General features: G+C 46.8%; 7 protein-coding genes across 22 annotated transcripts in view; 3 read left to right on the forward strand and 4 right to left on the reverse strand.

The window, feature by feature from the left end:
- Positions 1-101,631: 101,631 nt before the first annotated feature.
- SDHB (succinate dehydrogenase complex iron sulfur subunit B) lies at positions 101,632-109,571 on the reverse strand. Its single transcript, XM_083750320.1, has 8 exons — positions 109,412-109,571; positions 108,502-108,650; positions 107,220-107,305; positions 105,641-105,777; positions 105,286-105,402; positions 103,729-103,830; positions 102,456-102,578; positions 101,632-101,881 (listed from the first exon to the last, which is right to left on the reverse strand). The coding sequence occupies exons 1-8, from the start codon at positions 109,526-109,528 to the stop codon at positions 101,804-101,806; spliced, it is 909 nt and encodes a 302-aa protein (XP_083606446.1). The 5' UTR covers positions 109,529-109,571; the 3' UTR covers positions 101,632-101,803.
- A 151-nt stretch (positions 109,572-109,722) lies between these two features.
- On the forward strand, positions 109,723-127,286 carry MFAP2 (microfibril associated protein 2). Of its 9 annotated transcripts, XM_083750357.1 has the most exons (10): positions 109,723-112,866; positions 113,213-115,764; positions 120,364-120,429; positions 121,359-121,436; positions 121,960-121,992; positions 122,163-122,252; positions 123,092-123,130; positions 125,108-125,195; positions 126,340-126,413; positions 126,677-127,286. In XM_083750357.1, exons 3-10 carry the CDS (start codon positions 120,390-120,392, stop codon positions 126,778-126,780), a joined length of 546 nt encoding a protein of 181 aa, XP_083606483.1. In that variant the 5' UTR covers positions 109,723-112,866; positions 113,213-115,764; positions 120,364-120,389; the 3' UTR covers positions 126,781-127,286. The 9 variants fall into 9 exon arrangements, with proteins under 9 accessions (XP_083606483.1, XP_083606481.1, XP_083606482.1 ...); XM_083750355.1 differs by lacking the exon at positions 113,213-115,764 and having other exon boundaries at positions 109,805-109,900; XM_083750356.1 differs by lacking the exon at positions 113,213-115,764 and having other exon boundaries at positions 109,816-109,900; positions 121,362-121,436.
- On the reverse strand, positions 127,287-199,152 carry CROCC (ciliary rootlet coiled-coil, rootletin). Of its 3 annotated transcripts, none has more exons than XM_083750046.1 (37): positions 199,051-199,152; positions 194,969-195,110; positions 191,547-191,698; positions 189,082-189,273; positions 186,880-186,963; positions 186,226-186,323; positions 176,813-176,978; positions 175,562-175,668; positions 172,523-172,750; positions 171,511-171,607; positions 168,681-168,785; positions 167,714-167,935; positions 165,074-165,273; positions 163,974-164,156; positions 161,533-161,677; positions 159,515-159,661; positions 157,603-157,833; positions 155,186-155,379; positions 152,773-152,900; positions 151,440-151,609; positions 148,168-148,347; positions 147,343-147,477; positions 146,415-146,558; positions 145,716-145,954; positions 144,836-144,995; positions 140,542-140,709; positions 138,728-139,112; positions 138,425-138,615; positions 138,151-138,271; positions 136,615-136,778; positions 133,155-133,370; positions 131,649-131,873; positions 131,324-131,473; positions 130,234-130,434; positions 129,894-130,025; positions 128,213-128,386; positions 127,287-128,112 (listed from the first exon to the last, which is right to left on the reverse strand). In XM_083750046.1, exons 3-37 carry the CDS (start codon positions 191,679-191,681, stop codon positions 128,026-128,028), a joined length of 5,904 nt encoding a protein of 1,967 aa, XP_083606172.1. In that variant the 5' UTR covers positions 191,682-191,698; positions 194,969-195,110; positions 199,051-199,152; the 3' UTR covers positions 127,287-128,025. The 3 variants fall into 3 exon arrangements, with proteins under 3 accessions (XP_083606172.1, XP_083606171.1, XP_083606173.1); XM_083750045.1 differs by lacking the exon at positions 199,051-199,152 and adding an exon at positions 198,105-198,458; XM_083750047.1 differs by lacking the exons at positions 175,562-175,668; positions 176,813-176,978; positions 186,226-186,323; ... (3 more) ...; positions 194,969-195,110; positions 199,051-199,152 and adding an exon at positions 174,305-174,478.
- Positions 199,153-200,080: 928 nt separating this feature from the next.
- NECAP2 (NECAP endocytosis associated 2) lies at positions 200,081-207,503 on the reverse strand. Of its 4 annotated transcripts, none has more exons than XM_083750345.1 (8): positions 206,959-207,503; positions 206,072-206,172; positions 205,287-205,391; positions 204,522-204,603; positions 203,599-203,707; positions 202,453-202,591; positions 201,992-202,082; positions 200,081-201,310 (listed from the first exon to the last, which is right to left on the reverse strand). In XM_083750345.1, the coding sequence occupies exons 1-8, from the start codon at positions 207,051-207,053 to the stop codon at positions 201,259-201,261; spliced, it is 774 nt and encodes a 257-aa protein (XP_083606471.1). In that variant the 5' UTR covers positions 207,054-207,503; the 3' UTR covers positions 200,081-201,258. The 4 variants fall into 4 exon arrangements, with proteins under 4 accessions (XP_083606471.1, XP_083606470.1, XP_083606473.1 ...); XM_083750344.1 differs by having other exon boundaries at positions 201,992-202,085; positions 206,959-207,334; XM_083750347.1 differs by having other exon boundaries at positions 206,072-206,210; positions 206,959-207,144.
- Positions 207,504-209,079: 1,576 nt separating this feature from the next.
- SZRD1 (SUZ RNA binding domain containing 1) lies at positions 209,080-219,477 on the reverse strand. Of its 2 annotated transcripts, none has more exons than XR_014567041.1 (4): positions 219,120-219,413; positions 213,724-213,773; positions 212,608-212,976; positions 209,080-212,496 (listed from the first exon to the last, which is right to left on the reverse strand). XR_014567041.1 is itself a non-coding variant. In XM_083750383.1 (4 exons), the coding sequence occupies exons 1-4, from the start codon at positions 219,168-219,170 to the stop codon at positions 211,792-211,794; spliced, it is 459 nt and encodes a 152-aa protein (XP_083606509.1). In that variant the 5' UTR covers positions 219,171-219,477; the 3' UTR covers positions 209,080-211,791. The 2 variants fall into 2 exon arrangements, 1 of the variants encoding a protein (XP_083606509.1); XM_083750383.1 differs by having other exon boundaries at positions 209,080-211,894; positions 212,722-212,976; positions 219,120-219,477.
- A 3,282-nt stretch (positions 219,478-222,759) lies between these two features.
- On the forward strand, positions 222,760-242,268 carry FBXO42 (F-box protein 42). Its single transcript, XM_083751225.1, has 10 exons — positions 222,760-223,296; positions 229,991-230,278; positions 230,649-230,765; positions 231,748-231,882; positions 235,809-235,962; positions 237,763-237,873; positions 237,982-238,078; positions 238,378-238,434; positions 239,719-239,835; positions 240,989-242,268. Exons 2-10 carry the CDS (start codon positions 230,011-230,013, stop codon positions 242,135-242,137), a joined length of 2,205 nt encoding a protein of 734 aa, XP_083607351.1. The 5' UTR covers positions 222,760-223,296; positions 229,991-230,010; the 3' UTR covers positions 242,138-242,268.
- A 3,293-nt stretch (positions 242,269-245,561) lies between these two features.
- The window catches only part of CPLANE2 (ciliogenesis and planar polarity effector complex subunit 2), a 7,381-nt gene continuing 6,036 nt past the window's right edge, over positions 245,562-246,906 (forward strand). Inside the window, exon 1 of one of the 2 annotated variants that reach the window (XM_083750342.1) lies at positions 245,562-245,605. The gene's annotated coding sequence lies outside the window, so the exon portion shown is untranslated. Of the gene's footprint in view, positions 245,606-245,635; positions 245,717-246,906 lie in introns of those variants that run through there. The other variant, XM_083750341.1, reaches the window with a different exon arrangement.

Below are 246,906 nucleotides of genomic sequence, written 5' to 3' on the forward strand. Positions count from 1 at the left end.
GATTTTTTTGAAAAAATCCCTAAGCCCCGGCGTCCCTTTTTCAGCAAAAATCTGACTTTCGGCAATTCACTCAAGAATGGTGCCAAATGGTTGCAAATGCTCCCCTGAGATGTTTGGCGGTCGAAACAGAAGGCTTTTTATCACAGGAAAAGAAATCAGCCCGCGACAACTAAACTGGCAGAAAAAGATTTTTTTGAAAAAATCCCTAAGCCCCGGGGTCACAATTTCAGCAAAAATCTGACTTTCGGCAATTCACTCAAAAATGGTGCCAAACGGTTGCAAATGCTCCTCTGAAAAGTTTTGCGGTTGCGACAGAAGGCTTCTTATCACAGGACAGAAAATCCTTAACCGGCAGAAAAAAAAAAATTTGAAAAAATCCCTAAGCCCCGGGGTCACAATTTCAGCAAAAATCTGACTTTCGGCAATTCACTCAAGAATGGTGCCAAACGGTTGCAAATGCTCACCTGAGATGTTTGGCGGTCGAAACAGAAGGCTTTTTATCACAGGAAAAGTAATCAGCCCTTGACAACTTAACCGGCAGAAAAACATTTTTTTGAAAAAATCCGGGTCACAATTTCAGGAAAAATCTGACTTTCGGCAATTCATTCAAAAATGGTGCCAAACGGTTGCAAATGCTTCCCTGAGATGTTTCGCTGTCGAAACAGAAGGCTTTCTATCACAGGAAAAGAAATCAGCTCTTGACAACATAACCGGCAGAAAAAGATTTTTTTGAAAAAATCCCTAAGCCCCGGGGTCACAATTTCAGCAAAAATCTGACTTTCGGCAATTCACTAAAAATGGTGCCAAACGGTTGCAAATGCTCCCCTGAAAGGTTTGGCGGTCGAAACAGAAGGTATTTTATCACAGGAAAAGAAATCAGCCCTTGAACACTTAACCGGCAGAAAAACATTTTTATGAAAAAATCCCTAAGCCCCGGGGTCACAATTTCAGCAAAAATCTGATTTTCGGCAATTGACTCAAAAATGGTGCCAAATGGTTGCAAATGCTCCCCTGAAAAGTTTGGCGGTCAAAACAGAAGGCTTTTTATCAGAGGACAGAAAATCCTTAAACGGCAGAAAAAGATTTTTTTGAAAAAAAATCCCTAAGCCCCGGCGTCACAATTTCAGCAAAAATATGACTTTCGGCAATTCACTCAAAAATGGTGGCAAACGGTTGGAAATGCTCCCCTGAGATGTTTGGCGGTCAAAACAGACGGCTTTTTATCACAGGAAAAGTAATCAGCCCTTGACAACTTAACCGGCAGAAAAACATTTTTTTGAAAAAATCCGGGTCACAATTTCAGCAAAAATCTGACTTTCGGCAATTCACTCAAAAATGGTGCCAAACGGTTGCAAATGCTCCCCTGAAAGGTTTGACGGTCGAAACAGAAGGTATTTTATCACAGGAAAAGAAATCAGCCCTTGAGAACTTAATCGGCAGAAAAAGATTTTTTTGAAAAAATCCCTAAGCCCCAGGGTCACAATTTCAGCAAAAATCTGACTTTCGGCAATTGACTCAAAAATGGTGACAAACGGATGCAAATGCTTCGCTGAGATCTTTGGCTGTTGAAACAGAAGGCTTTATATCACAGGACAGAAAATCCTTAACCGGCAGAAAAAGATTTTTTGAAAAAATCCCTAAGCCCCGGGGTCACAATTTCACCAAAAATCTGACTTTCGGCAATTGACTCAAAAATGGTGACAAACGGATGCAAATGCTTCCCTGAGATGTTTGGCGGTCGAAACAGAAGGCTTTTTATCACAGGAAAAGTAATCAGCCCTTGACAACTTAACCGGCAGAAAAACATTTTTTTGAAAAAATCCGGGTCACAATTTCAGCAAAAATCTGACTTTCGGCAATTCATTCAAAAATGGTGCCAAACGGTTGCAAATGCTTCCCTGAGATGTTTCGCTGTTGAAACAGAAGGCTTTCTATCACAGGAAAAGAAATCAGCTCTTGACAACATAACCGGCAGAAAAAGATTTTTTTGAAAAAATCCCTAAGCCACGGGGTCACAATTTCAGCAAAAATCTGACTTTCGGCAATTCACTAAAAATGGTGCCAAACGGTTGCAAATGCTCCCCTGAAAGGTTTGGCGGTCGAAACAGAAGGTATTTTATCACAGGAAAAAAAATCAGCCCTTGACAACTTAACCGGCAGAAAAAGATTTTTATGAAAAAAACCCTAAGCCCCGGGGTCACAATTTCAGCAAAAATCTGACTTTGGGCAATTGACTCAAAAATGGTGCCAAATGGTAGCAAATGCTCCCCTGAAAAGTTTGGCGGTCAAAACAGAAGGCTTTTTATCAGAGGACAGAAAATCCTTAAACGGCAGAAAAAGATTTTTTTGTAAAAAAATCCCTAAGCCCCAGGGTCACAATTTCAGCAAAAATATGACTTTCGGCAATTCACTCAAAAATGGTGGCAAACGGTTGGAAATGCTCCCCTGAGATGTTTGGCGGTCAAAACAGACGGCTTTTTATCACAGGAAAAGTAATCAGCCCTTGACAACTTAACCGGCAGAAAAACATTTTTTTGAAAAAATCCCTAAGCCCAAGGGTCACAATTTCAGCAAAAATCTGACTGTCGGCAATTCAATCAAGAATGGTGCCAAAAGGTTGCAAATGCTCCCCTGAGATGTTTGGCGGTCGAAACAGAAGGCTTTTTATCACAGGAAAAGTAATCAGCCCTTGACAACTTAACCGGCAGAAAAACCTTTTTTTGAAAAAATCCCTAAGCCCCGGGGTCACAATTTCAGCAAAAATCTGACCTTCGGCAATTGACTGAAAAATGGTGACAAACGGATGCAAATGCTTCCCTGAGATGTTTGGCTGTTGAAACAGAAGGCTTTTTATCTCAGGAAAAGAAATCAGCCCTCGACAACTTAACCGGCAGAAAATCATTTTTTTGAAAAAATCCCAAAGCCCCGGGGTCACAATTTCAGCAAAAATCTGACTTTCAGCAATTCACTCAAAAATGGTGCCAAATGGTTGCAAATGCTCCCCTGAGAGGTTTGGCGGTCGAAACAGAAGGCTTTTTATCACAGGACAGAAAATCCTTAACTGGCAGGAAAAGATTTTTGTGAAAAAATCCCTAAGCCCCGGGGTCACAATTTCATCAAAAATCTGACTTTCGGCAATTCACTCAAGAATGGTGCCAAACGGTTGCAAAGGCTTTTTATCACAGGAAAAGAAATCAGCCCTTGACAACTTATCCGGCAGAAAATCATTTTTTTGAAAAAATCCCTAAGCCCCGGGGTCACAATTTCAGCAAAAATCTGACTTTCGGCAATTCACTCAAAAATGGTTCCAAATGGTTGCAAATGCTCCCCTGAGATGTTTGGCGGTCGAAACAGAAGGCTTTTTATCACAGGAAAAGAAATCAGCCCGCGACAACTAAACTGGCAGAAAAAGATTTTTTTGAAAAAATCCCTAAGCCCCGGGGTCACAATTTCACCAAAAATCTGACTTTCGGCAATTGACTCAAAAATGGTGACAAACGGATGCAAATGCTTCCCTGAGATGTTTGGCTGTCGAAACAGAAGGCTTTTTATCACAGGAAAAGAAATCAGCCCTTGACAACTTAACCGGCAGAAAAACATTTTTTTGAAAAAATCCCTAAGCCCCGGGGTCACAATTTCAGCAAAAATCTGAATTTTGGCAATTCACTCAAAAATGGTGCCAAACGGTTGCAAATGCTCCCCTGAAAGGTTTGGCGGTCGAAACAGAAGGCTTTTTATCACAGGAAAAGTAATCAGCCCTTGACAACTTAACCGGCAGAAAAACATTTTTTTGAAAAAATCCGGGTCACAATTTCAGCAAAAATCTGACTTTTGGCAATTCACTAAAAATGGTGCCAAACGGTTGCAAATGCTCCCCTGAAAGGTTTGGCGGTCGAAACAGAAGGTATTTTATCACAGGAAAAGAAATCAGCCCTTGAACACTTAACCGGCAGAAAAACATTTTTATGAAAAAATCCCTAAGCCCCGGGGTCACAATTTCAGCAAAAATCTGACTTTCGGCAATTGACTCAAAAATGGTGCCAAATGGTTGCAAATGCTCCCCTGAAAAGTTTGGCGGTCAAAACAGAAGGCTTTTTATCAGAGGACAGAAAATCCTTAAACGGCAGAAAAAGATTTTTTTGAAAAAAAATCCCTAAGCCCCGGCGTCACAATTTCAGCAAAAATATGACTTTCGGCAATTCACTCAAAAATGGTGGCAAACGGTTGGAAATGCTCCCCTGAGATGTTTGGCGGTCAAAACAGACGGCTTTTTATCACAGGAAAAGTAATCAGCCCTTGACAACTTAACCGGCAGAAAAACATTTTTTTGAAAAAATCCCTAAGCCCAAGGGTCACAATTTCAGCAAAAATCTGACTTTCGGCAATTCACTCAAGAATGGTGCCAAACGGTTGCAAATGCTCCCCTGAGATGTTTGGCGGTCGAAACAGAAGGCTTTTTATCACAGGAAAAGTAATCAGCCCTTGACAACTTAACCGGCAGAAAACCATTTTTTTGAAAAAATCCGGATCACAATTTGAGCAAAAATCTGACTTTCGGCAATTCAGTCAAGAATGGTGCCAAATCGATGCAAATGCTTCGCTGAGATGTTTGGCTGTCGAAACAGAAGGCTTTTTATCACAGGAAAAGTAATCAGCCCTTGACAACTTAACCGGCAGAAAAACATTTTTTTGAAAAAATCCCTAAGCCCCGGGGTCACAATTTCAGCAAAAATCTGACTTTCAGCAATTCACTCAAAAATGGTGCCAAATGGTTGCAAATGCTCCCCTGAGATGTTTGGCGGTCGAAACAGAAGGCTTTTTATCACAGGAAAAGAAATCAGCCCTTGACAACATAAACGGCAGAAAAACATTTTTTTGAAAAAATCCCTAAGCCCCGGGGTCACAATTTCAGCAAAAATATGACTTTCGGCAATTCACTCAAGAATGGTGCCAAATCGATGCAAATGCTTCGCTGAGATGTTTGGCTGTCGAAACAGAAGGCTTTTTATCACAGGAAAAGTAATCAGCCCTTGACAACTTAACCGGCAGAAAAACATTTTTTTGAAAAAATCCCTAAGCCCCGGGGTCACAATTTCAGCAAAAATCTGACTTTCAGCAATTCACTCAAAAATGGTGCCAAATGGTTGCAAATGCTCCCCTGAGATGTTTGGCGGTCGAAACAGAAGGCTTTTTATCACAGGAAAAGAAATCAGCATTTGACAACATAAACGGCAGAAAAACATTTTTTTGAAAAAATCCCTAAGCCCCGGGGTCACAATTTCAGCAAAAATCTGACTTTCGGCAATTCACTCAAGAATGGTGCCAAATCGATGCAAATGCTTCGCTGAGATGTTTGGCTGTCGAAACAGAAGGCTTTTTATCACAGGAAAAGAAATCAGCCCTTGACAACATAAACGGCAGAAAAACATTTTTTTGAAAAAATCCCTAAGCCCCGGGGTCACAATTTCAGCAAAAATCTGACTTTCGGCAATTCACTCAAGAATGGTGCCAAATCGATGCAAATGCTTCGCTGAGATGTTTGGCTGTCGAAACAGAAGGCTTTTTATCACAGGAAAAGTAATCAGCCCTTGACAACTTAACCGGCAGAAAAACATTTTTTTGAAAAAATCCCTAAGCCCCGGGGTCACAATTTCAGCAAAAATCTGACTTTCAGCAATTCACTCAAAAATGGTGCCAAATGGTTGCATATGCTCCCCTGAGATGTTTGGCGGTCGAAACAGAAGGCTTTTTATCACAGGAAAAGAAATCAGCCCTTGACAACATAAACGGCAGAAAAACATTTTTTTGAAAAAATCCCTAAGCCCCGGGGTCACAATTTCAGCAAAAATCTGACTTTCGGCAATTCACTCAAAAATGGTGCCAAATGGTTCAAATGCTCCCCTGAAAAGTTTGGCGGTCAAAACAGAAGGCTTTTTATCACAGGACAGAAAATCCTTAAACGTCAGAAAAAGATTTTTTTGAAAAAATCCCTTAGCCTCGGCGTCACAATTTCATCAAAAAATATGACTTTCGGCAATTCATTCAAAAATTGTGGCAAATGGTTGGAAATACTCCCCTGAAATGTTTGACGGTCAAAACAGAAGGCTTTTTATCACAGGACAGAAAATCCTTAACCGGCAGAAAAACATTTTTATGAAAAAATCCCTAAGCCCCGGGGTCACAATTTCAGCAAAAATCTGACTTTCAGCAATTCACTCAAGAATGGTGCCAAACGCTTGCAAATGCTCCCCTGAAAGGTTTGGCGGTCGAAACAGAAGGCTTTTTATCACAGGACAGAAAATCCTTAACTGGCAGGAAAAGATTTTTGTGAAAAAATCCAAAAGCCCCGGGGTCACAATTAGAGCAAAAATCTGACTTTCGGCCATTCACTCAAAAATGGTGCCAAACGGTTCCAAATGCTCCCCTGAGAGGTTTGGCGTTCGAAACAGAAGGCTTTTTCTAACAGGACAGAAAATCCTTAACCGGCAGAAAAAGATTTTTTTGAAAAAATCCCTAAGCCCCGGAGTCACAATTTCATCAAAAATCTGAATTTTGGCAATGCACTCAAAAATGGTTCCAAACAGTTACAAATGCTACCCTGAGATCTTTGGCGGTCGAAACAGAAGGCTTTTTATCACAGGAAAAGAAATCAGCCCTCGACAACTTAACTGGCAGAAAAACATTTTTTTGAAAAAATCCATAAGCCCCGGGGTCACAATTTCATCAAAAATCTGACTTTTGGCAATTCACTCAAGAATGGTGCCAAACGGATGCAAATGCTTCCCTGAGAATTATGGCTGTCGAAACAGAAGGCTTTTTATCACAGGAAAAGAAATCAGCCCTTGACAACTTAACTGGCAGAAAAACATTTTTTTGAAAAAATCCCTAAGCCCCGGGGTCACAATTTCAGCAAAAATCTGACTTTCGGCAATTCACTCAAAAATGGTGCCAAATGGTTGCAAATGCTCCCCTGAGAGGTTTGGCGGTCGAAACAGAAGGCTTTTTATCACAGGAAAACAAATCAGCCCTTGACAACTTAACCGGCAGAAAAACATTTTTTTGAAAAAATCCCTAAGGCCCGGGGTCACAATTTCAGCAAAAATCTGACTTTCGGCAATTCACTCAAGAATCACAGGAAAAGAAATCAGCCCTTGACAACATAAACGGGAGAAAAACATTTTTATGAAAAAATCCCTAAGCCCCGGGGTCACAATTTCAGCAAAAATCTGACTTTCGGCAATTCACTCAAAAATGGTGCCAAATGGTTGCAAATGCTCCCCTGAGATGTTTGGCTGTCGAAACAGAAGGCTTTTTATCACAGGACAGAAAATCCTTAACTGGCAGGAAAAGATTTTTGTGAAAAAATCCCTAAGCCCCGGGGTCACAATTTCATCAAAAATCTGACTTTCGGCAATTCACTCAAGAATGGTGCCAAACGGTTGCAAAGGCTTTTTATCACAGGAAAAGAAATCAGCCCGCGACAACTAAACTGGCAGAAAAAGATTTTTTTGAAAAAATCCCTAAGCCCCGGGGTCACAATTTCACCAAAAATCTGACTTTCGGCAATTGACTCAAAAATGGTGACAAACGGATGCAAATGCTTCCCTGAGATGTTTGGCTGTCGAAACAGAAGGCTTTTTATCACAGGAAAAGAAATCAGCCCTTGACAACTTAACCGGCAGAAAAACATTTTTTTGAAAAAATCCCTAAGCCCCGGGGTCACAATTTCAGCAAAAATCTGAATTTTGGCAATTCACTCAAAAATGGTGCCAAACGGTTGCAAATGCTCCCCTGAAAGGTTTGGCGGTCGAAACAGAAGGCTTTTTATCACAGGAAAAGTAATCAGCCCTTGACAACTTAACCGGCAGAAAAACATTTTTTTGAAAAAATCCGGGTCACAATTTCAGCAAAAATCTGACTTTTGGCAATTCACTAAAAATGGTGCCAAACGGTTGCAAATGCTCCCCTGAAAGGTTTGGCGGTCGAAACAGAAGGTATTTTATCACAGGAAAAGAAATCAGCCCTTGAACACTTAACCGGCAGAAAAACATTTTTATGAAAAAATCCCTAAGCCCCGGGGTCACAATTTCAGCAAAAATCTGACTTTCGGCAATTGACTCAAAAATGGTGCCAAATGGTTGCAAATGCTCCCCTGAAAAGTTTGGCGGTCAAAACAGAAGGCTTTTTATCAGAGGACAGAAAATCCTTAAACGGCAGAAAAAGATTTTTTTGAAAAAAAATCCCTAAGCCCCGGCGTCACAATTTCAGCAAAAATATGACTTTCGGCAATTCACTCAAAAATGGTGGCAAACGGTTGGAAATGCTCCCCTGAGATGTTTGGCGGTCAAAACAGACGGCTTTTTATCACAGGAAAAGTAATCAGCCCTTGACAACTTAACCGGCAGAAAAACATTTTTTTGAAAAAATCCCTAAGCCCAAGGGTCACAATTTCAGCAAAAATCTGACTTTCGGCAATTCACTCAAGAATGGTGCCAAACGGTTGCAAATGCTCCCCTGAGATGTTTGGCGGTCGAAACAGAAGGCTTTTTATCACAGGAAAAGTAATCAGCCCTTGACAACTTAACCGGCAGAAAAACATTTTTTTGAAACAATCCGGATCACAATTTGAGCAAAAATCTGACTTTCGGCAATTCAGTCAAGAATGGTGCCAAATCGATGCAAATGCTTCGCTGAGATGTTTGGCTGTCGAAACAGAAGGCTTTTTATCACAGGAAAAGTAATCAGCCCTTGACAACTTAACCGGCAGAAAAACATTTTTTTGAAAAAATCCCTAAGCCCCGGGGTCACAATTTCAGCAAAAATCTGACTTTCAGCAATTCACTCAAAAATGGTGCCAAATGGTTGCAAATGCTCCCCTGAGATGTTTGGCGGTCGAAACAGAAGGCTTTTTATCACAGGAAAAGAAATCAGCCCTTGACAACATAAACGGCAGAAAAACATTTTTTTGAAAAAATCCCTAAGCCCCGGGGTCACAATTTCAGCAAAAATATGACTTTCGGCAATTCACTCAAGAATGGTGCCAAATCGATGCAAATGCTTCGCTGAGATGTTTGGCTGTCGAAACAGAAGGCTTTTTATCACAGGAAAAGTAATCAGCCCTTGACAACTTAACCGGCAGAAAAACATTTTTTTGAAAAAATCCCTAAGCCCCGTGGTCTCAATTTCAGCAAAAATCTGACTTTCAGCAATTCACTCAAAAATGGTGCCAAATGGTTGCAAATGCTCCCCTGAGATGTTTGGCGGTCGAAACAGAAGGCTTTTTATCACAGGAAAAGAAATCAGCCCTTGACAACATAAACGGCAGAAAAACATTTTTTTGAAAAAATCCCTAAGCCCCGGGGTCACAATTTCAGCAAAAATCTGACTTTCGGCAATTCACTCAAGAATGGTGCCAAATCGATGCAAATGCTTCGCTGAGATGTTTGGCTGTCGAAACAGAAGGCTTTTTATCACAGGAAAAGAAATCAGCCCTTGACAACATAAACGGCAGAAAAACATTTTTTTGAAAAAATCCCTAAGCCCCGGGGTCACAATTTCAGCAAAAATCTGACTTTCGGCAATTCACTCAAGAATGGTGCCAAATCGATGCAAATGCTTCGCTGAGATGTTTGGCTGTCGAAACAGAAGGCTTTTTATCTCAGAAAAAGAAATCAGCCCTTGACAACTTAACCGGCAGAAAAACATTTTTTTGAAAAAATCCCTAAGCCCCGGGGTCACAATTTCAGCAAAAATCTGACTTTCAGCAATTCACTCAAAAATGGTGCCAAATGGTTGCAAATGCTCCCCTGAGATGTTTGGCGGTCGAAACAGAAGGCTTTTTATCACAGGAAAAGAAATCAGCCCTTGACAACATAAACGGCAGAAAAACATTTTTTTGAAAAAATCCCTAAGCCCCGGGGTCACAATTTCAGCAAAAATCTGACTTTCGGCAATTCACTCAAAAATGGTGCCAAATGGTTCAAATGCTCCCCTGAAAAGTTTGGCGGTCAAAACAGAAGGCTTTTTATCACAGGACAGAAAATCCTTAAACGTCAGAAAAAGATTTTTTTGAAAAAATCCCTTAGCCTCGGCGTCACAATTTCATCAAAAAATATGACTTTCGGCAATTCATTCAAAAATTGTGGCAAATGGTTGGAAATACTCCCCTGAAATGTTTGACGGTCAAAACAGAAGGCTTTTTATCACAGGACAGAAAATCCTTAACCGGCAGAAAAACATTTTTATGAAAAAATCCCTAAGCCCCGGGGTCACAATTTCAGCAAAAATCTGACTTTCAGCAATTCACTCAAGAATGGTGCCAAACGCTTGCAAATGCTCCCCTGAAAGGTTTGGCGGTCGAAACAGAAGGCTTTTTATCACAGGACAGAAAATCCTTAACTGGCAGGAAAAGATTTTTGTGAAAAAATCCCTAAGCCCCGGGGTCACAATTAGAGCAAAAATCTGACTTTCGGCCATTCACTCAAAAATGGTGCCAAACGGTTCCAAATGCTCCCCTGAGAGGTTTGGCGTTCGAAACAGAAGGCTTTTTCTAACAGGACAGAAAATCCTTAACCGGCAGAAAAAGATTTTTTTGAAAAAATCCCTAAGCCCCGGAGTCACAATTTCATCAAAAATCTGAATTTTGGCAATGCACTCAAAAATGGTTCCAAACAGTTACAAATGCTACCCTGAGATCTTTGGCGGTCGAAACAGAAGGCTTTTTATCACAGGAAAAGAAATCAGCCCTCGACAACTTAACTGGCAGAAAAACATTTTTTTGAAAAAATCCATAAGCCCCGGGGTCACAATTTCATCAAAAATCTGACTTTTGGCAATTCACTCAAGAATGGTGCCAAACGGATGCAAATGCTTCCCTGAGAATTATGGCTGTCGAAACAGAAGGCTTTTTATCACAGGAAAAGAAATCAGCCCTTGACAACTTAACTGGCAGAAAAACATTTTTTTGAAAAAATCCCTAAGCCCCGGGGTCACAATTTCAGCAAAAATCTGACTTTCGGCAATTCACTCAAAAATGGTGCCAAATGGTTGCAAATGCTCCCCTGAGAGGTTTGGCGGTCGAAACAGAAGGCTTTTTATCACAGGAAAACAAATCAGCCCTTGACAACTTAACCGGCAGAAAAACATTTTTTTGAAAAAATCCCTAAGGCCCGGGGTCACAATTTCAGCAAAAATCTGACTTTCGGCAATTCACTCAAGAATCACAGGAAAAGAAATCAGCCCTTGACAACATAAACGGGAGAAAAACATTTTTATGAAAAAATCCCTAAGCCCCGGGGTCACAATTTCAGCAAAAATCTGACTTTCGGCAATTCACTCAAAAATGGTGCCAAATGGTTGCAAATGCTCCCCTGAGATGTTTGGCTGTCGAAACAGAAGGCTTTTTATCACAGGACAGAAAATCCTTAACTGGCAGGAAAAGATTTTTGTGAAAAAATCCCTAAGCCCCGGGGTCACAATTTCATCAAAAATCTGACTTTCGGCAATTCACTCAAGAATGGTGCCAAACGGTTGCAAAGGCTTTTTATCACAGGAAAAGAAATCAGCCCTTAACAACTTATCCGGCAGAAAATCATTTTTTTGAAAAAATCCCTAAGCCCCGGGGTCACAATTTCAGCAAAAATCTGACTTTCGGCAATTCACTCAAAAATGGTGCCAAATGGTTGCAAATGCTCCCCTGAGATGTTTGGCGGTCGAAACAGAAGGCTTTTTATCACAGGAAAAGAAATCAGCCCGCGACAACTAAACTGGCAGAAAAAGATTTTTTTGAAAAAATCCCTAAGCCCCGGGGTCACAATTTCACCAAAAATCTGACTTTTGGCAATTGACTCAAAAATGGTGACAAACGGATGCAAATGCTTCCCTGAGATGTTTGGCTGTCGAAACAGAAGGCTTTTTATCACAGGAAAAGAAATCAGCCCTTGACAACTTAACCGGCAGAAAAACCTTTTTTTGAAAAAATCCCTAAGCCCCGGGGTCACAATTTCACAAAAATCTGACTTTCGGCAATTCACTCAAAAATGGTGCCAAACGGTTGCAAATGCTCCTCTGAAAAGTTTTGCGGTTGCGACAGAAGGCTTCTTATCACAGGACAGAAAATCCTTAACCGGCAGGAAAACATTTTTTTGAAAAAATCCGGGTCACAATTTCAGCAAAAATCTGACTTTCGGCAATTCACTAAAAATGGTGCCAAACGGTTGCAAATGCTCCCCTGAAAGGTTTGGCGGTCGAAACAGAAGGTATTTTATCACAGGAATAGAAATCAGCCCTTGAACACTTAACCGGCAGAAAAACATTTTTATGAAAAAATCCCTAAGCCCCGGGGTCACAATTTCAGCAAAAATCTGACTTTCGGCAATTGACTCAAAAATGGTGCCAAATGGTTGCAAATGCTCCCCTGAAAAGTTTGGCGGTCAAAACAGAAGGCTTTTTATCAGAGGACAGAAAATCCTTAAACGGCAGAAAAAGATTTTTTTGTAAAAAAATCCCTAAGCCCCGGCGTCACAATTTCAGCAAAAATATGACTTTCGGCAATTCACTCAAAAATGGTGGCAAACGGTTGGAAATGCTCCCCTGAGATGTTTGGCGGTCAAAACAGACGGCTTTTTATCACAGGAAAAGTAATCAGCCCTTGACAACTTAACCGGCAGAAAAACATTTTTTTGAAAAAATCCCTAAGCCCGAGGGTCACAATTTCAGCAAAAATCTGACTTTCGGCAATTCACTCAAGAATGGTGCCAAACGGTTGCAAATGCTCCCCTGAGATGTTTGGCGGTCGAAACAGAAGGCTTTTTATCACAGGAAAAGTAATCAGCCCTTGACAACTTAACCGGCAGAAAACCATTTTTTTGAAAAAATCCGGATCACAATTTGAGCAAAAATCTGACTTTCGGCAATTCAGTCAAGAATGGTGCCAAACGGTTGCAAGTGCTCCTCTGAGATGTTTGGCGGTCGAAACAGAAGGCTTTTTATCTCAGAAAAAGAAATCAGCCCTTGACAACTTAACCGGCAGAAAATCATTTTTTTGAAAAAATCCCATAGCCCCGGGGTCACAATTTCAGCAAAAATCTGACTTTCAGCAATTCACTCAAAAATGGTGCCAAATGGTTGCAAATGCTCCCCTGAGATGTTTGGCGGTCGAAACAGAAGGCTTTTTATCACAGGAAAAGAAATCAGCCCTTGACAACATAAACGGCAGAAAAACATTTTTTTGAAAAAATCCCTAAGCCCCGGGGTCACAATTTCAGCAAAAATCTGACTTTCGGCAATTCACTCAAGAATGGTGCCAAATAGATGCAAATGCTTCCCTGAGATGTTTGGCTGTCGAAACAGAAGGCTTTTTATCACAGGAAAAGAAATCAGCCCTTGACAACATAACCGGCAGAAAAACATTTTTTTGAAAAAATCCCTAAGCCCCGGGGTCACAATTTCAGCAAAAATCTGAATTTTGGCAATTCACTCAAAAATGGTTCCAAATGGTTCAAATGCTCCCCTGAAAAGTTTGGCGGTCAAAACAGAACGCTTTTTATCACAGGACAGAAAATGCTTAAACGTCAGAAAAAGATTTTTTTGAAAAAATCCCTAAGCCCCGGCGTCCCTTTTTCAGCAAAAATCTGACTTTCGGCAATTCACTCAAAAATGGTGCCAAATGGTTGCAAATGCTCCCCTGAAAAGTTTGGCGGTCAAAACAGAACGCTTTTTATCACAGGACAGAAAATGCTTAAACGTCAGAAAAAGGTTTTTTTGAAAAAATCCCTAAGCCCCGGCGTCCCTTTTTCAGCAAAAATCTGACTTTCGGCAATTCACTCAAGAATGGTGCCAAATGGTTGCAAATGCTCCCCTGAGATGTTTGGCGGTCGAAACAGAAGGCTTTTTATCACAGGAAAAGAAATCAGCCCGCGACAACTAAACTGGCAGAAAAAGATTTTTTTGAAAAAATCCCTAAGCCCCGGGGTCACAATTTCAGCAAAAATCTGACTTTCGGCAATTCACTCAAAAATGGTGCCAAACGGTTGCAAATGCTCCTCTGAAAAGTTTTGCGGTTGCGACAGAAGGCTTCTTATCAAAGGACAGAAAATCCTTAACCGGCAGGAAAAAAAAATTTGAAAAAATCCCTAAGCCCCGGGGTCACAATTTCAACAAAAATCTGACTTTCGGCAATTCACTCAAGAATGGTGCCAAACGGTTGCAAATGCTCACCTGAGATGTTTGGCGGTCGAAACAGAAGGCTTTTTATCACAGGAAAAGTAATCAGCCCTTGACAACTTAACCGGCAGAAAAACATTTTTTTGAAAAAATCCGGGTCACAATTTCAGGAAAAATCTGACTTTCGGCAATTCATTCAAAAATGGTGCCAAACGGTTGCAAATGCTTCCCTGAGATGTTTCGCTGTCGAAACAGAAGGCTTTCTATCACAGGAAAAGAAATCAGCTCTTGACAACATAACCGGCAGAAAAACATTTTTTTGAAAAAATCCCTAAGCCCCGGGGTCACAATTTCAGCAAAAATCTGAATTTTGGCAATTCACTCAAAAATGGTTCCAAATGGTTCAAATGCTCCCCTGAAAAGTTTGGCGGTCAAAACAGAACGCTTTTTATCACAGGACAGAAAATGCTTAAACGTCAGAAAAAGATTTTTTTGAAAAAATCCCTAAGCCCCGGCGTCCCTTTTTCAGCAAAAATCTGACTTTCGGCAATTCACTCAAGAATGGTGCCAAATGGTTGCAAATGCTCCCCTGAGATGTTTGGCGGTCGAAACAGAAGGCTTTTTATCACAGGAAAAGAAATCAGCCCGCGACAACTAAACTGGCAGAAAAAGATTTTTTTGAAAAAATCCCTAAGCCCCGGGGTCACAATTTCAGCAAAAATCTGACTTTCGGCAATTCACTCAAAAATGGTGCCAAACGGTTGCAAATGCTCCTCTGAAAAGTTTTGCGGTTGCGACAGAAGGCTTCTTATCACAGGACAGAAAATCCTTAACCGGCAGGGAAAAAAAATTTGAAAAAATCCCTAAGCCCCGGGGTCACAATTTCAACAAAAATCTGACTTTCGGCAATTCACTCAAGAATGGTGCCAAACGGTTGCAAATGCTCACCTGAGATGTTTGGCGGTCGAAACAGAAGGCTTTTTATCACAGGAAAAGTAATCAGCCCTTGACAACTTAACCGGCAGAAAAACATTTTTTTGAAAAAATCCGGGTCACAATTTCAGGAAAAATCTGACTTTCGGCAATTCATTCAAAAATGGTGCCAAACGGTTGCAAATGCTTCCCTGAGATGTTTCGCTGTCGAAACAGAAGGCTTTCTATCACAGGAAAAGAAATCAGCTCTTGACAACATAACCGGCAGAAAAAGATTTTTTTGAAAAAATCCCTAAGCCCCGGGGTCACAATTTCAGCAAAAATCTGACTTTCGGCAATTCACTAAAAATGGTGCCAAACGGTTGCAAATGCTCCCCTGAAAGGTTTGGCGGTCGAAACAGAAGGTATTTTATCACAGGAAAAGAAATCAGCCCTTGAACACTTAACCGGCAGAAAAACATTTTTATGAAAAAATCCCTAAGCCCCGGGGTCACAATTTCAGCAAAAATCTGACTTTCGGCAATTGACTCAAAAATGGTGCCAAATGGTTGCAAATGCTCCCCTGAAAAGTTTGGCGGTCAAAACAGAAGGCTTTTTATCAGAGGACAGAAAATCCTTAAACGGCAGAAAAAGATTTTTTTGAAAAAAAATCCCTAAGCCCCGGCGTCACAATTTCAGCAAAAATATGACTTTCGGCAATTCACTCAAAAATGGTGGCAAACAGTTGGAAATGCTCCCCTGAGATGTTTGGCGGTCAAAACAGACGGCTTTTTATCACAGGAAAAGTAATCAGCCCTTGACAACTTAACCGGCAGAAAAACATTTTTTTGAAAAAATCCCTAAGCCCAAGGGTCACAATTTCAGCAAAAATCTGACTTTCGGCAATTCACTCAAGAATGGTGCCAAACGGTTGCAAATGCTCCCCTGAGATGTTTGGCGATCGAAACAGAAGGCTTTTTATCACAGGAAAAGTAATCAGCCCTTGACAACTTAACCGGCAGAAAACCATTTTTTTGAAAAAATCCGGATCACAATTTGAGCAAAAATCTGACTTTCGGCAATTCACTCAAGAATGGTGCCAAACGGTTGCAAGTGCTCCTCTGAGATGTTTGGCGGTCGAAACAGAAGGCTTTTTATCTCAGGAAAAGAAATCAGCCCTTGACAACTTAACCGGCAGAAAATCATTTTTTTGAAAATATCCCTAAGCCCCGGGGTCACAATTTCAGCAAAAATCTGACTTTCAGCAATTCACTCAAAAATGGTGCCAAATGGTTGCAAATGCTCCCCTGAGATGTTTGGCGGTCGAAACAGAAGGCTTTTTATCACAGGAAAAGAAATCAGCCCTTGACAACATAAACGGCAGAAAAACATTTTTTTGAAAAAATCCCTAAGCCCCGGGGTCACAATTTCAGCAAAAATCTGACTTTCAGCAATTCACTCAAAAATGGTGCCAAATGGTTGCAAATGCTCCCCTGAGATGTTTGGCGGTCGAAACAGAAGGCTTTTTATCACAGGAAAAGAAATCAGCCCTTGACAACATAAACGGCAGAAAAACATTTTTTTGAAAAAATCCCTAAGCCCCGGGGTCACAATTTCAGCAAAAATCTGACTTTCGGCAATTCACTCAAAAATGGTGCCAAATGGTTCAAATGCTCCCCTGAAAAGTTTGGCGGTCAAAACAGAAGGCTTTTTATCACAGGACAGAAAATCCTTAAACGTCAGAAAAAGATTTTTTTGAAAAAATCCCTAAGCCCCGGCGTCCCTTTTTCAGCAAAAATCTGACTTTCGGCAATTCACTCAAAAATGGTGCCAAATGGTTGCAAATGCTCCCCTGAGATGTTTGGCGGTCGAAACAGAAGGCTTTTTATCACAGGAAAAGAAATCAGCCCGCGACAACTAAACTGGCAGAAAAAGATTTTTTTGAAAAAATCCCTAAGCCCCGGGGTCACAATTTCACCAAAAATCTGACTTTTGGCAATTGACTCAAAAATGGTGACAAACGGATGCAAATGCTTCCCTGAGATGTTTGGCTGTCGAAACAGAAGGCTTTTTATCACAGGAAAAGAAATCAGCCCTTGACAACTTAACCGGCAGAAAAACCTTTTTTTGAAAAAATCCCTAAGCCCCGGGGTCACAATTTCACAAAAATCTGACTTTCGGCAATTCACTCAAAAATGGTGCCAAACGGTTGCAAATGCTCCTCTGAAAAGTTTTGCGGTTGCGACAGAAGGCTTCTTATCACAGGACAGAAAATCCTTAACCGGCAGGAAAACATTTTTTTGAAAAAATCCGGGTCACAATTTCAGCAAAAATCTGACTTTCGGCACTTCACTAAAAATGGTGCCAAACGGTTGCAAATGCTCCCCTGAAAGGTTTGGCGGTCGAAACAGAAGGTATTTTATCACAGGAATAGAAATCAGCCCTTGAACACTTAACCGGCAGAAAAACATTTTTATGAAAAAATCCCTAAGCCCCGGGGTCACAATTTCAGCAAAAATCTGACTTTCGGCAATTGACTCAAAAATGGTGCCAAATGGTTGCAAATGCTCCCCTGAAAAGTTTGGCGGTCAAAACAGAAGGCTTTTTATCAGAGGACAGAAAATCCTTAAACGGCAGAAAAAGATTTTTTTGTAAAAAAATCCCTAAGCCCCGGCGTCACAATTTCAGCAAAAATATGACTTTCGGCAATTCACTCAAAAATGGTGGCAAACGGTTGGAAATGCTCCCCTGAGATGTTTGGCGGTCAAAACAGACGGCTTTTTATCACAGGAAAAGTAATCAGCCCTTGACAACTTAACCGGCAGAAAAACATTTTTTTGAAAAAATCCCTAAGCCCGAGGGTCACAATTTCAGCAAAAATCTGACTTTCGGCAATTCACTCAAGAATGGTGCCAAACGGTTGCAAATGCTCCCCTGAGATGTTTGGCGGTCGAAACAGAAGGCTTTTTATCACAGGAAAAGTAATCAGCCCTTGACAACTTAACCGGCAGAAAACCATTTTTTTGAAAAAATCCGGATCACAATTTGAGCAAAAATCTGACTTTCGGCAATTCAGTCAAGAATGGTGCCAAACGGTTGCAAGTGCTCCTCTGAGATGTTTGGCGGTCGAAACAGAAGGCTTTTTATCTCAGAAAAAGAAATCAGCCCTTGACAACTTAACCGGCAGAAAATCATTTTTTTGAAAAAATCCCAAAGCCCCGGGGTCACAATTTCAGCAAAAATCTGACTTTCAGCAATTCACTCAAAAATGGTGCCAAATGGTTGCAAATGCTTCGCTGAGATGTTTGGCGGTCGAAACAGAAGGCTTTTTATCACAGGAAAAGAAATCAGCCCTTGACAACATAAACGGCAGAAAAACATTTTTTTGAAAAAATCCCTAAGCCCCGGGGTCACAATTTCAGCAAAAATCTGACTTTCGGCAATTCACTCAAGAATGGTGCCAAATAGATGCAAATGCTTCCCTGAGATGTTTGGCTGTCGAAACAGAAGGCTTTTTATCACAGGAAAAGAAATCAGCCCGCGACAACTAAACTGGCAGAAAAAGATTTTTTTGAAAAAATCCCTAAGCCCCGGGGTCACAATTTCAGCAAAAATCTGACTTTCGGCAATTCACTCAAAAATGGTGCCAAACGGTTGCAAATGCTCCTCTGAAAAGTTTTGCGGTTGCGACAGAAGGCTTCTTATCACAGGACAGAAAATCCTTAACCGGCAGGAAAAAAAAATTTGAAAAAATCCCTAAGCCCCGGGGTCACAATTTCAACAAAAATCTGACTTTCGGCAATTCACTCAAGAATGGTGCCAAACGGTTGCAAATGCTCACCTGAGATGTTTGGCGGTCGAAACAGAAGGCTTTTTATCACAGGAAAAGTAATCAGCCCTTGACAACTTAACCGGCAGAAAAACATTTTTTTGAAAAAATCCGGGTCACAATTTCAGGAAAAATCTGACTTTCGGCAATTCATTCAAAAATGGTGCCAAACGGTTGCAAATGCTTCCCTGAGATGTTTCGCTGTCGAAACAGAAGGCTTTCTATCACAGGAAAAGAAATCAGCTCTTGACAACATAACCGGCAGAAAAAGATTTTTTTGAAAAAATCCCTAAGCCCCGGGGTCACAATTTCAGCAAAAATCTGACTTTCGGCAATTCACTAAAAATGGTGCCAAACGGTTGCAAATGCTCCCCTGAAAGGTTTGGCGGTCGAAACAGAAGGTATTTTATCACAGGAAAAGAAATCAGCCCTTGAACACTTAACCGGCAGAAAAACATTTTTATGAAAAAATCCCTAAGCCCCGGGGTCACAATTTCAGCAAAAATCTGACTTTCGGCAATTGACTCAAAAATGGTGCCAAATGGTTGCAAATGCTCCCCTGAAAAGTTTGGCGGTCAAAACAGAAGGCTTTTTATCAGAGGACAGAAAATCCTTAAACGGCAGAAAAAGATTTTTTTGAAAAAAAATCCCTAAGCCCCGGCGTCACAATTTCAGCAAAAATATGACTTTCGGCAATTCACTCAAAAATGGTGGCAAACAGTTGGAAATGCTCCCCTGAGATGTTTGGCGGTCAAAACAGACGGCTTTTTATCACAGGAAAAGTAATCAGCCCTTGACAACTTAACCGGCAGAAAAACATTTTTTTGAAAAAATCCCTAAGCCCAAGGGTCACAATTTCAGCAAAAATCTGACTTTCGGCAATTCACTCAAGAATGGTGCCAAACGGTTGCAAATGCTCCCCTGAGATGTTTGGCGATCGAAACAGAAGGCTTTTTATCACAGGAAAAGTAATCAGCCCTTGACAACTTAACCGGCAGAAAACCATTTTTTTGAAAAAATCCGGATCACAATTTGAGCAAAAATCTGACTTTCGGCAATTCACTCAAGAATGGTGCCAAACGGTTGCAAGTGCTCCTCTGAGATGTTTGGCGGTCGAAACAGAAGGCTTTTTATCTCAGGAAAAGAAATCAGCCCTTGACAACTTAACCGGCAGAAAATCATTTTTTTGAAAAAATCCCTAAGCCCCGGGGTCACAATTTCAGCAAAAATCTGACTTTCAGCAATTCACTCAAAAATGGTGCCAAATGGTTGCAAATGCTCCCCTGAGATGTTTGGCGGTCGAAACAGAAGGCTTTTTATCACAGGAAAAGAAATCAGCCCTTGACAACATAAACGGCAGAAAAACATTTTTTTGAAAAAATCCCTAAGCCCCGGGGTCACAATTTCAGCAAAAATCTGACTTTCAGCAATTCACTCAAAAATGGTGCCAAATGGTTGCAAATGCTCCCCTGAGATGTTTGGCGGTCGAAACAGAAGGCTTTTTATCACAGGAAAAGAAATCAGCCCTTGACAACATAAACGGCAGAAAAACATTTTTTTGAAAAAATCCCTAAGCCCCGGGGTCACAATTTCAGCAAAAATCTGACTTTCGGCAATTCACTCAAAAATGGTGCCAAATGGTTCAAATGCTCCCCTGAAAAGTTTGGCGGTCAAAACAGAAGGCTTTTTATCACAGGACAGAAAATCCTTAAACGTCAGAAAAAGATTTTTTTGAAAAAATCCCTAAGCCCCGGCGTCCCTTTTTCAGCAAAAATCTGACTTTCGGCAATTCACTCAAAAATGGTGCCAAATGGTTGCAAATGCTCCCCTGAGATGTTTGGCGGTCGAAACAGAAGGCTTTTTATCACAGGAAAAGAAATCAGCCCGCGACAACTAAACTGGCAGAAAAAGATTTTTTTGAAAAAATCCCTAAGCCCCGGGGTCACAATTTCACCAAAAATCTGACTTTTGGCAATTGACTCAAAAATGGTGACAAACGGATGCAAATGCTTCCCTGAGATGTTTGGCTGTCGAAACAGAAGGCTTTTTATCACAGGAAAAGAAATCCGCCCTTGACAACTTAACCGGCAGAAAAACCTTTTTTTGAAAAAATCCCTAAGCCCCGGGGTCACAATTTCACAAAAATCTGACTTTCGGCAATTCACTCAAAAATGGTGCCAAACGGTTGCAAATGCTCCTCTGAAAAGTTTTGCGGTTGCGACAGAAGGCTTCTTATCACAGGACAGAAAATCCTTAACCGGCAGGAAAACATTTTTTTGAAAAAATCCGGGTCACAATTTCAGCAAAAATCTGACTTTCGGCAATTCACTAAAAATGGTGCCAAACGGTTGCAAATGCTCCCCTGAAAGGTTTGGCGGTCGAAACAGAAGGTATTTTATCACAGGAATAGAAATCAGCCCTTGAACACTTAACCGGCAGAAAAACATTTTTATGAAAAAATCCCTAAGCCCCGGGGTCACAATTTCAGCAAAAATCTGACTTTCGGCAATTGACTCAAAAATGGTGCCAAATGGTTGCAAATGCTCCCCTGAAAAGTTTGGCGGTCAAAACAGAAGGCTTTTTATCAGAGGACAGAAAATCCTTAAACGGCAGAAAAAGATTTTTTTGTAAAAAAATCCCTAAGCCCCGGCGTCACAATTTCAGCAAAAATATGACTTTCGGCAATTCACTCAAAAATGGTGGCAAACGGTTGGAAATGCTCCCCTGAGATGTTTGGCGGTCAAAACAGACGGCTTTTTATCACAGGAAAAGTAATCAGCCCTTGACAACTTAACCGGCAGAAAAACATTTTTTTGAAAAAATCCCTAAGCCCGAGGGTCACAATTTCAGCAAAAATCTGACTTTCGGCAATTCACTCAAGAATGGTGCCAAACGGTTGCAAATGCTCCCCTGAGATGTTTGGCGGTCGAAACAGAAGGCTTTTTATCACAGGAAAAGTAATCAGCCCTTGACAACTTAACCGGCAGAAAACCATTTTTTTGAAAAAATCCGGATCACAATTTGAGCAAAAATCTGACTTTCGGCAATTCAGTCAAGAATGGTGCCACACGGTTGCAAGTGCTCCTCTGAGATGTTTGGCGGTCGAAACAGAAGGCTTTTTATCTCAGAAAAAGAAATCAGCCCTTGACAACTTAACCGGCAGAAAATCATTTTTTTGAAAAAATCCCAAAGCCCCGGGGTCACAATTTCAGCAAAAATCTGACTTTCAGCAATTCACTCAAAAATGGTGCCAAATGGTTGCAAATGCTTCGCTGAGATGTTTGGCGGTCGAAACAGAAGGCTTTTTATCACAGGAAAAGTAATCAGCCCTTGACAACTTAACCGGCAGAAAACCATTTTTTTGAAAAAATCCGGATCACAATTTGAGCAAAAATCTGACTTTCGGCAATTCACTCAAGAATGGTGCCAAACGGTTGCAAGTGCTCCTCTGAGATGTTTGGCGGTCGAAACAGAAGGCTTTTTATCTCAGGAAAAGAAATCAGCCCTTGACAACTTAACCGGCAGAAAATCATTTTTTTGAAAAAATCCCTAAACCCCGGGGTCACAATTTCAGCAAAAATCTGACTTTCGGCAATTCACTCAAAAATGGTGCCAAACGGTTGCAAATGCTCCTCTGAAAAGTTTTGCGGTTGCGACAGAAGGCTTCTTATCACAGGACAGAAAATCCTTAACCGGCAGAAAAAAAAAATTTGAAAAAATCCCTAAGCCCCGGGGTCACAATTTCAACAAAAATCTGACTTTCGGCAATTCACTCAAGAATGGTGCCAAACGGTTGCAAATGCTCACCTGAGATGTTTGGCGGTCGAAACAGAAGGCTTTTTATCACAGGAAAAGTAATCAGCCCTTGACAACTTAACCGGCAGAAAAACATTTTTTTGAAAAAATCCGGGTCACAATTTCAGGAAAAATCTGACTTTCGGCAATTCATTCAAAAATGGTGCCAAACGGTTGCAAATGCTTCCCTGAGATGTTTCGCTGTCGAAACAGAAGGCTTTCTATCACAGGAAAAGAAATCAGCTCTTGACAACATAACCGGCAGAAAAAGATTTTTTTGAAAAAATCCCTAAGCCCCGGGGTCACAATTTCAGCAAAAATCTGACTTTCGGCAATTCACTAAAAATGGTGCCAAACGGTTGCAAATGCTCCCCTGAAAGGTTTGGCGGTCGAAACAGAAGGTATTTTATCACAGGAAAAGAAATCAGCCCTTGAACACTTAACCGGCAGAAAAACATTTTTATGAAAAAATCCCTAAGCCCCGGGGTCACAATTTCAGCAAAAATCTGACTTTCGGCAATTGACTCAAAAATGGTGCCAAATGGTTGCAAATGCTCCCCTGAAAAGTTTGGCGGTCAAAACAGAAGGCTTTTTATCAGAGGACAGAAAATCCTTAAACGGCAGAAAAAGATTTTTTTGAAAAAAAATCCCTAAGCCCCGGCGTCACAATTTCAGCAAAAATATGACTTTCGGCAATTCACTCAAAAATGGTGGCAAACAGTTGGAAATGCTCCCCTGAGATGTTTGGCGGTCAAAACAGATGGCTTTTAATCACAGGAAAAGTAATCAGCCCTTGACAACTTAACCGGCAGAAAAACATTTTTTTGAAAAAATCCCTAAGCCCAAGGGTCACAATTTCAGCAAAAATCTGACTTTCAGCAATTCACTCAAGAATGGTGCCAAACGGTTGCAAATGCTCCCCTGAGATGTTTGGCGATCGAAACAGAAGGCTTTTTATCACAGGAAAAGTAATCAGCCCTTGACAACTTAACCGGCAGAAAACCATTTTTTTGAAAAAATCCGGATCACAATTTGAGCAAAAATCTGACTTTCGGCAATTCACTCAAGAATGGTGCCAAACGGTTGCAAGTGCTCCTCTGAGATGTTTGGCGGTCGAAACAGAAGGCTTTTTATCTCAGGAAAAGAAATCAGCCCTTGACAACTTAACCGGCAGAAAATCATTTTTTTGAAAAAATCCCTAAGCCCCGGGGTCACAATTTCAGCAAAAATCTGACTTTCAGCAATTCACTCAAAAATGGTGCCAAATGGTTGCAAATGCTCCCCTGAGATGTTTGGCGGTCGAAACAGAAGGCTTTTTATCACAGGAAAAGAAATCAGCCCTTGACAACATAAACGGCAGAAAAACATTTTTTTGAAAAAATCCCTAAGCCCCGGGGTCACAATTTGAGCAAAAATCTGACTTTCGGCAATTCACTCAAGAATGGTGCCAAATCGATGCAAATGCTTCCCTGAGATGTTTGGCTGTCGAAACAGAAGGCTTTCTATCACAGGAAAAGAAATCAGCCCTTGACAACATAACCGGCAGAAAAACATTTTTTTGAAAAAATCCCTAAGCCCCGGGGTCACAATTTCAGCAAAAATCTGACTTTCGGCAATTCACTCAAAAATGGTGCCAAATGGTTCAAATGCTCCCCTGAAAAGTTTGGCGGTCAAAACAGAAGGCTTTTTATCACAGGACAGAAAATCCTTAAACGTCAGAAAAAGATTTTTTTGAAAAAATCCCTTAGCCTCGGCGTCACAATTTCATCAAAAAATATGACTTTCGGCAATTCATTCAAAAATTGTGGCAAACGGTTGGAAATACTCCCCTGAAATGTTTGACGGTCAAAACAGAAGGCTTTTTATCACAGGACAGAAAATCCTTAACCGGCAGAAAAACATTTTTATGAAAAAATCCCTAAGCCCCGGGGTCACAATTTCAGCAAAAATCTGACTTTCGGCAATTCACTCAAAAATGGTGCCAAACGGTTGCAAATGCTCCTCTGAAAAGTTTTGCGGTTGCGACAGAAGGCTTCTTATCACAGGACAGAAAATCCTTAACCGGCAGAAAAAAAAAATTTGAAAAAATCCCTAAGCCCCGGGGTCACAATTTCAACAAAAATCTGACTTTCGGCAATTCACTCAAGAATGGTGCCAAACGGTTGCAAATGCTCACCTGAGATGTTTGGCGGTCGAAACAGAAGGCTTTTTATCACAGGAAAAGTAATCAGCCCTTGACAACTTAACCGGCAGAAAAACATTTTTTTGAAAAAATCCGGGTCACAATTTCAGGAAAAATCTGACTTTCGGCAATTCATTCAAAAATGGTGCCAAACGGTTGCAAATGCTTCCCTGAGATGTTTCGCTGTCGAAACAGAAGGCTTTCTATCACAGGAAAAGAAATCAGCTCTTGACAACATAACCGGCAGAAAAAGATTTTTTTGAAAAAATCCCTAAGCCCCGGGGTCACAATTTCAGCAAAAATCTGACTTTCGGCAATTCACTAAAAATGGTGCCAAACGGTTGCAAATGCTCCCCTGAAAGGTTTGGCGGTCGAAACAGAAGGTATTTTATCACAGGAAAAGAAATCAGCCCTTGAACACTTAACCGGCAGAAAAACATTTTTATGAAAAAATCCCTAAGCCCCGGGGTCACAATTTCAGCAAAAATCTGACTTTCGGCAATTGACTCAAAAATGGTGCCAAATGGTTGCAAATGCTCCCCTGAAAAGTTTGGCGGTCAAAACAGAAGGCTTTTTATCAGAGGACAGAAAATCCTTAAACGGCAGAAAAAGATTTTTTTGAAAAAAAATCCCTAAGCCCCGGCGTCACAATTTCAGCAAAAATATGACTTTCGGCAATTCACTCAAAAATGGTGGCAAACGGTTGGAAATGCTCCCCTGAGATGTTTGGTGGTCAAAACAGACGGCTTTTTATCACAGGAAAAGTAATCAGCCCTTGACAACTTAACCGGCAGAAAAACATTTTTTTGAAAAAATCCCTAAGCCCAAGGGTCACAATTTCAGCAAAAATCTGACTTTCGGCAATTCACTCAAGAATGGTGCCAAACGGTTGCAAATGCTCCCCTGAGATGTTTGGCGGTCGAAACAGAAGGCTTTTTATCACAGGAAAAGTAATCAGCCCTTGACAACTTAACCGGCAGAAAACCATTTTTTTGAAAAAATCCGGATCACAATTTGAGCAAAAATCTGACTTTCGGCAATTCACTCAAGAATGGTGCCAAACGGTTGCAAGTGCTCCTCTGAGATGTTTGGCGGTCGAAACAGAAGGCTTTTTATCTCAGGAAAAGAAATCAGCCCTTGACAACTTAACCGGCAGAAAATCATTTTTTTGAAAAAATCCCTAAGCCCCGGGGTCACAATTTCAGCAAAAATCTGACTTTCGGCAATTCACTCAAAAATGGTGCCAAACGGTTGCAAATGCTCCTCTGAAAAGTTTTGCGGTTGCGACAGAAGGCTTCTTATCACAGGACAGAAAATCCTTAACCGGCAGAAAAAAAAAATTTGAAAAAATCCCTAAGCTCCGGGGTCACAATTTCAACAAAAATCTGACTTTCGGCAATTCACTCAAGAATGGTGCCAAACGGTTGCAAATGCTCACCTGAGATGTTTGGCGGTCGAAACAGAAGGCTTTTTATCACAGGAAAAGTAATCAGCCCTTGACAACTTAACCGGCAGAAAAACATTTTTTTGAAAAAATCCGGGTCACAATTTCAGGAAAAATCTGACTTTCCGCAATTCATTCAAAAATGGTGCCAAACGGTTGCAAATGCTTCCCTGAGATGTTTCGCTGTCGAAACAGAAGGCTTTCTATCACAGGAAAAGAAATCAGCTCTTGACAACATAACCGGCAGAAAAAGATTTTTTTGAAAAAATCCCTAAGCCCCGGGGTCACAATTTCAGGAAAAATCTGACTTTCGGCAATTCATTCAAAAATGGTGCCAAACGGTTGCAAATGCTTCCCTGAGATGTTTCGCTGTCGAAACAGAAGGCTTTCTATCACAGGAAAAGAAATCAGCTCTTGACAACATAACCGGCAGAAAAAGATTTTTTTGAAAAAATCCCTAAGCCCCGGGGTCACAATTTCAGCAAAAATCTGACTTTCGGCAATTCACTAAAAATGGTGCCAAACGGTTGCAAATGCTCCCCTGAAAGGTTTGGCGGTCGAAACAGAAGGTATTTTATCACAGGAAAAGAAATCAGCCCTTGAACACTTAACCGGCAGAAAAACATTTTTATGAAAAAATCCCTAAGCCCCGGGGTCACAATTTCAGCAAAAATCTGACTTTCGGCAATTGACTCAAAAATGGTGCCAAATGGTTGCAAATGCTCCCCTGAAAAGTTTGGCGGTCAAAACAGAAGGCTTTTTATCAGAGGACAGAAAATCCTTAAACGGCAGAAAAAGATTTTTTTGAAAAAAAATCCCTAAGCCCCGGCGTCACAATTTCAGCAAAAATATGACTTTCGGCAATTCACTCAAAAATGGTGGCAAACGGTTGGAAATGCTCCCCTGAGATGTTTGGTGGTCAAAACAGACGGCTTTTTATCACAGGAAAAGTAATCAGCCCTTGACAACTTAACCGGCAGAAAAACATTTTTTTGAAAAAATCCCTAAGCCCAAGGGTCACAATTTCAGCAAAAATCTGACTTTCGGCAATTCACTCAAGAATGGTGCCAAACGGTTGCAAATGCTCCCCTGAGATGTTTGGCGGTCGAAACAGAAGGCTTTTTATCACAGGAAAAGTAATCAGCCCTTGACAACTTAACCGGCAGAAAACCATTTTTTTGAAAAAATCCGGATCACAATTTGAGCAAAAATCTGACTTTCGGCAATTCACTCAAGAATGGTGCCAAACGGTTGCAAGTGCTCCTCTGAGATGTTTGGCGGTCGAAACAGAAGGCTTTTTATCTCAGGAAAAGAAATCAGCCCTTGACAACTTAACCGGCAGAAAATCATTTTTTGGAAAAAAACCCTAAGCCCCGGGGTCACAATTTCAGCAAAAATCTGACTTTCAGCAATTCACTCAAAAATGGTGCCAAATGGTTGCAAATGCTCCCCTGAGATGTTTGGCGGTCGAAACAGAAGGCTTTTTATCACAGGAAAAGAAATCAGCCCTTGACAACATAAACGGCAGAAAAACATTTTTTTGAAAAAATCCCTAAGCCCCGGGGTCACAATTTCAGCAAAAATCTGACTTTCGGCAATTCACTCAAGAATGGTGCCAAATCGATGCAAATGCTTCCCTGAGATGTTTGGCTGTCGAAACAGAAGGCTTTCTATCACAGGAAAAGAAATCAGCCCTTGACAACATAACCGGCAGAAAAACATTTTTTTGAAAAAATCCCTAAGCCCCGGGGTCACAATTTCAGCAAAAATCTGACTTTCGGCAATTCACTCAAAAATGGTGCCAAATGGTTCAAATGCTCCCCTGAAAAGTTTGGCGGTCAAAACAGAAGGCTTTTTATCACAGGACAGAAAATCCTTAAACGTCAGAAAAAGATTTTTTTGAAAAAATCCCTTAGCCTCGGCGTCACAATTTCATCAAAAAATATGACTTTCGGCAATTCATTCAAAAATTGTGGCAAACGGTTGGAAATACTCCCCTGAAATGTTTGACGGTCAAAACAGAAGGCTTTTTATCACAGGACAGAAAATCCTTAACCGGCAGAAAAACATTTTTATGAAAAAATCCCTAAGCCCCGGGGTCACAATTTCAGCAAAAATCTGACTTTCAGCAATTCACTCAAGAATGGTGCCAAACGCTTGCAAATGCTCCCCTGAAAGGTTTGGCGGTCGAAACAGAAGGCTTTTTATCACAGGACAGAAAATCCTTAACTGGCAGGAAAAGATTTTTGTGAAAAAATCCCTAAGCCCCGGGGTCACAATTAGAGCAAAAATCTGACTTTCGGCCATTCACTCAAAAATGGTGCCAAACGGTTCCAAATGCTCCCCTGAGAGGTTTGGCGTTCGAAACAGAAGGCTTTTTCTAACAGGACAGAAAATCCTTAACCGGCAGAAAAAGATTTTTTTGAAAAAATCCCTAAGCCCCGGAGTCACAATTTCATCAAAAATCTGAATTTTGGCAATTCACTCGAAAAATGGTTCCAAACAGTTACAAATGCTACCCTGAGATCTTTGGCGGTCGAAACAGAAGGCTTTTTATCACAGGAAAAGAAATCAGCCCTCGACAACTTAAGTGGCAGAAAAACATTTTTTTGAAAAAATCCATAAGCCCCGGGGTCACAAATTCAGCAAAAATCTGACTTTTGGCAATTCACTCAAGAATGGTGCCAAACGGATGCAAATGCTTCCCTGAGAATTTTGGCTGTCGAAACAGAAGGCTTTTTATCACAGGAAAAGAAATCAGCCCTTGACAACTTAACTGGCAGAAAAACATTTTTTTGAAAAAATCCCTAAGCCCCGGGGTCACAATTTCAGCAAAAATCTGACTTTCGGCAATTCACTCAAGAATGGTGCCAAACGGTTACAAATGCTCCCCTGAAAGATTTGGCGGTCGAAACAGAAGGTATTTTATCACAGGAAAAGAAATCAGCCCTTGACAACTTAACCGGCAGAAAAACATTTTTATGAAAAAATCCCTACCTGGGGTCACAATTTCAGCAAAAATCTGACTTTCGGCAATTCACTCAAAAATGGTGCCAAATGGTTGCAAATGCTCCCCTGAAAAGTTTGGCGGTCAAAACAGAACGCTTTTTATCACAGGACAGAAAATGCTTAAACGTCAGAAAAAGATTTTTTTGAAAAAATCCCTAAGCCCCGGCGTCCCTTTTTCAGCAAAAATCTGACTTTCGGCAATTCACTCAAAAATGGTGCCAAATGGTTGCAAATGCTCCCCTGAAAAGTTTGGCGGTCAAAACAGAACGCTTTTTATCACAGGACAGAAAATGCTTAAACGTCAGAAAAAGATTTTTTTGAAAAAATCCCTAAGCCCCGGCGTCCCTTTTTCACCAAAAATCTGACTTTCGGCAATTGACTCAAAAATGGTGACAAACGGATGCAAATGCTTCCCTGAGATGTTTGGCTGTCGAAACAGAAGGCTTTTTATCACAGGAAAAGAAATCAGCCCTTGACAACTTAACCGGCAGAAAAACATTTTTTTGAAAAAATCCCTAAGCCCCGGGGTCACAATTTCAGCAAAAATCTGACTTTCGGCAATTCACTCAAAAATGGTGCCAAACGGTTGCAAATGCTCCCCTGAAAGGTTTGGCGGTCGAAACAGAAGGTATTTTATCACAGGAAAAGAAATCAGCCCTTGACAACTTAACCGGCAGAAAAACCTTTTTTTGAAAAAATCCCTAAGCCCCGGGGTCACAATTTCACAAAAATCTGACTTTCGGCAATTCACTCAAAAATGGTGCCAAACGGTTGCAAATGCTCCTCTGAAAAGTTTTGCGGTTGCGACAGAAGGCTTCTTAACACAGGACAGAAAATCCTTAACCGGCAGAAAAAAAAAATTTGAAAAAATCCCTAAGCCCCGGGGTCACAATTTCAGCAAAAATCTGACTTTCGGCAATTCACTCAAGAATGGTGCCAAACGGTTGCAAATGCTCCCCTGAGATGTTTGGCGGTCGAAACAGAAGGCTTTTTATCACAGGAAAAGTAATCAGCCCTTGACAACTTAACCGGCAGAAAAACATTTTTTTGAAAAAATCCGGGTCACAATTTCAGCAAAAATCTGACTTTCGGCAATTCATTCAAAAATGGTGCCAAACGGTTGCAAATGCTTCCCTGAGATGTTTCGCTGTCGAAACAGAAGGCTTTCTATCACAGGAAAAGAAATCAGCTCTTGACAACATAACCGGCAGAAAAAGATTTTTTTGAAAAAATCCCTAAGCCACGGGGTCACAATTTCAGCAAAAATCTGACTTTCGGCAATTCACTAAAAATGGTGCCAAACGGTTGCAAATGCTCCCCTGAAAGGTTTGGCGGTCGAAACAGAAGGTATTTTATCACAGGAAAAGAAATCAGCCCTTGAACTCTTAACCGGCAGAAAAACATTTTTATGAAAAAATCCCTAAGCCCCGGGGTCACAATTTCAGCAAAAATCTGACTTTCGGCAATTGACTCAAAAATGGTGCCAAATGGTTGCAAATGCTCCCCTGAAAAGTTTGGCGGTCAAAACAGAAGGCTTTTTATCAGAGGACAGAAAATCCTTAAACGGCAGAAAAAGATTTTTTTGAAAAAAAATCCCTAAGCCCCGGCGTCACAATTTCAGCAAAAATATGACTTTCGGCAATTCACTCAAAAATGGTGGCAAACGGTTGGAAATGCTCCCCTGAGATGTTTGGCGGTCAAAACAGACGGCTTTTTATCACAGGAAAAGTAATCAGCCCTTGACAACTTAACCGGCAGAAAAACATTTTTTTGAAAAAATCCCTAAGCCCAAGGGTCACAATTTCAGCAAAAATCTGACTTTCGGCAATTCACTCAAGAATGGTGCCAAACGGTTGCAAATGCTCCCCTGAGATGTTTGGCAGTCGAAACAGAAGGCTTTTTATCACAGGAAAAGTAATCAGCCCTTGACAACTTAACCGGCAGAAAACCATTTTTTTGAAAAAATCCGGATCACAATTTGAGCAAAAATCTGACTTTCGGCAATTCACTCAAGAATGGTGCCAAACGGTTGCAAGTGCTCCTCTGAGATGTTTGGCGGTCGAAACAGAAGGCTTTTTATCTCAGGAAAAGAAATCAGCCCTTGACAACTTAACCGGCAGAAAATCATTTTTTGGAAAAAAAACCCTAAGCCCCGGGGTCACAATTTCAGCAAAAATCTGACTTTCAGCAATTCACTCAAAAATGGTGCCAAATGGTTGCAAATGCTCCCCTGAGATGTTTGGCGGTCGAAACAGAAGGCTTTTTATCACAGGAAAAGAAATCAGCCCTTGACAACATAAACGGCAGAAAAACATTTTTTTGAAAAAATCCCTAAGCCCCGGGGTCACAATTTCAGCAAAAATCTGACTTTCGGCAATTCACTCAAGAATGGTGCCAAATCGATGCAAATGCTTCCCTGAGATGTTTGGCTGTCGAAACAGAAGGCTTTTTATCACAGGAAAAGAAATCAGCCCTTGACAACATAACCGGCAGAAAAACATTTTTTTGAAAAAATCCCTAAGCCCCGGGGTCACAATTTCAGCAAAAATCTGACTTTCGGCAATTCACTCAAAAATGGTGCCAAATGGTTGCAAATGCTCCCCTGAAAAGTTTGGCGGTCAAAACAGAAGGCTTTTTATCACAGGACAGAAAATCCTTAAACGTCAGAAAAAGATTTTTTTGAAAAAATCCCTTAGCCTCGGCGTCACAATTTCATCAAAAAATATGACTTTCGGCAATTCATTCAAAAATTGTGGCAAACGGTTGGAAATACTCCCCTGAAATGTTTGACGGTCAAAACAGACGGCTTTTTATCACAGGACAGAAAATCCTTAACCGGCAGAAAAACCTTTCTTTGAAAAAATCCCTAACCCGGAGTCACAATTTCAGCAAAAATCTGACTTTCAGCAATTCACTCAAGAATGGTGCCAAACGCTTGCAAATGCTCCCCTGAGAGGTTTGGCGGTCGAAACTGAAGGCTTTTTATCACAGGACAGAAAATCCTTAACTGGCAGGAAAAGATTTTTTTGAAACAATCCCTAATTCCCGGGCTCACAATTTCATCAAAATTCTGACTTTCGGCAATTGACTCAAAAATGGTGCCAAACGGTTGCAAATGCTCCCCTGAAAGGTTTGGCGGTCAAAAGAGAAGGTATTTTATCACAGGACAAGAAATCAGCCCTCAACAACATAACCGGAAGAAAAAAAAAAATTCAAAAAGATCCCTAACCCGGAGTCACAATTTCATCAAAAATCTGACTTTCGGCAATTCACTCAAAAATGGTGCCAAACGCTTGCAAATGCCCCCTGAAAGGTTTCGCGGTCGAAACAGAAGGCATTTTATCACAGGACAGAAAATCCTTAACTGGCAGGAAAAGATTTTTGTGAAAAAATCCCTAAGCCCCGGGGTCACAATTTCAGCAAAAATCTGACTTTCGGCAATTCACTCAAAAATGGTGCCAAACGGTTACAATTGCTCCTCTGAGAGGTTTGGCGTTCGAAACAGAAGGCTTTTTCTAACAGGACAGAAAATCCTTAAACGGCAGAAAAAGATTTTTTTGAAAAAATCCCTAAGCCCCGGAGTCACAATTTCATCAAAAATCTGAATTTTGGCAATTCACTCAAAAATGGTTCCAAACAGTTACAAATGCTACCCTGAGATCTTTGGCGGTCGAAACAGAAGGCTTTTTATCACAGGAAAAGAAATCAGCCCTTGACAACTTAACTGGCAGAAAAACATTTTTTTGAAAAAATCCATAAGCCCCGGGGTCACAAATTCAGCAAAAATCTGACTTTTGGCAATTCACTCAAGAATGGTGCCAAACGGATGCAAATGCTTCCCTGAGATGTTTGGCTTTCGAAACAGAAGGCTTTTTTCACAGGAAAAGAAATCAGCCCTTGACAACTTAACTGGCAGAAAAACATTTTTTTGAAAAAATCCCTAAGCCCCGGGGTCACAATTTCAGCAAAAATCTGACTTTCGGCAATTCACTCAAGAATGGTGCCAAACGGTTACAAATGCTCCCCTGAAAGATTTGGCGGTCGAAACAGAAGGTATTTTATCACAGGAAAAGAAATCAGCCCTTGACAACTTAACCGGCAGAAAAAAAAATTTATGAAAAAATCCCTACCCGGGGTCACAATTTCAGCAAAAATCTGACTTTCGGCAATTCACTCAAGAATGGTGCCAAATGGTTGCAAATGCTCCCCTGAAAAGTTTGGCGGTCAAAACAGAACGCTTTTTATCACAGGACAGAAAATGCTTAAACGTCAAAAAAATGATTTTTTTGAAAAAATCCCTAAGCCCCGGCGTCCCATTTTCAGCAAAAATCTGACTTTCGGCAATTCACTCAAGAATGGTGCCAAACGCTTGCAAATGCCCCCTGAAAGGTTTCGCGGTCGAAACAGAAGGCATTTTATCACAGGACAGAAAATCCTTAACTGGCAGGAAAATATTTTTGTGAAAAAATCCCTAAGCCCCGGGGTCACAATTTCAGCAAAAATCTGACTTTCGGCAATTCACTCAAAAATGGTGCCAAACGGTTACAATTGCTCCCCTGAGAGGTTTGGCGGTCGAAACAGAAGGCTTTTTATTATAGGAAAAGAAATCAGCCCTCGAAAACTTAACTGTCAGAAAAACAGTTTTTTGAAAAATTCCCTAAGCTCCAAGGTCACAATTTCAGCAAAAATCTGAATTTTGGCAATTCACTCAAAAATGGTGCCAAACGGTTGCAAATGCTTCCCTGAGACGTTTGGCTGTCGAAAAAGAAGACTTTTTATCACATGAAAAGAAATCAGCCCTCGACAACATAACCGGCAGAAAAAGATTTTTTTGAAAAAATCCCTAAGCCCCGGCGTCACAATTTCATCAAAAACATGACTTTCGGCAATTCACTCAAAAATGGTGGCAAACGGTTGAAAATGCTCCCCTGAAATGTTTGACGGTCAAAACAGAAGGCTTTTTATCACAGGACAGAAAATCCTCAACCGGCAGAAAAACATTTTTTTTAAAAAATCCCTAAGCCCCGGGGTCACAATTTCAGCAAAAATCTGACTTTCGGCAATTGACTCAAAAATGGTGACAAACGGATGCAAATGCTCCCATGAAAGGTTTCGCGGTCGAAACAGGAGGCATTTTATCACAGGACAGAAAATCCTTAACTGGCAGGAAAAGAATTTTGTGAAAAAATCCCTAAGCCCCGGGGTCACAATTTCAGCAAAAATCTGACTTTCGGCAATTCACTCAAAAATGGTGGCAAACGGTTGGAAATGCTCCCCTGAAATGTTTGACGATCAAAACAGAAGGCTTTTTATCACAGGACAGAAAATCCTCAACCGGCAGAAAAACATTTTTTTGAAAAAATCCCTAAGCCCCGGGGTCACAATTTCAGCAAAAATCTGACTTTCGGCAATTGACTCAAAAATGGTGCCAAACGGTTGCAAATGCTCCCCTGAAAGGTTTGGCAGTCGAAACAGAAGGTATTTTATCACAGGAAAAGAAATCAGCCCTTGACAACTTAACCAGCAGAAAAACATTTTTATGAAAAAATCCCTAAGCCCCTGGGTCACAATTTCAGCAAAAATCAGACTTTCGGCAATTCACTCAAAAATGGTGCCAAATGGTTGCAAATGCTCCCCTGAAAAGTGTGGCGGTCAAAACAGAAGGCTTTTTATCACAGGACAGAAAATCCTTAAACGTCACAAAAAGATTTTTTTGAAAAAATCCCTAAGCCCCTGGGTCACAATTTCATCAAAATTCTGACTTTCGTCAATTGACTCAAAAAAGGTGACAAACGGATGCAAATGCTGCCCTGAAAGGTTTCGCGGTCGAAACAGGAGGCATTTTATAACAGGACAGAAAATCCTTAACTGGCAGGAAAAGATTTTTGTGAAAAAATCCCTAAGCCCCTGTGTCACAATTTCAGCAAAAATCTGACTTTCGGCAATTCACTCAAAAATTGTGCCAAACGGTTGCAAATGCTCCCCTGAGAGGTTTGGCAGTCGAAAAAGAAGACTTTTTATCACATGAAAAGAAATCAGCCCTCGACAACATAACCGGCAGAAAAACATTTTTTTGAAAAAATCCCTACCGGAGTCACAATTTCATCAAAAAGCTGACTTTCAGCAATTCACTCAAAAATGGTGGCAAACGGTTAGAAATGCTCCCCTGAAATGTTTGACGATCAAAACAGAAGGCTTTTTATCACAGGACAGAAAATCCTCAACCGGCAGAAAAACATTTTTTTGAAAAAATCCCTAAGCCCCGGGGTCACAATTTCAGCAAAAATCTGACTTTCGGCAATTGACTCAAAAATGGTGCCAAACGGTTGCAAATGCTCCCCTGAAAGGTTTGGCAGTCGAAACAGAAGGTATTTTATCACAGGAAAAGAAATCAGCCCTTGACAACTTAACCAGCAGAAAAACATTTTTATGAAAAAATCCCTAAGCCCCTGGGTCACAATTTCAGCAAAAATCTGACTTTCGGCAATTGACTCAAAAATGGTGCCAAACGGTTGCAAATGCTCCCCTGAAAGGTTTGGCAGTCGAAACAGAAGGTATTTTATCACAGGAAAAGTAATCAGCCCTTGACAACTTAACCGGCAGAAAACCATTTTTTTGAAAAAATCCGGATCACAATTTGAGCAAAAATCTGACTTTCGGCAATTCACTCAAGAATGGTGCCAAACGGTTGCAAGTGCTCCTCTGAGATGTTTGGCGGTCGAAACAGAAGGCTTTTTATCTCAGGAAAAGAAATCAGCCCTTGACAACTTAACCGGCAGAAAATCATTTTTTGGAAAAAAAACCCTAAGCCCCGGGGTCACAATTTCAGCAAAAATCTGACTTTCAGCAATTCACTCAAAAATGGTGCCAAATGGTTGCAAATGCTCCCCTGAGATGTTTGGCGGTCGAAACAGAAGGCTTTTTATCACAGGAAAAGAAATCAGCCCTTGACAACATAAACGGCAGAAAAACATTTTTTTGAAAAAATCCCTAAGCCCCGGGGTCACAATTTCAGCAAAAATCTGACTTTCGGCAATTCACTCAAGAATGGTGCCAAATCGATGCAAATGCTTCCCTGAGATGTTTGGCTGTCGAAACAGAAGGCTTTTTATCACAGGAAAAGAAATCAGCCCTTGACAACATAACCGGCAGAAAAACATTTTTTTGAAAAAATCCCTAAGCCCCGGGGTCACAATTTCAGCAAAAATCTGACTTTCGGCAATTCACTCAAAAATGGTGCCAAATGGTTGCAAATGCTCCCCTGAAAAGTTTGGCGGTCAAAACAGAAGGCTTTTTATCACAGGACAGAAAATCCTTAAACGTCAGAAAAAGATTTTTTTGAAAAAATCCCTTAGCCTCGGCGTCACAATTTCATCAAAAAATATGACTTTCGGCAATTCATTCAAAAATTGTGGCAAACGGTTGGAAATACTCCCCTGAAATGTTTGACGGTCAAAACAGACGGCTTTTTATCACAGGACAGAAAATCCTTAACCGGCAGAAAAACCTTTCTTTGAAAAAATCCCTAACCCGGAGTCACAATTTCAGCAAAAATCTGACTTTCAGCAATTCACTCAAGAATGGTGCCAAACGCTTGCAAATGCTCCCCTGAGAGGTTTGGCGGTCGAAACTGAAGGCTTTTTATCACAGGACAGAAAATCCTTAACTGGCAGGAAAAGATTTTTTTGAAACAATCCCTAATTCCCGGGCTCACAATTTCATCAAAATTCTGACTTTCGGCAATTGACTCAAAAATGGTGCCAAACGGTTGCAAATGCTCCCCTGAAAGGTTTGGCGGTCAAAAGAGAAGGTATTTTATCACAGGACAAGAAATCAGCCCTCAACAACATAACCGGAAGAAAAAAAAAAATTCAAAAAGATCCCTAACCCGGAGTCACAATTTCATCAAAAATCTGACTTTCGGCAATTCACTCAAAAATGGTGCCAAACGCTTGCAAATGCCCCCTGAAAGGTTTCGCGGTCGAAACAGAAGGCATTTTATCACAGGACAGAAAATCCTTAACTGGCAGGAAAAGATTTTTGTGAAAAAATCCCTAAGCCCCGGGGTCACAATTTCAGCAAAAATCTGACTTTCGGCAATTCACTCAAAAATGGTGCCAAACGGTTACAATTGCTCCTCTGAGAGGTTTGGCGTTCGAAACAGAAGGCTTTTTCTAACAGGACAGAAAATCCTTAAACGGCAGAAAAAGATTTTTTTGAAAAAATCCCTAAGCCCCGGAGTCACAATTTCATCAAAAATCTGAATTTTGGCAATTCACTCAAAAATGGTTCCAAACAGTTACAAATGCTACCCTGAGATCTTTGGCGGTCGAAACAGAAGGCTTTTTATCACAGGAAAAGAAATCAGCCCTTGACAACTTAACTGGCAGAAAAACATTTTTTTGAAAAAATCCATAAGCCCCGGGGTCACAAATTCAGCAAAAATCTGACTTTTGGCAATTCACTCAAGAATGGTGCCAAACGGATGCAAATGCTTCCCTGAGATGTTTGGCTTTCGAAACAGAAGGCTTTTTTCACAGGAAAAGAAATCAGCCCTTGACAACTTAACTGGCAGAAAAACATTTTTTTGAAAAAATCCCTAAGCCCCGGGGTCACAATTTCAGCAAAAATCTGACTTTCGGCAATTCACTCAAGAATGGTGCCAAACGGTTACAAATGCTCCCCTGAAAGATTTGGCGGTCGAAACAGAAGGTATTTTATCACAGGAAAAGAAATCAGCCCTTGACAACTTAACCGGCAGAAAAAAAAATTTATGAAAAAATCCCTACCCGGGGTCACAATTTCAGCAAAAATCTGACTTTCGGCAATTCACTCAAGAATGGTGCCAAATGGTTGCAAATGCTCCCCTGAAAAGTTTGGCGGTCAAAACAGAACGCTTTTTATCACAGGACAGAAAATGCTTAAACGTCAAAAAAATGATTTTTTTGAAAAAATCCCTAAGCCCCGGCGTCCCATTTTCAGCAAAAATCTGACTTTCGGCAATTCACTCAAGAATGGTGCCAAACGCTTGCAAATGCCCCCTGAAAGGTTTCGCGGTCGAAACAGAAGGCATTTTATCACAGGACAGAAAATCCTTAACTGGCAGGAAAATATTTTTGTGAAAAAATCCCTAAGCCCCGGGGTCACAATTTCAGCAAAAATCTGACTTTCGGCAATTCACTCAAAAATGGTGCCAAACGGTTACAATTGCTCCCCTGAGAGGTTTGGCGGTCGAAACAGAAGGCTTTTTATTATAGGAAAAGAAATCAGCCCTCGAAAACTTAACTGTCAGAAAAACAGTTTTTTGAAAAATTCCCTAAGCTCCAAGGTCACAATTTCAGCAAAAATCTGAATTTTGGCAATTCACTCAAAAATGGTGCCAAACGGTTGCAAATGCTTCCCTGAGACGTTTGGCTGTCGAAAAAGAAGACTTTTTATCACATGAAAAGAAATCAGCCCTCGACAACATAACCGGCAGAAAAAGATTTTTTTGAAAAAATCCCTAAGCCCCGGCGTCACAATTTCATCAAAAACATGACTTTCGGCAATTCACTCAAAAATGGTGGCAAACGGTTGAAAATGCTCCCCTGAAATGTTTGACGGTCAAAACAGAAGGCTTTTTATCACAGGACAGAAAATCCTCAACCGGCAGAAAAACATTTTTTTTAAAAAATCCCTAAGCCCCGGGGTCACAATTTCAGCAAAAATCTGACTTTCGGCAATTGACTCAAAAATGGTGACAAACGGATGCAAATGCTCCCATGAAAGGTTTCGCGGTCGAAACAGGAGGCATTTTATCACAGGACAGAAAATCCTTAACTGGCAGGAAAAGAATTTTGTGAAAAAATCCCTAAGCCCCGGGGTCACAATTTCAGCAAAAATCTGACTTTCGGCAATTCACTCAAAAATGGTGGCAAACGGTTGGAAATGCTCCCCTGAAATGTTTGACGATCAAAACAGAAGGCTTTTTATCACAGGACAGAAAATCCTCAACCGGCAGAAAAACATTTTTTTGAAAAAATCCCTAAGCCCCGGGGTCACAATTTCAGCAAAAATCTGACTTTCGGCAATTGACTCAAAAATGGTGCCAAACGGTTGCAAATGCTCCCCTGAAAGGTTTGGCAGTCGAAACAGAAGGTATTTTATCACAGGAAAAGAAATCAGCCCTTGACAACTTAACCAGCAGAAAAACATTTTTATGAAAAAATCCCTAAGCCCCTGGGTCACAATTTCAGCAAAAATCAGACTTTCGGCAATTCACTCAAAAATGGTGCCAAATGGTTGCAAATGCTCCCCTGAAAAGTGTGGCGGTCAAAACAGAAGGCTTTTTATCACAGGACAGAAAATCCTTAAACGTCACAAAAAGATTTTTTTGAAAAAATCCCTAAGCCCCTGGGTCACAATTTCATCAAAATTCTGACTTTCGTCAATTGACTCAAAAAAGGTGACAAACGGATGCAAATGCTGCCCTGAAAGGTTTCGCGGTCGAAACAGGAGGCATTTTATAACAGGACAGAAAATCCTTAACTGGCAGGAAAAGATTTTTGTGAAAAAATCCCTAAGCCCCTGTGTCACAATTTCAGCAAAAATCTGACTTTCGGCAATTCACTCAAAAATTGTGCCAAACGGTTGCAAATGCTCCCCTGAGAGGTTTGGCAGTCGAAAAAGAAGACTTTTTATCACATGAAAAGAAATCAGCCCTCGACAACATAACCGGCAGAAAAACATTTTTTTGAAAAAATCCCTACCGGAGTCACAATTTCATCAAAAAGCTGACTTTCAGCAATTCACTCAAAAATGGTGGCAAACGGTTAGAAATGCTCCCCTGAAATGTTTGACGATCAAAACAGAAGGCTTTTTATCACAGGACAGAAAATCCTCAACCGGCAGAAAAACATTTTTTTGAAAAAATCCCTAAGCCCCGGGGTCACAATTTCAGCAAAAATCTGACTTTCGGCAATTGACTCAAAAATGGTGCCAAACGGTTGCAAATGCTCCCCTGAAAGGTTTGGCAGTCGAAACAGAAGGTATTTTATCACAGGAAAAGAAATCAGCCCTTGACAACTTAACCAGCAGAAAAACATTTTTATGAAAAAATCCCTAAGCCCCTGGGTCACAATTTCAGCAAAAATCTGACTTTCAACAATTCACTCAAAAATGGTGCCAAATGGTTGCAAATGCTCCCCTGAAAAGTGTGGCGGTCAAAACAGAAGGCTTTTTATCACAGGACAGAAAATCCTTAAACGTCACAAAAAGATTTTTTTGAAAAAATCCCTAAGCCCCTGGGTCACAATTTCATCAAAATTCTGACTTTCGTCAATTGACTCAAAAAAGGTGACAAACGGATGCAAATGCTGCCCTGAAAGGTTTCCCGGTCGAAACAGGAGGCATTTTATAACAGGACAGAAAATCCTTAACTGGCAGGAAAAGATTTTTGTGAAAAAATCCCTAAGCCCCTGTGTCACAATTTCAGCAAAAATCTGACTTTCGGCAATTCACTCAAAAATTGTGCCAAACGGTTGCAAATGCTCCCCTGAGAGGTTTGGCAGTCAAAAAAGAAGACTTTTTATCACATGAAAAGAAATCAGCCCTCGACAACATAACCGGCAGAAAAACATTTTTTTGAAAAAATCCCTACCGGAGTCACAATTTCATCAAAAAGCTGACTTTCAGCAATTCACTCAAAAATGGTGCCAAACGGTTACAAATGCTCCCCTGAAAGGTTTCGCGGTCGATACAAAAGTCTTTTTATCACAGGAAAAGAAATCAGCCCTCGAAAACTTAACTGTCAGAAAAAGATTTTTTTAAAAAAATCCCTAAGCCCCAGGGTCACAATTTCATCAAAAATCTGACTTTCAGCAATTCACTCAAAAATGGTGCCAAACAGTTACAAATGCTACCCTGAGATGTTTGGCTGTCGAAAAAGAAGGCTATTTATCACAGAAAAAGAAATCAGCCCTCAACAACATAACCGGCAGAAAAACATTTTTTTGAAAAAATCCCTAAGCCCCGGAGTCACAATTTCATCAAAAATCTGACTTTCGGCAATTATTTCAAAAATGGTGCAAAACGGTTGCAAATGCTCCCCTGAGATGTTTGGCGGTCGAAACAGAAGGCTTTTTCTCACAGGACAGAAAATCCTTAACCGGCAGAAAAAGATTTTTTTGAAAAAATCCCTAAGCCCCGGAGTCACAATTTCATCAAAAATCTGAATTTTGGCAATTCACTCAAAAATGGTTCCAAACAGTTACAAATGCTACCCTGAGATCTTTGGCGGTCGAAACAGAAGGCTTTTTATCACAGGAAAAGAAATCAGCCCTCGACAACTTAACTGGCAGAAAAACATTTTTTGGAAAAAATCCATAAGCCCCGGGGTCACAAATTCAGCAAAAATCTGACTTTTGGCAATTCACTCAAGAATGGTGCCAAACGGATGCAAATGCTTCCCTGAGATGTTTGGCTGTCGAAACAGAAGGCTTTTTATCACAGGAAAAGAAATCAGCCCTTGACAACATAACCGGCAGAAAAACATTTTTTTGAAAAAATCCTTAAAGCCCCGGGGTCACAATTTCAGCAAAAATCTGACTTTCGGCAATTCACTCAAAAATGGTGCCAAATGGTTGCAAATGCTCCCCTGAAAAGTTTGGCGGTCAAAACAGAAGGCTTTTTATCACAGGACAGAAAATCCTTAAACGTCAGAAAAAGTTTTTCTTGAAAAAATCCCTTAGCCCCGGCGTCACAATTTCATCAAAAAATATGACTTTCGGCAATTCATTCAAAAATTGTGGCAAACGGTTGGAAATACTCCCCTGAAATGTTTGACGGTCAAAACAGAAGGCTTTTTATCACAGGACAAAAAATCCTTAACTGGCAGGAAAAGATTTTTGTGAAAAAATCCCTAAGCCCCGGGGGTCACAATTAGAGCAAAAATCTGACTTTCGGCAATTAACTCAAAAATGGTCCAAACGGTTACAAATGCTCCCCTGAGAGGTTTGGCGGTCGAAACAGAAGGCATTTTCTAACAGGACAGAAAATCCTTAACCGGCAGAAAAAGATTTTTTTGAAAAAATCCCTAAGCCCCGGAGTCACAATTTCATCAAAAATCTGAATTTTGGCAATTCACTCAAAAATGGTTCCAAAGAGTGACAAATGCTACCGTGAGATGTTTGGCGGTCGAAACAGAAGGCTTTTTATCACAGGAAAAGAAATCAGCCCTCGACAACTTAACTGGCAGAAAAACATTTTTTTGAAAAAATCCCTAAGCCCCGGGGTCACAATTTCAGCAAAAATCTGACTTTCGGCAATTCACTCAAGAATGGTGCCAAACGGTTACAAATGCTCCCCTGAAAGATTTGGCGGTCGAAACAGAACGTATTTTATCACAGGAAAAGAAATCAGCCCTTGACAACTTAACCGGCAGAAAAATATTTTTATGAAAAAATCCCTACCCGGGGTCACAATTTCAGCAAAAATCTGACTTTCGGCAATTCACTCAAGCATGGTGCCAAATGGTTGCAAATGCTCCCCTAAGGTGTTTGGCGGTCGAAACAGAAGGCTTTTTATCACACCACAGAAAATCCTTAACCGGCAGGAAAACCTTTCTTTGAAAAAATCCCTAACCCGGAGTCACAATTTCATCAAAAATGTGACTTTCGGCAATTGACTCAAAAATGGTGCCAAACTGTTGCAAATGCTCCCCTGACATGTTTGGCGGTCGAAACTGAAGGCTTTTTATCACAGGACAGAAAATCCTTAACTGGCAGGAAAAGATTTTTTTGAAACAAACCCTAATTCCCGGGCTCACAATTTCATCAAAATTCTGACTTTCGGCAATTGACTCAAAAATGGTGCCAAACGGTTGCAAATGCTCCCCTGAAAGTTTTGGCGGTCAAAAGAGAAGGTATTTTATCACAGGACAAGAAATCAGCCCTCAACAACATAACCGGAAGAAAAAAAAAAATTCAAAAAGATCCCTAACCCGGAGTCACAATTTCATCAAAAATCTGACTTTCGGCAATTCACTCAAAAATGGTGACAAACGCTTGCAAATGCCCCCTGAAAGGTTTCGCGGTCGAAACAGAAGGCATTTTATCACAGGACAGAAAATCCTTAACTGGCAGGAAAAGATTTTTGTGAAAAAATCCGGGTCACAATTTCAGCAAAAATCTGACTTTCGGCAATTCACTCAAAAATGGTGCCAAATGGTTACAATTGCTCCCCTGAGAGGTTTGGCGGTCGAAACAGAAGGCTTTTTATTATAGGAAAAGAAATCAGCCCTCGAAAACTTAACTGTCAGAAAAACAGTTTTTTGAAAAATTCCCTAAGCTCCAAGGTCACAATTTCAGCAAAAATCTGAATTTTGGCAATTCACTCAAAAATGGTGCCAAACGGTTGCAAATGCTTCCCTGAGATGTTTGGCTGTCGAAAAAGAAGACTTTTTATCACATGAAAAGAAATCAGCCCTCGACAACATAACCGGCAGAAAAAGATTTTTTTGAAAAAATCCCTAAGCCCCGGCGTCACAATTTCATCAAAAACATGACTTTCGGCAATTCACTCAAAAATGGTGGCAAACGGTTGGAAATGCTCCCCTGAAATGTTTGACGGTCAAAACAGAAGGCTTTTTATCACAGGAAAAGAAATCAGCCCTCGACAACTTAACTGGCAGAAAAACATTTTTTTGAAAAAATCCCTAAGCCCCAGGGTCACAATTTCAGCAAAAATCTGACTTTCGGCAATTCACTCAACAATGGTGCCAAACGGTTACAAATGCTCCCCTGAAAGATTTGGCGGTCGAAACAGAAGGTATTTTATCACAGGAAAAGAAATCAGCCCTTGACAACTTAACCGGCAGAAAAATATTTTTATGAAAAAATCCCTACCCGGGGTCACAATTTCAGCAAAAATCTGACTTTCGGCAATTCACTCAAGCATGGTGCCAAATGGTTGCAAATGCTCCCCTGAGGTGTTTGGCGGTCGAAACAGAAGGCTTTTTATCACAGCACAGAAAATCCTTAACCGGCAGGAAAACCTTTCTTTGAAAAAATCCCTAACCCGGAGTCACAATTTCATCAAAAATGTGACTTTCGGCAATTGACTCAAAAATGGTGCCAAACTGTTGCAAATGCTCCCCTGACATGTTTGGCGGTCGAAACTGAAGGCTTTTTATCACAGGACAGAAAATCCTTAACTGGCAGGAAAAGATTTTTTTGAAACAAACCCTAATTCCCGGGCTCACAATTTCATCAAAATTCTGACTTTCGGCAATTGACTCAAAAATGGTGCCAAACGGTTGCAAATGCTCCCCTGAAAGTTTTGGCGGTCAAAAGAGAAGGTATTTTATCACAGGACAAGAAATCAGCCCTCAACAACATAACCGGAAGAAAAAAAAAATTCAAAAAGATCCCTAACCCGGAGTCACAATTTCATCAAAAATCTGACTTTCGGCAATTCACTCAAAAATGGTGACAAACGCTTGCAAATGCCCCCTGAAAGGTTTCGCGGTCGAAACAGAAGGCATTTTATCACAGGACAGAAAATCCTTAACTGGCAGGAAAAGATTTTTGTGAAAAAATCCGGGTCACAATTTCAGCAAAAATCTGACTTTCGGCAATTCACTCAAAAATGGTGCCAAATGGTTACAATTGCTCCCCTGAGAGGTTTGGCGGTCGAAACAGAAGGCTTTTTATTATAGGAAAAGAAATCAGCCCTCGAAAACTTAACTGTCAGAAAAACAGTTTTTTGAAAAATTCCCTAAGCTCCAAGGTCACAATTTCAGCAAAAATCAGAATTTTGGCAATTCACTCAAAAATGGTGCCAAACGGTTGCAAATGCTTCCCTGAGATGTTTGGCTGTCGAAAAAGAAGACTTTTTATCACATGAAAAGAAATCAGCCCTCGACAACATAACCGGCAGAAAAAGATTTTTTTGAAAAAATCCCTAAGCCCCGGCGTCACAATTTCATCAAAAACATGACTTTCGGCAATTCACTCAAAAATGGTGGCAAACGGTTGGAAATGCTCCCCTGAAATGTTTGACGGTCAAAACAGAAGGCTTTTTATCACAGGACAGAAAATCCTCAACCGGCAGAAAAACATTTTTTTGAAAAAATCCCTAAGCCCCGGGGTCACAATTTCAGCAAAAATCTGACTTTCGGCAATTGACTCAAAAATGGTGCCAAACGGTTGCAAATGCTCCCCTGAAAGGTTTGGCGGTCGAAACAGAAGGTATTTTATCACAGGAAAAGAAATCAGCCCTTGACAACTTAACCGGCAGAAAAACATTTTTAAGAAAAAATCCCTAAGCCCCTAGGTCACAATTTCATCAAAATTCTGACTTTCGTCAATTGACTCAAAAAAGGTGACAAACGGATGCAAATGCTCCCCTGAAAGGTTTCGCGGTCGAAACAGGAGGCATTTTATCACAGGACAGAAAATCCTTAACTGGCAGGAAAAGATTTTTGTGAAAAAATCCCTAAGCCCCGGGGTGACAATTTCAGCAAAAATCTGACTTTCGGCAATTCACTCAAAAATTGTGCCAAACGGTTACAAATGCTCCCCTGAGAGGTTTGGCGGTCGAAACAGAAGGCTTTTTATTATAGGAAAAGAAATCAGCCCTCGAAAACTTAACTGTTAGAAAAACAGTTTTTTGAAAAAATCACTAAGCTCCGAGGTCACAATTTCAGCAAAAGTCTGAATTTCGGCAATTCACTCAAAAATGGTGCCAAACGGTTGCAAATGCTCCCCTGACAGGTTTGGCAGTCGAAAAAGAAGACTTTTTATCACATGAAAAGAAATCAGCCCTCGACAACATAACCGGCAGAAAAACATTTTTTTGAAAAAATCCCTAAGCCCCGGAGTCACAATTTCATCAAAAATCTGAATTTTGGCAATTCACTCAAAAATGGTTCCAAACAGTTACAAATGCTCCCCTGAGATGTTTGGCGGTCGAAACAGAAGGCTTTTTATCACAGGAAAAGAAATCAGCCCTCGACAACTTAACTGGCAGAAAAACATTTTTTTGAAAAAATCCCTAAGCCCCGGGGTCACAATTTCAGCAAAAATCTGACTTTCGGCAATTCACTCAAGAATGGTGCCAAACGGTTACAAATGCTCCCCTGAAAGATTTGGCGGTCGAAACAGAACGTATTTTATCACAGGAAAAGAAATCAGCCCTTGACAACTTAACCGGCAGAAAAACATTTTTATGAAAAAATCCCTACCCGGGGTCACAATTTCAGCAAAAATCTGACTTTCGGCAATTCACTCAAGAATGGTGCCAAATGGTTGCAAATGCTCCCCTGAAAAGTTTGGCGGTCAAAACAGAACGCTTTTTATCACAGGACAGAAAATCCTTAAACGTCAGAAAAAGATTTTTTTGAAAAAATCCCTAAGCCCCGGCGTCCCATTTTCAGCAAAAATCTGACTTTCGGCAATTCACTCAAGAATGGTGCCAAATGGTTGCAAATGCTCCCCTGAGATGTTTGGCGGTCGAAACAGACGGCTTTTTATCACAGGACAGAAAATCCTTAACTGCCAGAAAAAGATTTTTTTGAAAAAATCCCTAAGCCCCGGGATCACAATTTCAGCAAAACTCTGACTTTCGGCAATTCACTAAAAAAGGGTGCCAAATGGTTGCAAATGCTACCCTGAGATCTTTGGCGGTCGAAACAGAAGGCTTTTTATCACAGGACAGAAAATCCTTAACCGACAGGAAAACCTTTCTTTGAAAAAATCCCTAACCCGGAGTCACAATTTCATCAAAAATGTGACTTTCGGCAATTGACTCAAAAATGGTGCCAAACGGTTGCAAATGCTCCCCTGACAGGTTTGGCGGTCGAAACTGAAGGCTTTTTATCACAGGACAGAAAATCCTTAACTGGCAGGAAAAGATTTTTTTGAAACAATCCCTAATTCCCGGGCTCACAATTTCATCAAAATTCTGACTTTCAGCAATTGACTCAAAAATGGTGCCAAACGGTTGCCAATGCTCCCCTGAAAGGTTTGGCGGTCAAAAGAGAAGGTATTTTATCACAGGACAAGAAATCAGCCCTCAACAACATAACCGGAAGAAAAAAAAAATTCAAAAAGATCCCTAACCCGGAGTAACAATTTCATCAAAAATCTGACTTTCGGCAATTCACTCAAAAATGGTGCCAAACGCTTGCAAATGCCCCCTGAAAGGTTTCGCGGTCGAAACAGAAGGCATTTTATCACAGGACAGAAAATCCTTAACTGGCAGGAAAAGATTTTTGTGAAAAAATCCCTAAGCCCCGGGGTCACAATTTCAGCAAAAATCTGACTTTCGGCAATTCACTCAAAAATGGTGCCAAACGGTTACAATTGCTCCCCTGAGAGGTTTGGCGGTCGAAACAGAAGGCTTTTTATTATAGGAAAAAAAATCAGCCCTCGAAAACTTAACTGTCAGAAAAACAGTTTTTTGAAAAATTCCCTAAGCTCCAAGGTCACAATTTCAGCAAAAATCTGAATTTTGGCAATTCACTCAAAAATGGTGCCAAACGGTTGCAAATGCTTCCCTGAGATGTTTGGCTGTCGAAAAAGAAGACTTTTTATCACATGAAAAGAAATCAGCCCTCGACAACATAACCGGCAGAAAAAGATTTTTTTGAAAAAATCCCTAAGCCCCGGCGTCACAATTTCATCAAAAACATGACTTTCGGCAATTCACTCAAAAATGGTGGCAAACGGTTGGAAATGCTCCCCTGAAATGTTTGACGTTCAAAACAGAAGGCTTTTTATCACAGGACAGAAAATCCTCAACCGGCAGAAAAACATTTTTTTGAAAAAATCCCTAAGCCCCGGGGTCACAATTTCAGCAAAAATCTGACTTTCGGCAATTCACTCAAAAATGGTGCCAAATGGTTGCAAATGCTCCCCTGAAAAGTGTGGCGGTCAAAACAGAAGGCTTTTTATCACAGGACAGAAAATCCTTAAACGTCACAAAAAGATTTTTTTGAAAAAATCCCTAAACCCCTGGGTCACAATTTCATCAAAATTCTGACTTTCGTCAATTGACTCAAAAAAGGTGACAAACGGATGCAAATGCTCCCCTGAAAGGTTTCGCGGTCGAAACAGGAGGCATTTTATCACAGGACAGAAAATCCTTAACTGGCAGGAAAAGATTTTTGTGAAAAAATCCCTAAGCCCCGGGGTCACAATTTCAGCAAAAATCTGACTTTCGGCAATTCACTCAAAAATTGTGCCAAACGGTTACAAATGCTCCCCTAAGAGGTTTGGCGGTCGAAACAGAAGGCTTTTTATTATAGGAAAAGAAATCAGCCCTCGAAAACTTAACTGTTAGAAAAACAGTTTTTTGAAAAAATCACTAAGCTCCGAGGTCACAATTTCAGCAAAAATCTGAATTTCGGCAATTCACTCAAAAATGGTGCCAAACGGTTGCAAATGCTCCCCTGACAGGTTTGGCAGTCGAAAAAGAAGACTTTTTATCACATGAAAAGAAATCAGCCCTCGACAACATAACCGGCAGAAAAAAATTTTTTTGAAAAAATCCCTAAGCCCCGGCGTCACAATTTCATCAAAAACATGACTTTCGGCAATTCACTCAAAAATGGTGGCAAACGGTTGGAAATGCTCCCCTGAAATGTTTGACGTTCAAAACAGAAGGCTTTTTATCACAGGACAGAAAATCCTCAACCGGCAGAAAAACATTTTTTTGAAAAAATCCCTAAGCCCCGGGGTCACAATTTCAGCAAAAATCTGACTTTCGGCAATTCACTCACAAATGGTGCCAAATGGTTGCAAATGCTCCCCTGAAAAGTGTGGCGGTCAAAACAGAAGGCTTTTTATCACAGGACAGAAAATCCTTAAACGTCACAAAAAGATTTTTTTGAAAAAATCCCTAAACCCCTGGGTCACAATTTCATCAAAATTCTGACTTTCGTCAATTGACTCAAAAAAGGTGACAAACGGATGCAAATGCTCCCCTGAAAGGTTTCGCGGTCGAAACAGGAGGCATTTTATCACAGGACAGAAAATCCTTAACTGGCAGGAAAAGATTTTTGTGAAAAAATCCCTAAGCCCCGGGGTCACAATTTCAGCAAAAATCTGACTTTCGGCAATTCACTCAAAAATTGTGCCAAACGGTTACAAATGCTCCCCTAAGAGGTTTGGCGGTCGAAACAGAAGGCTTTTTATTATAGGAAAAGAAATCAGCCCTCGAAAACTTAACTGTTAGAAAAACAGTTTTTTGAAAAAATCACTAAGCTCCGAGGTCACAATTTCAGCAAAAATCTGAATTTCGGCAATTCACTCAAAAATGGTGCCAAACGGTTGCAAATGCTCCCCTGACAGGTTTGGCAGTCGAAAAAGAAGACTTTTTATCACATGAAAAGAAATCAGCCCTCGACAACATAACCGGCAGAAAAACATTTTTTTGAAAAAATCCCTAAGCCCCGGAGTCACAATTTCATCAAAAATCTGACTTTCAGCAATTCACTCAAAAATGGTGCCAAACGGTTACAAATGCTCCCCTGAAAGGTTTCGCGGTTGATACAAAAGTCTTTTTATCACAGGAAAAGAAATCAGCCCTCGAAAACTTAACTGTCAGAAAAATATTATTTTAAAAAAATCCCTAAGCCCCAGGGTCACAATTTCATCAAAAATCTGACTTTCAGCAATTCACTCAAAAATGGTGCCAAACGGTTACAAATGCTACCCTGAGATCTTTGGCGGTCGAAACAGAAGGCTTTTTATCACTGGACAGAAAATCCTTAACTGGCAGGAAAAGATTATTTTGAAAAAAACCCTAAGCACCGGGGTCACAATTTCATCAAAAATCTGACTTTCGGCATATCACTCAAAAATGGTACCAAACGGTTGCAAAGGCTTCCCTGAGATGTTTGGCTGTCGAAAAAGAAGGCTTTTTATCACAGAAAAAGAAATCAGCCCTCGACAACATAACCGGCAGAAAAACATTTTTTTGAAAAAATCCCTAAGCCCCGGAGTCACAATTTCATCAAAAATCTGACTTTCGGCAATTGACTCAAAAATGGTGCCAAACGCTTGCAAATGCTCCCCTGAAAGGTTTGGCGGTCGAAACAGAACGCTTTTTATCATAGGACAGAAAATCCTTAACTGGCAGGAAAAGATTTTTGTGAAAAAATCCCTAAGCCCCAGGGGTCACAATTCAGCAAATATCTGACTTTCGGCAGTTCACTCAAAAATGGTGCCAAACGGTTACAAATGCTTGCCTGAGATGTTTGGCTGTCGAAAAAGAAGGCTATTTATCACAGAAAAAGAAATCAGCCCTCAACAACATAACCGGCAGAAAAACATTTTTTTGAAAAAATCCCTAAGCCCCGGAGTCACAATTTCATCAAAAATCTGACTTTCGGCAATTATTTCAAAAATGGTGCAAAACGGTTGCAAATGCTCCCCTGAGAGGTTTGGCAGTCGAAACAGAAGGCTTTTTCTCACAGGACAGAAAATCCTTAACCGGCAGAAAAAGATTTTTTTGAAAAAATCCCTAAGCCCCGGGGTCACAATTTCAGCAAAAATCTGACTTTCGGCAATTCACTCAAAAATGGTGCCAAACGGTGGCAAATGCTCCCCTGAGAGGTTTGGCGGTCGAAACAGAAGGCTTTTTGTCACAGGAAAAGAAATCAGCCCTCAACAACTTAACCGGCAGAAAAAGATTTTTTTGAAAAAATCCATAAGCCCCGGTGTCACAATTTCATCAAAAATCTGACTTTCGGCAATTCACTCAAAAATGGTGCCAAACGGTGGCAAATGCTCCCCTGAGAGGTTTGGCGGTCGAAACAGAAGGCTTTTTGTCACAGGAAAAGAAATCAGCCCTCGACAACTTAACCGGCAGAAAAAGATTTTTTTTGAAAAAATCCATAAGCCCCGGTGTCACAATTTCATCAAAAATGTGACTTTCGGCAATTCACTCAAAAATGGTGCCAAACGGTTGCAAATGCTTCCCTGAGATGTTTGGCTGTCGAAAAAGAACGCTTTTTATCACAGGAAAAGAAATCAGCCCTCGACAACTTGACCGGCAGATAAACATTTTCTTGAAAAAATCCCTAAGGCCCGGGGTCACAATTTCAGCAAAAATCTGACTTTCGGCAATTGACTCAAAAATGGTGCCAAACGGTTGCAAATGCTCCCCTGAGAGGTTTGACGGTCGAAACAGAAGGCTTTTTATCACAGGACAGAAAATCCTTAACCGGCAGAAATTTTTTTTTTTTGAAAAAATCCATAAGCCGCCCGGGGTCACAATTTCATCAAAAATGTGACTTTCGGCAATTCACTCAAAAATGGTGCCAAACGGTTGCAAATGCTTCCCTGAGATGTTTGGCTGTCGAAAAAGAACGCTTTTTATCACAGGAAAAGAAATCAGCCCTCGACAACATAACCGGCAGAAAAACATTTTTTTGAAAAAATCCATAAGCCCCGGCGTCACAATTTCATCAAAAATCTGACTTTCGGCAAGTCACTCAAAAATGGTGCCAAAGGGTTGCAAATGCTCCCCTGAGAGGTTTGGCGGTCGAAACAGAAGCCTTTTTGTCACAGGACAGAAAATCCTTAACCGGCAGAAAAACATTTTTTTGAAAAAATCCATAAGCCCCGGGGGGGTCACAATTTAATCAAAAATCTGACTTTCGGCAATTCACTCAAAAATGGTGCCAAACGCTTGCAAATGCTCCCCTGAAAGGTTTGGCGGTCGAAACAGAAGGCTTTTTATCACAGGACAGAAAATCCTTAACTGGCAGGAAAACATTTTTTTGAAAAAATCCCTAAGCCCCGGAGTCACAATTTCATCAAAAATCTGACTTTCAGCAATTCACTCAAAAATGGTGCCAAACGGTTACAAATGCTCCCCTGAAAGGTTTCGCGGTCGATACAAAAGTCTTTTTATCACAGGAAAAGAAATCAGCCCTCGAAAACTTAACTGTCAGAAAAATATTATTTTAAAAAAATCCCTAAGCCCCAGGGTCACAATTTCATCAAAAATCTGACTTTCAGCAATTCACTCAAAAATGGTGCCAAACGGTTACAAATGCTACCCTGAGATCTTTGGCGGTCGAAACAGAAGGCTTTTTATCACTGGACAGAAAATCCTTAACTGGCAGGAAAAGATTATTTTGAAAAAAACCCTAAGCACCGGGGTCACAATTTCATCAAAAATCTGACTTTCGGCATATCACTCAAAAATGCTGCCAAACGGTTGCAAAGGCTTCCCTGAGATGTTTGGCTGTCGAAAAAGAAGGCTTTTTATCACAGAAAAAGAAATCAGCCCTCGACAACATAACCGGCAGAAAAACATTTTTTTGAAAAAATCCCTAAGCCCCGGAGTCACAATTTCATCAAAAATCTGACTTTCGGCAATTGACTCAAAAATGGTGCCAAACGCTTGCAAATGCTCCCCTGAAAGGTTTGGCGGTCGAAACAGAACGCTTTTTATCATAGGACAGAAAATCCTTAACTGGCAGGAAAAGATTTTTGTGAAAAAATCCCTAAGCCCCAGGGGTCACAATTCAGCAAATATCTGACTTTCGGCAGTTCACTCAAAAATGGTGCCAAACGGTTACAAATGCTTCCCTGAGATGTTTGGCTGTCGAAAAAGAAGGCTATTTATCACAGAAAAAGAAATCAGCCCTCAACAACATAACCGGCAGAAAAACATTTTTTTGAAAAAATCCCTAAGCCCCGGAGTCACAATTTCATCAAAAATCTGACTTTCGGCAATTATTTCAAAAATGGTGCAAAACGGTTGCAAATGCTCCCCTGAGAGGTTTGGCAGTCGAAACAGAAGGCTTTTTCTCACAGGACAGAAAATCCTTAACCGGCAGAAAAAGATTTTTTTGAAAAAATCCCTAAGCCCCGGGGTCACAATTTCAGCAAAAATCTGAATTTCGGCAATTCACTCAAAAATGGTGCCAAACGGTGGCAAATGCTCCCCTGAGAGGTTTGGCGGTCGAAACAGAAGGCTTTTTGTCACAGGAAAAGAAATCAGCCCTCAACAACTTAACCGGCAGAAAAAGATTTTTTTGAAAAAATCCATAAGCCCCGGTGTCACAATTTCATCAAAAATGTGACTTTCGGCAATTCACTCAAAAATGGTGCCAAACGGTTGCAAATGCTTCCCTGAGATGTTTGGCTGTCGAAAAAGAACGCTTTTTATCACAGGAAAAGAAATCAGCCCTCGACAACTTAACTGGCAGAAAAACATTTTTTTGAAAAAATCCATAAGCCCCGGCGTCACAATTTCATCAAAAATCTGACTTTCGGCAAGTCACTCAAAAATGGTGCCAAAGGGTTGCAAATGCTCCCCTGAGAGGTTTGGCGGTCGAAACAGAAGCCTTTTTGTCACAGGACAGAAAATCCTTAACCGGCAGAAAAACATTTTTTTGAAAAAATCCATAAGCCCCGGGGGGGTCACAATTTAATCAAAAATCTGACTTTCGGCAATTCACTCAAACATGGTGCCAAACGCTTGCAAATGCTCCCCTGAAAGGTTTGGCGGTCGAAACAGAAGGCTTTTTATCACAGGACAGAAAATCCTTAACTGGCAGGAAAATATTTTTGTGAAAAAATCCCTAAGCCCCGGGGTCACAATTTCAGCAAAAATCTGAATTTCGGCAATTCACTCAAAAATGGTGCCAAACGGTGGCAAATGCTCCCCTGAGAGGTTTGGCGGTCGAAACAGAAGGCTTTTTGTCACAGGAAAAGAAATCAGCCCTCAACAACTTATCCGGCAGAAAAAGATTTTTTTGAAAAAATCCATAAGCCCCGGTGTCACAATTTCATCAAAAATGTGACTTTCGGCAATTCACTCAAAAATGGTGCCAAACGGTTGCAAATGCTTCCCTGAGATGTTTGGCTGTCGAAACAGAAGGCTTTTTATCTCAGGAAAAGACATCAGCCCTCGACAATTTAACCGGCAGAGAAATATTTTTTTGAAAATATCCCTAAGCCCCGGTCACAATTTCATCAAAAATCTGACTTTGGGCCATTCACTCAAAAATGGTGCCAAACGGTTGGAAATGCTCCTCTGAAAAGTTTTGCGGTTGAGACAGAAGGCTTTTTATCACAGGACAGAAAATCCTTAACCGGCAGAAAAAAAATTTTTTGAAAAAATCCCTAAGCCCCGGGGTCACAATTTCATGAAAAATCTGACTTTAGGCCATTCACTCAAAAATGGTGACTACTGAAGAAAGTAGGAAACACCACTGGGCCGGTAAGATATAATCTAAGTCAAATCCCTTATTTTGACTACTGGCTCCTCACACAGCTCCTGACTCACGACAGTGTGTTGCCCATCGCTCAGTTCTGACTAAAGGATTTTATGCAGCCACTGCTGACGGGGACATTTTGGGACCCAAAATATCCAACGCCACTAAATTCTGGTGTACTTTTTAACATAATAGTGTAAACAGGGATCAACATAGAAACACTGAGAAGCCATTCCCCCCGCCCCACTACTTTATATGGAAACAACAGGAAAAACCTCTGTGATTGAGGCTACCAACATGGCGCCATTTTGTACAACGAACACTTCCGACGTCATTCTTACTACTACTTTACTACTACTTTACTAATACTTTACTACTGCTTTACTACCACTTTACTACTACTTTACTACCTCTTTACTACTGCTTTACTACTGTTCTACTACTGCTTTACTACTGCTTTACTACCACTTTACTACTGCTTTACTACCATTTTACTACTGCCTTACTACTGCTTTACTATCATTTTCCTACTACTTTGCTACCCTTTTACTACTAATTTACAGCTATTTTACTACTATTCCCCCGCTTTACTATTGGACCATTTTATTACTACTTTACTACTACCTTACTGCTCTTTCACTACCGCCTTACTACCATTTTACTACTATTTTACTACTGCATTACTACTACTACTTTACTACTGTTTTACTACTACTTTACTGCTATTTTACTACTATTCCAACACTTTACTATTGTTTTACCATTACTTAACTGCTACTTCACTACTGGTTTACTATTGCTTTACTACCACTTTTCTTCCACTTTACTACTGCTACTTTATTACTTATCCTACTTTACTATTTATAGCCCTATTTATACAGTAGACCTTCCTGAACAATGGCATGCCTGTCTATAGTAACAAATAGTATTGTTACTATTTTATTAATTGTATATACTGCCCCTCATCCGTAGATTTAAGGTTGTTTTACAACCTAAAAATTCAAGGTAAAAAACACCTTAACCGGCAGAATTTTTTTAAAAAAAAATATCTCTAAGCCCCGGAACACAATTTCAGCAAAAATCAGACTTTTGGCAATTCACTCGCAAATGGTGCCAAACGGTTGCAAATGCTCCCCTGAGATGTTTGGCGGTCGAAACAGAAGGCTTTTTATCACAGGAAAAGTAATCAGCCCTCGACAACTTAACCGGCAGATAAACATTTTTTTGAAAAAATCCCTAAGCCCCGGGGTCACAATTTCATCAAAAATCTGACTTTTGGCAATTCACTCAAGAATGGTGCCAAACGGTGGCAAATACTCCCCTGAGAGGTTTGGCAGTCGAAACACAAGGCTTCTTATGACAGGAAAAGAAATCAGCCCTCGACAACTTAACCGGAAGAAAAATATTTTTTTGAAAAAATCCCTAAGCCCCGGGGTCACAATTTCATCAAAAATCTGACTTTTGGCCATTCACTCAAAAATGGTGCCAAACGGTTGGAAATGCTCCTCTGAAAAGTTTTGCGGTTGAGACAGAAGGCTTTTTATCACAGGACAGAAAATCCTTAACCGGCAGAATTTTTTTTTTGAAAAAATCCCTAAGCCCCGGGTTCACAATTTCATCAAAAATCTGACTTTCGGCCATTCCCTCAAAAATGGTGCCTACTGAAGAAAGTAGGAAACACTCTGGGCCGGTAAGAGATAATCTAAGTCAAATCCCTTATTTTGACTACGGCTCCTCACAGAGCTCCTGACTCACGACAGTGTGTTGCCCATCGCTCAGTTCTGACTAAAGGATTTTATGCAGCCACTGCTGACGGGGACATTTTGGGACCCAAAATATCCAACGCCACTAAATTCTGGTGTACTTTTTAACATAATAGTGTAAACAGGGATCAACATACAAACACTGAGAAGCCATTCCCCCCGCCCCACTACTTTACTACTTTACTACTACTTTACTACTGCTTTACTACTACTTTACTACCGCTTTACTACTACTTTACCACTACTTTACTACTACTTTACTACCGCTTTACTACCGCTTTACTACTGCTTTACTACTGCTTTACTACCATTTTACTACTGCCTTACTACTGCTTTACTATCATTTTACTACTACTTTGCTACCCTTTTACTACTACTTTACAGCTATTTTACCACTATTCCCCCGCTTTACTATTGGACCATTTTACTACTACTTTACTACTATCTTACTGCTGTTTCACTACTGCCTTACTACCATTTTACAACTATTTTACTACTGCATTACTGCTACTACTTTACTACTGTTTTACTACTACAGTAGTAAAATTTCAGCAAAAATCTGACTTTCGGCAATACACTCAAAAATGGTGCCAAACGGTTGCAAATGCTTCCCTGAGATGTCTGGTGGTCGAAACAGAAGGCTTTTTATCACAGGAAAAGAAATCAGCCCTCGACAACATAAGCGGCAGGAAAAGATTTTTTTGAAAAAATCCCTAAGCCCCGGAGTCATAATTTCATCAAAAATCTGACTTTTGGCAATTCACTCAAAAATGGTGCCAAACGGTTGCAAATGCTTCCCTGAGATGTCTGGTGGTCGAAACAGAAGGCTTTTTATCACAGGAAAAGAAAGCAGCCCTTGACAACATAACCAGCAGAAAAAGATTTTTTTGAAAAAATCCCTAAGTCCCGGGGTCACAATTGCAGCAAAAATCTGACATTCGGCCATTCATTCAAAAATGGTGCCAAACGGTTGCAAATGCTCCCCTGAAAGGTTTGGCAGTCGAAACAGAGGGTATTTTATCACAGGACAAGAAATCTGCCCTTGACAACTTAAGAGGCAGAAAAAGATTTTTTTGAAAAAATCCCTAAGCGCAGGTGTCACAATTTCATCAAAAATCTGACTTTTGGCAATTCACTCAAAAATGGTGCCAAACGGTTGCAAATGCTCCCCTGAGATCTTTGGTGGTCGAAACAGAAGGCTTTTTATCACAGGAAAAGAAATCAGCCCTCGAAAACCTAACTGTCAGAAAAATATTTTTTTGAAAAAATCCCAAAGCCCCGGGGTCACAATTTCATCAAAAATCTGACTTTCGGCAATTCACTCAAAAATGATGCCAAACGGTTGCAAATGCTACCCTGAAAAGTTTGGCGGTCGAAACAGAAGGCTTTTTATCATAGGACAGAAAATCCTTAACCGGCAGAAAAAGATTTTTTTTGAAAAAATCCCGAAGCCCCGGGGTCACAATTTCAGCAAAAATATGACTTTCGGCAATTCACTCAAAAATGGTGCTAAACAGTTGCAAATGCTCCCCTGAAGGGTTTGGCAGTCGAAACAGAAGGTATTTTATCACAGGACAAGAAATCAGCCCTCGACAACTTAACCGGCAGGAAAAGATATTTTTGAAAAAATCCCTGAGCCCCGGGGTCATAATTTCATCAAAAATCTGACTTTTGGCAATTCACCCAAAAATGGTGCCAAACGGTTGCAAATGCTACCCTGAAAAGTTTGGCGATCGAAACAGAAGGCTTTTTATCACCGGAAAAGAAATCAGCCCTTGAAAACTTAACTGTCAGTGTGACAGTGTGTTGCCCATCGCTCAGTTCTGACTAAAGGATTTTATGCAGCCACTGCTGGCTGGTTATTTTGGGACCCAAAATATCCAACGCCACTAAATTCTGGTGTACTTTTTAACATAATAGTGTAAATAGGGATCAACATACAAACACTGAGAAGCCATTCCCACTACTTTACTACTTTACTACTGCTTTACTACTACTTTACTACTGCTTTACTACTACTTTACTACTACTTTACTACCACTTTACTACTACTTTACCACTACTTTACTACCACTTTACTTCTGCTTTACTACCATTTTACTACTGCCTTACTACTGCTTTACTATCATTTTACTATTGCTTTGCTACCCTTTTACTACTACTTTACAGCTATTTTACTACTATTCCCCCGCTTTACTATTGGACCATTTTACTACTACTTTACTACTATCTTACTGCTGTTTCACTACTGCCTTACTACCATTTTACTACTATTTTACTACTGCATTACTGCTACTACTTTAGTACTGTTTTACTACTACTTTACTGCTATTTTACTACTATTCCACCACTTTACTATTGTTTTACCATTACTTAACTGCTACTTCACTACTGGTTTACTATTGCTTTACTACCACTTTGCTTCCAATTTACTACTGCTACTTTATTACTTATCCTACTTTACTATTTATACCCCAATTTATACAGTAGACCTTCCTGAACAATGGCATGCCTGTCTATAGTAACAAATAGAATTGTTACTATTTTATTAATTGTATATACTGCCCCTCATCCGTAGATTTAAGGTTGGTTTACAACTTAAAAATGCAAGGTAAAAAACACCTTAACCGGCAGAATTTTTTTTTTAAAAAAAAATAATCTCTAAGCCCTGGGGTCACAATTTCAGCAAAAATCTGACTTTCGGCAATTCACTCAAAAATGGTGCTAAACAGTTGCAAATGCTCCCCTGAAGGGTTTGGCAGTCGAAACAGAAGGTATTTTATCACAGGAAAAGAAATCAGCCCTCGACAACTTAACCGGCAGGAAAAGATTTTTTTGAAAAAATCCCTAAGCCCCGGGGTCACAATTTCATCAAAAATCAGACTTTTGGCAATTCACTCAAAAATGGTGCCAAACGGTTGCAAATGCTCCCCTGAGATCTTTGGTGGTCGAAACAGAAGGCTTTTTATCACAGGAAAAGAAATCAGCCCTCGAAAACTTAACTGTCAGAAAAACATTTTTTTGAAAAAATCCCTAAGCCCTGGGGTCACAATTTCATCAAAAATCTGACTTTCGGCAATTCACTCAAAAATGGTGCTAAACGGTTGCCAATGCTACCCTGAAAAGTTTGTCGATCGAAACAGAAGGCTTTTTATCATAGGACAGAAAATCCTTAACCGGCAGAAAAATATTTTTTTGAAAAAATCCCTAAGCCCCGGGGTCACAATTTCAGCAAAAATCTGACTTTCGTCAATTCACTCAAAAATGGTGCCAAACGGTTACAATTGCTCCCCTGAGAGGTTTGGCGGTCGAAACAGAAGGCTTTTTATCTCAGGAAAAGACATCAGCCCTCGACAATTTAACCGGCAGAGAAATATTTTTTTGAAAATATCCCTAAGCCCCGGTCACAATTTCATCAAAAATCTGACTTTCGGCCATTCACTCAAAAATGGTGCCAAACGGTTGGAAATGCTCCTCTGAAAAGTTTTGCGGTTGAGACAGAAGGCTTTTTATCACAGGACAGAAAATCCTTAACCGGCAGAAAAAATTTTTTTTGAAAAAATCCCTAAGCCCCGGGGTCACAATTTCATGAAAAATCTGACTTTAGGCCATTCACTCAAAAATGGTGACTACTGAAGAAAGTAGGAAACACCACTGGGCCGGTAAGATATAATCTAAGTCAAATCCCTTATTTTGACTACTGGCTCCTCACACAGCTCCTGACTCACGACAGTGTGTTGCCCATCGCTCAGTTCTGACTAAAGGATTTTATGCAGCCACTGCTGACGGGGACATTTTGGGACCCAAAATATCCAACGCCACTAAATTCTGGTGTACTTTTTAACATAATAGTGTAAACAGGGATCAACATAGAAACACTGAGAAGCCATTCCCCCCGCCCCACTACTTTATATGGAAACAACAGGAAAAACCTCTGTGATTGAGGCTACCAACATGGCACCATTTTGTACAACGAACACTTCCGACGTCATTCTTACTACTACTTTACTACTACTTTACTAATACTTTACTACTGCTTTACTACCACTTTACTACTACTTTACTACCTCTTTACTACTGCTTTACTACTGTTCTACTACTGCTTTACTACTGCTTTACTACCACTTTACTACTGCTTTACTACCATTTTACTACTGCCTTACTACTGCTTTACTATCATTTTTCTACTACTTTGCTACCCTTTTACTACTAATTTACAGCTATTTTACTACTATTCCCCCGCTTTACTATTGGACCATTTTATTACTACTTTACTACTATCTTACTGCCGTTTCACTACTGCCTTACTACCATTTTACTACTATTTTACTACTGCATTACTACTACTACTTTACTACTGTTTTACTACTACTTTACTGCTATTTTACTACTATTCCAACACTTTACTATTGTTTTACCATTACTTAACTGCTACTTCACTACTGGTTTACTATTGCTTTACTACCACTTGTCTTCCACTTTACTACTGCTACTTTATTACTTATCCTACTTTACTATTTATAGCCCTATTTATACAGTACACCTTCCTGAACAATGGCATGCCTGTCTATAGTAACAAATAGTATTGTTACTATTTTATTAATTGTATATACTGCCCCTCATCCGGAGATTTAAGGTTGTTTTACAACCTAAAAATTCAAGGTAAAAAACACCTTAACCGGCAGAATTTTTTTTAAAAAAAAATATCTCTAAGCCCCGGAACACAATTTCAGCAAAAATCAGACTTTTGGCAATTCACTCACAAATGGTGCCAAACGGTTGCAAATGCTCCCCTGAGATGTTTGGCGGTCGAAACAGAAGGCTTTTTATCACAGGAAAAGTAATCAGCCCTCGACAACTTAACCGGCAGATAAACATTTTTTTGAAAAAATCCCTAAGCCCCGGGGTCACAATTTCATCAAAAATCTGACTTTTGGCAATTCACTCAAGAATGGTGCCAAACGGTGGCAAATACTCCCCTGAGAGGTTTGGCAGTCGAAACACAAGGCTTCTTATGACAGGAAAAGAAATCAGCCCTCGACAACTTAACCGGAAGAAAAATATTTTTTTGAAAAAATCCCTAAGCCCCGGGGTCACAATTTCATCAAAAATCTGACTTTTGGCCATTCACTCAAAAATGGTGCCAAACGGTTGGAAATGCTCCTCTGAAAAGTTTTGCGGTTGAGACAGAAGGCTTTTTATCACAGGACAGAAAATCCTTAACCGGCAGAATTTTTTTTTTGAAAAAATCCCTAAACCCCGGGTTCACAATTTCATCAAAAATCTGACTTTCGGCCATTCCCTCAAAAATGGTGCCTACTGAAGAAAGTAGGAAACACTCTGGGCCGGTAAGAGATAATCTAAGTCAAATCCCTTATTTTGACTACGGCTCCTCACAGAGCTCCTGACTCACGACAGTGTGTTGCCCATCGCTCAGTTCTGACTAAAGGATTTTATGCAGCCACTGCTGACGGGGACATTTTGGGACCCAAAATATCCAACGCCACTAAATTCTGGTGTACTTTTTAACATAATAGTGTAAACAGGGATCAACATACAAACACTGAGAAGCCATTCCCCCCGCCCCACTACTTTACTACTTTACTACTACTTTACTACTGCTTTACTACTACTTTACTACCGCTTTACTACTACTTTACCACTACTTTACTACTACTTTACTACCGCTTTACTACTGCTTTACTACTGCTTTACTACTGCTTTACTACCATTTTACTACTGCCTTACTACTGCTTTACTATCATTTTACTACTACTTTGCTACCCTTTTACTACTACTTTACAGCTATTTTACCACTATTCCCCCGCTTTACTATTGGACCATTTTACTACTACTTTACTACTATCTTACTGCTGTTTCACTACTGCCTTACTACCATTTTACAACTATTTTACTACTGCATTACTGCTACTACTTTACTACTGTTTTACTACTACAGTAGTAAAATTTCCGCAAAAATCTGACTTTCGGCAATACACTCAAAAATGGTGCCAAACGGTTGCAAATGCTTCCCTGAGATGTCTGGTGGTCGAAACAGAAGGCTTTTTATCACAGGAAAAGAAATCAGCCCTCGACAACATAAGCGGCAGGAAAAGATTTTTTTGAAAAAATCCCTAAGCCCCGGGGTCATAATTTCATCAAAAATCTGACTTTTGGCAATTCACTCAAAAATGGTGCCAAACGGTTGCAAATGCTTCCCTGAGATGTCTGGTGGTCGAAACAGAAGGCTTTTTATCACAGGAAAAGAAATCAGCCCTCGACAACATAACCAGCAGAAAAAGATTTTTTTGAAAAAATCCCTAAGTCCCGGGGTCACAATTGCAGCAAAAATCTGACATTCGGCCATTCATTCAAAAATGGTGCCAAACGGTTGCAAATGCTCCCCTGAAAGGTTTGGCAGTCGAAACAGAGGGTATTTTATCACAGGACAAGAAATCTGCCCTTGACAACTTAAGAGGCAGAAAAAGATTTTTTTGAAAAAATCCCTAAGCCCAGGTGTCACAATTTCATCAAAAATCTGACTTTTGGCAATTCACTCAAAAATGGTGCCAAACGGTTGCAAATGCTCCCCTGAGATCTTTGGTGGTCGAAACAGAAGGCTTTTTATCACAGGAAAAGAAATCAGCCCTCGAAAACCTAACTGTCAGAAAAATATTTTTTTGAAAAAATCCCAAAGCCCCGGGGTCACAATTTCATCAAAAATCTGACTTTCGGCAATTCACTCAAAAATGATGCCAAACGGTTGCAAATGCTACCCTGAAAAGTTTGGCGGTCGAAACAGAAGGCTTTTTATCATAGGACAGAAAATCCTTAACCGGCAGAAAAAGATTTTTTTGAAAAAATCCCGAAGCCCCGGGGTCACAATTTCAGCAAAAATATGACTTTCGGCAATTCACTCAAAAATGGTGCTAAACAGTTGCAAATGCTCCCCTGAAGGGTTTGGCAGTCGAAACAGAAGGTATTTTATCACAGGACAAGAAATCAGCCCTCGACAACTTAACCGGCAGGAAAAGATATTTTTGAAAAAATCCCTGAGCCCCGGGGTCATAATTTCATCAAAAATCTGACTTTTGGCAATTCACCCAAAAATGGTGCCAAACGGTTGCAAATGCTACCCTGAAAAGTTTGGCGATCGAAACAGAAGGCTTTTTATCACCGGAAAAGAAATCAGCCCTTGAAAACTTAACTGTCAGTGTGACAGTGTGTTGCCCATCGCTCAGTTCTGACTAAAGGATTTTATGCAGCCACTGCTGGCTGGTTATTTTGGGACCCAAAATATCCAACGCCACTAAATTCTGGTGTACTTTTTAACATAATAGTGTAAATAGGGATCAACATACAAACACTGAGAAGCCATTCCCACTACTTTACTACTTTACTACTGCTTTACTACTACTTTACTACTGCTTTACTACTACTTTACTACTACTTTACTACCACTTTACTACTACTTTACCACTACTTTACTACCACTTTACTACTGCTTTACTACCATTTTACTACTGCCTTACTACTGCTTTACTATCATTTTACTATTGCTTTGCTACCCTTTTACTACTACTTTACAGCTATTTTACTACTATTCCCCCGCTTTACTATTGGACCATTTTACTACTACTTTACTACTATCTTACTGCTGTTTCACTACTGCCTTACTACCATTTTACTACTATTTTACTACTGCATTACTGCTACTACTTTAGTACTGTTTTACTACTACTTTACTGCTATTTTACTACTATTCCACCACTTTACTATTGTTTTACCATTACTTAACTGCTACTTCACTACTGGTTTACTATTGCTTTACTACCACTTTACTTCCAATTTACTACTGCTACTTTATTACTTATCCTACTTTACTATTTATACCCCAATTTATACAATATACTTTCCTGAACAATGGCATGCCTGTCTATAGTAACAAATAGAATTGTTACTATTTTATTAATTGTATATACTGCCCCTCATCCGTAGATTTAAGGTTGGTTTACAACTTAAAAATGCAAGGTAAAAAACACCTTAACCGGCAGAATTTTTTTTAAAAAAAAAATAATCTCTAAGCCCTGGGGTCACAATTTCAGCAAAAATCTGACTTTCGGCAATTCACTCAAAAATGGTGCTAAACAGTTGCAAATGCTCCCCTGAAGGGTTTGGCAGTCGAAACAGAAGGTATTTTATCACAGGAAAAGAAATCAGCCCTCGACAACTTAACCGGCAGGAAAAGATTTTTTTGAAAAAATCCCTAAGCCCCGGGGTCACAATTTCATCAAAAATCAGACTTTTGGCAATTCACTCAAAAATGGTGCCAAACGGTTGCAAATGCTCCCCTGAGATCTTTGGTGGTCGAAACAGAAGGCTTTTTATCACAGGAAAAGAAATCAGCCCTCGAAAACTTAACTGTCAGAAAAACATTTTTTTGAAAAAATCCCTAAGCCCTGGGGTCACAATTTCATCAAAAATCTGACTTTCGGCAATTCACTCAAAAATGGTGCTAAACGGTTGCCAATGCTACCCTGAAAAGTTTGTCGATCGAAACAGAAGGCTTTTTATCATAGGACAGAAAATCCTTAACCGGCAGAAAAATATTTTTTTGAAAAAATCCCTAAGCCCCGGGGTCACAATTTCAGCAAAAATCTGACTTTCGTCAATTCACTCAAAAATGGTGCCAAACGGTTACAATTGCTCCCCTGAGAGGTTTGGCGGTCGAAACAGAAGGCTTTTTATCTCAGGAAAAGACATCAGCCCTCGACAATTTAACCGGCAGAGAAATATTTTTTTGAAAATATCCCTAAGCCCCGGTCACAATTTCATCAAAAATCTGACTTTCGGCCATTCACTCAAAAATGGTGCCAAACGGTTGGAAATGCTCCTCTGAAAAGTTTTGCGGTTGAGACAGAAGGCTTTTTATCACAGGACAGAAAATCCTTAACCGGCAGAAAAAAATTTTTTTGAAAAAATCCCTAAGCCCCGGGGTCACAATTTCATGAAAAATCTGACTTTAGGCCATTCACTCAAAAATGGTGACTACTGAAGAAAGTAGGAAACACCACTGGGCCGGTAAGATATAATCTAAGTCAAATCCCTTATTTTGACTACTGGCTCCTCACACAGCTCCTGACTCACGACAGTGTGTTGCCCATCGCTCAGTTCTGACTAAAGGATTTTATGCAGCCACTGCTGACGGGGACATTTTGGGACCCAAAATATCCAACGCCACTAAATTCTGGTGTACTTTTTAACATAATAGTGTAAACAGGGATCAACATAGAAACACTGAGAAGCCATTCCCCCCGCCCCACTACTTTATATGGAAACAACAGGAAAAACCTCTGTGATTGAGGCTACCAACATGGCACCATTTTGTACAACGAACACTTCCGACGTCATTCTTACTACTACTTTACTACTACTTTACTAATACTTTACTACTGCTTTACTACCACTTTACTACTACTTTACTACCTCTTTACTACTGCTTTACTACTGTTCTACTACTGCTTTACTACTGCTTTACTACCACTTTACTACTGCTTTACTACCATTTTACTACTGCCTTACTACTGCTTTACTATCATTTTCCTACTACTTTGCTACCCTTTTACTACTAATTTACAGCTATTTTACTACTATTCCCCCACTTTACTATTGGACCATTTTATTACTACTTTACTACTATCTTACTGCCGTTTCACTACTGCCTTACTACCATTTTACTACTATTTTACTACTGCATTACTACTACTACTTTACTACTGTTTTACTACTACTTTACTGCTATTTTACTACTATTCCAACACTTTACTATTGTTTTACCATTACTTAACTGCTACTTCACTACTGGTTTACTATTGCTTTACTACCACTTTTCTTCCACTTTACTACTGCTACTTTATTACTTATCCTACTTTACTATTTATAGCCCTATTTATACAGTACACCTTCCTGAACAATGGCATGCCTGTCTATAGTAACAAATAGTATTGTTACTATTTTATTAATTGTATATACTGCCCCTCATCCGTAGATTTAAGGTTGTTTTACAACCTAAAAATTCAAGGTAAAAAACACCTTAACCGGCAGAATTTTTTTTTAAAAAAAATATCTCTAAGCCCCGGAACACAATTTCAGCAAAAATCAGACTTTTGGCAATTCACTCACAAATGGTGCCAAACGGTTGCAAATGCTCCCCTGAGATGTTTGGCGGTCGAAACAGAAGGCTTTTTATGACAGGAAAAGTAATCAGCCCTCGACAACTTAACCGGCAGATAAACATTTTTTTGAAAAAATCCCTAAGCCCCGGGGTCACAATTTCATCAAAAATCTGACTTTTGGCAATTCACTCAAGAATGGTGCCAAACGGTGGCAAATACTCCCCTGAGAGGTTTGGCAGTCGAAACACAAGGCTTCTTATGACAGGAAAAGAAATCAGCCCTCGACAACTTAACCGGAAGAAAAATATTTTTTTGAAAAAATCCCTAAGCCCCGGGGTCACAATTTCATCAAAAATCTGACTTTTGGCCATTCACTCAAAAATGGTGCCAAACGGTTGGAAATGCTCCTCTGAAAAGTTTTGCGGTTGAGACAGAAGGCTTTTTATCACAGGACAGAAAATCCTTAACCGGCAGAATTTTTTTTTTGAAAAAATCCCTAAGCCCCGGGTTCACAATTTCATCAAAAATCTGACTTTCGGCCATTCCCTCAAAAATGGTGCCTACTGAAGAAAGTAGGAAACACTCTGGGCCGGTAAGAGATAATCTAAGTCAAATCCCTTATTTTGACTACGGCTCCTCACAGAGCTCCTGACTCACGACAGTGTGTTGCCCATCGCTCAGTTCTGACTAAAGGATTTTATGCAGCCACTGCTGACGGGGACATTTTGGGACCCAAAATATCCAACGCCACTAAATTCTGGTGTACTTTTTAACATAATAGTGTAAACAGGGATCAACATACAAACACTGAGAAGCCATTCCCCCCGCCCCACTACTTTACTACTTTACTACTACTTTACTACTGCTTTACTACTACTTTACTACCGCTTTACTACTACTTTACCACTACTTTACTACTACTTTACTACCGCTTTACTACCGCTTTACTACTGCTTTACTACTGCTTTACTACCATTTTACTACTGCCTTACTACTGCTTTACTATCATTTTACTACTACTTTGCTACCCTTTTACTACTACTTTACAGCTATTTTACCACTATTCCCCCGCTTTACTATTGGACCATTTTACTACTACTTTACTACTATCTTACTGCTGTTTCACTACTGCCTTACTACCATTTTACAACTATTTTACTACTGCATTACTGCTACTACTTTACTACTGTTTTACTACTACAGTAGTAAAATTTCCGCAAAAATCTGACTTTCGGCAATACACTCAAAAATGGTGCCAAACGGTTGCAAATGCTTCCCTGAGATGTCTGGTGGTCGAAACAGAAGGCTTTTTATCACAGGAAAAGAAATCAGCCCTCGACAACATAAGCGGCAGGAAAAGATTTTTTTGAAAAAATCCCTAAGCCCCGGGGTCATAATTTCATCAAAAATCTGACTTTTGGCAATTCACTCAAAAATGGTGCCAAACGGTTGCAAATGCTTCCCTGAGATGTCTGGTGGTCGAAACAGAAGGCTTTTTATCACAGGAAAAGAAATCAGCCCTCGACAACATAACCAGCAGAAAAAGATTTTTTTGAAAAAATCCCTAAGTCCCGGGGTCACAATTGCAGCAAAAATCTGACATTCGGCCATTCATTCAAAAATGGTGCCAAACGGTTGCAAATGCTCCCCTGAAAGGTTTGGCAGTCGAAACAGAGGGTATTTTATCACAGGACAAGAAATCTGCCCTTGACAACTTAAGAGGCAGAAAAAGATTTTTTTGAAAAAATCCCTAAGCCCAGGTGTCACAATTTCATCAAAAATCTGACTTTTGGCAATTCACTCAAAAATGGTGCCAAACGGTTGCAAATGCTCCCCTGAGATATTTGGTGGTCGAAACAGAAGGCTTTTTATCACAGGAAAAGAAATCAGCCCTCGAAAACCTAACTGTCAGAAAAATATTTTTTTGAAAAAATCCCAAAGCCCCGGGGTCACAATTTCATCAAAAATCTGACTTTCGGCAATTCACTCAAAAATGATGCCAAACGGTTGCAAATGCTACCCTGAAAAGTTTGGCGGTCGAAACAGAAGGCTTTTTATCATAGGACAGAAAATCCTTAACCGGCAGAAAAAGATTTTTTTGAAAAAATCCCGAAGCCCCGGGGTCACAATTTCAGCAAAAATATGACTTTCGGCAATTCACTCAAAAATGGTGCTAAACAGTTGCAAATGCTCCCCTGAAGGGTTTGGCAGTCGAAACAGAAGGTATTTTATCACAGGACAAGAAATCAGCCCTCGACAACTTAACCGGCAGGAAAAGATATTTTTGAAAAAATCCCTGAGCCCCGGGGTCATAATTTCATCAAAAATCTGACTTTTGGCAATTCACCCAAAAATGGTGCCAAACGGTTGCAAATGCAACCCTGAAAAGTTTGGCGATCGAAACAGAAGGCTTTTTATCACCGGAAAAGAAATCAGCCCTTGAAAACTTAACTGTCAGTGTGACAGTGTGTTGCCCATCGCTCAGTTCTGACTAAAGGATTTTATGCAGCCACTGCTGGCTGGTTATTTTGGGACCCAAAATATCCAACGCCACTAAATTCTGGTGTACTTTTTAACATAATAGTGTAAATAGGGATCAACATACAAACACTGAGAAGCCATTCCCACTACTTTACTACTTTACTACTGCTTTACTACCTCTTTACTACTGCTTTACTACTACTTTACTACTACTTTACCACTACTTTACTACCACTTTACTACTGCTTTACTACCATTTTACTACTGCCTTACTACTGCTTTACTATCATTTTCCTACTACTTTGCTACCCTTTTACTACTAATTTACAGCTATTTTACTACTATTCCCCCGCTTTACTATTGGACCATTTTACTACTACTTTACTACTATCTTACTGCTGTTTCACTACTGCCTTACTACCATTTTACTACTATTTTACTACTGCATTACTACTACTACTTTAGTACTGTTTTACTACTACTTTACTGCTATTTTACTACTATTCCAACACTTTACTATTGTTTTACCATTACTTAACTGCTACTTCACTACTGGTTTACTATTGCTTTACTACCACTTTTCTTCCACTTTACTACTGCTACTTTATTACTTATCCTACTTTACTATTTATAGCCCTATTTATACAGTAGACCTTCCTGAACAATGGCATGCCTGTCTATAGTAACAAATAGTATTGTTACTATTTTATTAATTGTATATACTGCCCCTCATCCGTAGATTTAAGGTTGTTTTACAACTAAAAAATGCAAGGTAAAAAACACCTTAACCGGCAGAATTTTTTTTAAAAAAAAAATCTCTAAGCCCCGGAACACAATTTCAGCAAAAATCTGACTTTCGGCAATTCACTCAAAAATGGTGCCAAACGGTTGCAAATGCTCCCCTGAGATGTTTGGCGGTCGAAACAGAAGGCTTTTTATCACAGGAAAAGTAATCAGCCCTCGACAACTTAACCGGCAGATAAACATTTTTTTGAAAAAATCCCTAAGCCCCAAGGTCACAATTTCATCAAAAATCTGACTTTCGGCCATTCACTCAAAAATGGTGCCAAACGGTTGGAAATGCTCCTCTGAAAAGTTTTGCGGTTGAGACAGAAGGCTTTTTGTCACAGGACAGAAAATCCTTAACCGGCAGAAAAACATTTTTTTGAAAAAATCCATAAGCCCCGGGGGGGGTCACAATTTAATCAAAAATCTGACTTTCGGCAATTCACTCAAAAATGGTGCCAAACGCTTGCAAATGCTCCCCTGAAAGGTTTGGCGGTCGAAACAGAAGGCTTTTTATCACAGGACAGAAAATCCTTAACTGGCAGGAAAATATTTTTGTGAAAAAATCCCTAAGCCCCGGGGTCACAATTTAATCAAAAATCTGACTTTCGGCAATTCACTCAAAAATGGTGCCAAACGGTTACAAATGCTTCCCTGAGAGGTTTGGCGGTCGAAACAGAAGGCTTTTTCTAACAGGACAGAAAATCCTTAACCGGCAGAAAAATATTTTTTTGAAAAAATCCCTAAGCCCCGGGGTCACAATTTCATCAAAAATGTGACTTTCGGCAATTGACTCAAAAATGGTGCCAAACGGTTGCAAATGCTCCCCTGAGATGTTTGGTGGTCGAAACAGAAGCCTTTTTGTCACAGGAAAAGAAATCAGCCCTTGACAACTTAACTGGCAGAAAAACATTTTTTTGAAAATATCCCTAAGCCCCGGGGGTCACAATTTCATCAAAAATCTGACTTTCGGCAACTCAGTCAAAAATGGTGCCAAACGGTTGCAAAAGCTTCCCTGAGATGTTTGGCTGTCGAAACAGAAGGCTTTTTATCTCAGGAAAAGACATCAGCCCTCGACAATTTAACCGGCAGAGAAATATTTTTTTGAAAAAATATTTTTTGAAATGCTCCTCTGAAAAGTTTTGCGGTTGAGACAGAAGGCTTTTTATCACAGGACAGAAAATCCTTAACCGGCAGAAAAAAATTTTTTTGAAAAAATCCCTAAGCCCTGGGGTCACAATTTCATGAAAAATCTGACTTTAGGCCATTCACTCAAAAATGGTGACTACTGAAGAAAGTAGGAAACACCACTGGGCCGGTAAGATATAATCTAAGTCAAATCCCTTATTTTGACTACTGGCTCCTCACACAGCTCCTGACTCACGACAGTGTGTTGCCCATCGCTCAGTTCTGACTAAAGGATTTTATGCAGCCACTGCTGACGGGGACATTTTGGGACCCAAAATATCCAACGCCACTAAATTCTGGTGTACTTTTTAACATAATAGTGTAAACAGGGATCAACATAGAAACACTGAGAAGCCATTCCCCCCGCCCCACTACTTTATATGGAAACAACAGGAAAAACCTCTGTGATTGAGGCTACCAACATGGCGCCATTTTGTACAACGAACACTTCCGACGTCATTCTTACTACTACTTTACTACTACTTTACTAATACTTTACTACTGCTTTACTACCTCTTTACTACTGCTTTACTACTGTTCTACTACTGCTTTCCTACTGCTTTACTACCACTTTACTACTGCTTTACTACCATTTTACTACTGCCTTACTACTGCTTTACTATCATTTTCCTACTACTTTGCTACCCTTTTACTACTAATTTACAGCTATTTTACTACTATTCCCCCGCTTTACTATTGGACCATTTTATTACTACTTTACTACTATCTTACTGCCGTTTCACTACTGCCTTACTACCATTTTACTACTATTTTACTACTGCATTACTACTACTACTTTACTACTGTTTTACTACTACTTTACTGCTATTTTACTACTATTCCAACACTTTACTATTGTTTTACCATTACTTAACTGCTACTTCACTACTGGTTTACTATTGCTTTACTACCACTTTTCTTCCACTTTACTACTGCTACTTTATTACTTATCCTACTTTACTATTTATAGCCCTATTTATACAGTAGACCTTCCTGAACAATGGCATGCCTGTCTATAGTAACAAATAGTATTGTTACTATTTTATTAATTGTATATACTGCCCCTCATCCGTAGATTTAAGGTTGTTTTACAACTAAAAAATGCAAGGTAAAAAACACCTTAACCGGCAGAATTTTTTTTTAAAAAAAAATCTCTAAGCCCCGGAACACAATTTCAGCAAAAATCTGACTTTCGGCAATTCACTCAAAAATGGTGCCAAACGCTTGCAAATGCTCCCCTGAAAGGTTTGGCGGTCGAAACAGAAGGCTTTTTATCACAGGACAGAAAATCCTTAACTGGCAGGAAAATATTTTTGTGAAAAAATCCCTAAGCCCCGGGGTCACAATTTAATCAAAAATCTGACTTTCGGCAATTCACTCAAAAATGGTGCCAAACGGTTACAAATGCTTCCCTGAGAGGTTTGGCGGTCGAAACAGAAGGCTTTTTCTAACAGGACAGAAAATCCTTAACCGGCAGAAAAATATTTTTTTGAAAAAATCCCTAAGCCCCGGGGTCACAATTTCATCAAAAATGTGACTTTCGGCAATTGACTCAAAAATGGTGCCAAACGGTTGCAAATGCTCCCCTGAGATGTTTGGTGGTCGAAACAGAAGCCTTTTTGTCACAGGAAAAGAAATCAGCCCTTGACAACTTAACTGGCAGAAAAACATTTTTTTGAAAATATCCCTAAGCCCCGGGGGTCACAATTTCATCAAAAATCTGACTTTCGGCAACTCAGTCAAAAATGGTGCCAAACGGTTGCAAAAGCTTCCCTGAGATGTTTGGCTGTCGAAACAGAAGGCTTTTTATCTCAGGAAAAGACATCAGCCCTCGACAATTTAACCGGCAGAGAAATATTTTTTTGAAAAAATATTTTTTGAAATGCTCCTCTGAAAAGTTTTGCGGTTGAGACAGAAGGCTTTTTATCACAGGACAGAAAATCCTTAACCGGCAGAAAAAAATTTTTTTGAAAAAATCCCTAAGCCCTGGGGTCACAATTTCATGAAAAATCTGACTTTAGGCCATTCACTCAAAAATGGTGACTACTGAAGAAAGTAGGAAACACCACTGGGCCGGTAAGATATAATCTAAGTCAAATCCCTTATTTTGACTACTGGCTCCTCACACAGCTCCTGACTCACGACAGTGTGTTGCCCATCGCTCAGTTCTGACTAAAGGATTTTATGCAGCCACTGCTGACGGGGACATTTTGGGACCCAAAATATCCAACGCCACTAAATTCTGGTGTACTTTTTAACATAATAGTGTAAACAGGGATCAACATAGAAACACTGAGAAGCCATTCCCCCCGCCCCACTACTTTATATGGAAACAACAGGAAAAACCTCTGTGATTGAGGCTACCAACATGGCACCATTTTGTACAACGAACACTTCCGACGTCATTCTTACTACTACTTTACTACTACTTTACTAATACTTTACTACTGCTTTACTACCACTTTACTACTACTTTACTACCTCTTTACTACTGCTTTACTACTGTTCTACTACTGCTTTACTACTGCTTTACTACCACTTTACTACTGCTTTACTACCATTTTACTACTGCCTTACTACTGCTTTACTATCATTTTCCTACTACTTTGCTACCCTTTTACTACTAATTTACAGCTATTTTACTACTATTCCCCCGCTTTACTATTGGACCATTTTATTACTACTTTACTACTATCTTACTGCCGTTTCACTACTGCCTTACTACCATTTTACTACTATTTTACTACTGCATTACTACTACTACTTTACTACTGTTTTACTACTACTTTGCTGCTATTTTACTACTATTCCAACACTTTACTATTGTTTTACCATTACTTAACTGCTACTTCACTACTGGTTTACTATTGCTTTACTACCACTTTTCTTCCACTTTACTACTGCTACTTTATTACTTATCCTACTTTACTATTTATAGCCCTATTTATACAGTAGACCTTCCTGAACAATGGCATGCCTGTCTATAGTAACAAATAGTATTGTTACTATTTTATTAATTGTATATACTGCCCCTCATCCGTAGATTTAAGGTTGTTTTACAACTTAAAAATGCAAGGTAAAAAACACCTTAACCGGCAGAATTTTTTTTTAAAAAAAAATCTCTAAGCCCCGGAACACAATTTCAGCAAAAATCTGACTTTCGGCAATTCACTCGCAAATGGTGCCAAACGGTTGCAAATGCTCCCCTGAGATGTTTGGCGGTCGAAACAGAAGGCTTTTTATCACAGGAAAAGTAATCAGCCCTCGACAACTTAACCGGCAGATAAACATTTTTTTGAAAAAATCCCTAAGCCCCGGGGTCACAATTTCATCAAAAATCTGACTTTTGGCAATTCACTCAAGAATGGTGCCAAACGGTGGCAAATACTCCCCTGAGAGGTTTGGCAGTCGAAACACAAGGCTTCTTATGACAGGAAAAGAAATCAGCCCTCGACAACTTAACCGGAAGAAAAAAATTTTTTTGAAAAAATCCCTAAGCCCCGGGGTCACAATTTCATCAAAAATCTGACTTTCGGCCATTCACTCAAAAATGGTGCCAAACGGTTGGAAATGCTCCTCTGAAAAGTTTTGCGGTTGAGACAGAAGGCTTTTTATCACAGGACAGAAAATCCTTAACCGGCAGAAAAAAATTTTTTGAAAAAATCCCTAAGCCCCGGGTTCACAATTTCATCAAAAATCTGACTTTCGGCCATTCCCTCAAAAATGGTGCCTACTGAAGAAAGTAGGAAACACTCTGGGCCGGTAAGAGATAATCTAAGTCAAATCCCTTATTTTGACTACGGCTCCTCACAGAGCTCCTGACTCACGACAGTGTGTTGCCCATCGCTCAGTTCTGACTAAAGGATTTTATGCAGCCACTGCTGACGGGGACATTTTGGGACCCAAAATATCCAACGCCACTAAATTCTGGTGTACTTTTTAACATAATAGTGTAAACAGGGATCAACATGCAAACACTGAGAAGCCATTCCCCCCGCCCCACTACTTTACTACTTTACTACTACTTTACTACTGCTTCACTACTACTTTACTACCGCTTTACTACTTCTTTACCACTACTTTACTACTACTTTACTACCGCTTTACTACCGCTTTACTACTGCTTTACTACTGCTTTACTACCATTTTACTACTGCCTTACTACTGCTTTACTATCATTTTACTACTACTTTGCTACCCTTTTACTACTACTTTACAGCTATTTTACCACTATTCCCCCGCTTTACTATTGGACCATTTTACGACTACTTTACTACTATCTTACTGCTGTTTCACTACTGCCTTACTACCATTTTACTACTATTTTACTACTGCATTACTGCTACTACTTTACTACTGTTTTACTACTACAGTAGTAAAATTTCAGCAAAAATCTGACTTTCGGCAATACACTCAAAAATGGTGCCAAACGGTTGCAAATGCTTCCCTGAGATGTCTGGTGGTCGAAACAGAAGGCTTTTTATCACAGGAAAAGAAATCAGCCCTCGACAACATAACCGGCAGGAAAAGATTTTTTTGAAAAAATCCCTAAGCCCCGGGGTCATAATTTCATCAAAAATCTGACTTTTGGCAATTCACTCAAAAATGGTGCCAAACGGTTGCAAATGCTCCCCTGAGATGTTTGGCGGTCGAAACATAATGCTTTTTATCAAAGGAAAAGTAATCAGCCCTCGACAACTTAACTGTCAGAAAAACATTTTTTTGAAAAAATCCCTAAGCCCCGGGGTCACAATTTCAGCAAAAATATGACTTTCGGCAATTCACTCAAAATGGTGCTAAACAGTTGCAAATGCTCCCCTGAAGGGTTTGGCAGTCGAAACAGAAGGTATTTTATCACAGGACAAGAAATCAGCCCTCGACAACTTAACCGGCAGGAAAAGATATTTTTGAAAAAATCCCTGAGCCCCGGGGTCATAATTTCATCAAAAATCTGACTTTTGGCAATTCACCCAAAAATGGTGCCAAACGGTTGCAAATGCTACCCTGAAAAGTTTGGCGATCGAAACAGAAGGCTTTTTATCACCGGAAAAGAAATCAGCCCTTGAAAACTTAACTGTCAGTGTGACAGTGTGTTGCCCATCGCTCAGTTCTGACTAAAGGATTTTATGCAGTCACTGCTGGCGGGTTATTTTGGGACCCAAAATATCCAACGCCACTAAATTCTGGTGTACTTTTTAACATAATAGTGTAAATAGGGATCAACATACAAACACTGAGAAGCCATTCCCACTACTTTACTACTTTACTACTGCTTTACTACTACTTACTACTGCTTTACTACTACTTTACTACTACTTTACTACCACTTTACTACTACTTTACCACTACTTTACTACCACTTTACTACTGCTTTACTACCATTTTACTACTGCCTTACTACTGCTTTACTATCATTTTACTATTGCTTTGCTTCCCTTTTACTACTACTTTACAGCTATTTTACTACTATTCCCCCGCTTTACTATTGGACCATTTTACTACTACTTTACTACTATCTTACTGCTGTTTCACTACTGCCTTACTACCATTTTACTACTATTTTACTACTGCATTACTGCTACTACTTTAGTACTGTTTTACTACTACTTTACTGCTATTTTACTACTATTCCACCACTTTACTATTGTTTTACCATTACTTAACTGCTACTTCACTACTGGTTTACTATTGCTTTACTACCACTTTACTTCCAATTTACTACTGCTACTTTATTACTTATCCTACTTTACTATTTATACCCCAATTTATACAGTAGACCTTCCTGAACAATGGCATGCCTGTCTATAGTAACAAATAGAATTGTTACTATTTTATTAATTGTATATACTGCCCCTCATCCGTAGATTTAAGGTTGGTTTACAACTTAAAAATGCAAGGTAAAAAACACCTTAACCGGCAGAATTTTTTTAAAAAAAAAAATCTCTAAGCCCCGGAACACAATTTCAGCAAAAATCTGACTTTCGGCAATTCACTCGCAAATGGTGCCAAACGGTTGCAAATGCTCCCCTGAGATGTTTGGCGGTCGAAACAGAAGGCTTTTTATCACAGGAAAAGTAATCAGCCCTCGACAACTTAACCGGCAGATAAACATTTTTTTGAAAAAATCCCTAAGCCCCGGGGTCACAATTTCATCAAAAATCTGACTTTTGGCAATTCACTCAAGAATGGTGCCAAACGGTGGCAAATACTCCCCTGAGAGGTTTGGCAGTCGAAACACAAGGCTTTTTATGACAGGAAAAGAAATCAGCCCTCGACAACTTAACCGGCAGATAAACATTTTTTTGAAAAAATCCCTAAGCCCCAGGGTCACAATTTCATCAAAAATCTGACTTTCGGCCATTCACTCACTCAAAAATGGTGCCAAACGGTTGGAAATGCTCCTCTGAAAAGTTTTGCGGTTGAGACAGAAGGCTTTTTGTCACAGGACAGAAAATCCTTAACCGGCAGAAAAACATTTTTTTGAAAAAATCCATAAGCCCCGGGGGGGGTCACAATTTAATCAAAAATCTGACTTTCGGCAATTCACTCAAAAATGGTGCCAAACGCTTGCAAATGCTCCCCTGAAAGGTTTGGCGGTCGAAACAGAAGGCTTTTTATCACAGGACAGAAAATCCTTAACTGGCAGGAAAATATTTTTGTGAAAAAATCCCTAAGCCCCGGGGTCACAATTTAATCAAAAATCTGACTTTCGGCAATTCACTCAAAAATGGTGCCAAACGGTTACAAATGCTTCCCTGAGAGGTTTGGCGGTCGAAACAGAAGGCTTTTTCTAACAGGACAGAAAATTCTTAACCGGCAGAAAAATATTTTTTTGAAAAAATCCCTAAGCCCCGGGGTCACAATTTCATCAAAAATGTGACTTTCGGCAATTGACTCAAAAATGGTGCCAAACGGTTGCAAATGCTCCCCTGAGATGTTTGGTGGTCGAAACAGAAGCCTTTTTGTCACAGGAAAAGAAATCAGCCCTTGACAACTTAACTGGCAGAAAAACATTTTTTTGAAAATATCCCTAAGCCCCGGGGGTCACAATTTCATCAAAAATCTGACTTTCGGCAACTCAGTCAAAAATGGTGCCAAACGGTTGCAAAAGCTTCCCTGAGATGTTTGGCTGTCGAAACAGAAGGCTTTTTATCTCAGGAAAAGACATCAGCCCTCGACAATTTAACCGGCAGAGAAATATTTTTTTGAAAAAATATTTTTTGAAATGCTCCTCTGAAAAGTTTTGCGGTTGAGACAGAAGGCTTTTTATCACAGGACAGAAAATCCTTAACCGGCAGAAAAAATTTTTTTTGAAAAAATCCCTAAGCCCTGGGGTCACAATTTCATGAAAAATCTGACTTTAGGCCATTCACTCAAAAATGGTGACTACTGAAGAAAGTAGGAAACACCACTGGGCCGGTAAGATATAATCTAAGTCAAATCCCTTATTTTGACTACTGGCTCCTCACACAGCTCCTGACTCACGACAGTGTGTTGCCCATCGCTCAGTTCTGACTAAAGGATTTTATGCAGCCACTGCTGACGGGGACATTTTGGGACCCAAAATATCCAACGCCACTAAATTCTGGTGTACTTTTTAACATAATAGTGTAAACAGGGATCAACATAGAAACACTGAGAAGCCATTCCCCCCGCCCCACTACTTTATATGGAAACAACAGGAAAAACCTCTGTGATTGAGGCTACCAACATGGCACCATTTTGTACAACGAACACTTCCGACGTCATTCTTACTACTACTTTACTACTACTTTACTAATACTTTACTACTGCTTTACTACCACTTTACTACTACTTTACTACCTCTTTACTACTGCTTTACTACTGTTCTACTACTGCTTTCCTACTGCTTTACTACCACTTTACTACTGCTTTACTACCATTTTACTACTGCCTTACTACTGCTTTACTATCATTTTCCTACTACTTTGCTACCCTTTTACTACTAATTTACAGCTATTTTACTACTATTCCCCCGCTTTACTATTGGACCATTTTATTACTACTTTACTACTATCTTACTGCCGTTTCACTACTGCCTTACTACCATTTTACTACTATTTTACTACTGCATTACTACTACTACTTTACTACTGTTTTACTACTACTTTACTGCTATTTTACTACTATTCCAACACTTTACTATTGTTTTACCATTACTTAACTGCTACTTCACTACTGGTTTACTATTGCTTTACTACCACTTTTCTTCCACTTTACTACTGCTACTTTATTACTTATCCTACTTTACTATTTATAGCCCTATTTATACAGTAGACCTTCCTGAACAATGGCATGCCTGTCTATAGTAACAAATAGTATTGTTACTATTTTATTAATTGTATATACTGCCCCTCATCCGTAGATTTAAGGTTGTTTTACAACTAAAAAATGCAAGGTAAAAAACACCTTAACCGGCAGAATTTTTTTTAAAAAAAAAATCTCTAAGCCCCGGAACACAATTTCAGCAAAAATCTGACTTTCGGCAATTCACTCAAAAATGGTGCCAAACGCTTGCAAATGCTCCCCTGAAAGGTTTGGCGGTCGAAACAGAAGGCTTTTTATCACAGGACAGAAAATCCTTAACTGGCAGGAAAATATTTTTGTGAAAAAATCCCTAAGCCCCGGGGTCACAATTTAATCAAAAATCTGACTTTCGGCAATTCACTCAAAAATGGTGCCAAACGGTTACAAATGCTTCCCTGAGAGGTTTGGCGGTCGAAACAGAAGGCTTTTTCTAACAGGACAGAAAATCCTTAACCGGCAGAAAAATATTTTTTTGAAAAAATCCCTAAGCCCCGGGGTCACAATTTCATCAAAAATGTGACTTTCGGCAATTGACTCAAAAATGGTGCCAAACGGTTGCAAATGCTCCCCTGAGATGTTTGGTGGTCGAAACAGAAGCCTTTTTGTCACAGGAAAAGAAATCAGCCCTTGACAACTTAACTGGCAGAAAAACATTTTTTTGAAAATATCCCTAAGCCCCGGGGGTCACAATTTCATCAAAAATCTGACTTTCGGCAACTCAGTCAAAAATGGTGCCAAACGGTTGCAAAAGCTTCCCTGAGATGTTTGGCTGTCGAAACAGAAGGCTTTTTATCTCAGGAAAAGACATCAGCCCTCGACAATTTAACCGGCAGAGAAATATTTTTTTGAAAAAATATTTTTTGAAATGCTCCTCTGAAAAGTTTTGCGGTTGAGACAGAAGGCTTTTTATCACAGGACAGAAAATCCTTAACCGGCAGAAAAAATTTTTTTTGAAAAAATCCCTAAGCCCTGGGGTCACAATTTCATGAAAAATCTGACTTTAGGCCATTCACTCAAAAATGGTGACTACTGAAGAAAGTAGGAAACACCACTGGGCCGGTAAGATATAATCTAAGTCAAATCCCTTATTTTGACTACTGGCTCCTCACACAGCTCCTGACTCACGACAGTGTGTTGCCCATCGCTCAGTTCTGACTAAAGGATTTTATGCAGCCACTGCTGACGGGGACATTTTGGGACCCAAAATATCCAACGCCACTAAATTCTGGTGTACTTTTTAACATAATAGTGTAAACAGGGATCAACATAGAAACACTGAGAAGCCATTCCCCCCGCCCCACTACTTTATATGGAAACAACAGGAAAAACCTCTGTGATTGAGGCTACCAACATGGCACCATTTTGTACAACGAACACTTCCGACGTCATTCTTACTACTACTTTACTACTACTTTACTAATACTTTACTACTGCTTTACTACCACTTTACTACTACTTTACTACCTCTTTACTACTGCTTTACTACTGTTCTACTACTGCTTTACTACTGCTTTACTACCACTTTACTACTGCTTTACTACCATTTTACTACTGCCTTACTACTGCTTTACTATCATTTTCCTACTACTTTGCTACCCTTTTACTACTAATTTACAGCTATTTTACTACTATTCCCCCACTTTACTATTGGACCATTTTATTACTACTTTACTACTATCTTACTGCCGTTTCACTACTGCCTTACTACCATTTTACTACTATTTTACTACTGCATTACTACTACTACTTTACTACTGTTTTACTACTACTTTGCTGCTATTTTACTACTATTCCAACACTTTACTATTGTTTTACCATTACTTAACTGCTACTTCACTACTGGTTTACTATTGCTTTACTACCACTTTTCTTCCACTTTACTACTGCTACTTTATTACTTATCCTACTTTACTATTTATAGCCCTATTTATACAGTAGACCTTCCTGAACAATGGCATGCCTGTCTATAGTAACAAATAGTATTGTTACTATTTTATTAATTGTATATACTGCCCCTCATCCGTAGATTTAAGGTTGTTTTACAACTAAAAAATGCAAGGTAAAAAACACCTTAACCGGCAGAATTTTTTTTTAAAAAAAAATCTCTAAGCCCCGGAACACAATTTCAGCAAAAATCTGACTTTCGGCAATTCACTCGCAAATGGTGCCAAACGGTTGCAAATGCTCCCCTGAGATGTTTGGCGGTCGAAACAGAAGGCTTTTTATGACAGGAAAAGTAATCAGCCCTCGACAACTTAACCGGCAGATAAACATTTTTTTGAAAAAATCCCTAAGCCCCGGGGTCACAATTTCATCAAAAATCTGACTTTTGGCAATTCACTCAAGAATGGTGCCAAACGGTGGCAAATACTCCCCTGAGAGGTTTGGCAGTCGAAACACAAGGCTTCTTATGACAGGAAAAGAAATCAGCCCTCGACAACTTAACTGGAAGAAAAAAAATTTTTTGAAAAAATCCCTAAGCCCCGGGGTCACAATTTCATCAAAAATCTGACTTTCGGCCATTCACTCAAAAATGGTGCCAAACGGTTGGAAATGCTCCTCTTAAAAGTTTTGCGGTTGAGACAGAAGGCTTTTTATCACAGGACAGAAAATCCTTAACCGGCAGAAAAAAATTTTTTGAAAAAATCCCTAAGCCCCGGGTTCACATTTTCATCAAAAATCTGACTTTCGGCCATTCCCTCAAAAATGGTGCCTACTGAAGAAAGTAGGAAACACTCTGGGCCGGTAAGAGATAATCTAAGTCAAATCCCTTATTTTGACTACGGCTCCTCACAGAGCTCCTGACTCACGACAGTGTGTTGCCCATCGCTCAGTTCTGACTAAAGGATTTTATGCAGCCACTGCTGACGGGGACATTTTGGGACCCAAAATATCCAACGCCACTAAATTCTGGTGTACTTTTTAACATAATAGTGTAAATAGGGATCAACATACAAACACTGAGAAGCCATTCCCACTACTTTACTACTTTACTACTGCTTTACTACTACTTTACTACTACTTTACTACTACTTTACTACCACTTTACTACTACTTTACCACTACTTTACTACCACTTTACTACTGCTTTACTACCATTTTACTACTGCCTTACTACTGCTTTACTATCATTTTACTATTGCTTTGCTACCCTTTTACTACTACTTTACAGCTATTTTACTACTATTCCCCCGCTTTACTATTGGACCATTTTACTACTACTTTACTACTATCTTACTGCTGTTTCACTACTGCCTTACTACCATTTTACTACTATTTTACTACTGCATTACTGCTACTACTTTACTACTGTTTTACTACTACTTTACTGCTATTTTACTACTATTCCACCACTTTACTATTGTTTTACCATTACTTAACTGCTACTTCACTACTGGTTTACTATTGCTTTACTACCACTTTACTTCCAATTTACTACTGCTACTTTATTACTTATCCTACTTTACTATTTATACCCCAATTTATACAGTAGACCTTCCTGAACAATGGCATGCCTGTCTATAGTAACAAATAGAATTGTTACTATTTTATTAATTGTATATACTGCCCCTCATCCGTAGATTTAAGGTTGGTTTACAACTTAAAAATGCAAGGTAAAAAACACCTTAACCGGCAGAATTTTTTTTAAAAAAATAATAATCTCTAAGCCCTGGGGTCACAATTTCAGCAAAAATCTGACTTTCGGCAATTCACTCAAAAATGGTGCTAAACAGTTGCAAATGCTCCCCTGAAGGGTTTGGCAGTCGAAACAGAAGGTATTTTATCACAGGAAAAGAAATCAGCCCTCGACAACTTAACCGGCAGGAAAAGATTTTTTTGAAAAAATCCCTAAGCCCCGGGGTCACAATTTCATCAAAAATCAGACTTTTGGCAATTCACTCAAAAATGGTGCCAAACGGTTGCAAATGCTCCCCTGAGATCTTTGGTGGTCGAAACAGAAGGCTTTTTATCACAGGAAAAGAAATCAGCCCTCGAAAACTTAACTGTCAGAAAAACATTTTTTTGAAAAAATCCCTAAGCCCTGGGGTCACAATTTCATCAAAAATCTGACTTTCGGCAATTCACTCAAAAATGGTGCTAAACGGTTGCCAATGCTACCCTGAAAAGTTTGTCGATCGAAACAGAAGGCTTTTTATCATAGGACAGAAAATCCTTAACCGGCAGAAAAATATTTTTTTGAAAAAATCCCTAAGCCCCGGGGTCACAATTTCATCAAAAATCTGACTTTCGGAAATTCACTCAAAAATGGTGCCAAACGGTTGCAAATGCTCCCCTGAGATCTTTGGTGGTCGAAACAGAAGGCTTTTTATCACAGGAAAAGAAATCAGCCCTCGACAACTTAACCGGCAGAAAAACATTTTTTTGAAAAAAATCCCTAAGCCCCGGGGTCACAATTTCATAAAAAATCTGACTTTCGGCAATTCACTCAAAAATGGTGCCAAACGGTTGCAAATGCTCCGCTGAAATGTTTGGCGGTCGAAATAGAATCCTTTTTATCACAGGAAAAGAAATCAGCCCTCAACAACTTAACTGGCAGAAAAACATTTTTTTGAAAAAATCCCTAAGCCCCAGGGTCACAATTTCATCAAAAATCTGACTTTCGGCAATTGTCTCAAATATGGTGCCAAATGGTTGCAAATGCTCCCCTGAGATGTTTGGCGGTCGAAACAGAAGGCTTTTTATCGCAGGAAAAGTAATCAACCCTCGACAACTTAACCGGCAGAAAAACATTTTTTTAAAAAAATCCCTAAGCCCCGGGGTCACAATTTCATGAAAAATCTGACTTTCGGCAATTCACTCAAAAATGGTGCCAAACGGTTGCAAATGCTCCCCTGAAAGGTTTGGCGGTCGAAACAGAAGGCTTTTTATTACAGGACAAAAAATCCTTAACCGGTGAAAAAGATTTTTTTGAAAAAATCCCTAAGCCCCGGGGTCACAATTTCATAAAAAATCTGACTTTTGGAAATTCACTCAAAAATGGTGCCAAACGGTTGCAAATGCTCCCCTGAAAGGTTTGGCGGTCGAAACAGAAGCCTTTTTATCACAGGACAAGAAATCAGCCCTCGACAACCGGCAGGAAAAGATTTTTTTGAAAAAATCCCTAAGCCTCGGGGTCACAATTTCATCAAAAATCTGACTATCGGCAATTCACTGAAAATAATAATAATAATAATAATAATAATAATAATAATAATAATAATAATAATATCTTTATTGTCATTGCCACCTTTCGGGGACAACGAAATTACTTGGCTGTTCCATCCACCCAGGTAGGGCACTCCACACAAAATCAAAACAACTATAAAAACACTAATTAAAACAATACAATATAATACAGCAAGGAAGAGTAGATGACTTTCAAAGTCCAGGCTTCCCATTCTGGGCCGAGATTGCTCTGGAGAGGAAGCTGTTCTTAAGACGGCTCGTTCTTGTCTTCATCGTCCTGTATCTCCGTCCTGAGGGCAGGAGCTCGAAGAGACAGTGACCAGGATGCGATGGATATTTTACTATGTCCAGTGCCTTCCTATGGCACCTTGTGGCATAAATCTGCTCTAAGGTGGAGAGTGGGCAGCCAACAATGCTCTCTGCTGCCTTAACAACTCTGCACAACCCCATCCTGTCCTGGGTAGTACAGCTTCCGCACCACACACATAAGCCATAAGTGAGCACGCTCTCGATGGCACAGTGATAGAAGGCAAGCAGCAGTTTCTGCGGAAGATGGTTTTTCCTTAGAATTCTCAAAAAGTACAGTCTCTGCTGCGCCTTCTTCACAAGCCCCCTTGTGTTGACACTCCAGGACAGATCCTCTTGTAATTCAATGCCCAAAAATCTGAACGTTGTTACCCTATCCACACCGACCCCATCAATCAAAAGTGGCTGGACATTGCTCTTCTGTCTCCTGAAGTCCACCACAAGCTCCTTTGTCTTCCTTGTATTTATGAGCAAGTTGTTAGCTCTGCACCACTCTGTCAGCCGCTCCACCTCATCTCTATAGTCCGTTTCACCCTCCCTTTCAGAGATGAGCCCAATCACGGTTGTGTCATCTGCAAATTTGACAACCCTATTACGAGGGTGAGCAGCGACACAATCGTACTGTAGAGAATATAAAAATGGTGCCAAATGGTTGCAAATGCTCCCCTGAGAGGTTTGGCAGTCAAAACAGAAGGCTTTTTATTACAGGAAAAGAAATCAGCCCTCGACAACTTAACCGGCAGAAAAACATTTTTTTTGAAAAAATCCCTAAGCCCCGAGGTCACAATTTCATAAAAAATCTGACTTTCGGCAATTCACTCAAAAATGGTGCCAAACGGTTGCAAATGCGCCCCTGAAAAGTTTTTTTTTATGGTATTTATTAAGACTTTTTTAATACAATACATAAAAATAAACAATATAACATATATCTCAACATAGTTTCACCACTTCTTTGGACTTCCTCTCATCTCCCGCTCCTACCTTCATTCCAATAAAATTTTGCCAGCAATTTATCCTCTTAATTCCACTCTTATTATCAGACAAATGGTATATTTTTGCAAGTTTGACTGGGGTCATGTACCATCTATATATCATTTTCATAACATTTTCTTTCAAAGCATTACATGCAGTGAAATTCAACCCAGTGGTCCATAACCTTTCCCAGTCCTCAAACATAATATTATGCCCAATATCCTGTGCCCATTTTATCATAGCCGATTTGACCATTTCATCTTGTGTGTTCCATTTTAACAGCATGTTATACATTCTTGAGAGTACCTTAGTCCTAGGTTCTAACAGTTCTGTTTCCAACTTCGATTTCTCCACCTGGAACCCTAACTTTTTGTCATTTTTAAAAACTTCTTTAATCTGGGCGTAATGTAACCAGTCTCACACTTTATCCTTCATTTTCTCCAAACTCTGCAATTTCCAATTGTCTCCGTCTTTTTCTAATATTTCCCAATATTTTGGCCATTTGGCCTCCATATTGAGTCTTTTTCGGGCCTTAGCTTCCAAAGGTGAGAGCCACCTTGGAGTTTTGTTTTCCAATAAGTCTTTATATTTTGTCCAGACATTAAACACTGCTTTTCTGACAATATGGTTCTTAAAGGCCTTATTGATCTTAACCTTGTCATACCATAAATATGCATGCCAACCAAAAGCATTGTTAAAACCTTCCAAATCCAATACGTCAGTGTCTTCGAGAAGTAGCCAGTCTTTTAGCCAGCAGAAAGCTGCTGACTCATAATACAACCTTAAGTCTGGCAGGGCAAAGCCCCCTCTTTCTTTCGCATCAGTTAATATCTTAAACTTAATTCTGGGCTTTTTGCCCTGCCAGACAAACTTGGAAATGTCTCTCTGCCACTTCCGGAAGCACTCTGTTTTGTCCACAATCTGTAGTGTTTGAAACAAAAACAGCATTTTTGGCAATACATTCATCTTGATAGCAGGCAATTCGGCCTAACAAAGAAAGTTTCAATTTTGTCCAGCTGTCTAAGTCTCTCTTAATTTCTGACCAGCATTTTTCATAATTGTCCTTAAATAGACTCAGATTTTTTGCTGTTATGTTTACCCCTAGGTACTTTACTTTTTTAACCACATTTAGTTCTGTCTCTCTCTGAAACCGTTCTGACTCTGTATCTGTCAATTTTTTCCCCAATACCTTAGTTTTCTGTTTATTTAGCAAATGCGCCCCTGAAAAGTTTGGGGGTCGAAACAGAAGACTTTTTATCACAGGACTTAAAATCCTTAACCGGCAGAAAAAGATTTTTTTGAAAAAATCCCTAAGCCCCGGGGTCACAATTTCATCAAATATCTGACTTTCGCCAATTCACTCAAAAGTGGTGCCAAACGGTTGCAAATGCTCCCCTGAAAGTTTTGGCAGTCGAAACAGAAGGCTTTTTATCACAGGACAAGAAATCAGCCCTTGACAACTTAACCGGCAGAAAAAGATTTTTTTGAAAAAATCCCTAAGCCCCGGGGTCACAATTTCAGCAAAAATCTGACTTTCGGCAATTCACTCAAAAATGGTGTCAAACGGTTGCAAATGCTCCCCTGAAAGGTTTGGCAGTCGAAACAAAAGGCTTTTTATCACAGGAAAACACAAACTCAAAAACTCAAAAATGTTTATTGGGCTTTACGCCCATCATGAAACACAACACAACAAAACAAATCAAATAAAACTGCGGACTCGTACAAACCACAAGTAGTATAACACAGTTCACAACTCACAAAGACAGATATTAGCCATTCATAAGAAAAGTTTAAGATTAAAATTAAAAAAATTTAGGCACTACACTAAAATCAATATTTGATGTCATTATAGAAAATTCTTATAACTATCAATAATCAGCTAACATTCCATTCCGTCTCTTGTACGAGAGGACGGCTGTTAGGAATTTAGCAACCTGTAGTTTAATATAAGGATCCACATCTTGGAGAACCCAGGCAAGCTGTAGGTCTACTGGTTTGTCAGCCATAGGCTGGATTATGGAGTTTAGTATACTAGCACGGACTGAACTGTACAAAGGGCAGATAAACATAACATGATGTAGAGATTCAGATGTTTTCATTTCACACGCACACATTGAAGGGACTTGGCCCTTAGTGAATCTATGTCTCAGCACGTCTGTTGGAAAGACATTGAACCTAGCTCTAATGAAGGCATATTGGTGAGACGGGGCCATAAGCGATGTTAAGTAGGACGGAGCGCGGTAGATAGGGGTTATGCCTAAATTTAACGGCGAGCAGGCTCCACCACCAGCTACGAAATTTTGGAATAGCTCTGCATCATCCAGCCTTTGATTTATACACCTTTTTGCCACATTTAGATCCAGTTTGAGCAATTCAGTGGGCGAGATCTCATAGGACAGCAATTTGGCATGGATTTTTCCTGACCACAAATTTGTGAAGTCATCTCGCCACATGCATTGAATGAGATAGTGGTTCGGGAGTTTATAATCCAATAAATCAAAACTCTCCTCCATATAACTAACTCCACTGAGGGGATCTTCATTTCTAAGCGGATAGCCGCATTACTTACGCATGTTGGTAATTTTAGAAGTCGGCGTAAGAATTGGCTTTGGAGTGACTCTAAAGGTGAGAGGTTTGCAAAGGCAGCCCATAAAGGTGCAGCATAGGCCATTGTGGCCATCACTTTGATGCTATACACTTTCAAGGCCGCAGGGATGAATAAGGCCCCCTCAGAGTAGAAAAAATGGAGGAGGGAGTGTGATAGGGCTTTTGTCTTGTTTTGAAGATATTCAACGTGCGCTTTCCACCCTAAATTATATTGAAAATAAATTCCTAAATATTTAAATTTATGTACTTGTTCGATTTTCGTGCCCTCCAGTTTCCATGAATAAAGTTTTCGACTCCTTGAAAATATCAGTACTTTGGACTTGGTGTGGTTGATAAACAGATGGTTAGAATGGCAATATGTCGCAAAAATCTTTAGTGCCCTCCTTAAACCCACTCTGGAGTAAGAGAGTAGTACCGCATCATCTGTGTAGAGAAGTAAAGGACAACGATAATCTGCTATACGAGGGGTGTGGATAAATTTTTGTGAGATGGCTAATGGGTTCCTCATATCACTGATAAATAAGTTAAAAAGAAGAGGCGCTAAAATGCAACCCTGGCGTACACCCTTATTTACTGGCACTGGGTTAGTCAGGTCTCCAGCAGGGGATAATCTCACCCTGGCCACGGACCCGGCATGAAGTTGGGAGATAAGCCACAGGAGCCTTCTATCTATTCCCCAACAGGCAAGTTTATCCCATAGTAATTTCCTCAGAATACTATCAAACGCAGCTTTCAAATCTATGAAAGCAGCACAAAGTTGGCCCCGTCGAGGTGTCGAGTATTTCCGGGCTAAGTGATAAAGAATAATTGCTTGGTCTGTTGTGGATCGGTTTAATCTAAATCCAGCTTGCTCATGTCCAATCAGGTCAGCCTCAACTGACCATTTCATCAACCTTGCCAGCAAAAAACGGGCATATATTTTCCCAATGGACGATAGCAGACTGATATTCCGATAATTCCCTAGGTCACCGGGAGGGCCTTTTTTGTAGATAGGAATTATAATGGCCTCCTTCCACATTCCTGGTATTAAGCCCGTGGCATTTATTGCGTCAAACGTTTTAGCTAAAATCCCTGCCCACCATACAGGATGAAGCTTTATAGCCTCAACAGGGACCAAATCTGGCCCAGGGGCCTTACCAGTTTTCAGCTCAGCTATCAATTCTAGGATTTCAGCAGGGTCAGTCTTGGGCCAGACAGGAAGGGGATTAGAAGGTCTCCAATGAGTAGCCGGAGCTTCTGCCACTGAGAAATATTTTCTCAGGAACTGCTCCCATGTAGGGGCCGGGATCACCGTTAAGGGATATTTCGTGCTTCTTCCCTTTATTAAGGACCAAAATTTCCGGGAGTTATGAGATTTTGAGGCAGAAATTATAGTCTGCCAACGATTTAAATGCCATTCCCGTTTGGCCGATTTCTGGGCCTGTTTGTATGCTTTTTTAGCCAGGGAATAAGATGGAGGTAAGGCCGGAGCGCCGGAAAGTTTATAGTCATTATATATTGTATGTAGATGGAGTCTGGCTAGTTTGCAAGCAGAGTTGTACCAAGGGGCGCCAAATTTAAAATCGTTTTTAACTCCATAGGTTGGAGAAGTAAAAAAGCGAGTTAAAACTTCTGTCAGGCAAGAAAAAAAATTCAAACAGGTAATAGGATCACGCGGGACTATTCCTACATCCGGCTGATCACCAGAAAACTTTTCTCGGATAAAATCCGTATATCTATGAGCGAGGGCAGGGGACCATCTAATCCCCTTTGTTTTAGTGGACGACTCCACAATCACCGGGATTGGGTGGGAGTGGTCGAGCAACTGCCAGTCAACACATAACTTGGTTGTCAGGGGAAGATGGTCACTGAATTGGGCATTATCAATTTTAAAAGAGGTGACATTCAAAAATAGATCCCGGGAAACCAATACATAGTCAAGAACACTGTTTGATTTTAACCCCAGGTGGGGGAACTCTCCTGGTATGTCTGGAGGACACCTGCCATTTAATATAATTAAATTAAGGCGTAGAGTCATCTGGTAAAGCATCACTCCCGCCTTATTGACTTTTACATCCTTTGATATTCTAGTGGGGATGTATACTAGATCGTAAGCTTCAGCGCCGGGGTCAATCCACCACTTAGACTTTTTAAGAGCCTCCCAGTTTGAGGCTATCCGAGCGTTAAAATCGCCTCCAATAATGGAGGGGACTGTTGTGACGTGGGGTTTGTGATTTCAGCTCTCTTGACATAATATGCTGGAGACAGTTCTCTAGTAACACTTCTTTATTAAAGCAAACAAGACTGAGACTTGAGGAGGGGAGAGCTACATTTATAGGGACAGGGAACAAGCTAGAAAGGATACATTTTGGAGGGAACAATCACAGTCCTGCCTTTTGGAGGAAACCAATAAGACATAGGATCCAAATACAGCAGCTTAAATGAACCAATAGTAGCTGTACCCTCTGGAACCAAAAGGCAGTTACTTTACCCTAATGCAATACAGACAATAATAATACAGATATAAAATCCTTTGACTCAATACACAACACCCCTCCCCCCCTAGTGAGCACAGCAGACGTAATCTCTCAGGTACTGTGGGGTCCTACAACTTCTACTTGATCTCCTGACAACAGGTGTTGCCGGTTCTGGATTGGGTGTCACCTGTGGTAGGGGGGCTGCTATAGGGGTTTCGTCAGGAACAGATGGAGTCCCAGACATCTCAGGGTCCCCTACCTGTACCTCGTCATCCTGAGGACCAGCAGACCCTGGTTCATTTGCTGAGGCCCCTGGTGATTGCACCTCTGGGCCATTTTCACCCTGGCCTTGTAGCTCTGCGTCGTTAGCCAGGGATGAATTATCTGCCCGGCGCCTCAGCTGATCTATATAGGTCTCTTCCAAACTTGCCCATTTTCCAAGGTCACATAATAGGACACAGGTCCACTAGCCCGGGTGACCACACCAGCCACCCACCACGAACCTCGTGAATAGTTCCTCACCCAGACCAGATCTTCAGGGGCGAGATACCTTGTTGTGTCAGTCTCAGCCTGGGGGGTTGCTCTTGCATTACGGTTTGGCATTTTATCCGGGTGGACATAATCCAGCACCGTTACCAGTCTTCTACCCAAGAGCAGCTCAGCTGGCGACTTGCCCGTTGCAGTACACGGCGTCGCATGCTGCAAAAATAACATTCGCGAGATGCGAGCTGACCAGTTACCCTCCATTAAGCGCGCAATGGATTCTTTGGCTGTTCTGACCATGCGCTCCGCCTGCCCATTGGAGGATGGGTGAAAGGGCGCAGATGTGACCCCTCTTATGAAGTTATCAGCCAAGAATGCCCTGAATTCTTGGGATACAAAAGCTGCCCCATTATCTGATACAATGGTCTCAGGTAACCCGTGGGTTGCAAACAGCTGCCTCAACACCTTGATTACGGCAGCTGATGCCATGCTAGGGACCATGCCACTTCTAGCCATTTGGAATATGCATCGACGATAACCAAAAAGACCTTCCCCTGGAATGGCCCAGCAAAATCTAAGTGCAGCCGGCTCCAGGGAGATCTGGACTGCTCCCACCAGTGAACTGGTGCTCTGGCCACTTCTGGCCGCACCTCTTGGCATGCCTTGCATGTTCGTACCCATTGTTCTATGTTCTGGTCCATTCCAGGCCACCACACATAACATCGGGCTAGCGACTTCATCCTGACCATTCCCGGGTGTCCCATGTGAAGCGTCTCAAGAACCCTGTTTCTCAGTGGTGCTGGGATGATCATCCTATCTCCCCACAGGAGACAACCCTTATGCATGGACAACTCGTGCTGCTTTGTCGCATAAGGCCTGAATTTGTCTTCATGCAGACCACCTGGCCACCCCCTCCCCACCCAAGTGAGCACACAGGAGAGAACAGCATCTTTCCTCGTTTTCTCAGCTATATCAGTAGCCATTACAGGAGCCCCCGGAAGTGTTTCCAGCATCATTATGTGCTCCACTGGAGCAGGATCCTCATTGCTCCCGCCAGGAAGGGGCAATCGACTCAGCGCATCAGCGTGGCACAACCGCTTCCCCGGCACATGGGTCAAGGTGTACTGGAACCCGTTCAGGAATATAGACCAACGCAACATTCTGGGGGAGAGAATTTGTGGCGTTTGTTTGTTCGGGTTGAACAACCCTAACAGTGGTTTGTGGTCCGTTTCAATGGAGAAATGGCGACCGTACACATAATCATGGAACTTTTTGATTCCTACCACAATTGCAAGTGCCTATTTGTCAATTTGAGCATAGTTGCGCTCCGTGGCCGACAACGTACGGGAATAGAAAGAGATGGGCTTTTCCGACCCATCCGGTTCCCTATGACTCAGCACCGCCCCCAGACCGTATTGAGAGGCATCACATGCCAGGACCAGCGGCTTCGACTCATCATAATGAGCAAGGACGCTCCTGCTACTCAGCATTCCTCGCAAGGAGTCAAAAGCCTTCTGCTGCTCCTGCCCCCATCGCCACACATTCTTTTTCTGCAACAGTCTATGTAATGGTTCAGCTACCGAAGCTTTCTGGGTTAAGAACGAATGATAAAAGTTAATAAGTCCCAGGAATGACTGCAACTCCGTCTTGTTCTGTGGTCGTGGTGCCTCGATGATGGCCTTAACCTTAGCATCTGTGGGGTGGATGCCTGATGCATCAATTTTAAACCCCAAGAAATCCACAGTTGGCACCCCAAAACTGCATTTTTCCTTTTTTAGTTGCAATCCCACCTCCTTGAACTTGAGCAACACTGCACGGACACGCGCAACCAGTTCCTGTGGGTCTTTTCCAGCAATCAAAACGTCATCAAAAAATGGCAAGACCCCCGGCAGACCTCTTAACAGGCGTTCCACGAGCCCTTGAAAAATCCCTGGGGCCACACAAACTCCAAATTGTAATCTGTTAACTCTGAACGCCCCTTTATGTGTGACAATAGTCTGTGCTTCCGCTGATTGTGGGGTTACTGGCAGCTGTTGGTAAGCTTGTGCCAGGTCAATTTTGGCGAACACCTTGCCCCCAGCCAGTTTAGCCAACAGATGTGATACGACTGGAATGGGGTATGAGTTTCCCCTGAGTGCCTTATTGATAGTACATTTGTAATCAGCACAGATCCTGACTTCCCCATTTGCTTTAAGGGGCGTGACGATTGGAGTCTCCCACTTAGCGGAGTCCACGGGTGAGAGAACTCCCTGCTTGACCAATTTATCCAGCTCTGCTTCGATCTTGGGTTGCAGTGCAAATGGCACTCGCCTTGGTTTGAGTCAGATTGGGGCCACCCCAGGGTCCAATTCGAAGTCAACTGGGGGCCCTTTATAACAACCCAGTTTTCCATTAAAGAGACCAGCAAATTCTTTGCATAATGCCTCACTCATCTCAGGGCAGGTTTGGATTGAATTAAGCCCTGATATACTCAGTCCCAGGGCGGGGAACCAGTCAGTGCCCAGGAGACTGGGGCGACTGCCCTTTGCAATCACCAGTTTGAGTACCGCCTGTTTGTCCCGGAACTGTACTCTCACGGCACACATTCCCATGACATGGATGCGGCCCGCTGAGTATGACTGCAAAGTTGCCGGGAAGGGCTCCAGAGGGGGCAACTTACCCCTGGGGAAGAATGTCCTCGCGGTCTGGTCCGACACGATAGTGAATCCAGATCCGGAGTCCACCTCCATGTCGCACAGCTGACCCTCAATCTTCACCTTGACGTGTGCCTTGCCTTGCGCTGGAAACTGCACGACCCTCCCGTTGATCTCCGTTACGTAGTAGCAGTCCTGTAGAACGTGGGTTGCTGTGGGCGGTCTGCGATGCTCCAGTCTAGGTCTCCTGTCGCTCCCAACGCCGCCGATCTACAGACCCTGGCGATGTGACCTGTCTTCCCGCACGTCCGACACATAGCATCCCGGAAACGACAACTCTTCCGCTCATGGTTTCCGCCACAACCAGGGCACCTGCCTCGGTGATCTTTGTGCACTGTGCAGGCCTGACGCACTGACTCGACCCCACGGACTGGGCTCTGGCTCGAAGTAGCCTCTAGCTCGTCCATGGCATGCGCAACTTCTATCTGTGGCTTAGGGGCCCTGCGACTGGCATCAAGCTCCTCTCTTTCATAATTCTCCGTGGCGGTGGCCTCCTTCAAGGCTGAAGCAAGGGTAACCTCTTCTTTAGCCACGATGCGTCTTCTGGCTTTCTTGCTGCTCAGACCACCGATAAAACGATCCAGGAGAGTCTCTTCCAGATCTTGGAAGTCGCAGTGCTGAGCGAGCTTCCGCAGTTCAGCTAGAAATGCAGATACAGACTCCCCAGCACGCTGCTGCCTCTTATGAAACTCCATCCGCCGGGCCATCTTGGTCTCAGTAGGCGCCAAATGGCTTGTTAGGCAGGCAAGAATATCTTTGAGAGATGTCTCACTTAGCTTCGCTGGAGCAAGCAATGCCTTGGCCAGTGTGAAGATCTCAGGCCCACAGTAGCTCAGGAATGTGGCCCTTCTTTTGCTGGCATCGGTGATCCCTTGAGCCTCCGCGAAGAACTCGAAGCGTTCGACGTAGTCTTCCCACGTGTGGGGCTCTGATGGCTGGAAGGGCTCCAATACCCTTGGACTCTCCATTGTCCTGTGGGCAGGGTCGTCTTCTCAGCTCGCCAGTGAGTCTTGTTTTAGCTTCAATCCGGACTCTGAGGCAGGGCTGCGTTAACCGCTCCTCAGCATTCCGGATCCCACCTTCATCGCCAGTTGTTGTGACGTGGGGTTTGTGATTTCAGCTCTCTTGACATAATATGCTGGAGACAGTTCTCTAGTAACACTTCTGTATTAAAGCAAACAAGACTGAGACTTGAGGAGGGGAGAGCTACATTTATAGGGACAGGGAACAAGCTAGAAAGGATACATTTTGGAGGGAACAATATCAGGCAATCACAGTCCTGCCTTTTGGAGGAAACCAATAAGACAGAGGATCCAAATACAGCAGCTTAAATGAACCAATAGTAGCTGTGCCCTCTGGAACCAAAAGGCAGTTACTTTACCCTAATGCAATACAGACAATAATAATACAGATATAAAATCCTTTGACTCAATACACAACAGGGACATTGGGATATTTAAGATAATAAGAAAGTAAAAAATCCTCTAGGGATTCCCATCTAAAAGTAAGATCAGCTGATAATCCACCCGGAGGGAAATAGACATTTGTAACCAATAAAGAGAAGTTTCCACCAGAGATCAGTCCGGTAATAGCATAAGGCGGAAATGCATGCACTAGTGAAAGTTTAGCCCGAAGTTTAAGGGAGATACCAATTGTAGGGCCACCTTTAGGGCGGCCACCATTCGTTGACCGGCTGGCAGGCAGACATATAAACTCAAAGCCATTTAACTCAATTTCCTCCTCCACCCAAGTTTCTTGTAATAGTATGTTAAGAAAGGAATTAATATATTTTTGGAATTCTGGATCTAATTTTTTACTTTTCCATCCAGCAATGTTCCAACTTAATATTGAAGGCTGGGATTTCCCCGTTCCTCCAATTGACTGTCATTCGGAAAATTGGCTCGACTTTAATACGGGAAGAGGGGAGCCAATAAAGAAATCAGTTATCTTCCTCTGATGAAAAACCTCTCGTAAAGGCTGAGTGGGATTTACAGGGTCATCTGACTGTTGAGCTTGGCCACTCGATCTATTAGGAGTAGGACCTTGAACAGGGGCGGACCCCTTTTCCAAAAGAGTTTGGTGGGCCGCCCGGGGTGAACCAGCTATCTCGTCAGAAGTTTGGTCTCTCTGTAGCCTGCTACTGGACTTTTGGGCTACTTGATTTATGTGGCCTGTTGGGTCTTCAATCAGTTCCGCCGCTGGTCTTGCTGTTGAATCCATAGTACTCCGCAAAGAGGGATAAGGCTGGGCGAGAGGGCTGTTTGGGAAGGTTGGCAAAGGCACCTCTTCTCTTAATTGGTCAGTGCTATAAGAAGGTTCCAGGTCTGGCATCGATGAATGTGTAGAAGGGGATTTTTCCTGTTGTGTGCTGCTTTCTTCAGGTATGTTTTTCGATGGACGGTCATGTAAATCTATTAAGAGCACAGAGGGTTGTTCTGCTTGGAGGGAAGGACTGGTAGTTGCTTCTTGGGGTTGTATCTTATCCTCCATTGCCGACATACATTTAACATTAGATATTGAGAGATCCATATGATCTGGTTCTTCTAGGGAGTCATGTTCACTGTGCGTGAGTATTCTGGTGCTGAGCTTCCTAATAAGTTGGGTTTTAAGCGATTCCAGTCTATTGATAATTTCTTTTTGTTCCACCACTGGTAAATCTGCAAAGGAGGCAATGAGTTCGATCTCTTCTGGTGGTGTCAGGCCGCTTTCCGGATGGTCATTTTTCTTTGCTAGGGGAGTGGAGGCCACATAACTCTTCTCCTGGGGAAGGACACCCACTCCGGTGTCCACTGGGGGATTGGGTTTAGTAGATTTTGAGCCCTCTTTGGTTATTGCCTCCAACAATAAGGGTTTAGGCGTAGGGTCTATAAATGTTCTCGTTGGTGCTATCCCACAGCGAAACAAAAATGCTTTCTTTCGTAATATGATAGTAGGAATTTTTGTGGATTGGAACGCAAGCAGGACTCTCTGGGATTTATGATGATGGACAATGGGGAGGACTGCACAGAGGTCAATTTGTGTTGCCTCCATATTTAAAAGCACCTTTAGGAGATCCTTGGCACCACCCAGAGTTCTCCACCTTGGGTCCCCATTTTGTATAGTTAGGCTCACTTTCCTTGGTGTTAAGATCAAGGATTGATGACCTAATTGAAGGTTAAGGTTGTATTTGAATTTTCCAGTACGTTTGTTATTTAAGGACAAACTCCTCGTCCCCTTCCTCTCTTCAAGGGACTTAACACTGGCTGACGCTGGGGAAGTAGTAACTAGCTTTTGTTGGAGGCTGTGCAGCTGGGACGAAAGATCATCTAGTCTTTTGAATATACAGTGCAAGGTTTTGATTATTAAATGGGACTGTTCAAATGTCATATGATTAGCCATACCGAGGACCAGTTCCTCCTTCTGTGGAGAGACTACACTCTTACTGTTGGCCACATTGCATGTTAATTGTGGAATTGTTCGCTCTTCGTCTTTAAGTGCTGACACGCAATCAATCAATGGGTTGAAACGGTTCTGAGTTTCTACCATGTAGGAACAATCCAGTAGATTACTCCCTTCTTTAAAGTGACATGGTTCCACCCTTGTTTGCTTAGATCTCGGAAAGGGAACGGGGACTATCTCCTCGGAATCTCTAAGGCGTTTCCCATATCCCATAATTCAGACAACGAGAAGAGGGGGGATAATATTTCAACGTCAGCTCAGGAGATAAATATTTACTTCTAGTCTACCAGCACTTGCAGTGGGGGTATATTTCACTGCCTGTTCATATGAAAGTCGGCGTCTTCACCTTCACCCTCACAAGCCGGCAATTTAGGTCTACAAGGAGACTACCGGTAAGCAACGCAGACCATTCCTTTGAAGTCCTACTCCGACCAGGAGTAAGACTAATATAGGATTCTCCTTCAAAGCTTATCGCAAGGCCCACCACGGGTCGGTCTCAGATGAAAGGGAAACTCCCAAAGGCCTCACCTTAAACAGGGGAGTTTCTCTTCGTGCAGCTTAAAGATTTTTCTCCAACATCTAGGTCACCAGGAACAGGCTGACAGAGGATGGTGAAGGGGTGAAGGTCTTTTCTCTGGCGACTTTCTCTCGCCCAGCGAGTCAGTAAAACAATAAAACAATAAACTAAAAGAATAAAACAATAAACTAAAGGCAAAGAGAAGCGAGGAGGTGATAAAACAGCCGGTAAGACGTTAAAACTGAGAGTTTAAAACCAAGAAGTGGCTAAAAACTACTTAAAAACTACTTAAAAACTAAACTAAAAGCAGAGGACACTGACTAGGCTGCTTTCTCCGTCGCCATCTTGGTCTCATTCCATCACATCTTGTTCATATATTTTCTCTTTTTTCTTTATGATCTCTTCTGATAGTCTCCTTAAGCCGATAAACACCAATAGTAATAATAATCCTGTGTGAATTTTCCGTTCTTCCAATCCTCAAATCAAGATGGTTTCCATATATCATCTCCTTCATAGATAACATCGCTCTTTCCATCATAATCTTGCGAAACTGTCGCTCTTAAGTCCCACTGAGGAGTTTAATCCGCCATATATAAACAGCTTTGTTTCTCTCTTTCTCCTCCCAGACTCAAGCCCTCCGACGGAGCTTCCCAATATGGCGACGGCATTTTTAACTGTGTCATTCCAAAGCTCTTATACCTTCCAGGCTCTTCTTGAAACATGCTTTGGTTCGAAAGTTTATCTCCACACAGCCTTAAATCCACAGCTTAAGTCCTTAAAATGACATTTCTGACTCATAACTCATAAGGGGGGGGGGATTCTTGTTTAATCACATAAGAAAAGAAAGGAAAGTTTTTCCCCCCTCCCCCATCATTCATTTGCCGTACCTAGTGGGGGGCCACTAGGGGGCGCATTGGAAGATGGCTGACAATAACATCTCTCCGACCCACACGAGGTAATTTGGAGGCTATGATGGGGGTAATTAGCCTCCTTAACCCCCCCCAACACGGTTTCTGGCCCAGTGGACGAGTCTATTGCCTATGATCCAAATGCGCACAACCACGTCACCTAAAAGGAAAAGAGCATAACAAGGAGGGGTCAGGGGTGATGAAAACAGTCATAAAGGCCTCCAAATGTACCCTTTAAAAGCATCTGAATCCCATCGACCCAGATCCTTTATCCTTTCAGCCGGAAGGCCTAAGTGTACCGCTGTAGTGGCTGCCCCAATCCGGAATGAGTGGACCACAAATTCAGCTGGGGGAAAACCGCAAGCAGCAATTGCCTTATGCATAACGCGTGTAAACTGATGTCTTGTAAGGCGGGAGCCATCTGCATGTATGAAAAATGGTCCATGGGTATTTGGCCTCAAATATATAAATCGTCTTGCGTCCTTTACTGGACATGGCCCATTCTTTTGAGTTGCTATAAGCCGAGTTAGGGCCCCTTTACCTAGCTGATCAGTTTTTGAGCTCCGGATATGGAGAACTAGATCTGAGCGAGATAGTGTCACATCCTTTAAGAGGATCCCATGTGCAACAAAATCTGGATGGTCGTCGCAAACCACATCGCATATTCACAAGGCGCCAAAAAAGGTGATGGTGTAAGCTGCTGAAAATAGGTGCTAAAGAAAGGTGCTAAAGGTCTCAAAGGCTGTAAGAATAAGATCAGTAGAAGACAAAGTAAAGTGCATGTATAAATACGAAGAAGACTTGCAGAAGGGACTTGGAAAAGAGTTAAGAGCCTCGGACAGAAGATTACCAGGTTGATGGACTATATGGAATTGGCGGAAACGACTGGCAGAATCTGAGACCAGGGAGAAGAGACGGTGGAAGAAGATTGGAAAAAGTTTAAAGACTATTTATAGAAATATTGTAAAATTCATGAGTGTTAGAAAAATGTTGGAATGAAGTTATACGGCTTTAGTAGAAATGTTAGAAGGAATTAAGTACAAATAGATCATTGGAGTATTAAAGGGAAAATAAGGTTAAAATATGTTAAGACAATTATTATGACAGAAAATAAAGGAAGATGGAAAGGAATTGCCGAAACATTTAATAGAAGTGGAATACAAAAAGGAAGGTGTGAGAAGGTCGCTGAAACAAGGGAATGTAAGATATGATATTGAAATGATATGTGTGTTTTAAATTGTTTTTGCTGTCTTGTTTAGTTTATTGTGTTAATGTTGTGTTGTGTATTGTGTATATATTGTATTGTATTGTTTATTCTTTCTTTTTTCTTTCCTTTTTTATTTTTTGTAAGGTTTAAAAGTAATAAATATTATTAAAGAATAATAATAAAGGTCTCAAAGGCTGCACATGCTACTGAGCATCCCATGGGCATGGCTTTATCTATAAAATACGCCCCTTCAAATTTAAAACCCAGCCAACGGAAGACGTCCAGGTGAACTGGAAGAAGACGAAAGGCAGACTCAATGTCACACTTAGCTAACAGGGCTCCCCTGTCAAATCGCCGAATAAGCTTTACTGCTTGATCAAAGGGGGCATACCTCACAGAACACAGTTCTTGTGGTATTGCATCGTTAACTGAACTCCCCCTTGGATAGGAAAGCTGGCCTGGGGATGACACGGCCGAGGATTCCCCAGATCGCATGGGGCTTGGAGCCAGCCTCCGCGTGCGTGTTGGGGGCGTGAAGCCCGCAACACCACCTCCTCCCGAGGTCGGAAGTGGCTTTCCGAAATGGCCTTCAGAAGGTAGATTTGATGTGGAATTGTGCCGCCTAGTTTGGGTCTCAGTAACTAGGGACCCAGGAGGCCACCCAGATCAATTTCCCTATCTTGATCAGTGGTATAATGCTTGCATGAAAAATCCTCCATGGATGAAGAAATGCAAAGGCGACACCTGCCGGATTTTAGCAGTGAAGCAGGAGGCTTCGTTCCGCAAGTTTTTTCTTCTTGCGAGTTTTTCATCTTGTGAAGCACGGTTTCCCATAGGAATGCATTGAAAATCAATCAATGCGTTCCTATGGAGACCGTCCGGGGACAGAGGGGAAGCGCCGCGCGCCTTCCCCTCTGTCCCCAGACCTGTTTTAAAGCAAGGGGCAGCGGGGAGAAGATTGCTTCTCCCCATTGCCTGCCCCGCAATCTCCGGGGACAGAGGGGAAGGCCAGTTCAAACTGATTTGGATCGGCCAAACTGGCTTAAACCAGCACAAACCACCCTAGATCAGTTCAAACCAGCCTAGACCTGTTCAAACTGGCTTCGGCCGGCGCAAACCAGTCTTGACCGGTTCAAACGGCTTTGACCAGTTCAAACCAGCCTAGATTTGTTGCAACCAGTATGAGCTAGTTCCAACCAGTCTAGGCCACTTTAAATTGGTATGGGCAAGTTGGAACCTGCCTGGACCTTTTCCAACTGGTTTGGCGGGTTCCAACTGGCTTGGACTGTCAACATAGAGGAAGAACAGGAGCCCCAAAGGAAACAATATGGAAGCTTTAGGGGCAAGGATGGATTTGGGGCTCCAAGTTGTGGGGGAAGAGGCTGCCATAATAAAACACTTCTCATCGCTATGCTCACTCTCGCCCAACCTTCCTGTCCCCTTTGGGATCATTCTGTACAAACCCAACACGCCCCCCCCCCAAAAAAAGAAACCTTCAGTCCCATCCAGTCCGCAAGCAGGAGACAGAGGGAGGGGATCAGTCTTAGGACGCAAACAGGGTGGGGAGGAAGGTGAATTGAGAGAGAGAGATTTGCTAATGACTTTTATTAATCCTTGCAAGCTTTCATCGTACATGAATGCCCGTGGAGAAAACCCACACAAACCGGGCAGGGCCTGACACACCGCAAATATAAGTTAGCTAACTTCCGGCAAGGGGCAGGGTAAGTGGAGCTGAGAAGCAAAGGCCCTGAAGGGATGTCAGGCGCTGGCGGCCTTTTCCTTGTAGGTGGCCATCATCTTCTTGATCTCAGCAATCGCTTTTCCAGGGTTCAGCCCCTGAAACAAGAACAGGAAAGGTGGAGAAAGTCCTTCAACTGCTAGTGCAACCCCAATGCCACGTCCGACACAAGAAGACAACATCTGCACATCCAAGAGGCAAATGGAAATGTGGCAGCAGGTAGGGAGCTCCCTTCATCCCTTTGCACGATAACTGGCAGATGGGGAGAGACAAGAGCCCTCAAGGTGCTGCTGGAATATGATTCTCACCTGCAGAAGTCCATGACCACCAACCCTGCTGACTGGCATGATGGGGTTGCTGGGAGGGCAGCAACACCCCGAGTTCCCCATCCTGGCCGCCACCTGCCCCTGACCCACATGGACTGAGTCACCCATTTCCAAGAAAACACAGCAGAGCAGCCTGCATAAACAAGCCCAGAACAGCCGCACAGAGTCAGTACCTGCTGGACTCACAGGGAGCCAGAAGCATCCCAAAGTCCTTCTCAAAGTGTCCCAACAGCATTTGTGGCCAAGCCCCTGGGGGAAGGGGGAGAGAAACGACTGCAGGTTCTTTCCTCCCCTCCATTCCCCCAGTGTGGACTGTGCTGGCGGGGGGAGGGGGGAGAGCCCTCACCTTGGGGCAAGTCTTTGTGCAGTTCATGATGGTGTGGCAACGGTATAGGGAAAAGGGGTCCTGCAGCTGAGCTAGGCGCTCCTCTGTGTAATCGTCCCGGGAGTCAATCATCCAACGATAAGCCTGGAAGACAGGAAAAGAGGGTGCTGGGTGTGAATCCTTGCACAGAAGAGGGGCTTACATGCCCAGGGGTCTCCCTAAAGCTACTGCTGACATAAGGAGGGGAGGGTTTGCAGGCTCACGCCCACCAACATCTGCGTGGGGCTGGCTGCAGCCCCGCGCAACCTGTGTCAGCCCCAGGGCCAGCCAATCGGCTGGCTGCAAGGGCGGGGTTTGGGTCACTTAAGGTCGGCGCGGCCCGAGATCGCCCCTTTCCTTCCTCACCCCAGCTGCGGTTTCCCACCCATCCACCCTCTAGGTTTTCCCTCGGACTTTGCTATGAACCTCGGTTGGTTGCAGCAAGGAGTCTGGTAGGAATTTTTCCACTTGGCTAATTGGCATTCATTTAAAGCCATTTGGTTTTTTCGCCTACCTCGTAGCAAATCGTCACAACGCCTTTGGTTTGGCAGTTAGGCATTGGTAAGGGTATTATTATGCAGATGAGTTGGTGGGAAGGAGTGCCATCACCTCCCCCAAATATTTAAAGGTAGTCCGATAAAGGATTCCAGGGGCCTCGCCCGAAACCTATGGAGGCTAGGGCCTAAAGCGCGCCCCTGAGCGGTGACCCCTCGGTGAGTGCCTAGGGATGTGCATCTCAGGGGCTCCCCCTGCTGGTGTTAACCCTTTCCGGTTCTCATGCCGGATAGTCTGATAGGACCCATGCCTAAAGCCAATACCGCTCTTACCTGTAACCAATAAAGTTGTGGCCAATTTTGCCCATTAACCTAAAATTTTGGTGTCCTGTCTCTTTATTTATTCCAACTGGTGGGAGGCAGGAATTGCCAGGCAATGCCTGACACTCCTTCCCCCTCCCTCTGCCTTTCACCATGACACATTTTGCCCATTCAGCTGACTCCCTCTTCTCTTTCCAGGGTCTTCTGCACCCACCTGCTAGCCCACCAGAAACGCATCCCCTGGCTCCTGTCCATCACAGCCTCTCCCTCCTTCAACCTGAGAACCACTGAGCATCTCCCCGTACCTGGTCCTCCCTTCCCCTCATACCCCACTGATGATTGGCAGGAGTCTCCCTGCCCCACTGGCAAGATGGATTGAGTTCTGGGCTTCCCCACCCGGCTATTCCCTGGCAGCCAGTGGGCACTTCTGGTCTTGTTACCTGCATGAGCACAGCGGGGCCCAGGTACTTGTCTCCGTTCCACCAGTAGCTGGGGCAGCTGGTGCTGCAGCAGGCACAGAGAATGCATTCGTATAGCCCATCCTGGCAGAGAGCAAAAGAGGAGCCACAGAGTCAAAGGACTATTTAGCATCTGCCACGAGGGGAAATGAAGCACAGCCCCACCAGAGGAACACCTTGTGTGGGTCCCAATCCACCCAGACAACCTCCGATGAAGTGAACAAAAGCAAGGGAAAGGGACTTGGTGGGCTGCCACAATGCCAGTTTGTTCCCTAGCAAGTGTTTTTCAGGGGTGCGCTGCCTTGAAACACGGAAAGCTCCCTCCCAAACTGCAGTGGCAAGGAGCAGCCACTGACAGGGCCACTGAAATGTCACTTAGAGGTCTTCTGAAACCACCCAAGACGGGGCACCACTGTCACCACATCAAATGGCAAGTCTGTAAGTCAAGAATTGCGCATAGTGTGTGTGTGTGTGTGTGTGTGTGTGTTTGTCACAACTTGTGTGCAGCAACTGCAGCTCCTGTTTCGTTACATGTCCCTCCAGGAAAGGGAGAAGATGAATGGGATAGGCTCCAGGCTCTGCCATAATGGAACTGCCCTCCTCCCACCTGGCTCCAGACTGATGGACCTTTGAAGATGAGCCACCCTCGGTTTGCCCCAAAGGCTCTGTAAGACTCTTCAAGGGGAGGAAGGCCAGTGATCTGCTGAAGGAGGCCACTTGGGGGCCTGAAGCGGGAGAGGGGCTTCCACCTCTCCGCTAAGAACTGCACCGGTCTTTTAGCCAGGCTCGATGTGCAGACCCCTGCCCAATTGCCCCAGGCAACTCAGCTTTGCCTCCAAGTGACCAGGCAGGACTCCTTGAGAAAAGGAGGCCATTTTCATCTCCTAGACTATCTCAGCCTCAAAGCCCAGAGCAGCAGCAGGAGCAGCTGCCACTCTGCAAAATGAAGGATGCACAACTTCCTGGGCGGAAAAAGAGGCTGAGGTGGGGTGGGGCAGATTCATGGCTTGAAAGGGGGATTTAGACAAATTCACTGAGGAGGACAAGGGTTTTGATGGCTACGGTTATGCAGTACTTCCATTGCCAGAGGTAAGAAGCCTTCGTGTGCCAATTGCTGGGGAGCAAAGGGCCAGAGAGTGGTGTGTGCTCCTGTCCTGCTCGAAGATGCACCACAGGAAGAGAGGATATTGGGCAAGATGGGCCTGATCCTGCTTCAGGGCTCTTCTTAGGTGCCCATAAAAACTAGTGGCAGGGGCTTGGTGCACAATGGGTACAGTTCCTGGAGGCACTTCTTAAGCAGAGCTCTTGGGCAGCAGCAGGGACAAGAGAGGGCTTCCTCTGACAGTGGAGGAGCAGGATCCTGAAGTGGAGTAAGCCAGGCAGGCCTCTCAGTGATGGGGGTCTCAGGACAGGAAGGAGGGGTGACCCGGGGAGGTGAGACTGCAGCTGCCAATACTAGAGGCTGCCTCCCCGTGGGAAGAAGTTAAGACAGGCCAAAACACCAATGAAGCAGAATGAAAAGAAAAGAGGAGTAATGACCAGCTTCTCCCGATCTTCTATGGACTGGAGGTATTGCTCTTTGCCTTGCTTGGACTCGTCCTTCTTTTTCAAATACGGCTGGATGGCTTTGTACTGGGCATAGAAGTTGCTCAAGTCCTGGAATGGGAAAAGGCATTTATTGAGTGCAACAGACTCAAGAAGGGGCAAAAGCTGGGCCCAGTTGGACAGCCCCCTACATCTCAGAGCCCCTCACCCCTGTACAAGGGCAGGGGGCCATCTCAGAGACAAAAACTTGGCACCCCAATACATTCTGCTATATTTTCTTAGTTCTCCTGCTTCCAGAGAAATAACATTACCTTCTGCCAACTGGGCTACAAAGAAGGTGTGAACTTACTGGTACAAGATCCTTCACCACATACATGTGTGGGAGAGGGTATATTTTGGCGACCTTGCCAAGGTCGGTGTCAATCCTTGTGGTACAAGCCAAACTGTTGCCTCCACCAATGTTCATTGCACAAGAGCCACAGATGCCTAGAACAAGGAGAGGACAAGTCACAACAGGGCCGGCGGCTCATTGCCACCCGCCGTAGGAATACAGAAAGCTGCCTCACATCAAGTCAGGCCATGGGTTCATTGTCAGCACAACAGCAGGGGTCTCTCTCAGACTGACTGAGAGTTGCTGGGGACTGAACCTGGGACCTTATGCATGCAAAGCTGATGTTCTGCCACTGAACTAAGACGCTTCCCTGGTTCCTACTCAAAATCTCCACCTTCCTACATCTAAGATCCTCACATCAAAGCTGTTTTAATTTTTCAAAAGGAAGCATTGCTTCCCTTTCCACAAAGCCTCTTAAAAAGCAGTTAATCTTGTGGCAATTTGAAGAGATAGTGCAAACTCTTTCAGCATTTGTTTGCTTCTTGTTTTACAACAGGCCTAAGCGGAGAGAGTATGTTATTAAACAGGGCTATTTATAGCCACGTTATGTATGCCAATTACAGATCTAATTATAAACAACAGAGAACGCTTGTCCCAAAGAGCTTTGGGGTTATATCCAAAGCCTTTTTTCCTGGGCAGTCATGGGTCTGTCCCAGCATACTTTCCTCAACCTGATGCCTTCCATGAGTTTTATACCAGAGATTGCCAATCGGTGGTCCATGCACCCCAGGGGGTCCACATAACCCACCCAGGAGGTCGATGGCAGCATTCACATACAATAATTACCATAGAGATATCAACATTTTCAAAAGCCCATGGCTTTTGAATTGAAAACCACTGTTTTTGACTACAGCTACTATCATCAGCCTCGGTCATGGCCATCAGAGGGTCAGAGGATGCTGAAGCTGATAGGAGTTAGTCCTACTCAGAGTAGCCCCATGAAAATTAAACATAGTAAAACGTAGCTGGATTCAACCATTAATCTTTTGGTGAGCCAGTGTGGTGTAGTGGTTAAGAGCGGTAGTCTTGCAATCTGAGGAACCGGGTTCGTGTCTCCGCTCCTCCACATGCAGCTGCTGGGTGACTTTGGGCCAGTCACACTTCTCTGAAGTCTCTCAGCCCCACTCACCTCACAGAGTGTTTGTTGTGGGGGAGGAAGGGAAAGGAGAATGTTAGCTGCTTTGAGACTCCTTAGCGTAGTGATAAAGCAGGATATCAAATCCAAACTGTTCTTCTTCTTCTTTTTAAGCAATTCTGATTCCTAAGTCTGGTTAGACGGGCTTTAACCATCTCAACCTCAAAACTTGCAAAAGCTGCCATGTGTTGATTTTAGAATTTGGCCTCTTCACAAGGTTTTAGCAGATGATGGAGAGAGGTGGCTCTCTCCCATTTAGGCCAACCTAAATCAAGTTGCTCAAATGCTCTGACAGCAGAAAGGCTGTGATGTGAACAGGTTGGAGGTGGGCCTTGCCTTGACCATCGTTCACCTGAGCCCACCTGGGCTTCTCAGAAGACAGCAAACAAGGCACAAGTTTACCTTCTCTGCAAGACCTGCGGAAGGTCAGGGTGGAGTCCATTTCATTCTTAATCTTGATCAGGGCATCAAGAACCATCGGTCCACATCTAGAAAGAGAAATACCAAGTTCTCTGCTCATCTCTAAGTCCACTGCTCTCCTTCTTTATATGGGCCCCCCACTACACACTCTCCACAGTGAGTTCTTAAAGCAAAGGAAATGGGTTAAAACAGAAGAAAGATGTCACTGCATTACCACAGCAAGGTCACAACCTGTCCAAGCCACCAAATATGATGCCAGGTCACTTGCTAGCAGCAGTAATTCACATGTTTTTGAAAAGCAGGAAGTGGCTGCTCTGAAGCAAAGTCCAGCTGGAGGCAAGCTACATTTCTGTGTGCTAAGTTGGCCTGACTTAACGTGTGGCCCTGCTGAAGGTGCCTGCTACAATTTTCCCATGCTCTGATGAATGCCTCCATCTTGGGTTGCCAAACTGAAGGCACCTTCATCTTTGTGCCTCAACACCTGATACCAACGCCCTTTGCTTGCTGCCACTGATTGCACTGTTATAATTGCTATACAGCCCTCCCCTCCCTCAATGGATCGCCTTGTTGGTCAAAGAAATAAACGAAAATGGAGGAAAGACCAGGCAGTAGAAAGCAAGGCTGCCTTTTCTTTATTGGCCATTCCGTTTGCAAACAGAGTCCCTCCCCGCTACCCTGCCTTGTGAGAGAGGTGAGAAGCCCCAACCTCAGAAAGTATTCACCCCCCTTTTACAGAAAGACCACCCCAAAACATCACAGATACATGACAAGTCTGTCAATCGAGATGGCTGACAATACCTGATAATTGCCCTTCCTGGCCCGGCCTGAAATGGTGGATACCTTGACACCAGAATCTATTGTAAAGGACCTTTTTCTTTTATACATGGATATTGGCTCTTTTGACAAGTCCACTTCCTCAGGAAGAATTTCCTGCTATGTGACTGGAGAGGGTCTCTGGGGCTGACCACAAGCTAAACTTGGCCTTGGACTTGTTCTGTGTTTTCGTTTCATTCTCATGATTTAGAGATGGATGCCATTTTATTTGAAGGCAAAAAGAGATATTTGGGATTATGCATTTATGTATGTATACTCCTGGCTGTGTGTGTATTGTATAACATGTTATAATTGTTACATAACATATAAATTGTTGTGTAACATGTTATAATTGTATAACGTGATGCACAGGAGCACCCAAGTGTGGGCAACATCCCTTGGCGGAGGGCAGAGGGGTCTTGTCCAGCCCCTTCTTCAAAGCACTACTCACTTGTTCAGATCAACTTCATATGTCTGCATACGAGGTTTCTCCCCGGGGTTGTCTGGGTTCCACCGATATATTGCAAACTTCTTAATGCGGGTGGCTGTCTGTGTGTCAGGAGCGGCGGCGGCAGCTGCTGCGTGTGCCCTGCGGCAAACCTGTACACCAAGGAAGAAGGAAAGGAGACCCGAGACCTGAGCAAGAGGCATGCACAGCTGGGCAAACAGTTCCATCTCTGAGACAAGTATGCGCTTGGGGCCAGCCAGAGTTTACTACCATCAACATTATGTCTCTTTTGCACTACAGGTGGGGGGACTTGGACTGAGGGTGCCTCGCTTGAAGCAATGCAGACACAGTTGGTAGGGGCCCCTTGCCCTCCTCCATTGCCTGGCAGACTACGGCTGCTGCTCTCTCCTTCCCGTTGCTGCAGCTGCCCATAGCATTTGGTGGTGGGTGCTTCCCCCCCATTTGAGAGTGGAGACATAGGAGCCAACTCCTAGGGGCCAAGGGCCCTTCACTCCCTCCCCCCAAGTCGATGAACACTGCCATTCAATGCCCCCTCCAAATCAGCCTCTGCCCCTCCAGCCCCTCGCCGCTGCAAGCAGAGTCCGCCCCTCCGGCTACAGAGGTCAGGAATGAAGATGGGGAGCGGGGCGGCCGCATAGCTGTCAACTTTTCCCTTTTCTTGCAAGGAATCCTATTCGGAATAAGGGAATTTCCCTTAAAAGAAGGGAAACGTTGACAGCTATGGGCTCCAGGGTCGGACCCAGCCGCCCAGGCAGCCACGTTCCTCGGAGCCAGGACGGCGGAGTACAGGACTGGCCGGCACCTTCCCCCTCTTCCTCACTGAGGACTAGCCGCCTCCCGAGGCCAACCGCTGCGGAGCCCCTCCCCTCCCGGACACTCCGGTCTCGCTCACCTGCAGCAACCGCAGCGCCCCCGCCGGGCCTCGCCGAAAGGACAAGGACGCGCCCGCCGCCCGCTCAGCCGCCAACGCCGCCGCCGCCACCGCCACGGTCACCGAGGCCGCTGCCATCTTGCGCCCTCTGAGCGGATCACCCTGACAGCTGCTTCCGGAAGGGGAGGGACCGCAAGGCCCGCTTCCGGTCTGCGGACATATTGAGAGAGGCGACGGGGAAGGCGCCTGGTTGGGAGGGGCCGTGGGTACGCAAGCACGTAGGTGCGCGCGGGAGGAGGCGGTCCCGCGGCATTCGGAGCGCCTGACGCTTTAGACGTCGGCCGTAGTGGGACTAATGTGGCCGCCATGTTGAGGGTGGCGGGAAGAGGAGAACCTAGACACAAGAAAGCTCAAGAGCTGAATTACTCCTGACTGCGGCTATGGACAAGACCTCCCCTTGCTCCCGGGTTAAGGGGCTCGTGCGTGCGCGCTCCCTGCCCCTGCTCAAAGGTTGCCGTGGCCGGCTTGGGTGGGTGTCGGGGGGTCCCAGGGAGGGTCGCGGAGCTCCGAGGATCGGGTGTCGCGATGGTCGCCTGGTGGGTGCGCCACGTGCTACGATCACGTGTAAATGGGTGGACACGCGTTCAGCAGGGAAAAGGCTGCTGCAATTCTCCCGACCCGCCTTCCAGAGTCCTTCCAGCAACGGGTAGCCTCCCCACAGTGGAGGCAGAGCAGAGCCATCGCGGCTTGTAGCTGTTGGATGTCCTCTTCCCCAGAAATTTGTCTAATCCTCTTATAGAATCGCAGAGTGGTCATCTGGTCCAAAACCCTGCAGTTAGGGTTGCGACCTTTGTTCTGGCAAAACACAGAGGTACCTCGGGTTAAGAACTTAATTCGTTCTGGAGGTCCGTTCTTAACCTGAAACTGTTCTTAACCTGAAGCACCACTTTAGCTAATGGGGCCTCCTGCTGCTGCCGCGCCGCCAGAGCACGATTTCTGTTCTCATCCTGAAGCAAAGTTCTTAACCCGAGGTACAGTGGTACCTCAAGATGCGAACGGGATCCGAACAGAACGCAAGATCCTTTTGACCGTCTGCGCATGTGCGAGCGGCAAAACCCGGAAGTAACGTGCTCCGTTACTGTACTATTTCTGGGTTAGCGGAGGCTGTAAGCTGAAGCGTATGTAACCCAAGGTTCCACCATATAGGACAGGATAGCGGCGTGTTTTTCTTTTTCCACCTGGTGCTGAAATGTCTTCAGAGCAATCCATTGCAGTCTATATTGCAGCCTAACCAGATGACCCCTCTGACATTTATCACACACACATAATTTTGTAAATCTGTGCTTTGCTATCTGGAGCTGGAATGCACGACCTTTTCCACACATATGCAGTCCTCTGCAACAATGCATGCAGGAGGCAGAAGCATATTCTGATGAGGGGATGAGCTTTGTTCCACATTCCACATAAATTTCTGAATGACGGGTGTGGAAGGGCAAGCCTTGTGAGGAGCTACCCCAGCCCTCCTCCTCTCTCAAATATGCAGAACGGAGGCTTCTGGGCTACACTGACACAGGAAGACTTCTTGTTGGAGCCTCGGAAGGTGTTGTTATCTGAGGGACAGGGCCTGGTGCTCCCAGGTGGATGGCCACTTTAACCCATGTCAAAGCTGCAGGGGACTGGAAAGGACAACCTCAAAGACTTGCCCTGCTTTGCTCCACCTTGGGACCAGATGAGAAGAGGGAATGAGGAGAAAAAAGGAAAGGAAAGAAGTGAGAGGGAGTGGGAGCTGCCGCAGGGCAGAAATAGGGAAAATACAGGACAAACTGTGTCCTGTATTGAATCATTTTACATTGAAAAAAGGGACAATCTTGTATTCTACAGGGTGGGTGGCAACCCTACCTGCAATGCAGCAATCACAGCTCAATAATGACCACACAGAGATTTTACTTTCTTGGGCTCCATGATCACTGCAGATGGTGACAGCAGTCACGAAATTAAAAGACGCCTGCTTCTTGGGAGAAAAGCATTGACAAACCTAGACAGTATCTTAAAAAGCAGAGACATCACCTTGCCAACAAAGGTCCGTATACTTAAAGCTATGGTTTTCCCAGTAGTGATGTATGGAAGTGAGAGCTGGACCATAAAGAAGGCTGATTGCCGAAGAATTGATGCTTTTGAATTTTGGTGCTGTGGGAGACTCTTGAGAGTCCCATGGACTGCAAGAAGATCAAATCTATCCATTCTGAAGGAAATCAGCCCTGAGTGCTCACTGGAAGGACAGATCCTGAAGCTGAGACTCCAATACTTTGGCCACCTCATGAGAAGAGAAGACTCACTGGAAAAGACCCTGATGTTGGGAAAGATGGAGGGCACAAGGAGAAGGGGACGACAGAGGACGAGATGGTTGGACAGCGTTCTCGAAGCTACCAGCATGAGTTTGACCAAACTGCAGGAGGCAGTGGAAGACAGGAGTGCCTGGCGTGCTCTGGCCCAGGGAGTCACGAAGAGTCGGACATGACTAAACAACTAAACAACAACAAATGGTTTCTTGGAAGAAGCTATGTAAAAAAGATATGAAATTCACTGCCTGTTACTCTTTAAATGAAAACTATTTAAAAATGATGGAATCATAGAATCTTAGAGTTCAAAAGTACCCAAGGGTTATCTAGCCCAACCCCCTGTAATGCAGGAATCTCAGCGAAAGCATCCATGACAGATGGCCATTCAACCTTTGTTTGAAAGCCTCCAAGGAAGGAGAGTCCATCACCTCTCGTGGGAGTCTGTTTCAATGCTGAACAGCTCTTACTGTCATTCCCCCCCCCCCCCCAATGTTTAGTTGGAATCTTCTTTCTTGCAACTTGAAGCCATTGGTTCGGGTCCTACCCTCCAGAACAGGAGAAAACAAGCATGCCCCCTCCTCCAAGTGACAGCCCTTAAGATATTTGAAGATTGCTATCATATCTCCTCTCAGTCTCCTCTTTTCCAAGCTAAACATACCCAGCTCCTTCAAGCGCTCCTCATAAGGCTTAGTTTCCAGACTCTTGATCATTCTAGTTGCCCACCTTTGCACACGTTCCAGCTTGTCAACATCCTTCTTAAATTGTGGTGCCCAGAATTGGACACAGTATTGCAAGTGTGGTCTGATTAAGGCAGAATAGAGTAGTACTATTACTTTCCTTGATCTGGACGCTATACAGTGGTACCTCTCGTTGCGCACAGGATCCGTTCCGGAGGCCCTTTCGCAACATGAAAAGAATGCAACCTGAAGCACCATATCTGCACAGGTGCGCGGCACGATTTGGCGCTTGTGCACATGTGCAAAGTGCGATTTAGCGCTTCTGCGCATGCATGAGCAGCAAAACCCGGAAGTAACCCTTTCCGGTACTTCCGGGTCGCTGCAGGACGTAACCTGAAAGAACGTAACATGAAGCAAACATAACATGAGGTATGACTGTACTTCTGTTGATGCAGTTGTTGTGTATTGAGTCAAAGGATTTTATATCTGTATTATTATTGTCTGTATTGCATTAGGGTAAAGTAACTGCCTTTTGGTTCCAGAGGGTACAGCTACTATTGGTTCATTTAAGCTGCTGTATTTGGATCCTCTGTCTTATTGGTTTCCTCCAAAAGGCAGGACTGTGATTGCCTGATATTGTTCCCTCCAAAATGTATCCTTTCTAGCTTGTTCCCTGTCCCTATAAATGTAGCTCTCCCCTCCTCAAGTCTCAGTCTTGTTTGCTTTAATAAAGAAGTGTTACTAGAGAACTGTCTCCAGCATATTATGTCAAGTGAGCTGAAATCACAAACCCCACGTCACAACAGCAGTATTTAACGTCAAATAACACTGACAGAAGTGTCATTCTTTCACATGTGGCGGGCATGTAAAAGGCTAAAGGCTTTGGGGAAATGATTTATAACGAAATGAAGAAGCTGTTCAAGACGGCTACTCCCAAAAGACCTAAAGCTTTTCTTATAGGGATAACAGGTATAGACATTCTGAAGAAGACAACCAAACTATTTATACATGTGACAACAGCAGCTAGAATATTGTATGCACAGAAATGGAAAGAAGAGAAGGTTCCAGTGAAGGAACAGTGGCTTTTAAAAGGACTGTGTGGAAATGTCAAAGTTGAGAACAAAATTAAGTCAGCAAAATGATGAACTTTTTATAGAAGAGTGGAAGCCTTTTTAGACAATTCGGATTATTCCTACCAAGTGTAGAACCTTGTATTTGTTCCTATTGAGATTCATTTTAGTTAGCTTTGGTCCTGTTCTCCAATCTGTTAAGGTCCTATTGAATCCCAGTTGGGTCTTCTGTTTGGAGTCATCTGCAAACTGGATGAGCACCCCTTCAGTTCTTTCTCCCAAGTAAAGATGCTGAACAGCACCAGGCCTGGGACAGAACCCTGTGGCACCCCACTTGGCGCTGCCCCCCCCCGCAGGACCAGTGCTCTTTGGGTTCTGTCAGTCAGCTCCAAATCGACCCAACATTGACATTGCCTGCCCTACCTTTTACCAGTTTCTCAAGAAGGCTTTGTAGAAAGCCTTGATGAAATCAAGACGTTTTACATCCCCAGCTTCCCCCTGATCCACCAAGCTTGCGACTCTTATCAAAAACAGAAGTAAGTTTGATCTGGCATAACTTGTTCTTTAGAAGCCCATGCTTGCTCTAGCGACCACAGTATACTTTTCTAAGTCCTCACAGACCAATTGTTTAATTATCTGTTGTAAGACCTTTGCTGGTATCAAAGTCAGCCTGTCTGATTTGTAGTTCCCCGGGTCCATTTCCCTCCCCTTCTGAAGACTGGGACATTTGAATGCCTCCAATCTGCAGAGACCTCACCTGTTGTTGTTCTTCCCTGCTTCTTCTCTCTGGTTTTAATTAAGTGGGATGGGGTTGAAATGTGTGGAAAACCCTCCGCCTTTAAAGCAAGGTAGCATTAGGACCCAGGGGAGAAGCTGCAGATTTCTTTCCCCCTCTCTTGAAAGTGGGCAAAAGAGATCCAGTCTCTGGGAGGATAGCAGGGGGAGTGAGAGGAAAAGAGACATTCAGACCAGTAAGTCATTCCTGTGTGTCTCTGTGCATGCACAGAGGTTTTGTGCCATTTTTGGATGTTCCTCTTTAGAGCTCACCACCAGTAGGCAGGAGTGGTGGGCAAAATGTACAGGGACCGTTTTGCCTTCAGTCAGGATCACGACCCTCAAAACTAAAGCAAATGGCAGTGAAGGAGTAAGGGGGTGGGGTGGGAATCATTCGTGTTTTTCGGAAAGGCAGGTTTATTTTTCTTGTTTCAACTGCAGCTTTTGATCCAGAGCGAAGGCGGCTTTGAGGGGTCCTAGGTTAACTTTTGTCTAAATACCAAATTGCATGTTGGCGTTGTTTTAAGGGAATTTCCAATGGAAGGGGAAACTTTTGAAGGATGAAGAAAATGTAGTGAGATTAAGGACGATATGTGTGCTCTATTCATTGTAAATGCAACAGCTCAGTGAGTGAGTTGGCCCCTGGCAGATGTTGAGTGCCCCCTCCTTTCCATTTCCTGATGTCTGGAATTTTGGCTGGGGGCAGAGAGGAGGGGGATTGTATTTCTTGGAAAGTCACTGTGAAAGCCCTTGTAAGTAAGCTTTTTTTTGGGGGGGGGTACAAGACATTGTGGGTCGATTTTGGAGGTCCAAAATCCTTGCGATATCCGTGTTGGTGGTGGAGGAGGGGGGGTTCCCTTTTGTTCTCTGCTCCCTCTCCTGGCCTTTGGAGGAGGGGGCTTTTTCTAGAAGGTGGGTTTTCCTGAGGCATTCTTTCCTTTGCAGGAGCTCACTGATTGTTCCCAGATGTGCCTTGCAAAAAACATCTGGTTTCCCTAAAAGTGTTACCCTCCCACATCTTGGGCATTGAGGAGGGCCTCCCCCCCCCATTTCAGCATTTTCTGCCAAAAGCATCAGTGTAGTGGGGGCCTTCCAGGAGGGAGGGAGGGAGAGTGGGAGCAGGGTTGCCTTGCCTGGCTAGAGGGGGACGGTGGGGGAGGTTCTTTGATGTGGAGGAGGGAGGACTCAACTACCACATCTTGCTCGATTGCCCCTGGTGAACTTGCTTCACATCTCTGCCCATGCGCAAAGGGCTTTCTCCCCCCCCCCACCATGTAATTGGAGCCAGCCCGACCTACAAGCCAAATTTAATACATCTATTTAAACCAATTGCTGAGAGGGAGGCCCTACAGTCACTGTGTGCTTAATTATCTTCTCGGAGTGTGTGGGGTGTTTGGGTTGGGGGGGACACCGTTGTGCTCCTCCTGGAATAGTTTGGCCACCTTTGGTCCCTACCCTGAGCTCTGCAGCCAGAAACTGACAACGGAACAGCATCAACTGCCCAGCTAAACCAGGTGAGGGTAGCCGATGGATCTCAAACCCTCGGGCAAGTTAGGGTCTTCTCCTGCCTGTGAAGACAGACGAGACCAAGAGTGGGTCCAATGGTCAAGTGGCTTCAGCCTGTGCTGTAGAAAAAAGCGAGGAGCAGATGGGGCTCATCAACCTGAGAAGGTAGCTCACCAAGAAGGAAATGCTGATCCTAAACTTTTGTGGGTTCATTTACCTCTTGTTACGTTCCTGCAGTTGTTTACAGTTTGCCTAATTCCTATGACAGGGACGCGGGTGGCGCTGTGGGTTAAACCATAGAGCCTAGGACTTGTCAATCAGAAGGTCGGCGGTTCAAATCCCCGCAACGGGGTGAGCTCCCGTTGCCCGTTCCTTGCTCTTGCCAACCTAGCAGTTCGAAAGGAAAGGCATTTGACAATGTGTCCAGGCACTTTATGAAAAGAAATTTGGAAAATATGGATATGGGAGATAATTTTCTAAATGGAATTAAGGCTATATACTCGGAACAACATACCAAATTGATAATTAATAACACCTTGATGGAAAAAATTGAGATAACGAAAGGGACAAGGCAGGGGTGTCCACTATCGCCGTTGTTATTTATAACAATATTGGAGGTCCTGCTTAAGAAAATAGAAACAACAAAAGAGATAAAAGGTATTAGGATTGGTTCTAAAGAGTATAAGTATAAGGCTTTTGCGGACGATGTGGTATTGACACTGGAACAACCAATGTCCACTGCAGTGGAAGCACTGAATAAGATAGAAGAATACGGGTATTTGGCTGGTTTCAAACTTAATAAAACCTAGCAGTTTGAAAGTACGTCAAAGTGCAAGTAGATAAATAGGTACCACTCCAGCAGGAAGGTAAATGGAAACTACTCTGGTTCACCAGAAGCAGCTTAGTCATGCTGGCCACATGACTTGGAAGCTGTACGCCGGCTCCCTCGGCCAATAAAGCGAGATGAGCGCCGCAACCCCAGAGTCGGCCACGACTGGACCTAATGGTCAGGGGTCCCTTTAACTTTACCTTTAATTCCTATGACAAGGGGAGCAATCATGTTTTAAGCTGGCTGCACTGGAGATGCCCAGCCGAAGGACAAAGCAGCTCTCTCCCTCCTGAACTGTGCAAACAGGCATGGCGAGAGAGGGGGCGGGGGATTTTGCCGCTGTTGGAGATGGATTCAGAATCCCAGCGTGGAAGAGGTCCTGCTGGCAGCCTACTGCAGCATCCCCCCCCCCCCGACTCTTAAATGACTTTTGCAGAGGCGGGGGAAAGCATTCCAGGAAACTTTCCTCAACTACGAGGCGGGTTCCAGGCCAGACCTCTTTGTTCAGAGCACCTGGGCATCTATTTCAGTATCTGGCAAGGAGCTTTGCACCTCTTTCCTTTCCTCTTCCCGCTCCTGCAGTGTTGGGCAACGATGCATGGAGAAATCGAAGCAATTAAAAATAAAAAGGGCACCGCATTGCTGGAAAGTGGTCAGGTTGTGTTTCTTTCATCAGAACATTTCCTGGCAGCACCTCCCCTCTTAATTGGTGTTTTTGGTCTTTTGTGACCTCCAGGCTTGAAGCCTTGCACCGCCTTCTACAGACATAAAAAGGGTTACAGGGAGTCCATATTTAGGCTCCCTGCTCATTGTACTCACAGCCTGCAAAATTATGGAGGGAACAACACTGACAAAACAAGGATGGTGAACAGCCACGTTAATGGAGATCCTGTTCTTTTGGTCTCGTGACGGACAGGTATTCAGATGCTGAGGGTCTTGGAGACAGAACTACCGTATTTTTAGCTCCATAAGATGCACTTTTTTCTTCCTAAAAAGTAAGGGGAAATGTCTGTGCGTCTTATGGAGCGAATGCGTGGTCCCTGGAGCTGAATTGCCCAGGGGCAAAAAGCAGATCATGCTTTTTTTTGAAAGAGGGAAGTGGGTGTTGAAACAAAGCCGCTGATCGTTTGCCGATCGGGGAGAGAGATAAGGGACGCTAGAGATAAAGGAGGCTGTTGTGTGCAAAAACGTGGTTACAAAGCACGGATCCACATGGATCGTCAGGATTTTTGCATTGGGTTACCCCAAATTCACTATCAGATCACATAGCATGTCCATGGCTACAGCCTGCACCAAAAAAATCACGCACCCACTGTTGCGTGGGGCCGCAATGGCGCAAAAACATGGTTGCAAAGCACAGATCCACATGGATCCTCAGGATTTTTGCATTGGGTCACCCCAAATTCACCATCGGATCACATGTCTGTGGCCACAGCATGAACCACAAAAATCATACATCCACTGTTTCGTTCAGAGTATTTTTTTTCCTTGTTTTCCTCCTTTAAAAACTAGGTGTGTCTTATGGAGCAAAAAATATGGTATCTATTTCAACCGCCTATGGGGTGCAATTCCTTAGGCATCTCTTGCAGGGGCTGCATGCAAAACCATACCCTCCAAGTGTCCTGGTTTTCCAGGGACACTCCCAGAATTACGAAAGCCCTCCCGGGTTCTGATTTCATCCCGGGATGTCCCGGCTGCTGGAGAGTTGGTAAGGAGAAGAGGGGCAGGAAGAAAAAGGGAACGAAGCGAAGCAGAGTGCAAGGAGTCCTGATCTTTTTATTTTTTTAAAATGTTGTTTTGTGTTTCTGCGTCTAACCTTGTCCCTTTCTAAACATTTATTTATTATGCGTGTGTCTTTCGTTTTGTAAATCTACTGAGGAATAAAATGAAATTGGAACATGCCCATCTGCTCTGCAGGGGAGGGAAAACATTGTGGTGGGGGGTTTCGAGGAAGGTCAGTTTTGGGGAGTGAGAAATGTCCCTACAGTGGTACCTCAGGTTAGGAACTTAATTTGTTCCAGAGGTCCGTTCTTAACCAGAAACTGTTCTTAACCTGAAGCACCACTTTAGCTAATGGGGCCTCCCACTGCTGCCACACCGCCGCTGCGCGATTTCTGTTCTCATCCTGAAGCAAAGTTCTTAACCTGAGGTAATATTTCTGGGTTAGTGGAGTCTGTAACCTGAAGCGTATGTAACCTGAAGCGTATGTAACCCGAGGCACCACTGTATTTTCATCTGAGGAGTGTTGGAGGGTATGCAAGACCTGAGTCATCTTTCAGCCCAAATGTAGTTTATCTGAATGAATTTGCCATGGCCCTCAGGGTGACAGCAGTGAGCAATCATTCTTTGACGAAGACGTTGTGAAGGGTTCTCAGCAGTTAAAAGGGGGGGGGGCAACCAGGGGCAGCCATCCTGCGGGTTCTGTGCAGCTCTTGACTTCGTTCCGAAAGCTCTGTGCAAGCACTCAGTTTTGACTTCTGGAATGAGCCATTTAACCATCAGAGGAGGAGGAGAAGGGGTGACCCCTCCCACCTTTGGCTTCTTCCACAGTTAACATGTGTCTTCCCCCTGACTCCCCACAACGCACACTAAGGAATGCAGCCCTCAGGCGGAAAACCGCTTGCCTGCCCCAGCTTTTGGCGAGAGCTCTTGGTTTTGTGTTGCTTGTTAAAAGTACAATGTTCAGTCAACAGAACATTTGGCAGGTGCCCCCATTCCAGTTTTCCTCTCCCCGCCAGGGTACCGCAAACCACATCTGGCTATGCGCTGCTGATGGAAATTGCAGCGTCCCCAAATGAAACCAACAATAACAACTGGGCTCAGCTGAGCCCACACATTTGACTTTCTTTGTGCCTAAATCCTTCCCAGAGGTTTCCCGGGTCTCCAGTGCCATTTGGGGACAGATTTATTGGTTCTGCAGAAGGGCACAAGATCAACAGGGCCTTTGCAAAGTCTGCAGAACTTTTTGAGAGCTTGTTTTGAGGGAGGGGCGGGGGGTGGCCTTCTGCTTTCGAATCCCAGCAGAAGCTGAAGGCAGGAGGTGGAGGAGGTGTATGCAGACACTGCTAGGCCCGCAGAGGCCATGCCTGGTAGGATCCAGGGAGTCTCTTGGGAGTGGAAAGGAATCTCCATCTCTCTTTCAGACAGAAGACAACCCAGATCTCCTCTAAGGTGTGTTTTTCTGCACAGTTGCCATGTGGTTAGTTGGCATGCCAATAAAATTAATGCAAAAGGGCGGCTGTATGAAACATAAGAAAAGGTAAAGGGACCCCTGACCATTAGGTTCAGTCGTGACCGACTCTGGGGTTGCGGCGCTCATCTTGCTTTATTGGCCGAGGGAGCCGGCGTACAGCTTCCGGGTCATGTGGCCAGCATGACTGAGCCGCTTCTGGCAAACCAGAGCAGCGCATGGAAACACCGTTTACCTTCCCGCCAGAGCGGTACCTATTTATCTACTTGCACTTTGACATGCTTTCGAACTGCTAGGTTGGCAGGAGCAGGGACCGAGCAACGGGAGCTCACCCCGTCACGGGGATTCGAACCGCCGACCTTCTGATCAGCAAGCCCTAGGCTCTGTGGTTTAACCCACAGCGCCACCCACGTCCCGTATGAAACATATTGCAGTACAAAATGGCATTAAAACATAAATATGGGCACACTTTCCATAAGGATAGATGTGAACAGCCAACACAAATGTCAAATGAATGGCTGTACTTTAGCCCAAGCTGTGCTGCTCAGCCCTTTCCCCATCCTGACCCTACAAGTGCTTCTTCCCCAGCCCAGCAGGACTGCCCCAGACTGAGAATGAGGAGGACACTGAATCTCTTCCTCCTGTGCCTGCCAGGTGAGTGGAACAGCGCATTTCAAAACAATGGAGCAAAGTAATGGAAGCAATCTGATCCAGGGCTCTGCCTCTAGAACCTCTCTTAATTTGCTGCCCTGGTGTGACCGGAAAGTTTGGTGAATGGTCACAGAAATCGGACAGTGAGAAATATTTGAACATACATGCCTTACAGGCCTTCAAAGTAGGCCCCGTCTGATACAATGCACCGTTGACAACGTTCGTAGAACTGTTGGAAACTTCTGGAGAAGCCCTCTTTTCGTATTGCTTTCAATTCCTTCGTCACGGCAGCTTGGATGTTTGAAATGTTGGGAGATCTGTTCCCTTTCAGTGCAGATTTCAGTTTTGGAAAAAGAAAGAAATCTGGTGGGGCCAGATTGAGAGACCATGGAGGGTGGGACAACTCAGTAACCTCAGTAACGATTTCTCGCGGAATATGCAATTATTCCGCCATCATTTGGACGGACAAATGCCGATCCCACCTCAATAACTCACAAACTCTGTTGACATTTGCCACCGTTCAGCTCGCCGACGGTCTGCCAGACCTAGGGTCATCTTTGATGGTTTGATTTCTGTGACAATTCACTGAACTTTCCGGTCACACCTTGTATTAAAAAATGATCATCAAGAGCTTTGGGGGGGCAGGTGTCGTTTGTGTGTGTGTCCGTCCATTTGTCCAGCGAGAGAAACATTTCGGGGAATGAATGTGGCTCAGGGGTGGAGAATCTTCGCATGCAGAAGATGGGCTGCACTGGTGTGGTTTTTCCATTTTGCCCTTTGGGGAGCCAAGCTTGGCTCTCGCTGTAGAGTGCTTGGGGCAGGCAGACGTTTCCTTCTGGATTCTCGCAGTATGCAACTGCAGCCCCTAGACTGCACCCATGGTCTGGTGGTGATGGGGAGACCCAGCTGAGCCCCTGCCTCTTTCTATCCAGCAGCACTCCTGGCTCAAGGACAGTACGACATCGAGGACCCGGCCTACCATGACACACCTTATGTGCCTTACGAAATAGGTGAGTGCATTGCAGCCTGGCGGAAACTCCCCACTTCCTGTCTCATGCCATTCAAATCAAGGACACTAGAATGTGACACTAGGCTGTGCATACCTTAGAACTCTCTCCCTCTGGGGAGCAGCCAAAGGTTGCAAACCCCAGGATCTCCCAGCCACAATGTGGGGAAATGCTATCGCCTCTGCCCCCTGCTCCTCAACCTCCTGCCAGCCTCAGTGGAATTAAACTGTGCATCTTTGGTGTTATGTACTGAAGTTCTCACCCTGGGCCAGCAGGGGGATACTGTAGATAGTTTTCACTCAGGTCCACATATGCAAATAAGGGATTGAAAGCGACGTTCAGTGATTGGATAGTTACAGAAAGTTGTTACTGTTGCTTTGTAGTTGAGCTCTATATAAGCAGGTTGGCTGAACCCTTCAGTTCAGTTCTGTTCTAGCTGTGAATAAACAAGAGCTGTTGGAAGAATTGCTGTGTCGTCTGATATGTTCACCCACAACCTAACATTTTCCTTCCTTCTCTTTTTTAGACAGCCAAGATTATTACGATTATGCTGGTAATGGTGAGTCAACTTTTCCCTCTGCTCTGGGGGAGTTTGGGGGAAGGGAAGAACTTATTTCCACCACGATCCTCCACAAAAGTGTGTCTTGAGCCTTAGACTTTGGGGTGGAAATGGGAGAGCCAGGCTGGCTGAAGCTGAACCTCCCCCCTCTCCCTCCCCACTTTCCACAGCAGACATTGCTCCACAGACCCCGGAGGAGCAATACCAGTACCAATCCCAACAGCAGAACCAGCAGGAAGTCATCCCTGCGCCAACCCAAGGTAAGCCCACCTTCGTTTGGTAGGGAGGTGTCGTGCAAGGGGCATTGCACCACAACCGCCAGAAGGAGAAGCGAGGGGAACAATGCGGGGAATCAGGGCCAGATTAAGACCTTCAGAGGCCCTAAGCACTTAAAAGATCTTGGTGCCCTTATATATATCCTATTCAAAACATAAACCATAAAATCGAATTTTTAGTTTTCAAAACGAAATGGAACATGCACTAAGATGGAAAATGTTTATTTTTGCATACTCCCACTGTGTGTGTGTGTGTGTGTGTGTATCCTACTATTAGCAAAGTCTTTGATCAGATCCTCAAAACCAATCTTACGTAACACATCTGCTTCTACAATTAGTAGAGAACAGCCATCCAGCCTGCCTTGTCGCATATTTGTTCTGAAGATAAATATACATCAGCTGAGAAAACGAACGCTCAGCTGAGCAATGGGTGACCACTGATGTTAAAAATCTGGCCATGGAAAATTTCTGTGGTCCCCCCCCCCTCACTGGTGATGCCCTAAGCATGGGCTTATTTTGCCTAACGGTTAATCCAGCCCGGTGAGGGGGGGGGACGACACTTGTCCCCTGTTGCTGAGAGCTGTGCAAAAAATGTCAGACTCCTCCTCTTCTGGAAGGTCCAAACTGACCTGCTTCAGTTATAGAGATTTTAACTATTGAGATATCCCTGGCTGGCTGTGCTGTGGCTTTCATATTCTGATGTAAATAAGGGCAAGCCAGAGGCCTATCCCTGTTTGCACCCATGCTTGCAATGAAGACTATCAAGAGCCCTGAAGTTGGATCTGTAACCCTAATTCTCTTTCCCCCTACCTACCCTGTTCTAGATGTTCCCGAGACAGAGCCCACTGAACCAGGCCCCCTCGGTAAGTAAGCATGCTGTAAAAATTAGAGTTGCTTGTGTCAGGAGCTCGTCCTACAATCGACTGGCAAGTTCTCTCCCTCCTGGTCGATCGTTCGGGATCTTCAAGAGCTTTCTTCAGCCCGAACATCACAGTAACCGATGCCAACAGACACTGGCACACTTAGGGATTCGCAGAGTCTGCGCAGTTCGCGTGAGAGACCTCAGCAACTCAGCATTTTGGCTAATCTACTTTATTTACATATAAACACACACGGAGCACTGCAACATGGCTCCCTCTCTCTCTAGCATCAGACAGCAAAGAGAATGAACAAAGGACTATAGTCCCACTTCACGGAACACAGTAGCACAAATATTCTGTCTCCGTCCCTTCCCACTCTGTGGAGTCAAAACATATACCGTCATGTGATAGACAACAATCCCATGACTGCAATCATGGAGCAGGAATTCTAACAGCTTGGTGGAATTTAAATCAGCTTCCCAGCTGAAACATTCATGTTCCCATTCTTATTTGTAACCATGATACTGTGCTTTCTTAACGAGAAGGGGATTATGATCAAACCCTCCCGATTTTCCAGGGACAGTCCTGGAATTACAAAAGCCACCCCAGCTTCCACTTTGATCCCAGAATGTCCCTATTTTCCCTGCCTGTGCTGCAGCTGCTGCCGAGAGCAGGGAGGGAGATGAGCTTTGTTCTAAACAGTGGCGGCAGCTGGCCGGGTTTTGTGTTTTTGTTCTTATAAACCAGCCTGGAAATTCATAGAATCATAGAATCATAGAGTTGGAAGAGACCACAAGGGCCATTGAGTCCAACCCCCTGCCAAGCAGGAAACACCATCAGAGCACTCCTGACATATGGTTGTCAAGCCTCTGCTTAAAGACCTCCAAAGAAGGAGACTCCACCACACTCCTTGGCAGCAAATTCCACTGTCGAACAGCTCTTACTGTCAGGAAGTTCTTCCTAATGTTTAGGTGGAATCTTCTTTCTTGTAGTTTGGATCCATTGCTCCGTGTCCGCTTCTCTGGAGCAGCAGAAAACAAACTTTCTCCCTCCTCTATGTGACATCCTTTTATATATTTGAACATGGTTATCATATCACCCCTTAACCTCCTCTTCTCCAGGCTAAACATGCCCAGCTCCCTTAGCCGTCCCTCATAAGGCATCGTTTCCAGGCCTTTGACCATTTTGGTTGCCCTCCTCTGGACACGTTCCAGTTTGTCAGTGTCCTTCTTGAACTGTGGTGCCCAGAACTGGACACAGTACTCCAGGTGAGGTCTGACCAGAGCAGAATACAGTGGCACTATTACTTCCCTTGATCTAGATGCTATACTCCTATTGATGCAGCCCAGAATTGCATTGGCTTTTTTAGCTGCCGCGTCACACTGTTGGCTCATGTCAAGTTTGTGGTCAACCAAGACTCCTAGATCCTTTTCACATGTACTGCTCTCAAGCCAGGTGTCACCCATCTTGTATTTGTGCCTCTCATTTTTTTTTGCCCAAGTGCAATACTTTACATTTCTCCCTGTTAAAATTCATCTTGTTTGTTTTGGCCCAGTTCTCTAATTCCTTTGAATGAAAGTCAGTATAGGAATGATTCTAGATAGAAACGCTTGCCTCTTAAGCGTTGGTGAATGAAAGCAGCCTATTGCATCGCTGAGCTCAGCATTGACCCCAGTGCCATGACTTGATGCTTCGGCCTGTAGACTCTGGCACAGCCTTTCTCAACCTGTGGGTCCCCAGATGTTGTTGAAGTACAACTCCCATTACTCCTAGCTAGCAACACCAGAACTCAGGGATGATGGGAGTTGTAGTCCAACAACATCTGGGGACCCACAGGTTGAGAACCGCTGCCTGCGGGCTGGTGTCATCCAAAACAACCTCTGCCCCTGAGGCTGTACAGAAGAAATCGCCCCACCCCAAAGCTCAGGGGGTCACTGCACTTGTAGTAACTCTCCCCATCCCCTTCTTCTCCATTCCCAGACTGCCAGGAGGAGCAGTATCCCTGCACCAGACTCTACTCTGTCCACAAGCCTTGCAAACAGTGCCTGAATGAAATCTGCTTTTACAGGTGAGCAGCTACTGGAGGGAGGTCACTATCTGGCTTAGGGAGAGTCCTTCACCCAAGGACCCACAGAGGATGGGGACAAATCTAAAGAGGGTGTTGACTTGTGCCTCCGCCAGGCATGGAAAGCGCCTCTGCTGCTCTTTCAAGGCTCGCAGGAGTAGATGGAGGCCCCTCCAAACATCTGGATGGGCCACAGTTGGTTGCCTTCTCTGCAGAGATTTGAGCAGAGCTGGGTGATATCTGGTTTCCAACATCGCTATATATCGCCAGCTAGGGACATGGGTGGCGCTGTGGTCTAAACCACTGAGCCTCTTGGGCTTGCCAATCAGAAGGTTGGCGGTTCGAATCCCCGTGACCAAGTGAGCTCTCATTGCTCTGTACCACCTCCTGCCAACCTAGCAGTTTAAAGCACGCCACTGCAAGTAGATAAATAGGTACCACTGCGGTGGGAAGGTAAACGGCATTTCTGTGTGCTCTGACTTCCGTCACAGTGTCCCATTGTGCCAGAAGCGGTTTAGTCCCGCTGGCCACTGACCCAGAAAGCTGCCTGTGGACAAACGCCGGCTTCCTTGGCCTAAAAGCGAGATGAGCGCCACAACCCCATAGTTGCCTTTGAGTGGACTTAACCGTCCAGGGGTCCTTTCCGTTTATCACCAGTTAAACATCGCAATATACCAATATATATCATGATGTTTGAAATAAGGATGGAGCTAGGCAGTCACTGGCTGGCTTCACAGTTTTCCCCACATTGTGATTCTTTCATAGCACACATACACACACCAGGTCAAAAATGATAAAACCTATATTAGATTAGAGGGTGATTTCTAGGGCATCTGGTGTGTTCTGTTCTGTGCTACGAGATACTGATCCCCACTCCAAATGCCTGCCAAGGCGGAGCATTGAGAAGCCTTGTACCAATGCTTAATTTCTGAATGCCATAAATCAACTTCACCACTTAACAGCCAGCGTTTCCTCTTTTAATGGGCTTTGTGCACAAGTCAGTGTCACAGGAGGATCTTGAACCCTGGAGGGTGTTCACTAATATTTTGGGCAGGAAAGGTTCTAGTGCAGAAACGGCCACGGAGGGGGGAGGCCCAACAGCAGGCCCGCGACGTTCTCTTCACCCCCTCGCACAATCTCTCCCTAGCCTCCGCCGCGTTTACGTGATCAATAAGGAGATCTGCATCCGCACTATCTGTGCCCATGAAGAGCTGCTCAGAGGTAAGCTGGCCTGAATGCACCACCCCCCCCATGCGTTGCCTCAGAAAACCCAGCAGATGAAGCAGTCCTGGGACTGTAGCCATGGGGGCAGACATGGGCTGCGAGGGGCATAAGTGAGTAGCAGCTTTCCAAAGAGGGCATCTAGCCCCGATAAGATGGATCTCCGCCTCCTTATGAGGCCCCCGAGGGAAACCTCTAGGCCCAAGGCTGCCTCCTCGAGGGGCTTGAGGAGACCTCTGTTTGCTCCCCGCTTCCCCCTGCAGCTGACCTTTGCCGGGACAAGTTCTCCAAGTGTGGCGTCATGGCAACCAGCGGCCTCTGCCAGAGCGTGGCCACTTCCTGCGTCAGAAGCTGTGGCGGCTGCTGAGCTGGAGCTGGGCGAGAGGGGAGGCCTTTCTGCACCATGGACGCCGCCACAGGAGCCCACCCCCAGAGGAGGAGGGAGAGTGACTCAGCCGCAAGACCGCCTCTCCTGGCTGGCGTTTTGCTCCTTCTGCTTTGCCTCGCAGAAAGTCACTGGTGCTATTTGAGGCGGGGGGGGGGGGCAAGGGCAGAGTCCCACCTTGTGCACATTCATAGTCTAGTGTGTTTAATTTTCATTACTTTTTTTAATTAAAAAACGGTGCTAGAGGGAAAGCAGCTCAACCCGTGATTCACGGGCTCTGCAGGGGCCGGTGGGATATTAAAAACCACTAGGAGGGCCAAGGGGCTATTAAGACCCCCATTTCCATTTCCCCACCACCATGAAGTGCAACCAAAGGTCAGGGTGCAGCTGTTTTTACTTCCCCCATAGCTGTACACCTACTTTTTGTATGATTCCCCCTCCCTACTTTTCTACAAAACGTTTAAATAAATAAAACAAACCCCAAAGTATTACAATTTCTTTCCTCCAAGAACCAACCAAGTGTGAGAAGAGGAGGTTTTTATTCTTGTCCACATTTATTCATAATAACAAACACCACCAGAAATATAAAAATATAAGTTTCTACGTTCGTTGATTAACTGTTACACAAAGAACCAAAGAAAGAGAAATATATACATACACAATTAGTGTGAGCATTTTGGTAAAAAACAACCACCACCAACACCACCTTGGTCACATTTAAGAAAGGGAGGAAACATCAGCCTAGACGGATTGACATGTGTCTCCTCTCAGGCCCCTCTCCCTCCAGGGCTTTGCCTGCACCCTCATGAGCCCCACAGCTGCCCATGGGGCAGGGGGAAGAATAGCGCTGTTTCAAAATAAACTCTGTGACAAAATGCATCTCTTTGCAATGGTGAGCTGAAGGGAGGAGTTTCAGATGCAGTCCGAATAGGCGTCCATTAAAATAAAAAGAGCGGCTTGTGGCCAACATTAGTCCTATTCAGAGTAGACCCACTGGAATGAATGAACTTCAGCCTATTAATCTGAATCGGTCAGATCTGAGCAAATGGCCAAGGAAAAAAGAAACCCTGCCATTTGTCTTTTACACAAATCAATGGAGAGGTTTGCAGATCCCAGGAGCAGGCTGGCCAAATGATGGTTAGCTTGTTTAGTAGTAAGAAGGTGGGACACAGGCCTCTACCCCACCCCCCTAAGTGGGCTGTTCGCGGGGCGGGGGGCATGTCCAACCTAGGGTGCCGAGAGGATGGATGCTGGGGTGAACTTGGCTTGGCCCTTCCGTACCTCCTGGTGCAGCTGCTCCTTCAAGGTGGAGATCTGTGGGAGAGGCAGGAAGCAGGGGTCATTTGGGTCCTCCTGTGGTCATAGCCCCCCCCGCCCCCCCCGGACTGCCACAGAGGCGGGGAAAGAAGCCCACCTGCTCCTCAAGGCCCTTGACCCGCTGCCGGTGGGCCCTCTCCCGGGCATCCAAGGTGTGTTCTGCCTGGAGCTGAGAGCTGCGCAGCCGTTCGGCCTCCAACTGCAGGTCCTGCCGGTGTCGGGTCGAGGAGTCCACCCTGGTCTGGGCCTGCTCCAACTCTGCCACCTGTGCCTGGGCAAGGAGAGAGTGGAGGGAAACCTCGCCAGGGGGCCCAGTGCCTTCTCGAGCCTCATGGTTGCTGCGGCACCCAGCCGCCTCCCCAGCAAATCTCTCAGAATTCAATAGTTGCAACCACCTCTGCTTTCAACTTGATAGCCAAGTTTCTAGTCTTTAAGACTGGAGATAAGCCTCAGAAGCATGTGCAGCGCCTACTGATCTCCTGCCAGCCTAGGCAAAGGCCCATTGGGGATGGGTGGTCAGTGTTGGGCAGAGCTCCTTTTGCCCCTCCGTGATTGAACCAGAGAAGCGAGGCAAAAATGGGCTATGCTGAATCCTTTAGCTCCTTGTGGGGTTGGCAACACTCACATTTCATTAACAGGGCCAAAGGCAGAACCAGCAGGAGGAGACCGGCAGGCATTTCTCTCTTCCCCCTCCAAACTCCTTGTGGAGAGAGACAGGGCTCCTTGTCTCCTCCTAGCCAAGGCAGCTGGATAGCTCAGCTGGTTAGAGCGTGGTGCTGATAACACAAACGTTGCAGGTTCGATCCCCGCAAGGGGCAGCTGCGTATTCTTGCATTGCAGGGGGTTGCACTAGATCATGGGTAGGCAAACTAAGGCCCAGGGGCTGGATCCGGCCCAAGCACCTTCTAAATCCAGGCCACGAACAGTCTGGGAATCAGCGTGTTTTTACATTAGCAGAATGTGTCCTTTTATTTAAAATGCATCTCTGGGTTATTTGTGGGGCCTGCCTGGTGTTTTTACATGAATAGAACGTGTGCTTTTATTTAAAATGCATCTCTGGGTTATTTGTGGGGCATAAGAATTCATTCTCCCCCCCCCAAAAAAAAAAATATAGTCCGGCCCCCCACAAGGTCTGAGGGACAGTGGACCGGCCCCCTGCTGACCCTTGCACTAGATCCCTTTCCAACTCTAGGATTCTGTGATTCTATGGCTGAGGTCCAGCATGGGCCTTTGGGGGGGAGGGGTTGGAGCAGGCAGGGCTGCTCCCCTGAGAGGCACTTGGGAAGGGCACATGACTCCACGCTAGGGTCCTCCGGATGATGCCAAGCTTCTCCTCCAGGGGGAAGGCAGCCCAATCAAAGGAGAGAAAGCAGTTGAGCACACCAATCAGAACAGAAGAAATTCGAGTTGGGAAATTCGAGCATCGCCTAAAAGCGGGGACCAGAGCCTGGCCAGGAGTCAGATTTCCCAAAGAGGAAACCCCACAGACCACTTGGGAAGGGGCCTCCTCCTGAGTAGGTGTGCCTAGGACCGCTGCAGCAGAGGGAGAAAGGAGATGTGACCAAGCTCCTACAAGGCAACCACAGACAGAGGGACTGGGTACAACATTTACCATCTTGAGAATGACTTCTTTTAAACGGAAAGAGTTGCCAATGAAGTGTCTTAGTTCTTGGTTTGGTGGTCGCCTCTGCACATGCCCCCAGACAGACTGGAACATTTGAGTTAGCTGTGGGAGGGAGGAAAACCTTCATTGGGGGGGGGGGGGGAAGAGTCGTTACCTCAAGGAGCCGGATCTGCTGCTGAGCCTCTGTCAGCTCCTGCTCCAAACTGACGAGGGACCTGTCCAGGCGGCCCTTTTCGGCAGAGAGGCGCACAGAGTCCTCGTGGGTCTTCAGCTTCTCCCGCTCCACCTGGGGGGGGGGGTGTCAAAGCAGAGGTGTCAGGAAGCTGAGCACCCGCCCCCTACACCCTGCTGCCTCTTGCGGATGTGCTTCTTCACGGAAAGGCCCTCTGTGCATGCTCAAGCTGTTCTTTCAGAAGGAAGGCAAGCTCCGACAGACCACCTGCCCATCGCGCCGGCCCCTGCCCTCCCTTCTGCTCAGACCCCGAGGGGCTCGCCTTGTCAAGGGTCTTCCTGAGGGCGTTCCTGTCCTTCTCCAGGCGCAGGGACGAGCGCTCTGCCTCCCGCTTCTCGTTCTCCAGCTGCGCCAAGGCACGCTGCAGGCTGCTGACGCGCTCCTGGAAGAGGCGCCTGTCGCCCTGCACCTTCTGCAGGCTCCGCAGGCCGATGGCCTCGCTTTCCTGGCTCTGGCGCACCAGCTGCAATGGAAGGGAGGAGAGAAAGGCAATGTGGAGCTCTGCAGGTCGCCCTGGCAGGACCATTCAGCTTCCTCCGCCCCTGCCCACCTGCACGGTGCCTCTGGGGCAACAGGTGGGAGGCTCGGGGGTGGGGAGGCCCGGCTCTGGGCATAGGATCCCACCCTCAACCCCCAAAACTTCCATTAAAAAAACTCCCGACGAAAACATCTCAGGCTCGAGTCTGCCAAACGCTGCTGGGACCTTTTCGCTCCATAAGATGCACCAGACCATAAGGCACACCTACTTTTTAGAAAAGGAAAGGGGGAAAGTCCTGTTTCTGGCAGGATCAGCTCACAGTTTTGCAGCTTCTTTTGCAAAGGGGGAAAGCCCCTTCTTTTGAGAATCAGCTCAAAGTTCTTGAGCTTACTTTGCAAAGGGGAAAAAATCCTGTTTTTATGGGGTTCAACTCACAGTTCTGCAGCTTCTTTAGGAAAGGAAAGGGAGCCATTTCTACAGTTTTCAGACAGATAATCTAATGTCACTGGGGAAACAAACAGCCTCCGTCTGCAGAACATTCAGCAATGGAGGCCTGGGCAAGGGGCTGGGGCCGGAAAGGGAGCCAGTGATCGGCCACACATTCGCTCCATAAGACGCACAGACATTTCCTCTTACTTTTTAGGAGGAAAAACATGCGTCTTATGGAGCGAAAAATACGGTACTTCCCAAGCAATAAAACCGCTCTGCATTGCATTATGCATGCCTGGCAGAATTTGCGCAGCAGGTCGCAGAATTCCATTTCCCTGGAATATTTTTGCTGGGGGAACCTCCTGCCGCTGCCCCCTAAGGGGTCTCTCCTCCAACCCCCCCAACCCCATGCTCTGCCCAGGGGTGGGGAGGGCCAGGGACTCACTTCTTCCTGCTGCTTGACCAGCCCCTCCAGCTCTTCCTTCTGCAGCTCCAACTCCCCCTGCTGCCCCTTCATCGCCTGGAGCTGCTCGGAGAGGATCCCGTTCTGCTTCTTGGCTTCCGAGACGGCCTGGCGGGCCGCATCCAGCCGCTCCTGAAACAAGCGACTACGTGGACGTGGGTTCTTGCTGTGAAGCCATCCCCCTTCCCCCATTCTGCTGCCTCACCTGCCTTTCTTGGGGGCGGGGGGACTTACCAGTGGAGCCAACCCAGGGCGAGGAGGCAGCAAATTGCAGCCCAAGGGCCTGCCTGGCACTCAGCCCCCTTACCTGCAAGACCCTCCGGTCATGCTCACTGGCCGCCAGGGCCTTCTGCAGCTGCAGCACTTTCTCCTGGGCTGAGCTGGCATTGTTTTGGCTCTCAGAGAGGGAGGCACTGAGCCCCTGCACCTTCTCCTTCAGGGAGCTCTCGGCCTCCGTAGCCTTCGCCAGAGAGAGACTGAGGCGGTCTAAGGACAGCTGCAGTGCACTGGCCTTCTGCTCTGCCTCAGACACCTGGGGGTTGGAGACAACACAGATTAGGCTGCCCGGTTCAGACCCACCAAGTGTCCCTATTTTCCAGGGACAGTCCCAGATTTACAGAAGCTGTCCCGGTTTCCGATTTGATCCCAGAATGTCCCGCTTTCCCTTAGGACGTCCCTATTTTCATCCGAGAAATGTAGGAGGAAAAGGAGTTATGCAACACACACACACCCAAGACAAGGAGAAAATTAACTATACAACCTTTAGAAGACACCTGAAGGCAGCCCTGTATAGGGAAGTGGTTGTTTTTTTTAAGTTTAATGTTTTATTATGTTTTTATATACAGTGGTACCTCGGGTTAAGAACTTAATTCGTTCCGGAGGTCCGTTCTTAACCTGAAACTGTTCTTAACCTGAAGCACCACTTTAGCTAATGGGGCCTCCCGCTGCCGCTGTGCCATTTCTGTTCTCATCCTGAAGCAACGTTCTTAACCTGAGGTACTGTAGCAGAGTCTGTAACCTGAAGCGTCTGTAACCTGAAGCGTCTGTAACCTGAGGTACCACTGTATATTGGAAGCTGCCCAGAGAGGCTGGGGCAACCTATTCAGATAGGTGGGCTAGAAGAAAGAGGAGGAAGAGGAGGTATTTATACCCTGCCCATTTCGCTGGCTTCCCCATCCACTCTGGGCAGCTCCCAACAGAATATTAAAAACACAATAAAACATCAAACATTACAAACTTCCCTAAACAGGGCTGCCTTCAGATGTCTTCTAAAAGTCAAATAGTTGTTTATTTCCTTGACATCTGGTGGGAGGGCGTTCCACAGGGCGGGCGCCACTACCGAGAAGGCCCTCTGCCTGGTTCCCTGTAACTTCGCTTCTCACAGGGAGGGAGGAAACCGCCAGAAGGCCCTCGGAGCTGGTGTCCGGGCAGAACAATGGGGATGGAGACGCTCCTTAGGTATGCTGGGCAGAGGCCGTTTGGGGCTTTATTGAATAGGACGTCCCTATTCTCATTGGAGAAAGGTTGGAGGGTATAGAAGCGGTGTCCCAGCGGCTCTTGAGAGGTGGCAGGCAAAGAAATCCTCTTCCCCACTTGCCGGTTGCATGTCCTGTCCACAAACTGTGGACAAGCAGAGCCGGCTGCCACCTCCTGTGATCGCAAGAAGCCTTCCAGGCTCTGACCATGGAGGTCCCCAGAAGCACCTGCAAGAGGGATCCTGCCCACCCAGCCACCCTCCTCTCAGAGGCCCCAGAGAGCAGCTGCTGCCAGTCAGTGCAGGCTAGACTGATCAGGACGGCTTGAGGGGAGTCACCTGTCTCTGTAGGATGTCGATTCTGTCATGCAGCCCCTGGATCTCCGCCTCGCGGTCGCTCAGCACCAGCTTGGACCTCTGCAGCTCACCCTCCAGCGACCGCCTCAGGAGCTCCAACTTGGTGCTGCGGCTCTCGGAGGCATCCAGGATGTCTTTGAGGCGACGCTTCTCCAGCTCCAGCTTGGCCTCGCTGGCCTTCATCTTGCCGATCTTCTCCTGAGGGAAGAAGAGAGGAGGGAGAGGGCGGCCATTGCCAGTTGCCTCAGGCCTTTTCTGAGGAAACTGGCCAGGTTGAAGAAGCCCCAGCAGAGGGAACAGAGAGCTTAGAGCAGGGGTAGGCAACCGAAGACCCTTGGGCCGGATGCGGCCCAATCGCCTTCTCAATCTGGCCTGCGGACGCTCCAGGAATCAGCGTGTTTTTACATGAGTAGAATGTGTACTTTTATTTAAAATGCATCTCTGGGTTATTTTGAGGGCATAGGAATTCGTTCTTCTTTTTCCCCAAAATATAGTCCGGCCCACCACATGGTCTGAGGGATGGTGGACCGGCACACAGCTGAAAAAGGTTGGTGACCCCTGGCTTAAAGGGAATGAAAACCTGCTGAGAGGCAGAACTGGACAGCAGGCCAAACAGCATTTTGGGGGGCACAGAGGGGTCCAACAGCTGCACTTTGCCAGGGTCTTCTTGCTCCTCTCAGCCAATGGCTTCCAGGGGTCTCTCTGGCAACTCTGAAGGACTCCAGAGGAATCGCAATGCTAATTTAGGGTTCTGGGCTTCATCTGCATTAATTGCCTTAGAATTTGCCTCCTTTTTCCCATTGGGAAGGATATGCTTCCTTTAACTTTTCCTCTGCATAAATTATTTCTCTTTTTATGGTGGTGGTGGGGTGTCAGTGGTTTCAAGGAGGTGCCAGAGACTTCTGGCAATTCCCTCAGTCGTGAGGGAAAACTCTTTCCCCCTAAAGTTGCCTCTTTTCCTCCAAGAATTCAGTCACCTCACATTTGTCCGGGGAGTAAATGACCTGGAATGGGACTCCACCCCCCTTTCACACACACAAAAAGGTAAAGGTAAAGGACCCCTTACAGTTAAGTCCAGTCGTGAACAACTCTGGGGTTGCGGCGCTCATCTCGCTTTAATGGCTGAGGGAGTCGGCATTTGTCCGCAGACAGCTTCCGGGTCATATGGCCAGCATGACTAAGCCGCTTCTAGCGAAACCAGAGCAGTGTACGGAAACACTGTTTCCCTTCCCGCAGGAGCAGTACCTATTTATCTACTTGCACTTTGACGTGCTTTCGAACTGCTAGGTTGGCAGGAGCAGGGACCGAGCAACAGGAGCTCACCCCATCCCAGGGATTCAAACCGCCGACCTTCTGATCAAGAAGCCCTAGGCTTAGTGATTTAGACCACAGCGCCACTGGCGTCCCTTGTTTCACACACACACAGAACAACATGGTTAAAAACCTCCAGGGTTAACCATGCCAAGCGGGGGGGGGGGGGGAGGCAGCCTTGAAAACAACCATTTTTTTCTCATCTGGCCATATTGGCGATTAATTCTCCCCACCAGCACTCAAGAGATCTCACTGCTCTCCTCCAGCCAAGTTATCTCACCCACACAAGTGCCACACTTTCCAAAGAGAAGCCAGGACCAGCCCCAGGCATGGAAAAGCACTCTGAACATGCTCAGTGGCACTTTAAAAACAAAGCAAAACCCAAAACCACCTTGTGGTATCAACACTTTTCAGAGCAGTTCAAGTATCACGAGGGAACATTTCATAAGAATTTGACCAGCTCAGCAACATTCGCCAAGAAAGAATGTCTCTTCTGAGCCAACATTTAAGCAAACGTTTTCTAGCATTTATTAGGCAGTGGTCACACACTTTAGTGCCCCCCATGCCTCCTGCTCCTCTCTCCCACTCACCTCACAGAGTGTTTGTTGTGGGGGAGGAAGGGAAAGGAGAATGTTAGCCGCTTTGAGACTCCTTAAAGGGAGTGAAAGGCGGGATATCAAATCCAAACTCTTCTTCTTCTTCTTCTTCTCTCCCTCTCCTCACCCTCTCGTGGACCCCCATCACATGGGGACCCCCTTCTTCCAACTTTTAATCCAAGAAAGGGGAACAGCAGCCTCTTTCTCTACAAGAAACGGTGGCAAGCTTGGGGAGAGCACGACTGGTGGCCCAGACCTGAGCTGGACCTGCTGCTGCTGCTGCTCGCCCCCCCCCCCCTTACCAGCTCAGCATATTCCTTGGCCTCTGCCAGGCCCCTTGGCAGCCGCCCAACTTTGTTCCTTGATCGTAGCAAAATATACACCAGGAGGCTTAGTTTGGTCAGAATTGAGAATACACTTTCAGAGTTAACGCTAAATACATTACTTCTGGTCAATGAACCACCATAGGTGCTAGACGACCGTGAAAATTTGTGTCCCGGGCATTTTAGACTAATCTACTCAGATTTTAGGGGACGCGGGTGACACTGTGGGTTAAACCACAGAACCTAGGACTTGCCGATCAGAAGGTCGGTGGTTCGAATCCCCACGACGAGGTGAGCTCCTGTCAAAGTGCAAGTAGATAAATAGGTACCGCTCCAGCGGGAAGGTAAACAGTGTTTCTGTGTGCTGCTCTGGTTCGCCAGAAGCGGCTTAGTCATGCTGGCCACATGACCCGGAAGCTGTACGCCGGCTCCCTCGGCCACTAAAGCAAGATGAGCGCCGCAACCCCAGAGTCAGCCACAACTGGACCTGTTGTGTATTGAGTCAAAGGATTTTATATCTGTATTATTATTGTCTGTATTTGCATTAGGGTAAAGTAACTGCCTTTTGGTTCCAGAGGGTACAGCTACTATTGGTTCATTTAAGCTGCTGTATTTGGATCCTCTGTCTTATTGGTTTCCTCCAAAAGGCAGGACTGTGATTGCCTGAGATTGTTCCCTCCAAAATGTATCCTTTCTAGCTAGTTCCCTGTCCCTATAAATGTAGCTCTCCCCTCTTCAGGTCTTCAGTCTTGTTGCTTTAATAAAGAAGTGTTACTAGAGAACTGTCTCCAGCATATTATGTCAAGAGAGCTGAAACCACATACCCCACGTCACAACAGGACCTAATGGTCAGGGGTCCCTTTACCTTTACCCAGATATGATATGAAACCAAAGCGGCACGTTGGTTGCCAGATGTGGATTCTCCCCACCCCGGCTCTCCTACCCCACCAGAGGAGTAACCCACACAGATTAGCTGACAGCTAGGCCTTGTGTGTGTAAAATAACCCCTTCCTGGCCAATCCAGTGATGGACCTGGTGACTGGGGAGGGAGCTTCAAGTCCACTGTCCCCCCCCCCCCAAGTTTTGCTGCCAGGTCCTGGAAGGAGTGAGGGGGGCAGGGAGCGGAGGTGGAGCTCCTTGCTCGCAGACCGGCCTCCTCCTGGGCACCTTCCTCGCCCTGTGGTCCCACTTCCCTGCCTAGCGTGGCCTCACCTGGGTCGCCCTGCGCTCACTGTCGGCCGCCTGCAGGCTCCGCTCCAGTGCAGCCAACCTGTCCGCCAGGGCCTTGCGCTCCCTCTCGTTCCGGCGCAGGGTCTCCTCCTGCTGCATCAGGGCCATCTGGGCACCGCTCAGCTTCCCGTCTGCACTGCGCCTCCCTGCAGAGAAGGAAAGAGGGCAGAGCGCTCAGCAGGCAGAGGCAGGGCAAAGGGAGGGCAAGGCAGGGCTTGTGGCCCTTGAAATCTCCCCTAGAAACCTCCATCTTGGTGGAAAGCAAGGACACATCACGGCATGGAGCTCACAGTGACTCAGCGGAGTCAGCAAGTGCCCCCCCCCCCAATCTCTCAGCATGAAATGGCGCCACCCACCCCAGTCCCTTAAGGCTGATGAGTAGAAAGAGACCTCTCCTTTGCCCCACCCCCCCTCACATGGGCTCCATCCTGCCACATTCTGCTAGGTCCTTAAGGCCAGGCCAGGCAGATTCATGACCCAGCTCCTCTTAGGCAGAAACTACCATTTATTTTAGTGGGGGGGGCACCCCGCACTTCACTTCCCCATGGGAAATGCAGTTTAACGGCTTAGCAGATGTTTTCTTAAACCCTCCCCCCCCCTTTCGCTCTTCATACAAAACTCAGGAGGGGGTGTTATTCAAGGAAACCTTTGAAAAACCACCGCAGAAACAAGGCTGGTGGTGACTAGCGCTGGGTGATATATCAATATATCGTCCAAAAGCGATTTGAAATCCGTATTGTGTTATCGGTTTCATAGCTTCTGACCTGGCAATATATCACGAATCACGGTGTTTGTGTGTGCTATGCAAAATTCACAATGTTGCGAAAACCATGAAGCCAGCTAATTCATCCTTATTTCAGACATTGGGACATATCAGCATATTGCAATGTTTAGCTGGTGATATGAAGTTGAATACCAACTTCATTGTTATTTCAGACACTACGATATATCAGTATATTGCAATGTTCAGCTCGTGATCTATCGCAATGTTTGAAACCAGATACAGTGGTGCCCCGCAAGACGAATGCCTCGCAAGACGGAAAACCCGCTAGACGAAAGGGTTTTCTGTTTTCGAGGTGCTTCGCAAAATGAATTTCCTATGGGCTTGCTTCGCAACACGAAAATGTCTTGCAAGTTCCTGCGGGGGTTTTTTCCTCCCCCCCCCCCTTTTCCCAAGCCGCTAAGCCGCTTATCAGCTGATACACTAAGCCGCTAAGCCGCTAAGCCACTTAACAGCTGATCCGCTAAGCCGCTAAGCCGCTTAACAGCTGACCCTCTAAGTCGCTAAGCCGCTTAACAGCTGATCTGCTAAGCCGCTTATTAGCTGATCCGCTAAGCCCGCTAAGCCCGCTAATAGCGCTAATCCGCTAATGGGCTTGCTTCGCAAGACGAAAAAACCGCAAGACGAAGAGACTCGTGGAACGGATTCTTTTCGTCTTGCGAGGCACCACTGTATTGCCCAGCCTTAAGGGTGACACAGCAGAGTAGACAAGAGACCTCAGACCCCCTCCAACCCACCTTCATCGCATTCGGCCACCTGCTTCTGCAGCTGCTGCGCCCGAGTCACAGAGACGTCCCGCTCGGCCTCCATCTCTGCCAGCTGGCCGTTCAAGGTGCCCAGCTGGGAACGGGCTTCATCCTGGACCCCAAGGAGGACAGACGGGAAGGGGGAGAGGAAGGGAGGAAGAATGACAAGGCGACTGGCTGTCAGGATCCGAGCGTGGAAGGGGCCCACGAAGGCTCAGAACCTCATGGGAAAGCAGAGATCCACCCGACCGTGCGCCAGCCATACCCGCTCTCGCTGTGTCTCCCTCAGTTCTTGCAGGAAGTCCCGGAGTGCGGAACGCACCACCTCTGGGTCGATGTCAGCTACCAGCTGCTCGCTCCGGCTGGGGGAGCCAGCGAGCTCTGGGGAGAGGGGGCGGGAGGCCAAGCTGCCTGCCTGCGGTGTGGGGCTCCCTGGTCCATCTGTGGTGACATCCCCTAGATAGAGAAAGCAAGAAGGAAGTGGCTGCCAGTGTTAAAAAGCCGCCAAGATCTCAGCAAAAGGCCAGTGGACTGTGGCTGTCTCTGCCCCTCAGATGGCGGCACTTACCCTTCGCGGGGGAGAAGAGCCTCTTGGGGGAGCTGCCACGGGCCCTGAAGGCAGGGCTGGGGGCGCGGCCCCCGTGGCCGATGCCCATGGTGCGCCGGAGGGCCGAGTGGAGGCGGCCCAGCTTGAACTCCACATCGCGCTTCAGGCCCTCCACACGGGCGAGCTCCGCTTCCAGGCCGTGGACCCGTCCTTCGGAGGCGCTCAGCCGCAGGCTCAGCTCAGCCCCCTCGGCCTGCGCCTTCTCTAGCTTGATCTCCAGGTTGCGGCCGTTGTCCATCAGCTTCTTCTCGTTGCCGCGGGCCTCCTCCAGGCTCCCCAGAAGGCCTCTCTCCCGCAGGCGGAACTCGCCCTCCAAGTCCACCATCTTCCTCTGCAGGTTGAGGAGCTGGCGAGAAGGGAAGAAGAGGCAGAGGCTGGACAAGCATAGAAACCGCCCCAGACTCTGTGTTCCCCATCAGAGGCCCTTCTCCGTGTGCCTCCTCCAGGTGAGGCCCGGAAGGTGGCAACGCGAAGCGGGGCCTTTTCTGCAGTCGCTCCCCATTTGTGGAATGCTCTCCCAGCGCCTTCATTGCATATATTCAGGCAGCTGGAGAAACCATGCCTTTGGCGGATTAATATCCCACAGCCTTTTAAATATGTCTGTGGGAAGGTTGGGTTACTGTTTCGTTGCCTTGGTTTAATTATTTACTGGTGTATTTTATTCTGTGAACTGCCTTGAGATCTTTGGATGAGGGGTGCGGTATATAAATTTAATCAATAAAATAAGTCTGTTGGGGGCGACAAACAAGAATTGGGCAGAGTCAGAGGCAAAGAAGTGCTACCAACTGAACTGCCCCGGCTTCAGTTTTCACCAGAGGAACCTCAGAGTAAAACTGTCGGTCTTGTGCAGGTCTACTCAGATGTAAGCTCTGCTGGGCTTACTCCTAAATAAGCGCACAAGCAACTAAGGGGGAGGGATGCAGGCCATCCCCCCTTAGTCAGTGGTAGGGCTCACAGAATGAGCCAATAATTTTATAAGTTGTGTGTCCTTGTTTCTCAATTTGATCCTTTTACATGGTTGGGTCTGTTTTGTGGTCTTTTATGTCATTATTTTTTTACCGATTAAAGGTTAGTAATTATTTACTGTAATCGTTAAGTGCAAGCTGCTTAATTATTACTTGCTGATATTTAATTTTACTGTTTACTATGCTATTCTAAGTGATCACTGGATATTGATTTATTTAAAAGCTTTTATTGTGACTTTTTTGTGTTGGATCAGATAGTTATTAGGTATGTGATCTGTGCGACAGTCATACCTCGGGTTACAGTCGCTTCAGGTTGTGTTTTTTTCCGGCTGCAGACCACCGAAACCCGGAAGTACCGGAACAGGTTACTTCCGGGTTTCGGCGATCGCACATGTGCAGAAGCGCTAAATAGCGCTTTGCGCATGCACAGAAACGCTGAATCTCAACCTGTGCGTGTGCAGACGCGGGTTGCGAATGCTGTGGGTTGCGAATGTGCATCCTTCACGGATCACGTTCGCAAAGCAAGCGTCCACTGTATTCTGTTGTTTCTTCGGCTCAATACAGTAATACAGAAAGGCGGGATACAAATAAAAATACAAAATGAAATGAAAGGCACATGACAGATCAGAAACGGAGCTTTCAGCCACGGGCACCCTGAAGGCTGGGCTCAGGTCAATCGCACTCTGCCGTGGGAATTCGCCATATATCAAGGTCCCAGGAAGCAGCGCCCACCCCAGAAGAGCTTGAGGGGATTTCCTGGCTGCCCAGGACAATGCTCAGCCATGAAAGGTTTGCAGGCCAGGCCCTCACCTCCTTCCGGGTCGACTCCCGTGTGGCTTCGCTCTCCACAATCTTCTGCTTGAGGCTGAAAGACTCCCTCCTGCTCTCCTCGTCCCGCTGCTCATCCAGGGCTACCCGGGCCTGGAGCTCAGCCACCTCTTGACTTTTCTTGGTGTTTTCGCTGTCAAGCATCTTGACCTGTGCAAAGGGTGGCAAAGGGAGGGATCCTGGTTCTTGCAAGCTGAGAGAGAGCGAAGGGGGTGGACCCAGAGACGGACGGGCCCTTGTCTTTTCAGAGGGGCAGAAGGAGGTTCGAGAGGGAGGATGTGGCAATGCCGCAGGCTGCCGCAATTCGCGGCTCATTTCAGCCTGTGGAAAACAGGTCCTGCAGGCTCCTGAACAGTTTCCAAAGCCTGCCAAACCTATCGGAGCCAAAGGCGGAACAAGCTTCCGAAACATCTTCCAAAACACTCTTGGAAGCTAGCTGACTCCAACCAGAAAAACAGAGAGAAGGTGGGTGGACGGAGGGAGGGAGAGAGATGCAGGGGGAAAAAGGCATCGGCTAAGGCTGGGCAAAATCTGGATTTCAACATTGTGGTCTATCACCAGCTAAACATCATGATATACCGATATATCACAATGCCTGAAATAACGATGGAGCTATGTGGAGGCAACCCTGGAAAAGACCCCTGATGTTGGGAAAGATGGAGGGCACAAGGAGAAGGGGACGACAGAGGACGAGATGGTTGGACAGTGTTCTCGAAGCTACCAGCATGAGTTTGACCAAACTGCGGGAGGCAGTGGAAGACAGGGGGGCCTGGCGTGCTCTGGTCCATGGGGTCACGAAGAGTCGGACACGACTAAACAACTAAACAAACAACAACAACATGTAGAGGCATTGGCTGGCTTCACGGTTTTCCCGACATTGTAATTTTCTGCTCTTGTGAGAGAGCTGGGGCAGCAGAGTCAAAGGGTCTGCAGGAATCGAGAGAAGCATTGAAAGTTCTCCCCACATTGCGTTTTTTGCATAGCACACACATGCGCATCATGATTTGCAATATATTACGAGGCCAAAAATTAGGAAACTGATACCATGATATGGCCTTCAAACTGGTTTCAAGCAATATATCGCCCAGCCCTAGCAGTGGCATGAAAACGTGAGAAAGAGAATTGGGGAAGAGAAGAGAGAAAGCGTCAAGGAGGAGGGGGCAAGAAATAGGGGGGTGATGGAGCCCTACAGTGAATGAACAGGAACCCCCACATTCAGGCACTTTGAACATCTAACAAGATAGCTAATTCTTTTATTCTAACTACCCATGTACTATCAAACTTCCAATCCAACCAGAAAACCTAAAAAATTGATTCTGCGAGACATGCTCATTATAGACTATGCACTAGGGATCCCATTTAACACCAGAACAGAAACGAAAACCATCAGGTGAGCCCATTGATCAACTTCAAACTTCTGAGCAGCCCAAGGATGGCAGCCAAGGCAGCAAAACTCTCTGAGAGATGAGGCAATTGCCAGTTTCCTTCTCACTGACCTCACTGCCCAACAAGATGAGATGAGATCTAAGGCAAGATCTAACCTGAGAGTTAAAAGCACCTTTGACCCTGATCGAGAAAAGACTCAACATGGCAGAAACCTGGGTCTCTGATGTCCCAAAGACTGCAAATGAAGCTCTAAACTCAGGAATCAGACAGATTGGGGGAAATCAATAAACTAGAAGCCAAAACTAGAGAGAGACAGCTTTGTCTGAAGGAAGCAGGCAATAATTCTCTCCAAGGTGAGAGGCCTACCAGAATCTCTGGAAGACCAAGATTTACTTCCTTTTATTATTTCCTGGTTTAATCATATGTTCCCTAATTGTTATTTTTTTTGAATAAATTTTTATTAGTTTACATCAAAAACAAAAACATATTAGTTTCACCTCAATTTTTTCACAACTTATTCCTTTTCAGGACTTCCTTCAGCTTTTCCGTAAATCATCCATAGTTAATATTTAAATTACGCATTTCTTAAATTTATATTGACATTATTTATATCTTTCTTTCTATTCCTTTTAGACAATACTTCTTAATTTTTCACAGTGCTTCTTTAAATCCCTTTAGCGTTATCTGTCCCTCACTTATATGTTCCAGATATTCCACAAATTTCCCCCAGTCCTCGATGAACTTTTGGTCTCTTAAATATCTAATCTTCCCTGTCAATTTGTCCAGCTCCGCATAGTCTAACAGCTTCATTCTCCATTCTTCCACAGTCGGTATTTCCTGTTGTTTCCATTTCTGGGCCAGTAACACTCTTGCTGCTGTTACTGCATATTGAAAGAATTTACAGTCCTTTCTTTTTATCTCATTTCCTAATATTCCCAACAGAAAGACTTCTGGTTTCTTTATAAATGTATATTTTAAAATCTTCTTCAATTCATTATATATCTTTTCCCAGAAGTCTTTCACTTTCTTACATTCCCACCACATATGATAAAAAGTACCTTCTTCATCTTTACATTTCCAACACTTATTACATGTCTTATACATTTTTGCTAATTTTACCGGTGTCATATACCATCTATAAAACATTTTCATAACATTTTCTTTTAACGTCATACATGCAGTAAATTTTAAACCTTCCTTCCATAGTTTTTCCCAGTCCTCAAATTGTATGTTATAGCCCACATCTCTGGCCCAGTGAATCATTACCGACTTAACATATGTTCCCTAATTTTAAGCTTAATGCCTCTGATCTAGGGTAAGCAGACATAGCAGGCCAGCACTTCCAAACTGTCAACAGCAGGTCCAGAGTCATAATATTCGAACTTCCCTGCTTTTCTACTAAGGAGACCATTTAAAAAGAACTTTCCATACTTGACAGTCTGGAATGGAAAGGCCAAAATGACCTATTATGCAGGATTTGTGTCTGGCAACCTTAAATCACAGTCGTGCCTTTAAAACCTATACAGAAAAACTTCAAAATGCTGGAATGCACTATAGACGGGGCTACCCATTCAACCCGGCAGTGCCGCTGGAAGGGGTACAACCCAAAGCATCAACCCACAAGGAGGCAAGACAACGCCTGAGCATGCTAAAGCTGTCTATACTGAACAACCTCAAAGCCAGCACCCATGATTCAGACTCATCAACAATGAGATTTGCTCTACGTTGGCAGGAGCTGCAAGATTGCCCCAAAGCATCTCAAAAGTGCTGCTTTCAGTGCACTGAAATCCACCATGTCCTGGGAATTGGAAGAGGGTGTGTATGGGCAATCTATCCAGAAGATATTTGTATTTTGAGGAGATAGTGCTCTAACATGGTTATCATTCCTGCTCCTGTTTGTTTCCTCCTCTCTAAGCTCTTTGATGGCTGAAGAACAGCCTTTAATTTCCTAGTCCCAATGTGTTGGAAGGACATGGGTGGTGCTGTGGTCTAAACCACTGAGCCTAGGGCTTGCCGATCGGAAGGTCGGCAGTTCGAATCCCCGCGACTGGGTGAGCTCCCGTTGCTTGGTCCCTGCTCCTGCCAACCTAGCAGTTCAAAAGCATGTCAAAGTGGAAGAAGATAAATAGGTACCGCTCTGGCGGGAAGGGTAAACAGCATTTCCATGCGCTGCTCTGGTTTCGCCAGAAGCAGCTTCGTCATGCTGGCCACATGACCTGGAAAAACTGTCTGTGGACAAACGCTCCCTTGGCCAGTAAAGCGAGATGAGCACCACAACCCCAGAGTCGTTTGCACTGGACTTAACTGTCAGGGGTCCTTTACCTTTACCTTTTTAATCTGTTGGAAGGAAGTGATGCTGCTGGGTACCTTCTTTTGATGCTGGACATTGTTTGAAGAAAGTGAGTCATTGGAAGAGGTGGCTAATGAATAATCTATACTTAGCTGGGAGCACATAGGTACTCAGGCAAACCACACCTATAAATCAGATGGTGTTGGGCCGAGTTCTGAGAAGCTTGTGCACAGACTGATCGATCGCAGGGCCGTGCAAACTAAGGCTACCTGGGGGAGTCGCTTCTCCGCTTCTTGAGGGCTTCCAAGTGGCATATCGAAGTGCTTGCTTGGTAATGTATATAATGCTTGCTGTTTAGAATAAAATCTTTAACCTTCTCGCTCACTTGTGTTTGTATTGCCTCTGAATCTCATTTTAAAAGAGCTGCCTTGCATTTGGCAAGACATCAATTGGCCAGAGCAGTAGTCCACAGAATACCTAGTCTCGCCTTTGCATAACTAACTGTGCACCTGCTGTCTCTTTCCACCCAGTGGAAAGGGAGGTTGAGTCATGACTCCCACTTCCCTGGCAGCCCCTCCCCTCTCCCGTGCCAGGCCTTACCTGCCGCCGCAGCTCCTGCAGTTCCCGGCGGGCCTCCAGCCGCGAACGCTCCACGTCCTGGAGGCTGCTGCGGAGGTCGGCTGCCTCCTTGCCCACAGCTGCCCGGGCCTCCTCCAAGATGGCGACTTTCTGCTCCTTCTCCTCGTTGGCCCGCTTCAAACTGGAGGCAAGCAGAGAGGAGGGGTGTTTGGACGCCAGCGACGTGGTCCTTCCGGCCCTCAGGGTGAGAGGCCCAGGAATCAACCGCCAAGATGGAGCCAAGCTGCAAAGCTACCACATGTTTCCTCCATCCACTTTGTGGAACTGACTTTGCCATTACAGTGGTGCCCCGCAAGACGAATGCCTCGCAAAACGGAAAACCCGCTAGACGAAAGGGTTTTCCGTTTTCGAGGTGCTTCGCAAAACGAATTTCCTATGGGCTTGCTTTGCAAGACGAAAATGTCTTGCGAGTTCCTGCGGAGTTTTTTTCCTCCCCCCCCTTTTTCCCAAGCTGCTAAGCCGCTTATCAGCTGATCCACTAAGCCGCTAAACAGCTGATCCGCTAAGCCGCTTCACAGCTGATTCGCTAAGCCGCTTATCAGCTGATCCGCTAAACCCGCTAAGCCGCTAATAGCACTAATCTGCTAAGCCGCTAATGGGCTTGCTTTGCAAGACGAAAAAACCGCAAGACGAAGAGACTCGCGGAACGGATTCTTTTCGTCTTGCGAGGCACCACTGTATGCCCCTTTTACAGACAAAGAACTGAGGCCGAGAGACACCATGTGGGGTGGAGGAAGAGATTAAATCTGTGGCAGAGGTGGGATTTAGGCAGTCAAACCCTGCCCCCCCCCATTCTCCCCTTCCCTGGAGCAGAAGGCAGCAGGATCCTCTCTCTCCCCACCTGACGCGCTCACTCTCGGCCCTCTTCACAGCAATGCGGAGCTCTCCATTGGACCTCTGCAGGGCCTCCTTCTCCTTGGCCTCATCGCTCAGGCTCCTCCGCAGGTCCACGGCCTCCTTGCGCTGAGCCTCCAGGGCCTCATGGGCCTCCCGCGACTTGCGGTGCGCCTCCAGCAGCTCCCGGCGGGTCTGGTCCCTCGCGTCCTCCACCATCTGCACCTGCATCTTCAGCTCCTCCACCTGGCCAGGAAGAGGATGGAGCAAAGAGCCAGAGTTAGGCTCCTGCCTGGAATTCTGAGGCTGCCTGAAGCGCAGGGGCAGGAGTGCAGGGAGCTGCCTTGTGAAGGGTTAGGCCCTCAGCCTGTCCACCTCTGCAGCAGCAGGTGCTCTCCTGGGTTCAGGCAGGGGCTTGAACCCGGGGCTTTTACATGCAGTGCAAAGCAGCTGCTCCACTGAAGGGGTAACAGAAGAATGGTAGGATAACCAGCCTCGCATAACCAACATGCTTAAGTCTAATTAATGTATGAAGGGGTTAATGCCATAGAGTAAGCTGTCCTGCCAGGCTTAGCAATGTCCATTGCCCTTACCTTAGGAGGAAATAGGTAATTTGGTCTTCCCCAGACTACTCAGCAGCTCAGGTGGTGGTGTTATTGTCACTGAATCTCAATGAAGGCCTCCCTCCCTCTCATCGCCCCCTCACCTCACGGAGGGCCGACTCTCGCTGCTTCATCAGATCCCTGGCCTGTTCGTGGAGGACCTTCACCTCCCGTTCGTGGCCCATAATGGCTTCCTCAAACTGGGCACGCAGGCCCCGCAGTTCCGAGTTCAAGGAGTTGATGGTGCTCTGCAACAAGGCGAAGAAATGGAGCTCTCTGGCCTAGAAGAAGCGTCCCACCCCCCACCTCTCAGCAGCCAGGCACCATTTTGTCTGGATAATGGAGATAGGAAAAATTTTTCCAGAGGGAGAAAATAATACAGAAAAGGCTGTGGAGGAAGAGGCTGGAACGAAGCCCCACAGAGCCAAGGAGTTTGGCTTCTGCTTTTTGGCTTATCCTTGCATAACGCTCCATATCCTACCAGCCAGGGTGGGCTTGTATACAATGCTATTTTTCTAGAAAAGGAGGTGCCGGAACTCACCATGAACTTGTTCTCTTATAACGGCAATGGCACCCAACTAAGTTCCGGCTTTAAAAAAAGAAAAAGCCGTGCTTGTATGCAACACAGGCTGAAGCACCAGGCAAAGGGTGCAACCTCCGGAGAAACTCAGATCATGCTTAAAACAACAAAGGAAAAGATGGAGCAAGTTTCTAGCCCTCAGTGTCGAAATCAAATTGGAAACATCTGCTTCCACGTCCGCTGTCGAAAAGGGAGAGGCAGAATAAAGCTTCCAGCAACACAGGGGGCTTTCAAGCACTGCAGAACTCCTTGCTCCAGAAAAAAGTTGGGGGGGACGGGACGGGACGAGGGGTTCAGAAAAAAACAAAAGTACAATTCAAGCCTGCCCCATTCAGCTAAGCTGAGCCAGGTTGCAGGAGCTGGCCCTTCGTGGTGCAAATATTGCCCACCTGCTTCCACAGACATTTGTTCTCCATCGGACAGGGCCCCCCCCCCACCCTGACACCGCCTACCCGCTCTTGCTCCTGCAGACTCTGAGCGTCTCGCTTGTGCCTCTCCGCCTCCAGGCTGACGCTGGCCAGACTCTGTTGCACCCCTGAAAGCTTCTCCAGGAGAATGGCCTTCTCCGACTCCTTGAGAGACAGTGCCTGGGGGCGAGGGGGCGAGGGAGTCAGTAGTGGCCTCTGGAGCAGCAGGGGGACACAGTGGGGAGCCACATCTCCACTCTTGTAGCCCTCCTGCGCACTGAGGGAGGCTCAACGCCACAACTTCCACATTGGCGGAACAGCGAATCGTGCAAATATGCGATGTCTGATGCCTTGGTGGTTTCTGGAGCTAAGTGGGCTGTTTCTCTTTCCCCACCCCAAATCCTTGGGCTATGGCCAGTGAGGAGAGGCACCAGGCAAGGTTCCCCTGTGGCAAGATTGGGTGTCCCGCTTTGGGGAATTTACAGTGTGTGGGGAGTCTTGCAGAGCTGGCAGTGGATTGGGGCCTTGCACCCAGTGGCATAGCATGGGTTGCCAGGGCCCGAGGCCATGCAGAGCAGGGTGGTGGGGTAAACAGATGGAGCGTGCATGCACATGCCTAAAAGAATTGTTCCATTGCCTGGTGAGGTCGCTTCCTGTTTCGCACGGAGGAGCCATGTGAGGGAAGCATACAACTTCAATACAGGAGCACTAGGTGTTGAAATTTTGCACCCCTAAGAATTTTGCACCCGGGGCAACTTCCCCCGTGGGCCCCCCATGCTACATCACTGCTTGCACCTCCTTCCTTCCTTCCTTCCTTCCTTCCTTCCTTCCTTCCTTCCTTCCTTCCTTCCCCGTCCCCCAGACTTTCACCTGCTGCTTCTCATTCTCGGCCAGAAGGAGTCCCTCATCCCGCTCCTGCTGGAGGCTGGTGATCTCCTCGCTCAGCTCCTCCTTCTCCGCCTCATGGCGGGCCAGGATCTCCTCGCGCTCTTGGCTCAGCCGCTGCAGCATCTCCTCGCGCTCTGCTTCCAGCTCCAGGCGCAGCGCCTCCTGCCAAACCGACAGGGTGAAGAAGCTCAGGAGTGGACCCGCCCAAGCCCATGTGGACAAGCCTCCTCCACAGCCAAGTTTCAATGGCTAAACGCCTCTCCCGGTATGCCCCACGGAGGACCTTAAGGTCCATAAATAGCAGCATCCTAGAGGTCCCGGGCCCTACGGAAGTTACTGTATTTTTCGCTCTATAACACGCACCTGACCATAACACGCACATCGTTTTTAGAGGAGGAAAACAAGGGGAAAAACATTCTGAATGAAACAGTGGATGTATCATTTTTGGGCTTCATGCTGTGGCCACAGACATGTGATCTGATGGTGAATTTGGGGTGACCCAATGCAAAAATCCTGAGAATTCCTGTGGATCCATGCTTTGTAACCACGTTTTTGCACCATTGCAGCCCCAGGCAACAGTGGGTGCGTGATTTTTTTGGTGCAGGCTGTAGCCATGGACATGCTATGTGATCTGATGGTGAATTTGGGGTGACCCAATGCAAAGATCCTGAGAATCCCTGTGGATCCATGCTTTGTAACCACGTTTTTGCACCATTGCAGCCCCAGGCAACAGTGGGTGCGTGATTTTTTTGGTGGAGGCTGTAGCCATGGACATGCTATGTGATCTGATGGTGAATTTGGGGTGACCCAATGCAAAAATCCTGAGAATTCCTGTGGATCCATGCTTTGTAACCACGTTTTTGCACCATTGCAGCCCCAGGCAACAGTGGGTGCGTGATTTTTTTGGTGCAGGCTGTAGCCATGGACATGCTATGTGATCTGATGGTGAATTTGGGGTGACCCAATGCAAAGATCCTGAGAATCCCTGTGGATCCATGCTTTGTAACCACGTTTTTGCACCATTGCAGCCCCAGGCAACAGTGGGTGTGTGATTTTTTTGGTGCAGGCTGTAGCCATGGACATGCTATGTGATCTGATGGTGAATTTGGGGTGACCCAATGCAAAGATCCTGAGGATCCATGTGGATCTATGCTTTGTAACCACATTTTAAGTGGGGAGCGAAGGAAAAACAAAGAAGCGACATGAGAGGGGTGTGCAGAGAAGCAGCTGGCTAAGAATGCAGGAGAGGGATTTAACGGAGGGAGGAAAGAAAGGCAAAAGTTTCCCCCCACCCAAGCCAGCCATATCTCTCTCTCTCTCTCCCTCCCTCCCCCTCTCTCTCTCCCTCCCCCTCCCCCCCCCTCTCTCTCCCCCAGCAGCACCGGAGCACAGAGAGGAATTCCCCTCTGCTTGCCTGGAGGGGAGGGGCTTTCCCTGCTCTTTGTTCCGTTTGAGCAAAGACAGCAACGAAACAGAGGCGGGTGGGCAGTAAGACCCTGAGGCAGAATGCAGGAAAGCAGCCACTTCTTCTTTTCAGGTTTCCCTTCTAGGAGACGCGCGATTTGATTTTTGCCTGCTTTTTCGGCTCCAGGGACCACACATTCGCTCTATAACACGCACAGACATTTCCCCTTCCTTTTTAGGAGAAAAAATCTGCGTGTTATAGAGGGGAAAATATGGTAGATTAGCCTCAACCAGAGCCAGGGCCTTCTCAACATTGGCTCCGTCCTGGTGGAACGCTCTGTCTCATGAGACCAGGGCCCTGCAGGATCTGATTTTTTCCGCAGGGCCTGTAAGACAGAGTTGTCCCACCTGGCCTTTGGCTTAGAATCAATTTGATTCCCTCCCCCTCTTTCTTTTCTCCTTTCTCCTCCTGTGAAGAGGCTGCATTTTAATGTTGTATTTTAATCTTGTTTTTAAAGTTGTATTTTAATCAACTTGTTTTTATTATTGGTTGTTAGCCACCCTGAGCCCGGTCTTGGCTGGGGAGGGTAGGGTATAAATAATTTTTAATATTATTATTATTACTAAAAAGAACCACTCCTTGTCAATCAACCGAAAGCTCTCATACCAGGCAAGTGAGTGCTTGGCCCAAGATTGATTCCAGGGAGATATCTGGGTTTTTGAATTTGTGATATATTTCCAGGTTTAAAAATTATGAAACCAGTATCACGATATGGACTTCAAAACAGTTTTGGACAATATATTGACATATTGCCCCACTCTACCCTGCAGTATTATCAATTATTATTCTTATTTCTAGAATTTATATACCACCCTATACCCAGAGGTCGCAGGGCGGTTAATAAAAACAACAACCCAATAACAAAAAGAGCCACATTTTAAAAGGGTATAGGATGTTGATTTGGTCAGCCAAAGGCCTGGTTTAAAAGAAACGTTTTTGCCTGGTGCCTAAAGGTGTATAATGAAGGCGCCAGGCGAACCTCCCCGAGGAGTGCATTCCACAGACAGGGAGCCACTGCAGAGAAGGCCCCGTTCTCGTGTTGCCACCCTCCGGAGACTTCTTGAGGAGGAGGCACACGAAGGAGGGACCAAAAGGTAGGAAATGAAAACCCATAAGGTTAATGAGATTTCATTTTAACAAAAAAAAATTTTTAAAACCTAAAAATTGAGGGAAGCAGGGAACATGTGACAGGCAAGCATGGGGTGAAAGTTGAGCATAGTTGGTGGGTCACCCGATGAGGCGGGTGGGCAGGAGATTCAGGATATTTATTTATTTATTATTTAATTTTATTTATACCCCGCCCTCCCCGGCCAAGACCGGGCTCAGGACGGCTAACATCAGATTTGAAAACAATTGATTAAAATACAAAAACAAGATTAAAATACTACTTAAAATGCAGCCTCATTTCAGTGGAAGCCCAGATCAAAAACTGTTTGGGGGGAGAAAAGGAAAGAACTCTTCCAGGCAACATGGTGCCCCTGGCTTTTAAAAGCGGTCAGACAGATTCCTGGAGGGGAGGGATTGGGTCACCTGCCAACAACTGAGCAGCTGCACGTGCTTAACAGCTTAGGGACAGCGAGAGCCAGCAAAGAGCAAATGGCCTGCATGTCTAGGATCTGGCCGGCACCTTTGTATCCATTCGTGGGAGCCCCACAAACATCTGGGGCCTTCTGCAATCCAGGCTCCTCTCTGCATTCCTGTCCCCTGAGGGCAGCATGTTCCCCGAGGACCAGAGTGGTCCTGGACCCAGCCCTCTGCACCTGACTGGGGGGGGGGGCGCGGCACGTACTTTCTCCCTCTGGAGACGGTCCACGTCCTCCTCGTGATCCGCCTGCGCACTCCTCAAGGCAGCCTGGGTTTCCTGCTCCGTCTGAATGAGCTTCTGCACCGCCAGGTCCTTGTCTCGCTCCAGTCGGCTTACCTCGGCCTCCATCTCCTTGCGGACGGCAGCCAGCTCCGCTGGGGAAGGACAGACGGACAGAGGTCAAGGATAATAATATTTATTTATTTATTTATTCATTCATTCATTCATACCCCGCCCATCTGGCTGGGTTTCCCCAGCCACTCTGGGCGGCTTCCAACAGAACACTAAAATACAATAACATATTAAACATTAAAAGCTTCCCTGAACAGGGCTGCCTTCAGATGTCTTCTAAAAGTTTGGTAGTTATTTTTCTCTTTGACATCTGGTAGGAGGGCGTTCCACAGGGCGGGTGCCACTACCGAGAAGGCCCTCTGCCTGGTTCCCTGTAACTTGGCTTCTCGTAGCGAGGGAACCGCCAGAAGGCCCTCAGCACTGGACCTCAGTGTCCGGGCAGAACGATGGAGGTGGAGACGCTCCTTCAGGTGTACTGGGCCGAGGCCGTTTAGGGCTTTAAAGGTCAGCACCAACACTTTGAATTGTGCTTTGAACGGTCTCGGTGGCCGCTCCCAGTCACCAGTCTAGCTGCCGCATTCTGGATTAGTTGCAGTTTCCGGGTCACCTTCAAAGGTAGCCCCACATAGAGCGCATTGCAGTAATCCAAGAGAGATAACTAGAGCACGCACCACACTGGTGAGACAATCTGTGGGCAGGTAGGGTCTCAGCCTGCGTACCAGATGGAGCTGGTAGACAGCTGCCCTGGACACAGAATTGACCTGTGCCTCCATGGACAGCTGTGAGTCCAAAATGACTCCCAGGCTGCGCTCCTGGTCCTTCAAGGGCACAGGTACCCCATTCAGGACCAGGGAGTCCTCCACACCTGCCCACCTCCTGTCCCCCAAAAACCTCGGATGAAGCGAGGAGGGGCGATTATCAGAAGAGGGGCTTGATTGGGGGCAAGGACAGCCCAGCGGGCACCACTACATGCAAGGGGGCGTGGCTAGGCTTCAGGGTGGTGGCTTAGCAGCCGGAAGCCCCGCCTCTGTCGAGAGAAAGCCCCGCCTCCCTCTAAAGAAAGGGAAAGCAAGGAGGGTCCCAGGTGCATTCGAAGGAGGCAGGCACACAGCTTAAAAGCAAGTACATCTGCTGGTGAAGTCGGGTAATAAAAACCTCCATCTACACTCCCACACCCAGTCACTGAAGGGAAAGAGACAGGGGGTGGCACAAGAGGACCCAAAGGAAGACCTTCCTCCCAGGATACCTTGCAAGGCTTCCTTGGCATGGAGCAAGCCCTGCCTCTCGCCTTCCAGCTGCTCCTTCCGGGTCTCCACCTGGGCGAGGTGCTGCTGGATCTCAAAGAGGGTCGTCTCCAAGGCGTCTTTTTCAGACCTGGGCAGAAGGAGAACAGTAGGACTGTATTATCATTCCCCCCATCTTTTGTTGTTTTCGTCTTTGCTCATCAGCCATCTTGCATCTACTCTGCCTGGTAGGCTCCGTATACCGTATTTTTCGCTCTATAGGACGCACCAAACCATAGGAAGGGGAGAACAAGGGGGAAATTTTTGTTTTCCTTGTTCTGCCCCTCTAAAACAAGGTGTGTTCAAGGTGCATTTAAGAGCAGGTTGGGGAACAGCGCAAAGGCTGCGCGCACCACCACCAGCCTCAAAGATCCCTGAAGCCTTTGGAGCGCAGCTGCACTCCAAAGGCTTGAGGCTTCGGGGACATCCTTCGTAGCCTCCGCAGGGCAGCAGGGTGTAGGCACAGCTACCCTGAAGCTAGAACAGCCATCCCAAAGCTAGAAGGCACTTTGCGCAGCCATCCCAAAGCTAGAACAGCGAGACGGAGGGCTGCACAGCGCCCCGTCTTGCTGTTTTGGCTTCGGGGACAGCCTTTCAACCCTCCGCAGGGCAGCCGGGTGAAGCCCCCTGCGGAGGCTTTGCACAGCCATTCCGAAGCTAGAACAGCTTCGGGCTGCAGGCTGCTATCCGCAAGCCTTGGGAGCCTGGCGGGCACTTCCGCTGCGCTCCGAAGGCTTGCGGATAGCTTCCTGAAGCCTGGAGAGCGAGAGGGGTCGGTGCGCACCGACCCCTCTTGCTCTCCAGGCTTCAGCGAAAGCCTGCATTCGCCCCATAGGATGCACACACATTTCCCCTTCATTTTTGGAGAGGGAAAAGTGCGTCCTATAGATTCGGGTTGCTGCCTGCTATCCGCAAGCCTTGGGAGCCCGGCGGGCACTTCCGCTGCGCTCCGAAGGCTTGCGGATAGCTTCCTGAAGCCTGGAGAGCGAGAGGGGTCGGTGCGCACCGACCCCTCTCGCTCTCCAGGCTTCAGCGAAAGCCTGCATTCGCCCCATAGGACGCACACACATTTCCCCTTCATTTTTGGAGAGGGAAAAGTGCGTCCTATAGAGCGAAAGATACGGTACCTCCTCTTTTGGGGTTTAGGCCAGAAATTCCAGCAGGTTCGGTGAGGAGAGTTGTGTGTGCACATCAAGGTGGGGATGCAAAGTGGAGAAAAGGAAAGCAGCTGAGCAGAAGATGCCTTTTTGCTGGGAGTTAACACTCCCAGGAGGCATTCTTATTCACTGGGCGCACTGCCCATATAATCCGGGCATTTTCCTTTGACCAGTGGGCTGAGCTCTCTCTGGGCTGCAGAGTGTCTGAGAATGTGAGAGAGTTAGTTTCGTTTTGTTAGAGGCAGAACGCTGCAAGCACGCAGCTTGATTCTGTAGGTTTTCTTTTGTTTCTGTATGCTTCTAAATAAACAGTTGATAGAATAGAAGCACGGGTGTTGAGCTATTGAAGACACCACGTTGACCCAGACAAAGCCATTTTATGCTGCGTGTAAACTCTGCTAACGTCTGACAACTGAGAAGAGAGCTCTATGGGCGCCATAGAAGTGTTGGAGTGCTCGTAAATCAGACTTATTGCAGTGCCGATGCAGCAGACCCCGTGGGTCAAAGGATTTATGACCCACAAACTTCAACAACATGCTGCCCCTCCCTGCCAGCCCCATAACAAAGCCCCAGGCTAGGATGCAGGAGGGCTAGGTTTTAGATCTCCACCCTTCCATGGAGCTCACTGGGCAACCTTGAGCTGGTCGCTGCACTCTCAGCCTCATGGGGCTGTTGCAAAGAGGAAATGGGACAGTGAACTGTGTTTGAGCTCCTTGGAGTAATGGAGGGACGCAAATGGGAGAAATAAATCAGAATAAATAATAATAGGTGCTAAAGTTGGGGGCACACATACACATAAGAATTGATTTTAGAATGTACCGTATTTTTCGCTCTATAAGACGCACCAGACCATAAGACGCACCTAGTTTTTGGAGGTGGAAAACAAGAGGAAAAAAATTCTGGATCTCAGAACCCAGAACAACAAGAGGGACCGCTGCGCAATGAAAGCAGCGATCCCTCTTGCTGTTCTGGCTTCTGGGATAGCCGCGCAGCCTGCATTCGCTCCATAAGACGCACACACATTTCCCCTTACTTTTTAGGAGGGAAAAAGTAAGTCTTATAGAGCGAAAAATACGGTATTTCAATTAATTGATTGTGATTTTATGTAAATTGTGTTATTTTTATTGTCGTTAGCCGCTCTGAGCCCGGCTTCGGCTGGGGTGGGCGGGATATAAATAAAAATTATTATTATTATTATTATTATTATTATTATACATACCTGAGGCCAGAAATCTCCTCTGCCAGGCCCCGGTTCTCTCGCTCCGAGGCTGCCAGCTGCACCACCAGGCTGGCTTTTTCCTTCATCAGCGACTCCTTCTCCTTGGCTGCCCGCAGAGATGCTTCGCTGTGGCGTTCTAGCTCCCTTCGCACCTGCCCCAGCTCCTCACCGGTTGCACTCCTGTGGCGGGAAAGCTGAGAGGGAGGGAAATGATGTATAGATGGTATATAACATCAGTACAGATAGCAAAAATGTACAAAACTGGCTCAAATACCTTTTAGAAATGTGAAGAAAAAGAAGGGACCCTTTATCATATGTGGCGGGAGTGTAGAGAGGTTAAAAAATTTTGGGAAATGATATACAATGAATTGAAAAAAATGTTTAAAATGACGTTTGTAAAAAAAAAAACCCAGAAACATTTTTGTTAGGGATTGTAGGACAAGACCTGCCAAGGAAAACAAAGAATTTATTCATGTATGCTACAACAGCGGCAAGAGTCTTGATAGCACAAGGATGGAAGAATGAGGAAACCCCGACCAAAGAACAGTGGCAAGACAAATTGATGAATTATGCAGAACTGGCCAAATTGACTTACAAGTTGTGAGACAAGGACAACTGTGACTTCAAGGAGGAATGGGAACTTTTTACAAACTATCTAAAAAGGCAACAAAATGAACTCGATTCCTTGGCAGAATTTGAATAAACATACACAAATTTATTGGTTGATAACATGATGGATGTAAGGATATGTACCATTTTATAATATGCAGAGAAAATAAGTGAAGAGAAATCAGGGAGAGGAGCTGAGGGGAGTCCTTGGGGTGGGGAACAATGAATGTGTTTATAGGGTTTGATAATTTGTTATGTGGAAATCGATCAATAACAAATATTTAATTTTAAAAAAAAGAAAGAGAGGGAGAAAAGGAAGGAGGGAGAGGGGCAGCTTAGACACCACTTAGATGCCCCCTTGGCTGTTATGGTCCCTCTCTGTTCCCCCAGTCCCTCCACCCAGCAGGGCCTGGTGTTTACGATGCCAACCTCAGCCCTGTAACAAAAACCATTCAGCCTCTGCCAACTCAGCAGATCCCAGATTTGGGTGCGAATATCAGAAAACATTAGCTTTGCAAGCTCTGTGTTATGAAGACCTGAGCAACCCAGCTTCTGCAAAGGTCTGCTCCTGAGATCTCAGTTGTGAGCTCTCTTGCAGCTGAACATTACATTCTTGTGAGCCGCCCTGAGATCTTGCGATGGGCGGAATATAGGTCTAGTAATCACCACCATCATCAAAATGGTGGAGGTCTTGTGAGGAGTGACCAGCAACTCAGACATCACAATGATCTACTAGCTTGCACTAAGTAGCTGTGTCCTGTCTTGCAGGACAATCTGCTTTGAGCTTTAGAAAAGTGAATTGCAGACACAGAGCAGCAGCAGGCGAAGAAGAAGAAGAAGAAGAAGAAGAAGAAGAAGAAGAAGAAGAAGAAGAAGAAGAAGTAGTTTGGATTTGATATCCCGCTTTATCACTACCTGAAGGAGTCTCAAAGTGGCTAACATTCTCCTTTCCCTTCCTCCCCCACAACAAACACTCTGTGAGGTGAGTGAGGCTGAGAGACTTCAGAGAAGTGTGACTAGCCCAAGGTCACCCAGCAGCTACATGTGGAGGAGCGGGGAATCGAACCCGGTTCACCAGATTACGAGACTACCGCTCTTGACTGTTATAAGAATTTTAAGGTCTCAAATATAGAATAAATATTCACAAACGCACACATATCTAAATATATGAACCACGTGTCTGAAATAGTATGGGAGAGCAATCCTGGAGCCATTTTGACTCTCCCAGTGACCTCAAATATTCCTCTGCAGGAAGGGAGGCACATGGGGAAAGCCTCCCCATTGTCTTTTTGCTTACAAATCCTGTCTTGAGGACATAGTTGTGTGTGAACAGGGTGAGCCTGTGACCTGGATTCAGGAACTAAAGTATTAACCATCACAGAAGAATGGCCAGGATGCCCATGTAATGCATTCAGCAACCATTATCAGGTATCCTGGCAGACAGGATTTCTGCTGTAGACCGCCTCCTTCTGTGATGTATGTATGATGTTTTTGGGGGTGGTCTTGGGCTACAGGGTGGGCAATTTCAAAAGTCTATATATGGGCTTGCACACCATTGCTCAGGGTTCCTCCTCCCTCCTGCGTGTGGTGAGTGGGGACCCTGTTGCAACAGTTCCTTGAATAAAGATCAGGCTTACTAGCTGCTTTGCTTCTCAATATTCTCTGGCTGGCCTCTGTTATTTCATCCTACCAATAGGCAGCCCACTTAAGGACTCTATACAGGCTCTTGGATAAGGGAAAGGGAGCAGTTTTTTTCTCATAACAGGACAAAGGCCCCTGCATCCCTGCCTGCCAGTGCTGCCCCTCACCTGTCCCAGCTGCTCCTGGAGCTGCCCCCTCTCCTTCTGCAGCACCAGCACCTCCTGCTCCAGCGTCGCCCGGCTCTGCTCCACAGCCTGCAGGGAGTGGCCCAATCCGTGGCGCTCTGTGTCCAGGTCCAGCTTCTCCTGCTCCAGCCGCACTAACTCGTCCCGGATCGTGGCTTTCTCCTGCTCCACTTCCTGCTTCTTCCCCAAGAGAGAAGCCTTCTCTTCTTCTAGCTGAGCCCAGAAGGGTGGGGAGGGAGAAAGCAGGAGGCTGGCAGTAAGGGTTGCTCAGCACGCAGGATGCTGAGCGAGGAGGAAGCTGTTCTGTCTTCCTCCCCCCAAAAAATCACACACGTATATACACAATAGGGCACCTCTCACAGAAAGTTGTTTTGCCATCGTTGGCATGACTGTATACTTTGGAAAAGCCAACCCCCCCCCCCCCGTTTATAATAGATTTAATTCACACAGAAATGGAAAATGGATGTGTAGTAACGAAGTTTTGAAATGGAAAACAGCTAAATGTGCATTGCTAACATTGGGGTTTTTTCCAGTGTTGTTTTCTAAAGGACTCTGAGCTCCTTAATGGGGTAATGAGTAACTGCTGATTGTTTTGGAGAGTGAAACTTTAATCATGTGATAAAGGTATTGAGTTGCAAATTCGCCATCTTGAAAGGGTGGTGGCTGTTAGGTTTTTCTAAACTATGCATGCCAATGACTCTCCAAGAGATGCATTAGCCTAAGGCTGGCATAGGCAAACCCGGCCCTCCAGATGTTTTGAGACTACAATTCCCTTCATCCCTGATCACTGGTCCTGTTAGCTAGGGATCATGGGAGTTGTAGTCCAACTGAGGCCAACTGAGGCTGGGATGGGGGAAGAGACACAGTTTGGATTTTTGAAATCTTTTATTTCTAAGAAGACGATGAACCTGTGCTGGACAGAACAAGATAATGTAAAGTAATGGAGTTTTTTTGGATGTATCTTTAATGCTTATGTTCTGTTTTTAAAAGAGTTCGGCAAGCAAAAGTTTGAATAATATTTTTATGCGCCTGGACAATGATTCCTTCCAAAAGGAGTCAGGTCTTGCACTTCCAGTCACTTCAAACTGTGAAATATTAACACCTGCAACATCTGCTATCCCAAATAATTATGGGCAAAGCAGTGCTGGACCTCATGCCCAAGCCGGAAGGAGGTACACCATATTTTTCACACCATAAGACGCACCTAGTTTTAAGGAAAACAAGAAGCAAAAAATTCTGCACAGAGCATGTAAGCGAGCAAAGCGAGAGCTGTTTACGTGGCTTCTGTCCTGCTTTGCGCAGCTCTCACTTTGATTGCTCATTCCTCCTCCTGCCTCGCTGTAAAGCGAGGCAACGCTGGAGCAAGAAGAGGAAGAGGAGACACTGGGACAGACGCCTTACTGGCTTTACAGGAAAAGCCAGCAGGGCAAGAGCCGCTAACATGCTTTCTGCGGCTCTTGCTTTGAAGCAAGAAAAGTGAGAACTGCACAGAGCGTGTCTCTTGCTCTGCTTGCTTTACTGCGAGTGACGGACGGGAGCCATGGCACCGGCTGCAGAGGCATCCCTCAGCTCGCGACTGCAGCGGCAGCCAAGGGATCCCTCTGCCATCCAGTGCATTTGCTCCATAAGATGCACAGACATTGCCCCTTACTTTTTAGGAGGAAAAAAGTGTGTCTTATGGAGCAAAAACTATTGTACTTCCTGTGCAGGAATTGTTTTTCCTGCCTCTGCTCTGTCATGGAAAAAGACCTCCGGACATTCTCCCACTCCTTGACAAACCCTACGCTCTGCCACCTCCTTCTGGCACAAATCCTTCAGATGTGGATGTTCTCAGTTTGCAGACAATACAAGACACACTTCCCTCTTTGCAGCCGCTAGCCCCGCTCCCTCGTACCTGGATGATTATCCGGTTGAGCTCCATCTTATCCTGTGCCAGCCCCTCGTTGAGGGCACTCATCTTGGAGAGCGAGTCGCGCAAGGAGGACTCCTCCGACTTCAGGCGGCTCAAGGCCAGCTCCAGCTCAGCCCGGCTCGCCTCAGCCTGGGACAGGAAAGGAAAGGAGGTGCAGAAGAGCCTGTGACCCCAGGTGCCAACCCCAGGCCCCTGCAAGAAGCAAGAGCCATCCCACAAAGGCCTGGTGGCTCAGCTTCCATATGAACCTCCCCGGACCCTGAGATCATCTTTTGAGACTCTCCTTCATGTGCCTCCTCCTCAAGAGGTATGGAGGGTGGCAACACAAGAACAGGGCCTTCTCTGCAGTGGCTCCCCGTCTGTGGAATGCTCTCCCCAGGGAAGTTTGCCTGGCGCTTTCATTACACACCTTTAGGCGTTGCTTTTTAACCAGGCCTTTGGTTGATCTGATTGACACCCTATGCACTTTTAAAATGTGGTTCTTTTTTGGGGGGAGGGTGTTATTGGGTTATTGTTCTTATTTTGATTTTATATATTGTGATCTTTTCTGTGAACCGCCCTGAGACCTCCAGGTATAGGGCGGTATATAAATTCAATAAATAATAATATATTTTTTAAAAAAACACCTGCTTGCTGGGACTGGAGGAAAGCAGATTGCCAAGACAAGGCTGCAGGGCTGCCTGTGGCCTGATCCTGCAGGACCCACCTCATGGTCTCAAGCAAACAGGATGGGGTGCATGCTCAGAATCCCCAAACACAGGCATGAGATGAGGGCAGCCTTAGCCTCATTGCACTTCTTGTTTTGGAGGTACTGAAAGGCACCTGGGTGGGTTGCCAAATTTATTTATTTATTTATTTATTTATGTATGTATGTATGTATGTATGTATGTATGTATGTAGTTAGTTAGTTAGTTAGTTAGTTTACAGCCCTCTATACCTGCAGGTCTCAGGGCAGTTACAACATAAAATCAGAATATACAGACACAGAATACATAATAAAAAGAAAAGCAAAAACATCCCCATAACACCCCCATGGCCTTCCCCTAACATATTTTACTATTTTTTATTTTGACAAACTAATAATCCTAAATAAATAAGAATAAAAAGTGCACGCACACCCCGAGACCATTCCGTTATAACTATCCAGCCTCCCATAATTTCAATGCCTCTTGCGATGGTTTGACCCCTTTCTGTTTTAACAGTACAAATTCTACAAACACCTTCCATATCTCCTTGAAATCATTTCTCCTGTATATTCCCCATCTTAAAGGTAAAGAGACCCCTGACCATTAGGTCCAGTCGTGACCGACTCTGGGGTTGTGGTGCTCATCTCGCATACAGCTTCTGGATCATGTGGCCAGCATGACTAAGCCACTTCTGGCGAACCAGAGCAGCGCACGGAAACGCCGTTTACCTTCCTGCCGGAGCGGTACCTATTTATCTACTTGCACTTTTGACGTGCTTTCGAACTGCTAGGTTGGCAGGAGCAGGGACCAAGAAATGGGAGCTCACCCCGTCGCAGGGATTCGAACCGCCAACCTTCTGATCGGCAAGTCCTAGGCTCTGTGGTTTAACCCACAGTGCCACCCACGTCCCCATCTTACCTTAATGTTAATTCATCATTAGTAGCTATATCCCACACCTCTTTATACCATCCTTCCATTTTATATTCTACTTGCCCCTTCCGTTTCCTAGCTATCATAATTCGTGCAGCTGTCAATAAATTTGTGAGCGAGTCCTTCCTAGCCAGCGAACCTTCCACCCCAGGCATCCCCAACCTTTGGCCCTCCAGATGTTCTGGACTACAATTCCCATCATCCCTGACCACTGGTCCTGTTAGCTAGGGATCATGGGAGTTGTAGGCCAAAACATCTGGAGGGCCGCAGGTTGGGGATGCCTGTTCCACCTCATCGTAAATTGATAATAATGCTACCTCTGGACCCCCAACACATTTCAGAAGGGTGTGCAAATCTCTCCCTCCCCAGCAGCTGCCTCCTTGCCTTGGACAGGGCTTCATCGCCCTCGGCCTTCTCATGTTGAGAGACCTCCTTCTCCAGAAGGGCTTTGCTCAGGGCTTCCTTCACCAGCACAAGCTCCTTCTTCAGGCCGGACTTCTTTGCTTCCAGCTGCTCCAGCTGCTTGCGACTGGGAGACAGAAGAGGGGAGAAATTGAAATTGAAATACTTTATTGACACTTGTACAACTTGTATACAGTGAGATTGCATGAGCACCCCCCACTCAGCTCTCTTAGTCTTAATTCCCCTCGTTTACTGACGCACACCCACCAAACCTGAAAGTCAGTTGCCCTGTTGTTATCTTTTCATTCAGCAGCCCAACAGCCCACGGATAGAAGCTGTTCTTTACTCTGTTGGTGCGACTAATTGTGCTTCTACATCTTCTGCCTGAGGGCAGGAGATCAAGAAAGTGCCGGCCATGGTGTGAATCATCCCTGAGAATTTTTCTCACTTTCCTGAGGCAACATTCTTCCACTATTTCATCCAGCGGATTCATGGGACAGCCCATAATATCAGATGATGTCAAACCAGCGTACCACACCGTGATGCAGTATGAAAGGACACTTTCTATTGTTGACTGGTACAAGGAGATCATCAAATGTTGATTGACATCGTTCTTCCGCAATACTCTGAGGAGATGGAGTCTCTGTTGGGCTTTCTTAACCACCTGGGTTGTATTGATTTTGCAAGTAAGGTTTTCATTGAGATAAACTCCTAGGAATTTAAAGGAAGAGACTCTCTCCACACAGCCTTCCCCGATTTATAGCGGGGCTAGTTCTCCTCTCTTCCTCCAAAAGTCCACACCATCTCCTTTGCCTTGCTGATATTAAGGTGCAAGTTGTTCCCTAGGCACCATGTAGATATTTTCTGTACCTCCCCTCTATACGCCGATTCATCTCCACCTGTTATTAAACCCACTATGGTGGTGTCATCTGCAAACTTAATAATTGCGGTAGACAGGTCAGATGATACACAATCGTATGTACACAATGAATACAGGTAGGGACTTATCACACATCTTTGTGGTGTGCCAGCGCTGATTTTTAAGAAATCACTAGACAAGATGCCAACTGTTCACCCCCACGGCATTCTACCTCGGGTTGAACAAAGGTGGCATATTCACAGAGAGACCCTGTTGTCAAGTCAGGTTCCCAGGGCGTTTAAAAAAAGGACCGGTGAAGACAGCTCTATGGTGGAGATTTGGCAAGGACAATGCCTCCATGAAACATGTCTGTAGAGTGTTCTCTGCTTGCTAAGTTGTGGGAGAAAGTGATGGGCTGTGTAACTACGACTGCACAGATAAAGCTAAAACTTTCAGCAGAGAATATTCTTTTGAACTATATGCCTATTGCATGGAAGTTAACAATGGGACAAGGCACCCTAACGGTGGCCAAAAGACTGAGACTGATGAGTTGGAAGAGTAAAGATATGGTCCCCTTCAGTCAATGGACTGGCAACACGACAACACTCGCAACTTATGAACGGACTGCTTATTAGATGTAGGATTTGGATAAATACGATGACATTTGGAATGGGTTTCTACAGAATGTAGCAGGCTATTCATATCTATATATGTATTAGGATAATAACCTGTATGGGCAATCTATCCGGAAGATATTTGTATTTTGAGGAGTTAGTGATCTGACATGGTTATCCTTCCTGCCCTCTGTTCCTTCCTTTTCCCTATCTTTTGTGAAGCTCTTTGATGGCTGAGAGCAGCCTTGAATGTCCTAATCTGTTGGAAGGAAGCGACAGTGATGAGTGCCTTCTTTGATGTTGGACATTGTTTCAAGAAAGTGAGGTACTGGGCAGCTAATGAATGTATGTAAGCAGTTGGGCAAACCACACAGGTGAATTGGATGGTTGTGGGCAGAGTTTGAGAGAGAATCTTGTGCACGGGCTTCCAAGTGGGAGATTGAGGTGCTTGTTTGGTATGTATATATTGCTTGCTGTTTAGAATAAAACATTTAATCTTCTCACTCACTTGTGTTTTGTATTACTTCTGAATCTCATATGTAGACATAACCTCATATCTCTTTACATAAGAATGTACGGGAGTATATTACATTGCATTTTTGCATACTGTTTCTTTCTGCAAATTTCCGTTCTTTTTATTTTCTCGATTTTTCTTTTCTCTGCATCACATTGTGTCTTTATCACTGCAATTCTTTCAATAAAAAATATTAATGACAAAGAAAATCATGATTCCTGGGCAGACAACATTCAACGCTTTTGCAGAGTCCAATGCTTTTGACTTGGTGTTTTAAAGGACACTCCATACCTTCCCAGCATGCCTCTGTGTCACTGCAAGATGTCCCCCAACTAGCGCCAGAGAACTGGGCCTGAGACCACACCAGCTTCAGCCCCTCTTGAAGAAAGGGGACACCCTACCCCAAGAAAAAAATCTCACCAATCTCCCACTTTACCTCCGCTCAATTTCCTTCCAAGCCCTTTCCTGGTCCTTTAAGATGTCCTCTTTCTCCTCTTCCAGGCCATCACGCTGTCGCTGAAGGTCGCTGTTGGCCAGCTGCAGTTTCTCCTTTTCCTGATGGAGGACCTCCAGCTTCTGCTGCAACAGCTGCAGGTTCTTTTCCAGGTTCGTCTTCTCGCTGGAGAGGAGAAAGGAGGGGGACACTACAGCAGGGCGAGGACAATAAGGGAGCAGAAGACAGCGCCCATTCCATCAACTTCTCACAACAGCCGTTGAGGCTGTTCCACCCCAGTGCATTCACAACCATGACCATCTCTCTCTCTTGAGAAGAATGGGCAAGTGGACAGCCCACACTTAAGGACAATAAGTTCAAAATAATCCAAAAGAAAAAGAAAAGAAGGTAATATAAGGTTAGCCTAAATTTGTGGGTTTTGGTTGTTCCGCACAATCTGTCGACTTCAGGAAACTGGAAACCAGAGTCCCAACAATCGTAGTATCCTTCTCTGCTGAACTGTGTTTATTCGTGCTTAGGTCATTTTAGACATCAGGGAAGTTTTTAATGTGTGACAGCTTAGTGTGTTTTTGGTCTTTTGTTGGAAGCCGCCCAGAGTGGCTGGGGAAACTCAGCCAGATGGGCGGGGTATAAATAATAAATTATTATTGTTGTTGTTGTTGTAAGGAAAGGGATGTGAATTAGAAATAACTGGGAAAACAATGCAGCAACAAGAGGCGGAGTACAAGAAGCCAATTTTGGGGGGCAGAGACTCTCCTTCAGGTATACAGGGCCGAGGCCGAGAGAGGGACCCCCCGCTCCCACACCACAGTGCTGAATTACTCCTCCGGGCTGGAAAGAAGGCAGCCCAGAGCGCTGACTCACACAGAGAAACACAAGCCTCCTCTTGATGCAGGTTGTTCTGCTGCCCCTCTGTGCAGGGGGTGGGGTTCAGTCCTTAAATGCCAACACACACACAAGCCCTTTCACACAAGCCAGGGCAGGCACTCAGACAGAGAGGCAGTAGGGAAATTTCACAAAGGCATTCCTTGCCTTCCTGGTGCTCCTTGCTTCCTTCAAGAGGGCAATTCGAGGTGCCTCACCTGCCCAGCAGTTCGGCGGAAGACCGAAAGCGGTTGGCATCGTGAGCCGCGTCCTCCTTGGCTTGCGACAGCCTGTCCAGGTCCCCCTTCAGCTGCAGGATCTTCTGCTCCAGGGAACGGCGCTCGTTGTCGCTCTCTGCCAACTGCCTCTTCAGGGATGACACAAGGTCCTGCGCAGCCTCGTATTTCCCCCGGAGGTCCTGGGCGTAAAAAGTAAAAGCAAGCAGGCTCAGGATCAGACCGGCAGGTAGCAAAGCCCACGCCCAGATGAGGAAAAGGAGAACTCTGATCGCTGGGGTTGTTACCACTGTATTTCTCTCCCAGAGAGCAGCTCACAGCACAGCAGAGAACCACCACCATATATGAAGCAGTTAATAATAATAATAATAATAATAATAATAATAATAATAATAATTTATTATTTGTACCCCGCCCATCTGGCTGGGTTTCCCCAGCCACTCTGGGCGGCTTCCAACAAAAGACCAAAAATATACTAAGATGTCAGACATTAAAAACTTCTCTGATGTCTAAAATGATCTAAGCATCAATAAACACAGTTCAGCAGAGAAGGATACTACGATTGTTGGGACTCTGGTTTCCAGTTTCCTCAAGTTGACAGATTGTGCAGAACAACCAAAACACACAATGGGTAGTAAATTTAGGCCAGCAAGGCGGGCTTACTTGTCGGCCTTGCATTCTGGTTGCACATGTTTTGTGCACATGTTTACTTTCTCTATCTATTGTTGTCTTGTACAATTCTATGGAAGCCTCCTGAGAATCTCTCTTTCTGACTGTCTTTCCTAAAGGTAAAAAGGTAAAGGGCCCCTGGACGGTTAAGTACAGTCAAAGGCGACTATGGGGTTGCGGTGCCCATCTCACTTTCAGGCTGAAGGAGCCAGTGTTTGTCCACAGACAGCTTTCCAGGTCATGTGGCCAGCATGACTAAACCGCTTCTGGCACAACAGAACACCGTGACGGAAACCAGGGCGCATGGAAAAGCCGTTTACCTTCCTGCCAGATCAGTACCTATTTATCTACTTGCACTGGTGTGCTTTCAAACTGTTAGGTGGGCAGGAGCTGGGACAGAGCAATGGGAGCTCACCCCATCATGGGGATTTGAACCGTTGACCTTCTGAGTGGCAAGCTCAAGAGGCTCAGTGGTTTAGACCACAGTGCCACCCGTGTCCCCTGTGTCTTTCCTAAAACCAAGTTATTAGCCCCACCACATCATGGCAAGTGATGAGGCTGCCAACTAAGGCTGCAAAACCAGAGCTGAGAGGCTGGATGCCATTTGGAAAACAGTTGTCCCTGATCTGGGTGACAAGAATCAGAATAAGTTACGGAAAACGAGACCAACTGAGGATATTTGCATGTTCTAGACAGGGCAGAAGCCCAGTTTGTATTCCTGCTCTCACACAGGGAGAGCGAGCAATGCCTTTTTGGGGGTGGCCTCTTCCCTTGCAGTTTAGGAACTCCTCTCTCCCCTTCCCGCCCCCAATCTTGAGTGTCAGTCAGTCAAGTTTATTGCTTATAGCCAAAGGCTGCTGCAATGTATACAATGTCATTCATGGACTATATGCAACTGGCCGAGATGACTGGCAGAATCCGAGACCTGGGAGAAGAGAGGGTTGAAGAAGACTGGAAGAAATTTAAGATTTATTTACAAAAATATTGTAATTTGGTTGAATGTTAAGAAGGATGCTAGATCACAAATAATTGTCCACCACTGAATTACATCTGAATTCGACGATAAGTGAGATTAAGGAAAATATAAATCTTTTGGAGAACTGCTAGATCCTATTTAAATGAGCGGATATAAGATTGTAAACAAGATGGTAATTTGCTTGGAAAAAATTTTTTTTCAACGATGTAAGTGGGAGCGGGAGACGTGAGGGAGTCCAAAGAAGTGACGAAATTATGTTATGATATAAGTAATGTTGTTTATTATTTATGCATTTGTATTCAAAAAACTTAATAAATATTTATATAAAAAAATACAATGTCATTCAATAAAATATATACTAATTTGACACAAAAACATAAAACATTTACATTGTCAAAACCTGACCTAATCTGCACAAAACTATAGAAACTCTTTAATATATAAATTGAAACATTTGGCAATAAAATTTATAAGCTAAAATCACGGTGGGGCCACTCATATATTAACAGCAATATTATATAATACAATAGACAATTATGTACAAAGTTTAGTGAGAAAGATACAGCTTGGTGTAGATGGGGGTCAAATAAATTCATCTCCTTTGCAGGTGATAGCTATCTCGGCTATATAATTTTTTCTAATTTTCCTGGCGGCAGTTGCAAAAAGTGCTACATAACAGGTCACATACATATCAATGTCTGCAAGGAGATATAGAATCGTGGCCCAATCTTGAGTGAGACAAACACTGTTTAGGGGAGCTTTTCAATATTCAGTGTTTTATTATGTTTTTATATATGTTGCAAGCGGCCCAGAGAGGCTGTGGCAAAATTATTATTATTATCCTCTCCCGCGCTCCCTTCTATGAAGTGGGCCTACTCAGGATTTTGGCAAGGGCCTTCTTCCCCCAGGTGCACCACCTGCCTCCCTGGGTGATTGGGGCTGTGGGGTGGGAATTGGACGCCCCCCTCCTCCCTTACCTGAAGCTGCAGCTGGCGCTTCTGCAGGGCCGACTGCACCACCACCAGCGTGGAGTCAGGGAAGATGGGGGACAGGCTGCGGCGGTGGGGGGAGGAACGGCGCAGCGGGGAGGGCGTCCGGAAGCTGGAGGACAAGCCCCGCAGGCTGAGCCCGGTGGCATCGCTGTCTGAGGTTTCCGTGGCCGGGAGGTGGATGGCACTGTCCACGTCGGAGATCACAGCCTACGGGGAGAACAAAAATAAAAACTCACAGTGGGACCAGGCAGAAGTGCCCCCTCGCCTGCATACCTGTATACCTGAAGGAGCATTTCCACCCCCATCATCCAGCCCAGACACTGAGATCCAGCACCGAGGGCCTTCTGGCAGTTCCCTCACTGTGAGAAGTGAGGTTACAGGGAACCAGGCAGTGGTGCTTGCCCTGTGGAACGCCCTCCCACCAGACGTCAAGGCAATAATCAACTATTTTACTTTTAAAAGACACCTGAAGGCAGCCCTCTTTAGGGTTAGGGTTGGTTTTTAATGTCTGACGCTGTATTGTTTTTGATATTTGGTTGGAAGCTGCCCAGAGTGGCTGGGGAGACCCAGTCAGATGGGTGGGGTATAAATACAGTCATACTTTGGTTTGAAGTAGCTTCAGGATAAGTATTTTCGCGTTGCATGCTGCGGCGACCCAGAAGTAGCAGAGCGCGTTACTTCCGGGTTTCGCCGCTCATGCATGCGTAGACGGTCAAAATGACGTCATGCGCAGAAGTGGCGACCCGCAGACCCGTGGGCGGGGGTTGCATTTGCTTCTGGATGCGAATGCGGCTGCGGAACGCTCACATCCAGACGTGCCACTGTAATAAATTATTATTATTATTATTATTATTATTATTATTATTATTATTATTATTATTATCATATCTCAGCTTCAAAAGAGATGAGTCAGATGCCACGAAAGGGACAATGGGGGTCCTCTGCCCTGTACCTGAGCGAGGTCACGCAGGGTCTGCTGCAGCAACTCAGATTCTGTCCGCAGGGCTTCCACCTCCTCGGCCTCCGCCGCAGCCTGTTCCTGGGCATGGGAGGCTTCCTGGAACCAGACATGGGGCAGGACGGTCAGCAAAGCAAGAGGGGCTCTCTGCCAGTTTCCGGCTGCTGGACATTTGGAGGGAGGCAGCTTGGAGGGAACTCAAAGGAACAGAGGATCCACGAAGAAATACCGTATTTTTTGCACCATAACACTCACTTTTTTCCTCCTAAAAAGTAAGGGGAAATGTCTGTGCGTGTTATGGAGGGAATGCCTACAGGTGGCATGCCTACGGATTTTCCTCCTCTAAAAACTACGTGCGTGTTATGGTCAGGTGCGTGTTATAGAGCGAAAAATACGGTAAATAAAATACTAAGAATATCATATAGTAAAAGGCCAGAGGCATTCCTTTTAGGAATTTTAAACGATGATGTTCCAAAAGACAAAACTAAATTTTTCTTATACGCGATGCCTGCAGCATGAATCCTGGTGGCTAAGTATTGGAAAGGGAATCAGTTACCCACTAGGGGAGAGTGGTTATGTAGGCTTTCAGAATATTTAGAATTAGCCAAATTGACAGACAAAAACCAAAAAGTGAAGTAAAAAAAAAGATTGGGAGTGCCTAAATGAATACCTTAAAAGTCAAGGTTCGAGGGTAGAAATCTGGCTGAGTCTGGAATAACCTTGTGAAGTGAAAGGATAAGAAAGAGAGATTTATATCTAGATGTTAGGATAGAGATGATAAGGGAAACAGGAAGACACAATGAGAGATAAAGGAGGTGCTGTGGGATTGGTAGAAGTCAATGTTTGTTTTTCTTTTTAGTGTTTATATTATTAACTTGTAAGATATGGATTTGCTTTTTTGTTTTTGTTTTTTGAATGTTGTTTTTTGTTTTTTGTGTATTGTTATTTTTCAATATTTTTCGTGTTGTTGTGTGGAAAATACTAATAAAATTTATATTGTAATTTTTTTAAAAAAAAATTAAACAAAACCAAAGAAAACAAAGGAACAAAGGAACAGAGGAGCCTGCCTGACACTCAAAACCCACCTACCTCAGTGTCGTCTACACTGGCTAAACAGCAGCTCCCCAGAGTTTCAGTCCTTCCCACCCATACCTGGTTCTACTTACCAGGGATGAATCCTTAACCTGCTGGGTGCCATAGCTGTCAACTTTCCTCTTTTCTTGCGAGGAATCCTATTTGGAATAAGGGAATTTCCCTTTAAAAAAGGGAAACGTTGACAGCTATGCTGGGTGCCCCAAAGATGGAGCAAGCTTGTTTTCAGCTGCTACAGAGAGGGGAGCACCCAAAACTACCAAATTCAAAATACGAGAAAGGAAATTCCGAATCAACAAGAGGAAGAACGTTCTGAGGGTGAGAGCAGTCCGGCCGTGGAACAGGTGGTGGGCTCTCCTTCATGGGAAGTTTTTTAGCAGAGGTTGGCTGGATTGATGTCTGTCAGGGAGCCTTCGGCTGCGATTCCTGCATTGCAGGGGGTTGGACTGAATGACCCTTGGGGTTCCCTCTGCAGTTCTACAACTCTATGATTCACCCAGGTAGGGTCGGAAGGGCTTTAAGCATTAATAAATCTCCTCCCTCTGGTTCCACCCCCCAGTTTTTCATCCATGGCAAAGCTCAAATGAAGTGGGACTCGAGTGAGAAGTATGGGAAGAAGATTAGACCATAATGTACACAGGCACCAAAAGGGGACGAGGAAATTTACCGTTGTTCTCAAAGGAGGCAGAGCAGAGTGGGGTTGGGAAAAGGGAAGAAAAGTTTAGGAAAACTCTCTCTCTCTCTCTTCCCTTTTTAAACATCTCAATATAAAAGAAGACACCTTCACCCCGGTATTGCTCCCTTTTATCACATACACAGCCCAACAAGACAACGACAAAAATCCACCAACGACATGCAAACCAATATGGCTAACCTGATCCCAAACACCCACCCACCCCACTCACACATGAAAACGAAGACCACCACAGCCAGACACAAATGAACAACCACATCCTAGGCCAACCCCAACCTCTCTCACCACCAAAGGAACACAAGCGAACAGCAGAGAACCGACACAAGCAACGCTGACACCAAACCCTACATATACAGTGGTACCTCAGGTTAAGTACTTAATTCGTTCCAGAGGTCCGTTCTTAACCTGAAACCGTTCTTAACCTGAAGCACCACTTTAGCTAATGGGGCCTCCCGCTGCCGCAATTTTTGTTCTCATCCTGAAGCAAAGTTCTTAACCCGAGGTACTATTTCTGGGTTAGCGGAGTCTGTAACCTGAAGCGTCTGTAACCCGAGGTACCACTGTAGTAAGTAAAATAGAAACACCCCCCCACTCCCATCTCCACCCCCTCTTTCCCCCTTATTTTCCCAATGTCTCAACAAATGAAACTGATTTGTAAAAAAGTTACATGGAAAAAATATATATACAAGAGAGAGACATTGCACACACTTTTGTAAATCAAGGAATGATTGAATGAATGAATAAATAAATAAATAAATAAATGGAATATTGGAGCACAGAAAGCAGAAGGAGGAACACAAAGGTGGGATGAAAGCAACAGAGTCCCAGGCTCAAGTGGGAGAGGAAGGGGAGGGGGGGGACACATGCCAGCCTGGGGGGGGGCAGAACCAGGGGGGGGCTGCGGCACCAGGAGTGGGGAGACCCCTTAGGGCCACACGGCCCCCGACAGAGCCGATGCCTGGCGAGCTGCATCTTCTTGAGGGCCACCCAATGCCCTCCATCATCCTCCTCCCCCAAAACCCAGCTGCCTCCTCTCACCAAACTCTCCAGCTTCTGGGTCAGCACCTCAATTGCCTTGGTCTTCTCCGCGTTCTGGCCTTTCAAGCGCTCCAGGCTGGACGTGACTTCATTGATCCTGGAGGGCAAGGGAAGAGAAAGCCTCGGTGGTCAGTTCTGGGCCGGTGTGGGCGTTCGGGGGTCTATTCTGGCCTTGCGGGGCATGGGAGAGCTTCGGAAGTAGTCCTCTTGCAGGCAAAGCATATGGGCCCTGCGCCTGAGCCAAGCTCCTCAGCAGAAACCCCACATGCAAAGAGTGAGGAACATTTCGGGGGGGGGGAGGCCATAGCTCAGTGGTTGAAAGACATCTGAAGACAGCCCTGTATCAAAAAGGTTTTATTTTATTGTGTTTTTATGCCTTGGAAGCTACCCAGAGTGGCTGGGAAAGCCCAGCCAGATGGGCGGGGTATAAATAATATTTGTTTGTTTGTTTGTTTGTTTGTTTGTTTGTTTGTTTGTTTGTTTGTTTCCCCCAGCCACTCTGGGTGGCTCCCAACAGAAATAATAATAATAATAATAATAATAATAATAATAATAATAATAATAATGCAACAAAACACCAGACATTAAAAACTTCCCTAAACAGGGCTGCCTTCAGACGTCTTCTAAAAGTCAGATACAGTGATACCTTGGGTTAAGAACTTAATTCGTTCTGGTGGTCCGTTCTTAACCTGAAACGTTCTTAACCTGAGGTACCACTTTAGCTAACGGGGCCTCCTGCTGCCGCCGCGCAATTTCTGTTCTCATCCTGGGGCAAAATCCTTAACCCTTCTGGGTTAGCGGAGCCTATAACCCGAAGTGTTTGTAACCTGAGGTGCTTGTAACCCATCCTTGACATCTGATAGGAGGGCGATCCACAGGGCGGGCGCCACCACTGAGAAGACCCTCTGCCTGGCTCCTCCTACCCCGACCACAGGCCATGCTGGAGGCCAGAGCAGGCTCCCCTGCCAGGTGCTAAACCTGCCTCCCCCAACCATTCCCCCCTCCCTGGTACCTGTTGCCCAGCTCGGCCTTCTCCATGTCGCAGCGGACCTGCAGCTGGATCATGTCGCGGACCTTGTCCTTCAGCTGCTCCTCCAGCTGCGCCATCAGCAGCGCCTGCTTCTCCAGGGTGGCGCCGGTGCTGCTCTCCGACAGGCGCAGGTTGCTGCTCAGGTTCAGGCAGGCAGCGTGGACCGTGCGGCTGGAGCGGGAGAGTTCGTGGCCCAGCTCAGAGAGGTCCCTGCCGAGATAGGGAGCAAGAGGAGGAGTTGCTCAGGGGAGAGAAATGCAACTAACAATATACCCATATTTTTCGCTTTATAAGACGCACTTTTCCCTTTCTAAAAAGGGGAAATGTGTGTGCGTCTCATGGAGCAAATGCAGGCGGGAGGCTCTGCTCACCGCTACCTTTCAAGAGCCGCTGGAGCATGTGTGCGGCTCTTCGGGGCTTTTTCCCGAGGAGGAAAAGGGCAGCCCTTTTTCAACAGGAGAATAATTTTCCACGGGGAAAGCCCTCAAGAGCCGCACACACACTCCGCACGCTCTTTAAAGGGAGCGTGGCTCTTGGGGGGAGCCTCGCCTGGGCAGGGGAATGAAGGCTCCCCTTGCCCGGGAGAGGTTGCACGCAGCTATCCCATAACCTTCTGGGATTCTGAATATTTTTTTTTCTTGTTTTCTTCTTCCAAAAACTAGGTGTGTCTTATGGTCTGGTGCGTCTTACAGAGCAAAAAATACGTTAAGTACAGTGGTACCTCTGGATGCGAACGGGATCCGTTCCGGAGCGTCTGCGCATGCACGAGCGACGAAACTCAGAAGTCATGTGTTCCGTTACTTCCGGGTCGCCACGGAGCGTAACCTGAAAGCGCTCAACCTGAAGCGACTTTAACCCGAGGTATGACTGTACCGACATCGCAAAGGAGCAGAAAATACTTTTTATGTCTGGGACAACAGCCGCTCAGATGCTACTAGCCCAGATATAGAAAGAAGACAAAGGAGAGAGAAATGGCAAGCTAAGCTGATGGACTACATTGAAATGGCAAAGCTGACTGGAAAACTCACAAACCAAGAGGACATTTAAAAAAAAAAAAAAAAAAATGGGAAAATGTTTATAATTTATCTAGGAGACCCCTGCAAGCAAATAGAAACATTAGCAGGATTTGAAACCTACTTGTAATGTAACAAATACTATGGATAATATGATTAAAAATATAGAATATGGAATAATATGCAGCTGTAAATGTTGACACTAGGACCCATGGAGGGGATGGGTTGGAAGTCTTGAGATTCAGAGTAATCTCTATAGTATATGGATATGCATTTGGAATGTTATAAATTCGTATTTGTAAAATCAAAGGAAAATGATTTCAAAAAGAGAGAGCAATGCAGGGAACAACATGCTCCTCCTCCTCACGAGCCACTGCACAAGCAGCACCACCAAAAATGCACTTAAAACTGTGCTCCGAGCTTCTTAAGATTCACAGTTACCATTTAGTTCAGGTTTCTAGACCTCATGTGGTATGCTGATCTAGCATGATTTTCAAATGGCTGGGGAAAATGCTCAGTCACTTCCTGCCCCTACAAAATGACGAGCAGACAAGGGAATAAACATTCCACACACACACACAAAAAGCACTGAGAGGGACATCTGCTCGATTTAATCAATTAGTATATTTTTGTGCAAATTATTATTTTATTATTATTTATTGAATTCATATACCACCCTGTACCTGGAGGTCTCAGGGCGGTTCACAGAACAAAATCAAAATATAAAACCACAAAATATATACAGTCACACCTTGGATCTCGGACGCCTTGGCTCCCGAACGTTTTGGCTCCCAAGTGTCGCAAACTCGGAAATGATTGTTCCAGTTTGCAAACTGTTTTTGGAAGCTGAACATCCAACAGGGCTTCCGATTGGCTGCAGGAGCTTCCTTCGGCCAATCAGAAGACACACTTTGGTTTTTGAATGTTTTGGAAGTCGAATGGCCTTCTGGAATGGATTCCGTTCGACTCCCATGGTATGACTGTAATCAAAATGAAAACAACAAAACTATAACACCCCCCCCCAAAAAAACCCCACTACATTTTAAATGGGCAGAATCAAGCAGATTTGTATAACTTTTCATTTATACACCGATCTGCCCAGTTTTCTCAGTAGCTGTTTTTGGAAATGTCCCCTAATACAGGCTCCAATCACAGTCAGGGCTGGATTTAGGTTTGATGAGGCCCTAAGCTACTGAAGGTAATGGGGCCCCTTATATGTCCAGATGTCCTTTGTCAACAACAAATTGTCATTTTTGTGTGTGTTGGATATACGCTATATGGTAATTTATGGACCTAATAGATATCTAGCCATTTGCACATGTTGCCATGCAACCAGTACATGCAGAACGTAGGCACCCTATGTACAGAAATGAGCAAACCAGTGATATTTTAGGGCAGGGAGAAGCAACCTAAGGCCCGGGGGCTGGATGCGGCCCAATCGCCTTCTCAATCTGGCCCGCGGACAGTCCAGGAATCAGAATGTGTCCTTTTATTTAAAATGCATCTCTGGGTTATTTGTGCGGCCTGCCTGGTGTTTTACATGAGTAGAATGCATGGTTTTATTTAAAATGCATCTCTGGGTTATTTGTGGGGCATAGGAATTCATTCATTATTATTTTTTCAAAATATAGTCCGGCCAACCACATGGTCTGAGGGATAGTGGACCAGCCCCTGGCTGAAAAAGGTTGCTGACTCCTGTTTTAGGGAACAGGATAGCAGGTGGGGCCCATTACTTACATCATAGGAGCCTACACAACACAAAACACTGTTGCTGTATGTAGGTTTTATTTTATTTGTTTTTTATCTTATATTTTGCAAACGTCCATCCATGGTTTTTCCCTTTAAATTTGTTGGGGGGGGACCGAGAGTGTGGGGCCCTAAGCTATGGCTTGTTTAGCTTATATGTAAATCCGGCACTGGGCGCAGTAACAACAGCAGCTTGAGCCTGGGCAGTGTGAACAGGCCCAGGTTTGGGGCTGTGGCCAAGGTTGCTGTCCTGGGGGCTGACCTTTCCATCGTGGTCTTCATCTCCCCAAAGTGCCTCCTGAACCCCACCACTTGCCGCCAGAGGGTTAGCAGGCGGCTGTGCTCGTTGCGGAAGTACGTGTTGAAGGTCTGAAAGGGAGAAGGAGAAGCCGCAGGCTGAGGACAGTGCCGGCAACAAGAAAGCGCTTCTGCAGTGCCAGCCCACAAAAATTCAGCAGTCAGGGGGGCAGGCAGCCGTCTTCTCAGGGAGGCAGGTCCCGCAAGCTGTCCCCTCATTTCATTTTTTTTAATTATTTTTTTGTTTTTTACCAGCCACCAAAACACAAACAGTGAAACCCCCCAGGCGGCTGATACATTGGGTATACAATATTCAATAATATATATATCCAATAATATTCAATAATAACATATTCAAATTAACTATATGTACACTTCTATATACCTTAACACTCCTCCTTCCACAAAGTTTATTTAACTTTTAGCATTTTAAAGGTAAAAGGGACCCCTGACTATTAGGTCCAGTCGCGGACGACTCTGGGGTTGCGGCGCTCATCTCGCTTTATTGGCTGAGGGAGCCGGCGTACAGCTTCCGGGTCATGTGGCCAGCATGACTAAGCCGCTTCTGGCAAACCAGAGCAGCACAGAGAAACGCCGTTTAGCTTCCCGCCGGAGCGGTACCTATTTATCTACTTGCACTTTGACATGCTTTCGAACTGCTAGGTTGGCAGGAGCAGGGACCGAGCAACGGGAGCTCACCCCGTCATGGGGATTCGAACCGCCGACCTTCTGATCAGCAAGTCCTAGGGTCTGTGGTTTAACCCACAGCGCCACCCACGTCCCTTTAACGTTTTAATTGCCCCAAATTGTTCAAACCTACTCAAATAATTCAATATCTTCTCAAACCAATCCTCCTCTTTCTCACTGACCTTAAACCCTTTCATTCTATGTATCTTCACAGTTAGATATTCTAAAATTATAATATTATTCAGTTTTTTCCTCCATTGGTTCACCCCTAGCTCTTCTGCATTTTTCCAATTACTCGCTATAACCTGTCTGGCTGCAATTACCATCAGTTTTACCCATTTGCATTCCTCTTTTCCCCCTCATTTTAAAACCTGCCGAACCCTTTTCACCAGAGGCAATGAAGGCACCGAGGACAGGCTCTGTGCTCTGGCATCCCTCTGCCTCTTCTCGGACCGCTTTGTATCCCTCCCCAAACTTGCCCCCTGCCTCAAGCCCCCCACGCCACCCCAGGTTCTCCCATGCCCCAGACCTCCTCCTCTCGCCTCCAGTCCACTTCCCGCTGCTCCAGCTCATCCCGGGCTTTGGTCCAGTCAGCCGTCAGCTTACGGATGTCCTCACTGAGGGCCTGGTTGGCCGTGTTCGCCTGGTCCAGCTGGTCCCTCAGCATGGCATTGACCTGGGCAAGGCTGGTGCTCCTGCAGATGACAAGGGGCAGCAGGTAAGGAGGCAGGTCTATTTGGTACGTGTATGTGTATATCTATAAACATATATATATATATACACCAAAGAATTGATTCTTTTGAATTATGGTGCTGGAGAAGACTCTTGAGAGTCCCATGGACTGCAAGAAGATCAAACCTCTCCATTCTGAAGGAAATCAGCCCTGAGTGCTCACTGGAAGGACAGATCCTGAAGCTGAGGCTCCAATACTTTGGCCACCTCATGAGAAGAGAAGACTCCCTGGAAAAGACCCTGATGTTGGGAAAGATGGAGGGCACAAGGAGAAGGGGACGACAGAGGACGAGATGGTTGGACAGTGTTCTTGAAACTACCAGCATGAGTTTGACCAAACTGCGGGAGGCAGTGGAAGACAGGAGTGCCTGGCGTGCTCTGGTCCATAGGGTCACGAAGAGTCGGACACGACTAAACAACTATCTATCTATCTATCTATCTATCTATCTATCTATCTATCTCTATCTATCATCTATTCATCTATCTATCTATCTATCTATCTATCTATCTATCTATCTATCTGCCTCCCTGCAGATGCATAGGAAAAGGGTGAGAAATCTATTTTTATTCATGGACACGACTATAGTGGCAAGAATGTTACTTGCCCAAAACTTGAAAAATGCAGAAGTCCCAGCAAAGGAAGAATGGATACAAAAACTTATGGAATATGCAGAAATGGCAAAACTTACTGGAAGAGTAAGAAATCAAGAAAGCAAACTTTTTATAAAAGAATGGAAATGGTCTATTGAATTACAGGCCGATCTCATTATTAAATAATGATTACAAAATGTTCGCAAACATTTTGGCAAATAGGATGAAAAGAATTTTAAAGGAAAGGATACAGAAGGATCCAGTAGGTTTCCTTCCTGGTAGACAGATGAAAGAAAACATAAGAAATATAATTGATATAATGGAATATCTGACTAACAGGAAGGATAAACAAGCAATGTTAATTTTTGTGGATGCGGAGAAAGCCTTTGATAATATTTCTTGGAAATTTATGTTAAAAAACTGAGAAGCGATGGATATGGGCCAATCTTTTCTAAATGGTATAAAAGCAATACATTCAGAACAAAGAGCAAAACTAATTGCCAATAATATAATAACGGAAAATATTGCAATAACCAAGGGTAATAATAATAATTTTTTATTTATACCCCGCCCTCCCCAGCCAAGGCCGGGCTCAGAGCGGCTTGCAAGCAATAATAAAAACAAGATGAATGATTACAACTTAAAAACAAAAATAAAATACAACATTAAAATAATGGAACATTAAAATATTAAAATGTAGCCTCATCGCAGGAGAAGGAAAAGAAAGAAAGAGGAGGGAAAAAAAGAGAGAGAGAGAGAGAGAGAGAGAGAGGGAGGGAATCAAATTGGCTCCAAGCCAAAGGCCAGGCCCTGCGGAAAGAAATCAGATCCTGCAGGGCCCTGGTCTCATGAGGCAGAGCGTTCCACCAGGCCGGAGCCAGAGTTGAAAAGGCCCTGGCTCTGGTTGAAGCCAATCTAACTTCTTTAGGGCCTGGGACCACTAGGGTGTTGTTATTTATGGACCTTGAGGCTCTCCGTGGGGCATACCAGGAGAGGCGGTCCTGTAGGTACGAGGGTCCTAGGCCGTGAAGGGCTTTAAAGGTCAAAAGCAGCACCTTAAATCTGACCCTGTACTCCACCGGGAGCCAGTGCAGCTTGAAAAGCACTGGGTGAATATGCTCCCATGGCAGAGACCCCATGAGGAGCCTCGCTGCAGCATTCTGTACCCGCTGGAGTTTCTGGGACAGCTTCAAGGGCAGCCCCGCATAGAGCGAATTACAGTAGTCAAGCCGGGGGATGACCGTCGCATGGATCACTGTGGCCAGGGCGGGGCGGGAAAGGTAAGGGACCAACTGCTTGATGCGGCGAAGGTGGAAAAATGTCGCCTTGGCTGTTGCTGTAACTTGCGCCTCCATGGAAAGGGAGGCATCAAGGATTACACCCAAACACTTAACGGAAGGCAATGGCACTAATTGGGCCCCCGCAAGAGAAGGGAGTTGGTCCCTCATCCCCATGCCATCCCGACCTAGCCATAGGACCTCTGTCTTCGAAGGATTTAGTTTCAATCGGCTCCCACGAAACCATCCAGCCACAGCTTCCAAGCATCTGGTCAGTGTGTTCGGGGCCGAGTCAGTGTGGCCATCCATCAGCAGATAGAGCTGAGTGTCATCAGCATATTGGTGACAGCCCAGCCCATAGCTCCGGATAATCTGGGCAAGGGGGCGCATAAAGATGTTAAAAAGCATCGGGGAGAGAATTGCGCCCTGCGGCACTCCACACACCAAGGAGTGGCGCAACGACATTTCCCTCCCTAATGCCACCCTCTGTCCCCGACCAGAGATAAAAGATTACAACCAGTTACGGGCTATGCCCTGTATCCCTACGTCTGCAAGGCGGTGGTCCAGAAGATCATGATCGACCATGTCAAAGGCTGCTGACAAATCTAAAAGGATCAGCAGTCCTGACCCGCCTCGATCCAGTTGTCTACGGAGATCATCTGTTAGGGCAGCCAGAGCCGTCTCCGTCCCAAAACCAGGACGGAAACCGGACTGAAATGGATCTAATGCCAATGTTTCCTCCAGAAACCTACCAAGCTGTTCAGCAACCGCTCTCTCAATTACCTTACCCAGGTATGGAAGATTTGAAACTGGGCAGTAATTGGATAGGTCTAAGGGATCTAATGAAGTTTTTTTTAAGAGTGGACACACGACTGCTTCCTTCAATTCCCCTGGGAATGTCCCCGTGTCAAGGGACAAATTGATAATTTCAACCAGGGGGGTCCGCACAACATCTGGACACTCCCTAATCAGCCAAGACGGGCACGGATCAAGGAGGCAGGTGGTGGGCCTACCAACTTGGAGGAATCTATCCACATCAGTAGGGAGTATCCGATCGAAATGGTCCAACACTGGACCTGAAGTCAGTCGAGGGGCCTCCAGTTCAGTCACTGTATCTAAATTGGCAGGGAGGTCACGGCGGAGCAACAGGACTTTCTCCGCAAAAAAACTCGCGAATGCCTCATAGCTGTGGGTCGAATTTGTGCTTAAATTTGGTTGTCCTCCTAAGGACGTTATTGACCTAATTATTTTAAAAAGTTGTGCCGGGTGAGAGCTAGCGGATGCAATGGAAGCTGCAAAGTAAGATTTCTTAGCAGCTTTCATAGCCATCTCATAGGCTTTCATAAGCGTCCTATAAGATGTTCTTGAGGCTCCGGCACGAGTCCGTCGCCATACTCGCTCTAGCCGTCTGAGATCCCGCTTCATTTTCCGGAGCTCCTCAGTAAACCAAGGGGCCCGGTTTCGACGGGGTCGCAGAGGGCGCTTAGGCGCGATCTCATCAATGGCTGCCAAGAGCCGGTTATTCCAGTCCTCAACAAGGTCATCTAATGAGTCGCCAGGAAGGCTTGTCGGAATCTATCAGGATCCATCAGTTTTCGCGGACGAGCCCAAATGGGTTCGCCACCCGAGCTGGGGAGGAGCGGGAAGTCTATCTTGGCTTTCAGAGCGTAGTGATCAGACCATGGCACTTCCACAGCAGGGAGCATGATCACATCTATGCCAGCCCCAAAGATCAGATCCAACGTGTGGCCTGCTTGATGAGTGGGGCCCAAAACAACCTGGGAGAGCCCTAGTGTTGCCATGGAAGTCACTAGGTCCAGAGCCTGTGAGGAGGGAGCGGCATCGACATGGACGTTGAAGTCTCCCAAAACCAGTAGGTTTGGGAACTCCAAGGCCCAGCCCGCCACCACCTCCAGCAGGTCTGACAGGGTGGCTGCAGGTGTGCTGGGTGGTCGGTACACCAGCCAGACAGCCAAGCTCTCCTTGGTGCCCCACACGAGACCAACACATTCAATGCCGGAGATCGTCGGTGATGGCAGAGCTCTGAAAGAGCAATCCTCCCGGAATAACAACGCTACTCCTCCCCCCCGACCCACAGTCCGCGATTGATGGAGGACAGAGAAACCTGGGGGTGTTATCTCATGTAGGGAGACTACTTCGCCTTCCCGTACCCAGGTCTCCGTCACGCAAGCCAGGTCAATCCCCTGCGAGACAAAAAAGTCACGCATGGTGGCGGTTTTGTTGCCTATGGACCTGGCATTGCACAGCACCAATGACGGAGGTGTGTAATCCTCACTCTCCCTACCCTCATCCCTTGGGATGGGGCGTAGATTGGAAGGGGTTCGAGGATCACTGCATCTCGAAACCCTTCGCCGATAGCGATATCTAGCCCCACCGCCATTCCTCCCTAGCCCTTCAATTGTGGAAATCCCAGATCCCATACCAGCCTCCCCAATAGATGGGTAACACCCCCTCAATAACAAGTCATCCTTGGGCCAGGACTCATGGGTCAAAGTGGTATGGGAAAGAGGTGGAGGTCTGATAGGGTAAGTATCCCTAGAAGATAAAACCCAACCAACCGCACCCCAAGCGGGGGGGACAGTCCCATGGTGTTTCATTAACTGTCAATCCCCCTCTCCCTCCTGGGTTAATTGGAGGATTGTTGGTTCTATCTGTGGCTGTGGAAGTATTAATGAGGTATGTGTTATAAAATGTGGATCACTGGCCAACGAAGAGCCAGATTTGAATTCGGAAGATCTGTCCATCCTGTCTCGCCAGGAGTACAGTAGAGAAGGCTGATCATTCTGGTAAGTTTTTGGAACATTAGGCAAAGGTCCAGATGTAGATTTGGTGCTGGATATCTCCAGATTGTCAGCAACATAGAGTTCTTTATGTGTTGTTGCCATAGAAATGTCGGAGACACCAAATTCCTCATCTAATTTGGTGTCGTTTGAAAAGGGAACAGGGAGTTGCACTGATGTCTTTCGATGGGATAAAGAGCTATTGGACGTCTTTAAATATTGTGCTCTAGGCTCTACTGTCCTTATATTTTGGGTAGAAATCTCAGTCTTTATACTCATTAGCCTCTTCTTCAGGTCTTGTAATTCTAGGCTTACAGAGTTCTTTTCTTCCTTCGGGCAATTAGTATTTCTAGTGTTGAGCTTGGTTTCCTTTATCCACATTAGCTTTGACTCTATGCAAGGGACCAATTGCCTCCTAGTTTCGTCCTTAAATACCCTCACTGGGCGGAGAGAATGGAACCACCATAGGGTATCCTTTATCTCCATGAGTCGAGATGGGAGGGTTGATGACCTAAAGGTCATAAAAAGGCGCATGGTGTTTCTCAAGGTAGGCAGGAAGTGGAAATTTTCTAGATCTACATTTCGGTAATGGTAATTCAGGAGCTGAGACAAGGACATAGTAATTTGTCTGCGGTTCATCCACCTATGAGTGTATCGGTGAATCTCAAGCATTATCTGGTTCATTTGCAAGACTTGACAGGACCTCACTTCATCCATAGTTTGAGTTGGTGAGTTGTTAACAGAGTCATTTCTTATCATCCTTTTAAGCCCGTGGGCATTTAAAGGGGAGGAACTAGTATCCAATTGTTTCTCAATGTTAACTGTTCTGGTGAGGATTTCATCCAGTCTTTGGAGAACCAGAACCATAGTTTCTGCAGACAACATGCAAATCTCTTGGTAGGGTTGAAAGCAGGCTCCTCTGATATCTTGTTCTAGAGGCACGGGTGGGTCAGCGTTAGGAGTGGAAGGAATCCCTCCTGCTCCTGCTCTTGCCCTCTTGGACGGATTAGCTTTTTCTGGGAGGAGGGGGGTCGGGTCATTGACATCCTCCTTAAGGGGGGGTGAGGTTCCCCCAACGTTGTTACTCACTGTTTGTTCTATTTGCTCTGTTTTCTCGGTTTCCTCAACCCGCTCTGTTTCTGAGCCAGGGCAGATGGCGTTGGCTCTCTGCTGATTCTTTGTTTTAGAGGAATTGTGAGTCTCAATAATGGTCTTCTGGCTCTTTGCACCTCGTTTTCTCCTTCCGGCAGGCATTCTCAATAAGGAAGGGACAGTTGGAGGAGTGTCACTCCAATGAGGAGTGACAGTTGGAGAACTAGGCCTCAAACCTTCCGGCCTAAAAGAGCAGGTTTTAGCAGGGAAAGCCACACCTCTCCTTGAACACACTCAGAGGTGGATATTTAAAGCACAGCCTGGAAAGAACAGGGCAAAAATTTAAGTGTGGATAAGCCCTTAGATTTAAAAAGAAGGAGATGTTCCTGCCTCTCTCATGGCGTTCAACCCTTCTGGGCTGCCCTCGGAATGTGGAATAAGATGTCAGGAATAAGCTGAATTACATCCACAGACAACTCCTGGCCTCTCTACTCACTATTAAGATTTCTTTGTTGCCCCAAGCATCAATGATGATAGCCTAAAATGAAAGACAGACGTAGAACAGGCGCGATGGTGGTGGAGGAGTGGAGAAAATCTCCTGGAAATGTACACACAGAAGTGGCTCGCAGGTGGGACACTTTTGAACAGAGGGAGGGACAGGGAGAAGGGGGAGGCGGGGTGGGGTGGGGTGGAGTGGGGTAGGGAGACAGAGGTGGTGCAAACACATCCGTGGAGCCAATCCAGCGTTCCAGATGGTATGTTCCCCACCGCCTTGCCCCTCTCCCTTCCAGCAAACCACAGCAACCTACCGGCCAGGAGGCTCACACAGGGTACAAGACAAGGGTGTCCTCTATCACCGTTGCTATTCATATCAGTCCTGGAAGTCTGATTAAGTTCAATAAGAAACAATGAACAGATAAAAGGGGTATCGGTTGGCCGTAATCAATATAAAGTAAAGGCGTATGCTGATGACTTGGTTATAATGATAGAAGATCCTTTCCAGACTACTAAAGAAGTATTAAAAGAAATGGAAGAATTTGGACAGGTGGCAGGGTTTAAACTGAATAAGGAAAAAACCAAAATAATCGTGAGAAACATAGACCAAGAAATTAGTGAAAGAATACAGCAACAGACAGAGATTGAGGTGGTAAAGAAAGTGAAATATTTAGGGATTGTATTGACTTCCAGGAATATTGATTTGTTTCAAAATAACTATGTACCAGTATGGAATAAAGTTAAACGAGATTTAGAGGTGTGGGGCAGAATGAAATTATCATTTTGGGGAAGAATTGCAACGATTAAGATGAGTCTGTTACCGAAAATGTTGTTTCTGTTCCAAGCAATTCCAATAATTAAAGGAGTAGCAATATTTAAAGAATGGCAAAAAGTAATTTCAAGATACATCTGGCAGGGCAAAAAGCCGAGAATAAAATTTAAGTTGTTAACAGATTTAAAAGAGAGGGGAGGCTTTGCCCTGCCAGACTTGAGGTTATACTATGAAGCATCATGTATATGTTGGTTGAAAGAATGGATGAAATTAGAAAACACAGATTTGTTAGATTTGGAAGGATATGATAATAGATTTGGTTGGCACGCGTATTTATGGTATGAAAAGAAACGAGTGCATCTGATTGATCTCTGATTGAGGTATGGGGTAGGTATAAAAACCTACTGGAACCAAAAATCCCACATTGGGTACCACCATTAGAGGTGATGAGTGTTAAAAAGATCAATATGACTAGGAGGTGGATAACATATGGGAATTTAATCAAGAAAGAAGGAAGTAAGTGGAAAATGAAACCATATGAAGAAGTGAAAGAACATGTAAATGATTGGCTGCATTACTTTCAGATTAATGAAATGTTTAGAAAAGAGGTTGCAGAAAGAGGATATTTTGATAAAGAATCCAGGTTTCAACAAGAAGTATTGAATAATGAAGTTAAAAATTTATCTATGATGTATAAATTACTATTAGAATGGCAACTGAAGGATGAAGAGGTTAAATCAGTTATGATTCAATGGGCCAAAGATTTTGGACATAACATTCAATTTGATGATTGAATAAAATTATGGAAGGAAGGGATGAGATTTACAGCATGCACCCCAATTAAAGAAAATGTTATGAAAATGATATATCGATGGTATATAGCACCAGTCAAATTAAGTAAGATGTATAAAGTGAGTAATAAATGTTGGAAATGTAAGGAGAAAGAAGGGACATTTTATCATATGTGGTGGGAATGTAAAAAAATGAAGTGCTTCTGGGAAATGATATATAATGAGATAAAGAAAATATTGAAATATACATTTGTTAAAAAACCAGAAGCATTCCTATTAGGAATTTTAGGTGATGAGATAAAAAGGAAGGATCAGAAAGTATTTTTGTATGCAGTAACAGCAGCTAGAACTCTTGTGGCCCAGAAATGGAAACAAGAAGAAATGCCCACGATTGAAGAATGGAGAACGAAATTAATGGATTATGCAGAACTGGACAGATTAACAGGGAGGATTCGCAACCGACGGGACCAAAGATTCACTGAGGACTGGAATAAATTTACAGAATATATTAAAAATATTTGTGATAATGATATAACGTTTGTAAGTTTCCAAGAAGCTCTGTAAGAAGGTTTGGTAGAAATATTGTTTAAATAACATGGTAAGATAAGATATACATAGTGCAATATAAATGAAGAAATGTGAAGATATGTAATAATTACGGAAAACTTCTGACTTGCTGAGGGAAATCTAAAAGAAAAAAGACGTGTGATGAATTCCGAATGTTTAATTGTGTTATAAATTTGTTTTTATTGGAAAATTAATTTTAAAAAATTACAATAAATAAATAAATAAAATAAAATCGTTAGTAGGATTGGAATATCACTCATAGTCTAATGGTGAATTTTGGACACGATGGAGAGGTAAAAGATTTGGATGATCATAAAAGATGCAGGAGGAAAGGATTAACCATAGGACCCACAAAGGGGAGGAGGGAAGTCCAAGAGATTCCTTGGAATCTTGTTTTTATGTTGTTAGTTGGACTGTAAATTTTTTATTTGAACAACCAAAGAAATTTTTAAAAAGAAAGAAATATAGGTACATAAAGGAACGCAAATGGCTCGCTGAATCTTTCTGTTTGTTTGCTTAAATTAGGCCGATTGGCGGGGGGGGGGTTGCTGAGTAATTTATTTATTTTTCTGAAAATTTATTATTTACATGCCACCCGTCCGACTGAGTTGCCCTTGCCACTCTGGGAGGCTCCCAACAAAAAACAACAACAACAGTAAAAGCGCAACACAACATCACACACTAAAAACGTCCCCAAATAAGTTTGGGAACCACTTGCTTAGGGGATGGACAAAAGGGGTTGGGGTTTAGTGATTTGGGTGAGCTGTGCCTTGTAAACCCCTCCCCCCCCCCCGCCCTGCCTTGCTCCCCCTCATTACACTGGCCTTTGTTGCTCTTCTTCCAGCCGGATGAGAGCAGTTTCCAGGTCACTGCTGTGCTCCTCCTCCTGCCGCAAGCGCGATTCTGTGATGTCCAGACGGCTCTGCGGGAGAAGGGAGCAGAGAGAAGCTGCCACTGCGGCTTTGACATACATGCAGGCAGTGGCGTAGCGTGGGCGGTGCAGGGGGGGCCGGCCGCACTGGGCGCAACATCTGGGGGTTGGGGTTAGGGGGCGCAAATCCACGGGTTAGGGGGTGCAAATTACTTGCCTTGCCCCGGGTGCTGACAACCCACGCTACGCCACTGCATGCAGGGGCACAAAAAAGCTTAGCTCCGGAAGCTGGAGCAGCGGGACTCTGTGCCAGAGCATGTCCAGAAAGGACCAGTGTTCATTTGGACATGCACAAAAGCACGGCTTAATCCAGGCTTCCTCCCCCCCCCCCCAGAAGATTCTACACCGAACCCCAGTCCTCAAATATGTGCAGGGATCCTGAGCATGTGAAGAGGGCCACCCATTCACGGAAAGAGCACCCCAATGGCAACAGGGGAAAACCACACACCTCTGGGAAGCAAAATCAGCCGACAAGTCAAGGCCTGGAGGGAGAGGGAGCAGAAAGCACGACCCTGACACCCCCCCCCCATGTGAAAGAGGCACTCACCACTAGGCGCTGCTGCTCCAGCTCCGTCGATTTCTCAAGCAGTTGCTCTTCCTGCTCCCCACACTTCTTTTTGTACTGGACAACCTAGAGAGGTGGGAGGTATATGGACTTCAAACCAGTTTTGGACAATATATATCGCCCAGCCCCAATCGCGATATCGGTTTCCTAATTTTTGAGCCGGCAATGCGAATCATGAGTGGTGCATGTGTGTGTGTTTGCTCTGCAAAAATCACAATGCAGGGAAAACCACGGAGCCGGCCAACGCCTCTACAGAGCTCCTTATTTCCAAAACCGTAATACAGTGGAATCCTTGGTTGTCAAACTTAATGCATTTTGGGAGCCTGGAACCGTTTGAAAACCAAGGCGCAGCTTCTGATTGGCTATAGGAGCTTCAATCAGAAGCTGCAGAAGCTGCGTCGGACGTTCGGCTTCCAAAAAACGTTCGCAAACCGGAACACACGCACTTCTGGGTTTGTAGAGTTCGGGAGCCGATTTGTTTGGGAGCCCAGCCATTCGACAACCAAGGTACCACTGTATATCGGTATATTGCGAGGTTTAGCTGCTGACATATCATGATGCTGAAAACCAGGTTTCGCTCCGTTCTACTCGTTGACCTGGCCGGCAGGTGCCGCCATGGGGCAGGGGAAGAATTGGGGGCATAGCTGTCAATTTACAGATTTGAAAATAAGGGACCAGCAGCCAAAATAAGGGATTTTGGCTTACCTTATACAGAAATCCGGCACTGATGGAGCCATGCTGCTTTGGCTGCCACTGACTGTGTTTTGCAGGGAGTTGGACTAGATGATCCTAAGGGTCTACAACTCCGACCAAAGAAGAGGGTCGGAAGTAATAGAGCCACTGTGTTCTGCTCTGGTCAGACCTCACCTGGAGTACTGTGTCCAGTTCTGGGCACCACAGTTCAAGAAGGACACTGACAAACTAGAACGTGTCCAGAGGAGGGCAACCAAAATGGTCAAAGGCCTGGAAATGATGCCTTATGAGGAACAGCTAAGGGAGCTGGGCATGTTTAGCCTGGAGAAGAGGAGGTTAAGGGGTGATATGATAGCTATGTTCAAATATATAAAAGGATGCCACATAGAGGAGGAGGGAGAAAGGTTGTTTTCTGCTGCTCCAGAGAAGCGGACACGGAGCAGTGGATCCAAACTTCAAGAAACAAGATTCCACCTAAACATTAGGAAGAATTTCCTGACAGTAAGAGCTGTTCGACAGTGGAATTTGCTGCCAAGGAGTGTGGTGGAGTCTCCTTCTTTGGAGGTCTTTAAGCAGAGGCTTGACAACCATATGTCAGGAGTGCTCTGATGGTGTTTTCTGCTTGGCAGGGGGTTGGACTCGATGGCCCTTGTGGTCTCTTCCAACTCTATGATTCTATGATTCTATGAAAACTGATGAATGACATCGAGATGGCAAAGCTTACAGGCAGAATTAGAAACTAGGAAGAGGACCTCTTTAATAAAGAATGGGGAAAGTTTATAATTTGTTTGAAAAGCTATTGCAAAGCGTTACACACATTGGTAGGATTGACAGAAAACTTGTAGTAAAAATTTGAACTATGGATGGACAAATGATTTATAAAAATAGAGTTATGAAAGGGATGCAGAGGGGGAAATCACTACATTAAGATGCTGCACTGGTTGGAGGGTATGCCAAGCAGCATGTCAGGGCTGCTGCTGTCATCCTGGCGCGAGGAGTTCCATCGGCCCTTCCCCGCCCAAGAGAGAAGTAGGGAGGGAGAGAGAGTCTTGCCCATGCCGCCCACGAGCCTGGCATGAGGCGTTGCGGTACCGCAACGGCCACTGAAGTGCCACCCTTCTGCGTCCCTCCCCATCCCCTCCTCTTCCTCCTCCCTCAGGCCGCCTCCTCAGCCACCGCCGCTGCTGCCTCCAGCTTCCCCTGGCAGCGCGGCGGAAGTCTCGCAAGAGAGGGGCTGCCTGCCTGCCCACCGGCACCCATCTCCTCACAACACGCCCCTCGAGGCGGAGGACCCTGAGCCGCTGCTTCCCTCCCGAGCCGGGCGAGCATGAAACCCGGGAAATTTAAGGGACATCATCAATCCAGGACAGCAGCGGGAAACGGCGCTGGAATAAGGGAGTTTCCCGCCAAATAAGGGACAGTTGACAGCTATGGTAGGGGGTGCCGCTGGCGGTGCGAGCTGGTGCATGGAGGGACTTATGGGGGTCTCACCTTGGCTTGCAGCTTCTGCACCAGCTGGGCCTGCCGCTGCTGCCCCTCCTGGTAGGCCTGGAGCTTCCTCTTGTAGCCTGCCTGCTCTTCCTCCAGCCGCCGGCGCAGCTCCACGTTTTGCTGAGCCAAGCTCTTGTTCTCCAATGCCTCCCTTTCCCGCTCACCCGACTCCAGGCGCAGCGCTTGCTCCAGCTGAGGAGTCCCAGGAAAGAAAGGGGAGGAGGATCAGGGCCCCTCGTGCCTAAGCCTCGCCTGCCCCAATTCTCAGGAAGAGCGAGAGAGCCCTCCTCTAAGCTTGTGCCCATTGCCTATCGCTGTTGCATGGAACTTCCATGTCCCAAGGCAGTCTACCCTTTGGGCACCAGTTGCCGGAGGGCCTTGGGGAGCCCGCAGCCTGTCAAAGGAGCCAGTTCTGGGTTGATGGACTGCAGAGGACTGCCGCAAGGCTAAGAAGAAATAACAGCCAGACTGAACCACACACACCGATTTGGCAGGGAAGCCAACTAATCCTTTTTTTTAATCAATCTTCCCAAGCCTGGGACAATTTAAACACAGAGCATCTGCAGGAGATTGACCTTTGCTCCCACTTTCAAAGCATTTGTCAAAAGGGTTGTGCATGGTTTTGTTTTTGTTTTTAACAGAAAAATGGCTTGGGGGGGGGAATTGGGCGCAAGATGTAAAATGCAGGAGTGAAGTTTGCCCTCTTCCCAGGCAACGGCTGCCATGGCAACCTGCAGCCCATTTAAATTATCCTGCTAGTCGCCATGGTCACCGGAGCATGTGAGCCCAGCTCCCAATACAGTCTTGTAAGGAGAGCAGCCCCCAAACCAAGAGCCCCCCCCCAGGCCCAGCCAGAGCAGAAATTCTTAGGAGAATTGTTTCTTTTCCTGCCCTTGCCTACAACCAAGAGGTAGGCAGACCCAGCTATGCTTTGAAGAAAACATCCCTCCGGTTTAGAGCTCTAGAAGGTTTCAGGAGCAAAAAACCCTCAATGGACTCCCCAATCTTAGCCTCAGTTCCCCACCCCAAGCTGCAAAAGAGGGAAGACAACACTGTCTTTCTGTACAAAGCTGTTGCAACGATTCTGGCAGCCCCTTGAAATTTGATTTATTTCTTTTTTTACAAAAAGCCCTGGGGTGCCATTGGCAGCCCCTTGTAAAATTGCTGGTATATTCCGGTTCCATCTCAGGAGAGGCATTGCTGCCAGCCCAGCCCCTTCCTCCTTCACATTTGTAAGATGGGGCCTGGTAGCAATTGAAGCACAAAGCAAGCTTTTTTTCGGGGGGGGGGGTACGAAATGTTTCATCCTGATGTGAAATTACAGAGAATTAAACTAGCTAGCTAGCTAACCTACCGAGATTTCTTTGATCCAATGGACAGCCCCGCTTTGAAAACTACGGAGCACGAGATCACTGTCAATACGTTGTTGTTTTTTGCGTGCCTCCTTCCTTCCAAAGTGTTTCACGCCTGGTTCTTAAATCCACTAATTCAGGTCAAGCGTGAGTGGCAGGGCACATGCAAACACCCGCGTGTCCCCTTTGCAAACTGCACAGCCAAGAGGCAGGTCTCAACCAGCCCGGGTGCTATTCAGCTGGACCTGTCCAGGCAGGCCAAAGCTTTTGGACATGGAGGAAGAATAAAATATGCCCCATTCCCTCCCCCCCCAATACTCTGGAAAGCAGTCAGGAAATGTTTTCCATGGAGACCCTTAGTCAGATCTGAGTACAGGAGACAAGACTGGGGTGGGGGGAGCAGGGCATGCTGGGAAACTGACCAAAGAAATAATGGGACCCATTCTCGTTTGCCAGGTTCTTTTTGTTTTTGGAAGGGGGAGATTGGATCCTGGCAGGGCCCTGGTGCCTCTCTTTCTCCAGCGCCTCAAATCTCCCTTGCCAGAGCTCAATCCCATGGCGGGTCCACAGAGAACCCCTCTCTCTGCGCCAGCACATCTCTAAACAGCTCAAGCCATCCTCACCCCAACAGAGTCTGCATCTTCCTACTTGCATTCAGTGTTCGAAATTAGCCAGGCGCCAGGAGCATTTTGCCCCTGGCTGTTGGTCACTTGTGACCAAGTGAAGATGGCACCTGACAACTCCACCATCTGGACTGCTTTCACACACTAATACCACATCCTGTGGAATTCTATGAGTTATATTTGATTTGCACAATCTGGATTATTATTATTATTATTATTATTATTATTATTATTAATATCCCGCCCTCCCCAGCCGAAGCCGGGCTCAGAGCGGCTAACAACAATAAAACAACAATAAAAGTAACACAGCATTATTGTGGCTTTACATGCTATCCCTAGAACAGAACTTGCACAAAAGGTGAGAGTCGACTGGACCATAAAACCTATTCACTAGCACTGGTAAAGTGCTGGTAAAGATTTCATAGACCCATTTGCCTGAAAAGGCCTACTGGGAAGGGTAGAGAAGACCCTGCCTGCCTCCTGCACCTACCCGCTCACTGATGGCGTTGTACTTGATGGCCAGTTCATCCCGCTCAGCCCGGCTCTGGGCCAGCAAATCTTCCACCCGGGACAGCTCCTGCTGCAAGATGCGGTTCTCCTCCTGGAGGGAAAGCAAGGACGACATCTCGGCGTGGGAGGCCACTGTGGGAAGAGAGGAGCACAGAGGTAGAGAGACAGACACACACGCATCAAATGCATTTCCGCAGTTGGACAAGACGCCCTGGGCTCCCTTTGGAACGAAGGGCAGAAGTTTGAGAAATACATTGGTACCTCGGTTAAGAACTTACCGTAATTCATTCCGGAGGTCCGTTCTGAACCTGAAACTGTTCTTAACCTGAAGCACCACTTTAGCTAATTGGGCCTCCCGCTGCTGCCGCGCAGCCGGAGCCCGATTTCTGTAACCCGAGAACCACTGAACCATCTGTAACCGGAGGTACCACTGTAAACAGAGCAAAGCAAAGCAAAGCAAGGGAACTTGGGATGCACTGCCAGAACATCTGGCATACAGGTGTGCTAAATAATGGACTGTTGCGATGCCACAGAACAGGGGTGTCCAACAGGTCAACGGGGATTGACTGGTCGATCCCCGGGAGCTTTTCGTAGATCACGGTAGATCGGTGGCTCCTCCATCTGGCACCTCCCCGCTCTCTAGATCACTAGAACGGAAGTCAGAGTTTGCGCAGCAAGGCTGACTGTCTCCTTAGGGATTGCTGAGCGCCTCTTTCCATTCATTAGATCTGAACCCCCCCCCCCCAAAAAACGGGATCTTCCTTTCTAAAAGAAGCTTGACAACTTTGACCTGAACCTCCTCCCAAAGCAAGATGTTCCTGCCTAAAAAAAAGACCGACAAGTTTGACCTGAATACCCCAAAAAGGGGTAGATCACTGCCAGATTTTAATCATGTGAGTAGATCTTGGAAGTTGGACGTTCCTGCCATAGAACATTCGCAAACATTTTCTTGTTGCTAATGGGGCAACTTCTGCCAGGGAAGAGGCAGCGCTCACCTCGTCACAGTTTTCGCCTTTTATTTCAGCTCCCAGAGACTCCCCTTTATTGGGATGAGCGACCATGGAAGGAATGGAGGGGTTGCTCCCCTTTGCAACCACACTGTAAAGTTCATTCTTCTTGAACTGCGGGCACCAGCGTCAGCCGGCCTCCCGCTCAACGCACAACTGATTTATAGGATTTGCTGCCACGATCTGTGGCAAAAAGCCGTGGGCTTTGCTGTGGACCTCCATGTGAAGTAGCAGTCTATCTGTGAAATACCCAAATGCGCCAGCAAGAGAAAGCTGTTGCCTTCCCTGTCTGTGAGCACCATAAAACTGGGTCGGATCCAGCAGCAGCAGCATCCAGACTCCTTCTGATGTCTTATGTGAGTTCCGCAACGGTGCATCACCCATTGAGAGTTGCTCACACAGCGGCCGCGAGAGTTCTGGTAGCACATGGATGGAAGACTGAAGAAACCCCAACTAAAAAATCGTGGCAAGATAAATTGACGGACTATGCAGAACTGGCAAAATTGAAATATAAGCTACGGGACAACTGTGACTTTAAGGATGAATGGGAACCCTTTACAAAGTATCTGAAGACGCAACAAAGTGAACTGGACTCCTTATTCAATCCAGGTTTTGAATAAACATTCACAAACTTTTTATTGATAATAACCAGCTAAATAGTTTGAGGATCTATACAACTTTGTAACATGCAGAAAACAGCAGTCTTGGAGAAACCAAAGACTGGAACTGAGGGAAGTCGGGGGGTGGGTGGGTTTTGTGTGGGAGGGTGGGGGGAGGGAGGAAAAATGGGAGAAAAAACAAGGATGATATGTTTTTGGATAATACGTCTTGTTTTAATTTTGACTAAAAAAATTTTTTTAAAAAAGAGAGTCACTCACAGAGTCTCTCCCTCCCTCTCACATACAGAGAGAGCTTCCTATTTGCTGCCTTCCCTCCTTCCGCTTCTCTCTCCTCGTCCATCTGTTCCAAATTCCTTTCGCTTCCCAGGTATTGTTTGGAAACAGAGTGCGTCGCAGCAGCACAAAGCCCCTGGGCCCAGCCAGCAGCACTGTGGCCGGCTTGGCACAGCCTGGCCTCCTTATCCTGTCCAGAAGGGGTTACAGGCAGGTGGGCTGGGCAGGGGTGTTCTGAAGCTCAGCAGAGGATGAAGTGTCATATTAAACAGCAAAAAAACCTTGTTTTGATGAATTGGAAAAGATTCCATTGAGCACATGGATTGACAATATGGACAGACTAGCTACATAGAAACAAATTGCATATCAACGCAAATTAAGAATGGATAACTATGAAGAAATCTGGAAGGAATACTTAAGCGATAAGGCGGACAGTGGTGGGAAATAGGGGGAGGAGAGGTGGGGAAATATTGTTAAAAAGGTGTAGTTATAGGTACCGTATTTTTCGCTCCATAGGACGCACTTTTTTCCTCCTATAAAGTAAGGGGAAATGTGAGTGTGTCTTATGGAGTGACTGGCGCTGCGCAGAGAGGGAGAACCGCGCAGCGCCCCTTCAGTGATGCGCCTTCCCTGGCTTCTGCCTTCATCCCGCTGCTTGGTGCGGTTATCCCAGAAGCATCCCGCGAGGCTTGGTGCGGTTATCCCAGAAGCCAGAACAGCCACACTGTATCCCAGAAGCCAGATCCCTCTTGCTGTTCTAGCTTCTGGGATTCAAAATAATTTTTTTCTCGCTTTCCTCCCCCGCAAACTAGGTGCTTCTTATCATCTGGTGCGTCCTATAGAGCGAAAAATATGGTATATCAGTACTCAAATCTTAATTGTTAAATTGTGTTATTAGTGTCATTGTGGTTTTCGTTGTACAGTGGTACCTCGGGTTAAGTACTTAATTCGTTCCGGAGGTCCGTTCTTAACCTGAAACTGTTCTTAACCTGAAGCGCCACTTTAGCTAATGGGGCCTCCTGCTGCCACCGCACAATTTCTGTTCTCATCCTGAAGCAAAGTTCTTAACCCAAGGTAATATTTCTGGGGTAGCGGAGTCTGTAACCTGAAGCGTATGTAACCTGAAGCGTATGTAACCTGAGGTACCACTGTATGTGTTTTTTGCTGTTTGTATTGAAAAACAATGATTAAATAATTATTAATTTTTTGAAAGGCAGAGGCAAAGTGTTGGATACAACAAGATGGAGTACCAGAATGTTAACAGCTGGCTCCATCCTTTGCATCTGTCACCTCCCATGAGTTGGAAGAGGAAAGGGTTCATCCTGCCAGGTACCCAGCCTGAGCGGAGATCAGCTGCCTCCTCCTTTCTGTCTTCCTTGCAGGGGAAACCAGGCCAGGCCAGGCCAGGAGATGAAGAGCCTAGCGAGGGAGGAAGCCAAGAAGGCTCCCTTCCCAGCCCACAGTTCCCCAGTTCCAAGAAGAATCGTCTTCTCCAAACATACCTTGGCAATCGCTTTGCGAGAGGTTCTTGGTGACGATTTCCCGGATCCTAGCCGGCAAGCGGGTGGGTGGAGAGTCTTCGCAGGAGCCCCTGACAGAGAGGCTCTTCCCTTCTGCTGAGATCAGGATGCTGTCTTCGACTTTCTGCCGGGTGAGAACAAGCCAGTCTCAGCAACCAGGGACAGGCCCTGAAGAAGCCAAGACAGAGTCTCCTCTGGGCCAAAACAGCTTCTCAGGGAGCCCAAGATGGCATTGCCCAACTGCAAGATGCAGAGGCAGCACGGAGCAGGAACAAGCAACACTGGCCAAAAAAGGTTGCCAGCCGCCCAGCAGGTGAAAAATTGGCCTCTGGTGCCAGGAGAACTGAGGGAGCCCCTTGCCTCTATTCCAGGCTCCCTGGCTTGGCTTTGGGCTCTTTGAGTCAAGCCTCTCCCTCAGTGGCCCCATCAATAAGATGGGAATAAGAGTGCTCTCTCTCTGGGACACACACATACACACACACACACACGGAGACATCAATATCATTGCCAAATTAAAAACCAGATTAACTTTCTCTATAGTTTTACACGCCTACATAGCAGTCAGTGAACTATATTTCACTCTGTGGTTTGGGTGGAACTGAAATTTCCATGCAGGCCGACCCAAGTCCCTGGCCCAGTTCAGCAACTGGGACTGCACTGGGTGAGCCAAGCGAGGTAGCAGCCTGCAGGATGCAAGGGAAGATGAATAACCCCAGAAGGAATCCACAGGGGTGGGGGGGAAATCTGCCTAAGACTCAGAACATATGCAGCACTTATGGGGGAACTCTATCCTGATGTAGAAGAGGGTGGCCTGTCTCGGGAGTGCGGGTCCCCAGTACAAAAACCCAACCTTCTCCCAGAATCTCCAGCCCATGAAACTCAAGGAGGAGGGACTAAAATGAGCGACCGTCTGGCCGCAAACGGGGCTCAGTACTTCATTGTGGCTTTGGGCGTGGAAAGGTGGAAAGAGAATGGAGGTTAGCAACTCAAGTGGGCAACTTGAGGTGGGGGGGGCATCTCTCTCCCTTGCCCAGGCCAGACCTTGAATCATTGCCCCCCCCCATGCCTTGGGACCCTGTTCCTCCACGGCTTCAGTATAAAAGGATGTCCAGATTTAGTGCCCTAATACCCAGCAATCCAATAAAAGTTCCTCCTTGGCCCTTTGTTATCCCATAGAAGGTTTAAAGGTCACCTCCAAAACGGGACTCAGGACTTGGCTGACTTATTTGCGAAGTGTGGGGGAGGGAGAGGCTCCCCCCCCCAACTTAGGCATTCAACATCAACTTCATTGGACTGGTCATGTTGTGCGGATGCCTGGTGATCGTCTTCCAAAGCAACTACTCTATTCCCAACTTAAAAATGGAAAGTGTAATGCTGGTGGTCAACAAAAGAGGTTTAAAGACTCTCTCAAGGCAAATCTAAAAAAATGTAGGATAGACACTGACAACTGGGGAACACTGGCCTGCAAGCGCTCCAATTGGACAACAGCCTTTACCAAAGGTGTCGTGGTTTTGGAAGACACTCGAACTCAGGATGCAAGGGAGAAACGTGCTAGGAGGAAGGCATGCTTGGCAAATCCACACTGTGATCAACTCCGGTCCGAAACCTATGTCCCCACTGTGGAAGGACGTGTGGATCCAGAATTGGCCTCCACAGTCACTTACGGACTCATTGTTAAAACCGTGTTTATGGAAGACAATCTTACTCGGCTATGAGTGATCGAAGAAGAAGAAGAAGAAGATGATTATATTACTCCCCCTAGCTCCCAGACTCAAGACACATTCCCCAACCTGTTCACGGAAGAAGCAGCCAAGGATGGAAACGTGAAAAAAACAACCCTGGATCTTTTGGTCAACTGGCCCAGATGTTCTTCATCAAGCGCTCCCCAAAACTGAGCAACCCCTCATGCACAAAAACCCTACAACAACTTTGCAAGGTAGGTAAGTATAGTTATACCTTTGGTTCAGAAGGGGAGCTGAGGCTGAGAGGTTGTGGCTGGAATGGGGAGTTTACTCAGTTTGATGGGACTTCATCATGCCTCCTTCTCGCTGGATCAAGCCCACAGAGTCATCCGACACCATGGGTAGACAAACTAAGGCCTGGGGGCTGGATTCGGCCAAAGTGCCTTCTAAATCCGGCCCACGGATGGTCCGGGAATCAGCGTGTTTTTACATGAGTAGAATGTGTGCTTTTATTTAAAATGCATCTCTGGGTTATTTGTGGGCCATAGGAATTTGTTCATTTCCCCCCTTTCAAAATATGGTCTGGCCCCCCACAAGGTCTGAGGGACAGTGGACCGGCCACCTGCTGAAAAAGTTTGCTGACCCCTGTCCAACACCTTCAGAGTCACCAAAGTCCTAAGGAGTGCAGAAGATTTCACTCCAGAATGAGGCTACATTTACTTTAGATGATGTTAAATCAGGGCAGGGGACTGGGATGCAACTTCAGATTGCAGCATGAATTTAGCTTTACACCTGTAAATCTCCTGTAATACTAAGGATCCAACAGCAGCTCCTGCACACAAATAAGATTATTCTCTTTTCCAGTAAACTCCTTGGGTTGATTTTAGCTTTCTAATGCATTCCCTCACGATTAAACCTTGCTTTCCTCAGCTTTTAGATCAGCTACCAAAACCTAGTTTGTTTGTTTTTAAGGATAACTAAAGGGGGGGGGGGGGAGAGAGAGATTTGCCTTCAAGAGAGGAGACATTACAAACCTTTGCCTGGCCCAAAGGTACAAATATTTTCCAGCATCCAACCCGCCCCGCAAGGCAAGACTAATTTGGAGAAATCCCCATAAAAGGCAGGGAAAGAGTAGAAGAAAGGGAATTCAGTAAGACGCCGGGCGAGGGGTCCTACTTTTAGGGGGTTGTTTCTGGCACCTAACTTCGGAGTCTGTATGGAGAAGATGCGCCCAGGTTCCCCCCAAAAGGAGATTATATTCGGAAGGAAGGAAGGAAGGAAGGAAGGAAAGGAGGAAAGAAGAAAGAAAGAAAGAAAGAAAGAAAGAAAGAAAGAAAGAAAGAAAGAAAGAAAGAAAGAAAGAAAGAAAGAAAGAAGGGTTCCCGGAGGGGGTTGAAGGATGCTCCCGCTTCCGCCGCCAGGCAGCCCCCACCGACCTGAACCGCAGCCTCCAGCTTCAGCTCCGCAGCCTCCGCGTTGCTCATGGGGAGGGAGCCGCCGCCGCTCTACGGCCGGGCTCCGGGGGGCTCCTGCCGGGCAGGGGGGGCCGCCTCCATGGCCCTTTGCACGGCAGAAGCGATGCAAAGGCTGCTTTGCGATACTGCTACTGCTGCTGCTGCTGCTGCTGCTGGAGGAAAGGGGCAGGACCCGGGGAGGAGCGCGAGCCCGAGCCGCCCCCCCCCCGCCTCTTTCTCGGGTCCCGCGGCTGCAGGGCGGAGCCGGGCTGGACCAATCGCCGCCCGGCAAAAGAAAGCGGGGGGGGGGCGGCGGCTGCAGGCTGCCTCCCCCGCGGACTCAAGCCGTGGCACTCCCGGGTCCTAGAGGCCGCCGCTTCTCCGGCTTGATGCAGTCACGACGGCCCCTTCCCCAAAGTTTGCAGCTCGGGCTGCAGGCGGATATTCGCACGGGGCAGACACCGGGCGGAGCCCCACCGAGTGAGCCGGCTCAACTTTCTCATCGCGGAATGCGCCCCGCAGCGCGCGCCTCCGAGCAGAAACTCTCAACAGACGGAGCCTCGCGCGCGCCTGGCCGATGCTGCACCTGTTGGATTTCTGCCCCATCCAACCTGTCCAAGGGGAAGGAGCCCCATCAGCAGTTTTGAAGGCGCTGTGCAAGCGCGGTGGGGAGTTTTTAGGTCGATTCAAAGACGCGAATTCGTTTGCTCTCAACTTGCCCGGTGTGGGCAAAGGGGTAACTGCGAAAGCTCGGTCCGGACACTGTGCTTCTGGAGCCAGAAGGGGGTGGACGGGAGGCTGTTGTGCAATGCCACGGGGCATGTGTGGAGTGCAGGGCCTTCCCCGCCCAGCAGAGCATCAGCCCTGGTCCCTGACCGACTAGTGCCCCAGGACAGGGCTGCCCCCCATCGCCAAGCCAGCCCCTCACCTGGCACAGGTGGCTCTGCTGGGCGATCAGCTGCCTTCTCAAACCGCAGCAGCGTTACTATAGCGCCGGGGCAGCGGTGGAGGAGGGCGGGTTTCTGATGGCCCAAGAACGCTGCTTCCTCCTCCTCCTCCTCTTGTTCTTCCAGGCCAAGGCGCGTGCCAAGGGCTCTGGTTGCACCCGGGGAAAACCCAGGCAGCACCAGCATAAGCTGCTTAAGTCTCCGGGAATTACGGCCGCCCTGCGGGGCGGCTGAGCGCTGCCTTCTTCCCGAAAGGGAGGCTTTTCTCGCATGTCTCAGTGACCACCCCCCCAACCAGGACGCAGCCTCCCGCCAGGACTTTGCAAATACTGGAAGCGGCTCTGTAAGCCAGGCCTGACATGTCAGGAAAAGAGAAAGGGTTATGGGGCCTTTGGGAGGCAGCCCCTCCCTGGGTCATCGATAGCTAGAAGCTTGTTTGAGGCCTGGGGCACTACCCAGCACCAGATATTTGCAACGTGGTGGGGGGAAATTCAAAGCCAAGCAGATTGTCCAGAGGCAGTTTCCCTGTCCCCAAGAAAGACAAGCAGGACTCAACATTTGGCTTGAGAGGGGAAAATCCCAGCTTGCATCCCCCCAAATAATACTGCTTTTTGGGGTTCTGGGGCTGGTTTTTTTGGCTGGAAAAGGTTCTGTGCTCACAGTCACAAATGCCAGCCAAGGAACTTGGGGAGCAACAGAATTGTACCTCTGGGCATGAACAGAGTGCCAATCCTCAAAAAACAAACATACACAATAGGAGTGGAAGTCCTCCTAATCAGAGGAGCCCCACTAAATCAGCCACATCTATTAAATTCAATGGGTCCAACATTGGGCACCACCCTTAGGTTTAGGAAGATGTCCTAAACCTACCCTTGTTGGGAACCTACCCCGAGCCACCCAACATGTGAATCTCACTGGGACACTGTATTTACTAAATCTTTTGGCATTTTCACTCCCCCACCTGGGTCCATTTCTGCATCCCCAGCCCCTTTCCCAAAGACAAATAAAGGCTTTTATACAGATAAATACATATACATTTTTAATAAGGAACCAGCTCAAAAATAACAAAAGGCAGCAAAAACTTCATGGAGTTTCATAGTAAGAAAATGTTCTGTAAAAGGCCTTCGTCTTAGAATAAATAGGATAGGAGTGAATACAAAGATCTATATTTCAAAAGAGAATTAAAACCCGGTTCCGTAAGATGGCCCAGAGGGCAGTTTTTGTCCTTCACAATGTCTGAGGCACCTGCGATAGGAGAAAAACCCCAGGGTCTCTCTGAAAGTAAAAGGGTAATTTGTTGTGTGTGCGCACATTAAAAGTCACACCAATATGGAATGTCAGAAGTTCCACTGCTCTTGCTGCTCAAAAGGCCAGTTTTAGCAGAGGAGGGAGAAGGAAAAAGAGAAGGCACTTCGCAAGGCAAAGCAGAGCCAGGGACCCCCACCCTCAAAGGACATCGACGTGGCATCATTGCTCGCAGCTTCTGCAGCAAGCTGATGACTCTTCTCTCACTCCCAGCATTGCTACCTCCACCACAGCCATCAGAGGCAGAGCAACATGACAGAATCGGGGCCCAGCATCCTTCCAGTGAGGAAGGCACCCTGGAAATTCCGAGAGGGAGATGTGCAACAGGTAAGCTCATTTCAAATTTGCAAGGTGGGCTGTGAAGGCAGGGCACTGCCAATCACCTCCTGCAAGGGAAGCCGCCTTTGCCCGCGTACAGAGTGTGTGTTTCCTGGGGCAGCTGCGCCGCAATATCCCTCCAAGCTAGAAAGCGGACGAGACGAGGCAAGCATATCAAAGAAACACCGTTGACACCACACAAGACAGGAAAAAAGGCAAGAGACAGGAAGGAGCCTCTTTCTTTCTGGACAGCTGTCTCCCTCTTCCCCACTCCAGGATTCCAGGTTCTTAAGCTGTGATCTGAACCCAGGAAAAACTCCCTCCCTCCCTCCCTCCCCTTTCAGGGACCCCAAGTGCTGAGGGGGTAGATGGAGGTGGAGGGAGGGAGAAGAGGATCTGCACAGCCCCAGCTGACCCCTACCTTCCCTATCCCATAAAATGCCCCAAGCAAACATCCAGGACTGGGATCTCATGATGCACCACGAGGGCAAAGTAGCTTCCTCTTTGGTCCACAAGGGTCCTTCCGTGGCCTTCACCCCCGACCAGAGAAGCACAAGATGCTCAGCTCAGAACTGGACCCAGCTGGTGGAGCTCTGCTGCGCCTGACCGGAGGCAGACCTAGAAGGAGAAAGAAGAGGCGCTCCCTTCAGCAAGGAGTGGATCTGCAGGGGCTGCACTGCACTGGGGACAGAGAGGGTCCCTTCCCACTGAACATCTGGACATAACCTCTGGCCACCACATAGTGGATGGCATGAGGGGGCAATGGAGTTTCACTGCTTCTCCAAGAATGCAGACCTACCCTTTGGATAAGAGGATCTCCCCACCACTGGGACCTCTCGGGTCCCATCAACAGATAATAATAATAATTATTATTATTATTATTATTATTATTTATACCCCGTCCATCTGGCTGGGTTTTCCCAGCCACTCTGGGCGGCTTCCAACAGAACACTAAAATACAATAACCTATAAAACATTAAAAGCTTTCCTAAAGAGGGCTGCCTTCAGATGTCTTCTAAAAGTTTGGTAGTTATCTTTCTCTTTGACATCTGGTGGGAGGGTGTTCCACAGGGCGGGTGCCACTCCCGAGAAAGCCCTCTGCCTGGTTCCCTGTAACTTGGCTTCTCGTAGCGAGGGAACTGCCAGAAGGCCCTCAGCGCTGGACCTCAGTGTCCAGGTGGAACGATGGAGGTGGAGACGCTCTTTCAGGTGCGTCAGATTAGGGAGTTTTCCGGATAAAAGGTGGGGTGGGTGGAAGGGGACACATTTCAACTTCTGCAAAACACATGTGACTCTCACCCAGAAGCTTTGGTGAAGTCTCCCCAGATGTCTGCAGCTGCTTCTGCTGTTGAATTTGAAGCCTGTGGAGGCGGCCACGGGATGGAGTCGTCTGCTGATAAACAGGATACAGGGAGGGAGAGACAGAGATAACCGTTCATCACTTGGGTTTATATTTCGCAGCCCCTTCCTGGCCAGTCCTTTAGGAGCTTTAGGAGCCCCTGGGACCTGGTGGAGAGGAAGACCCCATAAAGGCAGGCAGCTGAGACAATGCTGGCGGGCCGTGGAGTTTAACCTGAGCAGCCTCCTCTGCTCTGAAGCTTGCCTGCCCTGAGAAAAACTTAAGAGTCCAGCGACGCAAGGCTGGGAAATCACCTGCTGATAACCACAAGCAAGCCTGGCTTGGGGAAAGCTAGCTCTGAAGTAGGACGGCTGCGCACTGCCATAAGGGACTTTCCACTTTGCGAGTGAGATCAACAGACCTGCCTCTACAGCAGACGGAAGCTGCTCCCCGGTCAGGGAGGTCTTTCCTCCAGGAGGGGGTGGGATGAGGTTGGGGCCCCCAGAGCCTGTTGCTCGGGGCCTGCAGGCCGAGGAGGAGCCGTCCTTCTTCTTCACGTTCTGAAAGGAGATTGAACTGCATGGTCAGTCGCTCAAAGGGGCGAAGGGCATTCCCCAGCCCACAGCTGTGTCTCTGCATGGGTAGCAATCCCAGCTGAAAGGAGGGGAAGGCCTCATCCATCTGCAAGCAACCTGCAGCTCCAGCCAGGCCTGGGCTGAGATGACTTTGAGTAATTGCCTTTGTCTCATCTCCTTGCCACACTGACAACACAGTGGACACACCTGCGCAAGACACAAGAGCAAAAAGACTCCCCCCGCCACCTTTGACCTTGTATAGTGTTGTTTGTTTCTAAAAAGCCATTATCATGTGGTCAAGTGATATAGAGGCAGAAACAGGGCACAGGGGTATGATGCTGGGGTGTGTGTGTGTGTCTGTGTCTCAAAAGAAATCCCTTTGGGATGAGGGAGGGTATAATCTGCTGATGATCAGATTAAGGTAAAGGTAAAGGGACCCCTGACTGTTAGCTACAGACGTGACCGACTCTGGGGTTGCGGCGCTCATCTCGCTTTATTGGCCGAGGGAGCCGGCGTACAGCTTCCGGGTCATGTGGCCAGCATGACTAAGCCACTTCTGGCGAACCAGAGCAGCGCATGGAAACGCCGTTTACCTTCCCGCTGGAGCGGTACCTATTTATCTACTTGCACTTTGCCGTGCTTTCAAACTGCTAGGAGGCAGGAGCAGGGACCGAGCAACAGGAGCTCACTCTGTCGCGGGGATTTGAACCGTCGACCTTCTGATCGGCAAGCCCTAGGCTCTGTGGTTTAACCCACAGCACCACCCGCGTCCCTCGAGGATTGGATTAGTTCCCACCATTTGGGGTCAGAAAGGAACTTTCTTCCAGGTCCTACAGGCTATCAACCCTGGATGGTGTCCCTCGGTAACCCATGGCTTGACTTGCTGATTTGAGCCACTTGTTAGCATTTGCTTTGCAATTCCATTTTCTGCAGCCCATCCCCCACCCCCTCTGCCACAGCCGGACAAGCCCAGAGAGGTCCCTCCTCCTCACCGCAATGTTGAGCTTGATTGTCTGCCCTTCCTTGAAGCCCAGGTCCAGTTTGGGGCCCTGGTCTGGATTCAGGGCCTGCTTGGCCAGCTCACTCTGCTGTTTGACCCACCTGTTGAGAGAATAAATTGGGGTGGGGGTGGGGTTTCACGATGCAGCAGAGCAAAAAGCATAAGGTGCTGGCAGGGGGTGGTGTAGGGAAAGTGGCTATGTTGCACTCAGCACCCAAGCCCATGAAAGCAAGCACCTTCTCTTTCAGAAGAAATCTGTCGCAGCCACAAAGGCAGCACCCGAAACCCTGTGTTTGATTTCAATTGGTGGGAGGGGAGTCTGCCAGGAGTCATTGCTGCTTTTCCCCTCCAACCCTCATCTATCTTGGATATCCATTCCCCCCCCCCCCCCAGCCTGGGTAGATGGAGACTTGTAGGCGGAAAACTCCTTCCAGCTGCTGCTCCTCTACAAGTTCCCCCCTGCTTCCATCCCCAGAACCAGCCCCCTCCCCGGTTCCCTTGGCTCGCCTGCTGAAATCCTCCAATTTGTCAGGGGTTGACCAGAATGCAGGCTCCTTCAGCAAAGCAGACACCAGGGTTACAGAGAGCGAAAGGGGACTGCAAGTCATGACAGAATCTGCCCCCACCTGCAATCGGCAGCTGCCCCAAACCCCACTTTCTTTCTTTCCTTCACTTCTCACAGTGCTGCTTTCACAGGGGGAGGGGTTGAGGTTTTTCTTTTGCATCAGCAGAGCTAGGAAGGGGCATTTGAAGGAACCCCAGGAGGCAAAAGGTAGCTTGCTTGCACCAGCTCAGAAGAATTAGCTCGGCTTGCATGGAAAGGCGCCTTGCTCTTCCAAGGCTCCACCCGCTCCCCCTGGGCTGGGGAAGGTCTGGACACCCAGGCACTCTGCAAAGCGGGAGGCAGATGCTCACTTGAAATGGTCCTGCAGAGCGACGTTGAAGTCGAAGGCATCACCTCGGTCAACAAAGCCGACTCCAATGAAGGCCCGACGCCCTGCAAGAGAAGCCATGCTCATTCTGTCGGCAGCAGAGCTTTCATTGTGGCACACCAAGGAAGTGCCAAGAGGCCCCGGCTGCCCACAGAGTGCAGAGGGAGCCAGGCAGTCCTGGGAGCAGAGGAAGGGCAGCACCTACAAGAGGGGCAGCTCAGTGGCACCAGGAGTGGCTGTGACAGCAAGCTGGGCAGAGGCAAAAGGCCCACATGGGGCCTCACTGGCACCAAGGACTGAAGCCAACTTCCCAGGGACAAAACCACACCAAAGCAGAAGGGCCTCACACACACCATGGCAAGTGCAGGATAGTGCCCTCTCCTATCGTTGGACCTGACTAGCAGCCCAACGTTAGCCAACTCAAACAAGGCTAAAAACAGGAAGCAGGAAGAGATCTGAGGGCATAGTGGGGGGGGGGGGCGGTGACCAAAAAGCAGCAGCCCTGGGGGAGGGCCAGAAAAAGAGCATGCTGAGGAAATGGGTGCAGAGGATCCTCTTCCCAAAGGCCCCCCCAAGTCCTGGCAAATCCCAGCTTGCTGCAAGAAGGAAGCTTTGGGTTTTAAGGGAAAGAGGAAGGGGGGCTTGCAGGGGCTGCCTTAGGATCATTCCAGGAGATGCACAAGTGGGGAACTGATTCCCGCTGCCCTGCGTGCCTAGGAGGACACGATCCGAACCTCCGCCTCCATACCGTTCCCGTCCTCAATGCGGATGACAAAGTATCGGCTGGAATCCGTCACACCTTCCACAGTAATGCTGGGGAACTGGTCCACAGGAGCCTGAGCAAAAAGTTCTCCTGGAAGGGGGGAAAGTGAGGATATGAAACCAGCTGTTCAGCTTCTCCCTCCCACCCGACCAAAGATACTTTGGGTGCCATGAGTACGTCCCATAGTTAGCAAATTGTGTTACTTCTCTTCATACTTGTGCATTTTGGTTCACTGAAAGTGACCCCCCCCCAACGCAATGGGTGTGTGACATTGATGCAAATATTCTGAATCAGTTCTCATTCATGTCCTTCAAAATTCTTTGAATTGGAAACTTAAGTTCACAAGTAAGTTGGGTGGGGGGGAGGACTCTACAGTTTAAGATGTGCCCTTTCTGCCTTCCGGAAAATTGACTACTGGACTCCTGGGCACTGCTAGCAAGTCAGGGGAAGCTTGCTAGGGTTCACCACCACCACCATGAATGTAGAGTTTGCCCAAGATTAGCACACTTCCGCACCCTGCAATTGCTCCCCTTCGGGTGTGGCAGTGAGGGCTGGGATTCAGGGTAGCTTGACAGACCCATAAAAGAACCCAATTCTGGCATCCTATGGACAATCAACCTGGCTAAAATGGATTGCCCTGAACCACAGTCACTGTGTCTCCTTTTGCCTGAGACTTAACTAAGGCCTAAACCGAGTTCTGGGCTAGGAAAAGCTTCGCCCCTACAACAACCATGTTGCACGGAGACGATGGACGCCTCACTCCCCATTACCTGAGTTTTTGTCTTCCAACTTGATGTAGGCCACGTTCCCTTTGGCCGTTATGCGCATGCGCCCACTCCACGCTGGCTGGTCCAGCTGCCATTCCGCAGCTCTAGCACCAGGGAGAGAAGACAGCGCCGCTGTTCAGGGCTAAAAGTCACCCAACAGAATCAAAAGCGTTGGAAGGGGCCCCCGGAACACCAGCTTCCCAACCCCTCCCCGCTTTTTGCAGTGCAGAAAACTCGCAGCTGCAACACACACAAACACATCGTGCTTCAGAGCAAATTTCTCTTTCATGCCATGTTTGTTAAAGGAGTAAGCTAGGCGCTGTGGGTTAAACCACAGAGCCTAGGACTTGGCGATCAGAAGGCCGGCAGTTCGAATCCCTGCGACGGGGTGAGCTCCCGTTGCTCGGTCCTTGCTCCTGCCAACCTAGCAGTTCAAAAGCACGTCAAAGTGAAAGTAGATAAATAGGGAAGGTAAACGGTGTTTCCATGTGCTGCTTTGGTTCTCCAGAAGCAGCTTAGTCATGCTGGCCACATGACCCAGAAGCTGTATGCCGGCTCCCTCGGCCAATAAAGCGAGATGAGCGCCGCCACCCCAGAGTCGGCCATGACTAGACCTAATGGTCAGGGGTCCCTTTACCTTTACTAAGCACCCTTATCCAAAAAAAACAACAACACCCCTGCCATGTTCCTCCTTCGCTGCCACACTTTCAAAACTCCCCTTTTAACATGGTGGTACCACTGTACGCCCCTTCAGACTCCCCAGCAGCCCAAACTGAGCCTTGAGCCCTAACCCGCAGGGACACCATTGGTTTGAAAGTGGGGGGAGGGGAGAGAGTCCGAGGCGGGGAAAGGAGGGCACTCTGCACATGCCCCGGGGCTCCCCGGCTCACCTGTAGCCCCGGTTAGAGGCGCGCGGCGGCACTCGGTAGACGTGGACCTCCGGCTTGACGCAGAGCACCGACTCGTACTCCTCGCCCTCCGCCATCTCGACCGCTTACTCCACGGAACCCGGAAACGCGGCGCTTCTCCGCCCACGGAGGCGCATGCGCGGACGCGCGCAAACAGGAAGCCTCCGTCACCCTTCTTTTGCGTCACTTCCTGCGGGGGGGCTGTTCCGGCTCCAAGACTTCCTGCCTCTTGTGTCGAAGGCGAAGACGGCAGCGAAATAAAGCGTCGCCGGCCAAGGCAGCGGTGTCCCCTCAAAGGCCTTTCTGGCTCCGCGGCCCCTGCTTCGCCTCCGTTAGCTCGGGGAATGGCCCTCGCCTCCCGCCGTCAGGCTGAGGAGGGCGCATAGACTTGCGAAAAGTAGAGCGGTGCTCGCTTAGATTTCAATGGAAGCTTCCGGGTTCTTCGGGCCTTTTTAACGTTGTGGTTCCGAGGGGCTGCCCGATGGAAAGCAGGCAAAATCCACAGCGCCGTCTCCCCACCTTCGCAGTAGGCAAGCGGATACGTGGGACCCCAGCCTTCTTCCGCGCTAAGGACTCTGAATCCAGGAATTGGGGAGGGCCACTCTACACTTTCTTATATCTACGCGGGCAGGGTGGGAAATGTTTTGTTTCTCCATGGTGGAAGCATAGGGCTAGAAGGGACACGAGAGAGAGAGAGGGCCGAGAACTATTTTAAAGGACCCGGTTCGAGCTATGGCCCCTTTTCCGGGGGAGGTGAGGGTCCAGGGGCTGGAGCCAGCATTGCACGGTGGGGCAAAAGAAAATCCAGTTCATCTATGCTAAAGGTAGGGACATAGCTGTCAGCGTTTCCCTTTTTTTAAGGGAAATTGCCTTATTCCTAATAGGATTCCTCGCGAAAAAAAGGAAAATTGGACAGCTATGGGTGGGGAGCGGGGGCTTGACCCGGCTGCAACTGAGCAGGAACGAGGGACCGGCGGGCAGTGGGGTCGCACCCGATGCTGGAGCAGAGCGAGCGTCCCCCTAGCTGATTCTTATCAAATGACTTGAAAAATAAAAGTGTCAGAACTTTGAACACCCAGCGCAGAACGTCTTGCTTCCACCTGCAAAATGACATTTTTGGATCTGGAAAAGGTTCGGGAAAGGCCTGCTCGAGAGATAGAGAGTAGCGATCCAGCAAGCGGAGTGGCCATTCAAAGGCGTCTGGAATAGGGAGGAAACCAGCAATGCTTTTTCCACTGGGTGACTCCAGGATCTGGTATGCGGAAGATCCATTCCCCATAAAAAGTCCTAATGCAGGTTGCCTAATGTAGGGGAATCCCCACCCCCACCTCTTGTCAACATAGCCCAGGTAGACTTCTGTCTCCTCCCCCGCCCCGTCCTCCATACCGTTTTTGCAACCAGAAGCAACCCTCCCAACGCTCTCCTACAGGAGAGCATCTTCATCCATAAAAGCAGGCCCACGTCAAATGGGCAGACAACCCCCCACCCCCACCCCCAAATCCAATTTGATTCTAGGCTGCATTAACAGAGGTGCAGCGTTCAGATCAAGGACCACACTATTCTGCCTTGGTTAGACCACACCTGGAGACCTGTGTCTAGTTCTGGCCACTGTGGTTTAGGAAGGCTATTGACTAACTGGAACATGTAAAGAAAGAGGGCAACCAAGATGGTCAAGGTTCTGGAAACCAAACCTTACGAGGAATGGTTGAGAGAAATGGGTATGTTTAGCTGGGGAAAGAGGAGACTAAAAGGGAACATAGAAGAGGGAACAAGCTTGTTTTCTCCTGCTCCGGAGGCTAGAACCCAAACCAATGGCTTCAAAGTGACGAGAAAGGAGATTCTGCGTAAATATCAGGAAGAAGTTTCCGAAACTAAGTGCTGTTTGACTGTGGAATGACCTCCCTTGGAAGGTGGTGGGAGTCTGCTTCATTGGAGGTTTTCAATCAGGGACTGGGTGGATGCTTTAGTTGAGATTCCTGCATTGCAAGGTGTCGGTTTAGGTGAGCTTTGGGGTCCCTTACAACTCTACAATTTGATCATTCTATGCCTGGGAAATGCATGCAAGCGCACCAAGAGGAAATAAGAATAAATGAGGCCACATACTTAAAAGTTAACACATTTATTTAAAATACATTTATAAAATGTTTCGTCTGCATATGTAGGATGGCTGTGGGCTCGTGAAGCCTCTTTGCTTGCCATGTGGGAACACATGCACACACCCTAAGAAGTGCCCCCCCTTTCTAACACACACGCACACACACAAACACACACTCCCCCCCACCCCCTGAAGAGGGCCTTCAACTTATTCCAACACTGATTCCTGGACAAGACCGTAGCCCCATTGTCCATGCCAGAGAAGCCCCCCGATGGCAGACAGTGAAAAGGGTGCCACCTCCCTGCCTGCAGGATGGAAGCACCCCCCCCCCCCTTTTGACCATGGTGCAGCTGGTGGCACAGCAGTAACCGCCTTTCTTCTTGGTGGGGTTTGGGCCCTCCTCCTAGGAGCAACTTGCAAGAAGTTAAGTACAGCTCCGGGGGAGATGGGGGAGACTTAATCCTAAGTGGAAGAAAGGAGGCAGCCGTAGAAGAGCAGTTGGGTGGAGCAGCAGCAGCAGCCAGAGGGCACTTCCCGCAAGGCAACCAATCCCAAAGCAGAGTTAAGGAAAGTCATGGTGATGCCAGGCAGTTATTGCTCACATATTTCTCCCTACTATTGGGCAGGAGGGATAACTTTTTCTCTCCCACCTCTCTTGCTACACCTGGAAAGAAAGCGTCAGGGCCATGTTACAAAAGCCACCCAAGGGTCAGGTCCTGCAGAAATGTCAAGCTCTCCCAAAGCCCAGCGCTTCTGAGGAGGACGAGGAGGAGGAGACTATCTTGCTGCCAGTGCTTGGGCAAAGCGGCGCAGAGCAGCCCATGAGGCTGAAGGATGCCACTGGAGGAACCAAATGGAGGAAGGGAGCAAATTCAACACAGCAACGGTCCATCGTGTCTTTCACTTTTTATACACAGGTAGTTTTATTGTTATTATTACTCTTTTGACCAGTTATTTATTCTGCAGTATTTTTGTACATGTCTTGGGTTGATGTACAAACAAGACACCTTTCCCCCACAACTCCCACCCCCTCCCAAAGTAGGCAAAAGATCCGCTTCCGTTCCAGCACAAGAGGAGGCATCGCTGCAGTGCACTGGGCACTTGGCCCCAAACCAGTCAAAGCAGCTCCCGCCTACCCCACTATCCCACCCAGGACATCCTCCAAAACCAGACAGTAAAACCAAAAAAGAGAGAGAGAGAAAGAGAGAGAGAGAAAGGCAGACTCTGGAAACACAGTGAAGCAAGCAGGCCCACAGTCACTCAGAGAGGGGGGTGCTGGGGGAGCCCCTCCCCAATATGGCTACTAGAGAGGACGGGGGAGGCTCAACCGCTTCGGCCCTCAGGAGCACCTACAATGCAGCAGACCTGGGCCAGCATGCATGGAGCTGCTGGCTACACGCCAGGGCCTCAGGTGGATTGGGCCCAACCAGGGGCTTCTTGTTGCTTGAGGAAAACCCAACTGATTTTGTCTGAGTTAGAAAAGCAACACAGAAGAAGCTGCTTGGCATCCTGAGTCTTACTCGGCGGCGTCTGAAAACACATTTCTGCACCCAGCAAGACATGTAGCAGCTGAGCCCGACGCCCTCCCACTTTGCAAGGGAAGGCAATTCATTCCATTCCCTGCCCCGCATGGCAGCTATTGCTTGTGCCCAGCTCCTTTGCCCCCTGGTGGCAAACTGACCCGGGACAGGACCGGAAGCACACCTGGAGCAACAAGGCCACGATCCTGGCCCACGGCTCACAGCTCGCCTGCCACGGCTTCCGACTCCGGCCAGCACAAGCATCGCTGGGCCACGGGGCTTCCCCCTATCCCTTTTCATGGCCTCAGCAGAGGACAGCAGCAGGGAAACTAAACTAGTCTAAGGCCGGGGAAGCTCATCGCCCCAGTGGCAAAAAGCACCTGCCCACCTTCCGCCTGGAAGCAGCACAAGCAGTTGAGGGAGGCACTGGCCACGGCCCCTCCACCCTCCAGGCCAGGGATGCAGACCAAGACGAGTCACCCCAAGCCAGAGGCCTCGCCAAAGCCCACCACGTAGACGGCTGAGAGCCCTTTCCATCTGCTTCGCAGCAGCAGCAGATAGGGGAAGCCGGCCACGCGAAAACCTCTCCCCACTACTATCTGAAGCGCCTCAAAATCCATTTCGCTTCTCTTCAAACTATGCCAACTCCCGCTTCTGAGATAAACAAGCCAAACCGCGAACACACCCGCCCCTTCGTCACTGGCGTCTTCTTCCCCTCCGGTTCCCAGAAAGTAAACCAATGCAGTTCTGTACACGCCTCCCGCCAAGCCTAGCTCCTCGCTCCTCAAGCAACCTAGACAGACATGCACATTCCCAGAAGCAGAATGCCGCCCGGCCCTTCTGCCATCCCGCCCGGAGACGCAAACGTTTATTATTACTATTATTGCTGGTGCTGGCTTTGGCAGGCGTGGCTGTGTGGGCAAGCCCAGCAACCCGGAGGAGCCTGCCCTGCCCTGCCGTGCCCCCGCCCCCTCAGTATGCCAATCCCAGTGGGGGAAGCGGCAGGCGGGGGTCACAGTGCCAGGGGCAGAAGGGCACAGGAGGCAGAGCAAAGGGGGGGGGGAGGAGGAGGAGATCACAGTGCAAATCACCCGGGTAGTTTCCCCCTGCTCAGGTTCGTGTGTCCACCGCCGCCACCGCACAGCCCAGGGTGGGGGAGGTGCCCGCTCGAGTGCCGCCAAGTCGGCCGGACGGCCATTCCTATCTGCGCTGCTTGAAGCCCTGCGAGCCGTCGGGGCCCAGTGGCTGCCGGATCACATTGCTGGGCTGCCGGGCCTCCTCCGGCTGGGAGATTCTTGTGGGCCTGTCAAGAGAAAGAGCAGGGAGGCAGCCTTAAGAGGACGGCAACGTGGCGCAGCGCTCCAGAGAATCACACAGAGGGGACGCCCAGCATGGCCAAGCAAGGGGTCTGCAGGCAACATGAAAAAGGCGATTCCCCTGGGGGGGCCACGGGCTCAGGACAGTTCCCTTTCTGAGGGGGCTGGGTTCAGGGGACGCAACCTCCCACCTTCTGGCTAGAAAGGAGAGCAGGCACAATCTAGGCTCCTCATCTGTCCCCAGTAGGGCTGGCTTGGGACTGCTGCTAGCCGCTCGGCGTGCCTCTCCACCGCTTCCCCCTCAGCTGCAGGGCACCTGAGGGAGAGGCAGTAGGCAGACGCAAGTCCCACGCTGACATTTCAGGCCGCGCGGAACCTGCAGGTGCCCTAAGCCACCACGTCACTCCTAAAGTTTCGTGAACACCCCCTTTTTAAAGAAAACTCATTTTGCCACCCTCCCAATCAGTGATGACACCTGGTGCGGGGCGCACCCCCTTCCTCCACCACTGCCTGCTGCATTTGGGGGGGGGCAGAGGGGGCACCCCAAGAGCTTATTTCTTTCTCACAAGTAGCTGGAACAGGACAACAGCTGAGCCCCTGGTGGGTCCCCATTTCTGGCTAGCACATGACACATGCCTGCTTGCTGGGGCCGAAGAGCTCAGCTCAAGGCAAAAAAAGGGGCCAGCCAATGTGCCCCCACCTCCTCCTGAGCCCCAGTCCCACCGGGGCCTTGCCCCAGAGGGGGAACTCCAGCTTGTCTGGGCCTCTTGCGGTAGGAGATCAGGGCCCCGCCGTTGCCGCTGCAGCCCTGCACCTGTCGAGGATGGGCTTGTCCTGCTCCTCCTCTGGGCTGGCACTGCCTAGGATCCGCTTCCGGGCTTCGGCGTATTCGGCCTCCCTCTGGGCCAACGTCTTCACCGGGAGGGCTGGCCGGCTGGCAGAGTTGGGGTTGCTGAGCACCCCGTTGCTTGTAGGCCTCTTTAAGATCCGGATCTGCGGAGGCGGCCCCGAGGGAAGGCTGTCGTCCTGGATCACGATGGGCACTTTAGGTGGGGACTTGGATTTCCTGCTGTTGAGAGGGAGAGAGCGGAGGGGGAAATAAGGGGTCCCGCTCTTTGCAGAGGGACTCACCTGGCCGAAAACAGACACATGCAAAGCACAAGTTACAGAAAACACACCTCGGATGATGTTTATAGTCAAGGAACCGTCAGCATGCAATAAAACCCACCAGGCCTCCCCGCTCTGTGTTCCTCTACCACTCCCACTGCAGAAGGTTCGATTCACCTTCCCGCAAACACCAACACTCCTGCAAGAAACAGTCAAGGAGCAGCAGCCCTGGACTCCAGCCCTCATCTCCTGGCAGCTGGGTCAGCAGAGCCCAAGTGAGACTGGCTGGGAGAGGAGAACCAAGCAGCATTCATCTGGAAGAGCTCACTCAGTAGAGCATGAGGCTCTTCGACTCAGTGTGGTGGGCTTGAGCCCCACAATGGGCAAAATGTGGGTTCCTGCATTGCAGGGGGTTGGACTAGATAACCTCTGTGGTGCCTTCCAACCCAATGATTCTATGTTTTCCCTGTTCAGCATTCTCAGACACACTCAGCACTTTCCCTCCCTCCAAAGCTACCTAGCGGCCAGAAGTGGCCTCTCCGGAATCAGTGGAAACTGAAGGCACTACCGAGTTGCAAGCAGATGCTTTGGGCAGCTCTTATTCCTTAGACAACCCTCCTTTTGAAGGAAGTGAAACACAACCCCATCTCTCCACTGACCCCCACAAGGTCCCAGCAATAGCCAAGCCCAGAGGATGAAGCGTCCTCACCTTTCCTTCTGGGTGATCTTCAGCTTTTTTTCTAGCCGCCTGTCTATTTCCTGCAAGGCAACAAAACGGGGCAGGGTTCAAATCTCACATAGTGCATTTCAGAGTCACAAGTAAAGGGGGGTCCCCATTGGCCTCCCCGAGCCAGGGTGAACCCTCTGTGGCTGCCCTGCTGCTCCCAGGGGAACTTGAAGATGCTCCTGTGGCATCGCAAAGATCAACTGGGTCCAGCCTCTTTGCATAATTAAAGTCTGGCAGTCACTTCCACAAGAGGGAGAGATAGTCACTAACTTGGATGGGTTTGGAAGAGGACCAGGCAAATTCATGGAGAAGAGAATGCTCTGGTGCTCGAATCCTGGTTGAGGGATTTTCCTAATGGGCACCTGCTTCGCCAATGTAAAAACAAGATGCTGGACTAAATGAGCAATTGGCCTGATCCTCTTCTTATGCTCTTATGTCAGGGAGGAGGATAGGAGTGGGCATCCGATGATTATCTGGAGGGCCACAGATGTTCCCTATCCGGGGGGGACGGGACGAAAAACGGTACATGAGGATTGTGGAGGAAGGGCAGAGCCTCCCCTTTGCCAGGCTCTGTCCTGACATCAGATCTGCCTGTAACTATTCCTGCCAACCGCTCTTGGCGGGTGCTTGGCCACCGAGCTGTGCATAAAGTGGGTTAAAATTAGTGTCCGACTTTCAGCCTGGCCAAATGAAGCAGCTGACAGATAAGTCTATTTTTATGGGTGCAAGTGTGGCACCCGGCAAATGCATCACCTGGGTGCCTGTACCTCCCAGGCAGACCCACAAGGAAACCGGTGGGTGGGGTGGGTGCTAGCTGTCTTGGGTCCAAAGCAGAGAGTGAGCACCTCCAGCTAAAAAAAATTATCAGGGGGAGGGGAGACTCCCCCAAGCAAACCTGGAGACCCACAAGGCCCCTTGCAACGACCCAACTGCAACAATCCTACTTGTAGGGGGTACCCCTTAAAAAGATACCCACCTCCTCCTACGAGGATCAGAACACCTGTCCTGGATTGCTTGGTGAAGGGGAAACCCCTCACCGTGCCATGTGCTAACTCTTTATGGTTCAAAAATTAACTCATCCACCAGACTTTGGACTAGGAGACAAGTTCTGTTAAACAGAGCTATTAAATTAGAGCCTCTCCATTGCGAAAGAGGCAGCCAGAGTGTGAACAGACACTGAGGCACGGGTGCAGATGGCCCCTGGCCTCTCTCCCCCCAAAAGGAAACCACAAAGCCCACATTTGAACAACAGCGCTACTCAGTCAGAACACGGGAGCGATGGGGGGATAACCCCCTGGTCCAGCCATCCCACCCCAGCTGGCCAAACAAGTGCCTCCAGGCAGCCCACAAAAAGAGCACAAAACTATCACCCTACTGCCCAGAACAGCCCCCTGATTCAGCGGCTGTCATTAATCGAGGAGTAAAAAAGGCCCCTATCTGTCCTGGCTTTCTCAGAAGCTTCTCACAAGCCTGTTTTTAAGCCTCTTCCAAACAACTACCAGGCAGTATGTGGGTGGGTGGGGGATAACCTACAACTCCCACTCCTCAGTTCCTCACTTGCCTAAAGCTCTTCCCTCCAAAAACTCTCCTCTTCCCTCCACCTCTTCAGAAAGGCTGAGGAAGTGTGGGTGCTGCAGGGCCAGCTCTGGGGGGCCCTGGAAGAAAGTGGCTGCTTGTCGGGCCCACAGGAGCTGAACCGCACATAGCAACAGTTCTTCCTTCTGAGCCAAGGGGGGTTGCCAGGATGCTAGCCAGATGGCAGAGCAAGGGGTGCATTCTGTGGGAGCTTTCCAAATCTACCACCCTGAAAACTGTAAATTCGACAGACAGAAACCGCCCGCGTTTCCTCAACGGCTTCCCGCCCGCAATTTAAATATGCAAAACAGCACAGTGCCATCTCTCAGCAAGCCTGGCCCACAGCCCCATCAGCTGCTGCAAGGTGCTGGATACTATAAAAACAAGGGAAATGCCTGGAGGTTGGAGAGGCAGAGATGGAGGAAATTGACTCCCGAGGAAGACCAGGCAGCACCCCAAGACAAAGGGAAGCACGCAGGCCTTCAGGTCTCTGCCACCCAGAACGCAGGGTGCAAGACTGAACAATGATATGCCCTGGCACCCTCACACACACATATGGCCAGCCACCAAGGCCACACTCAAATCTGGAGGTCAATTGGAGGATGTGGGCAGGCTGCTTGGATGAGTGAAGCCAACCACTCGTCTCCTTGACTCTTGCCCATCTTAGCTCATGAAAGCAAGCCAGGCTGGGCTGGGCAATGAGCTCCATGGAGTGGTGAATGCTTCCCTCTGTGAAGGAGTCTTCCTGGACCCCCTTAGTGTTATTAAACCACTTCTTAAAAAACCATCTTTGGACTCGGCCATTATTGCCAACTATCTCCCCATTCCAAATTTTCCATTCCTGGGTAGTCACAGAACAGCTCCAGTGATGTGGGGATGAGTGTTTGGACCCTTGGGCACTCACTTGTAGGGTGTCTCAGGGCTCCATCCTCTCCCCCATGCTTTTTAGCATCTATATGAAGCTGCTGGACATCTACAGTGGTGCCTCGCAAGAGGAAAAGAATCTGTTCCACGAGTCTCTTCGCCCTGCGGTATTTTCCTCTTGCGAAGCAAGCCCATTAGCGGCTTAGCGCTATTAGTGGCTTAGCGGGCCAGCTGATAAGCAGCTTAGCGGATCAGCTGTTAAGCGGCTTAGCGGATCAGCTGATAAGCGGCTTAGCGGCTTGGGAAAAAGGGGGGGGACCCGCAAGACATTTTCGTCTTGCGAAGCAACCCCATAGGAAATTCGTTTTGCGAAGCACCTCCAAAACGGAAAACCCTTTCGTCTAGCGGGTTTTCCGTCTTGCGAGGCATTCGTCTTGCGGGGCACCACTGTATATGGTTTGGGCAGGGTGTTCACCAGTATGTGGATGATACCCGGCTTCACCTCTCATTTAAATCGGAACCAGTGAAGGTGATGAATGTCCTGCGTGAGCATCTCAAGGCAGGTAACGGATTGCGGTTGAATCCTGACAAGTCAGAAGTACTGTTTCTAGGGGACAGGAAGCAGGCAGGTGTGGGGGCTCCCTGATCCTGAATGGGCTAACTGTGCCCTTAAAGGACCAGGTGAAAGTTAATTCTGTGTCCAGGATGGCTACAAGTTCCATCTGGTATGCTAGCTGAGACTACATGCCTGCCCGCTATCTTGTCAGAGTTCATGCTCTGATTATCTTCGGCTTGGATCAGTGCAGTGCACTACCTTTGAAGATGACTCAAAAACTACAACTAATCCAGAATGCGGCGTCTAGACTAGTGACCAGTAGCAGCAGCCGGGATCATATAACACCAGTCCTAAAGGATCTACATTGGCTCCCAGCATGTTTCCAAGCACAATTCAAACTTTGGGTGCTGAAACTTTACAGTCCTAAATGGCCTTAGTCCTTTATCCACCCCCAACATTCAGCCTGCATATTGCGATCCAGCTCTGAGGCTCTTCTGGCAGTTCCCTCACTGCGAGAAGTGAAGTGGCCTTCTTGGTAGTGGCAACCGCCTGTGGAATGCCCTCCCCACCTGATGTCAAACATATAAACAACTACCGGTATATGACTTTTAGCAGACATCTGAAGGGAAGTTCTTAATGTTTGATGTTTTCTTGTGTTTTTGTATTTTGTGGAGAACCGACCAGAGTGGCTGGGGCAACCCAGTCCAATAGTCCAATAGGCAGCATATAAATAATAACATTGCTATTATTATTATTATTATTATTATTATTATAATAAAACTCTCTGCCTGGAAGGCGGAGGGCAAAACTGTGATAGACCTTTGCTGTAGCCTCTGACAAGGTACTCGGGGCTGCCAGAGGCAAAACCAAAACAGATCTCAGTTGTTACTACCTCTTGGGCAAATGAATGGTCCAAAGGCACTGCATGCAGCACCAGTGGGAACCAAGAAAAGAGTGACAACTGTGTTTAACCGGGGTCTACATTGCTGACCAATGGCTAGAACCTGGGTGAGCAGACCTGCTGTCTACTGGTTGGACACTTAAGAAATTCCTGGGATTCTTCCAGGAAAAGCTTTTCCAAGGAAGAGGGGCCTGCTCAGAGTCTGCTGATAGGTAGCAAGTTGACCAACTCCAGGCTGCTCTGTGGTTAAGGGATCTGGAGCCTACAATCTCCTTCTGTGTCCATTTCAACTCATGCAACGCAGGCAGCCTCTCAAATCCAGGCCATACAACCACCCTCCCTCTCTGCACTCCTTGTCCCTATTACAGTGGTACCTTGAGTTAAGAACTTAATTCGTTCTGGAGGTCCGTTCTTAACCTGAAACTGTTCTTAACCTGAGGTAACCTGGGGCCTGCTGCTGCCGCCAGAGCACAATTTATGTCCTCATGCTGAAGCAAAGTTCTTAACCCGAGGTACTATTTCTGGGTAAGCGGAGTCTGTAACCTGAAGCGTCTGTAACCCGAGGTACCACTGTATTGAGATCCCTGCCTTGGTGGTGTCTGAGGGCAGAGCTTCCTGGAAATATTCACTTACTAGTCCTAAGCCTTCACTTGCCTCCAAATGAGGCATCATGCAACCATCACTAGCAGCACAATCCTACTACACATTGTTTACTCGGAGATCAAGCCCACGGTGCTCAGCAAGGCTCGCTCCCAAGCTCTGGAGGCCAAGCACTGGCAACCTTCTCCTCCACAAACCTGGCTGCAAGGAAGCAGGGCACTCACCAGGGGCTGGGCCTTGGCTCCACGGGGGAGCCCCTGCTTTGCATGTAGAAGATCCCCAGAGACGTGGAGCTGCCCCTTGCAGCCCCAGGAGAGGAGTCCCAGCTGGGCCAGCAAGCGAAAGAACCTGGTCCGGCCCAAGGCGTCTCCCTCTGTTGTTCGAGGGGCGACGCGGGGCCACCTGCAGCCCCTCCGAGGCCGGGGTCCCCTCTTCCCTCGGCCCCAACGAGCAGGGCGAATGCGGGGAGATGCAGCTGAGCCTTTTCACCCTGAAGTGCCAACCACCCCTCTTTCGGGTGGGCCACGCAGGGGAGGGAGAGGCGTCCCAGCCCCAAATCGCGCCCCTCCTTGCAAAAGAGGAACGGGAGGGGGAAGGTTCCCCCCCCACACACAAGCGGAGATCGGAGCCCCGGGACACCTCCTCGGCAGCTCCCTTAGACCGCCCCTTCGGAAAGCTTGATGGGGGGTGCGGTGGGGGTCCGCGCAGGGAGCACGTGGTCCGGGGGAAATGGGGCGCGGCCCCTTTAAGAGGCCTAGCAGGCGCCGCGGAGCCCAAGGCGCCTCACCGCCAGCCATGAGAGGCCGAGCCCAGTCGCTCTTCCCGCGGCCCCCCTGCTGTTGGCAGCCTCCCCCGCCGCCCCCGGTCCGGGCTCGGGCTCACCCCGCTGTCGGCCGCTTCCTCCCAGCTCTCGGCGACCTCCTCATCTTCCATTGTAATTCCCCTCCGCCGCCAGCCCGCCCAACGCGCATGCGCGCGACGCTCCCCGCACTGGCGGCGGCGGCGCAGCTGCTCTCTCGGCTGCCAAAGCTCCGCTGTTCACTTCGGCACGCGCACGCGCACTCGCGGCTCTGCTTCTCTTGGCGCATGCGCGTTTCTGGCGGTTCCCGTTCCCTTTACCGAAGCAAAGGGTTTTTCCTGCGCGTGCGTGGGCAGCGCGGCTCTCCCCTATGGAATACCCACCTGCGAGATTCCCGGATGGATAAGGCACATGCGCATTCGCCCCAGCCCATGACAGGAGCATACAAATCTTAGGTTGTAGTCGCCGCACATGCGTAACTTTCCGGCTTGCTGGTCTGTAGCGCATGCGCAAAAACAGATGTGTTATTCCCCGGGAATATGTACCGTATGTGCTGTATTGTATCACCTTGCCAACAAAGGTCCATATAGTTAAAGACATGGTTTTCCCAGTAGTGATGTATGGAAGTGAGAGCTGGACCATAAAGAAGGCTGATCACCGAAGAATTGATGCTTTTGAATTATGGTGCTGGAGGAGACTCTTGAGAGTCCCATGGAGTGCTCACTGGAAGGACAGATCCTGAAGCTGAGGCTCCAGTACTTTGGCCACCTCAGGAGAAGAGAAGATTCCCTGGAAAAGACCTGATGTTGGGAAAGATTGAGGGCACAAGGAGAAGGGGACAACGGAGGATAAGAAGGTTGGACAGTGTTCTTGAAGCTACCAACATGAGTTTGACCAAACTGCGGGAAGATAGAAGTGCCTGGCGTGCTCTGGTCCATGGGGTCACGAAGAGTCGGACACGACTAAACGACTAAACAACAACAACATCTACTGTATTCCCCTTTTCCCGAGGCAGAGCGTCCACTCCCGAAATAACCGTAGAGTTTAGCGGAAACACAGAGCGCTCTACACACAGTAGCACAATAAGCACAAAACACAGTTAAATTATAATATCACAGTAATAAGGGAGACAATGGAGCATCCACCGCTGTAGGAAATGGAAAAAACGATTTTGTGGGAGATGAATGGCGCCTCCTCATCCAGGGACAGTCTGCCTCTTAACACCAGTAGCTGGCACAGGAACCAACAGAGAAAAGGGTTCTCTGGAAGCACTTGCTTGGCAACAGGATAGTGGGTTGGAGGGATCTCCTGCCTGACCCAGGACTCTTCTTTCTAAGAGCATAAGGAGATCCCTGCAACTCGATCAGATCAAAGGAGGCCCACCTAGCTCAGCAGTATTTCTGTACAATCGACAGGACTCGTATTCAGAAGCAATACTGCCTCCGACACACCACCTGCTATGAATTTATCTAATCCTCTCTTAAAACCATTTGGGTTGGTGACCCCCACTGGTTCTCCACCAAAGTGCAGGGGTTCAATAGTGACCGAGGTGCAAAGTTTACTGGGTCTGCTCTGCAGAGTTTCTTCCGTCAGAAGGGGATACGTCACAAGGTGACAGGTGCTACTTCTCCTCAGGAGAGGGGCGTGGCAGAGCTCAGAAGTAAAGCTCTGGCTCAAGCAACAGAGGTTCCACTGTGTGACTCCGGTTTGCCTCAGAGTTTTTGGAGCGAGGCCTGGAGGACGGCAAATTTCATGATGAACAGGTCCTACAATTCAGTGGTAGGTGACACCCCGTATTTCATGCTCCACGGAATGAAGCCAAAGCTGCATTTCTTCCGTGTGTTTGGTTCACAGGCCTCAGTGCCTGTGCCAAAGGCTCAACGAAAGCAAGGTGGCCCGAGGTTCCAGAAAATGATCTTCTGTGGATATGAGCCTGCGACAAAGGGGTGGAGGTTTGCATATCCAGAAGGTGATCAGACCAAGCTTCTGATCAGTAAACATGCTGAGTTCTGTGAGCAGAATGGTTGGTCAAGGATCCATGCGAGTCCTGACGTTCTCTCAGAATGTCTGTCTGATTCTGAGGAGGAGGGAGAGCTAGAGGCTGAACCTGTTGCTGAGGACCAAGTCTCTGAACAGGGTCAAGAACAGGGTTGGGCATCTCCATAGGTTGTTAAAAGAGGGCCCAAGAGTGAGCCTTCGTCTCCTGTTAGCAAAGTACAGAAGGTGCGAAGACGCACTAGGTCAGAGGGGGAGTCTTCTGATCTAGAAGACACACTTGCTGGCCCCAGTGGGTCAGAGGGAGCACCTGAGATTGTGCTCAGACGGTCCACTCGCACCACGAAGGGAGTTCCACCTGAGATGTTTCAGGTCACCAGTGCGTGGATTGGTTTCGCACAATGCGAACCTGGGAGTTTTGAGGAGGTTCAACAGTTGCCTGAGACAAATGCCAGAAAGGGATGGGAGGCAATGGAAAGGGAGTTGAACTCTCAGAGGTCTGTAGATGTGTGTTCAGTTTCCCTCAGGATGCGAGACGAGAGTGACGTCTCACATTCTGAGGCGTGGCTATATTCACAGAGGGGAGTGTTTTCTCTGTGTCCTTTCTTCCTTTCGCTTTTGCGGCGAGGCAGCAAGATGTGCGCTCTCTCGCCGGGGTGATTTAAGATGTGTTTTCTACAAGATTAAAGACTGTTGGAGTTAAGCAAAAACGCTTGCGTGCAGTCTGAGTTATTACACACACATAGCAACAGTTTCTACGCTGCGACGACTCTGCTACAGGGAACTGACGGAGACCTATCCACGGGGGTCCAGTGGGGCGTAGCGGAAGCCCGCCTAGGACCACATCCAAAAGCCAAGAAACTCAGCCCTCCAGATCTTTTGGGACTACAGTGGTACCTCAGGCCATTCTTATTAGGGATAATTAATGAAGAAATTCATTAAAAAGATGTAAATTTATTTATGTATGCCACAACAGCAGCGAGAATTCTCCTGGCTCAAAGGTGGAAACAGCAAGAACTCCCTACATTGAAAGATTGGAGAATTAAGATGGTAGAATTTGTGGAGTTGGCGAAGCTGACGGGGAGAATTAGGAATCGACCCGAAGAAAAATACCAAAAGGACTGGAGCAAATTTATTTATTATTTGAAAGAAAATTGTACTTATATGAAAACGTTTGTAGCATTAACGTGATATGTTCTAGTTACAGATAGGTAGCCGTGTTGGATTGCCATAGTCAAAACAAAAAAAATTCCTTCCAGTAGCACCTTAAAGACCAACTAAGTTAGTTCTTGGTATGAGCTTTCGTGTGCATGCACACGAAAGCTCATACCGAGAACTAACTTAGTTGGTCTTTAAGGTGCTAGTGATATGTTCTATAATGAGGAATTATGATGCTGATTTATAAACATAAATATGATTTCTTAAGGCTAATATATGGTAAAGAAGTGATCATGAGAATGCGATAGATATGTTAAATGTCATAGGGATGTCAGAAAGAGAGACGGAAGGAAGTCAAAGCTCATTTTGAGCAAATAATATAAGTTGTGAATATGTGTATGGAATTAAGATGAAATACAGAAAAAAATCAGTAAAAATTATGTTAAAAAAGTGATACCTCGGGTTACATACGCTTCAGGTTACATACGCTTCAGGTTACAGGCTCCACTAAACCAGAAATAGTACCTCGGGTTAAGAACTTTGGTTTAGGATGAGAACAGAAATCGCGCAGTCTGGTTGGCTACAGGTTTCTCGGCGGACTCCGCCCCACTGAGACCCCTCCCCGTCGCCCCACATGGCGTCACAATCCCTCCCAAGATGGCGCGCGCCTGCCGACAAGTGTCCCATTAGGCCCCTCCCCTTCGCCCCATTCCACCCCCCACCGGCGCCGCCTTTGCCCTTCCCAACATGGCGGCCGCGTAGCGCCCTTTACGTGGTGGGGGCACGTGACACTCGCTCTTCAACAGGACTTCTCCCTGCCGTTCCGCCGCGGGTCACGTGTCCGGCGGTCTTGCCCGCGCGCGCCTGCGCGTTAGCAACGCTCGTCCCTCTTCGCCACCTCTCCCTCGGCCCCATCCCTTCCCTCCCCCTTTCCTCCTTCCCCGGCCGGGACGGCGGCGGCGGCGGCAAGATGGCGGCAGCGACGGTGGCTGGGAGGGCTCAGGCTCCGCGCGAAGGTGGCTTGGGCTCCTCTGGACGCCCGCCCAGGCGGCAGGAAAGACTCTGAGGCGGCGGCGAGGAGGAGGAGGAGGAGGAAGCGGCAGCCAGGTGAGGAAGGGGCTCCCGCGACTCCCCCTGCCACACCCTCCCCCCGCACGCGCACCTGAGCACCGGGAGGGAGGGGCGCGCCACCTACGAGGAGGCGACGGGGTGGGGGGGGAGAAGGGCTGAAGGAGCACCTCTAGGGCGACCCCCCCGCCCTCTTATATATGGAGGGGGAAGCAGGTAGGCAGACCCCTCCCCGCAATAGACACCCGTGGTACCTGCGAGGGGAGATGAGGAGCCCCCCCATCCACGCGCGCTGCCTGTTTTCTCCAGAGGGAGGGGGCTTTGCCTGGGCAAGTGGGGAGGAGGGTGGGGTTGGCCCGAAGGGGTTCCTGAAGGGAATGGTTCCCCTGGATATCTCCGCCCCCCCTCCCCCCAGCGTCAGAGGAATGCCTGGACAGACAGACCTGGGGAGGGGGCTTTTGGGAAAGGGGGGAGCCTCATTAGCTCAATTTCCAGCAATGCCTGAAAAGGGGGTGCAGTTATCAAGCGAGGACCTGAAAAGGGGGTGCAGCTATCAAGTGAGGGGCGGTGTTGAGAGGTTTCCACGCAGCGAAGGCTGGAGGGCGATGCTAAAAGCCGGAGGCTGGGACTGAGGCTTGGAGGAAGTTCCTTCTGGCCCGCGCAGGGCTGAGGACAGGGGCCGCCTGGCCCTCCCGCTCCTTTGCTCCGTCGTGGGAAAGAGAGGCTGGCCCCGCCTGAAATGGCAGCCGGCATAGGGACCCCGTTGTGGGACTGAGGCCAGGCCAAGGCAAGGGCAGTGGCGTAGCGTGGGGGGTGCAGGGGGGGCCGGCCGCACCGGGCGCAACATCTGGGGGTTAGGGTTAGGGGGCGCAAATCCACGGGTTAGGGGGCGCAAATTACTTGCCTTGCCCCGGGTGCTGACAACCCACTCTACGCCACTGGGCAAGGGCCTCCTTGGCTGGGTCTCTCTCTTTAAGGAAGCTGAGCTGGCTGCCCAGCAGGGGAGAGGGAACCAGGGGGTGCCTCTTCTGCCTGCAATGGCGGCTGGGCTGAGCTGCGCCTCTCCTCTCCAGCCCAGAGGGCCAACCCCTCCTTTTTTGCCCAGGTGGGCTCAGTGTTTCCCTGCTCAGCTGAGGCCCCCAGAGCCTCTTTGCCCAGCAGGATGACACAGGCACTAGCTCCTCTGCCTCAGCGCCTGCTCCTGCTGCTGCCAGAATTTGTCATGTGAAGAAGACAAATTCTGCTTTCACTTTCTTGGCTTTGCTTGTGCTGATCTGATGTAGCAGAAATGGCTCTGCTGCCAGGGGGGCATGTGGGTTGTTATTTTGTGTATGGGGGGGATGCCTTCCCAGCAGCTATATTGAGGTTTCTCACCGCTGTTACCCATGGGCACTCTTGCCAACTCTTTCTGCGTGGTGGCGGTTTTGAGAGTGGTACCTCCAGAGCAGGGCTTGGCACAGTGGGCCGTTCTTCGTTTGTATTAAGTGGTATTTTTGTGTTAAGTGGTATCAGAGAATATTCTAGATTCTTAGCCAAAGGAGGGGTTGGTTTAAAAAAGCAAAACACTTTACCCAAGAAATGGAAGTTTCTTGTTCTAAGTTGGAGATTCTGAGGAAAGTTCCTGAGCAACTTCTGAATTCAGCACCAATCCTAACACACCCACTGTGAACAAATGGAGGTGTCCCCACTCCCTGAACTTAACTGAGCCTTGGAAGCCTTTTTAACCAGTCCAGCATCCTGTCTCTCACACTGGCCCAGAGAAGTCACAAAAGCAGGTTATGAGGCCACACTTACTCTGTTGCCCCTTCCTGTTTGTCGGCCCACAAACAGCCTCCTGGGGGAAAGGGCCAAGGTGGCTGGTACTCTCGGGGCTGGCATCCTAAATGGCATTTAATGCCCAAGTCAACGTGGGCAGGACTGGAGTGTAAACTCTGAAAGGAGGCTCTGAAGTGTTGCTCTGCTTGGGCAGAAATTACTTCAACCAGAGGCTGCAAGGGTCAGGGACGCTCCATGGCCAGGCTACCTCTGCTCCTCGGAGTAAGAGAACTGTATCTCCCACTTCTTGCCAGCTAGTGCAAAGCTCTTTCCATGCATCCTGGGTGCAAATGTCAACTGTGGTGCTTTGCGGAGGGACTTTGATCTCTGTGGGGTGGAGCACACCCTCTCCCAGCCTCACTTTTGGAGCAAACAGGGCTGGTGTTCCTCTGCTGGCTTTCCATGGTTGGTCTTGGATTTCAGCTCCTATCAGCCACAGTCAATCCTTGAAGCCAAAGAGTACTACAGGAACTTCAGGGCAGCTCAGGTTCTGTAGAGTCATGGTCCAAGGGCATAAGCCTCATTTTGGGTGCTAAGTGGCTAAAATTCAAATCCAGAACTAGCACGTTTTATTTTCACGTTGCAATAGTTATATGCTACTTGATTGTAATAAACCTTGATGCCCATATGAGCAGGGAGGAAGGAGAGGAAGGCACCTGCCAAAGAAATTGAGGGGAAAGATGCTTGTTTTGCATGCAGAAGCTTCCAGGTTCAACCCTCAGCACCTCTAGGTAGGACAGGGAGAGACTCCTGCCCGAAACTCTGGGGAGTTCTCACTGCCAGTCAGTGCAGGCAGTACTCAAACTAGGTGAAGGCAGCTTCCTAGACTCCAAAGTTTGAACAGGATGCTGCATCCTCATTGAGGAACCCCAGAGTTCACCTGGAGAGACCCTGATCTGCTTGGCATAAGGGCCCTGAAGACAGTTTGGGGGAGGGGTTCCTACCACAGGGGAGGGGGACAGACACTTTCCCCTTTGTCTTGTGAGGACAGGCAGCAGGTCATTCCTTGCAGTTCCCATTTATCGGATTTGGAGATTGATAGAGTGTTTTATTTAGAATTATTGCCCCTCTGCCGGTTTTGAAATTTGAGGCAGCAAGTATGATGAAGCACAATGCAGATGCAGAGATATAAATATATAGGAAGCTTTTGCCAGCTTCAATTGCCTGTGGCTCTCACTGTGAAGAGGCAGCCCATAATAGTTCCATCCTGAAAGGCCAACCTGTCTTGACATTTGGGCCCTGAATGGAAACAGAAGGCCTCCCGCTCACTTTCTTTTCCAGGATGTCGGTGCAGGAAGGAGGGAATTGATCAGCCAATGACAGCTGAACAGGAGGGCCGGGAGAGGGGAGAGATGTGGCCCTTCAGGCCTGTCTGTCTGACCCTTGGGACTCTTCCAGGTCCCAATCCTCACTGGCCTCACTTTGCCCCTTCCCCTTGAGTGCTTTTGCCTGGATGGGATATGGTATTAAACTCTGATGGCACCTCACTTCCCGGGGCCATTTGTAGAAAGCAGCCTACTCTACAGAGGCAAAACCTACATTTGTTGCTCTGCCCACTTCTGCCTCTGGCCTTGCCCACCCCCCAGAACGGGGATGTGGCCCTTGGGCTATACAGCAGAAAATTGTGATCCTGTGTGCTTGTGTGTTAATTGAAACTCCTGGAAGGGAAGAGGCAACTTTGTCTCCCGCTTGGATTTTCTGCCTCTTGAGATGTGAGAAGGATGCAGAAGCCATTATTGAGGCGGGGGGGGGGGCATTCTCCTTTCCGCGGGAGGCACAGATCCACTTGGTCAGTTGGCTTCTCAGCATCTCTGTTGCACCACTAAAAACCTCTGCAATGGGGCTGCCAGCTGAGCAAACAGCCCATTTTTGCAGTGTGGGAGTGGTCTCTAGATCTGTGCCCCCCATTCTTCAGATGTTGTATTGTGTTTTTACTATTTTTTGTTGGGAGCTGCCCAGAGTCCCTGGGGCAAGATGGGTGGCATGTCATTATTATTATTATTATTATTATTATTATTATTATGTTGCCTCTCCCCTGGGCCTCCTGCCCTCCATGGACCATAGAGCTCTCACCTACCTTGCACTATTGCAACAACCCTCTAGGGAGGATTTGACTTACCTGCCCGAGGGGCCGCTTTCATGGCTCAGCAGAGATTTGAAGGGTCCTGCTCCCCACCACCCCGACCCCATATTGATGGCTGCTTTACGATTATCCATCTGGATTTGAGCAGAGGAGCAGTTTTCTCCCTTGTTGTGCAACGGTAAAGCAGGTGACTTGCTGGCTAGGTGTACAGCCTTTAGTTTTGCAGTGAGAAACCTGTAGCCAGTCCTGGGAATGAAGCTTCTCTGGTAGGGAAAGGATGAAAGCAAAGCCTGACTTGCATGTGGGAAGACCCTGCAGGGAGCCAGAGAACTTGCCCTAAAAGCAGCAGGGCGCAGAAGCTCTGGCTGGATTAGTTTTTTCCCCCTCCTGCTTGAAGACCTGAGAAGAGCCCCCCTGGCAGGGCTCCACAGACCTTGCTGACTTTTCCCTGCAGGAGGGCACACAGCACCCCCTCTCTTGAAGTTGTAGCTCATCTCTCCCTCCGCAAGGGCCGGCTTCTGCCTTCCGGGGGCCAGAGCAGAAGCTAGCGTAGGACTTTCCTTTCTGCCAGCCATTCCTGGTTTGGGCCGACTTTGAGCAAAATGGGGGTGGGGGGGGGCGTGGACCGAAACCTTTGCAAGCTGTCTCTGCCCCAGCAATTACAACGTCAGGCAGATTCCGAGGCAACAACCGGCAATTAAGAGGGTTGGGTTTCCCCTCTTTCTCCTCCCATGAAGTTCAGGGAACTTGGGCTGCATTGGCTGGGGCGCCTGGGAGAGATGCACAAACACACCCCAGGCAGGGAAAGGCTCCTGGTGGGAATGGCTGGAGGCTGGGAAGGTTTGCATTTTGGATGCCTGCCAGCCCCGCCTAGAGAAAAACCTGTTAACCGTAGAATTGCAGAGTTGGAAATGAACCCAAGGGTCATATAGTCCAACCCTCTGCAACGCAGAAATTGCAACTAAAGCATCCCAGAAAGGTGGCTATCCAATCTCTGCTTAAAAATCTCCAATGAAGGAGAGTCCACCGCCTTCAGGACGTCTCCCTGAGGCTGTGGCAGAAAGCATAACCGGCCAGCAGTGAAGGGAACTATTTCTTACCTGACGGAATAAAGTGCTCTGCAGGAAAATAATTTGCAAAGTTTGCAGGAAGGGTTTTCACTCTATCGCGCACAGGCTGCGCGATAGACTGTGTTTGCAGCTGGTATGAGGCTCGCAATTCAGAACCCTAAGAATTTATGCTTTAAAAACCCAAGTTGTTAGTCCTTATGGCTGCAGGTTCACCCTCCAGTAGCTGGTTCAAAGATGGCTGTCCTCTGCCCCCTCCTGTTAAGGGGGGGCATTTGGCAACAGGCCCCCAGCACTGACCCACCGTTGCCTCCAGGCTTGGCTTGGCTTCAAATTATTTTGAAAAATACCAAAGAGAAGTCTTAACATCAAATGTGAATCCTTGGAACAGCCAAACCCATTGTCCTTTCATCTCAAACCTGTGCATCTTCCATTAATGCATTCCTTCAGAGCTACGGTTGTGTGCTTGGGGGGGGGGGAGACCCCACCCAATTCTTTTCTGAGGGAGGGGTCTTGCTCCCTGGGCTTAAGGGTATGGATGGAGACCAAGGACACAACCAGGACCCCTCAGGGAGGGTTTTGCTTCATGACATCCTTCATAGCAAGGAGCATTCAGAAGAGACATAGGTTTTATTTAAGCGGGGAGGAATGCAAAGATGTTGAACTCTCTAGCAAATCCTCAAGAGGGGTCTTAGCCTGTGAAGCCACAGGGTTGGTAGCTGGAGCACAAACTATTTTCCGTTTTTATGAATTAATATCACTATTAAAGCATTTCTACTGCCCAGTTTAGCCAGAAAGGCTCCCAGAGTGGTTTATAGAACAATAAGTAAAACAAGGCAGTTCCTGCCCTCAGGCTGACATGACACAGAAGGAAAATTGGCTGGGGAAGAAGGAGGAAGAAAAATAAACTTAGGCACCAGTTTTTAAAGTTACAGCTGAAGGAGCCCTTCTCCTCCTCCTCCTCTTCTTCCTCCTCCTCCTCCGTCTCCTTCTCTCTCTCTGGCCCTGGAGAAGGGCAATGTCTTTCTTTAATCCACTAAGTCGCAGTGATAGGCAGGCTCTCTCCTCTCAACAGTCTCCCCTTTTCTCAGTTGGGGAGGGGTTTGCACCCTCCTTTGAGTCCTGCTTCGGGGGGGGGGGGTGAGGCTCTTAAGCGTGAGGCTGATGGAAGCTCCCTGAGGCATGCAAGCCACTGATACTGAATGTTTGGAAGCATGGAAAGGGTGAGCTTTGTGGGAGCCCATTGTAGGCCGAAAGGACCAGTGTGGCTGGCGTGTGTGTGTGTGTGTGTTGGGGAGGATGCAGAAAGACTCTCCTTTGTGACCCCAGATAGGGCGCACTGGCCAAGACCTGCACCTGAGCCATGCTGGGTGGAGGTCTCTTGATGCTCCAGGTCTTGTTCCTGCCCCCCCCAAGGGTCCTGAGCAGGTGCAGGGGACCTGTGGTGGGTGTGTCATCCAGTCACTCTCTCCAGACCTCTGTGGGTTGTAGGGGCGGCAGATGTGCCGAGGAAAGGGCAGAACTGCCTGTCATCTGAGGTGGGGTAGGGCCTGCCCCTCTTCCCTTCTCTCACATCTCTCTTGGGGAAGCCAGATCATGAGAGCAGCAGGCAGGTCGGGAAGCGAGCGAGGGAGATGGCGGCCGCCTCCACTGTCTGCTTGAGGGCGTGCCAGGGGACTGGGGACCTCTGGCTGGGCCAGACTGACAGCCATGGGGTCTGAATAACGTGTGTGGCATTTCTCCCCCCGCCCCCTCTCTTGTTTTGAAGCTGCCACGTGGAATGGTGCCATGGCCAACTCCTCAGACAGCGAAGAGGACAGCTTCATGGCCGTGGACCCCGAGGAAGCTGCGGCCGACGGGGCCACCATGGAGCAGGATGAGGGGGAGCCCAGCGCCAGGCCGGAGGAAGAGGGCGAGGGAGGGGGCGCCAGGCTCCGCCGGTCCATGCAGGAGCTGCCAGAAGAAGTGCTGGAGTACATATTGTCCTTCCTCTCGCCCTACCAGGAGCACAAGATGGCAGCCCTGGTTTGCAAACAGTGGTACCGCCTTATCAAAGGTACTTGCGTTTGGCGGGGAGGATAGCTGGAGTCTCCCCTGATGGCAAGCCAGGCTTCCCCGTAGTTCACAGCCCTCTCCTGAGTTTCTACTCCCAAAGAGACTTGCCTGGAGAAGCAGCAGAAGCAGGCTGCGCAGAAGGTGTTTGGCCAGGGTTATCTGTATCCTGCTCAGCCCTTTGTTGGCAGAATCAGAGCCACCTTGCGCTGCTTGAAATCTCGAGGGAGCCGCAAGTGGTGCCTAACCTCTGTGGTCAGGGCAGCCCCAATGTGGAGCTCCAGAGAGCTGGAGCCAGCTTGGCCTTGGGGCAGTTACGGGTCTTGGGTGGGAAATTCCCAGTGGTGATGCCTTGCTCTCTCTTCCTCCTCCAGGTGTGGCCCACCAGTGCTACCACGGCTTCATCAAGGCGGTTCAAGAAGGCAACATCCAGTGGGAGAGCCGCACCTATCCTTACCCTGGGACCCCCATAACCCAGCGCTTCTCACACAGTGAGTCCCTGGCTGGGGAGCGGACTGCAGGGCGTAGGGTGGGTGGCAGAGGCCTGCAGCCCTGGGGCCCCTTTCTCAGCTTCCTTGCATGGAAGATTTCAAGTCTGGAGGTGGCCTTGTTTTCAACAGAGAGCAGGGGAGGTGGATGGAAGGTGGGGATTGGGAAATGGGCCGGCGGGGGGGGGGGGGTTTAAGCCCTTTGCAGAGCAGCCGTGGGGAAGGGGGAACTTCTGGCTCCTTTGCAGGAGCCCCAGTTGGCCCACAGGCCCATTCTCCCCAAGGCATCTGGTTGTGGGGCAGCTAAAGTTGTAGCTGCTCCCTGGAAAGTGTGCTGCCAGCCAGCTGATCGCCAGGGCCCACGGTGTATAAAGGAAAACGCTTCACCTGACCTCTGGGTGGCCCATCAAAACACCCAGAGAGCCCTGCAGCAGCAGGATCAGGCTGGAGGGACCCGTCTTTCTCACGAGACAATGGAGTGCACCTCCAGGGGTGACGCCGAACTGCTGCCTTAGCACCAAAGTGACCTCCCTCGGACACAAGCCTGGGCAGTGTGCATGGAGGTCCTGGGCTGCCCAGATGACAAGACCCCGCTCTCAGCCTCACTGAAGTGGTCCAAAGGGAAACAGAGCAATGCCTTTGACAATCAGCTGGGCCACAGGAGTTGCTGGAAGGAGGCGTACAATGAGGGGAGGGGTGTCACCAGCCATGTCAGTAAATGGGCAGAGGAGAGATGCCTCTGTGGAGCCTGCATGTTCAGAGGCAGTCTACCACTCAAGGACAGTCAGCTTATGGGGGCTGAGCGCTGCTTGTGGGCTTCCTCCAGGCCACAGTAAGGCAAGAGGCTGCTGGGCCAGATGGAGTCCTCTGGGGGCCAGGGGTGGGCTTGGGCCTGGCTCCTGTGTCTCTCCCCCTCTCTCTCAGGGTGGAGTTTGAGTTTGCTAGGCACTCAGGGCTGGTGTTCCTTCTTTCCTGGTCCCTCCAGGCGCCTGTTACTACGATGCCAACCAGTCCATGTATGTCTTTGGCGGCTGCACCCAGAGCAGCTGCAACGCTGCTTTCAACGACCTCTGGAGGCTCGACCTGAACAGCAAAGAGTGGATCCGGCCACTGGCCTCAGGTGAGAGCAGGTGCAAGCTTGGGGTTGGCTGGGAGGAGGCTGCCATCCTGGGGCCACCCAGAGGAGTTCTTGGCCAGAAACCTGGGCTGAAACGGAGTCAGAGGGGGTTCCTTCTCATCCATGCCTCTTGGTCACGGGATGCAGCTCCTTGAACGCTAAGGAGGAGGGGAGGATGACATCCAAGGCCCTGTAGACGTTGCTAGACCTCTGCTCCTGAGGAGCAGGGAGGCAGGAGAGGAGGTTTCCACCCTCATTCGCCTGGGGTGGCAGTTGCTGTCTACAGCTCAGGTACAGAGCCAGAAAGAGCCACAGGCTGCGTGGCTTCTGCCTTCCACAGAGAGCAAGATGGGGCAAGGGTGCTCTTGGGCTGCCTCACTGATAACTGGAGTACCTGCCTGCTCCTAGCGCAGGGCCATGCATTCCCCGTCACTGGGAGCTCCCCTTTCAGGGCTTGGGAGAGCCGGCTGAGGTGTGCTTCTACCGGTGGCCCCCACGGCAGCCAGAGGGAGTGTGGGAAATGGACGATCCTTCCCACAATCCTCAGCTGCATGGATGGTACCGAGGAGAGGCAGTTCCCACAACCACCTGGTTTTTAATAACAGTGGTGATTGCTTTAACACCTTAAAAAAAACAACTGCTGCAGGAAATTGGGGGAGGCATTTTGTGGGTTCCGCTATGTAGGGGGTCAAGGACCGAAAGCTCTCTCCCCCCCCAAAAAAACCCCTCAGGATAGGGTTTTCTTGCCGCCGTCCCTCCTGCTGGCTTCTCCATGGATCTTCTGTTGCAAATGTTGCATACAGTCATTTCTTAATTCTTTTCCTTTGCTATTAGAAATTCCTGCTTCACACGGCAGCTGCTTTTCTCACCTGCCAGGGAGCGTGTTTTGTAAAGAACAAAATCTGATGGGGGGGGCCCTGGCTTCTGGGGCACCCCCAGGTGTCCTGCTGACCCTCGGTAGCACCTGCCCCATGGCAAGGGTCTGGCTGCAGCAGCTGGGGCCTTTGGGGTGGGGAGGTGGCAAGCATCGTCACTCCCACCCCCCTTCCTGCCACGGAGTCCCCTTGCAGCTGGGGCTGGGAAGAGGGATGGGAGCCTGCAGGGTGTGGACGTGGGTGGGTGGAGAGGCAGGACTGTGGGGCAGGGTTAGACAGAACTCTAAATGCCCCACATGCAACCCCTCAGCCTCTTCGATCGGCGAAACACATAACACCAGTTCCACAATTACAGACATACCTTGGAAGTTGAACAGAATCCGTTCCAGAAGTCCGTTTGACTTCTGAAACGTTTGGAAACCAAGGTGCGGCTTCCGATTGCGCAGGCGCGCTGGAAACAATAGTGGAAGCCACGCCGGACGTTCGTCTTCCAAAAAAAGTTTGGAAACTTGCGGTTTTCAATTGTTCGGGAGCAGAACCTTCGACTCCCAAGGCGTTCGGGAGCCGAGGTACGACTGTATAAGAATTCAGGATCTGCACTTTGGAACTCCCTGCCTGTTGACATCAAGCAGGCGCCTTCACTGTCTTCTTTTCAATGCCTGCTAAAAGCATTACTACTTAGACAAGCCTGTCCAGGCGCTTAGAAAGTTGAATTTTGACTTTATATATGTTTTAAAGTACCGCTGGTAGGTTTTTGTTGATTTTATTGTTTTATCCGTTCGTAAACCGCTTTGAGGGGTGTTGCAATATGCCATCTACCCAAGGCAAAAAAAAGTGGGAGAGCTGATGGGTGCTAGTGGGGTGTAGATGTTCCAGCAGGTGGCGGGGACATCCAGGCGACACCCCCTCCCCCCCCCACACTCTGGTCTGGATGCTGAAATGCAGCCCAGCTGTGAGTCTCCTCCCTTGCAATGGCAGGAGAGACAAAGCTTGAGTTGGGGAAGGAAAGCCCCCCCCCCAGTAAATTGCCCGGGAGTTGTAGGCGGGGCGTCCTCAACCCCCCAACACCTGCCTGTCAGCCTGGCAGGAAATTAGGGGTTTTGTGCTTCCCCTTTCAAGAGCTGCCTGACGAAAGCATTAATTAACTTGTACAAGGAGCTGCCAACTCTTCCCTCGACTGCTCCCCCCTCCACGGAAAGGAAGGAGGGAGTTCAATTTGCAGCCAGGCGGCAGGTCCCTCTGCTTCCAGCAAATGGGAGCAAGAGATGCAGGCTGTTCTCTTTTGGGGGGGGGGTCTGTCGTGACCGCAGGGCCCCCTTGCATCCCCAACACCCCACCCCTTAGAGCAGCACTGCAAAAGGGCTGTGTGTTCGGTGTTTCTCCTTTTCATTTCTTAAACCAAACCAAGAAACGGGTTCCTAGTCCTCAAGGGGGCAGGTGTGGAACTGGCAGAAAGGGGGAGGGTCTGTGGGCGGATGTGACCCTGTCCTGCATGCTCTGTGTTCATCTTTCGTCTTTCTTTGGGTGCAGGCAGAGGAGCAGAAATGCTGGTTTCTCTGAAGAAAAAGCATAGCCCTTTCACACACAGAGAAGCTCGCTGCATTCCTGATTCTCTTCCCCCCTCCCCGGCACTTGACAATGAAGTTTCCGCCAGGGAGGGCTATTTTTGTCCCAGCACTGCACTGCCCTGTCTACTTCCTCTGGAATTCAGGGAGGCTCTCCAGGGAACTCTGGGATCCGTTGAGCCTTGGGGGGGGGGGATTTGCCATGTGCCAGGCTTTGGATGGTCTAGCTTTAGGGGCCTATTTTTGCAGTCATGCAGGCGTGAGCTGCAAATAGCCCCATCCCCAATTTTGGTCTTGGATCCTGCTGGCAACTCTGGCCTCTGACTCTCGAGGTCGCCTTGGAAGTGTTGGTGGCGCCGAGTTCCCAAGGCTGTCTCTGGGTGCCCAGTTACCTTTCCTGCATGTCTCTCCCCACCCCGTTGGGTAGGACTGCAGTATCCCACCCACCAGCCCTGTCTGATCTCTCCATGAAAGGATAAGCCTCTGGAGGAAGAAACAGCGTCTCCTGGCTTGGGAAGAATCAGAGGCTGGAGCCACAGGCTCTTTCCTCTCTCAGTGTTGGCTGTCTCGGGGACAGGGAGGAATTATAAAGCTGTAGAAGTGGAAGGGACCCCAAAAGTCATCTATCCCAACCCTCTGCAGTGTAGGAATCACTCTCAATCCAGTGGTTAGGATTCCATGAACTTGCTTAGAATCATTAGGTACCACTTCATAGCAGCAGCTTCTCACAGTAAAAATCAGATTTGATAACAGAAATCACCCGATGCTGGCAGGATAGGTTGGGGCAGGTGGCGTTTCCTTTTTTAAAAAATAATTTTTATTAACCGGCCAATCAAATCAAATTGAATCACATCACATAAATTCCGAATTACAAAGCCGAATTTTAAATTTTGTTAGGGGGGGGCCCATATTTCAAGATCCGAAGGGGGATTCTGATCATCTTCTTGCTACTGCGTTAATGTCCAAATCAGTCCAAACAGAGTTCATAATTCTATCCAGTCTTATCTTGCTGTTTCCACATCACATCTTGTTCATATATTTTCTCTTTTTTCTTTATGATCTCTTCTGATAGTCTCCTTAAGCCGATAAACACCAATAATTGGGCAGGTGGCGTTTCCAGGGGGCAGAGAGCCTAGCTTCCTTGCTGACATTGGCACTCGGGCAACAGGAAAGGGGCAGCCCCAAGACTCCTCTGCCCTTGCTCAACCTCATTTGCAGACAAGATGCAAAGGCTTCTTCAAAATGGGATCTCCTTGCCTTCCAACCAGGGCTTTCCATTCCACGTTGGAGACAGACAGCGGCTTGTGTCCCCCGTTGCTTGCCCAACTTCAGGCAGAATGGCAAACTTTGGCCATTGCAAATCGGGTAGTTGCGGGAGGGTGGTGCTGGTGGGTCAGGTCCTCGGCTGTCTATGGCTTTTTCATCTATGTCTGTATCCAGGGAGCCCTTTCCTAAGCGAGGTCTGCTTTTCTCTCCCTCCTCCCTGCAGGCTCTTACCCTTCACCCAAGGCGGGGGCCACCCTGGTGGTATACAAAGACTTGCTGGTGCTGTTTGGAGGCTGGACGCGACCCAGCCCTTACCCCCTGCACCAGCCAGAGAGGTTCTTCGACGAAATCCACACCTATTCGCCCTCCAAGAATTGGTAAGAGCTGTTCGGAACAACAGTCTGTCATTCTCAAACCTTCATTTCAGGTGTATAGAATTGCAGAACTGTAGATTTGGGGTCCCACAGGTCACCTGGTCCTGCGATGCTGGAATCACAGCTAAAGAATTGCTAGCAGGTGCCCAACCAACCTCCTGCTTAAATACCTGCAATGAAGGAGAGCCCATGAGTGTCCGATGGAGACCCTCAGAAAGCTCCTCCTGATGTTTAGTCAGAATCTCCTTTCTTGGAACTTGAATCTGTTGGTTCAGGTCTGGAGCAGCAGAAAACAAGCTGCCTCCATCTTCCATGGGGCAGGCCTTCAGATGTTTGGCTATCTAAAGGGCCATCACACGGACGATGGAGCAAACCTCTCTCCCGCCCCTCCTTTTTTTTTATTCAGTGAATTGCACACTGCCCAATAACAGCCGTCCTGCATTGATTTGATTTTTTATTTTATTTTTTTGCTGTGGACATTGGAGTGTGAGCACGGTAAGAATTTTCATTAACTTTTATCTATATAACCCAGTTAACAAAATAAAAAAAAATGGGGGCGAACGCACGAAAGATAAACCGAGCCGAACCAAGGCTAGGGTGGGATGTTACGTGCGCAAGAGAAAGTGATAAAGCTGGTTATCCAGAGATCTGCGAAAAGATACAGACAGGTGGGCCCAGCTGTGAGCAGCCTGAGGAAGTACCCCCCCCCCTTGGGCCTGCCCACAAAAAGCACTCGCTGCTTCCAGGAACTCTTCTCGTGGTGAGACTGTTGTGGGTGAGCTGAGCGTTTGTGAGACCCCGGGGTGAGAACCTGGAGGCTGAGAAGAAGGAAGAGTGTGTCCAAAGGGAAATGAATTTATATTGATGTATATTTATCAGCCTGAAGCTCAACATCAAAAAAACGAAGATCATGGCCACTGGTCTCATCACCTCCTGGCAAATCGAAGGGGAAGAAATGGAGGCAGTAAGAGATTTTACTTTCTTGGGCTCCATGATCACTGCAGATGGTGACAGCAGCCACGAAATTAAAAGACGCCTGCTTCTTGGGAGACAAGCAATGACAAACCTAGACAGCATCTTAAAAAGTAGAGACATCACCTTGCCAACAAAGGTCCGAATAGTGAAAGCTATGGTTTTCCCAGTAGTGATGTATGGAAGTGAGAGCTGGACCTTAAAGAAGGCTGATCGCCGAATAATTGATGCTTTTGAATTATGGTGCTGGAGGAGACTCTTGAGAGTCCCATGGACTGCAAGAAGATCAAACCTCTCCATTCTGAAGGAAATCAGCCCTGAGTGCTCACTGGAAGGACAGATCCTGAAGCTGAGGCTCCAATACTTTGGCCACCTCATGAGAAGAGAAGACTCCCTGAAAAAGACCCTGATGTTGGGAAAGATGGAGGGCACAAGGAGAAGGGGACGACAGAGGATGAGATGGTTGGATGGTGTTCTCGAAGCTACCAGCATGAGTTTGACCAAACTGCGGGAGGCAGTGGAAGACAGGAGTGCCTGGCGTGCTCTGGTCCATGGGGTCACGAAGAGTCAGACACGACTAAACGACTAAACAACATATTTATCAGCAACTCTGTATTACTGCAACATTTTCATATATATTTTTGTAATGTTTTGTTCAAGTTGCCCGTCACTGATTTTTGCACACCACTTGGAGATTTTAAGCAGTATAGAAATTTAAAGATCAAGGGAGGTAGTTTGTGTGTGTGTGTGTGTGTGTGTGTGCGCACACGCGCACTGTTTTGTAGCTTCATCTGGCCCCTCTTTCTTCTCCCCCTCCTGCCCCCCCTTCAGGTGGAACTGCGTGGTTACCACCCATGGACCCCCTCCCATGGCTGGCCACTCCTCCTGTGTCATCCAGGACAAAATGATTGTCTTTGGGGGGTCCCTTGGATCTCGGCAAATGTAAGTCTGTTCTTCTCCCCTCCCCTCTTCAAATGAAAAACACGATAGTGTCCCGCAAGACCACCACCAAAAAGAAGGCTTCCATCTAAGGTTCTCTCTTTCTGGCAGGAGTAATGACGTCTGGATACTGGACCTGGAGCACTGGGCCTGGTCCAAACCAACTATCTCCGGGCCCACCCCGCATCCGCGAGGCGGCCAGTCGCAGGTGAGGGTCTCCTTATGCTTGCAGTGAGGCCCACCAGGGGCCAAGTGTGGCAGGACCCCTCCCCTTTCTTCTGGAGATATTGCCAGCGGGGATTGATGCCCTGTGCCATTGGGATACAGCTGCTCCTGACCTTGGGAAGGTCTTGGGTGAGCAGCTGTCAGTGGGAGTAGGCAGAGCTTGGCTTCAGTGGGCCAGGCAGGGGCCTGACTCAATGGAGGGCAGCAGGTGGTTTGTAGGCTTCTGGCCTCTCTGAGCTCCCCAAGACTACATACCCACTTTTCTCTCTCTCTCTCTGCCAGATCGTCATAGACGACAAAACCATCCTGGTCCTCGGAGGCTGTGGGGGCCCAAATGCGGTGAGTAAGCCGTGTTGTGGGGGCTCTTCACTCCCCCATTCGTTCCCTTTTAAGGCTCCAGTCCACTGTGGTGATATTTATTTATTTATTTATACATACATACATACATACATACATACATACATACACCGCCCATCTGGCTGGGTTTCCCCAGCCACTCTGGGCGGCTTCCAAGAGAACACTAAAATACAATAACCTATAAAACATTAAAAGCATCCCTAAACAGGGCTGCCTTCAGATGTCTTCTAAAAGTCTGGTAGTTACCGTATTTTTCGCCCCATAGGACGCACTTTTTCCCATCCAAAAATGAAGGGGAAATGTGTGCGTCCTATGGGGCGGATGCAGGCTTTCGCTGAAGCCTGGAGAGCGAGAGGCATCGGTGTGCACCGACCCCTCTCGCTCTCCAGGCTTCAGGAAGCTATCCACAAGCCTTGCAAGCCCAGTGGGAGTTCCTCCGGAGGGCTCCCCGTGCTTCGGGCGGGTGTCCGCAAGCCTTGCACGCCCGGCAGGAGGTCCCACCGGGTGCGCGAGGCTTGGGGCGGCAGCCCCGAAGCACAGGGCACCCTCCGCAGGGCGCCCTGTGCTTTTGGCGGGTGTGCGCAAGGCTTGGGGCGGCAGCCGCAGCTGGGGGGGGAGAAATAATTTTTTTTTATTCATTCCCTCTCAAAAAAACCCCAAGGTGCGTCCTATGGGCCGGTGCGCCCTATAGGATGAAAAATACGGTATTTTTCTCTTTGACATCTGGTGGGAGGGTGTTCTACAGGGCGAGTGCCACTACCGAGAAGGCCCTCTGCCTGGTTCCCTGTAACTTGGCTTCTCGCAGTGAGGGAACCGCCAGAAGGCCCTCAGAGCTGGACCTCAGTGTCCGGGCAGAATGATGGGGGTGGAGACGCTCCTTTAGAAGCACCCAGCCAGATTCTGCAGGTGCTACTTTCCTAGAAGCCACCCAAGACCGGCTTTCTGGCTCTCTGCTCCACTTGGGCAAAGCAAGTGAGTTGCCCTCCGTTCTGCCTGCTGCTTCTCTTTGGTGGGGTGGAGGAAGGGGGGGCGGTTCTACAGGAGCAAGATCAGCATCAAAGGGGTGGGATGTTGGGCCTGTCTAGCGCTATTCCGAAAGAGGTCACCACTGGCTACCTTTTGAAGAGCAAAGGCAGCCCCTCCTCATCTTGGGAGTGTCCCCAGCCGGCTCCCCTTTGCACCCCAGAAAGAGGACCCCCTCCTGTGCCTGACTGACCCCTCCTTCCTTTTCTGCCCAACAATGCTGACCTGCCTCTTTGCCCCCAGTTGTTCAAGGACGCCTGGTTGCTGCACATGAGCTCCGACCCTTGGACCTGGCAACCCCTGAAGGTGGAGAATGAAGAGCAGGGCGCCCCCGAGCTCTGGTGCCATCCGGCTTGCAGGGTGAGCGGGGGGGGTGGTTCTGAGGGGGGCGAGGAACAGCTGCCAGGGCTGCCTCTTCACCCACAGCTCTTTGAGTGCGGTGGGCTTCCTTTAAAAAATTTAAAAGAGGGAGGGAGGGAAATAATGAGACCCCACCTCCCAAGTGGTCTGCTGGCTGAGCTGGGATTTGAACTTGCAGCTTAGGCACTTGTGGCACATCTAGTTCCATATTGTACCATATTGTACCAACAGTAGCGGCTCTTGTGGGCTTTCAGGCAAGGGCAATTCCCAGCCCTGCCTGGAGGTGCTGTTATAGTTGAGTCTCTTCTCCTCCTGTAACCTTCTCAAAGCAAGGAAGGATTGGACTCTGATTACTAAAATACACACGAGGCTTGACCAGCAAGAATCTGGGAGGAGGATCCTTGTCCACCCCTTGGCCCAGGTTGTTTTATTCACAAAAGAACTTTTTACACAGTGTTTGTAAGAACCAATCAGATTTCCTCTGAGCATTTCAAAAACCCCACGTGGGATAAAGTCAGATCAGAAGAAATCCTGTTAACTACAAAGACTACTTTGAGCATGCATACATATCTGAGAGTAAATAAAACAGGACTAGAGGAATGTATTCAACAAAACCTTGGAGGTCATAAACAAGCAGTAAAACATGAGAGGAAGGATGGCTAGGAAGATCTTTATCACCTTCATGTGAAACTATTTCCTGGCCCTAAGATTAACAAAACCAAGGAAGGGTACATCAAAGCTACCTATTAACTTTATGGCCTAGGATGCCTGGTGCAGCAACCAGCAACTGGTCTGTGTCCTAGAATGCTTATACGTGCTTGTCAGGTGCAGAGAAAGCAAATGGCAGAGGTGGAGAGGCTTGTGGGATTCGATCAGAAACCATTGTCAATGACTCAAACCTAGTCAATGCCATGCTTTCATTGTGGACACAATGGTTTGCTTCATTTTTCATAATGCCTCATAGCAATCCCACCTGACCCCCACACTCTGGATATTTGCACCCCCACACCTCCCACCCACCCCCTTTGAGTGGGGCTGAGAGAGGAGGAGCTCAGCACCGTCCAGCCCCTGGGAGCCCTGTGTTGCGCTTCTCAGCCCCCTTGCTTTGGGCAGCAGAGAGGGTGACGCTGTGCCCCCTTGATTTCTCTTGCAGGTGGGGCAGTGCGTGGTGGTCTTCAGCCAGGCCCCCAGCGGGCGGGCGCCTCTCAGCCCCAGCTTGAACTCCCGCCCGTCCCCCATCAGCGCCACCCCGCCGGCCCTGGGTCCTGAGGCGCGGGAATATCGCTCCCAGTCCCCGGTGCGGACAGCGGATGAGGCTCCCTGCGTCAACGGCCGGTGGGGCACCCTGAGGCCCCGGGCACAGCGGCAGACGCCCTCCGGCTCCCGGGAAGGGAGTCTCTCGCCGGCAAGGGAGGACAGCTCGCCCATCCTGAACGGCAGTGGGGGCTTGTCGCCTGGCCCCCTGGCCACAGGGGGGGCCTCTCTGGACAGCCCCCTGCAGGCCGCTTCTCCCGGCATGCCTTCTGCCATCAAAGGACATGATCCCAAGGCCAGCCTGCCCCTGGGCCCCCGGCGGGGCTCCCTCCCTGACCAGAAGGACCTGCGGCTGGCGGTGGCTGACTTAACCTGGGAGCCGAAGCCTCCGGCCACTTCCCTGGCCTGCCAACTGGACGCTGCAGAGAACAGGACGGTCAGCCTGACCTTCAGGAACCCTCCGGAACAGACCAACGGCCTCCATACCCCGCCCCACACGGCCAGCTCCTTGGCGGGTGCCGTCTCCCCTGGCGCCCTGCGGCGGAGTCTGGAGGCGGTGAAAGCCCTCTCGGCCAAGGGGCCCCCTACTCTGGCCGTCCTCAGTCCCCCTTTGGTCTCCTCGCCGGCGTCCCCTGGCAGCCAGAGCGGCAGCGCTAGCAGCACGGAGGGGGCGGCGGCGGCAGCAGCCCCCAGCATCCCCCGGCCCGTCTCCGCCCAGGGGGACGGCCACGCCTTGCCCCCCATCGCCCGCCGGCTCGGCCACCACCCGCCGCAGTCGCTGAATGTGGGCAAGCCCCTGTACCAGAGCGTGAACTGCAAGCCCATGCAGATGTACGTGCTGGACGTCAGGGGGGCCCAGGAGCACGGGCGGGTGGCCTGGAAGGTCTTCCACAGCAGCTGTGTGGTAGGGCCCCCCGAGACCAGCCTGCACACCGTGGTGCAGGGCCGGGGGGAGGTCATCATCTTTGGCGGCCTGATGGACAAGAAGCAGAACGTCAAGTACTATCCCAAAACCAATGCCTTGTACTTTGTCCGAGCAAAGAGATAATGCAGCGGCGGAAGCGGCTCCCTCCCCCTCAAGACCCCCTCATTGTCGTCGTCCTCTTCCTCCTCCGTGCTCTGTCAAGCGGGCTGTGAATCTGGGCATCCACCCACCAATAAAAAAAAAGATCTAAGCAACTGGAACGAATGCTCTTACCCCTCCAGGTCCCAGCATGAGCCCAAAGTGCCAAAAAACACACCTTTTCCCAGAGAGGGGTGGTGGTTCCAGACTGGAGGGTGCTGAGCAGGCCCTTCAATGCACATTGTGGCTTTCTCAACATACTTCCAACCCTGTGGCAGTTGTGGAGGGTTGCCAAGGGATGGGGGTGGGCACCATTCTGCTCCCTGCTGTGGGGCTGCAGTGATGCTTGGAGCCCACCTTGGATGCTTTCCCCTGACCATTATCCTTTTGGAAACACCCCCACCCCCGTTATTGTTGCTCTAGCCCCCCTGAAAGTTGCTGTCTGATTGATGTGAGTCTCTGGATGCTGTCCCTTGGAGCAGAGTGGTTGAGATGTTCCTGGCTATGAGGAGCAGCCTGGCAGTGGCGTAGCGTGGGATGTCAGCACCCGGGGCAAGTAATTTGCGCCCCCTAACCCGTGGATTTGCGCCCCCTAACCCTAACCCCCAGATGTTGCGCCCAGTGCGGCCGGCCCCGCCCTGCACCCCCCACGCTATGCCACTGCAGCCTGGCAGGGTGTGCTGGTCCATCACAGCAAAAGCAGCCAACTGCGGGGGGGGGGGGGACGACTTAAAGTAGTACCAGCTTATTTTGCAGATGCCAGAGGAAGGGCCCCCATTGGCAGCCTTGTGTGTGACGGGAGGGGCCTTTGTCCATGGAGTCCTGCCACTCCAGCAGGCACAAGGGAATAAGCAAGCACATCTGGAGTTCGGACCTAGCCTGTTTCGGTGGCTCATGTTGCAGCCTCCCTGCCTGCCTGCCTCCCTTTCCGCTACAGTGGAAATGGACTTGCTCAGATTCCCTGCTGGTTCCTAGAGGAAGCACTGACTCCTCCCAGCGGGTAGGGTGGGGGGGAGGGGCTCTTGTGACTGCTGCTCCCCACCAAAGCACGCTTCCAGATTGTGAAGGAAGAGGGACAGGATCCACACAGGCCCCAGGTTCTTCTGTGGCGTGAGTGACATAGCCGAGCAGGAGCGCTAGGCTGCCCCCTTGGTCCCTAGCCTTGGAAGGTGCCATTGGCGGGGGGAGTGGGGGACGGCAGACTCAACAGCATAAAAAGCGGGACAGGCCCTGGGAGGCGCCTCTGTGGCTTGCTTGTTGAGCAGAAACTCCCTCTGATGAAAAACGACATGTGTAGCTCACTCCCATCCTTCCATTGCCAACAATCATACGAAGTGGCTTCTCGAGGTTTTCCCGGAGTGTTCCAGGCCAAAATTCAGGCCAGCTTTCTCCCCAGATGGTGGGCAGGTGGGAAGGCCGTCCCTAGAGGCCACTGGCTGCTTTCAGTGGTCTATACATTTGCTTCTGGCCACCTGTCTTGCCCGATGTCCCCAGCGCTTTTCATCTTCCCTACTTCGAGGACCAGAAAGGATGAAAAGAAAGCTCCATACATTTCAAAGCTCCCTTTTCCTGGCTCTGCTTGCTGAGTAAGACAGGAATGGGGTGGGGAGTCCAGGATCTACCACTGCCACCCCCACCCCATATGATACCAGCTGATTGAAATCCCACCTTCCTGAATTACACGGCTGTCTTAAAACATGCTTTTGACTTAACGGATGTGGGGGCATGATCCCCCTCGCCCTCCCCTCCACCTCGAAAGCACTTGGCAAAATTTTCCTTTGCCTTGCAAAAATGATAAGCTTTCTTAATGATTGCTAAGTTGCCACAACCACGCGTGCCCCCCACAAAATTTAGAGCTGTTCTCTTCCTCTCCCCCCCTCCCCCGCCAAGAAATCCAGCATTATGTTTTGGGCAACATCTTCACCTACTAGGCTCTTCCGTATTTCACAACCGCCTCCCTTCAAATGCCTTTAGTCCTTGATTTTTTTTGGGGGGGGGACGAGCTGCTTTTATTTTGTATTCGCCTGATGGAGGCAGAGACGCAGCCATTGCTGGTGGCTCCCTGGCGCTACTGGCTGGAGTGACCATACCCCCCACCGCTCACTTCTGCCCTACAAGAGGGAGGCAGTGCCGCGTGGGGGTGCTGCAATAGTGATCCCCACCCATTATCAGGGCTTATAATGCACCCTGGGGGAACCGGTCCTGTGCGTGCTTCGTTTGTGGGGGGTCCCACCCGTGGCAGACCTCCTATGAGCCTTCCAGCTCCCTCCATCATTTCCTGACTTATGAATGGCAAAAAGGCCCCGCCCAGCTTCCACGTTCCCCACCGCCACGACCAGCGAAATCCACATCATGAGCTGCGTGAAAGATGGCAAGATGCGCTCTTGCCCCTCCCGTTGCTAGAAAATGACTCGGGTGCGCCCAAGATGCACCCCACTCGCCTCCCCCACTCGCCCTTGTAGACTCACCCCCCACCCCGGTGTAAGAATGGAAGTGGATCGTGCGTGATATTTAAGAAGAGGAAAGTGAAAAGGGATCTGTATAGATTTCATTTTCCTTTTGTTCCATGTTACCACCACCCCCTACTCCCTGATGGATTTTTTTGCAATTAAATTAAAAATAAAAATAAAAAAACCAAGTCCTCTTTGTTGCTCCGGTGTGTGTGTGTGTGTGTGTGTGGTGCTCTGCAGAAGCCCCCTTCCGATGTTGGGGCAGCTCCGAGAGTCGTGGGGTTGGGGGGGGGGGTTTAGGGACATTGGCAAAAGGTGGCCAGTACCAATATAAAGGTGTTCGTGGCGCAAAACGAGCGCAAAACTTTGGCATCCTTTTGGAGGAGACCCAAGATTTCGTTAATTGCCCTCCGCAATGTCCTATTTACGGGGTATTTTTATCCGCGATTTCCCAAAGATTTCCTTAAAAAGATGCTCAACAACTTTGGCGCCGCCCCCCCCCCCCATAGCTGTCAACTTTTCCCTTTTCTTACGAGGAATCCTATTCGGAATAAGGGAATTTCCCTTAAAAAAAGGAAAAGGTTTACAGCTATGTCCCCAACACACACATAAAATCCTGGCTACGCCCATGGCTGCCACCTTAATAATAATAATAATAATAATAATAATAATAATAGCCATTCTGGGCGGCTTAAATGCTTAACCACTGAAAAACAAAAACAACCCGCTATCTACACAAGCAAGCCCTCGGCGCGCAAGAGCAGCGACTCATTTCTTGCCCAGCCGCAAATCCGCGCAAATCTTGCAGTGATTCCTGCGGCGCTATGGCCGGACCACCTTCTCGCCCTTGAATGAGATGGGCATTCAAAGCCGTGTCTCGAAAGGATGCGCCTCTCTTCCCCTTTCGTAGCTCTTTGGTGAACGGCTGGGGGGCGGGGCCGGGGCGGAACCTTTCGTTTACGTGGTGACGCCAGACGCAAGCTGGGCGGAAATGCCTGCCCAGGTACGACGGGGTGGAAGCGGCGCACCTTCTTAAAGGGGCAGCTCGCGAAGGGACGAGGTTGCCTTTCGTGTGCTGAGCAGGCGACCTCGCGAGGGTGGGGAGGATCGGTGGGTTGGAAAACACATACACACGCCGGGGGTCCCTGCGGAGGTCGGGGAAGCTGGGTACCCTTTGCCCCGGGCCTGGCAGGGCTAAGGGGGCCAAGCCAGGGTCCAGGGATCGGGTCCTTTTTTGCATGCGGGGTTTGAGTCTTGGGAGGTTTGTGCTGCGGGGCTGGGAACGGCCGCCTCCCCTTAGAGGGCTCCTTTCTGCCTAGCCGAGATTGATGTTGAGGGGTGGGGTGAGATGGGGCAGGAAGCCCACCTGCCATCATCCTCTGTCTCTTAGATTCGGAATGAAACTTCTCAACAGCAGTAGTTCTAAATTACTTTCTTTTGATCCCAAGTGCTCAGAAAAATCCGTCCAAATCTTCAGTCGTTTGAAAACTTTTGTTGCTGATGTTGTTTAGTCGTGTCCGACTCTTCATGACCCCATGGACCAGAGCACGCCAGGCACTCCTGTCTTCCACTGCCTCCCGCAGTTCGGTCAAACTCATGTTCGCAGCTTCGAGAACACTGTCCAACCATCTCGTCCTCTGTCGTCTCCTACTCCTTGTGCCCTCCATCTTTCCCAACATCAGGGTCTTTTCCAGGGAGTCTTCTCTTCTCATGAGGTGGCCAAAGTCTTGGAGCCTCAGCTTCAGGATCTGTCCTTCCAGTGAGCACTCAGGGCTGATTTCCTTCAGAATGGATAGGTTTGATCTTCTTGCAGTCCACGGGACTCTCAAGTCTCCTGCAGCACCATAATTCAAAAGCATCAATTCTTTGGTGATCAGCCTTCTTTATGGTTCAGCTCTCACTTCCATACCTCACTACTGGGAAAACCATAGCTTTAACTATACGGACCTTTGTTGGCAAGGTGGTGTCTCTGCTTTTTAAGATGCTGTCTAGGTTTGTCATTGCTTTTCTCCCAAGAAGCAGGCCGTCTTTTAATTTCGTAGCTGCTGTCAGTGATCATGGAGCCCAAGAAAGTAAAATCTCTCACTGCCTCCATATCTTCCCCTTCTATTTGCCAGGAGGTGATTGGACCAGTGGCCATGATCTTCGTTTTTTTGATGTTGAGGTTACATCATGTAATCATGATGTAAGAGGGCACCTTTCTGCCTAGCCAGGATTGGTGTTGAGGGGTGGGGTGAGATGGGGCAGGAAGCCCAGCCTGCCATCATCCTCTATCTCACAGATTCGGAATGAAACGTCTCAACA

Source organism: Podarcis gaigeae (genome assembly GCF_964106915.1).
Source record: "Podarcis gaigeae genome assembly, chromosome: 8".
Classification (NCBI taxonomy): domain Eukaryota; kingdom Metazoa; phylum Chordata; class Lepidosauria; order Squamata; family Lacertidae; genus Podarcis; species Podarcis gaigeae.

Excerpts from the sequence above, each read along its gene's own strand:
- NECAP2 (XM_083750344.1), bottom strand. The coding sequence starts at position 207,053 with ATGGCGGAGGGCGAGGAGTACGAGTCGGTGCTCTGCGTCAAGCCGGAG. Across the intron at positions 202,592-203,598 it reads CAATCAAGCTCAACATTGCG|AACGTGAAGAAGAAGGACGG; the intron begins GTGAGGAGGAGG and ends ATCTCCTTTCAG. Across the intron at positions 201,311-201,991 it reads GACTTCACCAAAGCTTCTGG|GTCTGCCTCCGGTCAGGCGC; the intron begins GTGAGAGTCACA and ends TTCTCCTTCTAG.
- SDHB (XM_083750320.1), bottom strand. The coding sequence starts at position 109,528 with ATGGCAGCGGCCTCGGTGACCGTGGCGGTGGCGGCGGCGGCGTTGGCG. Across the intron at positions 105,403-105,640 it reads TGGTGAAGGATCTTGTACCA|GACTTGAGCAACTTCTATGC; the intron begins GTAAGTTCACAC and ends TTCCCATTCCAG. Across the intron at positions 102,579-103,728 it reads GCCCCGCTGTGCTCATGCAG|GCTTATCGTTGGATGATTGA; the intron begins GTAACAAGACCA and ends CCTGTCTTCCAG.
- FBXO42 (XM_083751225.1), top strand. The coding sequence starts at position 230,011 with ATGGCCAACTCCTCAGACAGCGAAGAGGACAGCTTCATGGCCGTGGAC. Across the intron at positions 238,079-238,377 it reads CGCGAGGCGGCCAGTCGCAG|ATCGTCATAGACGACAAAAC; the intron begins GTGAGGGTCTCC and ends TCTCTCTGCCAG. Across the intron at positions 239,836-240,988 it reads GGTGCCATCCGGCTTGCAGG|GTGGGGCAGTGCGTGGTGGT; the intron begins GTGAGCGGGGGG and ends TTTCTCTTGCAG.
- MFAP2 (XM_083750351.1), top strand. The coding sequence starts at position 114,282 with ATGGGGTTGAAATGTGTGGAAAACCCTCCGCCTTTAAAGCAAGGTAGC. Across the intron at positions 121,437-121,959 it reads TTATGTGCCTTACGAAATAG|ACAGCCAAGATTATTACGAT; the intron begins GTGAGTGCATTG and ends TCTCTTTTTTAG. Across the intron at positions 121,993-122,162 it reads TTACGATTATGCTGGTAATG|CAGACATTGCTCCACAGACC; the intron begins GTGAGTCAACTT and ends CACTTTCCACAG.
- CROCC (XM_083750045.1), bottom strand. The coding sequence starts at position 198,152 with ATGAGCAACGCGGAGGCTGCGGAGCTGAAGCTGGAGGCTGCGGTTCAG. Across the intron at positions 165,274-167,713 it reads AGCGCCAGCTGCAGCTTCAG|GACCTCCGGGGGAAATACGA; the intron begins GTAAGGGAGGAG and ends TTTTACGCCCAG. Across the intron at positions 138,616-138,727 it reads GCTCTTCTCCCCCGCGAAGG|GGGATGTCACCACAGATGGA; the intron begins GTAAGTGCCGCC and ends TTCTCTATCTAG.
- SZRD1 (XM_083750383.1), bottom strand. The coding sequence starts at position 219,170 with ATGGAAGATGAGGAGGTCGCCGAGAGCTGGGAGGAAGCGGCCGACAGC. Across the intron at positions 212,977-213,723 it reads AAGATCACCCAGAAGGAAAG|CAGGAAATCCAAGTCCCCAC; the intron begins GTGAGGACGCTT and ends CCCTCTCAACAG. Across the intron at positions 211,895-212,721 it reads GACAAGCCCATCCTCGACAG|GCCCACAAGAATCTCCCAGC; the intron begins GTGCAGGGCTGC and ends TTCTCTTGACAG.